The 265,254-nt window shown below is 47.1% G+C and overlaps 1 protein-coding gene, 1 long non-coding RNA gene and 1 other non-coding gene across 4 annotated transcripts; 1 reads left to right on the top strand and 2 right to left on the bottom strand.

Moving 5' to 3' along the window:
* Nucleotides 1-26,662: 26,662 nt before the first annotated feature.
* LOC141581086 (uncharacterized) lies at nucleotides 26,663-44,206 on the bottom strand. Its single transcript, XR_012513580.1, has 2 exons — nucleotides 35,268-44,206; nucleotides 26,663-27,056 (listed from the first exon to the last, which is right to left on the bottom strand). It is a non-coding gene; the product is annotated as an uncharacterized LOC141581086 (long non-coding RNA).
* Nucleotides 44,207-46,478: 2,272 nt separating this feature from the next.
* Nucleotides 46,479-257,801, bottom strand: GALNT2 (polypeptide N-acetylgalactosaminyltransferase 2). Of its 2 annotated transcripts, none has more exons than XM_039464229.2 (16): nucleotides 257,519-257,801; nucleotides 149,655-149,748; nucleotides 125,243-125,396; nucleotides 89,511-89,609; nucleotides 89,179-89,246; nucleotides 88,875-88,940; nucleotides 82,190-82,311; nucleotides 79,783-79,870; nucleotides 75,796-75,883; nucleotides 74,542-74,645; nucleotides 69,648-69,774; nucleotides 62,089-62,181; nucleotides 61,750-61,833; nucleotides 59,503-59,629; nucleotides 50,724-50,843; nucleotides 46,479-46,911 (listed from the first exon to the last, which is right to left on the bottom strand). In XM_039464229.2, exons 1-16 carry the CDS (start codon nucleotides 257,642-257,644, stop codon nucleotides 46,756-46,758), a joined length of 1,716 nt encoding a protein of 571 aa, XP_039320163.1. In that variant the 5' UTR covers nucleotides 257,645-257,801; the 3' UTR covers nucleotides 46,479-46,755. The 2 variants fall into 2 exon arrangements, with proteins under 2 accessions (XP_039320163.1, XP_074241411.1); XM_074385310.1 differs by lacking the exon at nucleotides 257,519-257,801 and adding an exon at nucleotides 175,063-178,436.
* A 5,974-nt stretch (nucleotides 257,802-263,775) lies between these two features.
* On the top strand, nucleotides 263,776-263,838 carry LOC120362114 (U7 small nuclear RNA). The gene has a single exon (XR_005578109.1). It is a non-coding gene; the product is annotated as a U7 small nuclear RNA (small nuclear RNA).
* The last annotated feature ends 1,416 nt before the right edge of the window (nucleotides 263,839-265,254 follow it).

The following is a 265,254-nucleotide window of genomic DNA, read 5'->3' as shown; positions in this document are numbered from 1 at the left end:
TGTTGATGCTGCAGTTGTATGAGTGCATTTGTATTTGAGGTGCCTGTTTCATTGAGGACACTAGCAGGCCTGCCTTCCAGCCTGGTGGTTTTTCCTCTTTTCTTCTGGTTTGTGTCATGTGTCGTTCCAAATGAGCAGGAAGAGATGTTACCCTGACAGGCAGTGGGTGGTGTTGCATTCCCGAGTAATTACAGAATAATTGCACCGTTTTAGCTCTCTGTTTCTAAAATGGCAGCCATCCGCTGTCTGATACATGATGGGAAAAGGCAGCTGGGCCACTCCTGGTCTCTGGAGGAATGGAGTTGATTGAGTTTCTCTTCTCCATCCAGAAGGACAAAATGGCATGTAGGACTGATTGAGAGAATGTCCAGGGACCTGGACATTGCCTGAGAGATGTGGTTCAAAATGGCATTTTGGAGTGGCTCTAGTTGAAATGCATCTGGTTCCAGTGTCTCCCTGGGTTCAACAGCCTTCAGGTTGACCCTTGCTTGGCTTATTCAGTAGCTGGCCATCCCTGGGGATCAGGAAAGAGCATGGTAAGCGGTCTTATGACAGAGGGAGCCAGGGGGGCCCTGGCCAAGCCTATGAGGCTGGCAAGCACCACTGCACATCCTGGCGAGTGAGACCCCTTTCCACTCAGATCCAGCCACAATGCCATCCCTGGGGGATGTCTTTGCTATAGGGTCTGGGAGAGAAAGATGGAGTAGTGGGCTTCCCAGTCTTATGCGAAACCAAACACCCACAAAAACTTCCAAGCTTCTCCAAAGAGAATCTGCATTTTCCTGCAACTCACAGGAAATTGAACCTGCGCTGAGTTTCACAGGATTTATGAGACGTTCCCTTTACTGCAGTTGGGTTTAGAGTCAGGTGAGGTCATTCTTGAGCAAATTTAACTTCAGTGAGTGAATGTTGGTTTCTGTTTGGTGCCTTCTTGCTCAGGTTCCATATTCAACTTTCATTCTCTTTCCCCACACTCTGCTCCCTAAAGAGCCTTGATTTTGAGCAACACCTACCTGTGGTCCATGGGACATTATACTAGGATCATCTTTCAAAACTCAGGCGAGTCATATGGAAAAGCCTTGGTGTCTGGGTCATTCTGAGCAAAGGCATTCAGTTTACTGACTACATCAGATGAGGCCTGGCCACCAAACTTGAGTTAACTCTGCAGCAGGCAAGAGGCAAGATTGCAGGCCCCCAGGACAGAGCCTGGAAGGTTCTGAATCCTTCCCATGTGGTCTGTGTGTCACCATCCTCCCCAGGGACTCAGGCTCAGCCTCCAACAGTGAGGGTTCTCGCCAAGCATCTGGCTGGGAGGAAGCTGGGCAGACCCAGGAGGGCCTTGCGGGCTTGCAACTCTGCAAGCCCCACATATTCTCCTCCAGTCTGCATTAGCGGCGGAAAACATTTCCCCACTGACCTGGGATGCGGGCAAGAACAAGTCAGTGACACAGTGATGGGGGAGAAAGGCAACCTTCGGTGTGGTACTCATTTCCCTGATCTGTCTCCTGCACCCACCCGGCTGGCTGCACTGATCTCGGGTGCTGTGTTTGAAGGGTGTGACAGCGGTGGCTAACAGGCAGGCATGCTTCCAGGTGGCTTGGGGTGGCCCCTCTGCCCCAGAGCCTTACTCCTTACAGGGATCCCTGTGGATTAGGCATGGACCATCACCACGCCCAGGTGGAAAGGTGCAATGGCTCACCCAGGTAAGCAGGTCCGAGTTTGCCTGATGCAGGAGGCTGCGTCCTAACTGCTATGGGCACTGGCTGTCCCGATTCATCATGGGGATGGGGGATTTTATCCCTGAGTTACGTGATGCCTTTCTAGGGTATTTTCTCCTTTCCATATCCAGTCCTGTCTGCCGATCCAAATATTGCAAACAATCATTATGGGCTCCAGGACATCACCCTCCACCGGGTCCTTTCCTTGTCCGCGATGGAGGTAGGGTTTTGGAGCTCAATGACAGGTGGACTGAAGCTGAAGTCCACCTGGGGGAGCCACCGTCTTGGGGGCTTTGGGCAGGGTGAGCCCCTGGCCATGCCAGACCCTGAGCCAGAAGACTGCCCAGCCCGCAGCATGGGGAGCATGGATGGGGTGGGGCATGGATTCAGCTCTGGGGGCTCATTAGAATGCTCTGGATCTAGGCCAGAGGCACTGCACTCCAAATGCCCTGATTCCTCGTGTCTTCACCCACATGCCAGCTTCGTGGTTCAGGTCCCTCTTTCTTAAGCAAGGACTTGCCAAGCCTTGGAGGTGGAGAGCCTGAGCCTTGTGTAGTGGCAGAACTCACGGAAAGAAGCCTCCAGCAGTTCACAAGGCAGTGGCCAGGGAAAGTGCCCCCAGCGCCCTCCCCACTGGTGGCCTCTGCAGCCCGCTTTGGAAAACAGTTCTGTGGGTAAGGAAATCTCTCCTATTATAGCCCTGTGTCCATCAGTGCGGGCTTGGCTGTCTGTCCAGATACCTTCCCTCCTTATCAGGAATGTGACCGAGCTTCTCACTCCATTACTTAATCCCTTTTTTCCTGTGGCTTCTGTGTGTCTCATCTTCGAGAGTATTTCTCAGCCTTCTTTGCAGGTATGTCATTTTCTCCGAATAAGAAATAGAGTATCAGGTACCAAGTAGCACATAGAGCTGTTGCCATAAAGTAGCCCCAGCGAGTGAGCATGCGTCAGGTGCCTTCTGGCCATGCAGCTCGCAGCTTCTGAGCCATCTGTGTCCGTCCCTCCCCGGGGTGCCCAGTCTGCACTCCACTTCTCCAGCAGCCCAGGCACATTCTCCTGGCTCTGACCTCTGCCTGGTGGTGGCCGGGCAGCCTCTCTTGAGTGCAAGGTGGTGGTGCTGACGCTGGTGGTGGCTGTACATGAATTGTGTGTTTCTTCTCTGCGTTCCATGGGGATGAGGCACCTTTGCCCTTCAGTGTATACCCACGTTCATTGTATACCCATGTTCAGTGTATACTCTCTTCTTAACCAGGAGACTCCCGCGGGAGGTTTGGTTGTGTGCGCCATCTTCACTAGGTACTCTATGAGCAGATACCATTCTTTATTTCCTTAGTCGCCTGGAAGCAATGTATGTGCTGTTGTGCATGTATTTGGAGATGAGAACAGAAAGGGTGGGGGATCCTTGGCTTGTGGAAGAGACCTCGGAAGGCGATGGAGGAGTGTGTACAGCTTAGTTCGCGGGCGAAGCCTCTAGCTCCCTCGGGTGGGAGGGGCATTTTGTGGCCAAGGAATTTCAGTAAGGAGTGAAGGAGTGAAGGGAGGCTGAGCCCACCAGAGAAACCGGCCTCCACCCTCCCCTCCCCAAGGGTCACCAGCTCTTGGCGCATCTCGCTAGTCTTTCATTCATCCTTCTGCCGTCTTCACCCAAGCCTCACTAGACTAAAGAGTGATGGTTAAAGCGCATGAAGGGTTTCTGTTCCAGCAGGTCAGGGCTCCCTGTATGGCAACTTTGCTGAGTCTTCAGAATTGCCCTGGGAACTCAGAACCATTGGTCCCCTTTTGTGATGGGAAAGTGATGCTCCAAGAGCCGTGGAGACTCGAGAGAGGTTGAACTGCTCCCAGGCTGACTGGTTCTCAGCCACTGCTGCTTCCTGAACTGCTACAGCCAGGCGTTGTGATAAGAGCTGGGTGCACGTTGCCCCAGTGTGGTCTGTGCCCTTGAGGGTGTCATGACTGAAGCATGGGGGGGCACAGAACAGGCTGATTCTCCACCGAAGGAAGGCTCTAGCCAGGGGCTGAGACCCTGTGTGGGGGAGGCGGCAGCCGGCATTGCTGCTGACCCAGCAGCCCCCGCACCTCCCACCTTGCCTGGCAGGCATCACATGGACCTGACGTAACACATCTCTGAAAACAAGAGTCTGAGCACCCTCAAGAGGCTGCAGTCATACTGCATCTGACCAGGACTTGCCAATCCACAGCTCGCCTGAGAGCCAGGTATGCGTGTGTGTATCTGGGGAGCCTGCCCCAAACATGAGCAGGAACAGAGGGTTCCCAGCTATCCAAGAGGTCATGCCAAAAGGAGGGTTCTAGCTTATTCCTTTCATTTCCATAGTGGCTTACACTCGCTTCTCTTTTCTCCAAGTAAGATGGTGCCCACCTCCTCCTCCAGCCTGACTATTCTCCTCCTCCGGCCTGATGGTCCATGTGAGGGATCCTTGTTCCCCAGCTCACCTCTCAGGTCCCACCCTCCTCAACTAAGAAACAGACACAATTCTGGCAAAAGTTGTGGTAGGAAGAGAAACAGTAATTGGGCCGATGAGAATTTTTCACTTTTTGATTGGTTCTTTCTCTAGACTTTGCTGTCTTTTTTAAACTTCTCCTAGCTTCCCCCTTAGCACTTCCTCCCAGTGGGTAGACCACAGAAGGAGCAGAGGATGGAGGCAGGGGGTGCAGTCCCTCTTATTTCTGTAGGTTAGACAGATGGGCCCAGAACGACTGTATATGTTCAGTGTAAATTGGCGATCTGGAGTTGCAGGATTGTTGAGGCAATTTTTGGTCACTTTGCTCCATCTAAACATAACGCCATAGGATGATGTGGCTTTTTAGCTTCATCACCTTATCTACATCAGGAGAAGCACAGTGTCCACTTAATAAATACACACACACACACACACACACACACACACACACACACACGATAAAACACAGAGTCTACTGCATGATGAGCCTCTGCTAGGTCCTTAGCAATCAAACCGCATGTCCAGTCCTGGTCCCCATTCTGTAAGACACATGGGTCAATGTAGGAAGTCAGAGATGGTGGGTCCACATAGAAACCCGGTGATGAGGAGCAGACCGCAGGCCTGGAGTGATGAGCTGGTGAAGCAGTGCTCCAGGAGGGGACCCACCACGCACAGGGCTGTCCTGGCCACCCTTAGGATACAGCCAGACTTCATCAAGTGGCTCCCAGGGACTGGGAGTGAATAGGGACTGTGGGGTGCATATCCCGGGAGGCAGCCTTCAGCTCGGTGGGGAAAGCAGTTTCCAACCTTAGCGCTACCCAACACCAGCATAGGGCACCTCAGAAAGGAGGGGCCCCTCTGCCTTTCTTCAGTGTCTCCCACCAGAGGCAGCTGGTTCCTGCAGGAAGCTCTGGGGCTGGGGGGTGGGGGTGCTAGTTCTCAGGGGGCAGGGGTGACCCTACTGGAGTCAGCGGGCTGGCAATGCTGATCTTCACTAAGAAGGGTTGAAAACAGCCAGAAAGCTAAGCCCTGGATCCTGGGCCCCTGGGCAGATGCTTAATTGGGAGGAAGGAGGAACCAAAATCATGAAAGCAACTGGCTTTCTCGGGGGAGGCCCTCCCCTTCAAGACCTTCCCCTTCCTCATAAAGAGAGTCACATTCACTCCTAGTTCAAAAGCGCCACCATTCATGATGAGGAAATCCGTGTCGAAAAATCTGGAGAGACTGATGTTCACTGTGAGGATTTTGTTGCCACCGCAACATTACCTGTTCCCTCTTGTTTCCCCCTTTCCAGTTGCACCCCCATTTGGTGACACAGCTGCACCCCAATTTGGTGACACAAAGCTTACCCTTCTGTGAAGATTTTGACTTTATGCCAAGGCATGATTGCAATATATTTTTACAAATTTTGTATAACAGGAGCTGAATTCTGGGTTCTCAAATGTGAAGTATGGCCAAAAAAAAAAAAAAGATTTCATTCAGGCATCTTGTCATGTGGTTCTTACTTCTTCAACCAAGATTGTTTACAGTCACTACCTTTGAAATTCAGTCAAATACATTCTGTTTGCTTCTCTCTGGTGGTTTTCCTTTGTGGGCGGCTGAGGAAGGAGGAAGGATATGGGACAGGAAGCCCATGAACGCACGATGGGGTTTGTTGCTGTAAACGAATAGCAAGGGAGGTTGGCCAGGCCTGGGAAACCCACCCCTGGGGTCTCTGGAAGATGAAGAGGGAAAGACAGGGAAGAGCGGGGTCTCTAGGAGGCTCGGGCATCATCTGCTAAGACCTTAGTTTTCTCAACCTTGCCCCCTATCCTGGGAGAAGTCCAGGGAATCCGCACAGGGTTCTTCCTCCTCTCCCCTCCCATCGTCCCTCCACCGTCAGACTGTATCGTGCAGCCTGTATCTCCCCTGGCTGCTGTCATTACCACGCTCCTACGGGCCTCCACCATTCTCCCACTCCTCAAAAGGTTCCAGAATCTGGGATGAGCACTGCTGTCAGAAGCTGGGACAGGAGGAAGCAGTGTTCCAGAGTACTGCTGTGTGCAGAGTGCCAAGGCCCCCAGGAGAGCTTCGACTGCCCGCTCGTGACTGTGGACATTCACCATGTCCTCGGCTCCACCAGCTAATGTCCACCCAGTCAGATGCTTTCATGATTGCAGTTCAAAATGAAAACAAAAGGACATGATGTTGGCTTTAGCGGTATTATCCTGACGGTCACACATGGGCATTGTTTTCCTTAACGTAGAAAATCTCCATATAAAATGAGATGATGGGTCCTACTTTCCAGGGTTTTTTTTTTTTTTTTTAAGCATATCATTATAGGAGAACAAAGTGATTTTGAGGGCTGAGCATAGTGAATCACAGCTGTAATCCCAGCACTTTGGGAGGCCAAGGCAGGAGGACTGCTTGCGGCCAGGTACTGGAGACCAGCCTGTGCAGCATAGCGCGAACCCATATCCACGAAAAGGAGTAGATTTTAAGAAGCTTGTGCTTCTCCATCTAACATAGGAATTCAAGTGTTTTTACAGCACATTAAAACAAACATGCCCTATAAGTCAAAAAATTTCTGTAAGTCAAAAATAATTTTCAAACACTCAAAATTTTAATATCAAATCTTTGCAGATCTTTTAGTAAGCACTAAATTCACCTTGCTTTTGTTGTGTTTAGCCCTGATGTAATCATTTATTTTATACAAATCAGTGCCCTCCCTTCACCGCTGTCTTTTGTATGTCTTCCCCCTTTCACTTTTCCACATATCATGACTGACTGACTCTGTCCTTTGGAAATAGCTCTTCCTCGTCTTCCTCCCTCTCTTCTTCTCTTCCCCTCCTCCCCTCCCCGACATTCCTTTGCTGAACACAGGATAATTAGTGTCCCCAGACGTCCCCCTCTGGATGCCCGTCCCCCAGTCAATCACCTGGCATACAGGTTCTCGAGCCTCAGGGTTCCCACAGGACACAGGGACCTTCCCCGCTCAACAGCAGCAGGGTGAGGATGTAACCTTTTGTATCCAAGACATTTTGAGGGTAGAGACACCCAGAAAGAGGAAAAACTTCAGGCAGGAGACAGAAGACCCTTTATAGATGAATGGGATGATGGGATTTAGTTCACTGATCCCTGTGCTCCAGCCTTCCCTGCTACATTGACTAAATGCTGATCATATCTCCCAGTGGTGGTGGGTGCAGTGGCACGTGTTTATAATCTCAGCACTTTAGGAAGCCAAGACAAGAGGATCACTTGGGACCAGGAGTTCCAAACCAGCCTAGGAAACATAGTGAGACCCTGTCTCTTTAAAAAAAATAATAATAACTAAATAAAGGAATTTTAAAAATTAGCTGGGCTGGGTGCTGTGGCTCACATCTGTAATCTCAGCACTTTGGGAGGCTGCAGTGGGTGGAATGCCTGAAGTCAGAAGTTCAAGACCAGCCTGGCCAACATGGCAAAACCCTGTCTCTACTAAAAATACAAAAATTAGCTGGTCATGGTGGTGCATGCCTGTAATCCCAGCCACTTGGAGGCTGAGGCAAGAGAATCACTTGCACCCAGGAGACAGGTTGCAGTGAGCCTTTGTCAAGATCTTTGCAAGATCATGCAACTGCACTCCAGCATGGATAACAGCAAGACTCCATCTAAAAAAAAAAAATTACCTGGGTATAGTGGCATGCACCTGTAGTCCCAGCTACTTGGAAAGCTGAGGCAGAGGATCACTCAAGTCCAGAAATTCAAGGCTGCAGTAAGCTGTGATTGTACCACTCCACTTCAGCTTGGGTGACAGAACAAGACCCTATCTATTTAAAAAAAAAAACAAAAACAAAACAAAAAACCATCTCCCAGTGGTGTGGTCCTTTGGGGGCACACACAGGAACACACAGAGAAACAGCTGTGTTCTAGTTTGAACAGAAGAACAGTACAGGGCAAGTGGACTAAATCATTCATTTAAAAAACTTTCATTGAGCTCTTCTAAATCAGTAGGCATTATGCTAAACACTAAGGGTGTAAGCAAGGACAGTGTTTGCCATTGACAGCTGTCAAATAGTGGGAGACACACAAACAGTATCTCATGTGGCCAGAATAATAATAGTATGTAAAAATTAATCAAGGAATTATGGCCATGTTTTCTCAACCACAAATTGGGATACATGAATTGTGTTCTGTCACAGGGGCAGAATATTTTTAAAGAGATTGCTATGGGAGACATGACCAGAGAGGGGTCAGGTATGGATGTTATTCTAAAAATGAATAGACTCATTTTTGGTAACAAACCTATGTGACAACAGCTGATTTAGGGCCAAAAAGCTCACGGATTTGTCATTGGGAGGATCTTGGGCCAATAGATATGAGCCTGAAAATTCTGCCTTAGTTCAACCACCATGACGGTACAAGGCAAGAGAATGTGAAGTTTATACATATAAAATAATTCTGGTTCCAATTACTGGCGAGGCTGGAGCAAGAAGATCACTCTAGCTCAGGTGGTCAAGGCTGCAGTGAGCTATGGTCAAAATGCTGCACTCCTGCCTGGATAAGACACAGTAAGACCTGACCTCTAAAAATTAAAAATTAAAAAAGAAATCTGCATAAAGAAACAGTAACCAGTCTGGAGGGAGAAGGCTTCCTGAAGACACCAAAGGTAACTGGTCATGGGTTTTTTTCTGTGCCAAGCCTTTCCCAGTTAGGCTGTGGCGAATTCACTCTCTCTGCTCCCCTCTCACACTCTCCCCAGTCCCGGGAACTAGAAAAAGACGGAGAGATGTCCTCCAAGTGGCTCCCCCCACCCCACCCCCACCCGGTTTCCCCAGCCCTTAGCAGCAATCTGACCTTATGCAGCCTGAGTGAGGCCCGATGCTGGCAGTGGCTCTGTTCACTCTCGCCATCCAGCAAAGCAAAACGTCAAGAGACCAAGAGAGGGGAGTCCAACCCCAAAACGGAGACCCAGTGCCTGCGAGAATATGTGTATCCATGGAGTTAACAGGATGGAATACTTCAAAATCCAGGATGCCCTGAAACTATGTACTTCTATTAGTCATCAATTAAAAATGGCTTAATAAAAAAAAATTAAAATCCAGGATTGTTGTCCTGGCATGGACAGAATGAAGAAGGGACAAGAAGAGTGGGAAGTTATAGGCAGCTTTGTCTGATTTTAATAGTATTAAAACGAAAAATAATTAACAATCTGCTCTTCCGTCTCCCAAACCAAATTTTCACCCTCTCCCTTTTCAGTCTGTCCACCTAATTTGCGATGAAGCCTTTCCCATGACTGCTCAGCAGAGGGCAGCAGAGGACACCTTATGAGCCTCCGCCCCCTGCACACAACAGCGCATTCCTTCAACAAACGCCTTCGGAGTTTGCAGAGGGCGTGGACAGTGTTCCAAGCACTATGGACACTGCCCTAAATAAGACAGACGAGGTCTCTGCTGGTCCAGAGGAAGCGGAGAGAACAATAAGCAAAGTCATCGAGACTGTAGCGCCATAAAGTGATGGAGACACGAATGGAAAAGGGGCTTGCTGATTCCACATTTCAGCTTCCAGCCAGTATTTACCAGGGCTTGTTAGGGGCGGGCACTTCTGGGTAAGTCACCAACACAGAGGCCCCTGCCTTCATGGAGCTTACGTTCCAGCGGGAGGTGAGCGCACCATAATCACAAAAAGGGTCGCAGAAATTTTTTTTTTTTTTTTGAGGCAGTCTTGCTCTGTCTCCTAAGCTGGAGTGCAGTGGCATGATCTCTGCTCACTGCAACCTCCACTTCCTGGGTTCAAGTTGATTCTCCTGCCTCAGCCTCCTGAGTAGCTGGGATTACAGACGTGTGCCAACATGCCTGGCTAATTTTTTATTTTTAGTAGAGACCAGGTTTCACTATGTTCACCAGGCTGGTCTCGAACTTCTGACCTCAGGTGATCCACCTGCCCTGGCTTTCCAAAGTGCTAGGATTATAGGTGTGAGCCACCGCGCCTGGCCTCAACAGAACCTTTTTTTTTTTTTTTTTTTTTTTTTTTTTTTTTTTTTTTAATGAATGAGTTCTTATTTTGCCCAGGTTGGCCTTGAATGCATAGCCTCACCTCCTCAAGCGCCAGGACAACTGGCCAGAGCCACCGCGGCTCCCAACAGAACCTTTTAAAGGATGTGGAGTGTTATGGAAAAGGAAAACAGAGCAGGATTTGGGGAGTGCCAGGGAGTGGGGACTGCAGGCTGGTGTAGCCGGGCTCCCTGGGAGGCCAGATTGGAGCAAGATCTAACAAGAGGGACTGCCGGGTGACTCCAAGGACCCACCACTGCCCGGTCCTTTAGCCGTGCTGAGCCGGGATCACTGTGGGTGCCTGGGTCCCACTCCAGAGCCAGGTTGAGGACCTCTGATTTAGAGCAAGGCTCCTGGGCAGCCCTGTCTCTGCCCCCTTATTCCTTCCTCTCCATTTTACCAGTGAGAATAGCAATCCTCACACATGCTCACACCTCCCTAAGTAAAGACGATCTGGTCAGAGCTATTTGAACCCAAATCTCCCATTTCCCCAGCATCACACCCTGTCTCAGACCACGTGACTCACCTCTCTTTTGGAAAGTAGGAGCAAAGGGCTCCTCCTGCCACTACACCCAGCAAACATCTGGATTGTTCTGTGTCGTTCGTTAACTTGTGGGGACACGGTCAAGGTGGTAAAGAGGTTGTGCCTCCTGACCCGGGACAGCTCAGCCTCCCCACCGACCCACAGGGCGCTGCGGCCCAAAGGGAGCAGAGACACAGTGGGGCCCCCCAACGCTTCTGAGGTCTTCCCTGCATCAGACCTTTATTGCCTCCGACACACAAGATGCCAGGGAGCTAAGGATGCGCTCCGAGAAAGAGGCTGAGCTCGCAGATGGGAAGTCCAACCCCACTTCCGGCCCAGTTGATGTTGGCAAAAGACTTTAAGTAATTCCTTTATTTTGGGTCACAATTCCAGCAAGCTTAATTGTGGGGTTCATGTCTCATTTGCAAGCCTTTCCTTAGCCACTATGGTGGCACGGGCAGGACACAGACTGGCAGCACCCACAAACTGCTGTGACGTGGCGAGAAGCAAAGCCGGGCTGGCGGGGCTTCGTGGTTCTCCTGGGCCCCAGGCTGCTTCTGGTGGCTCTGGCTGTGTACAGGAAACCACGGGGCACGGAGAGCAGGCAGCCTGGGGCCTCGTCAAGCCCCAGTGCTGACTCCGTGTGCGCTGGGATTCTCACTCAGCTGGCTGAGCCCTGCGGGGCTTTCTGTGAGGACCCTAGTGCCTGGGCGCTCCAGTTCCTGATGTCTCACAAGGACCCTGAGAAGAAAGCCAGGCAAGTATTCTTATGCCCACTGTGTAGGGGGGAAACTGAGGTCCAGAGGGCCTGTTGACTTCTTTGGGGTGGAAAGCGTGTGTGGTGAAGCTGAACCTGATCTCAGAGCTGCAGACGCAATTGTCTTGAGCACTGGCACCTGCACGCACAGGTCGTCCCGGTATCTAAAGGCACACATGACACCCTCGGGACACCGTGGAACCCAGGGGAGGAAGGTTCTGTTGGCCAAGTGGTCTCACTCCCTCCTGTGTGGAACACACTGTTAGGTGGCACAGCCCCCAGGCACTCGGAGGCCACCGTGATGTTTCTCGGGCTCAGCTGCGATCACGGCGGGCAGTGCTCAGCCCAGGGGACCCATCCCACCTGAGACCTTTATCCAGGCCTGCAGCCAGTGGGGCCAGGTGGGATCTGTCCGGCTGCTGCTCTGGACCCCGTGCTTTGGTCTCTGCACCTGGGATGTAGCACCAGAAACGGTGTGAAGAGGTATGGAGGGGCGTGGAGGGGCATGGGGATGTGAAGGGGCGTGGAGGGCGTGGAGGGGCATGGGGGGCATGGAGGGGCATGGGGATGTGAAGGGGCGTGGAGGGGCATGGAGGGCATGGAGGGCGTGGAGAGGCATGGAGGGCTTGGAGGGGCATGGGGATGTGAAGGGGCGTGGAGGGGCGTGGAGAGCGTGGAGGGCGTGGAGGGCGTGGAGGGGCATGGGGCTGTGAAGGGGCGTGGAGGGGCGTGGAGGGGGCGTGGAGGGGGCGTGGAGGGGCGTGGGGGCGTGGAGGGGGCGTGGGGGGCGTGGAGGGGGCGTGGGGGCGTGGAGGGGCGTGGAGAGCGTGGAGGGCGTGGAGGGGCATGGGGCTGTGAAGGGGCGTGGAGGGGCGTGGAGGGGGCGTGGAGGGGCGTGGGGGCGTGGAGGGGGCGTGGGGGGCGTGGAGGGGGCGTGGGGGCGTGGAGGGGCGTGGAGAGCGTGGAGGGCGTGGAGGGGCATGGGGCTGTGAAGGGGCGTGGAGGGGCGTGGAGGGGGCGTGGAGGGGGCGTGGAGGGGCGTGGGGGCGTGGAGGGGGCGTGGGGGGCGTGGAGGGGGCGTGGGGGCGTGGAGGGGCGTGGAGGGGCGTGGGGGCGTGGAGGGGCATGGGGATGTGACGGGGCGTGGAAGGGTGTAAGGAGCGTGGAGGGGCGTGGAGAAGTGTGGAGGGGCGTGAGAGGCGTGGAGATGATTAAGTTAGCTCCAGCCAGTCCTGTACCACCTCTGCCCTGCACCGGCCTCCGAGGCGGTAGGATGCTGGCTTTCCTGTGCTCTGGGCAAGGTTGTCTGCCCTTGCCTGGGGCCAAGCCTCTAGGAAGACGCCAATCTTTTTGGTACGAAGGCACTGGACTTTCTAAAAGATTCAGCCAAGGAAGCTGTTTTCTTCCAAGCCGCCCTCCCCAGTCACAAGCCGCCCCAGGACCCGGTGGGGCTGAATGACAGGCAGTCCAGCCCAAAGTGCGGTGGGGAAGGGAACAGCAAAGGTCTAAGGGACGTGGGGAGGGGGCGTGAGAGCCATATCTAGGGCCTGGGAGGGCTGGGAGGTGCAGAATAGATTTCAGGAGCCAGTCCTGGGTCCCTCCTTCCTCTCGCCTCCCCACCCCTACTCTGCAGGGTTGAGGAAGATCACTTGAACCCTAAGAAATCCCTCTTCTCTGAAATCTGTGTATGGCACCAGCTGTCTCTCCTTGCGAAGGGCCCAGGCTTGTTTTTGGTAATAAGGGACACTTGCCCTTAATGATCCACTAATACCTGCAACTCTTGTGGTTCAAGTGGGGGCTGAGAATTCGGTAGGTCTTCCGGAGAGGAATCCAGCATACCCAGCCCAACCGAAGCTGGCTGACTGCATCCGAGCCGGACCAACAGGCTTTGACTAGGGGTGCCGACTCAGACTATACACAGTAGGGGAGTGGACATCAGGAAACAGGGCCTGGCCACGGCCACCTCACAGCCGACCCCTGGTCAGGATGTCAGACGCTGCCAGCCCCTGCTCAGCTCTCACAACTAAATCACGAGGTTCTTCCACCTTCGCACAGGCCCAAGTGGCAGGGAGACGGAGCAAGGAACAGACCCCAGGGTGGTTAGCCCGAGAGGACTTTGCAGGGAGGATGGCACACCTTTCTTTCCGAATGTCTTTTTGGTGCAAGGGTAAACGGCATTCTTTCCAGAATCGCCCAGGTTAATCTTGCCAAGAAATAGCAGCCCAGATGGAGGGACCCCTCAGGGTTTCTCCATTATCTGAGGATTGGCTCCCACAGGAGGAGTCAGTTAGAAATAACGATTCTTTCTTTGCTCCTACAGACTTGACAGACATCGTGAGCGGCCTGCTGGAAGGAACCCCAGGCAGCGGGCCCTGCTTCCTGGTGGGATCTGCGGGACCCTGAGCATCCTCTCCACCCAAAAGAGAAGCGTTGCAGGCCCGCCTCGCATCCTCTGCACTTTTACTCCCGGAGCCTCTCATTTAAAAGCATCCCCAAAGGTAACGTAGATGAATGTTCTCCCATTAACTGTTTCATGACAATTAGTTGCTTGTTATCACTCATTTTAATTCATCTGGTCATTCAAGGAAGAAGGAGCTTTAACTGTTTCCTGAATGCCAGCATGCCATGACCAGTAAGACCCAGGCAGAGGCAGGAACGACTGGCTAGAGTGTGCTGTGGTGAGAGTTGGGGAGAAAGCTAAGACTTCAGGGAAGCTGAGCCAGCCAGGGAGGCGGAAGGGAGGGAAGGTCTTTAACATGGACAGGGAATGACAGAAAGGGTCGGGTAGGGGGCCAATGAATGCGTGGGGTCGGCTGGGGGAGGGAGTAGTTGAGTAGGAGTCAAAAAAATGGATTAAGCCCCAGTGCTGAAGGGCCTCAAGGACAGGAAAGTCCTTATTTCTTCTGTTGGGCAGGAATTCAGGTCTCCAAGTGTAAGGAAAATATTGTTTTGTGTATGTATATGTGACCTTTTTCTTTCTGGAAGGAGTCTGTAAGTTTCATCAGATTTACAAAGGTTCCGTCAACCTGTAGCTGTTCAAGCTTCAGTGCTCGTGTGCCAGACTTCGGGTTTTTTTTTGCTCAGTAAACTAAGGGATGTTTACTGTAAAAGCATTGACTTGTTTGTGATGCTTCGTGTTGGGCTACAGGTGAGGTTTTGGGGGTACACACTTGGAAGGCTACACTGACTCTACTTAGAGATGCTTTTGATGTCCCCATGAGACCAACGAGTTGAATTCCTGTCATTGTAGATGACTGTCAATGAACATCCTTGCCTTCCCCATTTTGCTGTTGGCAAAACCTGTTGTTTTTTAATTACCAAAAGGTACTTGGACATGTCATTATAAGAAGTTCTTGTTAGTACTCATGCTTTTCTTAAAGGATGAAATTTACCTTCACTCGTCTTCCTTCCTTCCTCCCTCCACCACAAGAGGGCACTGACTTCTGCCCTCTGAGTCTGGGACAGGTGAGCACTGAACAGCAGCTGAGTTTTATGTTGTTTTTTGTTTTGTTTTGTTTTGTTTTGTTTTGTTTTGTTTTGTTTTTTGAGACGGAGTTTCGCTCTTGTTACCCAGGCTGGAGTGCAATGGCGCGATCTCGGCTCACTGCAACCTCCGCCTCCTGGGTTCAGGCAATTCTCCTGCCTCAGTCTCCTGAGTAGCTGGGATTACAGGCATGCACCACCATGCCCAGCTAATATTTTGTATTTTTAGTAGAGACGGGGTTTCACCTTGTTGACCAGGATGGTCTCGATCTCTTGACCTCGTGATCCACCTGCCTCAGCCTCTCAAAGTGCTGTGATTATAGGCGTGAGCCACTGAGCCTGGCCCAAGTTTTACTTTCAAAGCTTGATATAGTTTGAATATTTATCACCTCCAAATCTCATGTTGGACTGTGATCACCAATGCTGGATGGTGGGGTCTGCTGAGAGGAGCTTGGGTCATGGGGTGGATCCCTTATGAATGGCTTGGGGCCATCACCATGGTAATAAATGAGCTCTCATTCTGTTACCTTGAGATTTGCTTGTTTAAAAAGAACCTGGGGTCAGGTGCGATGGCTCACACCTGTAATTCCATCACTTTGAGAGACGGAGATGGATGGATCACTTAAGGTCAGGAGTTTGAGATCAGCCTGGCCAACATGTGAAATCCTGTCTCCACTAAAAATACAAAAATTAGTTGAGTGTGGTGGTGGGCTCCTGTGATTCCAGCTACTGGGGAGGCCAAGGCCTGAGAGTCACTTGAACCTGGGAGGCTAGAGGTTGCACTGAGCCAAGATCATGCTACTGCACCCCAGCTCAGGTGACAGAGCGAGACTCCATCTCAAAAAATAAGCAAATAAAAAGAGCCTGGCATGTCGTCCTCTCTCTCTCACTCCCTTTCTCTCTCCATGACAGCTCCTCTTCCACTCCCACCATGACTGGACGCTTTCTGAGGCCTCTGCAGAAGGAGATGCTGGCACCACGCTTCTCTACAGCCTGCAGAACTGTGAGTCAAATAAACCTCTTATTGATAAGTTACCCAGTGTCAGAAATTCCTTTGTAGCGATGCAGACTAGATTTATACAGAGCTCTTTCTAGGCCTTTTTTGCATACATGCATTCTTCTTTTTCTTTTTTTAAAACATTCATTGGATCAGATTATAAATACTTGTCACTTTCTCTCTTATCATTGATCTTTATTTATATGTGTCTATACTATTTTTAAATAATGTAATATATGCCTTGGTATACATGTACAAACATAACAAGATGATTTCCCCATTGATGAGCTTTTAGGATGTCTGGCTTTTATAAAACTTGCTGTGCGATCCCTGGCTGGATGTATTTTTGTGTCCATTTTTGAGTATATATATATTTTTTTATAACACAGTCCTCAGGGTGGAACTGGGTCTTGAATTTCTTGCATTCTTCTGTGTTGTTTTTTTCTAAAGGCCATACCAGTCTATATTATCACCTGTGGGAAGTAGAAAAGTTCCTTTTTAAAGTTTTCTTTCTTGTTAGAGAATAAGTGTGCTAATAACTTTGTTAAGCCCTCTCCTATGTAGCTGTTAAGACATGCCATGCTTACAGGCACATAGTACATTCTATGTCCTTGTACTTTAACCATGATATCTGTGCTGGATGTGCTCACAGGCATGTCCCAGCTCTCCATTGCTTGTACCTGTTTAGAAAAGTTTTAGGTTATTAGCCAATCGGGTTTTAGTTTAGATTGTGAAGTCTGACTCCAGCCAACAGAGATCAGACACAGCAGTAAGGATGATCCAAATGCATAAGGGATAAATTTGTGTGTTTTCCTTTGTTCATTGTACTCTCGTGGCATGATGCCTAGTGAGGGTACCCTTCCTGCAGTCCAGGAAGTAAAAATTGAGTTGCTGAAGGATCCTTTGTCTCAGCGCTGATTTTTTTCTCTGTGGCACCGAGCATCTATTTCTAACAACATATCAGAGTATCCTTTTCCACTTAGCCGAAGCAACACTGAATACTGTCAGTCTTTTTGGTTTGTGCCAATCTAAAGGATGTCAAGTTTAGCCCAGAGTGGTGGTGTGCACCTGTGGTCCCAGCTACTCAGGATGCTGAGGTGGGAGGATTGCTCGAGCCCAGGAGTTCAAGGCTGCAGTGAGTTATGACTGCACCACTGCACCTGCACTACAGCTTGGGTGACACAGTGAGACTCCCTAAAAAGATAAAGGATGTCAAGTGCATTCTCATTCTTATGATGAATATAAGTCATGCATCTTTTTGTAAGTTCATTGGTCAGTTTTATTAGTGGGAGATCAGTTGCTTGGCACAGATATTTCCTTTCAATGTGGAGTGAAGAGGCTGCCTGTGGATGTCGGCTGGTTCAAGGGACCACAGGGAGTGTGGCGCAGGGCAGGCTGGTGTGGCAATGCCCACCCCAGAAGGGCCCTGGGTGGGAGGCAGGGTCACAGACTACCTGCACTGCAAAGCCACTTGAGTTTCCAAGTGTGGAAGCAAGCTCATCTCTTGTCATTTTTAAAATAATTTTTTATTTTTAAATAGTTTGAGACTCACAAGAAATTGTAAAAGTAGTACAGAGGGAGGCCGGGTACGGTGGCTCAAGCCCGTAATCCCAGCACTTTGGGAGGCTGAGGCGGGTGGATCACGAGGTCAAGAGATCAAGACCATCCTGGTCAACATGGTGAAACTCCGTCTCTACTAAAAATACAAAAAATCAGCTGGGCATGGTGGCATGTGCCTGTAATCCCAGCTACTCAGGAGGCTGAGGCAGGAGAATTTCTTGAACCCAGGAGGCGGAGGTTGCGGTGAGCCGAGATTGCGCCATTGCACTCCAGCCTGGGTAACGAGCGGAACTCTGTCTCAAAAAAAAAAAAAAAGGTAGTATAGAGGGTTCCTTGGTACCTGCATTTAGTGTCCCCCAGTGACGACGCCCTACACAATCACAGCACACATAGCACATTTTCTAGACCAGGAAACTGTTTTTTCATACACTGTAACATCAACTCAGGCTCAGGCCATCTTAGGGTTTCGCTCCCCCCCTTTTTTTTTTTTTTTTTTTTTTTTTTTAAGACAGAGTCTCTGTTGCCCAGGCTGGAGTGCAATGGCATAGTCTTGGCTCACTGCAACCTCCGCCTCCCAGGTTCAAGCAATTCTCCTGTCTCAGCCTCCAGAGTAGCTGGAATTACAGGTGCCTCCCACCACACTCGGCTAACTTTTGTATTTTTAGTAGAGATGGGTTTTTGCCATGTTGGCCAGGCTGGTCTCAAACTCCTGACCTCAAGTAATCCAACCACCTCAGCCTCCCAAAGTAATGGGATTATAGGTGTGAGCCACCGTGCCCAGCCCCACCAATTTTTAAACTTTCTCTTCCCTTCCTCTCGGTGTATAGATCTGTGACATTTAATCACGCACGTAGACTCCAGTAATCACCACCTCAGTCAGGACACAAAACTGTTCCATTTCCCCAAAGAAACTCCATGCTATTCCTTAATAGCCTGGCCTGATAAGTTCTTCTTTCTTCTCTCTGTTAAGATAGAAACATGTGTAATAGTGTAAACTGTACTATCAAACATATAAACTGTAAAATAAAAAATAACTTAAAAATTCACTTTTATGTAATAGCTTTATTGAGATATGATTTAGATGCCAAAAAGCCTACCCATTTGAAGTGTAAGGTTCAGTGGTTTTTAATATATTTGCTAAATATACTAAAATATATTATGGTGATGATCGTGCAATCATCACCATAATCTAATCTTAGAACATCTTTATTATTCCCCACAGAATCCCCATCAGCTGCCACTCCCCAGCCCTCATTCCCTCACCATCTAACTAACCCTCGGGACCTGCTCATCACTTTCTGCCCTGCAGATTTGCTTATCCTGGACATTTCCTATCCATGACATTGTATAACATGTGGTCTTTCATGGCTGGCTACATTCACTTAGCATAATATTTTCAAGATTCTGCCATGCTGCGGCATGCATTAGTATTTTAATCTTGTGGTTGAATAATATTCCCATGTAGGCATCCACCACATTTGATTTATCTACCCATCATCGGTTGATGAACATTTGGTTTATTTCCAGTTTTCGGCTATCATGAATAGTGCTGCTGTGAGATTTGCATGTAGATTTTTGTATGGATTTAATATAGTTTCATTTCTCTTGGTAGATGGCCAAGAATGGAATCTCTGGGTCATGTGTTGACTCCACAGCTAATATTTTGAGGAACTGCCAGACTGTTTCCAAAGCGGCTGCACCGTTTCACAATCTCACCAGCAGTGATGAGGGTTCCAATTTCTCTTCATCTTTGCCAACAGTTGTTATTGTTCCTTCGATTCTGAGTTTCAATTTGCGTTTCTCTGATGACTAATGATACCAAGCATCTTTTCACATGAGATCTCTTTTTAAAAACTCACTTTAAGCTGGGTGCAGGGTGCAGGGTGCAGGGTGCATCCCTTTGTCCGAGCTACTCGGGAAGATCACTTGAGCTTAGGAGTTCAAGGCCAGCCTGGCTACATAGCAAGACCCCACCTGAAACAAACTAACTTCACTTTAACTCTTAGGTGGAGAAAGTAGGGAAGAGAGGCCAGCGTGGCTGCAGAAAAGCCACCTGCAGCCAGCAGGCATGAGAAGGCCAGCGCTGGTCTGGACTCGCTGAGGAAGAGAGAGGGAAACTCATAAACTAGGATCTGTTTTGGAGGAAAGAGTAAGAAACCAACTCCCAGGCGTTGGGGAGACTGTGCAGACTGGGGTCAGATGCTGAGTCCCTCACTTCCAGAGTGGCACAATGTCCCTTACTCTTACTTAAGTTACTTCCCCTTGCCTTGGGGGCATTTGGAAGAGTTCCTCAGTGTCAAAGATTTGAACCTGCCATGAACAGAGGACTTAGACTAACTCAATGTATAGCTTAGTGGTCAGAATTGGAGATTTGGGCTCCATACAAGAGAATTTTGTCTAATATTCTGAACAATCTGCAGTGGGTTTTAGCATTCCAGCAGCTGTGAATCCGTGTGCCGGATGGTGAGCTGTCAGTGTGTTTTTGGAGGGGCTGTCCTCAAAGGAAGTAATGGCTGACTTGACAGATGGTGAGGTCTATTATGACCCCAGACTTAACATCCTTAGGATGAAAGTTGAGACTAGATACTGTATTAAGACACCTGGGTGCTTTCACATAGTGCTACAGTATCTGGACCTGTTAATGATGACTGATTGGGTGACAATGGGTCCCCTCAAAGTCATAGACACACCTAGCTCATTTAGAGCCTTCGAGTCGAGTGCAGTGGCTCACACCTGTAATCCTAGCCCTTTGGGAGGCTGAGGTGAGCGGATCACTTGAGGTCAGGAGTTCAAGACCAGCCTAGCCAACATGGCAAAACCCCACCTCTACCAAAAATACAAAAGGGTGTGGTGGCGGGTACCTGTAATCCCAGCTACTTGGGAAACAGAGGGAAGAGAATCATTTGAACCCAAAGTGACAGGCCACATGCCCAGAGGGCAGAAGTTGCTCCCCAGTGGAGAGAGGATCTCCCGCCATGGAGTCAGTGCTTGTGAATTCCCACCAAGCTCTGTTATTGACAATGATCTCCATCAATCATGGGTTCCCCTTGAGCCCTGGGTTCTTTATCTTTTGTGGAAAGACATGACCAGCTGCCAAGGATGTATAGAAAATAAAACTTTTTTTAAAAGTTTTTTTTTGTTAAATAATGTTATATTTTGTTAAATAATGTTAGAAACAACGGTTTCTTTCAAAGACTAACTTTCTTAAAAGCCATCTTGCTTTTTTGCTAGTAACTCTTTGTTAAGCCCTAGCCTATGTAGTTGTTAGATATAAAATAAGTGCATTCTACCTCCTTGTACTTTAACCAAGGTATTTGCTATTACTTTTCTAAGTCTTTTTGCAAGCAACTTCCTGTCCCTTCCTTATTTAGACTTCCTCTTTTCCTTTGTTCTCCACTGCCTTTTCCTATTTGGCTAGCAATTGAAAACTTTTCTAATCAAGTGCATTTAAATTGTGAAGTCTAGCTCCAACCAACAAAGATCAGACATAGTAGTAAAGACCCAATATGTAAGAAATAAATCTGCCTGCGTTTCCTTTGTTCATTGTGCTCTCGTGGCAAGGATAGGTAATAAGGGCACCCTTTCTGCAGAAAGCAAAATTGCCTTGCTGAGAAAATGTTTTGTCTAATGCTAATCCTTCCTTGCAGTACCTAAGAACAAGCACTCTAGCTCCAACAGGTGGCTGGAAGGGTCTGGGTGCCCAGCACTGCATCATCAAATGAGGTAAGTGCGTGCAAACACTTTGTGTAAAGCACAGTCTTCATTTCCTAGGGCTGCTGTTAGAAATGACCAAAATCTTGGTAACTTAGAACATAAATGTTCACAGTTCTGGAGGCCAGGCTCCTAAGGCTGTGCTCCCTGCAGAGGCTCAGGGAGACTGTTCTTCGCCTTTTTTCACTCCCAGCGGCTGCGGCGTTTCCTGGTGTTCCTTAGCTTGTGCTGCCTCTCTCCAATCTGTGCCACCATCTTTACATTCCCTTCTCCTCTCCATGGGTGAAATCTCCCTTTCTCTCTGTTTGAGGCAGGGTTTTTGCTCTGTTGCCTAGGCTAGAGGGCAGTGGTTTGATCATGGCTCACTGCAGCCTCAACCTCCTGGGCTCAAGGGATCCTCCTGCCTCAACCTCCTGACCTGACTAATTTTTTAATTTTAATTTTTATTTATTTTTTTTTTAGAGAAGGGATCTCACTATGTTGGATAGGCTGGTCTCAAACTCCTGGGCTCAAGCGATCTTCCTCCTTCAGCCTTCCAGAGTGCTGGGAGTGACAGGTGTAAGCCACTGTGTCCAGCTTGTCTTTTATAAGGATTATAAGTACACTTATGATTGGATTAAGAACCCATTTGAATAATCCAAGATCATCTCTCCATGTTAAAGATACTTAATCAAAATTGCAAAGAACCTTTTTCCTTGTAAGGTAACATTTAATGCCCTAGAAACTGGAACCTGTGATCTGAGAAACCAAAACAGACACTGCTTTATCAACAAATCGGACCCTAAGGTTAAAGAGACAAAAGGTACCTATGGGTGGATGGTTCAGGGCCCAGCTGGCATGGCAAATTTCTAAATTCCTATGGCTGCAAGGAAAACTATTGTCTTGCAAAACTCCCTAGCAAAAGGAGCTGTCAGGCAAGTGATCAGATCTGGCCTAACCCGGCGTTACACCCCAGACCACTACAACTCAGTTGGACAGATGACCAGCCTCACAAATGTTCTTTTCTGATAAACACCTGCAGACCTGAAGCCAGTTTCAGCAGCTTATAGAGGCTGTGCAGAAACTTTGTGTCCTAATAGTTTACCTTCTAACTTGAGCTAAATACCACCTAATTTTAATGCTAAAACGTTGCCCAAAAATGAACATGGGATGCACATTGACGTGGTCACCCACTGCACATGTGTGCTCCACCCACCTCATAAACATGCATAGCTTTCCCTCCCAAACCTGCTGAATATGTATACTTTTTTGGTGTAATACGGACCTTGTTATGCATAAAACCCAAGCCCCCTCCTTCTCTGAAGAGAGCACCTTCAGTCCAACCTGGAGATGATCTCTTCCTGGTTTGCAAACTGATGCTGCCAGTACAGCTCTCCTTCCTGCTAGTTAGCCATTCTGATGGCCTTTTGCACAACAGACCTAGTATCTTTGGGCAGGCCATTACTTGGCCTCCCAGAGTCCTCCCTTGGGTCTCCAAAGATTCATGTCTGTTCTACATGCAAACTGCATTTACCCCATTCCAATGTCCCCGAAGTCAACCCACTACAATCAATTCATGTCCAAAATCTCATCTCAATCTCTAACTCAGAAGTTACAAATCATAGCATCTAATGCAGATAGTGGTTAGACTCTGGATCTGATCCATCCTGGAAAAAATTTCCTTTCCATCCCTGGATCTGTGAAACTAGAAAATAGCTTGTTTATTCCAAATGCAATGTCAGGCCAGGTGGGGTATAACAGTATGACAGGGATAGACACCCCCATTCCAAAAGGGAACAATGAAAGGAGGAAAGGAGTCACAAGTCTTACCCAATGAAGAACCCCAGGCCAGGCTTGGTGGCTCATGCCTGTAATTCCAGCACTTTGGGAGGCTGAGGCAGGCGGATCATGAGGTCAGGAGTTTGAGACCAGCCTGACCATCATGGTGAGACCCCGTCTCTACCAAAAATACTAAATTAGCCAGGCGTGGTGGCACGTCCCTGTAATCCCAGCTACTCGGGAGGCTGAGGCAGGCGAATCACTTGAACTCGGGAGGCGGAGGTTACAGTGAACTGAGATCGTGGCATTGCATTCCAGAGCCTGAGTGACAGAGCGATACTCCATCTCAAAACAAAACAAAAACTCCAACAGGGCAGATTCCATTAGGGTTCAGGGCTGGGGATAACCTCTGTGGCTTGGGCCTCCACCCTATGGGCTCGTGGCTCCTATATGAGAGATTGGGACCTAACACTTTGTGTGGCAATTATTTAGTCTAGGTTGGTGCAAGAGTTAAGTGTAATGGCAAAAACCCCAGTAACTTTTGCATCAACCTAATACTATCCAAGTGTAGGTTGATGTTATTTGTATCAACTGTATCAAAATGTATCATTTATTTTTATAGAGACAGGTCTTGCTGTGTTACCCAGACTGGTATTGAACTCCTGGCCTCAAGTGATGCTCTTGCCTCCACCTCCTGAATCACTGGGATGCCAGGCGTGAGAGCTACCCCACCTAGCCTTGGAGTGTTTTTATTATTATTTTATCTAACAGTATAACACTTTCAGCACTGTTTATCTTAGTGATCCACAAGGCAAGTGACTGATGGGCATTGCTCAGGCCATCTGGCCCTCATGGAACTAAACTTTCTGGCCTTTTCTTTCTTTCTGGCCTGCAGGTTGGCTCTGGCTGATGCCTGATGTGGGTGGGATTATGAACAGAGGCAGAGCTGATTTGAACTGGACCTACCATCTCTGTGCAGCCCTCCACAAGCCATTACATTCCCTGAGCACACTGTAGCCACTCCGGCCCCTCTTCCCGAATGCCTGAGAGCAGGATGAGGGATCGAAGCTTCGGTCGTGAAGCTGCTTACCTATTTGCCCACAGCACCCACCAGCCCACTGAGCCTGAGCAATTCTATGGTCCATTCTCAGAGTCTAACCCATATCTGAATTAGATGCTGTGGGAAGTAGAAAAGTTCCTTTTAAAAGTTTTTTTTTTTTTTAATTGCATTTTAGGTTTGGGGTACATGTGAAGAACATGCAAGATTGTTGCATAGGTACACATATGGCAGTGTGACTTGCTGCCTTCCTCCCCTTCACCTATATCTGGCATTTCTCCCCATGCTATCTCTCCCCACCTCCCCACCGCCTGCTGTCCCTCCCCTATATCCCCCCAACAGACTCCAGTGTGTGATGCTCCCCTCCCTGTGTCCATGTGTTCTCATTGTTCAACACCCATCTATGAGTGAGAACACGCAGTGTTTGATTTTCTATTCTTGCATCAGTTTGCTGAGAATGATGGTTTCCAGGTTCATCCATGTCCCTACAAAGGACACGAACTTATTTTTTATGGCTGCATAGTATTCCATGGTGTATGTGTGCCACATTTTCCCTGTCCAGTCTATCATCGATGAGCATTTGGGTTGGTTCCAGGTCTTTGCTATTATAAACAGTGCTGCAATGAACATTCGTGTGCATGTGTCCTTATAGTTAAGTTTGTTGTTAAAGAGTAAGTGTGCTAATAACCCTTTGTTAAGCCCTATCCTATGTAGCTGTTAGACATGCCGTGCTTACAGGCACATAGTACGTTCTATGTCCTTGTACTTTAACCGAGATATCTGTGCTGGACATGCTCACAGGCATGTCCCAGCTCTCCATTGCTTGTACCTGTTTAGAAAAGTTTTAGGTTATTAGCCAATCGGGATTTAGTTTAGATTGTGAAGTCTGGTTCCAGCCAATGGAGATCAGACAGAGCTGTATGAATGAACCCAAATGTGTAAGAGAGAAAGCTGTGTGTTTTCCTTTGTTCATTGTACTCTTGTGGCACAATGGCTAGTAAGGGTACCTTTCCTGCCGTCCAGGTAAAAATTTCGTTGCTGAAAGCTCCTTTGTCTCAGTGCTGATTTTTCTTTGTGGCACTGAGCATCTATTTTTCCAACAGATGTTATGATTTGTAACTTTTGAGTTAATGAGATTTAGACGACATTCTGGACGTGAGTTGATTGCAGTGGGTTGAGACTTTTGGGGATGTTGAAATGGGGTAAATATATTTTGCATGTGGAACAGACATGAATCTGTGGAGACCCAAGGGAGGAGGACTCTGGTAGGCCGAATAATGAATGGCCTGCTCAAAGATATTAGGTTTGTCGTCCAATAGACCAAAAGCCCTCTCCAAAGAGCAGCTTTCCCGTGGGGAGACAGCATGGATTCCACATGAATGACATCCTGTCTGCTGCCTCCTGAATGCTCCTCGCCATGAAGTCTTTCCACAAATGACTGTTGAAAAGACCCAGACTTTGGAGAGGCCAGCATAGTCCTTCCAGAAGGACAGAGGCAGGTTGACATGGGCCTCCTGGTGTGCAAGTCCCTGGGATCTGTCTCCTGCAGTGACGGCACCACAGCAAATCCAGCGTCCTCAAGTCCAGATGGGGCTGGCATTCATTCTCAGGCTCAGCTTTTCGTTTCTCTCCCGCTGCGTTCAGCTGCTCACTGCTGGTTCCCCCTGTTAACTGACTCCTCCACCTCAAAACCCACCTCTCCTGGGTCCTCAGAGCCTTCTAGCCTGGAAGCCAGCGTGCACTTGGTTTAATCCTGTGGGCAGTGAGCACCTGTGTGTTTTCCTAACAGGAAGATGCCTTCATACAAAGGTCTCAGGGAAAACATCGACACGCCTATTGGAGGGGCTCTTCATCTGCAGGATGGCAGCAGGACCCAACCAAAGAGCCCAGCCAGGCATCGGGAGCACGGGTGCCTTCCACAAACTAGAGCACGCTGCCTGCGCCACACATAGACACAGGTGCGTCTGGTTTTCTGGGTCTCTGCCTTCTCCTGCTGTCTGTGAGGCCATCATAGGATTCTCAGGGCAGTGTGGGGTTAGTAGTGGATGAGTCAAGTTAATGAACCTTCATAATCAAGTTAATGAACTGTGGTTCTCCCCTCTGGGAGGCACATTTTAGCAGGGGCCGCCATGGGACAAGTGATTTTGATGACGACACCACAGGTGGCGTGCTAGCAGGACAGGTGTGGATACGCGGAGAGAGGCCTTTTCAAAATCTCTCCATTTAATTGCCCAGGCAAAGGCTCTTGGAAAGAGCTGGCTTTGGACCCAGGCTGCTGACATGCAGGCTGTGTCCCGGCGCCTTCTCATCTGTTCCGTGATCTAACGTCTCTCCCACGGACACCTCAGAGAGGCCCTCCCTCCAACAATGCACCCCGGAAATGCCCTCATGATTTGGATTTGCTGCCTCTGGGGCTAACTTGGCTAAAATTAAAAATTAAAAAAAAAAAAAAACATGTTTGGGAAGAAAACATCTGAGTTTTTACAGCAAGAGGAGGAGAGGGGGAAGAAAAAGAGACAGGTTGGGAGAGGGGGAGGGAAAGTGAGAGAAGGGAAAAAGGCTGAGAGAGGGAGGGAGAGGAAGTGAGAGAGGAAGTGGGAAAGAGGTCAAGAGAGAAAGAGAGGAGGGAAAGAGGAAGGAAGGTTGAGAGAGGGCGGGAGGGAGGAAGAGAGAGAAGTGGAGCAGGTGAGCGCTTCGAGAGGCAGTTAATGACATTTTGTCAGGTATGTGACCTAAGCTGTCAGCTTGAGCTTCTCTGTTCCCAAAGTGGCCATTGTGAAAAGGGACTTTTGACAGACGAGAGCGCCCATCACTCTGACAGTTGTGCCCTGGTCCCCTCACTGGGATGCAGCATCCTTCTCAGAAGCCCTGCTGTCCCTGGCAGCAGGAAGAGGACCTGGTGGACATTTCCTGATTCTACTCATACGACGTGGCTAGAGCCTCAGGAACCTGTTTCATCCCCTTCCTCGCCTGCTGGAGCATCCAAGGGCACAGGAATAGAGGACTGGAGGCCACGCCATCACTGGAATCCAAGGAACAGTGTGAGTAGCCCAGGTGGCGAGCAGCCCCCCAAGGTGAGGGGCAGAAAACAGACACCCGAGAGGAGGACCTGGCACTCCCTCCCTCACTGCTTATCCCCATCACTGCTCCGCCCATCACCGCTCCCCCCACTTACTGCTCCTTCCCATCACCGCACCTCCATCACCCTTCCCCACCAACCCTCTCCACCACCAATCACCCCTTCCCCCATGACTCCTCCCCCATCACCCCACCATCACCCCTTCACCCAGCACCCATCCAACACCCCTCCCCATCACACCTACCCCTATGACCCATTCCCAATCACCAATTCCCCCATCAAAACTCCCCCTTCACCCCTTCTCCCATCGCCACTCCCCCCGACCCCTTCTCCCATGGCCACTCCCCCATCACCTCTTCTCCCATGGCCACTCCCCCCCACCCCTTCTCCCATCGCCACTCACCTGTCACTACTCCCCATCACTGCTTCCCCCATTGCCACTCCCCTATCACCCCTTCTCATCACCACCCCATCTCCCATTCAGTAATCGCCACTCCCTGATCACCACTCCATCACCCCTTCCCCAACTGCCACTCTCCATCACCCCTTCTCCCATCACCACTGCACCGCCTGTTCTCCCATCACCACTCCACATCGCCCCTTCTCCCATCGCCCCTTCTCCCATCGCCCCTTCTCCCATCACCACTCCCCATCACCCCTTCTCCCATTACCCCTCCCTGATCACCACTGCACCATCGCCCCTTCTCCCATCACCACTTTTCCCATCATCACCCTCCCATCACCACTCCCCCATTGCCCCTACTCCCATCACCACTCCACGATCACCCTTTCCCCAACCACCACTCCCCATCACCCCTTCTCCCATCACCCCTTCTCCCATCGCCCCTTCTCCCATCGCCCCTTCTCCCATCACCACTCCCCCATCGCCCCTTCTCCCATCACCACTCCCCCATCGCCCCTTCTCCCATCACGACTTCCCCATCGCCCCTTCTCCAATCACCCCTTCTCCCATCACCACTCCACCCCTTCTCCGATCACCACTCCCCGATCACCACTGCACCATTGCTCCTTGTCCCATCACCACTCATCACCCCTTCTCCCATCACCCCTTCTCCCATCACCCCTAATCCCATCACCCTTCTCCCATCACCACTCCCTGATCACCACTGCACCATTGCCCCTTCTCCCATCACCACTCCCCCATCGCCCCTTCTCACATCACAACTCCCCGATCACCACTGCACCATCGCCCCTTCTCCCCTAACCACTACCCATCGCCCCTTCTCCCCTAACCACTACCCATTGCCCCTTCTCCCATCACCCCTTCTCCCATCGCCCCTTCTCCCATCACGACTCCCCCATCGCCCCTTCTCCCATCACAACTCCCCCATCGCCCCTTCTCCCATCACGACTCCATCGCCCCTTCTCCCATCACGACTCCCCCATCGCCCCTTCTCCCATCACCACTCCCCCATCGTGCCTTCTCTCATCACCACTCCATTGCCCCTACTCCCACCACCACTCCCCAATCACCCCTTCCCCAACCACTACTCCCCATCACCCCTTCTCCCATCGCCCCTTCTCCCATGACTCCCCATCACCCTTTGTCCCATCACCCCTTCTCCCATCACCACTCCCCGATCACCACTGCACCATTGCCCCTTCTCCCATCACGACTCCCCATCACCCCTTCTCCCATCGCCCCTTCTCCCATCGCCCCTTCTCCCATCGCCCCGTCTCCCATCACCACTCCCCTATTGCCCCGTCTCCCATCACCACGCCCCCGTCGCCCCTTCTCCCATCACCACTCCCCCATCGCCCCTTCTCCCATCACCACTCCATTGCCCCTACTCCCATCACCAGTCCCCGATCACCCCTTCCGCAACCACGACTCCCCCATCGCCCCTTCTCCCATCGCCCCTTCTCCCATCGCCCCTACTCCCATCACCACTCCCCGATAACCCCTTCCCCAACCACCACTCCCCATCACCCCTTATCCCATCACCCCTTTTCCCATCATCACCCTCCCATCACCTCTTCTCCCATCACTACTCCATTGCCCCTACTCCCATCACCACTCCACGATCACCCCTTCCCCAACCAAAACTCCATATCACCCCTTCTCCCATCACCCCTTCTCCCATCACCACTCCCTGATCACTGCACCAACGCCCCTTCTCCCATCTCCACTCCCCTCACCCCTTCTCCCATCACCCCTTTTCCCATCACCGTCCCATCACCCCTTCTCCCATCACCACTCCCCCATCGCCCCTTCTCCCATCACCACTCCATAGCCCCTACTCTCATCACCATTCCCCGATCACCCCTTCCCCAACCAGCACTCTACATCACCCCTTCTCCCATCACCCCTTCTCCCATCACCATTCCCCGATCACCACTGCACCATCGCCCCTACTCCCATCACCACTTCTCGATCACCCCTTCCCAAACCACCACTCCCCATCACCCCTTCTCCCATCATCACCCTCCCATCGCCCCTTCTCCCATCACCACTCCCCCATCGCCCCTTCTCCCATCACCACTCCATTGCCCCTACTCCCACCACCATTCCCCGATCACCCCTACTCCAATCACCCCTTCTCCCATCACCACTCCATCACCCCTTCTCCCATCACCACTCCCCGATCACCACTGCACCATTGCCCCTTCTCCCATCACCATTCCTCATCACCCCTTCTCCCATCACCACTCCCCCATCCCCCATCACCACTCCCCATCATCCTTTGTCCCATCACCCCTTCTCCCATCATCACTCTCGGATAACCACAGCACCACTGCCCCTTCTCCCATCAGCACTCCTCATCACCCCTTCTCCCATCGCCCCTTCTCCCATCGCCACTCCCCCATCGCCCCTTCTCCCATCACAACTCCCCGATCACCACTGCACCATCGCTGCTTCTCCCCTAACCACTACCCATTGCCCCTTCTCCCATCACCCCTTCTCCCCTAACCACTACCCATCGCCCCTTCTCCCATCGCCCCTTCTCCCATCACCACTACCCATCACCACTCTCCGATCGCCCCGTCTCCCATCACCACTCCCCCATCACCCTTTCTCCCATCACCACTCCATTGCCCCTACTCCCATCACCACTCCCCAATCACCCCTTCCCCAACCACCACTCCCCATCACCCCTTCTCCCATCACTCCTTCTGTCATCACCCATCACCCCTTCTCCCTTCACCCCTTCTCCCTTCACCCCTTCTCCCATCACCTTCCCATCGCCCGTTCTCCCATCACCACTCCATTGCCCCTACTCCCATCACTACTCCCCGATCACCCCTTCCCCAACCACCACTCCCCATCACCCCTTCTCCCATCACCCGTTCTCCCTTCACCCGTTCTCCCATCACCATTCCCTGATCACCACTGCACCATCGCCCCTACTCCCATCACCACTCCTCGATCACCCCTTCCCCCACCACCACTCCCCATAACCTCTTCTCCCATAACCTCTTCTCCCATAACCTCTTCTCCCATAACCCCTTCTCCCATCGCCCCTTCTCGCATCACGACTCCATTGCCCCTTCTCCCATCGCCCCTTCTCCCATCATCCTTTCTCCCATCACCACTCCCTGATCACCACTGCACCAACGCCCCTTCTCCCATCACCCCTTTTCCCGTCATCACCCTCCCATCACCCCTTCTCCCATCATCTCTCCCTCATCGACCCTTCTCCCATCACCACTCCCCCATCGCCCCTTCTCCCATCACCACTCCACCATTGTCCCTTCTCCCATCACCACTCCATTGACCCTACTCCCATCACCACTCCTCGATCACCATTTCCCCAACCACCACTCCCCATAACCCCTTCTCCCATCACCCCTTTTCCCATCATCACCCTCCCATCACCACTCCCCCATCGCCCCTTCTCCCATCACCACTCCATTGCCCCTACTCCCATCACCATTCCCCGATCACCCCTTCCCCAACCACCACTCCCAATAACCCCATCGCCCCTTCTCCCATCGCCCCTTCTCCCATCGCCCCTTCTCCCATCGCCCCTTCTCCCATCGCCCCTTCTCCCATCGCCCCTTCTCCCATCGCCCCTTCTCCCATCGCCCCTTGTCCCTTCACCCCTTCTCCCATCGCCCATTCTCCCATCACCACTCCCCATCACCACTCTCTGATCGCCCCTTCTCCCATTACCACTCCATTGACCCTACTCCTACCACCACTCCTTGATCACCCTTTCCCCAACCACCACTCCCCCATAACCCCTTCTCCCATCACCCATCACCCCTTCTCCCATCACCCCTTCTCCCATCACCACTCCCCATCACCACTCTCTGATCGCCCCTTCTCCCATCACCATTCCATTGCCCCTACTACCATCACTACTCCCCGATCACCCCTTCCCCAACCACCACTCCCCATCACCCCTTCTCCCATCACCCCTTCTCCCATCGCCGCTTCTCCCATCGCCGCTTCTCCCATCGCCGCTTCTCCCATCGCCGCTTCTCCCATCGCCGCTTCTCCCATCGCCGCTTCTCCCATCGCCGCTTCTCCCATCACCACTCCATTGCCCGTACTCAAATCACGTCACCCCGATCACCCCTTCCCCAACCACGACTCCCCATCACCTCTTCTCCCATCACCTCTTCTCCCATCACCACTCCCTGATCACCACTGCACCGTCGCCCCTTCTACCATCACCACTCCCCATAACCCCTGCTCCCATCGCCCCTGCTCCCATCGCCCCTTCTCCCATCACCACTCCCCATCACCACTCTCCGATTGCCCCTTCCCCCATCACCACTCCCCCATCTCCCCTTCTTCCATCACCACTCCCGGATCACCCCTTCCCCCAAACCACTCCCCATCACTCCTTCTCCCATAACCCCTTCTCCCCTCACCCCTTCTGCCATCAGCCATCACCCCTTCTCCCCTTCTCCCTTCTCCCCTTCTTCCTTCTCCCCTTCACCCGTCCTCCCTTCACCACTCCCCCATCACCACTCCATTTCCCCTACTCCCATCACCACTCCCCCATCGCCCCTTCTGTCATCACCACGCCCCCATCGCCCCTTCTCCCATCACCCCTTCTGCCATCGCCCCTTTTCCCATCATCACCCTCCCATCGCACCTTCTCCCATCACCACTCCCCCATCGCCCCTTCCCCCATCACCCCTTTTACCATTGCCACGCCCCCATCGCCCCTTCTCCCATCGCCCCTTTTCCCATCATCACCCTCCCATTGCACCTTCTCCAATCACCACTCCCTCATCGCCCCTCCTCCCATCACCACTCCATTGCTCCTACTGCCATCACCACTCCCTGATCACCCCTTCCCCAACCACCACTCCCCTTCACCTTCTCCCATCACCCCTCCCTGATCACCACTGCACCATCGCCCCTTCTCCCATCGCCCCTTCTCCCTTCACCCCTTCTCCCCTTCTCTCTTTCTTCCTTCACCCCTTCTCCCTTCACCCCTTCTCCTATCACCACTCCCCCATTGCCCCTTCTCCCATCACCACTCCCCCGTCGCCCTTCTCCCATCACCACTCCCCCGTCACCCCTTCCCCATCACCACTCCCAGATTACCCCTTCCCCAACCACCACTCCCCATTACCCCTTCTCCCATCACTCCTTCTCCCATCACCACTACCCGATCAACACTGCACCATCTCCCCTTCTCCCATCGCCTCTTCTCCCATCACCACTCCATTGCCCGTACTCTAATCACGTCACCCCGATCACCCCTTCCCCAACCACGACTCCCCATCACCTCTTCTCCCATCACCCCTCCCTGATCACCACTGCACCGTCGCCCCTTCTACCATCACCACTCCCCATAACCCCTGCTCCCATCGCCCCTTCACCCTTCACCCCCTCTCCCATCATCACCTTCCCATCACCCCTTCTCCCATCACCACTCCCCGATCGCCCCTTCTCCCATCACCACTCCCCATCACCATTCTCTGATCGCCCCTTCTCCCATCACCACTCCACCATTGCCCCTTCTCCCATCACCACTCCATTGACCCTACTCCCATCACCACTCCTCGATCACCTCTTCCCCAACCACCACTCCCCATCACCCCTTCTCCCTTCACCCCTTCTACCATCACCATTCCCCGATCACCACTGCACCATCGCCCCTTCTCCCATCACCACTCCCCATCACCCCTTCTCCCATCACCACTCCCTGATCACCACTGCACCATCGCCCCTTCTCCCATCACCACTCCCCATCACCCCTTCTCCCATCACCCCTTTTCCCATCATCACCCTCCCATCACCACTCCATCGCCCCTTCTCCCATCACCACTCCCCCATCGCCCCTTCTCCCATCACCACTCCCCGATCACCACTGCACCTTTGCCCCTTCTCCTATCACCACTCCTCATCACCCCCTCTCCCATCGCCCCTTCTCCCATCACCACTGCCCCATCACCCCTTCTCCCATCACCATTCCCCGATCACCACTGCACCATCGCCCCATCTCCCATCACGACTCCTCATCACCCCTTCTGCCATCACCCCTTCTGCCATCACCACTCCCTCATCACCACTCCATCGCCCCTTCTCCCATCACCACTCCCCCATCGCCCATTCTCCCATCACAGTCCCCCATCACCCCTTCTCCCACCACGACTCCCCGATCGCCCCTTTTCCCATCACTACTCCCCCATAGCCCCTTTTCCCATCACCACTCCCCCATCGCCCCCTCCCCAACCACCACTCCCCATCACCCTTTGTCCCATCGCCCCTTCTCCCATCACCACTCCATTGCCCCTACTCCCATCACGTCTCCCCGATCACCCCTTCCCCAACCACCACTCCCCATCACCCCTGCTCCCATCACCACTCCCCGATCACCACTGCACCATCGCCCCTTCTCCCATCACCACTCCCTATCACCCCTTCTCCCATCGCCACTCGCCCATCGCCCCTTCTCCCATCGCTACTCCACCATCGCCCCTTCTCCCGTCACCACTCTGTTGCCCCTACTCCCATCACCACTCCCGGATCACCCCTTCCCCAACACCACTCCCCATCACTCCTTCTCCCATAACCCCTTCTCCCCTCACCCCTTCTGCCATCAGCCATCACCCCTTCTCCCATCACCCTTTCTCCCATCACCCTTTCTCCCATCACCCCTTCTCCCTTCTCCCCTTCTCCCTTCTCCCCTTCACCCCTCCTCCCATCACCACTCCATTGCCCCTACTCCCATCAACACTCCCTGGTCACCAGTTCCCCAACCATCACTCCCCGATCACCCCTTCTCCCATCACCACTCAACCATCGCCCCTTCACCCATCACCACTCCATTGCCCCTACTGCCATCACCACTACCCGATCACCCCTTCCCCAACCACCACTCCCCATCACCCCTTCTCCCATCGCCCCTTCTCCCATCACCACTCCATTGCCCCTACTCCCATCACGTCTCCCCGATCACCCCTTCCCCAACCACCACTCCCCATCGCCCCTTCTCCCATCGCCCCTTCTCCCATCACCACTCCCCGATCACCACTGCACCTTTGCCCCTTCTCCTATCACCACTCCTCATCACCCCTTCTCCCATCACCACTCCCCCATCGCCCCTTCTCCCATCACCACTCCCCCATCGCCCCTTCTCCCATCACCACTCCCCCATCGCCCCTTCTCCCATCACCACTCCCCGATCACCCCTTCCCCAACCACCACTCCCCATCACCCCTTCTCCCATCACCCCTTCTCCCATCACCCCCTTTCCCATCATCACCCTCCCATCACCCCTTCTCCCATCACCACTCCATTGCCCCTACTCCCATCACCACTCCCCATCGCCCCTTCTCCCATCACCACTTTCCCATCGCCCCTTCTCCCATCACCACTCCCCCATCGCCCCTTCTCCCATCACCACTCCCCGATCACCACTGCACCATTGCCCCTTCTCCCTTCGCCCCTTCTCCCTTCGCCCCTTCTCCCTTCGCCCCTTCGCCCCTTCTCCCATCACCGCTCCCCCAGCTCACCACTTCTTCCCATCAATGCTCCTGCAACTCACCAGTCCCTTATGACTGCTCCGCCCATGAATGCTCCCCCATCAAGGCTCCCTCCGTCAACGCTCCCCCCACTCACCACTTCCCTCACTCAACACTCCCCCATCACTGCTCCCGGCACTCACTGCTCCCCACTCACCACTCCCCATCACAGCTTACCTACTCACAGTTCCCTCCACTTACCGCTCTGAGCACTCACAGCTCCCACCACACACACCTCCCTGCAGGGCTGCAGTGAGCTATGATCACACCACTGCACTCCAGTGTGGGTGACTCTCTGAAAAAAAAATATGAAAAAGAGGCTGGGCTTGGTGGCTCATGCCTGTCATCCCAGCACTTTAAGAGGCCAAGGCAGGTGGATCACCTGAGGTCAGGAGTTTGAGACAAGCCTGGCCAACATAGTGAAACCCCATCTCTACTAAAGAACAAAAATTAGCAGTGCACGGTGGTAGACACCTGTAATCCCAGCTACTTAGGAGGCTGAGGCAGGAGAATTAATCGCTTGAGCCCAGGAGTAGGAGGTTGCAGTGAGCCGAGATACCACCACTGCACTCCAGCCTGGGCAACAAGAGTAAAAATCTGAAAATCTGTCTTTAAAAAAAAAAAAGGAGGAGAAGAAAAGAAATATAAATTCTCAATCACACCCCAGTCCTGCTCAATCAGAAACCTGGGAGCTGGGCCCTGGGACTCTGTTTTAAAAAGCCCTCCTGGAGACGCTGCTGTGTGCCGAGGTTGGGGAAGCACTGGTTTGGTTTCCAACCCAGCTGAGGCGGCACAAAGCGTGGTTCCCAGGCTAGGGAGCTGGCCCTAATAGCCGCTTCCTTAAGGAGTTAGCACAAACAAGGCAATTAAGCACTTGAAATTTTTCAAACGGAAGAATTTGTACTGAAGTGATTTCTTCCTGTTTTTAGATACAGGGTCTCTTTCATGTAGGCTGGAGTGCAGTGGCGCAGTGGCAGTCACAGCTCACTGCAGCCTCAAACTCCTAGGCTCAAGCGATCCTCCCACCTCAGCCACCCAAGGAGCTGGGCCACAGGTGCACGGCACCACACCTGGCTTTTTCTTTTTCTTTTTTCTTCTTGTAGTGAGAGGGTCTCACTATGTTGCCAAGGCTGGCCTTGAACTCCTGGGCTCAAGTGATCTTCCTGCTTCAGCCTCCCAAAGTGCTGGGATTACAGATGTGAGCCACTGCCCCAGACCTAAAATGACTCCGTAAACACACTTGTTATTTCTATTTCCTGGCCCTTCAGGTGATGTGGAGAAGCGTGTAAAACCAGCCACGGGCTGCACTAAGTGCCTTGTGCCTCCTCAAAGTGTGGTTCCTGTGCCAGCCGCATCAGCATCACCTGAGAGTCATTAGAACGATAAACTTCCACCAGGCACAGTGGGTCATGTCTATAATCCCAACACTTTGGGAGGCCAAAGTGGGTAATTGCTTGAGGTTAGGAGTTTGAGACCACCCTGGGCAACATAGTGAAACCCAGTGTCTACAAGAAATACAAAAAATTAGCCAGGCATGGTGCTGTGCGCCTGTAGTCCCAAGCTACTCGGGAGGCTGAGGTGGGTGGACTTCTTAAGTCTGGGAGTTCAAGGCTGCAGTGAGCTATGATCACATCACTGCACTCTAGCACGGGTGACTGTCTCTAAAAAAAAAAAAAAAAAAAAAAAAAAAAGAGGCTGGGCACAGTGGCTCATGATGCCTGCAGTTTGGGAGGCCAAGGCAGGTGGATCACCTGAGGTCAGGAGTTCAAGACCAGCCTGGCCAACAAGGTGAAACCCCATCTCTATTAAAATAAAAAAAAATTAGCCAGGTGCGGTGGTGGGCACCTGTAATACAAGCGACTTGGGAGGATGAGGCAAGAGAATGGCTTGAACCCAGGAGGCGGAGGTTGCAGTGAATCGAGATTGTACCACTGCACTCCAGCCTAGGCAACGAGTGAAACTCTGTCTCAGAAAGAAAAAAAAAGAAAAGAAATACAAATTCTGAAATTCCACCCCAGTCCTGCTGAATCAGAAACTTGAGAGCTGGGCCCTGGGACGCTGCTTTAACAAGCCCTCCTGGAGACTCTGCTGTGCAGTGAAGTTGGGGAAATGGTGATTTGGTTTCTAACCCAGCTGTACCTTCTGATCCTTGAGTAGCTTTGCAAACCCAGCAGGGCTTAGCTCCATGGATTGCAGGTGGGCATCCGTTACTATTAACTCCCACTGTAACTGTAACATGCAGCAAGCTTTGAGAAGCACGAGTGTCATACGAAGAACAGGGCTTTGAAGTTCAACAGCTGGGTTCAAATTCTCGTCTGACATGACTCAAATTTGCCCTAAGCTTTCTAAGTCCTACTTGGTCCATCTGTTGAAAGGTGGAAGTGAGCCCTGAATGAGAAGCTGGCATCATTTCTGGAGCACTGCAGCTGCCCAGGGAACATGAGTTCTCATCTCCTCCTAAACTCCCAGCACAAGCAGCACAGCTCCCCAGCTGATGCCGGAACATGCATCGGGAGTGTCAGAAGGACCCAGACGCTGGGGAGCATGTCTTGGGATGGGACCTGTGGGCCAGATTCCACATCGTCAGCCCTACAATCGTGGGTTTCTCTCAAACACCTGAAGTACAAACAGCCTTAAAATCCCTGGTGCAGGGTGCTGTGGAAGTGGGAGGGAAACAGCAGCTACCCATGCTACCCCTCAGCTCAGCCTTCTTCCCCAGAGCCAGCAGCTTCTGGAGAGTTCTCCGGCCCCTCGCTGTCCCATCAGCCCCAGCCTCTCAGGTCCTTCCCAGATGTCCCCACCTGAACCAGCGTCCACATCCCCTGTCCTCCCCTGTTCCAGCCCTGCGTTCCTCCTGTGAGGAGGATGTTCCTTACCTGCTGGCATCGGACCAACTTCCTTGTTGCCCCAAATCCAGGTACCTCTTCCCAGAGCTCGCTCCGTGCTGGCAGCCTCGTTTGCCCCGCACCTTCCTTCCCTTCCTTCCGGCTGCCTCCGCCCAGCCAGTGTCTCACTTGGTCCTTTACAGACAAGTGCAGTTAGTCTGTGTGTGGATCTGTGTTTCCATGTCCCCGTCCTTCCCCTCCCCGCCTTCCCCCTCTCTGGTGGTCTTGGACACCACATCCAGGTGGTAAAAATGCAGGGCTCACACCTCCACCCTCGGCCTTATTTCCCAGACTCCGAACCATCCCGCATTCCCTGAAGACCTGGCAGATGTGGAAATCCCATTGGTTCCTCTGCGCCGTCCCTTTCCTTCTGGACGGCACTACAGACCTGCTGGGAAAGCTGGGGAGGCTCACGGGAGCTGAGCTGCAGCCCTGGGCCCTGGGTCTGGAGGCAAATTTAAAAAAAAAAAAATCATTTTTTGAGACGGGGTCTTGCTGGAGGTTGGAGTGCAGTGGTGTCATCACGGCACACTGCAGCCTCAAGCTCCCAGCCTCAAGACATCCTCCTGCCTCAGCCTCCCGAGTAGCCCAACCACAGGGGTGCACCACCATGTCCAGATACTTTTATTATAATTCTTCTGTAGAGATGGAGGGCTCACTATGTTGCCCAGGATAGTCTCAAGGCTCCTGGGCTCAAGCAATACTTCCACGCTGGCCTCAAGTGCTGGGATTGCAGGTGGAGCCACCGTGTGGCCAGTAGGCACTTTCCATGTTTCCCCTCTAATCTTGACAATGATCTTCCAGGGTGAAGAGAAGGGTCCCCATTTCACAGAGCAGGCTCGGTGGCATCCCATCATGATGCAGGTGGTGGGGGGCAGGATGCTGCTGTGAAGCCCATCTCTCCCACCCCTGAGCCTCCTGACTCCTCCCCTCCAGCCCTCACGAGCTGGTGACTCCAGCTTTCCATGTTAGCAAAAGGAGTCACGACCTTCCTCCGGCCACCACCACAGGCCAATTTTGTTTCCCATCACCTCCTGTCCGTGTCCCCACTGGACCAGGAAGAGGACAGTCACAGCCTGAGTGCTTAACTTGGCACTGTGTGGGTAAATCAGGCAAATGACTGAGCTGGTCAGAGCCTCAGTTTCCCCAGGGGTAAAATGGGGGTAAACAACGTCTGTATGTAGAGATGAGAGGTGATTTGGAGGGTTCGACACCCATTCCAGGGCCTGAGAAATCACATCCAGTGCTACCACCTCCGCTCGCCCCTCTTCTTTCCCCTCAAGCCTCTCTTCACTCCTGGACTTCACTCCTGTGTGGCACCCGACAGTGATGGCCATGCATTTACGTGCTCTGTCCCAAGACGGGCTCCTTCCCATCCTGCCCTCCCTCCTGTTGCAGACCTGGCAGGCCCAGATGAGGAGCTCAGAAAAGCAGCAGACGGCACCTGCTCTGCCCGTCCTGGGCTGGAGTCTAGGCCACGCAGTCTCTGCATGACGGGTTCGTGGCAGAGGCCATGCCCGCAGCAGCGCAGAAACGCCTCCGTCTCTCCACCTCAAGAGGCACTTTGTGAAGGTCCTCACATTCTATATTCTGGCTCTGCTTGCTGGGCTGTCTTCTATCCACTTCATTTTCCATGCGGCTTCGATAGGGAGAGAAGCTGACCAGCAAAATCCCAGGTCCCTTGGTCCACATCACAGATCTGATCAATAGGAGGGCGTTGCGAGGATGGGGTGGTTTCACTACAGCCTAACCCATCTAACAGGGTGTCCGCCAGCTGTGATTTCTCTAAATAAATGCAAATCAGGTGACCCACTGTGAGTCTCTTGGCTCAAGCAGCACCTGTCCTAAAGGGCAGTCTGTTCCCATTTTTGCTCTTGGAATCAGGATCAGAAATCTGGGCAGCTGCCTGAGTCCCGAAGAACGCCCCTTTGACCCTGCAGCAGGGAGATAAAAGTCATGGAGGCTCAGGGACAGTGGGGACCATGCATCTTACCGACATGGAGGTGCTTAGAAGTTAGGGGGTCCAGCAATTTAGATGGGAAAAATGACATTGTTAACTTCACAACCTGCAACTGAAATGTAGCATTTCCTTTTACTATGAATGTCGACAACAAAATAGGAACTTTGTCATTAATTTAAAAATCACAGATATTTTCATCACGTTAATTATTGCAGGTTTTTCAAAACATTGTTTATGCTCATCACTACTTTATGGCAGCAATTAGGAAGTCTTGTTATTTAATGCATTAAGCAGCACATATTAGGAAAATATTTTGATACCTGTGTCTTGGTATAATTAGTCTCCTTTGTCATCCCATGTAATCAACGCGTTTTATTCATTTGAACACCTGCTGAGAGGAGGCCTGTGTTGGCGGCCCACGCCGAAGGAGCCCGTGACATCAACAGGGTGAAGAGGCTCAGCACTGCCTCTCGCAGGATGAAGGAATCCTGTGACCACGCTGCCACCCGTCCATCTGCTGCCACCAGAATCCTTCCAGTGATGACAAAGTGTGGTGGGCACTGGGCTGCTCAATGAGTAGTCGTCCCTTCCCTGTCCTTGCCAGCAGAAGTCACTTCCATGACAGGGGAAGGACCTGGGTTAACTGCTCCCGACTTCCCAAGGAACCAGCTCTGTGCAGTGGGACCCGGGAAGACTAAGGGGTGGGGAGTATAAGGGGTGAGGCGGTCATGGGCAAAGATGCACCTTCTCTCAATCAAAAAACAAAGACACCGAGGAGGAAGCATGCTCCATGTTCGTGGAGTGATAAATGTTATACATCTGTCCGCTCTAAGTCTCATGTTGACCTTTGACCCCCAATGTTGGAGGTGAGGTGTGGTGGAAGTGTTTAGATTGTCAGGGTGGGTCCCTCTTGAATGGCTTGGTGCCATGACAGCAGAACTGTTGAAAAGAGCCTGGCTCCCCCGTCCCTCTCGCCATGCAGTGCCTGCTCCTCTCTGCCTTCCACCGTGAGTGGAAGCGTCCTGAGGCCTCCCCAAAAGCAGACGCTGGAGCCATGCTCTGTGTACAACCTGCAGAACCATGAGCCAAATAACCTCTTTTCTTTAGAAATTACCATTTCCAGTATCTCTTTACAGCAACTCAATCAGACCGAGACCCTGAGTACCCACTGTACTGAACCACAGTGGGAGAGGGTGGAGGGGAGAGGCAGACAGGAAGCAGGTTGTCCACAGCAACATCAGGCCCCAGGGTCAGCGTGGAATCCCATCACCTTTGGATTTCTTGTTATATAAGCCATCTCTTTTAATGTAACCTCCATTTAGCTGGGCTTTTTCTGAAAGCTCTCCAATAGAGAATTCTAACTTGAGAGCAAGGACAGTCTCGGGGAAACTGCAGCGAGTATGAATCAGTGGCTTCGGTGCCCCCAAGCGTTCTTTCCATGATCTTCAGAAGGCCAGTTCCTTGTTGAGACTGGGTCTTTGCTTCTGAAGAGGAAATCATGGCTACCCCTCTATGATGCTCCTTATAACTGCATCCAGAGTGTGATTCAAATCTGACTCACCCGTGGGTGTCACCTGAACTGAGGACCAAAAAGGTCTTCTCTATAGTCCTCTGCCCAGGCCACCCAGCCTGGGGCCCCAGGAGCTCAGGCAGAAACTCCTGAGTGAACATTCCTCTTTACCTCTTTGGAATCCTAGGGAAGACCGTAGCCTTTAGAAACAGGATGTATGTTATTTGCAGGCACACACAATCATAAAATCAAATACACATTGTATTGGGAGATGACTGAAAAACAGGCAAAAACTGCTGATAAGTGAATTTTCTTTTCTCTTCTCTTTTCTGTAAGTCAGTCCATGGATAGAAGAGCATGTCAGAGACGTCATATTTTTCTGGCTGACTATTCTTAACAATGTGAAGTCATACTGCAGAAGCCAATTGCTGAGTTGGGTTGGATGTTTCATTCTGAAAAGTGTTGCAAATCTGACCCTCTCTGCTCCAGTCAAGGACTCGTGTCATTCCTCGTCCACACCCTTCCCCAGCATTCACAATGCTCACACATGGGCCCACCTGCCCATCTGTCCTCTTCCTCCCAGGCTGTGCCCATCCAGGTGCTTGCTGCTGTGTCCCCGTGCTCGGATCTCTCAGCCCTGTGCCCTGCTGCCTATAACACTCTCCCTCGCCAAGTCTGAATCCCACAGAACCTTTGAGACGTGACTCCCACCAGGGTTCAGCAGCCCCTGGGACCTCGCATTGGGCTTGTCCCATCTGTCAGCATCTAACATGCTTCCTCCTCAACCTAGTCTTCTTGGAGACCTCTCAGTGCAACACAGCTTTTCAGCAAATAGTTACCCAATTAATAAACCTCTCCCTGTTGCCAGAGCAAGAACCACAGGATCCCTAAGAAGCTCCAGTGGGTGCTACAAAAAGATGCTGAGAGTTCCTTTTGTTTCTCAGATGGCAGCACATTTTTGGTGTACCAAATAATAGAGAAAGAAAATGCATTACCTGTGTTGTCTAGAAGGTTTCAGACACTCATCTGGGCCAGTCCTGACAGTAGCCAACCCCTTACCCCATCCCAATCTCAATCACAATTGCTAAGTAATTGGGCTGGTCGTGGTGGCTCATGCCTGTAGTCATAGCACTCTGGGAAGCCGAGGTGGATCATTTCAGGCAGGTCAGGAGTTCAAGACCAGCCTGGGAAACATGGTGAAACCCCGTCTCTACTAAAAATGCAAATAGCCGAGTGTGGTGGTAGGTGCCTGTAATCCCAGCTACTCAGTAGGCAGAGGCAGGAGAATCACCTGAACCCAGGAGGCAGAGGTTGCAGTGAGCCAAGATCGTGCTACTGCACTCCAGCCTGGGTGACAGAGCGAGACTCTGTCTCAAAAAAAATGGCTAAATAATTGGTCAAGGTTGTGTTTCCTTGAACTCTTGTGGGTTGTTCAAATGCAGGTGTTTTTGTTTCTGTTGTTGAGATGGGAATCTTGTCATTGCCCAGGCTGGTCTTAAATTCCTACGCTCAAGCAATCCTCCTGCCCCAGCCTCCTGGGTAGCTGGGATTACAGGCATGCACTACTGTGGTCTGGCTCAAAGGTAGGAATTTAAAAGGTACTGAAGGCCGGGTGGGGTGGCTCATGCCCGTAATCCCAGCACTTTGGGAGGCCTAAGCAGGCGGATCACTTGAGGTCAGGAGTTGGAGACCAGCTTGGCCGACATGGTGAAACCCTGTCTCTACTAAAAATACAAAAATTACCTGGATGTGGTAGCATGCGCCTCTAGTCCCAGCTACTCGGGAGGCTGAGTTGTTTGAATATCGCTGAAATTGCTGAGGTGGGGGTTGCAGTGACTCGACATTGCACTACTGCATTCCAGCCTGGGCGACAGAGTGAGCAAGACTCCATCTCAAAAAAAAAAGAAGTAAATAAATAAATAAATAAATAAATAGTATCTGAAGAACCTCAGAGAGCCTTGGATGGAACTGGAGAGCCCCAGGTAACCAGCAAACAAGCTATAGATCTTAACTATTTGAAAAACTATATACAAATATTTGTCCCCCTGGTTTGGAGCACAGGGTCTGGGTGCAAGTGCCAACGGCTGGCTCCAGGCAGGGACACAGGAACGCGTGACCTTGAGCATGTTAGCCACTTCTGTCTCCAGCTTCCTCCATGGCTGTAAAATGCAAATGGATTTAAGGGCTTGGCTGAGCGCCTGGTACCTCATAAACACACCACAAATTATTATTATTACAAATAAGAATAACCAACCAAAGGGCGCGGCAATAAAAGCACATCTGAAAAGAGTGATAAGAAATGGACACTGAGCACGAGCTGCAGAAGGCGGACCAGTCCCAGTCCCCACACCCACCCCACCCAGCCCTCACACATCAGGACAGACGCCGGCCAGTGCACAAGACGGACCACAGTCCCGGTCCCCACACCCAGCCCTCACACACCAGGACAGACGCCGGCCAGCAAAGAGCAGTATCTAGAAAGTATCTTCTCTTTATTTAAGTTAAACAATTTTCAAGGATGGTTCCCATCTATAAAATGGACAAAGTACAAGCTCTGTACAGCAGTTCTTTTTAAAAATCAACTGGAAAAAAAAATTACCAAACTATATTTTGAATTTGCAAAACATACTCACAGATACCATCATTTGAGCTTTTATGAAGACATAAGAAAGGACCACCACAGAGAAGACAACTAACTTCGGCACGCTTTGCTCGAAGGGCTCTTAGGAAAGAATTATGAGTTTTAAAAACAGGAGTGGGAGGGTGGGACAGTCCCGATGACTAAAAAATAACGCAACCACAGTAAGTCACTTTGGCACACTGTGTCATGTAAACATAGCTCACCGCAAAGGACCCCTCCCCAACCCACCCCTGCTCGTGATGCCCGCACCGTCCAAAGCCGCCCCCCAGCTCAGGGACAGGATGCTGCCCCCAAGGCACGGCCACACAAGGGCCTAGGTAGACATATCCCAATGGTACAAAGGTTGCGAGGACCTGGGGGTGCAGGGGGGGTGGAGGTGTGGGGGCAAAGGATTCATCAAAAAACCTGATTTAAAAACCAGCCAGATTCTTTCACATCAATGTTTTTCTTCCTAACAGTAGTAGTAATCGCAGGTGACAGGGTCTGACAAAAGCACCTAGGTGCTGGGGCTGAGCACACCCTGCCCTGCCCTGCCTTCCACAGCCCTGCATGGGCACCTCCCTGCCCTGCCTTCCACAGCCCTGCACGGGCACCTCCCTGCCCTGCCTTCCACAGCCCTGCACGGGCACCTCCCTGCCCTGCCTTCCACAGCCCTGCACGGGCACCTCCCTGCCCTGCCTTCCACAGCCCTGCACGGGCACCTCCCTGCCCTGCCTTCCACAGCCCTGCACGGGTACCTAACGGAGTACCCTCAGGCTCCCCCAAGAGCCCACCGTGAAAGAAGAGTGCAGAGTCACTCCGGCGTGCGGCCTCGCTGCCCACTCAGAACACGTCTGGTTACATGGCAGGGGATGGGGGAAGGAGGCCTACACGGCAGCCCCCTAGCCAGGCTTCCACCCTGGGGCCGCTGTCCTACAGTGTACACCCGTGGGGCTCCTGCGGGGGATGAAGACACACAGCCACCCCTTTCGTATAAGACACAGGGACAAGCGTGGCACCGGTAGAACCTCCCAGGGCCGCTCCTAACTCCAAGGACACTGCTGTCCTTCCGAGGGGCCTGCAGGTGTGCGTGTCTGGTGCTTCAGATGGCCAGGCTGTGCCAGCCTCTTTGAGACGATCATCTGTGTGTGTGGTGCTGGGGAAGGCAGCCAGGAGTGGAGGAGGAAGCAGGGCACCGGAGGAAGCAGGGCACCGATCACAGAGTGGCAGGGGTGACAAAGAACTTTCCTGAGCACCCAGGCAGGCACCAGGCACCTCTCCCTGTTATGACTTTCAGTTCATAACCGTCTGTGGTTTAACAGGATCCTAAGGCTCCTGTCTCCTGCTAGGAATCCTCAATGTAAATGAGCAGGTATTGTTTGGTTCTGACCCTTCCTAATTCTTTACCCAATGACCCCTGAAGCATCACCTTGGCCAGGTGGGGCATGGGAGGGGCTGTAGGCAGGGCAGGAATCACTGCCTGGCTGGAGCTCCCCAGGCTGCAGGTGCGTGGGGCTGTGAGCCAGGCCTGTGCCCAGGCTGAGAGGCTCGTCCCTGCCACTGCTGGCCATTAATTCTGAAGGCCCAGCGTGCAGGGGCTCAGGTCACAATGAGGCCAATGCTAGCATGTGACAGCTGCCTGGTGTCATTGGTCTGCCCTGTTGCCAGGGGCGCAGCAGTATCACTGGCTCACCTTGGGAGCCGTGGGGTGTTTTTTAACTTTCTTTAAAGAAAAGATATTTAATGTAAAAAGACCCAAAGTGATATCTGCCAAAATAAGTAACCCCTCCAGGTTCACAGATCCTCACAGCACGCAAAGCGGGTTCTGATGCACAGTAGTGACTCCCAGGCTGACTGACACCCAACAGGGATGCCGGGGCCGAGGCCGGTGGTCTGGAGGAAGCCCGCCAGCTGGCCACGGCAGTAGCACCAACTGGCTGACCGGGCTCCAGGGGACAAAGGAGGCCACCTCCTCCCTCCAGGAGAACCTGGCCCCACCGGGCTCCGGCCCCTCCTCCCGGTGGCTGTGAACAGCTTTTTGGGGAATTTACAAAATGATGATGACTTACAGAAACCATAGGGAACTAACCGTACATTTTTTCTTTATATAGCTTTATATTTAGTGTCCCACCATAGAAAACGTCATCCTCAGATATACCAAGTACATCAGGTGGAAGGGAGTCGGGCCAGGAAGACACTTGGGAGCGGAGGAGCAGAGAGAGGGGCTATCGACGTAAACCTGCCACGTGACACGACTCAGCTTTGTGGAAACCAGACCTGATTTCGATGGGATTGAAAATGGAGATTTCAAGAGTTCTCCTGGCTCCTCCAGGGCACGTGGGCCCCCTCCTCCTGCCCTGTCCTCAGCACGCACCTGTCCATTCGGTTGCTTCTACCACTCCCGACCGGTCATTGCTGGGTGTCACTCAGCTGCAGAGCCGGCAGAGGTGAAGGCTGGAAGGAAGAGGGGCCCCCGGGGAAGGGGGCCCGCTGGGCTGCACCGGGAGGAGGAGGAGGGCAGCTCTCGCTTCTCGCTGTGGCTGTGTCTGCGCAGACACCCGTGCCTTGCCGAAGTTCGACTTTCAGACCATGATGGAATACTGAGGTATATTAGTTTCGCGGAAAGTTTAAGAAACATAATCAATAATGTGATCACCAAACTCCACCTGACGGTGCGGTGCAGGAGACAGGACGGCAGGGCCTCCCGGGCCCTCCTACTGCTGCAGGTTGAGCGAGAACTTCCATTGCTGCGAGAGAGCGGGGCCACACACCTCTACGCTCAGGCCCCCGCTCTTGGCCGTGCGACTGTCCAGGCACAGGTTGCTGCCCACGTGCCTCAGCTTGGAGTTGCCCTCGATCTGTTCCCATTTCTGCAAGACACAGGAGAAGACCTCAGAGGGTGGGCACAAGCCAAGGAGTACAAACAGACCTGTGTGAATTCAGGGTCTTCTGGCTGCATTAAAAACTCACAGATAGAAACACTTTTTTCCCAGCCTCTCATCTAAAGGGATGGGGAACTTGCAACAGCCCCACAGGAAACTGGCCACACGTGCTGCCGGGGGCCCAGGAAGGAAATGCAGTCTCTGCCTTGGTTCAATATTCAGAACCTCTCCTGCCCCATCCTTTCTGTGGGTGTCCCCTCCTCTGATCCTCAGTGCTCGGGGTACCCACCCCTCCATCGTTAACACAAAGATTTGATGTAGGAGAATTTGCCTTCCTTTGTAAGAAAGCTTGATCCAATGATGTTTCACCCCAAGAAGGGAGCCACACCAAGCAGAGCCAGCTCCTCCCCTGGCTGTTGGAAAGCAGCCTGCCTGGAGGACTTGGTCTGGGCACCTCCAAGCTCCCACTAGGGCTTTCTGCTCTGGGGAGCCAGAGGAACCATGTCAGGCCAAATGACAGGAAAAGTGATGCTTGTGTGAACAAAACATAGGGTTGAGGAGCCTGTTTCTAAGCGGTCTGCTCTCTACTGGTGTGTAAGCTCCTTGGTGGAGACGACAAACTTGCCTCTGCTACCCTTGAGTCCCCTCATGCTCTGTATGGCAGGGGCCAATGTTTGCTGAGTTCTGAACACGTCCCTTGTAAAGTATAGGGTACGATGCCTCTTTACTAATGCTCAAGTCAAGCTGACAACCAAATTCAACCAACCCATCCGTTATGCACCAACCAAGACAAAGCACACAACCCAGCCTGAAGGAAATCTGAGGCGCCCTCACCCTGTTTAGGAAGTTACATAAATACCCCTTTCAGTGTGAGTGCAACGGCTCATAACAGGAATCCCGGCAATCCCGGCAATTCGGGAGGCCGAGGCAGGAAGATCACTTGAAGCCAGGAGTTCAAGACCAGCCTGGGCAACATAGCGAGAACCTATCTCTACCAACCTTTTTTATAAAGAATTAGCAGGGCATGGTGGTGCATGCCTTCCGTCCTAGCTCCTTGCAGGCTGAGGCGGGAGGATCGCTTGAGCACGGGAGTTAGGGGCTGCAGTGAGCTATGGTCAGTCACACCCCTGCACTCCAGCCTTAAGCAACAGAGTGAGATCCTACCCCTTTAAAAAAAGAAAAAAAGAAAGAAAAAGAAAAATCCCCATTAAAAAATCTCTAATGTTTGCTCTTAAAAAACAAAATGTAACTTTTGTGTCCTCCCCAAAGCTCTCGTTTCAAATAACGAAGTCTGTGGTTCTGATTAATTTCTTATACCGTGTGCACTCAAGTTCCTTCACCTAAGGATTTTTTTTGCAAATCCTTTTTTTTTTTTTGAGGCGGAGTTTCGCTCTTGTTACCCAGGCTGGAGTGCAATGGCGCGATCTCGGCTCACCGCAACCTTCGCCTCCTGGGTTCAGGCAATTCTCCTGCCTCAGCCTCCTGAGTAGCTGGGATTACAGGCACACGCCACCATGCCCAGCTAATGTTTTGTATTTTTAGTAGAGACAGGGTTTCACCATGTTGACCAGGGTGGTCTCGATCTCTTGACCTCGTGATCCACCCGCCTCAGCCTCCCAAAGTGCTGGGATTACAAGCTTGAGCCACCGTGCCCGGCCCCAGCAAATCCTTTTTATATTGCAGAATTACATTTTCTCACTCCTTGCCTCCCTTTCCCCTTTGGCTCTGCAAATGTACACATCATACAAACACAAGGGTGTGCTTGGAAATCAAATATTCCAACTGGCAAGCCAGTTCAGCTCCAAGATAAAATTTGCTAACGAGCTTCCTCTTGAGGGGCCAATGAGTGAAGCAGGGAGGAGTCGGTGCAAGCAAAGAAGCCCAGTGCTCGGGACCGACCTTCGCGAAACACCATAAGGATGCTGTCACCCGGACCCTGCCTTCCTTACTTCCGTCCACCTGCTCACCTGGGGTTCTTACCAACAGGGAAAGGCAGTGCCATCAGAGGAGCCAGGGCAGGCTTTTGCTAAGTGCCCATCATTTCCTCTTTCATTTCCGGCTCCCTTGTTGCTGTCAATCACCCCTCATGCTGTTTTTCTCCATTGTCATGTAAACTGTGTATTGAAAATGCCCTGTCATTCTGAGCGGCCAGGAATTTTCTCAACAAACAATGCGGAATGAATGGAATCTGATTCTGGCCACTGGAGGGACTCTGCCTGTCATGTGTCAAATCATCAGCTAAATGAGGAACCTCAGAAAAACAATAACCAAACCCCAGCTTCATCTCACAAAGGTGGCCTCCTGGGCTCTGATACTGTCTGTCTGATGGGATTGTGGGCTGGTGGGGTGTGCATAACAGATTTTCGAGACAGCTAGACTCTATTGAAACAGCCCCTACATCCTCTATAATAGCCCAAGTCAGATCCGCATTTATACATGCCATGCATCCAGAAAAACTGATTATTTATATGTCTTTTCATGCTTCACGAAGGTCCTAAGCCATGTCAGTTATGGTTCCCAAAAACTGGGACTGAAGCAGGAACACCTGTCAATTCTTGAAATCAAGCAATTTTAAAGCAACTATTTGTTTTTAAAAAGGTTTCAACTAAAGTCATCACTTTATCACTCCATTACATCCAAAGACATCTCTGCTCTGTTACATCCCAGAGGGATGTGTCTGAGGATCACCCGATCACCCGATACTTGGCTCAACAGATGCAAACCTTGCTGAATTCTAGGTGGTTGGAACCAAGCGAAGGCAGTCTTCTCTGGCTTAACAGACACTCCCTTACACATTTTGGCATCAAGTCATCAACACAGATGGACATTTGGAGATGTGGATTATGAGCAGAGCCCTAGACGGGGGCTTCCACTGCCAAGACAGGCTGGGACTCTGCAGAGCAGGGAAGGAGAGGCACCCAGAGCTGGGCACAGGGTTGGAGGGAGACAGGTGAAAGAGGGCCCTCTGCAAGCATCTCCCTGACAACTGGGGTCTGAAAAGGAGACCCGGTCTTGGCCTTGGTCTTCCCAGATGACTCCAGGGTGGAGGCAATGACTTTCTGAGCCTCAGCTTTCCGTGCTGTGAAATTAAGACTGGACTAGAAGCTGGCTTAGGCTCTTGGCTCCAGTAGGCTCTGTGCCTCAAGCTTCCCTACATCCCATCTATCTCTAAGGAGGGGCTGTTCTTACAGAACATATGGGCATGCTAGGAAGGCCTTTTGTGTTTCCATTGCTGTTCCTGACACTACCTATTACCCCATGCCTTGACAAAGGATACACGTACAAGCTGCCACAAGGGAATATGTCAGAGAAAATCCACTTACAAGGCAGGTATAAAGTCTATTTTGAAATGTTTAAAGAAACTGTGTGTGTGTGCATGCACGTATATATGGTGTGTATGTATATATGCGTATATGTGGTGTGTATATGTAGATACACACATATACACACACACACACACACTTGCATTATTTGTGTATCGAGTACTATCCTTTTGAACATTAATCATTTAGAATTTTTGTAAATTTAAAGTATTTGATGAATAAACAAAAGTATCTAATTTCTCTTTAAAATATTCAGTGGCATGGGAGGAGAATGAGAATATAATCAGAAATAAGCAATGTTAGGTCTGTGGCTTAAGTCCAATACGGCAGGTAGACATTTTTCATGTGATGCAAATGAACAGAAAAGTACTCGCAAAGATGGATGCTTTGAGAGGCAGCGCAGAGCAAGAGGGCGCAGGACGTGGCTGCCCCAGTCTGGGTCAATCAGCGGCACCCACGGGTGCCTGCATGCTGTACCTGTCTGCTGTCATTTTCTCGGCAGCCCTGCAGCTTTATAAGAGAGCCTGGTGCCCGGTCCACCACAGTAAGGCACAAATCCATGTGCTTCACCGACTTCTCCTTCGTCAAGGCCCATTCCTGGAACAAAAACCAGAAGTCAGGGGCATGCTCTGCATAGGGCTGTGAAAGGAACGAACTGGCACTGACGAGGGCTCCAGAAGGTAAAGGGTCACGAATCGGAGCTTAGATTCAGAATCCCTGAGCCAACTGAGAATGAAAGAATTACTTTCTGCCTATGGGCAAATTTATAACACCGGAGACGTGGGAGAACCTCACAATTGAGCACTGAGTTGGCTGAGTGACATGCACAAGTCCTTTGAGGACCTTAGTAACTAAGATGAAACTATTAACTATTTTAGCCCCAAATGCAAGTTAGACTGCCTTGTTCATTTTTCTGTAATTCAATGCGAGCTGTAAAAACTGCAGCACAGACTTGGTTATACACCGGGTGGCCAGTCAGGGCACCTGGTCCACCCACACTATTTGGAATGACTCTGGCCTCATGCAGGTGTGGCCTGCAAACAGCATAGATGAATGTGGATTGTAGTAAATAACACATTGCATATTTAAGCAAAATGTATCGTGTATAGCCTCCTAAGTGAACACTAATTGAACTATGGATGCTCATGAAGCTCTCTGAAAACTGGAGAAATAGATCTATGAATTTCTTCACACACACTACAGCTATATTTAATTGCGTGCCATGTGCCAAGCATTATTTTAAGCCCTTTATACAACAGCTCCATGAGGGCTATTATTCTTCTCATTTTATAGATGAGAAAACTGGGCTAGAGAGTGTTTAAATAACATGCCCATGATGTTAAAAACAGAAATACACACATATATGTATATACACACACAAGTGAAGGGCTGTCACAGGGTAAGCAAACAACCATTTTGGATACTAAATGAGACAAAACAGAGAAGGGGTGGGTACAGTCCCAGGTGGCAGAGAAGGCTGGAGCCTGTTCCAGGTGGGGCCACAGCAGGGACGGGAAGGTGAAGCTTCTACCAGCACTCTCCAGTTACCCCACTCATAGGGATGAATGCCCCTTAATATCCAGAGGCAACCAGGCCCCTTCCAGTTTAAAACTCCACAGGGACTCACTATCCACTTCCTTCCCCTTCCACCCTAAGCCCTGGCACGCTGCAGGGGCCTCCTCTCTCCCCCTCCGTCTCTTTCCATCGGTCTGTCCCATGACTACCTGCTGCACACCCGCATGAAACAGGTGCTCTCACAGAGCCGGGCTCACTTTCTAGTGGGGAAAATGAAAGACACACAAATATCTCTGCAACCTCAGGCACTATTATATGCTATGAAGGACACTTTATCTTTTTTCAATTCTCAGAAAGAGAGGCTTTCTTTAAGAAAGCCTCACTGTCTAGTATCTACATCGTCTTGGAACAAATAGTCTGTCATTAGAAGAACATTAAAAGCTGAAGATTCAGCTGGGTATGGTGGCTCAGGCCTATAATGCCTGCACTTTGGGGGCCAAGGCGGGAGAAATGCATAAGGCCAGGAGTTCGAGATCAGCCTAGGCAACACAGAGAGGCCTCGTTTGTACTCAAAATAAAAAAATAAGTTGGCCAGGTGTGGCAGTGCACTTCTGTGGTCCCAGCTACGTGGGAGGCTGCGGTGGAAGGATCGCTTGAACCTGTGATGTCAAGGCTGCAGTGAGCTGTGACTGTGCCACTGCACTCCAGCCTGGGGGACAGACCAAGACTCTGTCTCCTGGTGGACTGCACCATCTCCAGTTCTCAGCATCAGTAGAGGGGAAACAGAGGCGCGGACGCCAGTCTAGGAGAAGTGACCTTCACCTGTCTGAAGACCTCCTCCTCCCCTAATACGTGGGAGACTTGGGCAAGCCTGTTTACTTCCCAGGACTTCCATTTTCTCACCTTTTAATTAGCGTTCCTCATATTCTACTCCGTGAGGAATGCTATGAAAAATGGATTCTAGGTCAAATAAATTTGGGAAACAGACTTTGTGCTGCGTTTACTTCTCGGAAATTCACGGTCTATTAAAGGCTCTGCAGAGTCCTACGAGTAGAAGCACCTGCTTGGCCTGTGCACCACAGCATCCCAAACACGGAGTGCAGGGAGCCCTGACCCACCCACCCCTGCCAGCTGTGTTCTCTAGGGAAGGCCACCCAACCCTGAGTTGAATGCCAACATTCTATGATGCTGTCTTTCCACACGGATGAGTTTCAGCCGGCTCTTCCAAGCACCCATAGGCACTCCATATCACCCATACTCTAGGACAGTGTGACATCGTAAAAATAATTATTTGGTCTTTGCCCCTGTTTCTGGCACAAATACAAGGCTCCTAAAACCCTTGTCATTTCCTGAGCCACAGGGCTTTCAGGAGCATCTTTCATTCCAGTGTTTGGTCTTTGACCCTGGTTCCAGACAGACGGCTCCTATACCTTGGAATTTCTCAGGTGATGGGAGTGTCTTTTGTTCTAACGAGGCAACTCTAATGGGCTCCTGGATGGGGCTGGTCACCAGAAAAGACCAGGCCACGATGAGAAGCTTGGAACTCTCAGTCCCCCGCCACCCCATCCTCCAGAAGGGGAGAGGAGCTGGAGATCATGCCCACGTGATGAGGCCTCTGTCCAAGTCCCTGCACTCCAGGATGGGTGCCGGACACCTGGAGAGGGCATGGATGCTCTGGCACCCATCCCTACACCATGCGCTATGCATCCCTTCCTTCTGGCTCCTCCTGGCTTGCAGTCTTTTATAATAAACAGGTAAATCAGTAAGTAAACTGTTTCCCTGAGTTCTATGAACTGCTGTTGCAAATGAATGAACCCAAGGCAAGGTGGTGGCAGCCCTGATTCACAGTCAGACAGCAGCACAGGTGACAACCTGGACTTGTGACTGGCATCTGAAGTGGGAGCATCTTGTGGGATGAAGCCCTTAACCCATGGGGTCTGTGCTAACTCTGGGTAGACACTGTCAGAATGGAATTGATGCGTAGGACAGTTAGTGTCTGCAGAGGATTCGAGAATTGGAGAACTACTTGGTGTGGGGGGAAAAGCCCACAGAGCTGGTGTCAGAGGTGAGAAGTTTTGTGTGAGTATAAAGGAGGAGAAGCAGTCTGTTTTCTCCTGTTCACTGGGTCACAGCAGTATTGGAGGTGTGGAGTACAGAGAGGAAGCCGTGTGTGTTTCCCATATGCAGATGGCGTTCAGGATGGAGAGGGCCAGGAAGAAGCACATCGTTCTGTCCCTACACTCACTCAACAGGTGCTGGGGATACCACCAGGACGTGTGAAACTATGGCACACAGAGACACCCACTCACGGTGAAGAGGACAGTCCTGAGCGAGGGGACGAGGGCTGGTATGGAGAAGGGTTCCACACTGTCCTTGGCAGCAGGTGTTGGCGGAGGCTGGAGGCTCTGCTGACACCCAGTTAAAGAGCACGTCTGAATGTTTCTACACCCTCCTTGCTACTGTGTACCTAATGACTAAAGCAGACTTTAGGCTGGATTGCAGAAACGCTAATTCAGCTGGGCAAACAACAGAGCTAGTTGCCGTTTTGTTTTTCTGCTGCATTTCAATTATCTGAATTTGTAAAATAAAGTTCATAAATATTTAAGAAATGCTTTTTTGAGCTGCCACTCTTAAAAGGCAGGGCCATTAATTTTCTCATTTCCTGTGTGTCTGCCAAGGCTCAGCCGGAAACCAGATAACAAACCTCAGTTTTCCAAAGCACCGGGCCTTATTTTCAGTTGGGAAATATTATTACCCTTTCATTTCTTGTCCGTGTCACACACTATGCAAAAAAGCATCCCTTTCTGTCAGTTCAGGGAGGACTCATGTACAGTGGGTTTGTGAGCTGGAACATCTGAGCCGCACTGTCTAATGGGCTAGCCACAGGGCATACGGGGCCATTTACATTTAGATTCATCAGAATGAAATGAAATGAAACTTTTAATTCACACTAGTCATACTTCAAGTGCCCAGCTGGCACAATGCGACTGATAAACTGAATGGCAGATCTAGAGCAGCCCCATCGTAGCACATGGTTCTGTGGGCGAGCACTGATTAGACAGCAGCCCACCGGCCTCAGACGGGCCCAGGGAGAAGGTGCTCCCAGCTGAGTGTGCAACATCATCATGTCATGCTGTCTCACATCACATCACATCTGCTGATGTGACCATCTTTCCACTAGAAAACCCTTGCACCTCACCTCCTGATTTATCTTTTAAAATTTTTATTTATTTGAGACGGAGTCTCACGCTCCTGCGCCGGCTGAAGCACGGTGGCGTGATCTTGGCTCACTGCAACGTCCACCTCCCAGGTTCAGGCAATTCTGCCTCAGCCTCCTGAGTAGCTGGGATTACAGGCACCCGTAACCATGCCCAGATAATTTTTGTATTTTAGCAGAGACGAGGTTTTACCATTTTGTCCAGGCTGGTCTTGACTTCCGGATCGTGTGAGTCACCTGCCTCGGCCACCCAAAGTGCTGGGATTATAGGGGAGAGCCACCACGACCGGCCCTAATTTATTTGATATTATTTTAGAAACATGGTCTCACTCTGCTGTTCAGGCTGGAGTGCAGTGGTGCAATTCTGGTTCATGACAGGCTTGACCTCTTAGGCTTTAGCAGTCCTCCCATCTCGGCCTCCCGAGTAGCCTGGACTACAGGCACAGGCCATCACACCTGGCTTTTTTTTTTTTTTTTTTTTTGTAGAGACGGAGGCTCCCTATGTTGTCCAGCCCGGTTTTGAATTCCTGGCCTCAAGTAACCCTCCTACCTTGACCTTCTAAAATGCTGAAACTACAGGTGTGTGCCACTGCACCAGGCCAAATCCTCATTTAGGATCACTTGGTAGCTCTTAAAGATCTGTGCCTTCTGACCCTAGACAAATTAGATCAGGCTCTCTGGGCACAGCACCTGGCATCAGCATTTTGCAAAAGTTCTCGGGCAGGCCAGGTGTAGTGGCTCATGCCTGTAACCCCAGCACTTTGGGAGGCCAAGGCAGGTGGATCACTTGAGGTCAGGAGTTTGAGATCAGCCTGGCCAACACAGTGAAACCCCGTCTCTACTAAAAATAAAAAAATTAGCCACGTGTGGTGGTGCGTGCCTGTAATTGCTGCTACTTGGGAGGCTGAGGCAGGAGAATTGCTTGAACCCGGAGGCAGAGGTAGCAGTGAGCCGAAACTGAACCACTGCACTCCAGCCTGGCTGACAGCAAAACTCGGTCTCAAAAAAAAAAAAAAAAAAAAAAAAAAAGTTCTCTGTAAATCCCAGTATGCAGCCATCAGAGAGGGACTGAGAGTGGGTGGAGAGCTAGCACTTATTGCTGGAAAGGAAGAGACATATTTATTTCTTAAATATTATGAACTCACACTTATTACTGTGTGTGAGAACAGTAATGGCTGCATGATAGCAAAAAGGAAAAGCACAAGCAGAGTGGGAGAAGTGCCCTGCAGATCCAATCTTGTTGAGTCCTTGGCACAGCCCTTTGCTGACCCCTGAAGTCCGTGCAGAGGTGAGGAGCAGGGGTTCTGTGTCAAAGGTCTGCGCTGTAGCTGCCCTCAGCAGTGTGCCTCTGCTCAGCACCCAGACTGCAGAGAGGAATCCTGGGGCCCCTCTACTGGGCAGGATCGGGGGCCACAGCCCTGAAGGTGGGATACAGGCCGTCCTCCAGGGGGCAGGTGAGGGCGGTCACAGGCAGCAGCTGCATGGGCGAAGTCTGGTTCCCGCAGACCTGCCGCCTCCACAGGGCCTGGACTCCGTCTGGTGTTACTAGCTGTGCAGTAATTAAGGCGCAATGCTGAGCGGGTGAGCCAGTCACAGAGGCTGACTGACACAAGGGGGATGAAGCTGGGGCTAGAGACTCTGATGACCAACTCCCTCGAGCGGGGCCTGGACACATGCTTCTGTTGAATGTGCTGCAGCATAAGGTGTGTGGCTTTCCAGGAGAGGTGCTGACACACAGAAAGGGCTGACCTCTCCAACCTTCCCTGAATCATCAGAACACTGCAGAGTAACAGAGGGAACTCCAGCAATTAAACATGATGGTGAGGCCAACCAGGAATCACTAGAGGCTCCACACCCAGATCGTACGGAACCTGGACGGGCACCTGCTCTGTTCTGTCATCCACAGACCAGAGGGAGGCTTCGCCCAGCCCCACATGAATTATCCACATTTCTGCATTTGGTGAAATCTGCATTAATGCTGTGTGACCAAGCCCTGAAGCACCATCTTTCCGGCTTAGATGAAACCCAGCTTGCTGGGAATAAGACCCATCGTTTCCTCCTTCCTCACGAACTCCACTTTTCTGAGGGCATTTCGGTCGACTTTCACTATGGTTCTAGATGGAAACACAGAAAACAGCTCTCCCTATGCTCACTGCTTTCCACACCTCAGAAATGAAGCCCAAACCGTGGGAAGAAATGCACTGTGATCAATGTAGAAGGAACACAGCCTAGGAGACGCCTCCTCCAATCATACCTGGACCACAGTGGGAACCACAGCAGCGCCGCACGGCACCCTGCATGGCCTCTGAGTGAGTCCTCTGGGCCCCCTGCTTCCCAGCAGTGACTAAGAACACAGTTAATGACAGGGTCTTGGATGGAAGAGCTACAAGGACACAGAGGCAGGGACACGGTAGGGATGGCACCTTCCCCTACGCCTCTGCCTGCTCACCCAATACTAACTGGCTCCTCCTCCTTTCACCAGCGTCACCTTCTACTCTCTTTGTTCTTCCCTCCCTCTGTATGGGTTCCTCCCTCCAGGTGACTCCTGACATTGGCTGGGCCGGGATGAGTACCCATGGGGTCCACCTGCTACAGTGTGAAATTCCTACAACTGGTCCATTAGGCTACAGCCAACGGCTGGCTTGTACGCGTGCCCACACCTGCAGCCTGCTCCCTGGGGAGTGTTCTCACAGCCTAGAGGCTACACACAGAGGCCAGGGCCTGGGAGCCTGGAAGTGGCATGCAGTCCTGCCACGTGGCAGAGGGATCAGCCCAGTGATTAAACATGGAGGCGATGGTAGCCAGAATGGCAGGAGGCATAGCCGCCTGGACAGCAGAGGTGAGTGGGTGCCTCTGTGGCCTCTGCTTCATGACCCACAGAGGCTCCTCCGCTAAACTGTGTTTCTTGAAGGCAAGGGATTGCTTTGTTTGCCTTCTAATCCCTTTCTCTAGCAAAACAGTACCGCCAAGTAGAAGACCCTCCATCAATATTTGTCAAAAGGACAGAGACCAATGATATGAAGTCATGTACATGAAACAAACAAGCTCTGTATCTGAGTAACAGAGAAAAAGAAAAAAGCAGCAGCACCTGCGTCTAGATGTGTGTGCATAAAAGAAGGGGAATGAACCTGGGCATCATGAGAAGATAGCTGGTATGTGAGAATGTGACGAGATATGTACTGGGGGTGGGGTGGGGTGTGTGTGTGTGTGTGTGTGTCATGTGCACAGGCACTCACTGGAAGCATACTCACACCTGTCAGCAAACCTGACCCATCGGCTCCTACCCAAACACAGTATCACATTGAGCTATTCCAAATCATTGAGACTGCTGACGCTGATACAGAGAATGCAGGATCAACTCCATCAAAACCACATGAGAATATTTTATTTTCTACTCTTATTTTCTAACTCATCAAAGCCAAGTATCTTCTAGTTAAGGGGTCTGGGGCTGGAGATTTAGGGGAAACTGGGGCAGTCCCTGGCTACTTGCCCCATGCCCTCTGCTGGATGGGGACTGGCTCAGTCAAGCCCCAGGCAGGCAGGTTCCCCTGTCTTTTCTAATTTAGGATGTCCAGGCCATCGCAAGTAACTGCTAAAACCACATCACCAAGTGAATAAAGGAGTCAAGGTATTTGGGGATTGCGTTCTGCCTGGACACTCACATGGGAGGAGCACCCAGATTTACACAAAGGTGTGTACCCACTTTCAAAAATACTTTCAGTTAAGGAAAGTTAGGGAATCAATACATTTAGGATACATATACAGAGTTAAAGTGCCCTTTTAAAAACTGCAGGCTTTCTTGGTGCCTGGCAAGTTTTCAGGAAGGGGTAAGAGTACACAGAATCACCCAAGCCCTTTTGTGCATGAAGCTCACATTTTATCCAATCCCTGTTATTATCTCATGGGAAAATTGTTTTTAGAATCAGAAGTCTCAGCTGCACCCATCAAGCCTTCATTTTGTCTCTCCTTTGTGATGACAGGAGAGGGTAGTGGGTTTTTATGCCTTTGAAAAAGGTGTGAATGTGTCCAACTGAAGCAGCTAATACTGAGTATCTTCAATGTTAAGCTATTATTATCCAACAGGCAGGGGCTACCACTAGCAGCTGCCTTAGTGCCCACATTTAAGAAACTGTTAAAGAGGGACACCAGGCAGGTGCAGACATCATGTTCTGGGGCCAGATGTAGAGGCAGAACGGGTGCTTTGGGGGTGAGAGAACATGGCTGAGAGGACAGAGCTGGCAGGAAGGAGACCAAGGCCCTGCCACAGCAACTGTGACCAGCGCACTCTTGCCACTGCAGCAGAGAGCCTGGTCCAAAGCTGATGACAGAGCTGATGCATCAGTCAAAGTGTGTGACATCCTATCTGGCCCTGGGGCAGGCTGCCAAAGAGGCTGTGGCCAGCAGGAGCCAGGCGCTTCCTCACAGACATCACCCATCCCAGAAGAAAGGGGACGTCTAACCTTAGGACCCCCGACTCCCGTTCTTTCTGAGCCTGCAGGTGACCTGGCTTCCCCATGCACATACCTGGTTTCCCCCAGCATTGTGACATTCATAAACTCCAACCACACCATCAGCAAAGTGTCCCAAAGTGTCGAGGCAGTTAGTTCCCTGCTGCAAGGCTCCAAAAGCTATATCCTGATGGTCTGGAACCCTGAAAAACAACGTGAGAATCACCTGCTTAAATGAACATGACCACCAGCTACCATCCACCAACCCCCTTGGTCTGTGGCTTCACGATAGGTGGCAGGAATAAGAGAATTGCCCAGTGACCAGGCATCGTGCCCCTTTCCACCACAGGCAATGTAGGTCAGGGACACAGCATTTCTTCCAGGCTCCGGACTTCCAACACTTTAACACTTTAAGACTGTATGCTGGGGATGTATTCTTTATATTCCATATCAGGACTTTTTTTTTTTTTTTTTTTTTTTTTGAAAGGAAGGAAAAGCTCCTGGTACTCTTCAATGTTAGCCCTACTGGAAGTCATTTAGAAAATCAATGTGGTCAGATTCTGTTGCCTTGAACTTTCCAATACTCTTAGGATGTGACCTTTATCCAGTAAAGATAGGAAAGGTGAGTGGACTTGTCACGTGGCCTGATGTGATGAAAGCCACAGCCACAGGAAGAACAATGTGCTTCAGAACCAGATCCGAACCTCAGTCCACCTCTGCCAGGTGCTGGCTGTGTGATCTTTCAGGTAAGACTCAATTTCTCTGAAGCCTGATTTGCGCTTTGGTATGGTACCAGCTACCCAGGTCTGCAACAAGTGTTATGTAAAACATTTCGTGTAAAGCATGTGGCCTCGTGCCTGGCTCATAGGAAGCACTCAGTAAATAGCGGTGATAGTACAGATACAAAACACAAGGCTGGTGTCTCCCTCACCCCACACAGGCAGGGGAAGTAGCTTTGCCAGCTGGGATGATGCTCAGTGCCTGAGATGTGGTCTTCAGTGGGTGCAGGGCCCAGCATCACTACAAACCACGGGTGGCCTCTGTGAGAAACTGCACTTAATGTTACTCTATTTGGAACTCTCATCTGCCAAGCAGACGGCTTTTTCAGTTAACCGTGACTGAAAAAGCAAAGTGAGTGCCATGGTTGGGCTAAAATCCACTGCAGTGAAGCCCCTCTTTGGCTGGTGGAGAGATGATGGCCAGCAGTCTCCCACCGGGGACCATCGTGCTCTTAATCCCCAGCAAAAGTTGTGCTGTGTGGCAGGGATCCGAGGGAGGAGGACGTTGTGTTCTCTCCTGTTCTCCTCCTGGGGGGCATGGGCCACCTGCGCCTCGCATGTTACTTGAAAAGCAGAGGAAACAGTTCCAAAGAGCCAAGTGAGCATGCAGGAGCATCGCAGAGAGCCTGCATTACCTAACTGTCCAACAAATCTCCGTGCCAAGGGCTGGGAAGGAGCTGTTAGCGGAAAGATAATGATGGCAAGCCTGGCGTGCGCAGGCACTGAGCTGGAGATATGTGAGCTGCTGTAAAATGCTCTGGGAATATTTGGAATAAGGAATGTGCCACATTAAGGCATGACCTGCCTGACAGTCCCTTTAAGAAGACGAAGTGCAGATGGTTCCACCACCCCAGTGGATCTATAGGTTTTCTCATGAGGTTATCAGCGGGTCCCTCTGGAAGGGGAGCTCATATTCACTTAAACCAAGAGGCCGGGTGTGGAAATAATGCACGGGAAGGTATTTTTGTCATGAATCCTCAGAGGAACGCAGGGCAGTGGCATTATTACTCCTGTTTCACATGTGATTAACCCAGCTGGGAGGAGGGAGGCACGTGGTCAGGTCCCCGTGCTCCAAGCCTAGCTGGGGCCGTTACCTGCGGGCCCACAGGAGAAGCAAGGGTGAGCGCTGCAGATCAGAGTGGGCGAAGGCACTCGGCCTTGGGGGGTTGGGTGCAGACAGCACACACTTGTGGAGGCTGGGATCTCTCCCAGTCACTCGAAGAGCCTGTCAGACACTAGTCCTCTGGGTCACCCAGCCCATCACCTTACCAGTGGGGAACAAGCCAAAAATAAAGTGAAGCCCGGATTGCCTCTGCGACTGTGAAGCATGGAAGGCAGCTAGCTCTGCAGGACAGAAAGCAGCAGGCCGACGCAGGGAGCAGATTCTCAGGTCCACACCACGGGGTGAGACCACAGGCTCTCACTGGGCCCAGGCACCCAGCCTCATGCCTGCTGTGCAACCTCCATTTCCCCTCTGCTGCTTCTCTGGCCTTACTGGCTTCTAAGCTCTTACAAAGTGAAACCCCAGATCCCTGGGCACTTACCTTAACTCTGGATAGACATTTTCAAGGTACCATTTGAAAGGCTTGCAGCTAAGTTTCTTCCTAAGTTCCAGTCTGCTCTGAATACTGGAGAAGAGAGAAATAAGGTTCCTTTATAAATTTTAGGAATAGATGGGCTTTCTATATCAAACTTGAAAATCTGCCGAGGAGAAACAGGGTTGGAGCAGGTGGTGTGGTGTGGACTGTTCATGCCCCTGTGCCCACAACCCCTTCCCGCCTTGGCACCTGGGTAGCTTCTCAACCCCGGTGGCAGCCCCTTACCTCCCACCCCCACACCCCAAGAATCCCCAGTAAATGTGAGAAGGCAGGGCTGCCACTTACTTTCCATAAGGAACGTTTCTGGCAGAAGGCACTGCTGCGTAATAGAAATTTTTGTATTCATCCATCCAGACCTCTGCTGCCCGGCGGGTGTTGCTACAAAGAAAATAAATCTTGAGGTGTGATTTGCTTGCTTTCTGTCTGCATCAGTCCATTTGCACCTATCTGCTGGAGTGTGACTGAGGCGGCTCCCTCTGGCTGTGCAGCAGCTCCAGCTGGGATCATAGCACACGGCAGAGGATGGGCTGGCCCCACTGGCACCCCGAGCCGGATCTGTGGGGAGCCAGCCTCAGCGGGTGCTGACTGAACTATTGGAATGGCTTTCTTGTCATGCAGACAGTCAAAAAGCAAAAGGCAAAGTTGAAATGGCAGCACAAGTAGGTATTTTAAAGAAAGGACTGGGGGCTGTATCACAAAGAAGGGCAAAAGAAGGTTACTCTGTAACAGTTCGCACATCACATGTCCACACAGGGCTGGGGCCACAGGGAGCAGCCAGGAGATCCTGGGTGCCATGGCCTTTCCTGTCATGGCTATGGCACTACCAGACAGCTCTGTGCAAAAGTGCAGACTACATAAGAGTTCCTGGGGGCCAAGCATGGTGGCTCACGCCTGTAATCCCAGCACTTTGGGAGGCCGAGGTGGGCGGATCACCTGAGGTCAGGAGTTTGAGACCAGCCTGGCCAACGTGGAGAAACCCCGTCTCCTCAAAAAAAAAAAAAAAAAAAAAAAAAATTAGCCAGTTGTTGTGGTGGTTGCCTATAATCCCAGTTACTTGGGTGGCTGAGGCAAGAGAACTGCTTAAAACCCAGGAGTCAGAGGTTGCAGTGAGCCAAGATTGCACCATTGCACTCCAGCCTGGGCGAAAGAGCAGGACTCTGTCTCAAAAAAAAAAAAAAGAGTTCCTGGGAAAATTACTTTCTTTTCTGCAGGGCTGAGCAAAGAGACTGCCATATTTGGACTAGAAATAGTGATAGAAAGGGGTGGTAGTTCCATGCCCCATGTCCCCCGTGTCTGTGTGCAGTGCAGTAGGCTTTTCTAGAAGGAAAGAAAACCATGTGCTTAATTCTCATGGAGAGAACCATGATTTGCCATAAATACAGCCCCTGGGACAAGCTACTCTTGAATGTCTGACATGCATTAAAGACTACCATCTGCATAGGTATCAGCAGCAAGTCTTGCCAAAAATTATTTGAAAGCATTCATGAAGGAACATGCACACAGCAAACCTCTTTGCTATTATATTCTGGTCTCAGCTACAAGGTGGGTTCCCACTTCAAGATATAGGTAGCTAGGCTTCCTTAAGAGCCCCATATAGAAGGCATTATGTTCTTCCAAAAGAAACACAGTTAGAAGGCAATGCTTGCCTTTTAAAATAACTCCTTAAAATGGTGACTTTTCAACTGATCTGAGCTGCCATTATTAAAGTAATTTCTGTATGGGGCCTGTATCTTTCATATAAGGTGATGTATATAATTTATTATTTTAGTAAAGTGGGATATGGACTGTTACTTCATTGCCATCCGACAGACAGATAAGACAATATGAATGCACTCATTCTCTAACCCAGCAGCGCTACTTCTAGAAATTTATCTCAAGGAAACAATCAACTAGGAATGAAATATACACGTGAAAATACGCTCACTTCAGCTTCGCTTATAATAGCAAAAAAAGAGAGAAACCATATGTCTCAATATGAGGAAGGAATCAAATGGAATATTCTGTGACCACTAAAAACGTGAGTGTGTATCTTATATGTTGACATAAATGATGTCCTGGACTTGTGAGAAAATAAAGGTTTGCAGAATTGCACATAGTGGATATGTATGTAGAGGCAGAAGGAGAGCCAGTGAGCAAATGAGAGAGAGAGAGAGAGAGAGAGAGAGAGAGAGAGAGAGAGAGACAGACAGACAGAGACAGGGACAGATACTGACAGATGAATTCATCAAATTATGAGAGTGCTATGGCACAATCAGTTTGGTGATGAGACTGATGAATTTTTGCTATTAAAGAATATATAGATTCAACAATGAGTACTTAAAGTGCTGAGGGATGTTGGATTATACATATCATTTCTCAGAAGAGCCACTAAGTATTCTTAGTGGGGTTTTGGGGTCTTGCTAAGTGACCTATGCCTTAACCTACACCTAGTCAGTTTTTAACCAGTTTTTAACTTAAATACTTATAACATCTGGCACCTGGATTTCCCCAAGAGGGACAAGAAAGGATTTAAGAATGTCCTAGGTTCCTTCCAGCCTTAATGGTTTAAAGGTTTTATGAATTCTAGTCACACTGTTTTCAAATCACTCACGTTCTGAAGTGATTAAATCACTTAGAAATTCCTAATTGCAAAGCAACTCTTTTCTGTCTTCATAACAGAAAAGGGTATCTAGGTAGCCTCAAAGAATGACCTCCATGTGCTACTAAGTGCTACTTCCTTTTCTTCATTTATTTACTGGTTCATTCAGGTACTTATTTGGTACCTACCACAAACAATCTTCTCGGTGTTGCAGATACACTGGCACCTAGAGAGGCTCACTTTTGTCCAGGCCCTCCTTGCTTTTGCAGGTATTTACAAGTATTTAGGCAGCAAAATACTTACACATTAAATGTCATACATTACAAGTTGAGCATCCCTAATCCAAAATGCCCTAACATCCAAAACTTTCTGAGCACCAACATGAGATAGTGATGAAACTGCCTTTGTAAAAAAAAATTAACAATGAGAAAACTGACAGTTTAAGGGATCTGACCTGACTGACTCCATCTAACTACTAATGTCTAAACTGTGCTTGTTCATTCCTGGGCATAGGCAGAACTAACTTTGGGAGAAACTTAGTTTATAGTTTAGCTTTAAAACAAAGATGGTAACAGCTCTATCCCAAAACAAACCCTCTTACTGTCTGGGTATCGGACTGCCTTTGTTGGACTAATAAATTAGCCACAAGATTTGCAACTTCCCCAATTACTCCTGCAGATAACATCACCATTGCAGAACCTAAGAATGGCCTTTTGTGATGTCTTTTCAGGCTTCTGTACTTCTGATGAGTCCATCCAGATCTCTAGCTGGTCCTGTGGACCCACCCAGAAGCAGACTCGCACATACAGGAACCATTTGTCACATGCCTATGACTGCACCCCATCCAATCAGCAGCACCCATTCCCTAGTCCCCACCTCCCCCCAGATTATCCTTGAAAAACCCTAGCCTCCAGATTTTGGGGGAGAGTGACTTAAGTAATAAAGTGCCAGTCTCCAGCTTAGCCAGCTCTGTGTGAATTAAACTCTTTCTCTATTGCAATTCCCATCTTGGTAAGTCACCTTCACCTGGGCAGTGGGCAAGATGAACCCAGTGAGGGGGTCGCAGTGATGCCTTTGCTTTCTGACGGTTTAATGTACACAAACTTTGTTTTATGTACAAAATTATGAAAAGTATTGTATTAAAGTAGTATCAGGCTATGTGTAGAGGGTATATATACATAACAAGCTAACTTTGTATTTTGACTTAGATCCCACCCCCAAGATATCTCATTATGTAGTACATGTAAATATCCCAAATTCTGAAAAAATAAAAACTCTGAAATATTTCTGGTCTCAAGCATTTTAGATAAAAGATATTCAACCTGTATAAAAGATTAAGAGAATGTGCAACTGGAAAGAGATCTCAGAAACAGAGTCATATAATTCCACTTCTTTATCTTTCAGATGAGTTGACTAAGACAAAGGGCAGCCTGGCTAAAGGTCAATAGCAGGGCTTTTTTTTTTTCTTTCCCGAGATGGGCGTCTTGCTCTGTTGCCCAGGCTGGAGTGCAGTAGCGTGATCTTGGCTCACTCCAACTTCTGCCTCCTGGATTCAAGCGATTCTCTTGCCTCAGCCTCCTGAGTAGCTGGGATTACAGGCACACATCACCATGCCTGGTAATTTTTGTATTCTTATTAGAGACAGGATTTCACCATGTTGGCCAGGCTGGTCTCGAACTCTTGACCTTGTGATCTGCCTGCCTTGGCCTCCCAAAATGCTGGGACCACAGGCATAAGCCACTGAGCCTGGCCCACAGCAGGGCTTTTAAATCAGATCCATGTAGCCCCAAAATAATGAAACCCTGGGTCAACTTATTTTCCAAATCTCGAGAATACAGGCTCCTGGGCAGTGAAATACAATTGAAAAAGTTTCTCTTCTAACAAAGAGTGCAATGTCTTGAGTACCTTAACATACTGTTTTCTGAAATCCACTGTTTGCTGGTAGCTACCAATGGCGTTGATGTGGGGTGTTTGATACGTCTATACAAAGAATCTCATGTTGCCCCAGGAAAAAGCACATATATGCATATTTTTACTTGATTTTGTAAAGTATAAGATCATATTTTTGTTTTTAATAAAGAACAAAAATTAAGTTTTGACATTTGTGAAGAAACATACTTTTTGAGAGAAGATAATTTGTTCAGAAGTATTATTTGCTATTGCTATTTTGGCTTCTATTAAAAGTTTTTTCAGAAATCAGATTCCCCGTGCTAATAATTTCACTTCTGTATAATATGTGTATTGTATAATTTGCATTTTAAAAAAGTTTAAAAATGGCTGAGCACAGTGGCTCACGCCTGTAATCCCAGCACTCTGGGAGGCCAACGTGGTTGAATCACCTGAGGTCAGGAGTTCGAGAATAGCTTGACTAACATAGCGAAACCCTGTCTCTACTAAAAACTGAAATTAGCCAGGCATGGTGGCACATGCCTGTGATCCCAGCTATTCCAGAGGCTGAGACAGAAGAATCTCTTGAACCCGGGAGGTGGAGTTTTCAGTGAACCGAGATCACACCACTGCACTCCAGCCTGGGCGACAGCAAGACTCTGTCTCAAGAAAAAAAAAAAAATTAGATAAAACATAAGCTAGCAATCTCCATGCCCACACCCACACCCACCTGAAGGCTTTCCCTATTTCAGTAGGGGCAGCACACCAGCACAGTTGTGTAAAAAGCTCCCAGGCATCACCCTAAATTAATTCCCTGCTCTACCTCCCTTCTCTCTGTCACCCTATTAGTAAACAACTGCCTGCCTCACCATGGAGCTGGATCTGACCCATCTCCACTGCTATACACCTGCTCCAGGTACAGCCATGTGCTGCTTAACGACAGGGATACAATCTGAAAAATGCACTCTTAGGCAATTTTGTTGTCATGCGAACATCACAGAGTGTACTTACACAAACCTAGGTTTGTGTACTACACACTTAGGCTGCATGGTACAGCATATTGCTTCTTGGCTACAAACTTGCAGAGCTCATGACTGTCCTGAACACTAGAGGAAACTGTAACACAGTGGTAAGCATTTGTGTATCTAAACACAGAAAAAGCAGAGTAAACACATAATATTAGAATCTTAAGGGACTACTGCCACTGACTGAAATGCTGTTATAGGTGCATGACTGTATCACATCTCTGCCTGGGCTACCGCAACAGTGCTCATAGGCCCCTGGCTTCTGGCTCCAAGAGTGGAGGGGACACTCGTACCATTGTTTCACCACAGTGTCACCTCCTTGCCACTTTGCCCAGCAGTCACATGGACCTTTCCAAAGCATAAAACAGACATCGGACACCTGCTGAAAAGCCCCAATGGTTTCCTCCAGAATCAAGTAACATCCAAAGTTTCCCATGACCTGCAAAAGTGCATGGCCTGGGCCTGTCTAGCTCTTCTGCCCCTGTGCACTGTCCTCTTACTCTCTAGGTTCCAGTTACCCTTGGCTTCCATTTTGCTGATATGCCAAATGCACTCTTTCCTCAGCAGCCTGGACCTGTTCCTCCTGCAGGGAGTCTAGTTCCTCAGGGTCCCAGAGTGGCCTCCTCCCACCTTTCAAGTCTGAACTCACATATCACCTCCTCAAGCATTCTCTCGACCATGCAAACCTCTCCTTCTGCCTGTCCTAATCAAATAGTAATAAATGCTGTGAAGAAGATAAAATGACTGCATTTTACCTTCTTGACAGCATTTATTACTATTTGAAATTATCTTATTTAGCTGTGTGTTTCACTGTCTACAATCAAGAGAAGGCAATCTCCCTGAGGACTGGCTTGTACACTGTTCTGCCTTTAGCATATAAGAGAATTCCCTAGGAGAACACTTGGCTATTTGCTATTGCAGAATGGCTATTTGCTATTCTTTCAGAAAGTCCTTTAGTTGGCATCTTCATGTTTACTAAAATACATCTACTGTCTATCAAGAATCATGTCTCTATATCATGATGTCTTGTGGTATACAAAGTTAGTACAGCTTGACTTTAGTATCTGCTATGGTTTGAATGTTTGTCCCCTCCAAAATTCATGTTAAACTTTAATCGCCATTGTAACAGTCGTAAGAGGTGAGGCCTTTAAGAGGCGACCTTTAGGAAGTGACTATGCCATGAGGGCTCCACCTTTATGGGTGGAATTGATGCTATCATAAAAGGGAGAATTTGGCCACCCTTGCTCTTTCCTGTGCTCGCTGCCCTCCTGCCATGTAATGACTCCTCAAGAAGGCCCTCCCCAGACACCAGCCCCTTGATCTTGGACTTCTCAGCCTCCAGAACTATGAACCAATAAATTTCTGTTCATTTTAAATTACCCAGTTGGTGGTATTTGGTTAGAGCTGCATACAATGGACTAAGACAATGTTGCTTTTAATTGTACCTCAGATGGTTTTATGTGTGTGTATACACACACACACACACATATATATATAAAATGAATTTTCTTCTTAAAAATTTTTTATGTGTGTACACACACACACACACACACACACACACACATATATATAAAAGGAACATTCTTCTTAAAAATTTTTTCCATAATGTTTGGGGGGTGGTGTACAGTTCTGAGAGCCTTCTTCACATACATGAGTATTTGTGCAACTACCACCACAACCAGGAGATGGAATAGCTCCATCCCTCCCCCAAATATCCCTGGTGCTGGCCCTCTGCAGTCACACTCCCCACTTCCCTGCCATCCCAGCTTCTGGTCACCACTGTTCTGGCCCCCATCACTAGAGGGAGGGTGGGGGGCTGGGGGGTGGTGGTGGTGGTGTGTGTGTGTGTGTATTTTGAGACAGAGTCTCATTCTGTTTCCCAGGCTGGAGTGCAGTGGTGAAATCTCAGCTCACTGCAACCTCTGCCTCCCAGGTTCAAGTGATTCACCGGTCTCAGCCTCCTGAGTATCTGGGACTACAGGGGCATGCCACCATGCCTGCCTAATTTTTTGTATTTTTAGTAGAGACGGGGTTTCACCATGTTAGCCAGGATGGTCTCAATCTCCTGATCCTGTGATCCACCCACCCTGGCCTCCCAAAGTGCGGGGATTACAGGTGTGAGCCACTGTGCCCAGCCAAGATCCGTGTTTATAAGGCCGTGACATGAGTGGAACTGTGTATGTAACTGCTTCTCTCACTCAGCACCATACATCTTTCAGTTGCTAAGCGGTATTCCACCGCATGAATGCACCACACCTACTGAAGGACATCCGTCCTCAAACAGCCCAACGTCAAGTCCTGCCTTCAGGGTGATCAGCAACGTTTTGAACCCTGCTCAGCTTTTCACTACTTACCGGGCAAAGACAGTGCCGCTGCCACCCGGGAATGTATAGGGGTGCTGCTTCCGGAACACGTGTCCCACACGGCTGCACGGGATGATCTCCAGGCTGCCACCACACTGCCATACGCGGAACGAGATCTCTGAGACGATAAACAAAACACAGGTGACTGACAGAGCCTGAGACGCTGCTCTGCTACAGCAGCCATGCCAAACAGGTGCAGAGGCCCCCCGACCATCCCATCACAGGGCTCCCATGCCCTGCACTGCTGAAAGAGACCTGATGAGGACCTGCCTCTTTCCAGAACCTGATGCAGAACTCTACAGGAGAGGTGTCTGACATACTTGGATCTCTGGATCACGATACAATCAAGAAAGAATGTTCATGGGGAAATAGTTTTTAGATGTGACTAGATACTTTGAGACAAGAATGCTTCTTGGTCTACTGTAAATATAATGGCCTCCTGGCATAAGATCATGTATATCCCAGTAGCATCGTAACTACTGAGTGACGAAACACTTGTGCTGAATTCTTCACTAGCTGACTCACAAGTATTTGCCCTTGCTTAGCGTAAGGTCTTTCAGGTCGACTGATGGTCCCATGGAAGCCATGTTAACCTCTGTGACCTGCACAGACACTCGAGATGAGTTCCTGGAAAATGTGAGGTAATCGAAGACCATGAAAAGAGGAAGAAATGATCAACCCCTACAGGGCACCTACTTAAGACATTCTCTATTGTTCCTTATTCCTGCCCCAATTGATAAGGCCATTGGACTTTGTAACTGACCTTGGACCTTGACTGCATACCAGGACCCCCTCCCAGCTTGCAAAACACTGCCCTAAACTGTTAACTTCTATAACTTTCCACTGCCCACCCCAAACCTATAAAACCAACTTCTAACCCACTGCCTTTCGCAGACCCTATTTTTGGACTCAGCCCACCTGCACCCAGGTGAATAAACAGCCATACTGCTCACACAAAGCCTGTCTGGGGGTGTCTTCATTCAGAGTGCATGTTTTAACACTTAGTATCAACACTGTGAGAAAAGGCAACACTGAAGGTATATAAATATCTACAATTAAGCTTTATTGTTAGATATTCTAGACAACCATATATACCACCTTTCTCTAAAACTTATTAACAGACTGAACCCTAGGATGCATCTTGGCTTTTCCCATGCAGGTGAAAATAATCTCTTCCCTCAAATGGCAAAACTATAAGTCCCTGTGCATTAGCAGGCTCAAGTCTCCTGGCGAAGTTTGGACTTAGGGACTATGGACTTACAGACTATACCTTATGTTCTATGGGAGTGACCAAGGACAGTCAAGTAACTGACTGATATCTCCACACTGCTCACAGACTCATACCAGTCAGTAATCAACTGGCCCAGGTAGGGCTGCTCCCTGGGGAAGGCTGCTGTTCACCTACTTCAACAAAGGAGTGACCTGCAGGAGGAATACGATGTGTAGGGCTAGGCACTCCTCCGCATGCCTACTTACACATTCAGACTGCCCTAGGCTTTGGAACTCAGTCGAAGCTTAGACTGACTGGTGCTCCTTCTGTGACACAAAGGTACCTTTCAACCAGGCACCTGCCCTTATCACCACTGATTAGGTGAGTGACTGGAGTCAGAGGTCCGACTGAATCCAAGAAACAGATTAAACAGAAAAACTAAGGATTTTCTGAAAGGCAAAAAAATCCCCAGTTTTTCTTCACAAGGTTTGTATGATAGAAAAGAGAATTTTCCTCTCTATCATCTAGATCCCTAAGAACATGTTAGGGAGGCAGGACACAATTATTATGAATGACAGGACTTCATTTTTTTTAAATAGCTAAATAGTGTTCCCAGGACATTCAGTGAAATAAGACAAGAACAGAAAGTTGAATACCATGTTTTCACCCACACATGGAAGCTAAAAAAAGTTGATCTCATAGAAGTAAAAAGTGTAAGGATGGTAGAGGCTGGGAAGGAAGGAACAGGGATTTCTTCAAGGATACAAAATTACAGCTAGAGAGGAGGGGTGCTGTTTGCGTTCTACAGCCCTGTAGGGTGACTCCAGGGACCAGTAATATATGACATAGTTTCAAATAACCAGAAGGAGGATACTGAATGTTCCCAACGCAAAGGCACGATACATGTTTGAGATGATGGATATGCTAATTCCCTTGATCTGATCACCATACATTTTATGTATTAAAACATCACTATGTACCACCATGAATATACACAATTATTATCTGACAACTAACCAATTAAAAGAAGTACAAATATACACATATAAAATCTACAGTGTGTGCAGTCACAGTCACCAATGCACATTGATCAGAAATAGGGTAGGACCATCACAGACCATAAAGTGAGTTGATGTTAAATCCTGCAGACAGTCAACCTAGTTATGGCAACAGGCGCCCAGACTGCCAGTCACACGGCAGGAAATACCACACAGGGGTCAGAACACCATGAGTTTCTACTTGGGTCCGGCAAACTCATGCCTCACTCACTAGGAATGGGTGACCCATGTAGCTGTTGTGGGACTTTAACAGGCAACTCTCTTGCAGTAATAGAAAACATATGGTTACAGCCACCTGAGCATAAGCAGTGAAAGGTTTCTGACTTTACTTTTTACTTTTCCCAACACAACTTAAGAAGTTGTCTGTATTTCGGAAAATAAAATTTAAATATTCATTTGCCTCACCAGAAGATTTAGAATCAAGGGCTAGGAAATCCCCTTGGCTTCTCTATGGGGAGTCTGTTAAGCCAACAAGGGATCCTTCCAGGGCTTTTGTAGATTTTCAAAGCTAAGTACAACTACAGTTATCTTCAATGCTGATTTCCTTTGAGGCCTATAACTTTTAGGATAATTACTCAGCAAAACTCAATGGCGTTTTAATTGGGCAGTTAGTGTTTACATTTGGCTCTGAGACCCTGGGCAAGATGGATGACCTCTGCAGACCACACTCTGCTAAGAAAGCATAGACGATTCCCTGGAAGTACTTAGCACCATCCTAGCACTGCAGGGATGTAGAGAAGCACAGATTACGTCCAAGGAGCCTCACCCCGTCTTTAGAGCTAAGGGTTAGGTTCTTGGTCCTCCTTTTTAATTGCTTAGATGACATAAGGACTTACATGATTAGTTAGAAAAATGAGAAGCTCTAGCCATTACGGTGGGGCACACGCTGAGGAGGTGGTTTTGGATCTTACTCGGACCTCTCGGTACCACACACCTCTCCCAATGCGCACCCTCAGGCTGGCAGCAGCCAGTAGTGTACACAGCCCCCAGAAGCAGAAGCCAGAGCAGTGCTAAGGAGAGAGAGAAATGCGCATGGCATGGCCTTCTCACATGGAAACCCGTGGGTCTGTGGAACCTCACTGGGAGTCCAAGTCCTTAGTGTAACGTAGGAGAGCCCGTCATGGAGGGAAGACACCCCAGCCTTGCTGGGCAGAGACATGCCCCTCCTTTCAGGGTTCACCTTCACCCCAACCTGAACCGCTCAAGCCCTAGAACTCCTAGGCACAGCTACATCATAAATACAAACACCAAACCACAATAAACGAGCTCCTTAAAACGAATCCTCCCTTCTAATCTCTGGGTGAATGCCTCCCTAGATATGTAAATCAACACTCTTCCTACCTGATGACTCAGAATGCTGGCTGATGTCTCATTTGCCTAATCCATGCTTTCAGGTAATAGCATGCACACTTCTGAAAACCAGACAGTTTTTGAGAAATGGCCGCCTACGTGATATGCTGTCCTGCTGGGCAACCCTGGCCAGCTGGATTTCCACTAAACCATTAGGGGATACCCATGGAATAGGGTGACTCAGAACTCTCCTTAGAGGGTTAACAATTCTGAAGCCTTTTGTACTCAAATGACTTCAACCCAAGCTTTCCCTAGAGGTTAATGTACTATTTAAAAAAAAAAAAAACCCAAAGGAGTTTGATCCATGGTCCCTCCACTCGCGCAGTATAGTTATTGAGCCTAAAGAAGCTCTCAACATCAAACCAAGGCAAAGAAATCCTCAAAGATGAGATGTTACCACTGACTTTAACCTTATAAAACAATGGAAAAACAAGAGGTTAGGCTAGTCTTTTAAAGTAACAAAAACTTTCAAAGTCTCTATTACAGTAAAAACTACTAAAATGAGTGGCCTGTTTTTCGTCTTTCCTCGTGCTCTGTCCTCCAGGGTACACTCACCCAAGGACTAATGTACATTAACAACATGCAATGGCCCGGGAGAATTCATTCAGAATGCCAAGCATTTAAAACAAAGGGCTTTAATTGAAAGAAGCAAAAAACAAGAACTCTGCCACCACAAATCCTAAAAAAAAAAAAAAAAAATCTTTTCATGTTTTATGCAGTAAATATAAGGCTACCAATGTAGGCCACAATGTGTAAAATCTCACTGTGCCCCAACCCAGGTAAAAATTATTTGCATGGGGTTTTCAAAAACAAACAACAACAAAAACCACATGAGAACCATTCACAAAGGCAGTCAAGAAGGGATTCAGTGCCAAGGCCTCCCTGCCCCATCGGAGTTTCATGATTTCAATTCAGTCGATCCCACCAGCCCTCGGGGTTCATTTTCCACTCCCCACCACTAAGCATGACTCCTGGCTCCTGGACTATCTCCCTCTGTTTTTGCAAGCCTGCGTTCCAAATGCTTGGGTTCAGATGACTTGAAAGAGTCTGCATTTCCCTTCAAAGACTATCTGTTTTCTAGCGTCCTTCACTCTAACTTAGGGAGGCACATCTGAATGCCTAACCTAAGAGACTTTCAAGAGCAAAAGGGACGCTATAAATGCGTTTGCAAGGGTGGGGTAAGCCCAGTGAGCGGTCACTCTGAAGCCTTCTAAATGTTGCTTCCAGCCGGCACTTCCCTGTCCGGAGGTCTGAGGCTTGTACGTACCTAGATTCTCTCCTCCCCACACATCCATCATCATGTCGTACTTCCCCAGTGCTTCAAAATAGAACTTATCCATCACAAACAGCCCGCCAGCAATCATGGGGGTTCTAAAGAGGCAGAAAGAAGGGGGGGGGGGCGGGAGGAGAGGGCAAAGTCAGGGTTAGATTGCCAGCACCCCTGCAGAAAGGCCAAGCCCTGATTCCCCAACAATCAGCTGATCTTCAGAACGGCCACATCGCCCCTGTTTTCCGCTCAGTGTCCCGGGGGCCTCTCTCTTGGCTTCACCTCTGCTGCCTTCAAATGCCTCCCCCACTGCCCCACCTGGATGTTCCCACAGTGCCAGGGGCTGGACTGACCCTCCCCTATGCGGGAGTGACTGCTGGGGCTGGATCACTCACTGACATGCTGCCATAGGCAAAGAACTTGGCCCTTCTGTGCATCGGTTTCCTTATAGGGTAGGTACTAGGAATACAAATAATCACGGGCATAAAGCCCTTAGCATGCTTAGGAAATGCTCCCCAGCTTCAGCTCTCATCATCACTACCATAGATGAGGCTCCACCTTCTACAAGGAAACCCACCATGCTCCTCACTTCGTTACCTCAGGAATGGGCTGGCAACAGATGCACACTGAGCTCCCTATTTTGTTCCCAAAAAAGATGCTCTGTGAATTCGGTGTAAAGCACTGGGAAGGTGTACAGCACACGGCAGATGCTGGCTCAATGTCAGCGAGTGCATTTCAGCAGTAAGTGCTCTGTGGATGCTATCTCCCTTAACCGTGTGCTGACTTGGAATAGGTGGCCCTGTTCTCTCAGCAGCTAGACAGGGCATCCTGACTCTCAACCACGAAGCCTACTGCCTGGCCTGGGAATCTAAAAGCATGGGCTTCATGAGCACGGGTTCCCTCCTGTGCAGTCAGTCTCCTGCTGCCCACCAAGCCCCCTTCCTTGGGCCTGAGGTCAGCTTGGGGACCCCACTCAGCTATGGAAACGCTCTATGTTATCAACATACAGGAACGCACAGACCTAGGAGACATGCCTTATAAACGTATGTGAGACTTTGACTGTGGAAAAGAAATCTCCAAGAACTTTATTCTATGGCCTGGTAGAAGGTGCGCATCTCTGATGTAAGATGAGGGGAAACGGGAGGGCAGGAGGTGAACAGCCCCACCAGGTCTCCAGGCGGCACAGGCCCAGCAAAGAAGCCGGAACCTGCAGTCTCATCTGGGAGGGGCACCCTGAAGGATGCTGGCACTTACTTTATAGGAGCGACCGGGTTCCCCTGCCGGGACCTTCTCTGCTCAGGCGTCATGTAATCCCACTTGAATACCAAGTTCCAATCAAAACCTGCCAGCAAGGAAAAGAAACAGGGTGTTGAGAAGAGATTGGCCACTTCCTCCAGACACTCCCATCCCTCACAGCTTAAAAATATTCGATGTTTGAACAGAACTCAATGAAAACCAAAACAAAGCCAAAAAAAAGGTGTGGAGAAGAGAGAAGGGGACGGCGGGGGGAACGCGTGGGTGTAGTTGGAAGAGAGAGACAGGCAGGGAGGGTGAACACTGAATCTTCTTTCCACCCTTCCCTAAAGAAAATTTGAGTCAGGCTTTTCTAATATTGAAATGTCTAAGAACAAATGCAAAATGGCGAGAGAACTGGGGTCTGTGTGGCGATAACCAGGGCACGTCCAAAGGCTGTAAGGATGTGAGGGAAGAGAGCACCCAATATGAAAATCAAGCCATCACAGCTCCAACACTGCCCCACGGGAAGCAAATGCTGGGGAGGGAACGAGGCTCTGTCAGTTCCCTGGGCCTGCGAACTTCAGACTGTATTTGCAGCAAGAGTGGAGTGGGGACATGGTGGGAATGTGAAAACTTTTAAGTGAAAATGAGCCAGTGGAAGTTGGCAAGCTGGGCAAATCAGCTTCAATTTCTGATATATGTGGCACCTGTTGCATTTCATTTTTGGAATCCACAGAACACCAAGCATGAAAGAGCCTGGACCTTGTATCTGGACTTGGTTTTGGGCATCTGCAGGGCCTCAGGTCTCGCCCTCGCACCCAGGGTCACACGCAGAGTGCCTCTTGGAGGCTAGCAGGCCCCACCCGCTGAACTGTGCTGGCGCATCGGGAGGCCACTTCTCAGCAAACACATAGCCCGTAGTGCTGCATTTCCAATTCCAAGAGCCTGACAGCCAAACCTAATGACTTAGGGCCAAGTGTCCTTCAATCCTGTGCCTCTTAAGCTCTCTGCCATCAGGCTTTTTGTCAACAGAGCTTTTGCAATGCCCAAGTTTGGATTTGCCTGCATGCTTTGAATTTATAGTCTGTTCGCCGATAGCCCCAGTGACTGAAGGATGGCAGGTGGGGATCTCTGGGTGTCCTGGGCTGGTCAAGAATTTATGGCTCTGGACAAAGAGGTCTCCCAGCTTTCTCACTGCAGGATAGAGGGGGCTCAGGCAGAGTGAGAGGGAAATGGACAGGGGTCCAAGCAGTGGGGACAGGAATGCATGAAGGAAACCCACGCAGGCTCCTGAGCTGGCTCTATCACGGTGCCTCAAAGACAATGAAGGCAAACCAGAAAAGCAATGTCCTGGCTGTTTCACTATTAGAGAAGGTTAAGGATTGACTTACATTTCCTTTATCTTTTTATGTTTACTATTATCTTGTTATTTATTTTATTAATTTGGTCCAAAGAGAAAGGCTATAGCAGATTAAAGATCTGCTAGGAATGCCATCCTTCATTTTTTTTTTCTAAAGGAATTTCATAAAATGGTCTTAGAGTAAATGTGGCCTCCCTCATTCCTCTGACTCAGAAGTCCTGTACCCCCAAAGAGCACCTCGCTGTTCCTGCCCCTGCTTGGACATATGCAGCTGCTTTGGGAGAAATAGAGCCTGGGAGATCTCAGCTCTTCCAATACTTGGGGAAATACGACATTCTGAAAGTCAGGCTTTCTAGCTGTCTAAGGATCCATCCTTTTAAATGTCCCCATTTACTTCTCAACATTTGTTGGAAATCTTTCCTGAATTTTATGTTTCCCACCTTAGGTACAGTCCTCCCAACATGCCCACCCTCCCACTGATGTCTCATTCTATTATGCCCTGTGTAGCCAGCACAATCATCCCGTTTCCCAGATGGGGAAGTTGAGGAGCAGAGGCAAAATGGCCTGTCCATGATGACTGGGCCTGTGAGAGGCAGGTGGGGACAAAGGCCACAATGTCTAGGACCATGGTTGAATCCAAGTATCTGTTTCCTAGGGTTAAGGCTTGCTTGCATACGTAAGTATGTGTGTGTGAATAAACAAGGTCTCACTCTGTCTCTCAGGCTTGAGTGCAGTGATGTGATCTTGGCTCATGCAGCCTTGACCTCCCGGGCTCAAGTGATCCTCCCATCTCAGCCTCCTGAGTGGCTCCACCACACCCAGCTAATTTTTTTTTTTATAGAGTCAAGAGTCTCCTTATGTTGCTCAGGCTGATCTTGAACTCAAGTGATCCTCCCACCTTGGCCTCCCCAAAGTGCTGGGATTACAGGCGTGAGCCACTGCACCTGGCCAAGGCCCACTTTTACAGTTTTACTGTTTTCTTTTTCAATGTTAGACTGTCAGTTGACCCTCTGCCCAGTGTCTATCTAGAATAGTCCATCTTCTTATCAGCTAAGAATGTCAGGAGGTAGGAAAGGAATCTCATTTACACAGAGAAGGTTAAGGATTGTCTGACATAATCTTTCCTTTTTTCTATGTTTACTATTATCTTATTATTTGTTTTATTAATTTGGTCCAAAGAGAGACGCTATAGCAGAATAAAGGTCTGCTAGGAATGCCATCCTCGATTCTTTTTTCTGAAGGAATTTCATAAAATGTGCTCTCAGGGTGAATGAGGGTACCCAGCAGCTGCAAAAGGGTTCCCTGATTTCACATGTAAAAAATCAACAGACCTGGGAGAAGCCCACTGGTTTACCTTCTAGTGAATTGCAAAAGCATAAGGCAAAGACTGACATTGTTTAGCAGCTTAGCACAGCCTCGGCTGACTTCTTGGTTCTCAGCTGAGTTCTTATACGTGAGGCTTCCAACTTGCTGAGTTTCAGAGAGTGAAACATTTATTAGCGGGTTATAGCAGAGCCCCTTGGGGCACAGGTCACGGCCTCCATTCGCCCATCCTGGAACACAGCGACAATGAGTAAGAGCCAGGTGCAACCTGACTGATTCCTTACAGAGCGGGCTGGTGTGACTCCTGGCCATGGAGCATTTTTATGCGATCAGCAGTTTTCCAGGCACAGTCCAGGAGCCCCTGGTGCTGTCCTGGAGACCCTGGTGCTATCATGTTTATGCAGGACAAAATCTTACATGTGTCTTTCCATCCTATTCCATCAGAAGTCTAGGTGGTGTTTTCTGGGGGCTCCAGGCTGACGGAGAATGGGAATATGTACTTGTTTCATTTTGTGTTTTAACAAGTTCTTGGCTTTATGTCTAACACAGCAAATGTTGATACACACGGCCCACACAGATGGAACCTCTTTGAGGCCTTCGATAATTTTTTAAAGGGTAAGTAAAGAGACAAACTACTCTTGGGGATGCAGGGCAGGTACTGTGAGGACATACAGGAAACTGGTGCGTTCATTCTGATGAAAGGCGACCAGAGTGAAGTAGGCACAGGTGTCAGGCTAGGTCAGAAACCAAGACACATACCTTTTTGTGTGTCTTTGTGATTTTGGCAAGGTGCCAAATCAGCAGAATGGGGTCATGCATGGGCTTGGTGAGGGAGGGAGGGAGGGAGGGTGGGTTGGTTGACGATGACACAGGTCTACATCTGAGCACCCAACAAAAGACCAGGCTGTCAGAGACATAGCCTGGGTGATCAGAGAAGGCAAAGACATGCTCTAGCCCCTTGGACCCCACAAAGCCTCAGATCCATGAAGCTTCTCACCCCAGACCTCTGCAAGGAGAGCTTTATCATCTCTGATCAAAACGGACGCCATATCTGTTCATGGAACCACATGGCTTGCAAAAGAGACAGAAGGTCAAGCAGATAAGAGAAGAAAGGGAAACCCAAGAAGCTCTTTAAGGGAGCAAGACTATTTTTTTCTCTTTATGAAGTCCTACTTGTTAAGCACACAGGCGCTTTTCACTCGGAACACACACTATGGCGTGAACACTGTGGTTGCTGTCATTCCTAACAATGAGAGGGAGTGGTGATCAAATGCCGGTGTAGATGGGATGAGCTAGACAGGGGCAACATGATGGACACCTACCGCCCTTCAAGTCAGCAGATGCCCCCACGTACTGAAAGTTGTCCATATTAATGACATCGATGATGGGGGACACAACCCGAGTCCTGTCCTAAAATACAAAAAAAGAGAAGAAGGAAGCTATCAAAATCCCAGCAAAACAAAAAACTCGCCCAACCACAGAAGGCATCAGTGTTAGGCAGGCACAGGGCAAACCCGACTGGCCCTCACTACCTACTTCCCTAGGCCCATGAGAACCCAGCCTCCCCACCCAGACCCAGAAGGTCTTGCTCTTGGCCACTGCAGCTGTGCTGTGGTCTGCTGGGAGGCAGGGAGGAGATCAGGAATGGTGCACAGCAGGAGTCACTCTAGGAGTGGAGACACCCATGGTTATGGGACAGGCAGCATCAGTTCACCCAGCTAAAAGCAAAAACTATGCTGTTGTGTCCCAAGGGCCCTTTTGTGTTTTCTCAAATATCATCAGTGATTTGGGAGCTGGAGCAAACCTCACGAATGGAATCACTGCTAAGATGCCCATACACCAAAATTAGGAATATATTTCTATGGATATATGTAGGGGTGTGTGTGTGACATATGGTAAGTATCAATATTATTACAGCAGAAAGTTTACCAAATTAACTAGAGATTTCCAAATTCTAAGTTTGCCTTATCTGTGATTCTACCAAAATATATATATATATATATATTTTTCCCTAGACAGAGCCATTTCTTTATGCCACATTGTCATTGTTGTGGTAAGAGTTTGTAAACATAAGGCCTTTTAACGTCTCTAACCTCTTTAAATTCGAATGATGGATGCTGGTGAGAGACCCTGGACTGTACCCCATGCTGACAGTTAACCAAAGAGCAAGTGTTTTTCTTGAGCCACTTAGAGAACCCATTTAGCCAGAAAAAAGGTTTAGAAAAATAACGTAGTAACATAATCAGCAGAGCTAAGAACATACCACATCAGAGGAACACATGAAGGAACATGCTGATTAGGATCACGCAAACACTGCAAAGCTCCAAAACACCCAGGGGCAAGTTTACAGGGAAAAGTAACTTGTGTGGTGCATTGAAGGCAGAGAGGAATACAATTTTCCTTGCCTGACTCAGACTGGGTCTAGATGTAGGAGTTAAAGAATATAATCTACTTTACATTTTGTTTCATAAGGCTAGATTTAGTGAACATTAATAGGCTCGGCACTTTCTCTCCTTAATTTAGGAGTGGTTGTTCAAAATAGTTCTAACAACCACAGAGCTGAGTGGCCTTTGCATAATACTCAAACCCTGTGACGGCAGCTTTGGTTTTGACTCCGCTTCCCTATGAGACAGCCTGGTGTAGTGCAGCCTGGGAGAGCAAGAAGTTGTGTGGTTGAGGTGGGTAGGGATTCCAGGATGGGTTCTTCTTTGATATAGCCGTGTGCATATGTGTTAAGAGAGGGGCTCAGATAGGGATTTAATAAAACTGGCTTTGTAATCCTGGCTCTGCCACCTGTAAGATTTTGCATGCATTATTAAAGTTCCCTGAACCCCAGCTCATTTACCTGTCAAATAGAGATAACAAGTGCATTAAAGGTAACGTATAAACAAGGCCTACTACGTAGCCCAAACTTGATAAAGGGTAGTGAATATGACTTTCATAATTACTAGCAGCTTGTGGTTACTTAGTATTCCATGACTTACAGCCCATCAGCTATCCTTGCTACGCTTAGGCAGAACTACTTGTTCATTTTCTATTTCCTTTCATTAAGTTTGCTTTATCGCCCCCAAGGAAGTGCTTCCTTAGTAGGAAGGAAAGAAAATTCAATAAAACAAGCAGACGGCAAGAGAAATGACAAAAGGCCAAATGTAATACTAGCAATGATGTTTCTAGAAGGCAGAAGGTACAGAAGTGTAGCTGCAGATCACCCTTTTGACAACCTTACTGGTCCCTGTGTGCTTCCCAGTAGCCACCGTCTTCCATAGGAGCCTGGAAGCCTGCTGGGCTAACCTGCCCTACTCACTAAGAGCAGAGGGGTAGCCCTGGGGACAACTTCCCCAGCACGTCCAACTCTGAGAGCTGCAGGAGATGGCACTTGCTAGATGCTGGGCAGTGTTCTAAGCACTTGCGAAGTTGTAGGCTGGGAAGAAAGTTGCTCCCATGAAAAGGACTGCCTTGAACTAATCAGGCTCTCACCAGCCTCTGCTGATCCTCACCTCCTACCTGTCAACTGATGGTTCTTCTTACTGATGGATTCCTACAGTCAGTAAAACAGTCTTTCTACAATGTCCCAAAGGCATTTTCCTTCGGTCAAGGAAAACTGCAGAAGGCGAGCCCAGGTCCCACCAGCCCTGAGGCCCCACTCCCCGAGTTACACCTCCCCTGGGCCATGATCCCCTCTGTCCCCTCTACCCACCTCCTGACCCCTTCCCTGCCCTGTCACCTCACCTCTGCCACCCTCTCCAAGAGGGGCTCCAGCCAGTGCTCATTACACTCGCAGTGACTGTCCAGGAAGGTCAAGACCTTGGCTTGGGCAGCGTCGGCCCCCCGAACCCGCGAGCGCATCAAGCCTGTGGAGGCAAGTTGGAAAGCACATCAGGAGAGAGAAGCCTGGAGCCAGTACACCCCAGCACTCACTGGCGACGCCTCCCTGCTCGCAGCTCTGCAGCCTGCCTGCTGGGCACAAAGGTTACTGCAAACTTGGCGGATGAGATCAAAATTGGCCCGTGGTTACCAAGACAGATTACTGTCAGAACTTTTTATTTCAATAGTTACACTGGATAACTGGGAAGACAACGTTCTTAGAACTACTGTCTTCTGAGAAAGGGCTTTACATCACCAAAATCTCCTTTATTAAGTAACAAAATGTGGAACTTTTTTTTTTTTTTTTTTTTTTAAAGAGATGGGGTTTCTCCATGTTGGTCAGGCTGGTCTCAAACTCCCAACCTCAGGTAATCTGCCTGCCTCGGCCTCCCAAAGTGCTGGGATTATAGGCGTGCACCACCGCGTCTGGCTAACGTGGAACTTTTAAAACTACATTCCTCTGACACAGCAACAGTTTTCAAACTAACTGGGCTGAGGAAGGTGACACCCAGATACTTCCAGTGTCAATGGTGTTGGATTTCAGTGGTGACAGTATTTGTAACAGTGTTGGCAAATATCTCTGTCTTCTATGGCTTATCAAGAGCCAAATAATATAAGTTGGAAAGCCCTGCTATCTGCCTTTTACACAAAATTAGTTATACTATTGGTCAAATTATACAATTTATATACTTGTAATCTGTTAATAACGTGCATTTTCATTACGACACAAAGTATCACTATAAATAGCGTATTTCAAAAATTGGCCACTGGTGGTAACCTGTGCCTATGCCTGTGATTCTAGCTACTCAGGAGGCTGAGGTGGGAGGATCACTAGAGCCCGGGAAGTTGAGGCTGCAGAGAGCCATGATTGTGCCACTGCAATCCAGCCTGGGTGACAGAGTGAGACCCTGTCTCGAAAAATAAAACAAAAATAAAATAAAATAAATAATAATATATTTATCCCTAGATGTTGTGGTCATAAATGGCTTTTGCTATATATGCTGGGCTTTCTATGTGAAGATGATGCGACTATTCACAACCTGTAAGGACAAGTCTGCTAAGTACTTTTTTCCACAGTCAAAATGGATTTTCAGTGATTCCCATGTGGCTGCATGCTAGAACAGGAAAAAAGACTAAAGATTTCAAGTTGTGATAACTGCAAAGCAACTTGCATTGGGCAAACCTTTGCTGCAATACAATTATAAACTCTAAGCAAAATATAGAAAGCAGTAATTTGAAAGCCAGAAGCAGACAGAAACTAGATAGGATCCAACCCTTTAAAAAAAGAAAATCACACTGAATGAGCTCCATGTTTATATGGTGTTTCCCATGAGGATGCTCTCCAGTCCACTGCAATGCAGCCTTTTTTGGCTTGAGTTGTCACAGGACAGAGAGTTCAGAGCTTCTAGCATCTGGAAACTGAAGGAGGAGACCCTGGAAAGCAGGTAGGCCCCAAATCTGGCAATAATCTCCTGGTAAATTTTTGGCTGACTTCTGAACCACACAGGCACTGACTCCAACATGCAAAGCAACAGTTAGAAGGCAGAAAAAACTGAGTTTCAGCTGCCATCTACGGGAGAGAAAACAAAGTTTGGAATTTGAGTCCTGCCAAGTGCAAGGTGTTTCATAAAGACCTCAGTTCTACAGGAATTTCAGAAAGACTACACATAGGAATATAGACTATGTATCGTGAATAAGGGACTCATAAAAACATATTTGTGGCTAGGCGCGGTGGCTCACGCCTATAATCCCAGCACTTTGATAGGCTGATGTGGGCGGATCACTTGAGGTCAGGAGTTCGAGACCAGCCTGGCTAACATGGTGAAACCCCGTTTCTACTAAAAATACAAAAAATTAGCTGGGTGTGGTGGCACGTGCCTGTAATCCAAGCTACTCAGGAGGCTGAGGCAAGAGAATCGCTTGAACCCAGGAGGCAGAATTTGTAGTCAGCCAAGATCGCGCCATTGGACTCCACCTTGGGCAACAAGAGTAAAACTCCATTTCAAAAAACAAACAACAACAACAACAAAAACAAACTCATCCTAGCAAAGTACAAAAACAAGCCTAGAGAATTTCAGCAGCAGCATCTGGTAATTTAATTGCCCAATATAACAAAGGTCAATACTTTTCAGAGAAAGATAACATAATCCAGTGTTTCTACAATGTATTATCTACAATGTCCATTATAAAATAAAAAGTCACTACACATGAGAAGAAATAGGAAAATGAGGACCAGACCAAAGAGAAAAAAAAAATCATCAGAAATTCACCCTGATATGACCCAGATGTTGCAATTAGCAGAGAATGATTTAAAAGTAGCTATTATAAATATGTATAATAACGCAAAGGCAATTTTAATGAGTGAATGGGTGGGGAATCTGAGCAACAAAATAAAAACTATAACAAAGAATCAAATGGGAACTCTAGAACTTAAACATGAAGTTATCTGAAATGAAAATCCACTGACTGGTCTTAGTAGCAAAATGGAAATGGCAGAATGACTAGTGAACTTGAAGATGGAACAAAAGAAACAGATCCATCTGGTAGACAGAGAAAGTAACTAAGGGTGAAAAAGTCTAGTGATCTATGGGACAGTATCAAGGGGTATAGGATATGTACAACTGATGCTCATGAATGAGTCAGAAAAAAAATACGTGAAAAAATAAAAGGCCAGTAATTTCCCAAACTCGGTGGAAAACATCATCTTATATATTCAATTTACATTAGAAAACTTGGAACAGGATAAATATAAAGAAAACTAAATCTAGGCACATCATAGTCAAACTGCTTTTAAACAAACAAACAAACAAACAAAAACAGATGCAGAGACAATCTGAAAAGCAGCCAGAGGAAAGGACCCATAACATACAAAGGAACAACAGTATGAATGCCGACTACATTTTAAACAGAAAAACAGAGGCCAGGAGACATTGGAGTGACGCCTTTAAAGTGCTGAAAGAAAAATTAATGGTCAACTCAGATTCCACTCAGAGAAAATAGCCTCCAATAACAAAGGAGAAAAAAATTCTTCAGATAAAAGCTGAGACTGTGTTGCCTATGAGAAAAAATTCTAAAGAAAATTATTTAGGTTAAAGGAAAAAAAACTAGAAAAAACCTTGAATCTATGGAAAGAAAAGAAGATATTAAAAATGAAAAATAGGATTAAGTTTAACATATCTATATATTCTTCTCTTTATTTAACAGATACTATTTGAAGTAAAAATGTAACACTGTTTTAGGTTTTAAGACGCATGTAAAAGAAAAACATGGTAACGATAATACATAAGAAAGGAAATGGAAATGGAATTAAACTATTCTCAAGTTCTTAAATTTAAAGTAGTATGATGTTGACTCTCAAGCAGACTGTCATAAGTTAGGGCTGCATGTTGTAATCCTCAGAGTAACTATACACACACAAAAAGTCCTGCTAAAAACCTACAAGAATAATTCAAAATGCAACACTCTAACAAATCAATGAATCCAGAAGGCAAGAAAGTAGGAACACAGTCACTAAAAGCAAAATGCACGTGCTACAAATAGAGAACAAACAGCCAAAGAATGGACCCAAACCCAATCACACCAACGATTACACCACATGTAAAGGAACTACCCTCAATCTAAGTGGGCACAATCTCATCAGCTGCCAGCATGGCTGGAATAAGAGCAGACGGAAGAACAGAGAGAGACTGGACTGGCTTAGTCTCCCGGCCTACATCTTTCTCCCGTGCCGGATGCTTCCTGGCCTTGAACATTGCACTCCCAAGTTTTTCAGCTTTGGGACTCTTGGACACTCAACCACAGACTCAAGGCTGCACTGTCGGCTTCCCTACTTTTGAGGGTTTGGAACTGGGACTGGCTTCCTTGCTCCTCAGCTTGCAGACGGCCTACTGTGGGACTTCACCTTGTGACTATGTGAGTCAATACTCCTTAATAAATTCCCGTTTATATATACATCTATCCTGTTAGTTCTGTCCCTTTAGAAAACCCTAACACAAAAGCCAAGTACTGGTTCTTTTAAAGGAAAGATAAACAAAGTTGATAAACAAACAGCAGACAGATGAGGAAAATAAGAAGATATAAATTACCAAAATCAATAAAATAGTAATACTAATCCTACAAACAGTAAAAAAGAGGCAATATCATAAACAACTTTGGGCCAATAAATACAAAGACTGTGATGAAATACAAAATTTCTTGAAAGACAACTACCAAAGTAGAAACAAAAAGAAACAGCAAATCTGAATAGGCCTATATTCATTAAAAAGAGTTAGTTATCAAAAATCTTTCCATAAAGAAAATTCCAGTCCAGACTGGTTAATTCTATTAAGCATTTAAAAAAGAAATAATTAAAATATTATACAAACTCTTCTAGAAAATAAAATAGAAGGAACACTTTCTATCCCGTTTTATAAGGCTAGTAAACCCTAACGCCAAAACTGAAAAAAATACATTTTCAGAAAATTACAGACCAATGCTTCCCATAAACACAGGTATAAAAATCCTTAACAAAAAATATATTACCAGGATACTGTATCGTGATCAAGGAAGGGGCTTATTCTAGAAATGCAAAGCTGGTTTAACATCCGAAAAATGAACCAATGTATTTCACAATATTAACAGATTAAAAGAGAAATACCATTTGATTTTCTCCATAAATGCAGAGAAAAATATTTAATTATTAACATGGTTTTGGTCCCACTATTGTCATTAAATAGCTGTACAACCTTGAGAAAGCCACCTAAACTCTTTAGGCTTTAATATTTCCATCTGCAAAATGAAAGAACTAGGCTCTCAACTTCTACTGTAAACCCGAATCATTTCAGCAGCTTTTAAAAATGCAGCTGCCCATGCCCCACCCATAGGAATCCAGACATTTCTATTCAATTGTGAAGGAGGGCAAGACATGGTCCTAAACTGCCTAGGTGCTTCTAATAAATTGCTAGTTTACCAATCAATGCACAATAAAATCCACAGAACACTGATCCTAAGGCTGCTCTTTCACTACCATAATATTTTAGGTAATTAATTTACTTTGTCATCTAGTAGCATCATTATAAGTGCTTTGTGTGTATGCTTAAGTAGATGGGATCCTATACACACACACAGGTATGTACATACATGAGTGCATGTGTGTGTATATATTTTCTCATTCAATTGCTACAGACTTCAGCTGTTTCATATAGGCTTTCCATAATCCGGTTTCTCACAACCTACCCTTCTCATGCCTTCCTTGAAGCAACGTATCAATGTGGGTTCAACCCAAATGAACATTCTAGTAGACAGTTCATACTGAGAAGCATTGTTCTGATTTTTAAGCAGTTTAAAGGTAAAGACACTGTTGAATAAGGCTAGTAAGTGATTAGTGCCAATACTATCCCTCTCTTTCCTCTTTCCCCATTTCTTTTTTTTTTTTTTTTTAAAGCTTGTGCCAGATGGTGGGGTGGGATGGCAGATACTTTGGTTTTAAATTCATAGTTACATTGAAGGCTGTCTTGGGGGCAGCAAATTGCCCCCTTTTTGGTTTATTCTAATATTGGTGGACTGATGTGAGCCTGGCAAACAGACTTTGTTTAGAAGGCAAGGCTTATCCCACGGTCATGTATCTTGAATGTCTAGGCTGATGACCCTAGCTGGTTAAAATATGGTGCTGTTCTAACAGACTCGATCACTGTCTTGGCTGATAAGATTCTTGATAAGAAAAAATTCACTCCTTGACTCCAGCTGGACTGAATATGTAATGAGAAGAAAGCGTTTTGCATTGATCAAGGAATATAATTACCACTCCTGGATCAACAGTCAGCCTTAAATAGCAAATGTGACATGAGTTCCAAAGCTCTGTGATTTTCCTATACTGAAAGACTTCTCCTGACCATAGAGGAGGTAACAATCCAGCCATCAGGGTCTCTAACAGCACTGACATACTGGATGTTAATTACATTGTGATTGGAGCGTCCTTTCCAGACACTCCAATGTAATACTTTCCTCCTTTACAGTGCGTCTTCTAACTGCCAATAAAATAGTCTTCATGAGCTCAGCTCCAGCACAGGTAAGACTGACAGAAGGTTCTGAGGTTGGCATTTGCAAAATCACATAAGCATATAATTGCAGTACTCTCTCCCCATTTTGGATGGTTCACCTTCAGCAGGCTGTCAAACTTGAATCCCAGTTACTTTATCAGATGACTGGAGCATGGAGTCATTCAACTTCTTACTGCTAAATCTTTTGTTTTTCTTCTAAACTTTTGTACTCAAGGGACTGATAAGACTTCCTAGATTGTGAAAGAAAGAAAGAAGCCAATTTTCTAAATACATAAATAAAAATATAATTTGAACTCTTGCTCTAATATACAAATAATTTCAATTAGTCAAGCTTTTAATGTCCTTCCTGTGTTTGTTGAGAGAAGTCTCCCAAGTGGCTCTGGTAGAGGGAGACAGACAAAAAAGCTAGACAATTAATTGCTCTTTGAGCTCAAGCACTTCTTTGTGTTATTACTGGGCTCAGGAAGAATCGGAATTCAACTATCTTGGAACAGAATTAAGAAGAGTCTTACCTTCTCGCCGATCATTTCTAAGAACTCGCACTTTCTCAATTTTCCCCAAGAGAGCCCCGTCCTCAGCTAGGAAAAGAAAAGAAGCAGAGCATTTGGAAACCGGAATTCACAAAGGGCTTTGCATTCAACCACAGCATTCTCAATCACCTAAGGGCTGATCAGCTCCTTGGGGTATCACAGAGGCACCTCTCTGTCTGTGGGTCTGATTTCTGGCTTGTTCACACCTCTTTAGCACCCTCGCTACAGGAAGGCTCATGCCCAGAGAAGAGCCAGATACAGGGATGAAATCAGTGTCAATACTCACGATCATTGCTGTAGTCATCCACCAAAATGATTTCTTTTATGAGATGGGGTGGGCTTTTCTTAAGCACGCTAAGAAAAGACAAGAAGATAAAGTTTACAGGCCTTTTAGGGGTAAAACCTGAGGTAGGAAATTATCCTATCTTGGTCCTAATCCTTGGCTGGAGGAGCTACCCATTGCGCCCTATGCTGAGCAGTCAGGTGACCCTATCTGCAGCCCCCATTGACAGCCCTGGCCTGACTGTGCCTGGGGCACAGCTAGTGTCTAACACCCCTGACAGGTGACACCTCCCATAAGATGCACCAGCTGGCTGACAGGTGCCATCCTGGCCTCACCTGACCACGGTCCTCAGCAGGGCCGACCGGGCTTCATTGTGAAACGTGATCACCACGCTGGTGGCCGGCAGATCCACCCGCCACTGCTTCCGCTGACACCTGGAGAAAAAGAAAGATGGTCCTCTGAACAATGACCCCCAGAGCAGTCACAGCTTGTTCAGCCCTTGAGAGAACAAGCAGACGAACCCGCTGGGACGGAGGTGCTGTGATTAGCTTGTTGTCTGCAGAAGTTCCTGGCCTGTTCTGAGATGAACTGCCAACGGGACATAAGGAAACAGAAAAACACAACCGGAGTTACGTTCTGAGAGATGAACGATTTCGGCGAAAAGTAACATATTGAGAACATCTTTCTCACACATTAAAAAAAAAGTGTGTTTTAAAACAGTGAAATCCCATGTCTCCTTTCATGCAGATACACCTCTAGAGATGCGCTTTTCACAATTTGCAGCCGTAATTTCTGAGGGGCAGAACCAACTGTGTGCCACTGCTCTTTTCTTGTTTTCTACATTGCCTACAACAAGCATGTGGTACTCCTGCGATATTTGGAACTTGGCTCTCACCATCAACAGTGGACCCACCTGTGGTTTACCCTTACCCTGGGCAGCAGGGATGCATGTCCCTTGCCCTGGAAGGCCAGCCCCAAATACCCCAAGGGGCAGTGGTGAGGTGGAGTGAGGGTACAGTCAATAGGACCCTGAGCCTGCCTGAGCTCTCCTTTTCCTGTGAGTGGTAGTGAACTACCCTGGGATCACCTCAGCACAGAAGCAGATTCAGAGGTCAGACCTCTAAAGCAGGGGCAGATTTCAATAAGGCACTTCTCAAATTTGAGCTCTACAGGCAGATACAAGACTAGAACAGTAAGGAGCTTTTTCTTTTTTCCTGAGACAGGGTCCAACTCTGTCACCCATGCTAGAGCACAGTGGCATGTTCACAGCTCCCTGCAGCCTTGATCCCCTGGGTTCAAGTGATGCTCCTACCTCAGTCTCCCAAGTAGCTGGGATTACAGGTGTGCCACCACAGCCAGCTAATTTTTCGAATTTTTATAGAGATGGGATCTCACTATGTTGCCCAGGCTGGTCTCAAACTCCCAGTTTCAAGCAATTCTCCTACCTTAGCCTCCTCTCTGAGCCACTGTGTCTGGCCAGAATAGCCGTTTTAAAAAATAAGACTCTGATGGCTGTAGGTGGAAGATGCTAAAGTATCATACACTAGAAATAAGCAGTAAAGGCTACTGGGCTCAGCAGAATTCATCAAGAGGAACCATTCAAGGCAGGGTCTACCGACTTGAAGAGCATCCTAGTATAGAGCAATGTTTCCAGAGAATATCACACCTGGGCAGGACTGATGGCCCGTGAGGACCTCTGGAAACACTTGAATTCTCGTTTGACTACATTCAGAGTTACTAAATTGGTAGTACTACTGATACCAGCTTGGAAAAGGGGCTTTGGCTTCAGAAAAACAGTTCTTAAATGGTGATGTCTGATGCCCTGTGATCATGAGGATGAGCAGTCTTGCCTGTGAGCCAGCAAGAGGGGCCTGTTGGTCTCATGCCGAAGTTCCCTCCATGCTGGCATTTATTACCTGCACCACGTTCCTGCAACTCTAGCAGTTAAACACACTGCCACCAGTATTGAAGAAGCAGAAAATCTTTGTTGGGGCTCAGAAAATGATACCCCAAATTATGCTGCTTTGGCATGCTACGTACTTTGAAAAAAGGAGATTCACAGACCTCAGAAATAAGCCTCAGGACCAAGGTCTCTCTCTCTCATCTTCTCCTCCTCACCCCCTCCAACCTCCTTTCAGAAGCACAGAGAGGGGCTTTCTCTCAAGTTCTCTGATCTGACTGTGGGAAGTGCATCCAGAAGATGTGCAACTGTCTTGGACCCGCTCTCTGGAATCTACATTAACCAGAGATTAACTCGTAGAGTAGAAGAAACTAAAAGCCCACGCCAAGACCCCACTCCTGGAGAGACTTTTCACTTATTCTTTCAATTATTCTTCTAAAGATTGTTACCTGAGAGATTCATCTGCATGATAAAATAACCTCTGTTCACAGTGCAGTTCTGCCCCGTACCTTCCCATAACTTGTTGCCGCCTTCCCAAGACCCTGGAAGAAATCTGTTTCAGGCTATTGTCTGCATTTCTGTCCTAATCATCTCCCCTAAAAATCGTCTACATCCCTCACTTACCTCTTCCCCTATGAAGGCAGTATTTATGCTTCAGCCATCTGGCCCTTCTTTGAGTCTCATATTTTCTGTGGCTCCTGTGCACATCTGCACATTAATAAATTTGAGTGTCTTTTCTTCTGTTAATCTGTCTATTGTCAGTTTATTTTAGCTGACATAAAGATTCAAACCTTCAGAGGGGGAGGGGAAACACTCCTTTCACTCTTATACCTTCCATGGGACCAATACATTAAAAAAAATTTGTTCTGTAGCTCTTAATATGGTTTACCAGAGCCATGAATTATCTGCCCCCAAAATTAGATATAATATCTGTCTCAAATGGGAAATCAGTGGACAAAGAAGATAGATTAAATATATATATATTTGGAACTCAGCCATCGCTAAAAACATTTAAGGAGTTAAGAGCTGAAGAGGATAGTCTAGCAGCTGCCAAACGATGACCAGCAATTCCACATGAATGGCCGCACCTTTAGAGAACGTGTTCAGCAGTCACTCATTTTCCCTCATGACTACTTCAGAGAAAAGAACTCTGAAACTAAACACGAAAAGCAGTGCAATTAAAAAGCAATTAGGTCAGAATCACAAAATGGGCTTCTTTTGTTTATTGTAGTTATTGTGTTAATTAATCATAAGAAATTGCATATTATACTAGTTGTTGGGGTGGGGATGGTTCTCTGTTGTTTGGGGGAAAAATGCAGTTTGGAATTAATATCGTACCTCATTAGAGCTCCTGACAGCTAAGCCTTTCCTGACAAGTAGACTGATAGGCTGGCTTTTCTTTCTTTTTCCAATTTTAAGAATTAGCAGATTGTTAGATTAAGGAAGTGAGAATCTGCAAGGCTTCAACTGTAAACAAATTACCAAAGAATGTCATTCCCAAGAACCCAATCTGTAATGCTAATGAAATAAGGACTCCACATTAGAAGGCAGCTATCCTCTGCAATTAGGTCCCACTTAACACAGCGGGAACTGCTGAGATGCGCAGACCTAGGCTGAATGACTGACTGAACATGGGCTTATGCAGCTATATGAAAATTTAAAAAGAGACATAAGGCAGCATTTTTTCATGCTAAATCATAGTAAACGGAACCGATCCAATCACATCCTATTCTCTCGTTTTCCTTTTCTCTGCAGGAAGCCTCATCTTCGAGGAGCGTTTGGAAGTCTCATGGGGCTCGGGAAACGTTTTTCAGAACACGCAGGGCTGTTACATTCATATCATTTTATTAAAATTCATCTACATATTCATAAGACATCAAGTTTTGCTAGGAACTGACATTCAGGAAACTTAAAAAGGATCCCACTTTTATGGCAAAGAGAGATAAAAAGTAAAAACTAAGAAATATTTTACATCCCAGAGTTAGAGTGAGTGTGTGTATGTATATGAATTTAGATAATAAGTCCTTACATTGAGCCAAGAAGGTGGGGTCCGCTTGAAGAATGTCTTTAAAAAGAAAAAGAATAAATTTTGTATTTAAAGAGCCATATCCCTGCCAGCCAGTCTTCACTACTCCAGAGCTAGTGAAAGAACACCCAATATAGTAACTCAACAGGGGAGCTGGCTGCCAGGGGCACTTTCATACTTGAGCTTTCTTTGGGAATTGAGTAGAAACTGTAGTTTATTTGAAGTCGGCAGCAGGAAGAGTGTGCAGTACGTTTTGTTCTACTATACAAAGCCGGCTAGAAGCAGTGTGACTCTAAGAGTGAGAGGGGTTTCGAGCTGACATTGTAGGCTCAAGTTCACTTTAGGGTCCAAGGCTCTGGTGCTAACGTGGTCATTCTGCAAACTTCCTGTTCAGTAAAATGGAGGCTTAAAAAACTGGACATGTAAAGATTTGTTTTAAAAATCCTTCATTTCACTTTAAGTTTCTCTGAGATTAGATGGCTTTCAGAAGTACCTGAACTCTTGGTTAGCTGGAAACTGAGAAAACTGGTGAACTGAAACCACCACACTTTTTAGTAAGTCTCTCGGGGTGGAAGAATCAATCTGTCTTTAGGGCAGATATTATACCTGGCCTCGATCAAGAAACTGATGAAACAACCAAACGCAAGCTCTTCAGGCTGGGAAGCTACAGCTTTTGTTCAATAACATAGAAGGCTGTTTCACAGGGTGGGGAGGAATACAGAAATAGTTTCCTACTCTAACCCCCCAGGGTATGCCCCACCCTCACCCCAGGTGGCCTAATGTTTTTGCAGAGGGCCCATGGTGTGGTAACCTTGGTTACTGTGTGATGTGAGACCACTAACATCACTCCTCATCTGTGAAAATGGCCCTTACAATACTGCCTGATTACTGGGAACACCAAGTAAAAATGTGTGAAAAAGGACTCTGAAAACTGACAAGATCACTTTAATAAATGGGGGGTTATAATTTGCATTTGGCAGCTGTGTGTCAATGGTGACTGCCATCAGGACATGGAGGGTAGAGTGGACCTCTCTCCAGCAACTTGGAGATGCTGCCGATAAGACGGGCTCTGAGACACCTTCCAAGTCCACATGCAGCCGCGGCTCCGAGTAGAGAACACACTGTCAGTTAAAGGGAGAAGGGTTCCTAGGCCTGCAAGAAGGACTCGGTAGATGAAAAGGTGAGAGCAGATGGAGAAACACATGTAAATAAACCCTCTTTAAGAAAGAGAGTTCAGGCCGGGCGCGGTGGCTCAAGCCTGTAATCCCAGCACTTTGGGAGGCCGAGGCAGGTGGATCACGAGGTCGAGAGATCGAGACCATCCTGGTCAACGCGGTGAAACCCCGTCTCTACTAAAAATACAAAAAATTAGCTGGGCATGGTGGCACGTGCCTGTAATCCCAGCTACTCGGGAGGCTGAGGCAGGAGAATTGCCTGAACCCAGGAGGCGGAGGTTGCGGTGAGCCGAGATCGTGCCATTGCACTCCAGCCTGGGTAACAAGAGCGAAACTCTGTCTCAAAAAAAAAAAAAAGAAAGAAAGAGAGTTCAAGAACCTCTACAAGATGTGGCCACACTTCCTATGAGCAAGACCACACTTCTTATGAGATAGCCACAAAGACCAAACAGAGGGTCATGGGAAAGAAAACTCACTGGATGAATACACACCATCTCCCTGAAATGCCCTTGTAATTCAGATTTTATAAGGAAAATACTACACAACTTAACTGACAAGTAAACACTAGTTTATGCCTACACAAAGACAAGATTCATGGAGGACATGGAAAAGAGGCACTTTCAAAAATAAAAAAGGAAAGTTATAAACAATGCCAAGCCTCCGCTGGCACTTTCTGGGTATCCAGGGCTAAAGGGTGAGTGTGCTCGGTCCCTCTCTGAAGCTGGCAGGCACTTCCAGTGGAGTCCCTCTCCGGGACTTGTGTGTTCTGATTAGGACTAGAGTCCCACAGAGGAGCAAATGTGCTGGCAATGGGATTCCGAAACGCTGGTCTCCATAGCAGCTACGTCTAACTGTGTGTCTGTGAGCACGCATTTGGGCTATGGCTCAGGTTCCTGGGGAAAATCTCAAGGGCAAACAACGTAGGAATCATGCAAGGTCACGGTATTTCCAAAGTCCTGATTGCTATGATATATATTTACAAATTATCATATTGGCATTCTGGATACATTCAATTTGTAAACTGAGTTTGAGTCTGCCCCTGAGAGACAAACCCAGTCTTGATTTGCCAGCAACAAGCTAAGCAAAAAAACAAAAACAAACAAAAAAACTTTCTGGGTTTGCAAAGCTGAGGAGCAAGTCTTAGACTGCAACAAATTCACCAACACAACGAGTCTCCTGTGGCCTCTTGGCAGTAACTGACATCACTGTGTGTTTATGTGTGTAAAATATTTCAAGCATAAAATTTACAGACATTTCAGGAGCATCCATGTACCACTCTGCCTGCCAAGTCTTAATAATTTGCAATACTGGCCTCTGATTAAAAATTTTTTAAATAAAATGACACATGACAGGATGACAGGTGATAATTACAGCCCTTACCTCAATCCTCATCTTCCCAAGGGGCAAACACTATCCTGAATTTGGTGCTTCATTGTTACTATGTATATTTTAAATAAACTACACATGTACACATTCATAAATTATATCAAGCATTTTTCTGCATCTATTTGAAGTCTGTAGGGATGGCACTGTGCTGAGTTGCAGTTTTCACTTTTTGGGAGCTGCATCTGTTTTGACACACACAGCTCTTCATCCTCACTGCTATACCGCTTTCCACACGTCATCCCTTTCCTGCTGATTATCAATTTCTCTCTGTTAGAAACAACACTGCAGTGGATGCTGTCTTTTTACATAGCAGAGAAAGCTTCTCTGCATTATTTACCCACAGTAGCACGACTTGTCATAAATTATGAACCTCTTCAACTTCACTTGACACAGCCAGCTTAATTTCAAAAGTGGCTGGACCTAGTGTCACTCCCATCCACACATGTATGAGATCATACTGCTCTGTATTCTCACCATCCCTAGGTATCACCATCTTTTAAATTTTGCCAACCAGAGTGGTATGAAGTAGTCATCATTTTAACTTTCATGTACCTGATTACTAGAGAGCCCACATATCCTTTTATATGTTTAGGCACTCACTGGATTGCTTCTGCTATGAGCTATCTACTCGCATCCTCTATCCGCTTTTTGACTAGGTTTTACCTACCATTTGGCTGTAGGAATTTATATGCTCTGGATATTATCCTTTGTCAGCCAGAGGCATTGCAAAAATCTCTGGAGATGCTTTAATTTTGTTTATGATGCTTTCTGTCAAACATATTTTTTTAAATTCTGAGTTTTCAAACTGTGACCCAGGGGTAACAATGTTCAGGAAAAGCTTTCTTAACTGAAGGTCATTAATATATTGTTGTAAATTTCTTTCAAAAGTTTAAACTTTTACAAATGCTTTTAACAGGTTATAATAGGTTATATAGCCTTCATACATATTGAAGGATTATGTATATCCATGTATATCATGGAGAAAATTATAAAACACAACTGAAGGACATTTAAAAGTACTCAGTTTTATAGAAATATTAATTTTATTCAAATTATTCTATAAATTCAGTCCAGTGTCATACAGGGTTTTTTCAAGAAACTTGAAGAGCTGGTTCTTAAATTCATCAGGAAAAGCAAATGGTCACAAATACTCACTAAAGTCTTGAAGAACAGCGCACAGTAGGAGCCATGAAGATTCACTGCAGAGCCACAGTCATTAAGGCAATGGGATAGGGGTGCAGGGCTGTAGAAAGAGATGACCAGAAGAGAAACGGGGGTATACAAGTTCCATGCATATATGTATGAAGGATATCCATAATCTCCTTTTTTTCTGTGTAGGTAATCTGTTGTCCCAGCATGATTTAATAATTCATTATTTCATCACTGATTAGTAATGCCACTGCTGTCATGCTAAATACTTTTTTTTTTTTTTTTTTTGAGACGGAGTTTCGCTCTTGTTACCCAGGCTGGAGTGCAATGGCGCGATCTCGGCTCACCAAAACCTCTGCCTCCTGGGTTCAGGTAATTCTCCTGCCTCAGCCTCCTGAGTAGCTGGGATTACAGGCACGTGCCACCATGCCCAGCTAATTTTTTGTATTTTTAGTAGAGACGGGGTTTCATCATGTTGACCAAGGATGGTCTTGATCTCTTGACCTCGTGATCCACCCGCCTCGGCCTCCCAAAGTGCTGGGATTACAGGCTTGAGCCACCGCGCCCGGCGCTAAATACTTATTTACATTCATTTCTATTCTGGTCATGTATTTGTGAAACCCGGCACCCGTACCACACTGCCTTAGTGACTGTGGCTCTACAGGTAAATCTTCATGGCCCCTACTATGTGTTGTTCTTCAAGACTTCAGTGGATATTTGTGATCATTTGCTTTTCCTGATGAATTTAAGAATCAGCACTTCAAATTCCATGAAAAAACCAAGATACTGCGCTGAATTTATGGATTAATCTGAAGAAAACTAATATTTCTATAATACTGGACACTTGAAAATGTCCTTCAGTTATGTTTTCTAATTTTCTCCTTGAAAGTCTTGTACATCTTTGATTGCGTTTATTCCTCTATATCTAGCAGTTCTGCTTGCTTCAGTGAAAAGGAGACTCTTTTCCTATTACATTTTTGAATTGGCCATTACTGATACTGGTTTTTGTATGCAGACTCTGTATTCAACACCTCACTGTGCTCTCTTATTTGTTCTGATAGTCAGTTTGTAGGTTCTCTTAGATTTCCCCCAGATCAATACATCTACATTTTGTTCCTGTCTTTCCATTCCTTACACATCTCACAATTCTTGCCTTAAGATGGCAGTGATTATGGCCCGCAAGACAAAATACAATTTTTAAAAGTGGTAAAAAACAACCTTGCCTTTATCTTATCTTTAAATTGAACAGAAGTAGATTTTTATCATTAAGCTTTGTGTTTGCAATAGATGTTTTACAGGTGCCTTTCATCAGGTGAAGGAAACTCCCTTACAAGTGCTGAATTTCACTCTTTTCCCTCCCACATCCACTAATATGATCTACAGCTATTCTCCTTTAGTTCACTGAGAAGGTATATTACATTATTTTTTGATATTAAATCATTTTTACATTCCTAAAATAAACTCTCCTTGGCCGTGTGTGTGTATGTGTGTGTGTGTGTGTGTGTGTGTGTGTGTATTTTGTATCAGATTTGCCAGTATTTTGTTTAGGTTTTTCTGAGTCTATAACCATAAACTGGTCAACGATTTGCTGTTCTTACACTTCCTTTTTCTTGTTTCATAGTACTACTGAAGGAAATAGGGTAGCTTTCCTCCTTCTCTATTCTCTAAAAAAGTCTGTGTTTTATGCAAACCCATTTGAGACTTGTGAATTTTGGGAAGGCTAATTTTTTATTGAAGAAAATTTCTTTTGATGGTTTGTACTTACTCATTTTTTTTTTTTTTTTACTTCTTAAGAGATCCTGGTAACTTAATTTCCCTAGAAAATTATAAATTTCACTAAGTTTCCAATTTATTTGCATAAAATTTTTTTCTTATGATCTTAGTTATATCTGCTTTTTTATACCTAATATTAATGTTTCTTATTTTTATTAATCAACTTTTTTAGAGATTTCTATTTTTTAAAGATGAAGCTTTATATAGTACTTCCCATTGGTTTGTTACTTCGGTATTTTTTTTTCTTTTACCTTCCTTATTTCCTTTCTGCTGCTTTATTTAAGTTTACACATTGCTATTTTTTCCACCTTCTTCAGTCACGGAGCGGATCTGAGCTACCCTACATAAGGAAAAATGGTTAAAAATCCAAGCAAATTCTACAGCTGGATTAACAGAGGCAGTTTTTCAACCATGAGATGGGTGAGTGAAATGGGGAGGGTGAGAAATGTCTGTGGGTGTGATGACTGGCTCCCCTAACTTCGGGAGGAGGGTTGCAAGGCCCCTGCCTCTGAGCCAGGCCAAGGCACCCACCTCTGCACGTGGTCGGAAAGATGGAGCAGTCCAGGAAGCCTATGGCCACTTGGACCCTTCTTTCTCCAGCCAACCCAGCACCTGAAAGTCTGTGAGTCTCCATGTGTACCTATCAGCCAGGTGGGATGAGCCAAGAGAGCCTGATGGGGCATTAAATTAGCCAGCAGGGTCAGACGTTTTAAAAATCAAAGGAACATATTAAAATAGATTCTGTTGCTTGCCTGCCCATCTCCCTATTCATATGCAGATACTCAGTAGCAGGAGGAGGGTGTTAGTACCTCAAGATGATGGGATGAAGGCTCTGGACAGAGCTGGTGGTACAATGGAGGCAGTGAATGCCTTCTGTTTCCTTGCCCTTGTCCACAGAAAATGCCTATGTGATTCCCATTTCAAAAGAAAGAAAAGGGTGGGCAGGTGGGTCTGTTGTTTCAGTGACTGTCCTGGCAGCCTGATGCACCTTTCCATGGACACAGAATGGACACCAAACGTCCATATATGGCCTCTGCTGTGCAGCTGGAGCTCAAGGCAGGCTGGAGCCAACCACAGGCCAGGCACATGCTTCTCGTTCAGGACTCTGATTTGCTTCTGGGCTGAGGGCAGTTGCTTTAATTTAAGGCTACAGACTAATGATTACCACAAAACTCTGACAGTTCAGTGAGCATCAGACTAATTCATGGAGCTTATGAAAATGCACATGCCTGGGCCCTGCCTGTCTTTCCCACTCTGAATAAGTAGGTCTGGGTGATACCTGGGAATCTGAATCTGAATACCTGGGAATCTGAAGGCAACACTTATACAGGTTGCTCTTAGACCTCATTTTAAGAAACACACAGAAGATTGAGAGGTGTTGTTAGTGCAACAGTTCTCTAATATGGAGCCATAATTAGATTTATCTGGAGAGATTTGTAATTAGACCTGGAATTCTGGTTACGGACCATGTAGCACAGATGTTAAAAACAAAAACTCTGCCTCCTCCAGATTTTGATTTCCCATTTTCCCCTCTCTACCATAATCTGACCCCCAGTGGTCATCACGCATGAAGTGGGCCAGCCCATGCTGTGTTCCTCAAAGTCTACCGTGATTAAGAAGCCTGATACATAGAGTCAGGGCTAAGCCACTGGGAACAAGGCTTCAACATGACCAGGCTGAGAATAAGATCTAGCTCAAGCTGGAGTCTGATCCAGTGCAATGCAGAATGGGCACTGGAAACAGGCCCTCCTCTCCCCAACCCCAAACTGGCCCAGGGATGCATCTCTCAACCTTAGGGTACTTCCACTAGAGCCCATCCCAAACAAGATGCTCAGCTTCACATTTTCAAGATGTGTCGCTATGGAGTCTATAGAAAGTCTAAGCAGGCCACTGGATTGAATGTAAACTGGAAATGGAAGCCCTCCCCCAAAAAAAGAAAATGGAAAAATGTTCACCAGTGGTTATATAATGTTCATTTAATTAAAACACACTCTTAATAATCCTCCAAACAGTGATAATGGCATAACATTCCACCAAATCAACTAATTTCTGATTAGTCCTAATAGCTACAGAGTTTATTCCATAGAGGTCTTTCAAAACTAAACAGAACCAAATCCTTACACATTTTAGAACCTCTGCAGGACCCCTGTGAAATCAAGCTTCTTAAAAATCTGGTTGGCAGGAGATTTCAATAAGCTCCATTAATCACCTTAGGTTTGTCTAACTTCAAAATTATTAGTTGAAAGTCGCTTTCTTGCATACAGCAGGCTCTGGCACTCTGCAACACACAGGACTCGGGAGCATGTTCTAAAACGAATGTTTATCCTCCCCATGACACAAGAAACTCAAGCCTATCTTATTTACTGTACACCCTTTGAAGTCCTCTAATCCCCTTGAAAAGCCAAGGGTTCTAGAGGCAAAAAACGCACGCACACCCAGGCCAAGTGGAGAATCCACAAACACACTCTTCGCTCAGCAAACACTCCTCTTGCCTCAGCAGCAGCCACAGAAAATGCTGCCCAGAAAACGTCAGTATTCTCTACTAGAAGGGAGAAAACATTAGGTTTACCCTTGAAGCTTTCAGCCAGCCATCGTTTGATGGAATAAAAATGTTTTTTTTTTTTTTCATTCAAAGAGCACCATTTTCCCTTTATTGCCTCCAGTTTTACAGACACTAAATTTTAGCTGAAAACTTTTCAAGAGTCAAGAGCTATAGAAAGTTGAGAAAATAACAGCCCTGGATGAAGCCATTTGAGCTCTCCCATCATGCTCTCCAAGTGCTGCACCTCAGCCACCAGGTCCCGCTTAGCATTTAAGGCTAGAGTCATTTCAGAGATCAAATCATTATTGTCCTTTATACTTTCATTCCTCCTGATGCCAGAGGACAAGCTGCCTTTTCTGGATGGAGGCTCCAGCTGCTTATCGAACAATGTGAACACCACACATTCCATTTCTTTCCCCTTGATAGTCTCCTGGAACAAGTGGCACTTCTGGTTCTGCTGGAGTAACTACAGTAACCCCCTCTGCCTCCTGGTGCCCACCATCATCCCCCTGGATACGTGAGCTCTGCTTTCCAAGTTGTCTGAGGGTTTAGTTTTTTCTTGCACTGCTCCACGAAGAGATGTGCTTTCATTTTTATCTGCTTCCTCCTGTCTCAAAATGGTGAAAGCTTTAGAGCAACCTTCTTAGGGGTTACTCAGGCAGTTGGTTTTCTTTCCTACCCTATTCTTGCAGTTCTCTCCACAAAACCTGGGCCAGATAATGGAGTTTGTGTGATCACTGGGCAGCTCTGATTGTCCAAAGTGGACAGGAGAAAAGTTTAAGTTCTACGGGGGATGATATTTTAGAGCACCGCCTTTTTTTTTTGGAGATGGAGTCCTGCTCTGTCTCCCAGGCTGGAGTGCAGTGGCACAATCTCAGCTCACTGCAATCTCTACCTCCTCAGTTCAGGGGATTCTCCTGCCTCAGCCCCCTGAGTAGCTGGGATTACAGGTGCATGCCACCATGCACAGCTAATTTTTGTGTTTTTAGTAGAGATGGGGTTTTACCACGCTGGCCAGGATGGTCTCAATCTCTTGACCTTGTGATCTGCCCACCTTGGCCTCCCAAAGTATGAGATTACAGGCATGAGCCACCACGTAGGGCATGGGTACCACGCTCTTCAGATACACAGAATTGCTCTGTTTTGGACTGCGGTTAAAAAAGACCAACTTTTCACTAAACTCTACCATTACCAGTAATCAAAGGCTGCATCAGACTCATTTCCTTCCAAAGATGAAAGGCAAATAGGTCATCTAGTCATGGGATAAGAGTAAGCATGTCACTTTGAAGTAACAGAGTCACTATTTTCACCCTCCCTTAGCCCTGGCCTACTGGTGGCTGACATAAATAACAGGGACACCCAACTTGTCTTGGCATGACTTATTCACGCCCTCTACAGGCAAACCCAGGGAAATTTGTCTGGTTCTCCTAAACTCTGTTCATGTCAAATATAACAGCATTCTTTTGGAATCTTGGGGGGAAAATCAACTTTTTGAAGACAGAATGGAATGTTATGGTAAAGAATGAGAAGGTATTCAGTACATGGCTCCTAACACCAACAGTGACTATATTTACGTTTCGTTCTCATGACTCTATTATGACACCATCGCGGAAGCCTTCCATGTATGCCTAAAGGTGCACACGCCCTTCGGGGTAATTAAAAAAAAAATACGGCCGGGCGCGGTGGCTCAAGCCTGTAATCCCAGCACTTTGGGAGGCCGAGGCGGGTGGATCACGAGGTCGAGAGATCGAGACCATCCTGGTCAACATGGTGAAACCCCGTCTCTACTAAAAATACAAAAAATTAGCTGGGCATGGTGGCGCGTGCCTGTAATCCCAGCTACTCAGGAGGCTGAGGCAGGAGAATTGCCTGAACCCAGGAGGCAGAGGTTGCGGTGAGCCGAGATCGCGCCATTGCACTCCAGCCTGGGTAACAAGAGCGAAACTCCGTCTCAAAAAAAAAAAAAAAAAAAAAAACACCTTACTTTGGGCCGGGCGCGGTGGCTCAAGCCTGTAATCCCAGCACTTTGGGAGGCCGAGGCGGGTGGATCACAAGGTCAAGAGATCGAGACCATCCTGGTCAACATGGTGAAACCCCGTCTCTACTAAAAATACAAAAAATTAGCTGGGCATGGTGGTGCATGCCTGTAATCTCAGCTACTCAGGAGGCTGAGGCAGGAGAATTGCTTGAACCCAGGAGGCGGAGGTTGCGGTGAGCCGAGATCGCGCCATTGCACTCCAGCCTGGGTAACAGGAGTGAAACTCCGTCTCAAAAAAAAAAAAAAAAAAAAAATACAAGTGCCCCTTTTGCTCCCATCTTACAGATTTTGTTTTGGGAGAACTGTGAAGCGCCAGGGTCGAGTCTCAATTGGCCTATGACAAACTCATGTCACCAGCCTCTTTTACAGTCACAAATAGCCATGACAAAGTTCTGGCCTCTGGATCATAATGGAGAGTACTAGAAGGGCTTTCTGGGAGACATTTATGTTGCTGTCAAGAGTAGAGAGGCACTCAAGAAAAGCTCATTTCTGGCCCCCCACTTCCCGCCTTGAAAGTGCATGGAGCTATAGCAGCCTTCCTGCAACCACATACGGCAAAAGGATACAGCTGAAAAACACAAGTGCTGAACACAGTGCTGAGGAAGGTCAGAAAGAGCTGCCAGGCCAGGGGAAGCCAACTTCGATGGCCTCTCCAGGTATTTTGCTAAATAATTTAACGTCTTTTTTGCTACAGTACCCTAATCAATACAACATAATAAATGAACAAAAATCAGAATGGCTTCCAGCTTCTCCTTGGTAACACTAAACCAGTCACAGTGAAGTAACACATACAGAGTTTTAAAGAATAAAAGAAAGACACAACAAGAATTCTTTGCATTATGAACTTACAATTCCTATGAAAGGAATGGAAAGTAATTCTCAGGTAAGCACAAAAAGGCTCAGAAAATATTTCAATTATATAAACCTCCTGAAAAACTGCTTGAAGATCTATTATTAAAAAAAAAAAAAACCCTCAAATTACAGCATAAAATGGCAGGAAGCATTAACACTATTTCGGCTATACAGTTTAATAGATGTGTAAATATGGTTATGCTGATGAAAAGTTCTTCAAGATCATTGTATTTTAATATTTAACAATTTGTGTTTAATTCCAGATAGTATCAACAAAACTAGAAAGTAGGTGGGAGAAAGTAAAAGGATATTAATTCTTCATTTAAAAATGTCTTGGCATTAAACTAATACTTCTCTATCATGTTTTTCTGTTGAATTTTTGTGAACAAAAACTTACCACTAGTTGAATTAGAAGAAACAAACTTTCTTAACCAACTGCAGAACAAAGCAAACAGCAGAATACAAGATCAACAAAGTGAAACAAAATATGTTATCTGTACAGGAAAGATGATGGAAGACGCAAGAGAAAAACAGAATGACATTAAAAATTAGATGACAGACCAAAAATAAAAATGGCTAAGAGGCCAGGCACAGTGGCTCATGCCTGTAATCCCAACACTTTGGGAGGCTGAGGCAGGTGGATCACCTGAGGTTAGGAGTTCGAGATCAGCCTGGCTAACATGGTGAAACCCCATCTCTACTAAAAATACAAAAATTAGCTGATGTGGTGGCACGCGCCTGTAGTCCCAGCTACTCAGGACGCTGAGGCAGGAGAAATCGTTTGAACCTGGGAGGCAGAGGTTGCAGGGAGCCGAGATCGCACCACTGCACTGCAGCCTGGGTGACAGAGCAAGACTCAGTCTCAAAAAAAAAAAAAAAAAAAAATGCTAAGAGTCTATTAAACTTTAGACCATCAGGTTGGCTTAAAAATCAAAATACGGCATTCGGTTGCTGTTACAAAAGATAAACCTAAAACAAAATGGCATCCAAAAAAAGAAAACAAATAAAAGACAAACATATATTAAGAATAAGTGAAATAAAGTAGGAGATTAACATTTATGAAAAGCAAAATGTATGGCAAAAAAGAAAAACTTGTTCAAGAATAGCCTGGACAACACAGGGAGAGACCATCTCTTTAAAAAAAAAAAGAAAAAGAAAAAGAAAAAGAAAGAAAGAAGGGAAAGAAGGAAAAACAAGTAAAATGGGTACTTTTATGTCAATAAGGGTATAATCTATTAATATATACCTTCGAGGTCCCTCATGCTTAGAAATGAGCAGAAACTCCTAGCACTGTAATGGGAGCTTCAAATGCTTTTGTCAATAATAAAGGTTTTGAATGTAATCAATAAGGTTGGTTAAACACATATATTTGAATTTTGAAATGAGTATAGATGTTACTAGCCTTTAAAAAATACCCATCAAATATTCACAGAAATGAGAAGTAAAGATTGAAGCCTCTGGGGACAGGCAGGCTGTTGTTTAGACCCCACCACTGCCTGGTTAATGGGGCAAGTTATACACTTCTCCCATTCTGTTTCTCTAACTATCAAGTCTTAATAACAAAAAAAACAGTACCCACCCCTCATAGAGTTGTTGTGAGAATTAAATGAGTAATGCATGTAAATTGCTTGGTGGAGCACCTGGAACAAAAATCTCAATTAAAGATAGCTATATCTCATTCCCAAAGTAAAACCCTCCATATATGGAAAAGAATAAAATTATAAAGTTGTAATGTCTGACTCCACAGCAATAAAATGAGAGGGAAAAAAGTCCCCAATGACGTAAGTTTAAATAGATAAAAAGAAAAAAAAAATCAGTTTCTTACCATTTGAAACTCTTTCCTAAATAAGCAATGTACCGAAAAAGAAACCAAAAGTAGAATTCCAGAGTACTGAGAAATAATAACATTGTGGTCATTTACAAGTAGGTTTAAAAATAAGCCAAATCACCACACTATATTTTGTATGACATGAGACTCAGCCAAAGCTACACTCAGAAACCAATTAAGTAGACATAAAATAAACATTCAACATTCAACTCTCATGGGGCAAGGGTAGTCCCAAGGAAAGCAGACGGAGTAGGCAGACATGAATACACTAAAGAGAAAAGAAATGGAATGTATATAAAACCCCAGCACTTGGATGTTAAGGATGAAAAGAAGAAAGAAGTAAGGAAGAGAAACCAGAGACACATCACTGGTGTTTTTAAAGAAGAAAAAAGAGAAAAGTTTGCAATTAATAAAGATTTAAGTATATATACATATAACATTATGCCAATAAATTTGAAAATCCAAGGGAAATTTATTCTTTTGGGAAGATATACATTATCAAATCAATTTAAGTAAAGTATGGAAAAACTTGCCCTACGTCAGTATTTATGGAACAATTTTAAAAGGTTATCAAAGGATTACTGTCATGAAAATGAAAATAGCTCTAGGTTTAGATGACTTTGAAAGGTGAGCTGCAAGAAACAACTCCTTTGGAAATCAGTTTTTCTGTAGCATCTAAAGAGATTTAGGAATTGGTTCTAAATTCATTTTACAAAGTTAACATAATCTTGAAACAAAGCTAGATGAAGGAAGGAAGATGGGAGGGAAAGAGGAAAGGAAGGCAAGGGGGCCGGCTGGCCACTGATACTGTGCTACGAATCTTCATTCAAAACCTAAAATAAAGCAGTAGCCAAACTCAGCAATATATTGAGTAATTTCTAGTACATTTTCAGAATCAAATAACACACTGTCATCTCAAATAGCATTTCGTTTTAAATAAGTGAGCAAAGAGGTTATTTGAAAATATTCATCCCAACATTATTAGCATTAAAAAGGAAAGGAAACAACCTAGCAGTCCATTACATAGAATTAGCTAAATAAACATAAAATGGGATATATACAGCTTTTCAAAAGGGAAGTTATATTTAACAGTCCTAGAAAATGCTTCCTATGTACTACTGAATGAAAAAAAGTAGGCAGGCAAACAGCAAATGCAGTGTCATTTTATTGTCATTATATTTATATAAAATGACATATATTGAACATCAGAGACTATGAGACAAATTAGGAAGGACATTCACCAGAGCAGAGACAATGTGAAGCTCCTTTCAACTTTTTGGTACAGATTTTTTTTTTTTTTTCTGTGTGCTACTGTTAGATAGAGTGAACTCCAAGCTTCTCTTCAAAGAATCACGATGTCAGTACGTTCAGCTTTCTTATTCTTTAATTCTGTATTTGAGAGTTTAACTTCCTGGTTTCCTGCGCCCGCTTGCCTCTAGTTTCAGGAAACAACTCTCCCGCCAGTTCTAATGAGTAGTTCACATCTGTTCCCCTGGTCACTTGCTTTGACCTGAGTCACCCCTTGGTCACCTGCTCTGATCTGAGTCACCCCTGGTCACTTGCTCTGACCTGTCACACAACTGTCCTTCCCACCAAACTACCCACTTCGCCACTCTGGCTCATATCCCTGCTCTCTTTAAAATAGCCAATTGGAATTAGCTTAGATTGTGTGGTCTAACCCTAGCCAACAGGGGAACAACACAGCAGTAGGGCCTTCCCGTGCCAGGAATAAAAACCCCTTCCCTTCCTTGTCCAGGTGTGTGCTTGTCATTGCTGCATCTGTGAAATGCACCCTTCTACACAAGTGAATTGCCTTGCTGAGGAAATTTATATTCAAGTGCTACTTCTTTTGCAGGAGCAAAAGTTTACATATGACTCAACAAACATGTATCTACTTTTAAAAAGCTACTTTAAAAGAAAAAACCAGTTGTGAGTAATTGGGTGTATGTAAAGAAAGGAGAACTCAGGGAGTCTGTGATACAAGGTTGTTAAGAGCCCACTGCGTAGACCACTAATATGTAGGTGAAACAGAGACTGATTCAGAGATTTTAGCTAATATTTGGCCAGGATAAGGTCTGCCAACAATAGAAGGCAGATCATCACCATCACTGTCATCAATTTACCATGATTTCCTTAGGGCAGCTCTGATTAAGCCCAAGAATGGACCAACCCTAACAAAATTGCCTTCGTTTGATGGCAGCACCTTGCACTGGCCTCCAGGGGGTGCCTCTATGCAGATAGGATTCAACAGTCATCTGGGTTAACTGAGTGATTCTATAAAAGCAGCTACCAAGAGACATATGGTGACAACGAGTGATCAGCAGAGCCTCCCAGGATGCTAGCCAGTCTCCAGGGCAGTTTGTGTACCAGAGGTCTTGCAGGAGATCAAGCTGAAGACCATCTAAGACTTTTGACCCCCTTTATGCCAGCCCCCATCATCTATTCTATAACATGCCAATCCAAAAGCAGGCTCTGGTCTCCCCGGGACTGGCTGTTTATCATGTGGCAGCAGAATGAATGGTACTCTTCTTTATTTACCTAGAGAGGGTCCATAATTCCTAATCTTTGATTCCAACATTAAAAAAAGAAAAAAAAAATACCACCCTGGAAAAAAAATCGGTATCCTATTTGGTGGCAAAACTTGCCCCAACCTGTTATGTGGCAGTAAAACCCGACCTGATGCCTTCTCTCCTTATTTATCCCACTTGGTATGCATATTCATGTTTTGATGCAAAAATATTAGTGTGTTTGATTACAAGGTACTGCCCCAGGATTGAAAAGATTATTGCATACATTTTGTATGTATCATTAATACCCCTATAGAATTTTTTTTAAAAATCTGAATTCCCTAAGAATTTAAGTGAGGGATTGCAGAACCGTCCAATTACAGATAGTCTCTGCCCCAAAGTAGCTTATGAAATACCTGGAGAAAACATGCACAGCTACAAAACAAGAAAGCCCAGGCACAGAGGCTCTGGTTGGGGGTTGCAAGGTCTCAAGTGAGGGCAGCAATCCCATGGCATGGGGCCAGTCAGAAGTGGTCCTTTGGAAGAAGCTAGGTGAATTGTGTTTTAAGGGACACACCCATTTAGAAAGGTCAGAAGGGCAGTGGAGAATACCATGAATGAAGACAGCAACAAGCACTTCGTATTTGCAAAGAATGCCCCCACATCTGGAATGCATCCACATCAGAAGTCTTAGAAAGGTAAGGGGGTGGGGGAGGCAGGACCAGCAGCTGCAGGCCGTCTATGCAGGGCCCAGGAGGGTAGATCCAGGTGCCCTTACCATATGTTAGTTCTTGCATGGGAGGGGCATGCAGAATACAGACTTGAGGAGGTACTGAGAGATCTGAGTATGCAGGTCCAGTGACCCAGAAGGGAGGACAAGCGACTGGACCAAGAGTGGCAATGACAGGAAGGGGTTAATCTGAGAGGGATGCCAGAACAGAAAGGCACCAAGGCCACTTGGGCAGCTCATGGTCCCACAGGCCAGTACATGTTGGCCAAGCAGAATCAGGCAACCAGGGCATTGCTTCATTCTAGCCCAGAGCAACATACAGGGGATTTTCCAACATCAACCGGTAGCACTTTTATGTGAATATCAACAAGTACCTTGGCCTTTGCACTTAAAGAATTACCAAGAATAAAAAAGATTTGGTTTAAGGGGCCAGGGCAAAGATGCCACAGGAAATTCAATCATCATCATCAAGAGGAGGAGGCAACAGATAAGAAACCCAGTGTCCCTTAAGCCAGCAGTCCCCAATCATTTTGGCACCAAGGAACAGTTTCATGGAAGACAATTTTCGGGGGGAGATGGTTTGGGATGAAACTGTTGCACCTCAGATCATCAGTCATTAGATTCTCATAAGGAGCACGCAACCTAGATCCCTTGCATGCACAGTTCACAAAAGGGTTCATGCTCCTATGAGAATCTAATATCCGTGTTGATCTGACAGGAGGCGAGCTCAGGGGGTAATGCTGGCTCATCCCCTGCTCACCTCCTCCTGTGCGGCCCAGTTCCTAACAGGCCAAGGATCACTACTGGTCTACAGCTTAGGGGTTGAGAACCCCTGCTTTAAGCCTATTTTGATAACTAGAAATACCTCCACATTTACAAATACACATTCAGGGATAGATAACAAAATGATTTTAAAACCATCTATAAATGCTGACAATCTCAACTGTAACTTCTACCCAGCCTTGCCCCCTGAATTCCAGGTTTTTGTGTATCTTCATCCACTTACTCAAGATCCCTCCTAATCTTTCCAGCAATGCTTCCTGAATAGTAGCTAGTATTCATTTAGTACTAATTATGTACCAGCCACTGTGCTAGGTCACTTATGGGTGGGTGTTAACCCATTTAGTCCTCACAGCAGCCCATGAGAATGACTACTGTCATCACCCTTAACTGATACCTTAGGGAAACTAAGGCACGAAGGAGTTAAGTGATGTACCAAGATTCTGCAGCTGATGGGCAGCCTGGTGCCAGCATCCACACCTTAACCAGAAGGCTGTACTGCTCCCTGCTAGTAAGTAGAGCCTTGCTAGCAAAGGACAAGTCCGTTCTTCAAGTTGCTTGGTCAAGAAACTCAGTGGCATCCTTCACCCCTCTCTTTTTCACACTCCACATCCGATTCAGCATATTTTGTCATCTCTACCTTCAAATGCAGCCAGAATCCAGCCACCTCTCACTATGTCCACTGCTAGTCCCCTGTTCTTAGCCACTGTCATCTTGGCTGGATCATGGCAACAGGTTTCTCTGCTTCTGGCCTTGTATTTCCCACCACAACCCCAATAAACCTGGTCCTATCACAGAAACCTTTTAAAAGACTGACACTTTATAGACCTAATTCACATCATGCTGTTCCTCTGCTCCCAAACCTACAATGGCGCCCATCTCACTCAATGGTTGCTATAGTTTGAATAATCCCTTCCAAAATTCAGGTGTTGCAATGTAACCAGTCAATGTAGTCACGATAGAACTGTTACAAGATGATTAGATAATGAGGGCTTCTCTCTTTGTGAAAGAAATAAAGGCCCTTTAAAAGGGCTTAATGGAGGGAGTTTGTCCCTTTTTTTGCCTTTCTGCCTTCTGCTATGTGAGGACACAGCATTTGTCCCCTCTGGAAGATCCACTCTTCTTGGATCCATCTTGGAAGCAGAAACCAGATTCTCACCAGACAATGAATTTGCCAGCTTAAAGATCTTGGACTTCTCAGCCTCCACATTGCAGAAGGAAAACTTCTGGTTTTTTTTTGTAAGTCACCCAGTCTCAGATTTTTTGTTACAGCAGCCCAAAGTCAATGTCCTTACAATATACTTACAGGTTCCTAGGGCTTGGTGCCTTGACTCCTCTCAGATCTCACTTCCTTCTACTCTTCCTCATTCTCTCCTGCCTAGTGACTCTGGCTTCCTTCTGTCCTCTGGATAGGGCTGGCACACTACATCTTTGGGGAATTTGCCCTTGCCACCTCCTCTGATGAGACCTCTCTTCCCAGTTATCCAAATGGACATCCCCTGTCCCTTCCCTCAGGTCTTCGCCTAAACGTCTACCTGTCAGTGAGACCTTCCCTGATCACTGTTTAGTACTGGAACCCTTGACTCTTCCACACTCCAAACCGTCACTGCTTATTTTACTTCTCTTCTGTATTTAACATGCTTTTTAAAAACCATACAATTAATGATTTATTTTATTGTCTTCTCCCTCCATCCTCTTTTTTTTTTTTTTTTTTTTTTGAGATGGAGTTTTTCGCTCTTGTTACCCAGGCTGGAGTGCAACGGCGCGATCTTGGCTCACCGCAACCTCCGCCTCCTGGGTTCAGGCAATTCTCCTGCCTCAGCCTCCTGAGTAGCTGGGATTACAGGCACGTGCCACCACGCCCAGCTAATGTTTTTTTTTTTTGTATTTTTAGTAGAGACGGGGTTTCACCATGTTGACCAGGATGGTCTCGATCTCTTGACCTCGTGATCCACCCGCCTCGGCCTCCTAAAGTGTTGGGATTACAGGCTTGAGCCACCACGCCCGGCCTCCCCCCATCCTCTTAATAAGCTCTATGCTGGTGGAGTTGTTTTTTAAATCAGTTTTGTTCACATCTGTTTCCCCAGTGACTGGTCATGTAGTTAGCACTCAAATCTTTGCTGAATAAATGCATAAATCCAAGAATAAAAAGAAATCTTCAGTATGAATATAAAACTTTAAATCCAAGTACAATATTCCTATTGGGATATTTCCTTTTTTTAAATAACTCCAATTTCCAAAGAGGTGTGGATTTTCTCTCATTATTGTCAGATGAAGAAAATCATGGCTGATTCAAAATAGTTAAGACAGTCATGCTGTAAAAGTCTGCGCTTTAAATTTTACAGATGGCAGTGGAGATTATGGGCCCTCAAAGCTTCCACCACTAACACTTAACAACTCCAGAGTATAGGCTGAGCATGGTGGCTCACACCTGTAATCCCAGCACTTTGGGAGGTAAAGGCAAGAGGATCACTTGCGGTCAGGAGTTTGAGACCAGCATGGGCAACGTAGCAAGACTCCATCACTACTAAACAGTTTTTAAAATTACTGGGTACAGTGGTACACGCCTGTAGTCTTCTACTCATGAGGATGGCTTGAGCCCAGGAGTTTGTCACGGTGAGCTGTGATCACACCTCTGTACTCCAGCTTGGGCAACGGGGTGAGACCCCATCTACATAAATAAACAAACAACTCCAAAGTATATGTGAATTGTCAGTTACACCAGTGAACAGACAGGTGTTTTGGATTAATAATGAATGTACCACAAACTGACAATGCTGCTTCCTTTAAGTTCATTAGAAACGTCACAAGTAATCTCTGAAACCATATTCAAGTGAAACATACAGCCTAAATGACAAAAAAAGTTAAAATAAATTTTATAGTATTTTGACTGTTTCCTAAAATATACAAAACCCTTCCACTGAAAGAAAGTTGTTCTTGCAGTTATGTGTTTCCACCATGATGGCAAAGTGATGAGTTTAAAATGAAGAGTTAAAGAAGGACAGTTTGTTGGGACCCAAAGATTGATCTCATTTATCAAGCAACACTCTGTTGGCTCCATTTTTCCTGGTCTAATTTCTTTCTGAAATAGGTAGGATCACTGCTTCACAGCTATTTCCGTGACTGTTTTTGGTGCTATGATAAAACAATCCAATACCATCTCAATGTGACACAGGCTTTCACATATTGGAAGCTGAGTGTCTGCCAGGCATGTCACACACATTTTGAGAGCAAAGCGTAACAAAATTAACAGTTCATTCTTTACTCAAAGCTGAGATATATATATAGATAGATAGATAGATAGATAGATATAGATATATATATATAGATAGATATATACACACACAAGCCATTAGTCACTAGAATAACGTCCTGTATTTGTGCAATGTATGTGGCTTATGCACACATCTGAGCCTAACAACAAAGCTCTGATAAATATTCCACACGTCCAGGTCGAATCCCATAGGGCTACTTACTAGTGGCAAAAGAGAACTGGAAACTCAACAGCTCTCTCACAAAAGACCGAAACCCAGCTTTACACCAGCTCAATTCCAGACTTGATTAAAGTGACCTGCCCTATTTTAACTGCCTGCCAGAGAACAAACCTAAATCCTCTTTGGAGGATGAAAAAGTCAGTGAGAGCCCTCAAATATCTCTGTATTTATTCATACACAACTAAACACAATAACTGAAATGAAGAATTCAGCAGTGGATTTAAAAGCAGACTAGACATGGCAGAGGAAAGGATCAATGAGCAGGAGGCAGGCCAAAAAAGAAGAAAGAGGACAGAAAGAGCTCATGAGGGACAGAGCAAATGTAGAAATACCTAACAAAGATGAAATTAGGGTCTCGGAGGAAGAGGGGACAGAAATGCAACATGGTAAAACTGAAAAGGCATGAAGCTCAAGAGTCAGGAAATTCCAGAAATCCCAAACAGGTTCAGCACAAGAAAAACAACTTCTAGGCATATTACTGAAAAATTGCTGAAAAAGCGAAATACCTGAAAAGGCAGCTGGAAGAAAAAGTCAAAATGTCTTCAAAAAGAACAAGAAAACTAACAGTAGATATTTCACCAGAAACAATGAAAAACAAGACAACTGAATGAGAGCGTAAGGTGCTGACAGTCGCTGCCAACTAAGAATTCCATAGTCAGTGAAAATGCTCTTCAAAACCCAAAGTAAGCTGGGCACCATGGCTCACGCCTGTAATCCCAGCACTTTAGGAGGCTGAGGTGGGCAGATGGCTTGAGGCCAGGAGTTCGAGACCAGCCTGGCCAATATGGTGAAACCCTGTCTCTATTAAAAACCAAAACTAGCTGGGCATGGTACTGGGTTCCTATAATCCCAGCTACTTGGGAGGCTGAGGCAGAAGAATCGCTTGAACCAGGGAGGGGGAGGTTGTAGTGAGCTGAGATTGCACCACTGCACTCCAGCCTGGGCAACAAGAATGAGACTGTCTCAAAACACACACACACACACACACACACACACAGACACACACACAAGTAAAGATGCTTTCAGACCAAAAAATGGATGGAATTCATTGCTAGCAAACTGGTACTAAGAGCAATACTAGTGAAACACAGAAGGAAAATGGTCTTAGGTGGAAAAATAGAAATATAAGAAATGAGGAGCAACGGGAATATAAATATGTGAATAAATCAAAAGGACATTTACTGCATAAAACAAAAGAAATCCTGTAGAGTTTATAAAGAGAGAATTAAGCCAAATGACAACAAGAGCACAAAGGGCTGAAGGTAAGTGGAAGGTAAATTATTATAAGGTCTGTGCATTGTCGAAGAAGTAATAAAATCATTCATTTACATTAGGCTCTACATGTGGACCTATTAGTCAAGAATTTAGCAAACTAACAGAAAAAAAAAAATGTAGAAGGAGGATGCAATGGAAAACGAAACACAAAGCAGGTGGAACTAATAGAATGCAGCCACTGAGATGCTGGTGTTAAATCCCAATAAACTAGATTAAATGTAAAAGAACTAAATACACCAAATAAAAGACAAAGATTGTTAGAGCAGATGAAAGTTCAAAATCCAACTGTAGGTTACTTACAGAAGATACATTTTAAATATAAGGACATAAAAAGTTTGAAAGTGAAAGCAAGGGAAAAGATACGCCATGCAAAAACATGAAATCAAAGAAAGACAGTGCAGCTATACTGATACTGTAAGACAAGAAGCATTACTAGTGATAAGAAGGGCATTTCATAATGATAAAAAAAATCAGTCTACCAAGAAGATAACAGAAACTCTCAAACAGGTCTAAAATAGAAAGAACAGAGCCCTGTTGCAAATGGTCTAGAGTTTAGGTTACCCTTACTACACTAAGTAATTAATTGCCTGCTTCCTTGTCTGCCTCTCCTGCTAGACTGCAGTTTCTTGATGACAAAGATGATCCCCATTCCCAGGATGGTGGCAGAAAGAAAGGACTAAAGAATAAAGAAAGTAAATTATGCAACTCATTTAGCATCATCATTGCGTTTGCTCAAACCGTAACCTAGAGTTACAGATGGGGAAACTGAGCCACACGTGTGGATAGGCACTCAGGGGTTAAGCTTTGAAAACACATTTGCCAATGATCTTTGAGAAGGAGACTTAAAATGGGCCCTTCAGAATGCCAACATTGACACAAACGAAATCTCTATAGTCAAAGCCTTATATTTGCTACCAGTCCAATGCATTCTTTAATTCAGATGGAGTTAAGGCCTGAAATAGTTAAAAGAGGAGGAAACGTATTAAGCGAAGAAAAAGAACAGTTTCAACGGTGGTTGAAACCAGAAGTTGGTTTTATAAAGACAGGAAAAATAAAACGTAAACCAGCATGCTGATGAATGACATAGTTTTGGTGTGAACTGTGCCCATGAGGTGCCAGTTAGAACCCACCGTTAAGCAAGGAGCCATTATTGCTGGCCACTTCCCACTCCCCACATCTCATATATCTCACTGAGCCTGCCGGCACTCTTCCAACAGCAGGCAGAGACATCACAGTGACAGGCAGAGACGTCACACTGACTGAACATACAAGCAGAAGTCTCACTTCCTGAACGACATCAGCAACGTTCCAAGGGAACAGAAACAGAGTGCACTCTTCCAGGCCATTTTCTTTGAGAATCTGAAACTGGAAAAAGAAAAACAACCCCGTTTCTTCTCCATTTCTCAGGATCCCATCAACATGTGGCCGGCTTCCCTCAGGAGGTTGTTTGGCTGTGTTATCAACACCCATCTCTTCCATTTTTTAGCTGCATTCAGGTCTCATGCCAAGACACATGGCTAAAAGAAAGGAGTATAAAAGATCCTCTGAAGAGCAGACAGTGAAGCAGCCACAACTATTAGTCAGAACCCTGAGTCAGGGATATACAGAGCGCTCCAATTCCTCCACCACTGAGCCCTGTTAGAATTCAGGCAAGTGGCTCACCTTTCTTGCCCGCCTCACAACAAGTGATAAAACTTCATGGCCTAATAACTGTAAAATCCCTGGTGGCTAAGGCTCTCTAGATATAAGGTGGTGTCTTATGAGGCCCTGGGATATCCCAACTGTCTACCTCTCCCTAAATATGTTCCTACTGACAACGTAAAAAATGGGAAAAGCAACTTCTGCTCTGCAAACTGAGCTTATGTCCCACCGAACATGACTCCTGGGTGCAACTCTTCTACTTTCCGGAAGTGGAGTTAGAGTTCCGAGCCTTCTGGGCACTGGCATATGACATCATCAGAAGTATAACATCCCTACCCACTTTACAGAGTGTGAGGCAGAGTAAATACATTTTTTAATTTTTATTTTAGAGGCTCACTCTGTTGCCCAGGCTGGAGTGCAACAGCATGACCACAGTTCCCTGCAGCCACAAACTTCCGGGCTCTAGTCACCCTCCCATCTCGGCCTCCCAAGCAGCTGGACTACAGGTGCACACCATCACACTAGGCTAATTTTTTTTAGAGATGGGGGTCTCACTGTATTGCCCAGCCTGGTCTCAGCTGTCCTTCTGCTTCAGCCTCTCAAAGAGCTGAAACTACAGGTGTTAGCCGCTGTACCCAGCCTTAGAGTAAATAAAATTAATGCACATAAAAGGCTGAGCACAGGCCTTGGTACCAAAAAATGTTCAATAAACTGTTTTGTTGTTTTGATTATTGAACAGATTTTTAAAGATCTGCTGTTACACCACATCCAAACTCCACCTACCCCACAGCCACAAATGCCAACAAAGCCAGGACATTTAAGCCTAGAGACGCCCCCGTCCCCACATGTGACACCCCGTGTGGTCTCCCATCTCCTCCACCAGGACTCTGTGTGGTGCAGCTTACAGAGTTGGAGTTGGGCTGCAAATTGATGCGGGAGGAGTTAGGTGCTCCAGCCAGCTCTGCCAGGGAGCAGCAGCTCCATCACAAGAATCTCAGGAGGCCGTGGCACATGCTTATGAGACATCGTGAGCTGCTGAGAAGTACAACAGAACGGCAAAGCTCCAGTCCCGCCCAGACTGCCCATCGCACTCCACTGGGGAGGCATGCAGATTTCCCTAGATCTTCTGCCCTCCTAAAAAGAAAACTCCGAGTCCCCTAATAGTTGCCTTAGCCAAAGCTTCCCTCCAAGCTGGCTGACTTAATGCTGAAAACCTTTCCTTGGCTTTAGCAGTGTTCTTCCAGAATAAGAATGGAAAGTTTGGATTTCATCTTTCCCCACAATCCTTAATCCTGATTAGCCACCCTTAAAACAACTGACATCAGCGTTGAGGTTTCAGTGAGAGTAAACAGCACAACCCAGGACTTCAATGTCTGCCCTCTTATAATGCCTCTAAAAAATAAATCAATGAACACACCCTTAGGAGCTTTGATCTGTCTGGGCTGCCTTAAAGGCAGGCATTTCAAAAGTGGTCAAAACAGAGTTCTTTAGTGATTGTGCTAAACAAAGGCTGAGCCATTAAGAATCTGCAAATGGAGTAAAAGCAATATACTCTTGACCAGGCCTCCCCAAACTGCGGCCCCCTGAGGCCATTTATCCACCCCCCCCCCCCCCCCCCCGCACTTCAGGAAGGGGCACCTCTTTCATTGGTGGTCAGTGAGAGGAGCACAGTATGTGGAGGCCCTCCAACGGTCTAAGGGACAGTGAACTGGCCCCCTGTGTAAAAAGTTTGGGGACGTCTGCTCTTGACTTAAAGATAAACCGATCAGGTGTACAACTTGGACAAACTCCTCTTAAAGAAGGTTCCTTCGTGGGCATATGGTTCAGGCAGTAGCATTTCAGCCTGAGACACAAACATGTTTCAAAACCCCACATTTTAAATGTAGTGGTGGCAAGGCAGAGAAAAGCTTTCTAATAACTTAATGTTTCAAACCCGAAGGAAACCTGTTCCTTTACCAAGCAGTTCTCATTTTTAAAGGATTTAATGAAATAAGTGAAAAGGAATGGTGTCTAGTTGACAGGGGAAAGAAGAAAACAAAGATAATGGTTTCTCCCCTAAAGGTTTATTTCATTTTACATATGTAACTTCAAAGTAAACTCTCAAGTTTTCCCCAGTAGAGAGAAAGAGATTCCACAAACTTCCTGGGTTCCTCTGGGTTTCTGTATTTTATTTTCTTATCAGATGTATTTCCAGGCCAAAAAAAAAAAAAAAAAAAAATCAAATCAAAACCCTCCTGGAAAGGAGTCCGGATCCTGGAAAGGCTCCAGCTTGACTGCCATCACCTCCTAAGCACAGCATACTCTAAAGAAGGCATCAAGGATATGTTACCTCTGGGATCTTCGTACCAGATAACACTGGGGAGGGGCCTCAGAAGAGCTTAAGAGAAAATGGAAGCAAATGTTAACCCAAGTCATTTGAGGATCTGGCTGGCCGGCCCTCCCACTGGCCTGCCAGCCAAGATGTATCATTTCCACTCTGTATTAGTCAGCTTGCGCTGAGAATACCACAGACGGGACCTTCAACAATAGACTTTTTTTTTTTTTTTTTTTTGAGACAAGGTCTTGCTCTGTTGCACAGGCTGAAGTGCAGTGCAGGCTCAACCTCCTGGGCTCAAGCCATTTACCCGCTCTGGCCTCCCAAAGTGCTGGGATTACAGGTGTGAGCCACTGTAATTGTGGCCCAACCATAGATTTATATTTCTCAAAATTCTGGAGGCTGGAAGCTCAGATCAAGGTGCCAGCATATCTGGTTCCTGGTGAGATCTCTTCCTGGCTCGTAGGTGGCCCCGTTTTGCTGTGTGCTCACATGGTAGGTAAAAAGATCTCTCCTTCCATCTTCCTTTTACTATAAGGACACCATAGGGTGGATCAGAGCGCCACCCTTAGGACCTCTTCTAACCTTAATCATCTCCACAAGAACCTGTCTCCAAATACAGTCACTCTGGGGTTTGGGTCTTTAACATATGAAATTTGACGGGGCACAATTCAGTTCACAACACAGTCATACTTCCATGTGGCTGCTAGTCAGAGGGACAGAGATTTCCAGTGGGGCCTGTGTGGGTTACAAAGCTCAGGAGGTGATGGCTTTCAACACCACCTTTGAGGGCTAGCTGATGGAGAAGGCAGGTACGACTCAGAGCAATAACAGAAAAAAACAACAGAAAACCCACTTCGACATGCATTTTTTTTTAACTAAGGATGGGGGGGGAAACAGGTAAATGAGGGCTTGACAGGAAGCCCTGTGGCCATTTGGGTGGGACAGTTTCTTCAATGTGCCAGACCAACTTGGGCTATACAAAATATGTGGCTTCACTGGGCCCTGGTGGTAGATGCCAGGAGCACCCCACGGGTATTCCAACAACCCCCGATCCTCCACCCCCACATTTCCATCTTCGTTCTGGGTGGGTGGCACAGCTCGAGGCTGAGAACCACTGAATGAGACACTCCCCTGAGGCTCCTTTTAGCTTCTCAGTTGCAGAGTTTCATGAAATTACATCCCCTGATCATGAGAACGCAGCCTAAAATAGTCTGCAATCTACAGTGTTAGACTGTCCTCCAAGCGTCAGCCGCTGGCTTCAAATCCACAGCTAAAAATCTCAAAGTTGGAACCATCCAGGGCTCAGGCCTCAGGGCCTCTTCTGTCTGCATCCATCCTCTTGGGTTTAACATCCAGCCTCATAGCTTTAAATACCATCCATACACTGAACATTTCCAAATTTATATTCCCGCTAAGACCTTCCTCCCAAACACCAGACACATATCCCACCACCTACCAAACAGGTCCACCTACACCGAAAGGCATTAACATGTAAAAATTTCCCCACACCTGCTCCACTCACCGCCTCCCCACAGCTCAGCTGAGGTGACTGCAAGCCAGCCACAATCTGTGGCACCCCCTTCCAAGCCATGCCCCCCGCCCCCTGCTACAGTCCATTAGCACATCCTGTTGGCCCCACCTTCAGAATACAGCCCACCTGACCACTTCTCACCACCACCAGCGCTGCTTTCCATTACCTTCTGCCTGGACAGTAAGAACAGCGTCCCAATGCAGGGACAGAGAGAGAAGAAACGCTTAATACAAAAAAGCAACTTCAGAATTCCCATTGGTTTAATTTGCTTTTAAGTCTTGATAATTTATTTGAAATTTTCAAGCAAAAAGACTTTTTTTTTTTTTTTTTAAATTGAGAAACTATGCAGAGATCACTGTTAGAAGTGAGGGATATCCCAATTAACCTGACTTCATCATTACACATTGTAGACAGGTATCAAAATCTCATATGTATCCCCAAGATAGATACAACTATATTGATTTAAAAATACAAAAAATAAAAATAAAAAGCAAAGAAATGGTGCTTTCAAAAATAGGATGGGGCTGAATGTGGTGGCTCACACCTATAATCTCAGCACTTTGGGAGGCTGAGGAGGGAGAACTGCCTGAGGCCAGGTGTTTGAGACCAGCTTGGGCAAAACAGTAAGACCCCATCTCTACAAAAAGCCTGGCATGGTTGTGTGCACCCATGGTCCCAGCTACTCAGGAGGCTGGGGCAGGAGAATCACTTGAGCCCAGGAGTGAAAGGCCACAGTGAGCCAGAACTGTACCACTGCACTACAGTCTGGGTGACAGAGTGAGACCCTGAAGCAAGAAAAGGAAAAAAAAAAAGATGGGCTACCAACTTTCTAATATCTCAGAGGGCCTAATATATCCTATATGTAGTATTAAATCCTTCACTCACAGCTGGCTTTGGTACGCTTCCTGATTCCACGTAAGTATTTCTTCTTGGTACAATATATTTTATCCACCTAGAAGGGTAAATAAAGCATAGCCCAGAGTTTTGTGTTTGTCTGTCTGTGAGGCTCTGAAGCCTTGATTCCTTGTACCTATCCCTGTTGGTAATAAGGGTTAGACTGTAATCGCAGTTTTCCAGTCCTGGGAGAACATAAACTCAATGAGGTTATTTGTGGCCTAACTTGAGTTCATATGACCTTTACTGCTTAAATATCCCCTTTTCCTTCTCCTGTATTCTTTTATGATTCTTCGTATCTTGCATGATTTATTGGGCACTCACTATATGCCAGGTACTCTACAAAACAATTCACTCACTCAGCAAATACTTACTGAATTTACTGAGTGCCCGGAGGTGTCTGAATAACAACCCTCAATATAATAACTCACTATTTGGAGTAAAGATGGATCAAGAAAGAAAAAAGTAAGTAAAACACACAACGTATAGGTGGTGAGAGGGGCCATGGAGAAAAATCAGGCAGGAAAGGGGGACAGGATGTTTTGGAGTAGGGGTCAGGTGGCTGAACTCCTAGGGAAGATGGTCAAGGGATACCTCACCGAGGCGGCTCTCAGAGGAGGAGCAACCAACCCTTGTAAATGTGTTGTTTAATCTTCATAGGTTACAGATAGAGTCATGTTATGTCATCTTATAGCTGATAAAGGTCACAGAATTAAGAACTGAAGGGTGTGAGCGAGTTTCAATTCTGTATGACTCCAAATACCTCTTTCTTAATGACCTTCCACCTGCATTGCTTTCAGATTTATCACAACAAAAGACTGAATTCTACTGTGCAAGCATTTCTATAGATCAACATGAAGGGAAACACCATAGAGACAAAAAACAATTTTATATAGAAAGGTCAAATTCTTTAATAGCTCTCCATTAGATATACTGGGAGAGAAATTCAAAGTGGTAACCCAATCTTCTTAATCTGACGTTCAACAAGAATGGTAATTCTAGAGCTTACACTTTGAGACATTAAATCAGCTCAGCTCTAGGCATCCAACTGACTATGGGTAGACTTTAATTTAGCCCAAATCCAACAAATGTGGAAGGCATCCCAGCTGCCCCTTTAACACATGCAAATGAACACGAAACACTGGCTGGAGCTAAAATTAAACGCACCTAAAATGCATCCCACACTGTGGGATGAATAGTCAAACATCTGTTTGGACAAACTCGTATTTCAAAAACTTTGAAAAAAATAGATGTACATATAGTTTTGGGGACTTTGTAGGGACTTTCAAGGGAGGCAGATGAGAAACCCAGCCCACATGCTGATGAGCCATGAGAAAGAACAGCATTCTTCTCTCAGCTCGCAGGATAAGCATGTAAAGATAAAATCTCAGTGGGAAAACTAGCTCTTAAACCACATGGTGAAAAGAAATTCAGACCAACTCATGGAGATGTCATTCCAAGCAGTCAACTGAAGTCATCAGGGAAGGTTTTTGCACTAGATTCTGCTAGACTTTATTCCCCTGAGTTGAGGCCAAGCCCTTCTTAAAAGCTACACAGACCTTTTCTGGTTTAAGTCAGCAGCTCTTAATCGCTGGGCAAGTTATTAACATTCCAAGAGCCTTCATTTCCTCTCTGTGTAATGAAGACAAGTTTCAAGCCTACCTTAAGGGGTTGTGTGGACAGTGTGGGTGGGGGCTGAAGAAGTACCTGGCATGGGCTGCTTGGCCTGGTTAGCCTGGGCATGGGCTGATGGTGGGGGAGTGCACACCTGGGACCCTCTGACAAAAGTGAAGGACCCTGTCCCCAGAAATGCACATACTTGTACACCTGCGACCTTGCACACAGCTTTGGCGTCAAGACTTTCACAACATCCCAACCCACGCATGGCTGCTTGGAGGTCCTTGGACCCCAGGTTGTCACCCCTTATTTTAGATACAGTATTTAACAGTTAATCAAGCTGACTTTAACTAGGACAGCATAAGGACTGAGTAGAGCTATCTTCAGAAAAGAGATTAATGGATGATAGGAAACCTTAATCAAAGAAAATCTTTTCAAGTGAAGTTAGGCAGATGATGAGATTCTTAATATTATATAAGAGATGCATGTTTACATATACTCATTTGTATCAGATATTAACACAGAAACACACACACTTTTCCCTGGCCCTAAAAAACTGTGAAGCTACACATTTCTTAAATATGAGCTGGAACAGGTGAACAGAGCTGACTAGAACTCAAAGAAAGCTGTTAAGAAAGGAAGCTCCTGGGAGTTAACTGGAACCTACACTGTATGTCCATCAAGTTCCTTGAGAGTAGAAGAGAAGAACCCTCTTTCACTGCATGCAGTCTGTGTGAATGTAGTTTCACTGGCTGTTTGTCTCTCTCCACCTCTGCCTCCTCATCAATCCCTGAAACTCCCGCCCACGAAATTAGACCCTTGCTGGCTCCCTGGGAGCCCCACACTTTCCTGGCAGGGATTCTGCACTTCTTTCTTCCTGGGTGTCCCCACCCAATTCACCCCTCTTGGGACCTGCCCTGCCCCTCCCAGCCTCCTGAGTGCCTCAAAAGTGTTCATGCGAAGTAGACTGTCCAAACTGCGGAGCTACACAACCTCACTTCCTGGTGCACCTGCCATTCCTAGCAGCTGGAATGGGACCAGATTTTTCTGGCAAAAATTCCAGGATTGGAGCACAGAGTCTGACATATGGTAGATGTGTAGTTCACATTCCATTCACTGATAATGAATGACTCTTAAAAGTAACTTATCAGGAAGATACAGCAAGCACCCAAGAAAAGAGCTGCCTTCCAAATGCAGCTCCTTATTTTTTAATAATCTGAAACAAATAAAATTCACTAAGAATTCCGATGTGAATGACCTCCCAATCAAGGTTCTGATCAGCAAAGCTTACAGGTATGGGAGACAATGAGGGTTATGAATATCGCTTTCCTGATAAGTGGTAACAAATACTCTTTAAAATGCCTGGCAGCCTCCTGAGCTGAGCTTCATAGACCCCAAAGTACCCTCTACCCTCAAGATCTCTGAAGAATAAAAATGAGTGGGTGTGGTGGTTCATGCCTGTAATCTCAACACTTTGGGAGGCTAAGGCAGGCAGATCACTTGAGGTCTGGAGTTCGACACCAGCGTGGCCAACATGGTGAAATGCCGTCTCTACTAAAAATACAAAAATTAGCCAGGCATGGTGGCAGGCACCTGTAATTCCAGCTACTTAGGAGGCTGAGTCACAAGAATAGCTTGAACCCGGGAGGCACAGGTTGCACTGAGCTGAGATCACACCACTACATTCCAGCCTAGGCAACAGAGCAAGACTCTGCCTGAAAAAAAAAGAAGAAAAAGAAGAAGGAGGAGGAGGAGGACATCAGGAGAGCAGTGGTTCATGCTTGTAATTCCAGCACTTTGTGAGGCTAAGGCGGGAGGATCACTTAACACCAGGAGTTCAAGACCAGCCTCAGCAACATGGTGAGACCTCACCTCTACCAAAAAAAAAAACATAAAAATTTTTAAATAAGTAAATATTATCTGGGGTGGTGGTGAATGCCTGTAGTCCTAGCTACTCAGGAGGCTAAGACGGGAGGATTGCTTGAGCCCAAGAATTTGAGGTTATAATGAGCTATGATCATACCACTGCATTCTAGACTCGATGATAGAGTGAGACACTACCCTTAAAAATAAAAAGAAAGATGTGGACAAGAGCCTTTCCTTCAGTACAGGGTGTGGAGAGGTGGCACCTGTACTTCCCATGTTTCTGTTCAATTTAACATCTACTGTGCTGGGTAGTTCATTTCACCTTTCTAATCTCTAGAACATTTCCAATTTAAGCTGTTCCAATAAGCAGGAATTTAGATTTTCTTCCTCCAAGGTTGGGAACAATGAAAAATTTTGCATCTTTGTGAATGGATCATAAAACTAACAAGTGATTAGTAAATATAAAGCCAGTCACACAACTTTCTGACTTCGATGCTCTAGCCAGAAACCCACAGCCTCTGCAGACTGCCATAGGGCACCTAAAGACTAGAACTAGATCCAGAACCATCCTTCCACTGCCTATGGGTGAAGCTCCATTGCCACATACCTCAGGATTTTTCCTAGTTTTACAACACACATTCAATTTCCCAGAATAATGGGAAAGTTCTAGAGCAACAGGTGAAAGCGACATACCGGTTTGTGTGAAAGCAAACGAAGCTGCAGTGGGTGCTTAGTGGGGTACTTACTGGTCATGCCGGGTGTCAGGGATGGCTCTGTCCATTCGCAGCTTATCACTCTCCACTTGGTTGAACTTGTTGCGGGCATAGGGGTCCTGCCCGGAGCGGACCATCGTCCCTCCAACGTAAGCTTCCTGGTTAAAGTCTGGCCACCGTACTTTCCCTGAAAAGAGCAGAGCAGAAGGTAGGAATGAGGGAAAATGTGATCAAGGGTTCATCACAGAGACTGCAGTAAGTGTTAACTCAAGAAATCGCATCCATGGCTTCTTCATACAGTGGCCATTCAAAATAACAAACTAGCTGAAAACAGCACAAGCAAGCATCAGCCTGCCTACAAGCCAGAGAACAGAAAACTGCAGCTTTGCTGTTTTCAACACCAAAGTTAAAGGCTTGGCGTGCAGGCATCTGTCCAGTGAACAAAGTAAAATCAAAGTACCCATAATGGTGGCACCATTCATGTTTTCTATAAAAGGAGATATTCTCAGCTTGTCTCACCTTTCTAGGGATTATCTCAGGTAAGTGAAGAAGATAATGTATAAACTACACATAAGGTATTCCACCATGTAACATCAGGTAACACAAAAATAAATGTTTATACAAAAAATAAGCCCTAAAGAACAGGATATCAAAATCCTCGGTGAGACCTTGTCATGGGGTGCTTTTCGCAGCTATTAGCAACTCTGACTCCACGGGGAGAAGGTGAAGGATGTGGCTCACAGAGGTATCACCATATGCGCCGCAGGGGCCTGGCCATTCCTAACACACAGATCGTACCTGTTCTCTTCCTGGAGGGAAGGAAGCCAAGGCAGCCTGCCTGTCCCCTAGCATTAGCCTGAACCCTAGAATGCCTGCTGCCTAGAATGCCAAGCACAAGGTTCTCCAAGAACTGCACTGGGGAGCCCTATCCTAGGGTAGAGGCAGTGTTGGCCACCAAGGAGCATCTAGGAGAGAGCCCTGCTAGGTGAGTGAAGTCAGGATGAGCCCAAGTGTAATAAAGGCAGAGCCAGAGAAATGTATGACGGCAGGATGCTCAAACAGCAGAAGAAAGGTAGAAGGAGAGGCAGACTTGAGGTTAGGAGAACATTCATGATTCTGGGTCAACCTGGGTTTCAATCAAGCACCATTCACCATTTGCTACCTGTATGACTCGGATATGTTACGCATTGTTTGAAATTAAGTTTCCTACAGAATAAATAAATAGAATAACAACAGGTTCTTCATGAGGACTTAATGGCCTATGAATGATGTTCTACTTCATAGATATGACAAACTAAAAAATAATAATAAACACCAACGACAACCCTATTCTCATAAAACTCATGCAATTTCCAGTGGCTGGAACTGCCATGAGGAAACATAAGGTTGTTATGGGGGCAGGGAGCACAGGGTTCCTGTTCTTTATGGGGTGGTCTGGTAAGGCCTAACAAGATGATTTGGAGCAGATACCTGAAAAAAGGCAGGGCATGGGCAAGCAGCTCTCTGGGAGAACAGGGCATCACAGTGCAAATGTCCTAGAGTGGGCATGAGAGTGCTCATTTAGGAACCAGCCAGGAGGCCAGTGTGACTAAGGAACATGCAAGAGCCTGGCAGTCAGAGCCAAGGTAGGAGGGGGAAGGCAGGGCTGCCCGGAGCTACACAGAACAGGGAAGCAGGGGGGCAGCAGCTCTTCCGAAGCATGTCAACCCTTGGGTTGTGCAGTTGACAGTGAAAACACGATATCATAATAGCATGTGTGTACTTTTCCAACATAAATCCCTCATTACACAATTGAAGGACCATCGTGTTCCTTTCTGTATTTCAGAGATGAGGAAATTGAGAATCAGTTACATGTCATTTGTTCAAAACAGAAGAGTAAATTTTCTATCTAAAAGCTCATTTGCTTCTTGTTGCAAGTGTCCTGCAAGGTCAGAACCCCCATCTCATCACAGCTGGTTGCCGTGGATATGATGCTTGGCGGGGGTCACAGAAGCCTGGCCTCTCAAATAGAAAATCGGTTCCAAAACCCACGAGCCTGGCCACAGTGATGATTCTGCGGCCTCAATAAACAGCTGTCTGCAGGAGCCGGCCAAGGTGTTGGCGTTTTGGTCCACCTAAAATAAAATGTTTCCAAAACATTGCACTGGAAACATGTTTTCCCTGCAAAGGAAACCCTAAAAATACTTACCCTCCACTCTCACCCTATCTTCTTGCCTTCACCCTCATATATTTTCAAGGATGAGAAGAAAAGCAACACCCACCTGAGCTCAAGAGCACGCAGCCTCTACTCCTCACCACTCACCAGTGAGTTTATCCTTTCTCGGTCTAATACAAAAGAGGCTTTGAAGCCTTTGTTAAAATCTAAACCAGCAGCACCTACAGCAGAATTCCAATGAGCCGATTCTAACAAACGTTATTTCATGTTCTGAATACTCTGCACCATGGGACTTTGAACTATGGAGGAGTCCAACGCACAGCCAGAGAAGAGGCTGCCACCGGAGAGAGGCTTCATCCTACCATGTAACTCTGCTTGCAACCTACTTGCTTCTCACTGGTAGGCTGGGGACAGCAAGGTCTGAGTACTCTGGTTGGTGTGGGCCTGGGTGCAAGGACAGCAGTGGCCATGGGACACGCTCCTGAAATGGGATTGAGCTCTTGAAGTTTCAATCCCATTTCCACCTGTACATCTCTTTGTGCTCTCACACCCCAACCGCCCTTCCGGAATAAGACCATCACGGAACAAGGTCTACAAGACGTCTAATGCTAGTCAGCCTTGGGGCGGCTCAGACCGTGCTGGCAGTGCCTGCTAGATGACTCCACACAAGGCATCGTGCAGGGAATAACGGCACACACAGACCCGTGACCCATGCTTGTGGACTTCATGTTCTAGGAGGTGGAGGGAGACAAACCAAAATCAAATGACTGTACTAATAAATGTATCAATAAAAACTGAGCTAAGTGCTCTGAGGGTGAGAAATGAAGCATCTAATGGAGGAATGTTATCTAGACGGAATCAGGGACGGCTTCCCTGGAGAAGGACTATTTGAGCTGAGATTTGAATAATGAGTAAAAATGAACTAGGAAAAGCCCTTGAAACTTCACAGAAATGGCAACTTTCTTCAGTACCTAAAGACTACAGGAGCATACTTAGTAGTACCCTGCCACACCTTGCCACTCCCTCTTCCTTTGACATAGGAGCATCTTCAACAGGACCCAGGTAGGCCCCGCCTTGCCTTTGGCAATATTCCGGAGAGACACAGCCGTTTTACCAGAGACAGACCATCAACAGTATTTCTTTCATAAAAGCTTAGCAGTACTGGAGTACTACAGGGCTTTCAAGTTTGCTTGACAGTAACACACATTTAACACTGTGACCCTGGTGTCACAGTGCAAACATACACAAAAACTGATAGAAAAGTCTCGCAATACTAAACTCACCCTCACTACATGTGATGAACAGATATATTCTATTTTTATTTTACCTATCTCTCGAAATTGGCTTCACCACCTAATAATGGGTCACGATCCACAATCTGAAAAATGCTAGGCTAAAAATCCATTACTAAAATTGGTAAGTTCTGAACTATACAGAATTGCTATGGCTTAAGCACCCTCAGAGGCAAAAGCAGGAGAATCCATGGAGAACAAGGCTTGCAGAGAGCTCATGTGCCCCAGCCCAACCCCACGCACAGGGAAGTGGCGAGAGGCAAAGGGAGCGAGGTGTGAGAGGTTAGAGAAAGAGCCAAAAACCAACCAACGAAACATCTGAATATATTGCCTTCTTTAAAAAAATGACATCCGTACATCATCTTGTGCTTTTATCATCTCTTTAAAATCTTGAAAAAGAGTTCTGGAAATTAAAGAGCTTTAGAAATTAAAATATATAGGAATCTTGGAAAAATGGACTTGGCTAAGCAGAAGCAGCTGACGGAAAATACTTCAAAGATATAGTAACATTTTACACGAGGAGGCAGAAACTAGCTCCATCACCAAAGATGACAAGAAAATAAAACATACATTTAAATAACATGAGAAAGGTATTTAAATAACATGAGAAAAGACAGAGCATTGCCCCGAGAAGGGCTGTGGAAACAGTCTGCTTATTAAATATGGTTAGGGAAATATTTTTGAGGAAATTTCTTTCCAGAAGATAGACTTGTCTTAGATGTGGTCTTTGAAACCAAAGAAGGAATCGTTTGACCTCACCAGCTTTGAAACCTCTGATTCGGTAAAAATGAGCAGCTTACAGCTGATTATTCTGCAGACAGAAGCTGCCACCTGTCTGTGACCCCGTGCCGACCTACTGGGCTGGAATGAGGACTGAGCTAGGCCAGCCAAGCCCCCAGGTGGTCCCACGACTGCCCCGCTCCCCACATGCACGGCCGTGTTCTCTGAGCAGCACTCGGTCCACAAGGGACTCGCTCTCCTGGGCTGCCGGTCCTGCCCCGCCACTCCTCCCATCGCTCCAGGCTCCCCTTCCCACCCAGGTGAAGACAGGGCTCCTCACTGCACAGACTCGGCCTCGCCCGCAGCACAGCACACGGCACCCGACTCGCACAGCCCGCAAGCACCTGTCAACGGCTTTACTACTGAGGGTCGCGTCCTGGGTAGAAAGTTCCGGAGGCTGACCGTGAAAAGGCATCCAATGCTGCGCGTGACTGGGAGGAACGCAGCTTGGCGTTAGTTCTTACACACGGCCTCGCTGCGCGCCGATCCAGCCGCGTCTGAGAGATGCTGCAGCCGAGCGCGGGACGCTTCCTCCTACGCTTCTTCCACTCTTCCGCAGGCATTTTAAAAATGTGTTCCACGGCGAAGCCTGTCAGCCCTCCCGAGCCTGCCTACCCTATCAGTCAGATCCCCGGCTGGAGCACGCGGAACAGAGGGTGCAGAGCTGGCCAACGGGGACCCAGGCCAATGCTGTGTCACCCATGAGGATTTGAAGACTCGAGCAGAGGAGCAGAACACACATGCACACGCAGGCGCACACGCAGGCGCAGGCACGCACACGCACAGAGCACAAAATCCATGTCTGAGGGTGAGCTTGGCTCACTGACTCCCTCTGACCCTCTGGTCTATATAAAATCGGAATAACATTCCATCTTCGGGGTTCTCTAACAACTAAAGGAGATGACCACAGCAAAAGCTAAGTCCTATACTAACTCCTATATAAATTAACTGATACTCACAGGCAGAAATGACCAAACACAGACAGAATGCCCCTGCTTCTCTGATGTAATGCCCTATGCCCTCACCCAGAAAGCGCTGCTGGGAACTGCCCAGCTACCAGGCCCTATGTGACAACCATGAGGGGTGTCCCACTCTGCAACTGACCCCAGGAGACCAGCAGGAAGCAGAAAGCGAATTCCTGCCTTTCTCTTGGGGTTCTTGTGGGCACTGCCCAGGTGAGCTGGGGTGCGGACCTGCGGATGCACTGAATTCATGCCCCGTCGTCACCCATGAGTACCTCCTCCCAGTCTCATGGTGCTGTGAGAAGAGAGAAGGCGGCCGTGGATCATTTCACCCACGTCTACACCTGTATCCTTCCATCTGCTGCTCCCACGAAACACCTGGAAATAATAACTCGGTATCATTCTCCACTTGCTTCAGGCAGGGGGAGATGTGAGACAGGTCCCATGTTAGGTGGAGTGGGGCGGAAGGGAGGCTGGCTCCAAAGTCATGGGTGTTAGCGCTTGAAAGAGGAATACTTCGGACACAGCCCACTTTACAAAATGGAAGTGCCAGGGGCCTACTCTAGAGGAAATTAGTGTTGCTATCAGCTATATCATGATCAGTGAGATCCTCACATTTTTTTACTTAAGCTGTTTTAACATTCCTCAGCAGGACTGGGTCTGAGAAATCCCAGGACTGTGCACTGACGGAAAGCACCAGCCCTCTGCCCCTCTCCTATGCATGCCATGGGCAGCTTCCTTTGCCATTTTCTTTTCTTTTTTCTGAGACGGAGTTTCGTTCTTGTTGCCCAGGCTGGAGTACAGTGGCGTGATCTAGGCTCACCGCAACCTCTGCCTCCTGAATAGCTGGGATTACAGGCACACCCAGCTAATTTTTTTGTAGAGACCACCACACCCAGCTAATTTTTTAGTAGAGACAGGGTTTCTTCACGTTGGTCAGGCTGGTCTCGAACTTCCGACCTCAGGTGATCTGCCCACCTCAGCCTCCCAAAGTGTTGGGACTACAGGTGTGAGCCCCCACGCCCTGCCACTTTGCCATTTTCTCCTGCTCCCTGCATCACCCAGAGGGCTATCAAGGGTCACAAAGCCTCTGGGGGCTCTCATGCAGATGCGGAACCTCTGCTTAGTGGGAATGGGGTGAGGAGAAGTGGGCCCCGCCTGCTACAGCAGCTTGTGTGCAGGATGGGGCGAGATCGCAGGAGCCTGTGTCCCCGGGTGGAGCTGTACCTTCCCATCTGTTGAGACCCAGACCCACTCTCTCAATCCTAGGGTTGGAAAAATACTAAAGGGACATCTCATACTTGCCGTCCTGAGGAATGTATGGATGGCTTCATAAGACAGCCATTTTATTTTGGGCAAACTCATTATCAGAAAGGTCTTAATTTTGGAGAAAAATACTCTACCACCCTGTATTTTCCCCAAGGTGAACAGAACTGCCCAGTACAGTGAAAATGCCAAACCCAAGCAAATGTACAGAAACTAACAAATGCCTCACTGGAAAGACCCATCACCCAAAAGTGAGGAGGACACAGGACAGCTCCATAGCGAAAGCCAAAGTTCCAAGACAGCCCCGAAGAAGGGGCACTTGGGCTGGGTATGGAAGCATGAGCAGGAACCTGCCAGATGCAGGAGGGATGAATCAGAAGACACTCGGAGACAGAGGAGATTCAGTGGGCAGAGGGGGCCCTGTGCCCAGCGGCTGCGAATCCTCTAGCCCTGGCTTGAAGTACTTGAACCTCACTCCCCACATTCCAGAGCGCACAGGACATTTGGAGCACATGAGTGCCGCTCCACTTTGCACTCTAGGAATGTGCCTTTGGCTGTGGGGTGGCTCAGATGGGAAACAAAGCGAGGAGGCTGACAACCCCGGTACAAGTGTGTACAGCCTAGTGGTACCTGCCCCCGGCTCAGGAAGGCGCTGCCCCTGGCTCAGGAAGGCGCTGCCCCTATCTGAGGACATGTTCCCAGCCAAAGGCCACGTTACCGCCAAGCCAGCCCAGCCCCTGCAAGCACCAAACCCAGGTCCAGATCTCTGTTCACCTCCAGCTTGTGTGGCCAGCTGTGCCTCCCCAGCACTCTTACCTCCTCCAGGAGGAGCCATGGTGGAAGGGGTGGGTGCCACACCTCTCAGGAAGGCTGCCATGCTTCTACTAACCTCTGCTAACTTGTACTACCTTCATTCTACTAACCTCTACTAACTTGTACTACCTTCATTCTACTAACCTCTACTAACTTGTACTACCTTCATTCTACTAACCTCTACTAACTTGTACTACCTTCATTCTACTAACCTCTACTAACTTGTACTAACTTCATTCTACTAACTTCATTACTGTTTTGTCAGTCCCATCCCACAAGCCCTGAAGGTTTACCTGGAACCCTTACTAAACCCGGTCTTCCCAGCCATGCCCACACTGCCAATGCTGCGCATACTTAAAGATAAGGCAGGGCCACTGTGATGTATGTGTCTACCCCTCCTGCCGGCTGAGCTGCCTCTCAGTGTGGCTACCTCCTCCAGGAGCCCTCCCTGGGGTCCCCAGCTGCTGTCTCTCTCTACCTTCTCTTTCTCCTCCCTCTGCAAGCCTCTTCCTGCCCCCTCACACAGCTCCATCCCAGCCACAGCTTTTCTGAAAATCTCTTGCCAGGGGGCCTTACAAATGCTTACACTCTTCTGTGTGTAATAACTCGAAATTCCACTAAGGCTAGAGCTCCAGTTTAACCACGTCTAATTGCCGCGGAACACAGGAACAAACATGGAGGTAACGGTGTTTATTCCTGCTCTGCTGGCACCTCGATGATTCCCAAGCCACTCCCCAGAAATTACAGCCACCTCTCGGGTTGTCACTGTGCCCTTCCCATCTTTACCTTGGTGTCCTGACTTGTAGACACATTCACTGAAAGCCATTTAAAATGAGTCCTGTTTCTCTCCACCTGACTCAGGCTTCCATGTCCTTTAACCTTGTAGGCTGTATGCTTTTCAGTTTGGAAATAAGTCTGGACAGAGAAGATGGAGGCTCAGTGGGAATGGGCAGGCCCCGCTTCCTCACCCCGTGGCTGGGATGCTCTTGCTGCTCTCTCCCCCCACCTCCTGTCCAAGGCCTATGCTCCAGTCATCTCCAGCACTGACACCCCTGCAGGCACTGGAATCAGCCGCCACAGCTCTCTCTGCTTCCCATGGTGGATGGGGTCCAGTCCGGAGGCTGCCAAGCAGTGCATTTCAGTAGTGATAATGAAGACCCTGCTAAGCCATGGATGTTACTGCAGCTTATTCTGCCACTGTTTCCAGAGACCTGTGGCACTGTGGGGAGAGCATCCCTCCCCTCCCAGCCACCTCGCTGCTACATTTGATGTCTGATGGCAAATGGAGGCCAGCCCAGGGAAGGGCTGGGCTAACGGCAGGAGGAAGTGAGATTCCTTGCCCATTACCTGTGGACCAACAGCCCCAAGGCCTTCCCTTCTTACCCCTGTAGCCATAAAAAGCAATGTATACAATCAGGGAGGGGTTGGGCCCAGGTAATTCTAATTCTTCTGCCTCTGGGAGAGAAGGGCCAGGATCCAAAGAGACAGAGCTACAGTGGCCTGACAAGTCCTGGCTCTGGACCCCTGCAGGGGAAGAGGATCCTAAGCCTGGTACTTGAGGACTTCCCGCCACTTCTGTCTGCTGGTCCACTCTGCAGGACACAGCCCTGCCCACTGTTCTGACTCAGCCACTGCTCCCTGGGTTCCACAGCCTACAGGCCCAGCAGCGTCGTCTTCTCCCCCCATCTTTGACATATTTGGCATGCCTCGGCACTGACATTCTTCATCGCACCCGCTATCGCTCACAACGCAAGGTTTTGTGCTTTGGTACTTCCTTGGGCCCAGAGTTTCTTCTCCCTCCCGTAACCCAACCACCAGGCTCTGAGCTACAGCTACCTTTTCAGAATCTGTTTTTTTTCTGGTTTACTTTTGGGAACTTTTCTCCCCATCTCATCTAGGCTGGAGAGCAGCACGACATCCCTCAAGCAGAGAGTGGCTGGCAACTGTAACTGTGCATGGTCCATGGTGCCTGGGAGTGGAGGCTGGGCATAAGCACTGAGGGCCGGGGAAGGCTGCTCCAGGCCCTGCTGGCATCAGCTCTGTGGCTGACATTCCAGGACCTGGCTGTGGCCAGAGACACAGTCAAGCAGGAGTCCTAAATGCCACTCAGGACATCATTTCCATGGGAAGGTTCATTCTGGGCTCCTAATAACCAATCCACAAATGAACTTTTTGAAACAGATGCTTTTATAATCAGAGGACTACTTGCATTTGGATGAGTTGTTCAAATAAAGGTTGGTTTAAAATAATGCTACCCTTCCAAATAACGCCACTTCTTTCTTAAAATTTTTGTTTTTACAAAACCTTGTATTTGAAAAAGAATGAAGATAGAAATCTATAAAACTGACCCTTCAAGGAATTAACATCACAAATCACATAAAGACCCCACCCAGCACACAGAGGCACACGCACAGGCACATGCACAAATCTGGTCTTTAGAGCACTATTGGTCATGACCGTCCTTCAGCAGCAGATCAGGACATTCTGACATATGTCCTGGGTAAAGAGCTGTCATCTACCACCCACAGGTGTACAAGGGGAGGGGAGGTAGCTTCCTGGGTGCAGATCTCATGGTGCAGGAAACCGGGAGTCTCCGTGGATCCAGGCTGCAGGCAGCTTCAGGATTCTGCACAGGTATTCACTGCTATACTGCAACTCTTCATTCAAATCCTCCCCAGGAAAGACAGCTGAAACAAATGTAAAGCTACCCCAGGTTAAACAGAGCAACCTCTGGGAAAGCAGCGAAGGAAGGAAAACAGAATGTATTTAATATCAAACGACAAGGCTCTCAGATTTATTTTAACCTCTTGGTTGATCTCAAATTGAATGTAATTTTACTGTGCTTAAAAAAAAAAAAAAGAAATCCTAATATTCTTCCTCTAGAAGGTCATAATGTCACATTATAAAAGAAAAGACGAGGGCAAGGCCAAGATTACAAACAAATAGATCCATTTCAATTATAAAGGCCCATAAATTATGCTTTATCATTTGTCACTGGATATCAGGTATCACAGGAAATTTTCTTCACCTGTGAGAAACTCTCTTGAAATAAGGAATCCCACACATCCATGATTAAGGATAAATACAAAACAGGAAATCCAAAGAAATGATTTAAAAAAACTATTTAAAAGAAAACCTAAGAAAATATCAGATGCTACAGAGGAAACAGTTTTCATTTATTTAAAATTACCTGTGCTATCAAAAACAACTAAAAAATATACCGGCCGGGTGCGGTGGCTCAAGCCTGTCATCCCAGCACTTCGGGAGGCGGAGGCGGGTGGATCACAAGGTCAAGAGATCGAGACCATCCTGGTCAACATGGTGAAACCCGTCTCTACTAAAATACAAAAAAAATTAGCTGGGCATGGTGATGCGTGCCTGTAATCCCAGCTACTCAGGAGGCTGAGGCAGGAGAATTGCCTGAACCAAGGAGGCGGAGGTTGCGGTGAGCCGAGATCGCGCCATTGCACTCCAGCCTGGGTAACAAGAGCGAAACTCCATCTCAAAAAAAAAAAAAAAAAAAAAAAAAAAACCACAAAACAATATCAAATTGATAAAGGGCAATAAATCTGCCTATGTGAGTCTTCATATATCTCTTCTCCACATTTTAAGTGACAATTCTTCATTTTTCCCTTCTATGTTATAGTGTCTAACCATAATAAATTTAGCCTACTGTACATGGTCTTGACCAATCTCCTTTTTCATCCTAAATTATCAGTAACAATATCAAAGTGCATCTACTGCCCAGAATCCCAGCCAACAGATGAAAAAGACAGAAGGCGAGAAAGAGAGCCTCTGTGAACCAGTGACTACTTGGTCAGCTACTTCATACAAGACTCATCCACACCGTCCACACCACAGCATAACCATGTAAAATATGATGGTTTCCACTTTACACGTTAGGAAACTAAGGCACAGAAGGTAAACACATCCCACATAGCACAGCTGTAAGCTGGTGGAACCAAAACTCAAACCCAGGTGCTAATCATGCCCAATCTGTGTTCTCTCCACTGTGGCCAACAACTCACTTTTAAGTGGGCAAAACTGAAGGGAAACACCAAAAAGCAACCCTGCATGCCTGTGCAGTTCCAGCTGCCCAGCCCCCTTTCAGGTGGCAGTGCCTGTCCGGTCCCCACCCTGGCATGACTGAGTCTCTGACTTTGAGAACACGCGTTTTCTCTCTCTGAAGCACCGGCGTCACATGTTGCTGGACTCAGAAGGAACTGTGGACATCGTCTTCCCAGGTGTGAAATTCCCAATGTCCTGCCACAGCTTAAGAGGAGCTAAGTGTGGGGAGCCCCCGTTTCAAAAGGCAGTTGTTACTGGATAACAAGAATTGTTGGTGAGAACTTCCTCACATAAAAACAAAAGCCGCTTCCTGGACATGCACAGTGGCTCATGCTTATGATCTCAGCACTCTGGGAGTCCGAGGCAGGGGGATCACTTGAGCTCAGGAATTCGAGACTAGCCTGGGCAACACAGCGAGACCCTGTCTCTGCAGAAAATTTTTAAAATTTGCCTGGCATGGTCGCACGTACCTGTAGTCCTAGCTACGTGGGAGGCTGAGGCAGGAGGATTGCTCAAGCCCAGGAGTACAAGGCTGCAGTGAGCTATGATAGCACCACTGCACTCCAGCCTGGGCAACAGGTGAGACCCTGTCTCAAAACAACAACAGAAACAAAAAAATGCTTCCCTCTAACTTCTGCTCCAATAAAAGAAACTGAAGTCTCAAATAAAAAGAAAAAAAGTCTTCAGCTTCTTTTAGATGGCAGCCTTTCAACTACTTGGATATCACAATCTCATTTCCCCCTGGAAGCCCTTCTGTAAAAACATCCACAGTTATTGCAAATTGTTCCTCATTGGACACTGCTTCTGGTTCCTCAAAATCTGAGTCACTGACAACCAGACTAACTCTAATTTACCAGCATCCCTGAACACCCCGCGCTCTGAACAGAACAGAACACTTCAGCTATGGGGTGGAAGTCCAGAGAATACTGAATGTTACTTGACTGGTTCTGGACAATGTATTTTGACTCATAAAGCTCAAGAGAACTATTTATAAACAGCTCCACTATACTTCTGGCTACTGATCTCAGCCCTTGGTGTCCACTTTCTTGCTTGTTGGAATGGGGGAAGGACATGGGAAGATTTGTTTTTTAATGTTGGCTAGAGTAAGAAAATAGGCCCCCTGTAGAAGACAAAATGGCAACTAATATTAAAAAGTGTGGCCAGATGCAGGGCTCATGCCTGTCATCCCAGCACTTTGGGAGGCCACGGCGGGTGGATCATAATGTTAGGTGTTTTGAGACCAGCCTGGCCAACATAGTGAAACCCCGTCTCTACTAAAAATACAAAAGGTTAGTCGGGTGTGGTAGCAGGCACCTGTAATCACAGCTACTCGGGAGGCTGAGGCAGGAGAACTGCTTGAACCCGGGAGGCGGAGGTGGCAGTGAGCCAAGATTGTACCACTGCACTCCAGTCCGGGTGACAGTGCAAGACTCTTGTCTCAAAAACCAAACAAACAAACAAACGAAACAAAACAAAAGGCCCAATGCTTCAGGGCACACATTGCCACTGACCCTGCAATTTCACTTTTAGGAATTTGTTTCAAGAAAATAATTATGGACATGAAAAGATCTCAGGATACTGGCTGGAAACCCTCTTAATGTCCCACAACGAAAAAACAAGTTCAATGGGCTGATTGCCTCAGAGATGTTACTGCCATTAAAATGCTACAGGAGATGTTTATGGACATGAAAATGAGTTCCTGATATATCACCCAAGCAGAGACAGTATACCGCGGTGCTGTATTTGTAAAAAGGTAGCTGTAAGCAGATGGCAGGCGACTGCATGTATGAAAAGGCCCCATTTCAGGAGAGAAGAGAGAGGCGGGTGGTCCCCTGATCCGGGCGCCAGAGCCCTGAGGGGCTTTGAAAGAGAGATAGGCACGTGGGGAGAGCTGAATCAGCAAATCCCCCACATCTACGGAAATGTTAGTCACTTTGTGGATGACCTGGAATTTTCAAAGAGTTCGTGAAAGACTGAACTTGAATGTGGGATAAAACTTGTACTTGTTGTCAGAGAGGCCCAATGCTTCAGCATGGTCCCAGGAGCCATCTCTAAGAAACTGCGTGCAGTGCCTGAGGCCTCAAGTGCCTGGGTTTCAGTGTGTCCCACGCCAAGGAGACCCCTTGATTTCAGCTATGCGGGGAGCACACCCACCTGGGTCTACACCCAGAGCAAGTATGGAGGAACACACAGTAGGAGAGGAATGGTAGTTATTTCTTGATGGCAGAATTATGTATGAATATCATTTTCTTATTTTTGCTTACCCGAATTTCTAAAACCTATTACACATATTGCTTGCTTTTTAAAAGATGCTTCCCTGAGGACACTGACAGCCACTTACTTTCCTTATAACAACACTGTGCAGATCACTGGGCCTCGGGCCTGGCTCACGGAGACCTGTGCAGACTTCGCTCCCCACAAACATCCCAAGGTTCCACCCCAGACAACACGTCTCACAGGGCATGTGGTTCACAGAGACACAGGAAGGGGATTCTGACACATGCCACAACATGGGTGAACCTGGAGGAGTTACGCTAAGTGAACAAGCCAGATATAAATGACAAGTACTGTAAGACTCCACTCAGATGAGGGACCCAGAGGAACCAAATACACAGAAACAGAAAGAAATACCAGGGCCTGGAGGAGGGAGGAATGGGACATTGGTATTGCATGGGTACAGTTTTCGTTTTGCAAGATGAAAACAGCTCTAAAGATGGATAGTGGTGATGACTGAACAACACCGTGAATGCGCTTAACGCCAAAGAACTGTATGCTTAAAAATGGCTAAAATGACAACTTTGGTGTTATATATCTTTTACCACAATTAAACAGATAAATGCACAGTGCCAGAAACCATTAAGTCACCTAGAAAAACAAACATTTCTCTCTGATGCTGCAGCAATGCTGAACAAATACAAGTGGTTCATCTCATCTTTCTTCCAGCAGGTGGGAAGTAGAAAAGCTAAAACTGGTAAGATAAGTGGCAATTCACACCCTGGATTTAAGCTCTCTTACAAATTTCTTCATTCCCATTTCATTCATCTTTACATGAACATCAGCAATTTCTGTTCTGAGGAATCTACTGTCTGCGATCATTGAACCAGCAGCACACGGGGGAGGGGTGGCTGTGATGAAGACAGAACCCAGGACGGGGAGGGGCCTCATGGGGAATCCAGAGGGCCTCAGAACTCTCCTTTCTGAATTCTTTCCCTACCTGTGTCTCTCCTAAGCCTCAGCCCATTACACAAGGTTACTAAGGAACACAAGAATGACACTCTGGACTCATAAAGGCAAGAGAAAATCTGCCCCAAAAGGCCACGATGACCAAAGGGTGAGAGATCCCCAAAAAGAACCTCATCGACAGCTGTCTTCAGAGTCAGACCTCAGCCTTCTAGTCTCTACAGCTGCCCCCTACTCCTCTACTGGCCCCCGCTCCTTTGCCGGTACTTACTTCTTCCAGTGGGCTGCCTGGTCAGATTCAGAGACAATTACAGGGAGAAACTTATTTTTCAATCCAGAGGTTTTTCTACACCAAGGGGAAAAAATGAAATTCTTCTCTATCAGATAGATTACCAAAATATAAAATATCAACTAATCTACACACTCTATTTGAAGAAAGTGTTTTAAAAACCAGCACTGAAAAAAAAAAATTCCGTGGTTCCGAGTAGAAAGCATGATACTGAAATAGAAGCAAGGGTCACAGAGTTTAAGGGCCAAAACTCATCCCCAGTAGACCGCCAGTGGTGTCAGGGTTGGGGGAATTACAGAGATACATTGTTACAGCATCTAAAAGAAAATAAAATTGGTGATTCTAATCTGAGAATAGAGATTAAGGGGAAATAGGAAGACAGAGATAACAGAATCGAAGAGTTTTAGAGCAAGAGTGTATCTAAATTTTACAGATAAGTAAAACAAAACACAAATATTCCCTAACTTTGCCAAGGCCACAGGACTAGTGGCACAGCTGAGCCTAGAGTTCCCAGCTGTCATCTTTGTCCTGGACCCTGATTCTGGGCTCCCAAGTTATTATTCTTGTCCCCATTCCATGACTTCCAGCTGGGACTGCCACTTGGATGGTACACTTCATCTAAATTCCAGATTCTTCCCCAAAATATGATAAACTAAGCCAAGAAATAGAGTTAAAATAATCATGAGTTTTTGTGACCACAGCAGCCCCAAGAGTGGTAGTCTCCAAAGAGGGGCCACACAAGACAATCTTCTGGGGCAAAGAAAGAAAATAACAAACATTGTCAGGTATTTTCCTCATCTTTTATAATTGCGTATTTTAAATACACTGTATGATACAAACAGGAGGCAGGGAAATACTGGGTAGGACAGAGTGGTCCCTGGTGAGGGCCACACCCTCAAGCCTGAACCCAGGGCCCAAAGTGAGAACATGCATTTCTATTTTCCTGCCCTAATGTTGCTTTTCCAAAACCACTCTGGCCTTCCCTGCCCCGCCATCCCATACTTATAAACCCCAGGTCCTACTGGCAGAGCAGCAGAGAAAGAGAGCGCAAACAGCCACATGTTGGAGAGAATCAGCTTGATTTCAGAGGGACAGCTTGACCGCGGGACTTTGGAGAGAGTTTGGCCGGGGACAGCTGGACTCCAGGGGAAGACCACCTTCCCACTCCATCCCCTTTCCAGCTTCCCATCCCACTGAGAGCCACTTCCAGTGCTCAGTAAAATCCTCCACATTCACCATCCTTCAATTTGTTTGTACAATCTGATTCTTCATGGACATTGCACAAGAATTCAGGTACCAAGAGGGTAGGTGCAAAAGGCTATCACCCTGACCCTGCACTTATTGTCCGTCTGTGGACAGCAAATCTAAGAGCACACTGTAACACATGCCCTCTGGGGCTCCAGGGGTCACAGGTACCCCTCCCCCCCATTTGCCGCCAGGGGGCCACACGGAATTCTACTCCTGCCGACGCCCAAAAGTACTCATGCCAACCCCTGCGACCACTCACTGAATGTTCCCCCTCCATGAGGGGTTGAAAGCTGTGGGCAGAGTAAAGGAGCCAACCCTTTTGCGAGTCCTGTGAAGCGGTCAAGGGCACTACCCCGTTTCAATTAGAATGTATCAATAGATCCGTATGGCAATATGCATGTAATTCCTAACTGAGCATTTTAATATGTATGTGTGTGGGGGGTGGTCTTAATATATGTTTGCTCATAGAGTGTGTGGTCAGAAAATTGGAGGCTGTTGGCCTGGAACATCACTGCTCTGCTCTCTTAGATCTGGCTCCTTCATCTGTCAGTGGCTTCTATGGCCATAAAAACATTCAGCGTGGTGTCATGTCTTCCCACCCATTTCTCTACAACTGCTGCATGCCCAACACGCAGAACACAGGAAGCCACTGAGCTTCCTGAACGACCCATTGACCCTCTGGAAAGTGCCATGGCCAGTGGTTTCTTGCAAACCATAAAACTTTAGCTGTGTTCCCCATGCTTAGAGAAAATACATTTTTCAATCACAAGAAAATCATTTCTAACAAAAAAATTATGTGTATGCTGGTTTGGTAAGAAAAATAGTTTCAACCAAAAAAAAAGAAAAGAAAAAAGGAAAGAAAGCCTTTTGGCAAAATAAAAAGACATTGTGCATTCATCAAAAATTACTAATAATAACTCCAAAGAGAGGTAAATCAGTACATTCCAATCTCTTTGAAGATTAGAAAACCAACAGCTGTATGCAATACTTCAGGATATGAAAGGCAGAGTCAATGTGAGCACTGAAATGGTTTTAAATAAGGTCTGACTCTCAATGGTCACATCTAGCGTGTAACCTGAAGATGGCTTTTCCTGCCCTCTCTCTATTTGCCGGAAAACCATCAACACACTTGTATGTTTTTAATAGAAGAAATACCATAGGAAGTCTCTCATTAATCCACACAACAGAAGTGTATATCCTAGCTTACTATTATTATAGTAAAAGAATATTTATTAATTATTCTATTCAGATACTCCCCATGGCGTGGGTAATGTTTATTTTACTTATGAAAGAACTGTGGCTCAGGGCTTCATGGCTCATCCAGGAGCTGGAAAGGTGACAGGGATGCAGACCTAACAGACACATTTACTGCATGGGTGCATCCACTCAGAGTTCTTGGAGGATGCAGTGACATACCTGCATCTGCTGTAGCTGGGACAATGGGTGGGGAGGACCCAGACAATGGAGGGGCTTGGATGCCTGGGGTGACGCTTATCCAACCACAGTCAAGAACACAACGTGCAAACACTCTCACCACCAAAGCAAACACTTCATAAATGGACCTCCAGTTCCCGGTAGGCATGGAAGGAACTTGAAAGTCGTTACTCTGTCCTAACAAGTAAAAAGCTGAATAAAATGAAAACCAGTGCTTCTTAGAGATCTGCCTTAGATCTGTTAGAGAAATGTCACAAGCCACAGCCCCCGAAATTGGACAGGTGTATACAGGGACTCACAATTTACTGGTGCAGAGGCCTATAAGTAGAAACCCCTGAAGATCCCCTACAGGGGTAGGAAAACCTAAACTGTAATGGCAAATTCCTGGAGGCTCACTGTGGACAAGCCTAAGAGACAAAAACTGCAGGGGGACCCAGTCGTGGGAGGGGTGGGAGTGGGCGGCTCTATCTGTGTGAGTTTTACCTCCTAGAGTTCTACCAGGTCCTCACCGTGAACACTGGAGAAACATCCCCTCATCCTTACAACAGGGAGACGGGAAAATAACCATTTTGAAATAAGCCAGGGCACTGTGTTCTTATTAATAAGGCCTGCCCTTGGGAGAAACTATTTACACAGGGACTAACCTGCTGGCATTTATCAGAGCCTGTCCAACCTGAGGGACAGGAACTACTCAGCCCTGCTAGCCTTTAGTATCACCAAAGGATGTGGGTCGGGGGAAGCTGAGAAGCAAATGTGAGGCTTACAGCCCAAGCACAAAGGCTCCCTAAAAGAGTGAGACCAAATCCTAGGACTATTGCAAGCTTCCCTGCTACTACACCTTACCGCCGCACAGCTAAAGGCCTATTTACCAGGGTTCCTTGCACCCAGTCCATCACATCCGGCTTTCATAAAATTACAAGGTACACTATGAGGCAAAAAAAAAAAAAAAAAACATCAAAACAAAAAACCACACAGTGTAAAGAGATACAGCATGTATCAGAACCGGACTCAATATAGAAGAATGTTGAAATAATCAGATCAGGAATTTAAAACAACTATGATTAATATGCTATGGACTGTAATGGAAAAAGCAGGTAACAGAAGAACAGATGGATAACGTTAAGCAGAGAAATGGAAATTATGAGAAAGAATCAAAAGGAAATGCTACAGATCAAAAACACTGTACAGAATGAAGAATGCCTTTAATGGGCTCATTAGTAGATAGGAAATGCTGAGGAAAAAAACCTCTAAAATTGAGGATATGACAACAGAAACTTCTAAAACTCAAATGCAAAGACAAAAAAGATGAAAAAAAATTGAAATAATAACCAGGAACTGTGGAACAATTACAGTGGTATAAGTATGCGTGGTGGGAATACCGGAAGGACATGAAAGAGAGAAAGGAAAGGAGAAATATTGGAAGTGACAATGTCTGAGAACTTCCCCAAGTTAATGCTGAACATCAAAACACACATTAAGGAACCTTAGAGAACACACAGAATAGTATGAAGGCTCCAAAAACTACATTCAGGCATATTAGATTCAAATTACAGAAAATCAAAGATAAAGAAAAAAATATTGCAAGTAACACTTTACCTATCAACAGAGGAGCAAAGAGAAGGCTGACAACCAATGTCTTCTCAGAAACCACGCAGGGAAGAAGAAAGGAAAGTGAAACATTTAAAGGGTTCAGAGACAAATAAAATCACCAACTAGAATTCTGTATCATTCAAGACTGATCTTCAAATATGCAGGAGGGCTAGAAATTTCCTCAGACAAACACAAGTTGAGGGAATTTGTTGCCAGTAGACCTGCCTTGCAAAAAATGTTAAAAGCAGCTCTTCTAACATAGGAAAATAACATAGGTCAGAAACTTGGATGTATATGAAGAAAGGATGCGTCAAAGAAGAAGTGAAGGTAAAATAAAAACTTTTCCTTTTTTTTTTTTTTTGAGACAGAGTTTCGCTCTGTCACCCAGGCTGCAGTGCAGTGGTGCCATCTCGGTTCACTGCGGCCTCTGCCTCCTGGGTTCCAGCAATTCTCCTCCCTCAGCCTCCCAGATAGCTGGAATTACAGGCACATGCCACCAAGCCCAGCTAATTTTTGTATTTTTAGTAGAGATAGGATTTCACCGTGCTGACCAGGTTGGTCTCAAGCTCCTGACCTCAGGTGATCTGCCCACCTGGGCCTCCCTAAGTGCTGGGATTACAGGTGTGAGCCATTGCTTCCAGCCTATTTTTCTTTTAATTGAACTAACATATAATGGGTTATTTGAAATAATAATAGCAACAATATATTCTATCATGTATTCATTTATATATACATATGCTTATGTGTAAGTAAAATGAATGACAGCAATGATATAAAGGATGGGAGGGAAGAATCAAGAATATTTCGTTATCACAGGATACTTGTACTATCTGTGAAACAGTGTCATCTGAAAGAAGACAAACTAATTTGTTTAAAAAAGACATATAACAGATATGCTGAGAAGGGAGAAAAAATGGGATCATACAAAAAGCTCAATTCAAATGACAAAAGGAAGAAAAAGTGTGAAAGGCAAAAGTACAAACATAAAACAAGGCAACAAATAAAAAATGCTAACAATTATAGTAAATATGAATTTCAATGTATCAATAATCACTTTATACATCAGCCGTCCAAATACACCAAAGAAAATACCAAGCTTGTCAGTGAGAATCAAAAAGTAAGACCCAATTATATGTTGTCTAAAACAAATCCACTGTAAATAAAACAACACACATAGATTAAAAGTAAAATGATAAAGAATGGACTTCACAAAGAAAGGTGAGATCTATCATGCTAACACTATCAAAACAAAGTAAGAACAGCTATATTAATTTCTGACAATGTAGACTTGAGATCATGGGAATTTTTAAGGTATCAAGGGCATTACATAATGATTTTTGAAAAGTCTATTTTCCAAAAAGATGTAACAATCCTTAATGTGTATGTGCCTAAAAAGAGCATTAAAAATACATAAGGCAAAAACTGATAGAACTGCAAGGAGAAATAAATTAATTCACTGTTACAGTTCGAGACTTCAGTACTCCTCTATCAAAACTGGGCAGATCCTGCAGGAAGAAGATCCATAAGGATAGAGCTGAACTCAGTAACACCGTCAATCAACTAGATATAATTGACATCTATAGGCTAATTCAGTCAAAAACAGCAGAATGCACACTCTTTTCAAACTCACATAGAACATTCAAAAGGGACCACATTCTGGGTCATAAAGCATACCTTAACAAGTTGCACAGAACAGAAATCAGACTGTGTGCTCTCAGAACACAATACAATTAAACTAGACTCAACAACAGAAAGACAGCTACCTGGAAAATCCCAAAGTATGTGCAGACTAAACAACACATTGCTAAATGACACAGGTCAAAGAAGAAAGCTCAAGAAAAAAATTTTTTTTAATTTCCAAACTGAATAAAAAGGAAAACAGGACATATCAAAATTTGTGAGATGCAGCAAAAGCAGTACCTGCAAGGAAATTTATAGTATTCAATGTATATACTAAAAATAAGAAAGATCTAAAAGCAATCATCTAAGATTCTACTTTAGGAAACTAGAAAAAGGAGAAAGTTAAATCCAAAGTAAGCAGAAAAGAAATTAAAAAAAATTATTAAAGAAATCAATAAAATTAAAAACAGGAAATCAATAGAGAAAAAAATCAATTGAAACCAAAAGCTGGTTCTCTCAAAAATCAATAAAATCAATGAGCCTTTAACCAGGCTAAGTGAAAAAGAAAAAAAGCGTGCTTTACCAATATCAGAAATGAAAGTGAGGATATCACTACAGATTCCATGGAAATGAAAAGGGCAATAAGGAATAGTATGAGCAACTCCATGCCCATAAATTCAATATGATGGATGAAATGGATCAATTCCTCAAAAAACATAATCTGCCAAAATTCACATAAGAAAAAATCAACAATTTGAATAGGTCGTATCTATTAAAGAAACTTAATAAATAATTAATAATTTTCCCAAACAGAAAGCACCAGTTCCAGATGTGTTCACTGATGAATTCTGACCAACATTTAAAGAAAGCAATTATACCAATTCTCTATAATCTCTTCCAGAAGATAGAAGCGGAAGAAATACTTCCTAACTCATTCTATGAGGTCATCATTACCCTAATACCAAAACCAGACAAAGACATTTAAGAAAAGAAAGGTGGGCCAGGCGTGGTGGCTCATGCCTGTAATCCCAGCACTTTGGGAGGCCGAGGTGGGTGGATCACGAGGTCAAGAGATCGAGACCAGCCTGGTCAACATGGTGAAACCCCGTTTCTACTAAAAATACAAAAAATTAGCTGGGCACAGTGGCACGTGCCTGTAATCCCAGCTACTCAGGAGGCTGAGGCAGGAGAATTGCCTGAACCCAGGAGGTGGAGGTTGCGGTGAGCTGAGCCAAGATCACGCCATTGCACTCCAGCCTGGGCAACAAGAGTGAAACTCTGTCTCAAAAAAAAAAAAAAAAAAGAAAAGAAAAGAAAGGTATTGGCTGGGCACAGTGGCTCATGCCTGTAATTTCAACAGTTTGGTAGGGCCAAGACAGGCAGATCACCTGAAGTCAAGAGTTCAAGATCAGCCTGTCCAACATGGTAAAACCCTATCTCTTGGAAAAAAAAAAAAAAAAAAAAAAGAAAAAGAAAGGAAGAAAGAAAGAAATGAGGGGTACTAATTAATAGTTCTCATATGAACATATGTAAAAATTCTCAACAAAATAAAGCAAATCAAATTCAACAATGTATAAAAAGAATTACACACCATGATCAAGTAGGATTTATCCCAGTTATGCAAGGCTGGCCCATCAAATGAAAACCCATTAACGTAATCCATCATATCCACTAGCTAAGGAAGAAAAATCGTATGATTATATCAATAGATGCAAAAAAAGCACTTGACAAAATCCAACACCCATTCATGATAAAAATTCTCAAGCTAGGAATATATGACAACTTTAACTTGATAAAGAATATCTACAAAAATCCTGTAGCTAACATCATACTTAATGGTGAAAAACTGGAAACTTTCTCACTAAGATCAGGAACGAGGCAAAGATAACCCCTCACCTCTCCTCTTCAACATCATACTGGAAGTCCTAGCTAATGCAGTGAGATTTTTAAAAAATGTATAAAGATTGGAAGAAAAGAAAACTCGCTTTGTTCGCAGATGACATGACTATGCAGAAAACCTGAAAAAAAATTTCCTATGACTGATAAGCAATTATATCAAGGTTGTAAGATGTGAGGTCAATATGCAAAAGTCAATTGCTTTCCTATATACCAGCAACAAAGGAGTGGAATGTGGCGTTGAAATCACAAGATCATTTATATTAGAAACCCCCAAAATGAAAAACTTAAGCACAAATCTGACAAAATATGTATTAACTCTGTATGAGGAAAACTACAAAACTCTGATAAAAGGTATTAGAAGAATTCAACACATGAAGAAATATTCAACATTCATGGGGAGTAAGACAATATTGTCAAAATGTCAGTTAATCTCAACTTGATTTATAGATTAAAGGCAATCCAAACCTTCCAACAAGTTGTTCTGTGGCTATTAACAAATTGATTCTAAAATTTATATGTACAGCAAAGGATCTGGAATAGCCAAAACTACCTTGAAAAGCAAGGAGGACTAACACTACTCAGTTTCAAGAGTTTACATGAAGTCACAGAAATCAAGACAGTGTGGGAGTGGCAAAATAACAGACAAACAGATCAATGGAAGTAAATAAAGAGCCCCAATATAGAACCACATGAATATTGCCCAACTGATCTCTGACAAAGGAAAACTGGTACACAGATATTTATAGTAGCTATAATCATGACTGTCAAAACTTGGAAGCAACCAAGCTGTCCTTCACTAGGTAAATAAACAAACAAATACATCCAGACAATGGAGTATTATTCATTCATTAAGAAATGAGCTATTCAGCCATGAAAAGACATGGAGGAACTTTAAATATAAATATTAATATGCTATATTAATATATTGAAATATATATTACTCAGTGAAAGAAGTCAATCTGAAAAGCTGACATACCCTATGATTCCAACTGCATGACATTCTAGAAAAGTAAAACTTCAGAGGCAGAAAAAGGATCAGTGGTTGCCAGGGCTGCGGGGAGGAAAGGATGAATAGGCAGAGCATGGAGGACTCTTAAGGCAGTGAAACAACTTTGTATGACACTACAATGGTGGGTAAATGCCATTATGCATTTGTCCAAACCCACAGAATGTGTAACATTGAGAGTGAACCCTAATGTCAACTACAGACCTTGAATGATGATGTGTCACTGTGGGTTCATGGATTGTAACAAACGCACCGCTTGGCTGGGGGATGCTGATAGTGGAGGAGGATGTATGTGTGTTGGAGTAGGGGTGCAGGAGGTATATGGGAATTCTCTGTACCTTCCCCTCAGGTTTGCTCTGAGGCTAAAACTGCCCTAAAAAATAAAAGTCTATTAAAAAAATTTTGTGAACTAATAAATACTTTTTTTTTTTTTTTTGAGATGGCATTTCGCTCTTGTTGCCCAGGCTAGAGTGCAATGGCACAATCTAAGTTCACCACAACCTCCATCTCCCGGATTAAAGTGATTCTCCTGCCTCAGCCTCCCAAGTAGCTGGGATTATAGGCATGTGCCACCACGACCGGCTTATTTTGTATTTTTAGTAGAGACGGGGTTTCTCCATGTTGGTCAGGCTGGTCTCGAACTCCCAACCTCAGGTGACCCGCCTGCCTTGGCCTCCGAAAGTGCTGGGATTACAGCAGTGAGCCACTGCAGCAAAGCAGTGCTCTCTCCTGCTGACCTATGGAATCCAGCCTCTCCCCACAGACCACCTGCTCCAGGGAGACATTTAATGCATTCCCAATCATATTCGCAAAGCAAGATGGCTTCCTGGCCCCTGGCAGTACCTGGAGGGAGGGTCTCCATGCTTTGAGCTTTATCTTCTCCATTGCTGTGATGAAGGTCTTTCTTTTTAATGGGGTCAATTTCATTCCAGTCCTCCTGGGGGGAACAAAGACACTGGATGAGTTGACTGGTTCTTCAGGCACACCTTCATTCATCAGTTCAATACACGAGGACTCTTAGGAGAGTAACATTTGGCCCTGGGGAGGCACTGATGAGCAGGAGGGAGTGCTCATTTTAAGGACCACCCCCACACCAGAAATTGTCAGGGAGTCAAGACACAAGGGAAGAAAAGTATGGGCATGACCTTTCCAAAGGGTTTACATTTCTGTCTTCATTTTATACTTGTATTTGGTATCTGTCAGAAGAAAGTACACTGAAAACTCCCAGGGCTTTGGGGATTTGTGAGGGTGGGGAAGTGAGATGGGGAAAGGAAATTAACTGAAATAATTCTACAGCAGTTAAATTAAAATCATGAAAATGAAGGTCGCTCTCCAGAGCTTAGGTGCTTTATGGACATCTTAGGACCAGATTCTCCCTAAGGGGCCCTTTGAACTCCCCTCAGGGAGTGTTACATGATTTGTTTAATTCCATTGACTAACGCAGAGCGGGGGTAGGGCCACCAAGCTTTTTCTAGGGCTTACTCTAATAGGACTGCCAATGAAACCAAAATACATATTAAGGACTTAATGTGAAACCAGAATAAGATATAAGCTCTGGCAGAATTTATTCAACTCATCTGGGCAAACAATTTACTCTAATTTATCAACATGAAATCAGACTAAATAACAACCGCACGACCACAGAGCTAAATATATTTTTCCACCACTGGGAATCTGCTTTCTGTGACTAATATAAGAAAGGTTTCTATATATAACCCACATCAGAAATAACCCATGGCTAGTAATTTTCCCAGCAGACTCCTGTGAGCCAAGCATTGTCAATTGGCCATTTTCCTGAGCAGATGCGATTAGGTGGGTGCGCAGCGGTAATCTGCCCCCGCGGAGCAGGGGACCCAGCTCTCCATGGGTTTATTCCACCAGCAAGCACTCCTCTGGACCAGTGGGGACTGCAGGCTTCACGAAAGTTCACCACTGGAGATGTTTTGGTTCCTTACTTAAAACGTAAGAGATGTGTAGAAGGGTAATTCTCAGGGCCTTGGCCAAATGACACATTTTTTCCAAATGCAACCTGCTCTGCCAATAATCTGCATTTTTACTCAAGAGGGGTGGTGATTAGAGAGAAACTGTTCCTAAGCCTCCCCCTTCTCTCGGCCAGCTTTTCTTCCGCTGCTTCTCTCATGAGGCAGTACAGCTGGGTTTATCACCTCGGCGCTGCTGTGGAAACGGCAGGAGGGGGAGAACTGCAGCCTTGGTGGGCTGGTGAAAGGAACGGGGGATCCTAGCCCCACTCGCCCATCAGAACGCCTTCCTGGGCCTTTCAGCGCCCTATGCACTTTTGCAAGTCTTATCCCACACTGCAATAAATGTATTAAAGTGCATATGTATCTGAATTTAAATAATTTTTACTACAAAAAGTTTTAAAAAATACAAAATTAGCCTGGCATGGTGGTGCATGCCTGTAATCCCAGCTACTTAGGAGGCTGAGGCAGGAGGATTGATATTTATAACTTGGCTTTTGAGATTACTCGGCTGTAAGGAAACTTTCAATTTACTCCTGGCAGTGATTCTGCAAGAACCCTGGCGGATACGCAGCAGAGAGAGAATCTAACCCACCAACTGGCTTTACAAAGTAATGAGATGTGCGTGAATACTAAATCAGCAAGTAATGAAGTAACCACAGTCACACTGTGCAGACTTTTAATTAACCATTAATTTTTATTTTGAGGATTGATTGTAGCATTGTGGCTGATAAATCCCACCTCCCAACCCCCACACCCCATAGGCATCTGGCCTCCTACCTATACCAGCTAATGAATCAAACCATTTAAACCGGTGGCTGAATAAAATAAAGACTGAACATTGCCAGTGGGGCTGATGACTCTAGCGTATTTCCTACACATAAAAATAAAGTCATTATTTACAGTCATTAGCGAACATTTGCAGGTCAACCATCAACATTTCCCCAGAAAAATCAACTTTTTTCCTTGTTCCCACAAATGACACTGATTTTCCCATAGGTAGCACTTCTCAAGCTCCTTCTCCCTTCAGATCAACGGTGCCTACTATAAACTACTGCAAGCGGAGTTCATGCCCATGTAATTAGGGCATGGCAAGGTACCAAGCAGATGGATCAATGTCGTGCAATTTATGAATACCTACTATGTGCCAAGCATTGCGCACAGACCCTCTTCTCATTACTGCATTTTATAATTCCTGTCTTACAATGAGGACACATAAGATAGGCTAAGCAATTCGTCCAGGTTACACAGCTGGTAAGAAGCTAAATCTGGTCCTTTATGTAAGTCAGAGTGGGAATGACAGGCTAGGGCTCAATTTAAACTAAATTATAAGAGCCTGATTCTCGAAATGTCATAAAAACCCAAGAATATATTTCTAGGAGGTCACTCACAAAGGACTGTTTTGTTCTGGACTTCCAGGTCAAAAGGTCAAAAAGTGCAGATTATCATCTTAACTACCTGCTCTTAGAGTAAATTCGGGGAAGGAGAGGAGGAGGAGGAGGAGGAGGAGGAGGAGGAGGAGGAGGAGGAGGAGGAGGAGGAGGAGGAGGAGGAGGAGGGGAAAGAAAGGGAGGGGAGGAGGGGAGAGGGAAAGGGGTAGAGGGGAAGGAAGGAGCAGAGAAGAGGAGTGGGGAGTAGGAGTGGGGAGGAGGGGGAGGAGTGGGGAGGTGGGGAAGGAGGAGTGGGGAGGAGGAGAAGGAGTGGGGAGGAGGGCGAGGAGTGGGGAGAAGGAGGAGTGGGGAGGAGAAGGAGGAGGAGGAGTGGGGGGAGGAGGAGGGGGGAGGAGGAATAGGGAGGAGGATGAAGTGAAGGGAGGGGAGGGGGAGGGGGAGGACAATGAAAAGGAAGAACCACCATGGTGGCTGCTGCCTAACACTCGACAGCATTTACAAGGTGCCAAACCCCACTCTGGACACTGCGCACATGCTCATCATCCTGCAGTGCTATACTCTTCCCATGTGACAGGTAAGGAAGCTAAGGCACTGAACGTTTAGTGTTCATACAAGGCTGGATCCACACCCTGGGGAGTTCAGGGCTGGAGTTCACGATCTCAGTCATTTAGCTGTACTGCCTCTAGATAAGATAGCTTCTTACCTCCCCCAACTAAATGATCAAAGTTCAATTAAGACACTGTACTATCCATTCATCTCAGAGTATGTCTGATCATCAGCAAATTCCTGCAGAGATGGCTGACTAGGTTCACTGGCTGACGCTGACAGAGCACCCAGGCTTGACCCACCCCTGGTCTGCAGACACTAGTCTTGTCCCACCCTCTTCTCTCCACGCCTACCCAGGGCCTTGGGCGGGTATGAAGTAAGTCAGCTCCTAGAGACACAGCAGGTGCCAGGCATCTCAGCCTGTGCTGTGCATACACACCCACAGACAAGTACGGGAAACCTGTGTAGAGCAGGGACCCCAGGAAGGCTGTGCAGAGAAGTGGCCCCTCGGTGGAGACCTAAGGGAGGCAAGAAGGAACAACGGGGACTAGCGCGTGGTGGCAGGTGTAGCAGACAGATGGAACAAAGGAAAGGTCAAAAACAAGAAGGCACGGGAGTGGCAGGATAGTCTGAGACTTGGTTCTAGAAACATCACTGTAGCTACACGGTGGGGGCAGACCAGAAGACAGAAGAGAGCCCAGGAGGCCATTTTGGCAATGCAGCACAGGAAGATGGCATGCTGGACCCAGTCCAGGTCCCACAGGGACAGAGCAGAGGCAGCTGCAGCCAGGAGGGGCTGCAGGGCAGCAGGAGGAGAGCGAGGGGTAGGAAGACCCAAAGGCGGCCCCAGGTTTCTGACTGCAGCACTTCTGACATAGGTATGATGTCTACCGAGAAGATACACAAGAAAGCTGCTGTGTAGGGTGAGAAGCAATGCTAGGAAAGAGAGACGAGTTTGGTTTGGAAATGCTGAGCTACCGTGAGATACCAAGAGGTGGGATCTGCAAGGAAATGGGAGTCACAAATCCGGGCTTGTGAAAAGGCCCAGGGTAATTCAAGCTACTGGCCAGCAGGAGGGAGACCACCCAGGGAGGGTCGGGTGTAGGCACAAGCAGGAAAGGAGGAGAGACCGCATGGCCCATGGGAGCGGCACTGGCCTCGGGGCCAGAGCCTCAGGTTCCGGCCATAGCTCTGCCAGTGGCAGTGGGCGTCGGAGTCTAGCTTTTCTAAGACTGGGAGGCTGGGCTCAATGCCTCCTGCACAGCGGGTCCCTGCCTGCCCAGCGCTCCTGTGTAGCTGATACCTTCGGTTAACACTTGAGGATCCTTTACATTCGCTGCCTGTTTGGCCCATGTTTGATATCCAGAAAGATTATAGGTTCTTTGAGGGTAGGGAAGCTGTCATATTCCTTCTGTATCCTTATGGTACCAAGTGCGATGGTGGCCTTACAGTAGTTGCTCAGATAATAAATGCAGCTGAAAAAAAACAAAATCCTTGCCCTACTTACTCAGATTGATTGTACCGGCTTCGCCCACTCTGCAGTGGAAGCTTTTCGTTACAATCCCCCTCCCATACATTTACATACATTATAAGACTTATTCACACTAGTGTCGGTACCACTCAAAAATGGAAATGTACTGAATGCAAACGTGTGAAGAAGGCTCTTGCGCCCGCCCGGGGCTCACTGGTATCCCGGCTGTGCTACCAACAGAGCTGTGTGTTTTCTCCCTTTTAAGGGGAAAACGAGGCCGTGACAGACAGGTCCTCTTTTTAGTGACAAGTATAAACTGCTGAGATTAGAGGGGTAATGATGTGGTTTATGCTGGGTCAAAAGTTGCAGAGAATTCAGAGCTTGTGATCTCGTAAGCCCGCTTTGATTTCCCAGCATGCGGACCGATCTCTGCTTTGTTTGCACCACCCTCAAAGGAGGGATGTTGACAGTGAATGCGGAATGACTACCCCACAGCCAGACGGTGCTTCAGGAGAGCGTGGACAAGCGAGGGCTCGAGTTCTGACCAAATACTGCATTCCATCAGGGAAGTTTCACCAGGCAGCTAGGATCCCCTGCCGAGCAAATGAGAAACCCGGGGCAGGAGAACACTGCCGCCCTGCCTGGCATCACCCCTTGGTCCACGGTGTTGGATGCATCCACGCGCAGCCTCTGTGAAGACCTAGACGCCCTAAAGTATGGTGCTGCGGTCTTCTCTTCCTGTGTAAATGGCATCTGGACCAGACATGAGAACTCTAATTCTCTTACTTATGAACTTACCCAAGCTGGCAGTGATTACTAATATTAGATATTTTAATCTAGTTCAAAATTATGTATCTTAAAACCTCAAAATATGTATCTGCCCACACAGTTCCTACAAATGCACACAAGAGAGGCACAAATGGAATGACACCAGGTCATGAGTGCAATTAGATGGGAATCCATGGCTGAGTGATGTCTACCTACCTGCCATAATCAGAGAGCACAGCAGCTCAGATTCATCCTATTTCTAAGTAGATAAAATAGCAATGACATCTAAATAGTATGATATTATTTTCAGAAGCAGAAAATCCAATAGGTTACTTTATGAAATAGTTGTGAAAACTACGTGTAAATATAGGTTTAGCTGTTAATATTCCCAGTATAATCTGTCTCTGATCCAAAATAAGAAAAAAGTAAGAAGTGGTCTTGGCTCAGTTGCCAAAGGCAAGGTGGTCAGCGGGGCTGAGGAGGAAAGGCACTGTGGGGCGAGGAGGCACAGCTGGCTGGAAGATGAGCAAGCCCCTTAGGCACTACTGATGCCATCCGTTTGCTCAGGGAACTAACTGTGCAGGCCAACCCTTCATTTCCCAGAGGACTGGACAACAGGATCCAGAAGGGCCACAAGACTTTCAACTGCTGCAAAACGAATTACCTCAACACTCAGTAGCTTAAAACAGTAAACGTTTATTACCTCGCACAGCGTCTGAGGGTCAGGAATCTGAATGGTTCTGGCCCACGATTTCTAATAAGGCGGCAAAGATTTCCGCCAGCGCTGCTGTTGTCTGAAGGTCTGCCTCGGGCTAGGGTCTGCTTCCGGGATGGGTAACTCACATGGCTATTGCCAGGAGGCCCCCGTTCCTCACGAGGCCCATCCAATAGGGCTGCTTAAGTGTCCTCCCGAAATGACAGCTGGCTTCCCCAACAAACATGAGGAGGAGGGCACATACAAGAGCAGGGGAAACACCATGGCACCTTTTATGGCCTAGTCTGGGAAATCGCTTACTGTCACTCTGTCAGTCTGTTCATTAGAGACAAGTCACCATGTCCAGCTCACGTGAAATCAGGTTTCATGGAGCTGAGATTAGACTCCAGTTTTGAGAGGAGGATAATAAAAGACTGGTTAATATCTAGACTATACTAAAACCATGACACGCATCAATGCCATAAGGCTTGCTAGGGGCAGAGACGGCTGTATCTAGCCAGTCATTTGTGTGAGGCAGGGTGTGGGGCAGGGGCTGTGATGTGATGGAAGCCAAGAGCTGAGTCACAAAAGCAGCAAGTCTGTGTGGCAAAAACATTGCTTCATCTCACACTTATGTCTTACCCATGTCCAATATAAACACAATTATCACCTTTGGTAACATTTTTGAATTACGAAACACCACTAAAATAAACATGCTTACATACATAAAACTAGATAACGAAGAATAAATGTTATGTATATTGCTAAATTATCCAAAGCTGCCTCCATATAATTTAAATGGAGAACATCATATTTGTTAACAGAGACATAAAAATATTACTGTGGGAGAAAACAGAAAATAAATGGGCTGTTTTTAATCTTGCTTACTAAAATATATGTTGTCACTGTTAAATTATTTCAGCTCACTAGACCATATGGTCAGAGGCAGATTAAATTACCAAAAATACCATCTGAACAACTACTTGATTCCCTTCTCATCGTCTAGTTTTCTCTGTTATTTGATGACTTTACAGTAACTATCATGACAGCCAATCCATACAGCAAACCTCAAGTTTCAGGGAAAAAACAGGTTGCCAGATACTTTTAAATGATGTAATAATTTATATTTCACAGCCCATTTCTTAAAAGGTAACAGCACACTGCCAAGCTAAATCATTAAACTAACTAAAATACTGTTTACTCAAAAGCAAATTTTTAGAGAAGACAAGTTTCCTGCTAAAGACTAAGACCTCCCGTGATCAAGCATTTTCCCTATTAAGTGACCCCTGGGAGAACCGGAAGGACTATTAATTATTTCTGATTCTTCAGGGTTGGTGTTCCACAGGGTTAGTGTAGAGGAATAATCTTCAGATCTTCTCGTAAGAAGCAAAAAAAAACGCACTGATTGACTGTGTCACTATATAAACTTTTACTTTCCAAATAACTTACAAATTTTAACTTACTTGGAAAGGGTCCTGAAAAAAGAATACCCGAGTTAACTAAGTGATTTCATTTGGATGTTTGTCTCCTCCAAATCTCATGTTGAAATGTGATGCCCAGTGTTGGAGGTGAGGTCTGGCGGGGTATTTGCATCATGGGGGCAGATCCTTCATGCATGGCTTTGTGCTCTCCCCATGGTAAAGAAATGCGTTCACACAGATTTGACTGTTTAAAATAACCTGGCACCTCCTCCCCCTCTCTCTTGCTCCCTCTCTTGCCATGGGACACATCTGCTCCCCTTCACCTTCTACCATGATTAAAAGTTTCCTGAACTCCTCACCAGAAGCAGATTCTGTTGTCATGCTTCTTGTACAGCCTACAGAACCAAGAGCCAAACAAATCTCTTTTCTTTCTTAATTACCCAGTCTGGGGTACTCCTTTACAGCAATGCAGAACAGACTAATACACTAGGCCAGTAAGATCACTCTGAACAATGGCAAAACTTCTCTTAAAACCAGAAGCCTGTACTGTGTAAACCACTGATATCTATGGATTTATAAAAGAGATCAGTTTTTGTTTCTTAATAAAAGTTCCCACTGAAAGCAACAGTTTGGTTTACAAGAAAGAGTGGTATCTTTCCTCCTACTCATTGTTAGAATAGAAAGGGAACATAATACACCTTAGAGACCAGAGATATGCTTCATTCAGTCTCTCAAATATTTCTGAAGCACGTTTTGTGCCACATGTAGCAGAGGCAGCCACGAACCCTCTCAGTTCCAGCACCTAGGGAGAGCAGGTAGAATACAGGTGGAGGAGTAACATCAGCCTACTGGAAGCTTCAAAAGCTCCAACCCAACAGCTCCCAAAACCTTTACTTTTGGGCAAAAATCAAAAGATACAAAAGGTTTAAGAATAAAGACCTGGGTAGAGTAGAGGGTGAGGAACAAGACAGAAAGGCCAGGTTTTGGATTTTCCAATGCCTGCGCCTGCCCTGGGCAATATAGTCACCACTTCAGGAAATGGGACCCAGCCTTGGGGGTTTGTCTAGAAGCTCCCAGGCAGTTCTCAGTATTGAGAACCACTGGCTTCATCCATGCATTTCCAGTTTCACATTCATGACTCCAACTTGGTTTATGAAACTCAATGCTGCAAAATGAGAGGAGGGCAAGTTTCTATTTTGGATTCAAAGTCACAGACTGCTTCACACATACTCCACTTGCTCACAAATAAAAAATACACTATGATAAAGGTCACCACTTCACTTATTTTACTGTGTAACCTCAGAGAAAAGCAGGCTGGTGGGGAATACTGCGGGGCTGGCTCAACATTTGAGAACTGTAACAATGACTTGTGCTGAAGTCACGAACTACAATCGCATCATCATTAATCCTCAACCATTTAACTTCTCTAACAGGAAGAAGGCCTGGTAAATCACCCTGCACATTCCTTCCATGCACAGTCGGTCAATTGCCTTCATTTAACAAAAATCTTCCAATTTAAATTCCTATAGCTTCACATAGATGAAATGGCCATTAGTGACCCAGCCAGTTGAGTCTAGAACTTCTGGGCATACAAAATGCACATAGGAAAGGTTTGCAAATGCACTGGCACATCCAGTTAAGTCCTGGTCAATCTCTATGACCTTAAGCAACCCATTCTGCCTCTCTGAACCTCAGTTTCCCAAGATATAACATGGAAATTTAAGAACAACTCCATCCCATTTCCTTTGAACTATAAGGGCATGATACAAGTTAGACATTAAGTCCCATCATTAACAATATCACACTTGCCTTCCTCGAATTTGAGGGTCTAGGCTTTACTCCTCTTGCAGTCACTATTCAGGCTACTAAACTTCCTCTTCTGTCCATAATTAACTCATTAACCAACTTGCTTAATTTATGCATATTTTACTTCTTTGGTCCTCCCCTCCCAAATCCATAACCCTTGTCTAATCATGAGAAAAAACATCAAACAAACCCCAGACAAGAAAAATTCTAAAAAATCCCTGACCAAGCCTCCTCAAAACTGTCAAGGTCATCAAAAAAAAAAAAAAAAAAGAAAAAGAAAAAAGAAAAAAAAAGAAAGAAAGAAAGAAAAGAAAGTCTAAAAACATGTCACAGTAAGAAGGTCAGATCACTAACTGGAATGTGGTGTTCTGGATAACGTAACATGTTAAAACAGAAAAAGAACACTGGGGAATGTTGTAAAAAAATCTGAATAAAGTGAGAACTTTAGTTAATAATGTATCAATGCTGTCTGTTCTTTATAACAAATAAATCATACATGTTATTAAAATGTAAGATTTTAATAACTGGGAAGCTGGGTATGGGATATACAGGTACTCTCTGCACAATGTTCCCAATGTTTCTGTAAGTCTAAAACTGTCCTCGAAAAATATAAAATTGAAAAAAATTACAAAAATGTGTGCATAATCCTATTTCCCTAAAGAGAAGGCAATCACACTGAACACTCCTGGGCCCACATCTGTCAAGCATCTATTTCTAGGGGGCCTGTTCATTTTTAGTGGCAATTTTAAGCCATCTCACCTCCCTCTTCCTTCAGGGAAACTTGAGTATTCATCTCCTGATAAATGCTCACTCGAAAGCCAATTTTCCGATGAGAATAATCAGCTCCGATCCGGGGACAGGAGGGGAGAGGCCTAAAAGCAATCTATTCCACAGCACCATCCTCTTCAAGAGCTGCCAGGCCATCCCACAGGCTCATGCTGAGCAGAAGGCAGCCCAGAGAAGGCGCGCACAGGGGCAGCTGTTTGTTACATTAACATGCAGCTTTTACTTTATTCCTGGGTCTAAATAAGAGTTTATGAAGCAGGTCAGCTCTTAGCTCCTGGTGATAACTCCCCACTCCTGAAGGCAAGAACAGCAGCAGGTCCTTTAAGAGCCGATAGATAATTCTAGCCCATAAGTTAGCTGAGCGCCTGACACTTTAAGGAGTCTTTATGGCCCCAATCTCTAACACTGGCTCTGAGTCCACCGCCTCCCCCAGCCAGGGGGTGGCACACAAAGCCCTCTCTCAAGCGAAGCTCACTTCTTGTTCTGGGTTTCTCAACTACAGCTGAAGCAGGTTCTCTTACTTTAGAAAAATGAACTTCTGCGAACTGAACTAGAAAACGTCTCTTTATAAAAAAAAAAAAAAAAAAAAGAAAAGGTGGGGGGAGGTGTTTTAGAAAATTATTTCCCCTGTGACTTATGTAAAAATCAGTTAGATTTTAAAATTTAGAAAATAATCATCATTCCCAATAGATAAGAATAAAAGGTGGGAGGAGAGAGGTGACACCCTCAGGCAACACTTGGTCACGAGCGGCACCCAAGGGCCACAGCAGAGCAGCCGCAGGGAGGCCAGCAGGAGGCAGCCTCATCGGCAGGCCAGGCTGCAGCCCTGAACATTTCACATCCCTGCTACTCCACCTCCTCCCCCCGACCCAGCGTCACCACCACCCTGTCAATACACCTGCAAGGCTGGGCACTTCACTGCAGCCCACGAGCAGGTCTTGCAGAACTACAGTGCAATGCTACTTGTCACCAGTAGGTGCCGCCATCTCCCACCACCATCTGGTCAACTCCTTCCTGTGAGGGCCTAACTTCCTTACAACTGGTTCCTTCCTAGGCCAGCTCTGCAACCACTGAGTCAGAAGTGGCTCCAGGGCTGGAAGTGGTGGCTCATGACTGTAATCCCAGCACTTTGGGAGGCCAAGGTAGGAAGACAGCTTGAGCTCAGGGGCTCAAGACCAGCCTGGGCAACATGGTGAGACCTTGCTTCTACAAAAAATTTTAAAGATTCGCCAGGCGTGGTGATACACAGCTGTAGTCACCACTACTTGGGAGGCTGGGGCAGGAGAATCACCTGAGCCCAGGAGTTTGAGGCCGCAGTGAGCCATGATTGCATGACCACACTCCAGCCTGGGCAACAGAGTTAAGAAGAGACCCTTTGTCACTTCCGGCCACCAAAAAATAAAACACTTGAATTTGTTTTGAAGAGCATCTCCAAGCAAAAAAATGAGTCTCAGAATGATATGCAAAGAGCCCCCAAAGGGCTGAGGGTTACAAATGAAATGGGAAATTTGTAATAAGCTTCTCCCCTGACTTATCCCATCACAAATCATTTCAGAGTCAGAATTCCTGGCAATACAGCCCAGGTACAGCCAACCGAAGTGTGAGAGAGAGGGATGATGCGTATTCAACACCCACCCCAGGCCCGGCACTGGGCTGGCACTAGCATGTTCTCTTTTACTCCTCATGAGTCCCCCATACAGCAATTCTCCCCCGATCTGAGGTTCTCTGTACAGCAATTACCCCTTCTCTTCAAAGGGAGAACCCTCACACTTCAGTTGACTTCTCTTGGGGACCACTAGAATTAGACCTGGATTTTGGGAAAAGGGAAGAAAGCAGAGAAGTCAGGGGAGAGGAGAGGCTTTCCCAAGCTGCCCTGAGAGACAGCAGAAGGCAGAGACCAGCACATCACACCGCTGGTCACAGCAAGAAGGAAGGGACAAGACGCGCTTGTGTGCTCACTGAAACCCTGCAGTCCACTGTCCTGCTGCCATCTCTCCACGGCGAGGCCAAAGCTGTGCATCCTGAGGACTGATGAAGCAGGTATTTGAAAAAGACCTGATAAATCCTTTCAAAGTTAGGAAAATGATGGTGACCCATGTGGGATGTTTAGAAAGATGGTGAAAGCAGCTAGAAGACGAGAAAAACCATGTGAGGCACACCATGCAAAACGTGTGCTATCTGCTCCCAACAAAGAGAACATCATGAGGATCTCAGTGACGCTCCGGGGAGGAGAGCCTGAAAAAGTTCTAACAAATGAGCAATACATACAGACTGTATGTTTCTTTCTATTAATTTTAAATGCACATTTTCTCATTAACATTTTCTTTGTTCAGGGTTCAGTGGCTATTAGCCGTATGACTATTACCCCCAAACCCTATAAGGATTATCCTAATCTGTTTTTTCAAAAGGTGTTTATTTCATAAATTACAAATTCTTCTTTCACAAAGGATTTGTACAGAGGACACTGTCATGCCTTATTAGCCCACTTTAAACACGGGTAAACACATGGGTTAAGGTAGTTCAAGCAGTTCCATCAAAGCCCAGACTCCAGATCCAAAACAGTGGTCTTTCCACAATTCCAAGCTCTTTTCTTAGAAGGTTATTTCAATCAGATCATAGCAGCCGAGCAGAGCAGGTTCACATCATGCCTGATGTGAGTGACCTACAGCAGGACACCACACAGAAGCCTCCAGCCCTGTGGGGCATCTGCCAGCCCTTCTCAGGGGCTCTGGCTACCCTGAGAGCCTCCCTCCCTCTCCAGTGCTGCCCTGGGACAGAATGACTGGGGCCACCCAGGGACAAGCTGTGAAATCCCCTACCTCTGGCTCACTCATTTTTATGTCCATCCTCTGCCTTCAACAGCTAGTACATTTTCTATACTATCTCAATACTTGGCATCACAACACAGGCTGCGGCTGTCTCACTATCTTATTTTAAAAGCAAAAGGACACATTGTAAATTAAACCTTATCGGAAAGCAAGTTGGTACCCGACATCAAGAACTAGAAAGCTACTGAAAACCTTTAAGCCAAGAAATCTCACTTCTGTGAATTTATCCCAGTGAACTAACCTAAAATAAGGAATAAATCTTATGCACAAATACTGCGGCATTATGTATAAGAGAAAAAAAAAAAAAAAAAACAAAAAACAAGAAATTCAGAACACTCACTAGTACAAGGTTAATTTCTGTTAACAGCCCCTTCAAAGAATATTATGCATCCATTAAAATTATAAAGATCACATAGCCACCTGCAAAATGCTTACGTTAAATGAAAAAGCAGAAGACAAAATTTTATGTACACAATGAAACAACTATATAAAAATACGTATCCATATGGATTAGCCTGGAATGGAATGCAATAAAAATGACTGTGTTAAGAGTGGAGAATGATGAGTGTTGGCTCTCCTCTCAAACTTTCATGTTTTTAAATTATCTTCATGAATCGTTGAGTAGTTTTAAAAATTTAGCACAGACATGTTAAAGTTGAAACTTTGACCTTATGTAATATTTCACATCATGAAGGGATATCTGGCCAGAGGCTCCAAATGCTGCCCAAAGCCACGACAGGAATCCCTGGGCCAGGAGACCCAAAAGCTGTTTCTAGAAACATGTGTGAGCTGGCCTCTGCTTTTAAGGTCTGGAGTCCAGGCACTACTCTAGAATCTGAGGTGGCCTCCCTTCTACCTTGCAATTAGAAAAAGGGCCCAGAGAGCACCCCACCATCCCGGGCAGGGAGAGATGGCACGATCAGACACAGTCCTCCAGGCCCGCTGAGGGGCTTGTCCCTCTGCGTACATCCCTTTCCCTACCAAATCTTTGCTTTCTCCAAGACACTGGTCAATCTAGACCAGGAGTCCCCAAACTTTTTACACAGGGGGCCAGTTCACTGTCCCTCAGACCGTTGGAGGGCCGCCACATACTGTGCTCCTCTCACTGACCACCAATGAAAGAGGTGCCCCTTCCTGAAGTGCGGCGGGGGGCCAGATGAATGGCTTCAGGGGGCCGCATGCGGCCCGCGGGCCGTAGTTTGGGGACGCCTGATCTAGACCAAAGTGGTCCTGGGTGCTTGTGTCAGCGCTAAATGTATACAGGGAACCTGGGTACTGACAGCGCATCCATGGGCAATCGCGCGCCTGAGAGAAAGCAAGGCACTGGCCTCTATTGGGTAACTCCCCACGGGCCCGACGGCCCTTCCGCCACCAACCCAGAACATGGGAATAACAGTGACAGTGACGCCGCCTTCACAGAACTGGCATTTTCCAGGGATTTTCTACGTGCCAGGCCTTACAGAGTAGCCACACGTGTGCTACTGCAGTTATCCACGTGTTTTGCACAACATCTCTGAGGTATGGTATTAATACCCCTTTTATTAATAAAAGATGACAAAACTGAGACCCAAAAAAGACAAAGTCAAGGGCACACAGCTAACAGACAGTGTATCCAGTGTCACATCAGGGTGTGACTGGCCCAGAATCCAGGCTCCCTCCACCACCCGGGCCAGTTTTGGGACGGACAGATTGACCCTGTGTCCACATGGTTGGGAAGGCTACATCCAATAAGCTCACTGACACCAAGTGACTGGCACTGGCCTGGCCCATGGCAGCCCAGAGAGTCAGTGGGGACTGTCCCTCTTTCCTCTTAGCTTCCCTGGTCCAACTTTGGAAAACAGTAATTTTTACCAAGATCTACTTTTAAGGGTTGCTTCTCCTTCCCACACACTTCATCTCGTTTGATCCTGATGGGAAAGCTGAAAAGAGGGTGAGCTGCTATGAGCAGCTCCGACTTCAAAGGCAAATTCAGATTCCTGCTCTGGAGCTCACAGCAATAGAAACCATGTTTTCTATCCACTGTGATGAGGTGGAATTCAACAAAAGAACATCAGCTGTGACACTAGCAGTGTAGAAGGCTCTCAACAGAATCTGAGCCCAGAGCCACATGACTGCCTGAGAAGCTACCCCGCACTTCCTTGTACAGCTGACAATGCTAAAGCATGACAGACTGCCGGAGTGACCGCATGACAGACTGCCGGAGTGACCACATCCCACGGTCTCTCATAAGCAACAGCGCTGGGAACAGTCACGGGTCATCTTTCCACTGCATCTCAGCCCCAGGGCATCCACGGAATTCTGGAGTGGCCAGTGGCCCACAAGATGTGCCCGCTCCATGGAGCCTGTTCCAAGTGGGGCCAGGATCTCATCTCACAGCACACTGAGGTTGGAGAATGTAACAGTCCCTTTGGACAAAAGTCTGTTTCTTGTTGCTGTTGTTTTAATGCTATTTCAGAGAACATGTTTACCTGATTCCTATCCTTCTGTAAGCCCAAGATTCATGTGTCCACTGACTTTCCCCATCACCCTCTGAAGTTTCGCTGAAAAATCAATTCAAAAAAGTCAGATTAATTAGAGAAAAGGCATACACATTGATTTAATGTGTATATGCATGAGCCATCAGAACGAAGACCCAACGATACAGGGGAAATTGTCCATTTTTATGCTGAAGTTCAACACGGTATGGAGGGCCATGTTGAAATATGACTGATCAAAAAGGGCAGAATCCAAAGCCAAAAGATCGCCTGGGGAAGCCCAGCAAGGCCCGTCCATCTAGAGCAGGTGTCCCCAAACTTTTTACACAGGGGGCCAGTTCACTGTCCCTCAGACCGTTGGCGGGTCGCTACATACTGTGCTCCTCTCACCAACCGCCAATGAAAGAGGTGCCCCTTCCTGAAGTGCGGCAGGGGGGCCGGACAAATGGCCTCAGAGGGCTGCATGCGGCCGGCGGGCCGTAGTTTGGGGACGCCTGATCTAGATTCTTCTCAGCCTCTCTGAGCAACATCCCTTCATTCTGGGTGTGGGCAGGACCCTCTCTGGAATGGGGATCTTACGACCCACAGTCGAACAAAAGTAAGTCACATGATGTTTTTATAAACAGTATTTACATAGCAAGGCAGAGGAAAAGTTAAGAGTCGTACTTTCAGGTTTGATGGCCGGCTTTAGGGAAAATGGGCTCTGGTCCCTAGGACCTGTCTTAGAGAAGAGGGATTCTAGCGTCTATGGGTAGCCTCAGGGAGAAGGAGGCTGACAGCTGGAGGGCAGGTGAAAGTGAAAAACCTTTTGCTTCTGAGGCCTTCATTCCGGGGTATTGTTTTCTGAGCTCCAGGAGAAACTAGAAAGAACTAGATTTAGAACTCTAAAACTTTATAAATTATTCATCTATCTCAGCAGCCTCATCCAGAATGCCAAATTCTCAGAGGATGAGAAAGAATGCATGAAAAATGTGTGGAATATAGTAGGTGATCAGATATAGGGGCTTCAGCATAACACCCTGAAGAACCCGGCTTTTTAGGGATGTGTTGGACCAGATGGATTAAGTGCTGGAAGACTTGTGAGAAGGCTGGTCAGTCCTCAGTGCTTGTGAAAATCTGCAAAGATCACTTGGGTCAAATCTATAGGAATGTGGAAACTCATTAGTATCTACACAAGCTTGCTCAATAGCACTATAATCCTGACTCTTACCAGCAAAACCGAATAACTGGGAGTGCCAAGATTTCTTTTTTTTTTTTTTTTTTTTTTTTTAACAGAATTTTACTACTCAGTTTTACTTTAATAATATTCCTTATTTTTCCAAAAAGGATTGGGTGGCTATACAAAAAACCTAAAGAGAAATACAAAACAAATGGAACATGGTGATTGAGGAAATTACCAAGTAAAGATGCTGTGGTCAAGCTGAATTTTTAAACTCTGAACTACCCAGAGACATAAGTAAAAGAAGGAACAGAAACGAGAATTAAGGTGTAATGAGATCAGTCATGGGCCAGAGGCTTCATGTACAGTCTCAATTTAACTTCACAACAATCTCAGGAAGGAAAGTATCATCATATCCATTCCACAGATGAAGAAATGGATGGGAGTCACCTGCCAAAGGCACCATGGTCAGTGATGTAGTCAAAATTCCAACTGAGGTTGAACTCTGAAGCTTGGGCTCCAACCAACCATATGCTCACCACCCAAAGGAAGTCATGAGTATCTTGAGACTGAAATTCTACTGCCAGATTCCGAAATGTGCCATGAAAGGAATGGATTTTGGGTACTGGACTGCAGTGGATTGGCGGTGGCCCTATTTCTTTGCCACTCCTGCACGGACAGCTGCAGTCGGACTCTGGACTAAGCCGTGTGATCTGCTTCGGGCGACTGGATGCCAGCAAACGTGAGGCAGGGAGAGGCTTAATAGGCACTTGCACATTGTACTTGCCCTCGTAGAACGCTGCCCCGAGACCGCCACGGTGTAAGGAAGCTGGTCTATGCTCCCGGGGCATGCGGAGAATTGAGGAGCCCCAGACAACAGCTGGCAAATACATAGGATGTGTGAGGCCCTCTTGAACCAGCCAGCCAACCCTGCTAACACTTGACCACAGGGCACACGTGAGTCCTAGGTAAGTCAGCAAAAGGACCGCCCAGACAGTCACAGGATTTTAAGAAGTAATAAATCGTCATTCCATTTGGGACAGTTTGCTAAGCATCAGAGATAACAGAGACACAAACATAGAGTGAAATAATACAGGAAATCCTCAATAACAACTTCATGATAGATAAGAAGTAGACCGTATATGGCTGTTGCCCATAAAAACGCTGGGGGCACAACATGAAAGGGCAGTTCAGTCAAAAGAGCTCTGGATGGAGCAAAATCTAGTGCTATCCACAGTTTATGCCAAAAAACAAAAACAAAAACCCAATTTTGGGTATTATATTCCCTTCTGTAACATAGAAAAAGGGTCTGAGAGAGCCTGTGCATCAGCAGGGCTGAGAGAGCCTTTGCACTTCAGCAGCCATCTCTGATAGAACCAATTTATTCATTTCAAAATTCTTTTGAGTCTTTTGCTAGAAGAAGAGATGCAGAGATCACGGTATACAGGGAGACCCTGCCCTTCAGAGACTGAAGGTGAGTGCCAGGCATGGTGTGTGATCCTGGCCACATCTAAGGCCCTTCCTAAGGCTCACTCTCGCCTACACAATGAGGACAGTGGTCAACAGTCACCGTACAGGATTTCTGTAGACACCTGGTATACTGCCTGGCCCATACCACATGTCTGATAGCATCAGAGAGTTTTGTTAGCACTAGTGGAAAATCTTGATACTAGCAACTATGACAAAGACAATGGGTTGGAGAAACACTTAGTGGAAGGGCGTGAGGAAGGACTATGAGAAGCACTTAGTGGAAGGGCGTGAGGAAGGACTATGAGAAGCACTTAGTGGAAGGGCGTGAGGAAGGACTATGAGAAGCACTTAGTGGAAGGGCGTGAGGAAGGACTATGAGAAGCACTTAGTGGAAGGGCGTGAGGAAGGACTATGAGAAGCACTTAGTGGAAGGGCGTGAGGAAGGACTATGAGAAGCACTTAGTGGAAGGGCGTGAGGAAGGACTATGAGAAGCACTTAGTGGAAGGGCGTGAGGAAGGACTACAAGCAGATAATGGTGGTCGTCCTGGAGAAGAGATAAAGGTCTGATCCGTGAACAGAAACTAAGGACACTGGCCTAGGAACTGGGTGGTGTGGCTGCTGGATTCAGAAGACACCCCATAGAGAGGACTCCCACTCCCCTCGGCAACTCTTGGCAGTCCTTCCAGAAGGCACGGCAGCTGACTCCTCCAGAGCAGGGAGCAAAGCTCTACAGTAAACAGGGATCCAGCCAAACGCCAGCCAAGCTGGCACTTCCAACAGGTCCACAATAAAACAGCAACTCCAGGAAGAGGAGGGTCATTGCACCCAGAGCCAGCCGGCCTGCAGGTAGGGGGAGGTGAACTCGGTGTCTTTTCCTCAAGCTGAGCGACAGGCACTTGGCCTCACGCCACATGAGATGTGGAGTCCATCGCCTTCACCAGGTACAGCCTGCCTGGGGGAGACCACGACGGCCTAGGGTGATCTGGCACCCTGAGGTCACTGCACACTTCAAGGTGGCCCCAACCCAGGTAGGCTTGGTGTGGACCTCATGGCTCAAGCTCAGAGCAAAGTGACTGCTCCCCCTGCTCTGAGAAAAGTCTAACGCATCTGATCCTCAACTAACCAGACTTTAGTTTTAAATGTCTCTTTCAGAATCTGTAGAAATGACAAGCAGGGACCCAAACAAAGAAACGAAATAACAGGGTGAATTTCTCCAGTTGACCTCACCTCACACCCAGGGTCTCTTTCTTCCGATCCTTCTAATAAACTCAGGGGAGTGCTAAAGACTTTAACAGAAAAAGCAGTAGAAGGCTTTGCCTCTGTATGCAAAGATGAGATGTGATGGGGTATTAAAGGTGACTGCGGAGAAAGGAGCAACTCTTGACCAAAACCCTGTCAATTCCCGGTAAATGAAGCCCCACATCAACAGCAAAGGGCTACAGCCAATAGGGCAGGGGTAGAGCGTCCTTTTCCAGGGCGATGTAAACTCAAAGGAATGTTTGCAGGTTACAGGTTAAAGTGCATGCTTTTTTTAATGCTGTTTCAACCACTACTCTCTCTCTTACCCAAAAGCAGTGTCAGCAACCTCACCAGACACATGCCACCTGCCCCTTCACCTACTTCAAACATCTGATGTAAGAATAATAAATTGCTGCAGAGGCCACTGAAATCCAAAGCGGCATGGGAGCTGGGGCACGGCTCAGACACACTAGGTCCAAGGCTCGATCTTCTTTGTTGCCAGCTATTCAGGACCTTGTGTGCAAATAACAAAAGCCTTTCAGATGGTGGCATTCATCCAACTCACTTGCTGGCTGATGGTACAAAATCTTTACCTGTGATGGGAGACGGCGGGCTGGGTAGGCGATTGCAACATGTAAGAGCTCCAGAAGGAGAGAAAAGACCTGAAAGGCTGCTGATTTGCAAGCCTGACTTGGTTTACACAGAGGGAAGTAACAGGAACACTGACAGGACCCTTTGCTAGAGCCCCAGGCCTTCTGCCCCGTGGGGTAGCTCCAGCTCTGTGGCCCTGGCCAGCTGCTTCCTCTCTTGTGGACACTGGGCTCCCTGGAAGAGTCTCAAGTTAAGAGAGGGAGCCCAGGCTAGAAAGATTTTGCAGATCATAGCTCCTGTGCATAAAGTTTGGCAAAGTGCCTCAGGAGGCCTAGCTCTTACTTCTATATTTAGCATGTTTCCAAAATAAAAGTTTCTATGCCTTAGTTTCCCCATCTCTGAGAAAAGGCAGCCCACATATATATAATATAATCAGCTCTAAGCTCCAGTTTCTCCAGAATCCTACAACCAACTGCTGTGTTCAGGCCTTATCTGTAGACGAGAGAACTGCACTAGTTCCTGGCTGGGCCCTCTGGCCTCTAATCTCCCTCACACAACTCGAAATGCCCCCTTCATCCTGCGCCGATGCTGCCCGGGCCTCCCGGGGGCTCTCTGTGTTCCACCACGCCTGGTGCAGACACTTCCCTTTCAACCCCTCTGGAGTCATAGTCCATCCTACCCATCTAACCTCATCTGTGCTCAGTTCCGGCCTGTTCCATGACGGTTCTCCACATACAGCAAGATCCTTCTCACTTCCTTGACTTGGCTCCTGATTCTTTTTAGCTGCTTTTAAATGAAAGTATAATTTACATGCAGAAAAATTCACTCTTCTTAGTATACAGATCTGGGATTTTGACATCTGCATATAGTCATGCAACCACCACCACAATCAAGATACAGAACAGGCCACCACCCTCCAAAACTCCTGAGGACCTCTGCAGTTAACTCCCTCCTCCAGCCCCTGGCAATCCTTGATCTGCCTTCTCTATAGTTTTGCCTTTTCCAGAATGTCATATGAACAGAAGTATACAGCATGTGGCCTTTGGACGCTGGCTTCTTAATGCACATAATGTGTAGCGATCCATCCATATCGTGGGTGCCGAGCTTGCCTCCTTTTCTCTGCAGGGGGGTATCCCGCCGCACGCTGCGTTCCCTGTGTAAGCACACCACAGCTTGTTTATCCATTTCCCCAGTCGTGGGACAGTTACGTAGTTTCCAGTTTTGGCAAACATGAATAATGCCGTGACGAATCCCATGAGCACATAAATTTCCATTTCCCTTGGCTAATATCTAAGGGTGGAACTACTGGGTTGCATGAGAACGTGTGTTTATCTTTATAAGACACTGCCAAACTGTTTTCCAAAGTGGTTGTACCATTTTGCATTCCCACCGGCAAAGGATGAGAGTTCCAGCTACTCTATGTCCTTGCCAGTACTTGGTGGGGTTTTTGCTCCCCACCCCTCAAGCCATTCCCTGGGTGTATGGTGACACAACGCAGCTTTCTATAAATTTGCTAACATGGTGCTCACTACATGCCACGTGTCATGCTCAATGGTTCACACACATCTCAATTCACGCCCACTCAGCACTACACAGGAAGTTCCAATGTTTTCTCTGCTTTTAAATGCATCTAAACTGAAGTGGCGTCTGAACCAAGGTCAAATGACCACAATACACATGGGGTGACCTGACATAACGCCAGCATGGATTCGCCAGTTCTCTCAGGTTCTGACTCAATGTTACCTCTTTTGTGATAGCTTCTCCAAATCAAAACATAATGCAGCCCAGTGTGACCCTGCCTTTCAGTCCACTTGATCAGCTCTCTAATGACAGAACCGAAGTATTTTCAGAATGGTTGGTTTTTCTTATCTCCCAAACAAGATGGCTTAGCTGCCTGAGGCCAGAGGAGCTGTCTCGCCAACATTTCATCTGCTACATTTTAGGGACTGACTGAAATGAATCAGAGTGTGTAGACAGTGTTCTGACATCATGGGGGGAGGTGTGCTATTAAAAAAAGACACCACCAGCTTCCTTGCCACGTCCGCGAGTTCCACACTGCTTTCCAAAGCCACAACCTACAGGTGACACTCTGCCCCTGAATTACAAAGTTAAGCCAAGTTAGCTGTAGGAAATATGATAGCTTAAGGGCCACAGTACAGGCCAAAAGAAAGAAAGAAATAGATTGATCCATGACAAACGATAATAAAATATCCAGCGTCCAGGAAACATGTTGAAGATGGCCCTGGCGACTTGACATGATGAAGGAAGAATCGATTTCAGGAAACGAACGTTGGAGGCAAAAGAAACACAAGAAGGAGTCTCCTGAATTAACTCACCAATGAACATATCTTACCAAGGACAAGGTGACTTCCCTAGGATGATAATGCAGACCAGCGTGGAAGCCAGAACAGGCCTCAAATGACACAGTGGACTTCGGCTGTGTAACCAGGAGCCGCCGAGAAGCAGCCCGATCGGTACGATACGACAGTTGCTCTCTAAGATTCAGGATCCAGGTCTTTGCCATCACACATACACACACACACACACACACACACACACACACACACACACACACTCTCTCTCTCTCTCTCTCTCTCTCTCTCTCTCTCTCTCTCTCTCTCAAGATTCAGGATCCCCCCCCACCGCCTCTGCTCTCACATCCCCAAACCGCGCCCTCTCCAGATGCCAACCCCAGAAGGTCATCTCCACCCAGAGGCTAGGTCTACTTGCTGTTCCAGTTGTACCTCAAATCGATAACCCTCCCTTCCCCACCCTAAAAATACAAAATCTTTACTCTTCTGTTTCTATCAACCACCCACTGACCGAGCCTCATTATCAGCTTCTCCCACCTGGACAGAGCCCACCACCCAGGCCCTTAGCACTGATCCCATGGTTTTTTTTTTTTTTTTTTTCTGATTTGACACAATGGTTCCCTCCCCTCTTCATGTGGCAAAATCACTAGAGAATTCATCCTTTTAAAGCAAGACTTATGTCCTCTGCTCAGAACTCCTGAGTGAACTTTCTGGAGTCTTGGTGACCCTCAGAGTACCCGCATGACCCCTTCAATCTAATCTCTCTCTCTTCCAATCAGGATGGACAATTTGTGATCTTCTGTGGGGTCCTTTATGCTATTCACTTGGGAGCCCAGTTTGGGGTTTACAATCACTCTTTCTCTTAGAAATGGTCTTCAAATGACAAACGCTCCAGTCCTCACGAAACCTAGCTCTGCCCACGGGACTGTTCTGGGAGAGTCCTGCCCTGTCCCTCCCAACCCCAAAGGAGGAGACCCCGGCCTGATTCAATCATTCCTGATCTGTTTTGGAGGATCCCGAAAGAAGCTAAAATTTCTTCATCTTGACTCTCTTTGAGTAAGGTGGTTTTTAAACAGCTAGCTACAGGCTGGATTGTATTTCAATTTTCAGTTCAAGGACAGCCAGCTGAAACGATGACTGGGATTAAGAGATGAGCTATAATTAGGGAGAGGCCTGTCTCCAGAAGGTCAGTGGCAGCAGGCAGGGCCCTGCCCCCAAGTGAAAACCGACAGGGAGCCCCAGGCAGCCAGTGAGAGGGCGGGAGGGAGGCTGGAGCCAGCACGGGAGGTTCTCCCAGCCCCAGGCAGGCCCTGGACAGTGACTGCCTTAGGACTTCCACTCCACAGATGTGAGAGAAAGTGACCCTTACACAGACCTGGGAAGTGCTTCCCTAGAAAACTGCACGTGGAAACCGGGAGGGGGGTGCCTGGGGCGCGGGGCGAGGCAGCTGCACCTGGAAGGACCCTGATGTTTGGAAACCAACGCCCCAGACCCAGACCCCATCCAGCAAAGATGCTGTGGTCACAGAAAGTCTTTTTAAGTGCTGGTATGTAAATATCAGAACTCAAGGGGTCTTGGACAGTCATGCCAAATGCTAAAACCACACGTTACCGATGTGATAGGCTGAGTTATAAATAATCTGACAGAGACCACCTGAGTAAGTCTGCCAGGGCTGCCACAGGAAAGTGCTAGAAACTGGGAGGCTGAACTAACAGAAGTGCACTGTCCCACAGTTCCAGAAGTCTGAGCTTAAGGGGCACAGCGCTGGTTCCTCCCGAGGGCCATGCAGGAAGGAGCTGTCCCAGGGTCCTCTCCGTGGCTTGTAGATGGCGCCCGCTGTCTGTTCTCCTGTCACAGACTTCCCTCCACGTGTCCAGCTCTGTCTGAATCCACCGTTTCATAAGGACACCAGTCATACTAGAGCCCATGCTGATGACCACATTTTAATTCGATTATATCTGTAAAGACCCTTATCTCCAAATAAGGTGTGACATTCTGAGGTCCTGGGGGGTTAGAGCTTCCTTGTCCATTTGTATTGAAGGGGTACCCATAATATTACCTTCTCTCCCAGAAATTTCTCAGAAGGGGTAGAATAGGCAAATCTAAGGGGGTCCGGAGACCTCACACCTGTGGCTGTGTGGTCACATTCCTTCTGACTCAAGATTATTTCTTAAAAACACTGACGGCATCGGCTCTGTACCGACTATGGGAAAGCTGGAGCAGAGGCTGATGAGCTGAAGGGCCCGGGTTTCCTCTCTTGTAAGAACATGCCCCAGGTGGAGAAAAACTCATCCCCTGTGGACGAAGGGCCTACGTCTCAATTGCAAGGGCAGGGTGGAGGGCAGCTTGACTTCTGACAAAACTGAACGGTGAAATATTCAAAACATGCAAAATATACATCCCCAAAGCACAATGGGAATATGTTCACCAGACACTGATTATGCAAGCTCTTTTCAAAAAGCACCGAGGCCCCAAGAAGCTAATCTGACAGAGACTTACTATTCTCTAAACAATGGGTGAAAAGAGAGAAACCAAACCATTTTCTGAGTCTTTACAAGGGAGACCCCCACGCAGACAGACTCACACGGATAATCTGCGTGAGAGTTCGTAAGAGGCGCCGGGCACCAGTAGCTTGTTTTTGTTGTTTTTTGTTTTTGCCAGTAGCTTTTATGAACGTATCAGTTCCGGCAGACTCCTCCACAGAGTGAATGGTGAGTGCCACCAACCAGGGGCCCCGAGGTCGTGCCAGGAGCCCGGGCGCGAAAACAAAGGCTGTAATCCATCTCCCAAGAGCAGCGGCCTCGGCCAGACAGACAGAGCTCACTGTCTGACAAAAGAAACTTTTCACAACCAAGACCTCCGGGTGGAATCATGAAAAGAACCCAGGGTTGGGGGGCCGGGAGGGTACGAAGGGGTCTGATGATTGGCGAATCTGGAAGGCGTCCTCAGATGTTCTCCATGAATTCATTCCCCAGTCCTTTCAAAAAACACCAAGGCCACCATAGTGCTTGTTTCTACATAGAAAGCATTATGAGTGTTTTTTCTTTTTCTCTAATACATGAAAATGTGCTTACTGTGATTAAAATTAAAAACACTAAGAGATCCTTAAAATGTTGAAGGATGACCACCCCCCATCAATGACTGTGTAAGTGTCCAATCTGACAACAGAAACACTCCTGCATGTAAGAAGAGAACCGATCGCTAGCAGACATCTGAGTCTGTCTCAGGCACGGTAATGGGCCTATTTATTTCCATTCTCACTCATTTAATTTTATTTCATTTAAATGTCTTCAGGCCAGGGGCAGGGGTTCAGACCTGTAGTCTCAGCTGCTCCACAGGCTGAGGTGAGAAGACGGCTGGAGCACAAGAGTTTGAGATGACAGTGAGCCATGATCGCCACTGCACTCCAGCCCAGGCAACACAGCAAGACCTCATCTCTAAAAATAAAAATAATAAATCAAATGTAAATAAGTATTCAGAAGGACTGAATGCAGGCTAGCCAAGTCACCAAGTATTGATTACATTTCATTCACAGGGGACAACACACTGAAGGCACAGAAAGACGGAGTGATTTTCCCCAGACCACAGACAGAGAGAAGGCCGTCGACACAGGCAGCAGGGCAAGAAGCCGAAGCCCGAGGAAGGAAAGGAAGGGCAAGGAAGGTGAGCAAATGAGCCTCGTGCCAGAGTCAAGGTCAGGGCTGGCACAGATGGTCCCTGCTCCACAATGACAAACAGTGTGAAGAGGAGGCTACCCATGAGCGGACTTAGGCCGAGCCGTGTCCCACTCCAGAAAACATGAGTCCGTGTAGGAGCCAGATTATCTAGTTCTCTGATAGCTTCTTTTCATTTCCCTCCTGGCTATGCTCCATCCTAGTAGCTTTCAAACTTTTTCAACAAAACCCACAGAAACAAATAAATTTGATATAGACATCCAGCACCCAGTGCATGTCTTTAAATATATACATTATCTAGACACATGCACGCACATCCATCCATATATGGTGTCACAGGACTATCTGCTCTTACATGTATGATGTGCCCCGGTATGTTTTACTTAATTTTTCATCATAAATACTGATGCCTTTCTCCTCTATTAATTTTATGACCTACTTAGTGAGTCACAACTTAAAATCTGAAAAACCCTCGCCTTCGTCTCTGAAAGAGATTCAAGATTTCAGCCAATTGTCGATGTGCTTGATGGTTCCAAGCCCGATTCAAAGAATTAAAAGGGACCTGATACTTCTGAGCCCAAGAGCTTTCTTTTGTCAGAGGCAGGTGAACCAGAGCAATTCCCTCTTAAATAGGAGCGGGGTAAAATGAGGCTGGAACCTACTGGGCTACATTCCCAGACAGTTAGGGCATTCTAAGTCACAGGATGAGACAGGAGGTCAGCAGGAAATACAGGTCATAAAGACCTTGCTGATAAAACAGGCTGCAGTAAAGAAGCTGGCCAAAATCAAGATGGCGACATGAGTGACCTCTGGTCATCCTCACTGCTACACTCCCATCAGCACCATCGCCATTTACAAATGTCATGGCAATGTCAGGACATGATCCCATATGGTCTAAAAAGGGGAGCATGAATAATCCACCCCTTGTTTAGTGTATCATCAAGAAATAACCATCAAAAGGGCGACCAGCAGCGCTGGAGGCTGCTCTGTCTATGGAACAGCCATTCTTTCATTCCTTTACTTTGGTAATGAACTTGCTTTCACTTTGCACCATGGATTTGCCCTGAATTCTTTCTTGAGCGAGATCCAAGAACCCTCTCCTGGGGTCTGGATCGGGACCCCTTTCCGGTTACACTGGTTCATCTGTAGCTGAAGCCATCGGTGAACTGCAGGAGCTCTGCTTTCCTTCCTTAGCTTATGTGGTGAGCACAGGGCCATGCTCGGGAGACTCTCCAGAAGGCACTGCCGCGCTAACTAGAGAATTAGAAATTCTCCTCCCAGGGCTATCTTGGGGAGGAGGCAGTCGGAATCTTATTGCTTCTTTAGGAAACAGCATTGTTCACAGAACAACTGACCTGTGCATAACCTCGAGGGCATCATCCTATGCTCCAAAGCCACCTTAGGCTTCTGGCTTGGCCATCATCCTGAGTTTCCTAGAGGCCACTAGGACAATCCGACCCCCATCTTCTCCCATCACCCTGTCACGGATGTGCAGCACCGTGCCGCAATGGCAACAGTGGTTGGAGCAAGTGACACAACAGCAGCTTCCACTTGGACACTTCTCCAGTGGCCTTCCCTCCAGGAAGACGTCCCAGAGATCCAGAAAGTTGCAGGGAAATGGAGAGAAAAGATGACAGTGGCCACGGTGATCGTCAACTATAATCATTATGCTGGCAAAGCTATAAAATCCAACCCAGGTCACCACACAAGATCCTGAACATTTCCACAAGAGGAAGAATAGTATGCTCCAGAAAGCAACCCAGGTATGCACCTTAATAGAAAAGAGTTGAATAGGCTGGGTGCAGTGGCTCATGCCTGTAATCTCAGCACTTTGGGAGATGGATAACGAGGTCAGGAGATCGAGACCACGCTCCCTATCATAGTGAAATCCCGTCTCCGCTAAAAATATAAAAAATTAGCCAGGCGTGGTGGCACGCACCTGTAGTCCCAGCTACTCAGAAGGCTGAGGCAGGAGAATCACTTGAACCCGGGAGGCGGAGGTTACAGTGGGCCAAGATCGCGCCACTGCACTCCAGCCTGGTGACAGAGCAAGACTCTGTATCAAAAAAAGAAATAAAGGAAAAGAAAAAGAAAAAGAGTTGAACGTTGAACAAGCCACACAAAGGTACAGACACCTGCATGCTGGCTACACCAGCCTCATCCTGAAGAGTTGTGAATAGTGCCTGACTAGGAATTCTATAAGTTGCTCTGGGACTGTGAAAACAGATTCCTCAGGGAAGCAAAGAAAAAGATGGATTTCTTTGTGTTCAGAAGATGGCAGGCTTCCATCCAGAAAACTGCACACTCAGAGCCGAGCAGTCAGACCCCCTTTCTGAATGCCGAATCCCTGGGTGGGAAAAGATTTGTGCGTCTGTGCCTCCCGCCATCCTAGAAGGCCAAGGAGAGGCTGAATACTGCAGCGCATTCGCTAACGAGGAGCCAGGCACTGCAACTGCTCCAGAAAGGTGTCTTAGACAGAATTATAAGCAGAGCTTAAGGTCTAAAAACAAACAAACAGAGCAAAAGTGCTCTACCGAAGAGATGAGACTGTCCTTTCAGAATCAAGACACACATCCCTCCCCAGTTCCCAACTCCAACTCCAACAGAGACGTCCACTTCTCTGCAAAGGCTGAGGACAGAAACAAGGCGGGCAGAAAGAGGAAGTGGAAGGAGGTGTTGTACTATGTCTCTTTAAAGCAGCTGTTGGAAACCGTTTCAAAGGTTAAAAAAGAATTTTTGTTTTATCCAAATATAAGTTTCTGGGAGGAAATACGACACCTTGGGCAGTGTATGAAGTCATGCCTTTGATTCCAAGCCTGTCAAGCCTCTTCTGGGTGTTACATCTCAGGCTTCCTATGGTGAGCTAAAGAGGGAAGCTTCAGTACAGAGAAACGGCAGCACAGGGGGGTGGGCAGCTTTGCAGTCACGGAGCAGGTGATGGCTCTCCTGGCCGCGGCGCAGGGCGGGTGCACGGCTGGTAAGCCACGCGTGGGCTCCAAGTCCAGGAGTGGAGAGCACCCTCCTGGGTCGCTGTCTCAGTCACTCCACAAGCCCATCCAGCCATCCTCACCGTGGGGGCCGCCCCACTGCGTGGCTGTCAGCCTATATTATGGCATAATTAAGTAAGACACCAACCGTGTTGAGAAGAGTTTCTGAGAATTAAATCAAGAGAGAGAAGCCCTCAGAGGCACCCCTATGTGTCAAGATTGATTGATGTGATGGCCACCAGAGAAGCCCTGCTGGAACAATTCAGCACATCTGCCCAGGGACGGCTCTGCCCGTCTCTGGAGACAGAACTCTCACAGAGGCAGGAGAGACCTGGGGGAGGCTGTGCAGTCATCCACGCCATGCTCTTCTAAAAGTGAAGAGGGCTTGGCTGCAGCTTCCCACTCTGGACATTGAATTATTCCATTTATCTGTTTATGTTTACATGGCTGAGATGTAAAACAATAAAACAAAAAGCCCACCCCACCTCACTCGGCCAGCCAACTTAGGGAACACTGTGGCTGGACACACACAAACCAATCAGGTGATTTTTAAAAACTCTCAAAATCCCAGGTCCCCCCAACCCCTTGTTCTACTCAGCACATGCCCCTGTCTACAGTGGCTCATCCTAGAATCACCACTAGGGAGAAGGAACATGTTTAGCCAGAAATCTTGCTGTGTCAACACCAGACCTAAGAATCACTGAAATAATACGATGCTCAAACCACCAAACTCTTGGCAGCCTAAGATAAGCCCCCTATAAACCAGCAAGCAGGCAGCAACCATCACCCACCCTCCTGAACCCTTGCAATGTCCTCCCCAGCCCCTCCAGGAGAGACAAGGTCAAGACCATAAAATGACTTCAGAAGCCATAAACGCAGAAGCAGCATCTTCTGAAATCAGGCAATCAAGAATCAGATAAGCAGGCCGGGCGCAGTGGCTCATGCCTGTAATACCAACACTTTGGAAGTTGAGGCAGGTGGACTGCCTGAGCCCAGGAGTTCAAGATAAGCCTGGGCAACATGGAGAAACCCCATCTCTACGAAAAATGCAAAAATTAGCTGGGCGTGGCGGCACGTGCCTGTGTTCTCAGCTACTAAGGTGGCTGAAGCAGAAGAATCACTTGAGTCCAGGTCAAAACTGCAGTGAGCCGTGATCACACCACTGCACTCTAGCCTGGATGACAGAGAGAGAGAGAGAGAGAGAGAGAGAGACGCTGTTTAAAAAACAAAGTGGGAGGAGTGGGGCTAGGCATGGTGGCTCATATCTGTAATACCAATACTTTGAAAGGCCAAGGTATGTGGATCTCCCAGTCCAGGAGTTTGAGACGAGCCTGGGCAATGTAGTGAAACACTGTCTCTATTAAAAACACAAAAATTAGCTGGGTGTGGTGGTGCACACCTCTAGTCCCAGCTACTCGGGAGGCTGAGGTGGGAGGATTACCTGAGGCCAGGGAGGTCAAGGCTGCAGTGAGCTGTGATCATACACTGTACTCCAGCCTGGGTGATGGATGGACGGACGAACGGATGGAAGGAAATAAGGAAGGAAGGAAGGAAGGAAAAAAGTAGACAAGCAAAACCCCTTGAAAAGGCTGACCCACGCCCTTGAGTCAACTCGGGGAAGGTGAGTGAGGGACCTCTAGGAGCAACATGTGGGGCAGCCTCTGCAGCAAGGAGAGGGCACCTGTGTTACACGGGGCCTTTGCAGGGCTGTGGGACCTGTGGGATGCATCCAGGTTACCCGTGGCTTGCAGATTTAGAAAAAGAGTCCACACCCAGGAAGGGACTGTACCAAACTATTCCAGCCCTGAAAATGCCCCCTTTACCTATCAGGTTTCTCGCTTCAGCTCTGGGAGGAAAATAACACAGTGCCACAGGCTCTCCCTCGGAGTGCACTGTGCAAGCCCTGAGCTGGCCGTTGATGTGGCTGTCCTGGGGGCAGCCTTTCACCCGCAGTCCACCTCACGGCTCTCAGCCACACAGCACCACTGTCTTTTCAGATATGAAGCTTTAAAGGGGGATGGGGAAGAGTGTGGGCAAGTGGGAGGAGTGTGTCTGGTGGGGCGGGACCCACACACACAGGTATGTAAGCGGCCGCACTTGTATGTACTATTAACATGACTATCCTAAAGGCTGCTGAGTGGCAAGTTTAGGAAACTAAACAGGGACAATGTCTAGGGACAGAGCGTTTATCCTGAAGATGTGGACATGTGCTAGAAGCACCTCCCACTGCCAACCTCCAATAAGCAATCATACCTGAAAACAGTGGCTGAAGATGAGCTCTCTTCCTGAAGCCTGCAATGCCTTCCAGGCTGGGAGCCAGAGCTGACCCACAGGCAAAGCTGAGGCCCTCACTCAGAAGACAGAAGCTCGCCTTCAACAGGAGGAGGGCAGCAGGGTGGGAAGGAGGGCTTCTTGGAGGAGGAAGGCAGCTTCTCTCAACAGTGATCCTTCAGCCTCAACTACTGGATGGGAATGTGGCCACAGCACTAGCCAGCCACTGTTCACAGAATCGAAGAATAGACCAGGAGTGGCCCTGGCCTGAGGTTATTTAAAAACAGAAAAGAAAAGCCCCTGCAGGACCAGGAAGGGAGATCCAGTAGCCAAGCCAGGGACACCCCAGAGCAGGCCGTGCTCTCAAGGGAGAGGCGACACCAGCCTCAGCCCACAGCAGTCCTGCGGCAGGGGCTCCAGGAATGTCGGCCAAGAGTCAAGGACAGCAAAGTGAAAGAATACAAGCAAAGCCACACCTTAACCCCAACGTAGGCGGCTTTCAACTAGGTTTTAACACAATGAATGTTTAATAAAATGAAGTCATTACAATTCACGGTCAATCTTGGAAACCAGAAAATGCCAGAGGAAACGGGTTTCAGTTTAGGAGTCCAGTGACAACATCTTGGAAGAAACACAAAGGTAATTCCTCCAAACTGAGGAAGCTGTCAAATCAGAGAGCATCACTTTGAGAATCATCGTCTGAAATATCCCCCAGCTTGTCCCTGCCCACCCCTTTAGCCCCAACATCTCACCAGCTGCAGACACTGCCTCCTGTTTCTCTAACTCTGGCCCCTCCCTCCCAATTCACCCTGCCACAGCGGAAGGCCCATTTCCCTCTCACCTGGACTCCAGTGGCCCATCTGCCTCCCACCTGTCCCCCACTATGACTCCTCCTGTGCAATGCGGCCAGTGGGACAGACACCGCGATCTGATATTGCAAGAGGTGGCAGCTCTGGAAGGCAGCCTACAGGATGCTGTGTGGTTCTTACCCAACCTTCTCACCAGTCACATTTCCAGCATAATGCCTCCCCACCAACACGTGAGGCCACTCTGAGCTGTTGTGCAGCTCCTGGCGTGCCACTTCACTTACACGCACGGCTCCCACCCCATGCCCTCATGCCGTCTCTCCTTCCCCCTGTAGCCTGGGCTATCCCTCCAGATTAGTCCCAGCGGCATTTTATTATGCATCTTACTATCATAATTTGTTTCCTTTTCCCAAGTGATCCAGCTCCCTGAGAGCTGAGCTTGCTCCTTTCTCATCTAATACCCAGCGTGTAGGGTGCGGTCGGTCGGTAGAAGGTGGCTGAGTTGCAAATGAACACAGGAGTGCTTCCCACACAGTCCTTTCCGAGGCCACACCTGCTTCAATCCAACCAGGTCAGCAAGGGAGGCAGGCAGTGGCCTCCGATCAACACCTCTATAGAAAATGAAAATACTGCCCATATTAAGGAAATAACCAGAAATATGATTTAGCTATTAACAACAACAACAACAAAAAAAAAAAAATGAAAGAGGAAGAGGGGCGATGAAGCATACACAAGACATGAACAGCTGCGCACAAGTTCTCAGACCTGGCGAGGGAGAGAAGGCTCGGGACTCCTCCCAAACCTTCCTCCTCCAGGGCTCCCGAAAGAGATACATGAAAAGGGAGGGGAAAAATAACCACTGTCTTTTAGCTCATCAATTTGTCACATCCAAATCCAAACAGAGGAAGTACAAAGACTGTCTTTTTCACTACCAGCCCAGGAGGAAGAAGGAAAAAGTGCTTATTTTTAACCAAGCCAAAAAACATAAGCAGCTACAGATCAATAAGGAGCAGAGGAGACAAAAAAAAAAAAAAAAACCCTCACAAGAAAGCAGAACCTCAAGGAACACCAGAAGGGGGGCCACGAAAGCCCAAAGCGGCCTGGACGAGGAGTGGACAAACCTCCTCCCTCTTAATTAATCACAGGATAATAAAAATGCAAACGGCAAGCATCTTTAAAATGCATATCCCAGAGGGGCTGGGCAGGTAGGCAAGAAAGGCAGAACTGCTAACTCTCATTTACCTGTAATTAAGTGATTACAGAAACCTTGTTTCAAACATGGTATTTCCTAGTCCAGATGGAGCCACTGCCACCACGAAGACAGTTGACGTTCCGGGCCTGCCTGACGTCTGGGCTGTGCTGCACCAAACACCACATGGGACAAGGGCCCCACAGGTGCTATGCCAAGGTGGGCAGCTTTCCATCAACAAACCAGCTGTGGGTAAGAATCTCAAAAGACAAAAGAAAACCCTGCAAATGCCTAAGCCCCGACCTCAGCAGAAGAATCCCCCGGTTTAAGCCTCCCCGGGGATTCTGACGGGCTGAGAACCAATGAGTTGGCTGCATTCTCTAAAAGTCTACGTATTTATTACAATCATCACCACAGTGCGATAACAACAAAAACGGAGGGAAATGGGGGACTGGCTTCAAATACCAGATACCTAGGGAACCAAAGGATGTGGGGAAAGATGATTTCCAGGAGAAAGCCCTTGGAAGGCCCAGGTCCGACTGCCAGGAGCCCGAGCCTGGCCCGGAGATCCCACAAACATTAGGGGTTGGGGGACCTGAGAGTGCAGATTTCGGAGCTGCTCCCTGAGAAATTCAGATTCAGGCGGTCTGCACTGGAACCTGCCTGCTAACGAGCAACACGGTGTGACTTGAGAACGGGGTCAGAGTGGGGGTGCCAAGGACAATCTTGGTACCGAGGCAGGGAGAGGCCCACAGGCTCACGGGGTGCTCTACGTGTAACAGGATGAGTGAGAGCCTGCAGATGCTGCAGCGGAAAACAGACAACGCAGCTCCGGAGGGGCCACAGGAGGATACCGGGATGCTCCGCCAGGCCTCTCACCTTGGTTTGTAGGTTACCAAGCAAAAGAAGAGCCTGATGTCACAAGACATTTCACCTCAAGGCCTGCAGGGATATCACTGAAGGCGCCAAAGACAAACTCATCCTTCCCATGATAAGCTTAGAAGCCACTGTATCAGCAACACCATAACCTCTGCCCCAAATCAACCACCTACTCCCAGGCTTTTTAATACTTTATAGTTGTTCTTCAAATCCCTTAGCCTCTAATTAATCCTTGCCCCACATGAGAACCCTGGCACATGGTTAGTAGATGTACTTTGAAGCAAGCATCACAGGAAGAAAAATAACACCTGAGATTTGCTTTAAAACGCACCCCTAAAACCCCACCACACACGCACAAGCATACACAGGAAAAGATAAAACATGCATGGTGAAGTCCTGGGGGGTGCCATAGGGTCTAATTTTGCAGATGTTGGCACTGTAAAACTTTCTTTAAAAACAAGACTGAAGTCAACATACTTATTACAACCATAATCCTAATTCCAGTGGCGAGGAGCACTAACTGCCCTTCAAGTGCCGGCACCTACTCTTCGGAGCCTTTATCACTGGGTACTTTGGGAGGCGCTGGCTCTGTGATACTCCGGTTATAGAGGGGCCGAGTGCACTAGTCTTTCTTGGTTTCAAGCACAAAACAGGACCAATGTTCTGGATACTAACTACAATCTCCAGGCAATTATTAATATTTCCCCTTTCCTTCTCTAAAGCACTCTGGTCTGGACACTAAACAGCATGGTCACTCTAGGTACGGGGAGAGGGTCGTGAAACAAAGGGTCAACTCTTGGACATGTGGCCCAGAGGCAGCACCAGAACATCTCCAAGCCCAACCTGCTCTGCCTCCCGATCCAGGTGTGGCCAGCAGCATCTGCATCAAGCCACCTCCTTGTGACACAGGCTATGGCTGTCAAGCATTCGCAGGTGCTGCTTTTGTAAGTGGAATATATTCTGGCAAATGTAGGAAGCATCGTTCCAAATGTCCTAAGATGTGTCACCTCCATTTAAAAGGGTGCTATTTTGAAACTGATTAGAATTTAAAAGTTAGCAATTAAAGCCATTACAAAGAAAACTCTCGGTATCTGATAAACAGCCAAATAACAGAAGGGACCATCATCAGGACACACAAGATGAGCCATTGACCCACTCAGGAGGGTGACAGTTAAATTCTGCCTGTCACAGTTGGGGGCATCTGGCTAGCTCATCAATGTCACCCATGTGTGTGTAGCAGATAAAGACAAGCACAATACCCTTTCGGTTATCAGAGCAGCAACAGAGGCCTGGGAGAACTCAATGCTTTAATAGGAGTGTGGGGCTAACATTTTCCCATGTGAAAAAGCAACATGCTGCATAAAGCCAAGAAAAAAAGCAAGGGAGTGTTCAGGCCAACAGATGACCCCTTTCTCCTAGGCCCCTACTGCACGTGCCATGCCTCTCTACAAGTGCACAGCAGCAACCACAAGAACTTCAGCAGGGCCACCCCGCAGTTCTGCATGTGACTTCAGGGCCCCCTGAAGGATGGGCAGCAGTCCTGGGTGACAGCATGGAGCCGGCACACACCATGCCTCATTCCTGCTTCTGCTCTTGAATGGCGCTGGTTCTGCCCTTCATTCCTACCAGCTGCTGCAAACTGGGCATTTCTCACCAAAAAATAACTATGCCTTCCAGAGAAGCTCTCGGGGTCTGGAGTCCCCCAGTTTTTCACCCTCAGAAACTTAGAACCAGAGACAGTGAGGACCCTGCCCAAGGCCCAGATGCTCACCAGGGATGGGGCGGACAGTGCCCAGTACCCCAATTCCCAGAACCTGCTGCAAGGGAAGGACTAGAAGGTTCAGCCTCTGGATTCCGGCTCCAGGAGGGCCAGAAGCCAAGCAGAGCCAGCGCCATTCTCTCCACCAGCTGCTCATACGTGGACGTGGGCAGCTCTCCAGCCCTCCCCTAAAGACAGTTTGAACCAGGGGTGGGCCCAGCCTGTAGGCTGCTGCTCTGAAGAGCAGCCACAGCAAGGAAACGGTTCTCCTGGAATTGCCAGCACCCAGGACCCGAAGGAGCTCACACCTTCTCCCAGGGTACGGGCCAATTCCCACATAGAGAACATCTGACTTTAAATGAACAGAACGAGGATAATTTATAAGTGAGTATTCAGAAAGACCCCGCCTTCCCATGTAGGCCCCACAGTAAGACAGGGGACAAGAAGTAGCTGACCAGCAAGTACCCAGAGAGCACTCAGCCAGGGAGCACAGGCACTTAGGGAGGTGAACAGAGCAGGCTACGACGTGCTTAGGAAAGCTACACTTTAGCCTTCCAGACTCACCAAAGGGCAGGGGACTCTTTACCCATAATGTTCTAGACACCTAAATGGTGCTTACTATGCACTTACTAGATACATTTAATTATATTAACCCAGGTCACCCTCAGAAGAGCGTTAAGAGGCAGGTGTTACTTTTTTCCCCATTTTACAAAGGAAGAAACAGAGGCACAAAGAGGTTAAGTTACTTGCCCCGGATCAAGAGGGATCAACAGGCAGAGCTGGATATAATCCTGGGCCCTCAGTGATCTGACCACACAGCCTCTGTGCATGGGGGGGCACAGCGAGTCCCCCCACACAGACTACTTGGTCAGAGCCACTCTAAGGCACATCTGGAGTTCTCGCAGACCCTGCATGGTGCAAGTGCGGAAGAACGCTGATATGGAAAGTGGCCTGGTGGAGAGAGCCACCCCCGACAGCTCCTGGCTCCAGGGAAGGTACTATTCCCAAAATGCAGCCCAGCCTTTTATTAAACAGTATGGTGGCTTTTTCTGACTGGCGGATATGAAACTAAGTGCAACACTGCATCACCATATGATTCAGCAACTCCGCATCTGGACATATATCACCCAAAAGATTTGAAAGCATGGTCTTGGCCAGGAGCGGTAGCTCGAATCTGTAATCCCAGCACTTCGGGAGGCCAAGGCAGGAGGATCACTTGAGGCCAGGAGTTCAAGACCAGCCTGGGCAATACAGTGAGACTCTCATCTCTAACAACAACAACAAAAAATCCCCACACACAAAAAATTTGCCTAGCATGGTGGGGAGCACTTGTTGTTCTAGCTACTTGGGAGGCAGAGGTGGAAAAATAAGCCCAGGAGTTTGAGGCTGCAGTGAGAAATGACTGTGGCACTGCACTTCAGCCAGGGCAACAGAGCAAGACCCTGTTTCAAAGAAAAAGGAAAGAAAAGTAAAAGAAAGCAGGATCTTGAAGAGACATCTGTACACCCATATTTCATAGCAGCACTATTCGCAATAGCCATAAGGACCCATGTGCCCATCGGTGACTAGATCAACAAAATGAGGCCCAACCGTAAAATGGAATATTCAGCCTTAAAAAGGGAGAAAATTCTGACATGTGCTATAACATGGATGAACCCTGAGGACATTATGCTAAGTGAAATAAGCCAGTCACAGCAGGGTAAGTACTGGACGATGCCACTTACATGAGGGACCTAGAGGAGTCAAATTCATAGAGACAGAAAGTAGAATGATGGTTGCCAGAGGGAGTGGAAGGGAGAAGGGAGTTGGTGTTTAATGAGACAGTTTCAGTTCTGCAAGACGAAAGAGTTCTGTGGATGGATGACGGTACGACAGTGCGAATGTACTTAGTGCCACTGAGCTGTAAATTTAGATGGTTAAGACAGTAAATTTTATGATGTATGTATTTTATCAACTTTTAAAGATTAAAAACAAAGTAAGAAACCCAACCCGGATCTGGACCCGGAGCCTGTACGATCCCTTCTGGGCAGTGTTAAGTGATGGGCAGGATCTCTTCTTTCAGCTGTAATATGAAGGCTCCAGGACACACTGTCAACAAATGTTGCTAACACTGTCAAAATCAATCAGTCCCTACTAGTCTCCTGTGGGGTGATCTAATTCACGATGACTCACAGCCCCCTTGAAGAAAGAGAATGTCTTTAAGCATGATTATCTACAGATCTATGCATTCTGGTTCCGTTTGTGGTTTGTTTCAAACTATATGCGCATTTGCAAAGAATGCTGAAAATTTTCAATGATGACACAAAAGCAGAGAAATAAGGATATAGCTATTTCAGAATGAGGAAGGATACGTATCTTCCCTTCCACACTATCACTCGGTGATGGAAAAGAGGTCCTCTGAACACACTGAAATACCGTACAGCTGGGTTGTGTAATGGCGTATACTACTGGGAGTCACCTTATTTTGTGTTATGCTAAATGATTTAGACAATTCATTTACCACTGAGTCATACACGAGCTTTTTGCCAAGGAAAAGGGGAAGGGAGGGGTGAGGAGAAAGGTTCGAATGATCTTTAAACACTTGACACAGACAGAATTCATTGTGGGAGGGGAGAAGATAAAACCATAATACACATTTGCAGAAAAGCCTCCAGCTGCGGCAGCGGGCCACTCCAGGAAGTGCAGGCTGGAGGAAGAGCCAGGTTTCCCAAGCACCACTGACATTACTCCCGGTTTCGAGGCCGGATTTCTACAGCAATGGGCAGCAGCTTCATGGGAAGTCATGCATCACTGTGCTCCCATCCTCTCAGCAGGAAAGAAGCCAATCTCCGTCACCTGTGCACTGCTGTACAAGGGCTGGGGCACTGGAAAGGGCAGGAACTTGGCCCAGGGTGGTGGAGCTAGGCAGTGGCAGGGGTAGGAATCCAACTCCAGGCCTTGACCAAACCTCCCAGCCACACTACTGTCTGTGTACACAGCACCTGGCAGGAACTGTCGGTTGGTTAACCATCCACCTGTCCCCAGACATGAAGCACAGGATGGCAGAGGTGAGCCATTCCCTAGACCCAAGCCCGACCCCCTTCACCCTGCCTCCCCGACCTTGGGATTCGTTCTTCCTCTCAGGCAGAGATGAGCTCACTGTTAAAAAGCCGACCCCCTGCTGGGGGCGGCGGCTCATGCCAGTAATCCCAGCACTTTGGGAGGCCGAGGAGGGTGGATACAAGATCAGAAGTTGAAAAACAGCTAGGCCAACATGGTGAAACCCCGTCTTTACTAAAGATACAAAAAATTAGCCAGGCATGGTGGCAGATGCCTGTTATCTCGGCTACTCGGGAGCCTGAGGCAGGAGAATCACTTGAACACAGGAGGTACAGTGAGCCGAGACTGCGCCACTACACTCCAGCCTGGCGACAGAGCAAGGCTCTGTTTCTAACAAAATAAAAAATAAACTGACCCCAAGGGGAAGAAAGGGGGTGTCCAAGAAGCAGACAGAAGCCCCGTGGGGGAAGGTGCGATCCGCGGACAGTTTCAGTTCAGTTGCTGCAGGGACTCGGCAGCCTGGGCCGAGCACAGCCTCTCTGGGCCTGGGTGGTCACAGGATGTCTGCGGAAGGCTGTGCTGATTCATCTTGATGGTCCCTCCTTCCACGGCTACGCAGTTCTATGAGTCTGTGAAAGTACAACCTGAAGGCCCAGCCCTCAGAACAAATAAAGGTTCCCAGGAAATGAAAGAACTTCATTCCAAGTAGATGATTTCCCTAACGGCCAAAAGAAAAACGACTCTCCACAAACCTGAGTCATCTTCACAGGTGGCAACAAAACTGAATTTCCTTTAATACACCTGCTGCCCCTCCTTACCCCTTAGCCCACGCAGTGGCAAATTATTAGGCTCGCAGCGCTTTGCTTTTATTTTCCTTGGAGTTTTAACAAAACAAAAACAAAAAACAAAAATCCCTCACTATTCTACTGCTCTTTCCCTTGGTGGCCATGTTCTCACGGCTCCAGCTGTTGTCCAGACTACGATTTCAGGGATCACTTCCACAGTTCATTACAATTCCAGCTGTTGCCAGTGGAACAGGTGCTGGTTCTGGGCTGCCTGATAGGCTTAGAAAGTTTCCAGCCCAGCACAAATACAAACAGAAGGTGATCCATCAGACTCAGCAACGCCCTCTGCTGGCAGGAACCTCTCCCCTCCCCACCCCCTAACCCAGGTCAGGCGTTCTGCACACCAAGGCCAGCACCAACGACGACTGGATTCTAAGGAAGGCTGGGAAACAGCCTCACCTCAGCAGATGCACCGGAGAGCCAAGGCTGTCACTGTTTTTCCTTTAGAGGCTGAGAGGATGGGGTAAAAACCACACGATGTTCTCTGACATTGCAACTATTAGCATTTCAGAACTATCAGCCGTTAATCGCCCATTCTAAACACTCCACATGAAATGCCCGTAGCCCTGAAAAGCACACAGCCTTGCAAATCCACTCCAGGCTACTAGGCTTGGACCCAAAGGGAACCCCAGCATGCCCATGGTTTTTCTGGCTCTGTTTTAACTTCAAGATGTGTTTGTCCCAGTTTACCTATACAACAAACTTTCACATGTATCCCCAAACCTAAAAGTAAAGTTAAAAATAAAAATGTAAAACTAACAACAAACAAGCAAAAAAAGATGTGTTCCTCCCAGTTTTCCTGGATTCGGATGGATCTTTCTCATGTCTGCTTCCACGCTTCCCACGTGTGGGGTATGAGTGACTCTCCTCCGGGCCCAGGGCCAGCAGCCCTGCTGCAGAGTAACTGTCCTCCCTTCATGGGGCAGGAGGGGATGAGGGCGTTGCTGAAGCCAGAGGCTGAGACCCTGAACTCCAGGCTGCACTGTGCTGTCTTAGCCTAGAAGAGGGGTCTTGCTATGTCCCATGCAGCTTGGAAGTTGTGGCAGGGAACGGAGCAGGATAAACTTCTCATCAGAAGGGACACATGTGGACAGGAAGGAGCACTGGGCTTCAACGGTAACACTGGGAGTCTTCAGATTTAGCAAGAGGACCTTGATCTTTCTCATCTAAATTTCTTCCTTCAAATATGTCTCTGAAATGGGGATTACCAGACACCTTTTGAACAGTGAGGTGAGAGGACCTTACTTAGCCAGGTGAAGTGGCTGTCAATGGTCAACAGGAAGTAGCAGCTAGAAAAAGCCAGAAGCTCTTGTTGGTCTCCTCACACCATAACCCCCTTGAGGGTGGATGCTGGGTGACCGTGTCAGAGGTGTTCGAACCAGAGTGACTCCACGTTGAATAGGGTAAAATGGGACTGAGACCTACTGGCTGCATTCCCAGGAGGTTAGGCATTCTGAGTTACAGGATGAGATAGGAGGCCAGCACAAGGCACAGGTCACAAAGACCCCGCTGATAAGTAAAACAGGAAGTAGTAAAGAAGCTGCCCTCCCAGCTACCTAGGACATCTGGCCCAAACACACCATGAATTAGAAGTCCCCTCGGCTGCATCTGCCACCTCTGTGCAGGCTGTCACACAGAACCAACCCCACCCCAGCCTCCAGAGCAGCAGGACAGATCAGCAACTCCTGTCCATGAGGAATGTGTGCCTCCCTGCAGCCACTCAGGTGACAATGAGAAGCATTATTTGGCTCCCCCGAAGCTCTCCCCAAGGAAATAAATGTGAAACAGGAGCTCCAGCAGGAAAGAATCGGCCTTTTGGTTCATCAAGGAAATGGTCTCTTAGCTTAGGATCAGCCCACTGACTATGGAAAAATGCTCTCGCCCCTAACTAGGCAGGGCCTATCTGCCTGGCTTCCCTGTGCGTGCTGTGCAAGCATCCGTGAAGCGGAGTCCCAGCTGAGCTGTGGGAAAAGTGAGCTGCACAGACGGCCGGCTCTTCAGTCTCAGGGTTATTTCAACCTGTTCTTTTTGAATGACCTTGGACCAGATGAACGCCACTGAGCTTCCCGCACAATGGCACTACCTCTTCCCACTCGCCTCTCTCCAAGTCCCTGTGAGGCTACAAATAAGCAGTGTTTGGAAGATTCTAATAATAGCATCAAAGTGGAACACTGCCCCCATTATTTCTGAAGTCCTCTCTCACACCCAGTGCTCCAGAAGGGGCAGGGCAGAGCCGCCGACGGGTCTGTGATCTGAGGACAACGCCTCCCTCATTAGAGCTGGATGTATTCCGACAGGGCAGGCTGTGGCTCTGGAAATGGGAGGTGAGGGGTACACGCACGTGCTGGAACTCGCATCCAGGAGAGAAAGCAGTGCAGACAGGCCACATGGACGAGTGTGAGTTTTGAAACACTAGGCTAGATTCTAAAGAGTACAATTCAACAACTCAGGCAACCAGGCACAGGCCGCACTCTGCCCTGGAGCTCTATGGCAGTATTATCAGAGTGGGGCCTGACAGGGAGCTGGGACAGTCAGACCAGGAGCAAAGGACCAGGCACGCCCCGATCAACGTGGCACTAAAACGATGTGTGCAGGTTCCATTGTGGTTACCTGACCCACCCCTAGAAGAGTGAACACCTAAATTCCTCTGCCCTTCTGTTACCTTCCAACTCCTGAGAGAGACAGGGAAGGAAGGCGATGTTGACTCAGTGCCTCCTGTATACTTAGGAAACCCTGCTAGTGCTTGACACACACAGCCCATTCAATTCTCCTGACAATGCTCCAGAATATATCCTTTTATCCTCACTTTACAGAAGAGAAAAGTAAGGATCAGAAAGAGAGGACTTGGCCAGGTGTAGCAGCTCACGCCTGTAATCCTAACACTTTGGGAGGCGGAGCTGGGAGGCTCACGAGACTAGGAGTTCAAGAGCAGCCTGGGCAACACAGTGAGATCCCATCTATACAGAAAATGAAAAAATTAGCCAGGCATGGTGGTGCACATGTGTAGTCCCACCTACGTGGGAGGCTGAAGCCAGAGGATTGCTTGAGCCCAGGAGGTTGAGGCTGCAGCGAGCTATGATCATGCCATACCACTGCACTCCAGCCTGGGTGGCACAGGGAGACACTGTCTCTAAAAAAAGAAGGAAAGAAAGAAAAAAAAAAGAGAGAGCATTCATCTGAGATCCCTCAAGCGATAAATGGCAGAGACTGAATTCAAATCCAGAGCCGAGCCTGCCAGACTGCGAAGGGCCCCCACACTCCTCTCTGCAAGGGAGCGGGAAGATATGTACATCATTAAGATCGTTCTGTGCCTCCACCTCCCCACCGTGTGATTTCCACACAGAAACCTGATTCTGATGGCTTCTGTGGCTCATGCCTGACAATTTACCAAAAGAAAAGTAAAAAGCACCTCAGCTGAATTCAGAGTTTCTCTGTTAGCACAATGGAAATGAGATGAGGCAAGCTAGAAAACGGTTTCTCCTCTAAGACATGCATCACAAAGTGGAATTACAAAGAGAAAACAGAGCCACAGGAATCAGTGCAAAAATGAAGAGTCTGTATTATCAGAGAATAAAACATGGGTATCCATAACTATCGTCCTCTACATCCCTCACAACCCACCCCTGGGTCTTGGACCCTGTCTCTACCATTTCTCACCCCCCTTGAGAGTCAGGACCAAACACCAAATGCCATCTATTCCAGGATGCGTGGCTTTTCCTGTTCCGACATCTCTGAAATGGGGAATGCATCTCAAAATTGACGAAATGATGGTGCATCTTACAATCCTTAGCACCTAAAGGCTCAAATTAATACATTAATGTGGCTTTGAAATTATAAGAGTGCTGTGTTTTAGATGATTTGAAACACTCCCAGATACTTTGTCTCATTTAAGTTTCACAACAGGCAGGCCAAATAGGTTTTTAGCTCACACTGATCACACTTAAATACAACGGAGAAACTGGCTGACGCAGACTACTCAGTGATTTGCCTAAGCAAGTGGACTTGGATTTTCTTAGCGCTGGGTCCACGGGGAGGAATCCAGCACTGAAGTGCACATGACACAGGAGAGATGCTGGTGGGCTTGCTGTCTGTTCCTTCTCCCTGCTTCCTTATGCTCGGTTGTATTTCTATAATTAATACGCATCAGTTCTATAACAGGGTGGAGGACAACAGAGAGAGAATCTTACCCTCTCAGCCCACGCTCAAGAAATACAATTCTAGGCAAAAGGAAGACAGCACAATAGACACTCCAATATTCTTAGAGAAATCCAGAAAGAATTTCTCTAAGAATAGCAGTCCTTTATTTTGCAACGAAATAGTCATGTTTTTTTAAATGGCTGGTTTAATTCTTTCAACCACTGGTTTATACCTGCTTCCCAGTCTCCCCTACCCCTATCTATTTTGGGGCAGTGAAAACCAGATCAGAAGAAGGTTACCCCCAGGCCCCCACACCTGGACCGGCCAAGCCCCTGCCTTCTCTCTCCAGGGCTTGTTACCAAGCCAAACTTTGGTCTATTTGCCCCGTGCAGTGGAGCTAAACCCTGACATCAGGATAGCAGTGAGACAGTGCGAGGTATTACCTGCAGGGTGCCAGGGAAGGAGAGCTGGGCAGCTAGTGCTTAAGACCTAACTCCCACATGGCTTACAGGTAAGAGTTTTTAAAGGCGGGGAGGCAGAGGTTACAGGGCAAGGTATTAATTGCAGGGTGCCAGGCAAGGAGAGTTGGGCAGCTAGTGCTTAAGCCCCAGATGGCTTATAGGTAAGAGTTTTTAAAGGCGGGGAGGCGGAGGTTACAGGCAAAGTCATAAATCAATACATGAAGGCTCTACATCAGTTTGACCTAGAAAGGTGGGACATCACAAAGCAGGGATCCACAGGTCAAAAGTGGATTCAAAGATTTTTTGATTTGCTACTGGTTAAAGAGGCAAAGCTTTGACTAAAAACTGAGGATCAGCAGAAATTACTGTTAGCATCTGGCCTGTGGACACGACTTCCTTCAGGCCTCTCAGAAAGAAATTTAAAACAAAACAAAACAAAAACCAGCGGTCAGAGTTTGGTCCTCAGTTTTCCCTTACCTGCGGTCTATGTGCCACAAACAGCATTTATTATTTGGTGGGAGTCCAGGTTCCTAAAAACGACTCAGGGACATATATTAAGGTATTAGGTTTAATTTTTATTAAAAACCAAACATTTTGTGACTGGCTTTTTAGATACTGTTTTAAGCTATCTTCTGGTTTATTAGGGTGATTTCTTCTTCAAGCCTAGCTAGATGCCCAGAATTTTTTTTAATAGTTAAATTAAAAAATTTTTTATATTGGAGGGTGCCTGGCAGGGTCCTAAGAGGGGTTCCTACCCTGTCTCAGGCTCAGCCTCCACCTTTCTGTTCCCGTGAGACGTAGGGCAGTGGCGGGTTTGGGCCAGCCCCCCCGGCTGCTTGCCGGTTCGAGTCCCTGTCTACCCCACCCAGCTTCCATCCTGACCCACTCTGCTGCTTCCCTGGTGTCCCACAAACTCATTAAAGTGGTTTAGCCATGGTCAGCCAAGCTTGACTGAACACATGGGAGCTGTCGCTGAGACTTCCAAACTGGCCGGAGTGTAAATTCCAGACTCTCCATCGGCAGAAATCCCACCAACGGCACAGCCGGGCGGCAGCTCCAGGCTGCCTGTCCTTCTGCTCCTGCATGGGAGACACAGGGGTCAGCCCCCAGCCCTTCTTGTTCCTGATACCACATGACTCATGATGGCTGCCTCCCCAAGCTATTCCTTGAAGCACCCCACCCAACGGTGGGGGTAAACATCAGGCACCCAGCCCCTTCACAACTGGCCGAGCACGGGGAGTCCTTAGAATCGGCCAGTGTCCAGCAGCATCCAGAAACGAGCATCTAATGAGGGCTTTCTAAGTGCCAGACCTCACACTAAGTGTTTCTCCTACGCCACTCGGTGGGTATTATAAGCCAGGCTACGATGAGCACCTGTGTCACTGGGCCAGTGGAGTGTGGTAGGTGAAGAAATCCCTCAAAATCGTATCATGTGAAGCAATCAGAGAGGTTTAGCTTACAAAAGAAAGACATGGAAGGTCGTAGAGGGAGGCACGAGAAAGGTCCTCAAATAGCAGGGAGATTTTCATGTGCAAGAGTTATTAGAACTAGAAAGTTCCACAGTGATGGAGTCACTCACGTCATCAGCTCACTCAAAGCTTCAGAGACAAGAGAGGACTTCAGGGATGGTGGACTCGGACACCACGTTCGACATATAAGAACATGGAGGTCATGCAGATCTCAAGGCAGTAAACCTGCAACTGTGCCTGTTCATTGCACTTCAGCAGACGGGTGATGCCCGTCCACAGTAAGCTGCAGAAGCAACGCCTGCTCCGCTGAGCCAGGAGCTTGGCCTGGGGACAATCTGGGGTCCTCTCAGATCCAATGCACGGATGCTGAGTGACTAACACAGCTTGGCAGCCTTTCAGGGTCAGGGCAACCAACCACAGCAGGACACTTGGCCAACCCACGGCAGCACGCAGAATACCCATGGAACAAACCTGCACATGTACCCTGAGTCTCAAACAACAGCTGAACTTATTTTTTTTAAGTGACAGAATTATTGGGGCGTGGGGAGGGGTGGTAAGGACCCTCAGGTGTATTGTTTCCTCTTGAAAGAGTTAAATTTGTGGGCCAGGTTCAGTTGTTCACTCTCAAAATCCCAGGACTTTGGTAGGCTGAGGGGGGGAAGATCACTTGAAGTCAGAAGCTCGAGACCAGCCTGGGCAACACAGCAAGACCCCATCTCTACAAAAAAATTAACAAGTTAGCCAGTTATCTCTGCTCACATAGATCCAGTTCTTTAAAAAAAAAAAAAAAAAAAAATCCCTCTTCATAATGAATTTTAAATCAAACTCTAATATTAAGAGAGTCTTCACACAGATCAAAGAGGAGGTGTCGGTTTATCACACAGCACCAGCTCAGGCAGGGCTCACAGCAGGATTTAGGGTTGATGCAAAGTCCCTGTTTAAGGGGACTGTTAAGGGTCCCTGCAAAGACTGTGAATTAAGTAGGGATTCTTTGGTCACATGACCCTGCCTCGGGCAGCAATGGGAGAGGGAACAGGCATGGTGGCACATGCCTATAGTCCCAGCTACTGAGGAGGCTGAGGACGGAGGATCGCTTGAGCCCAGGAGTTGGAAGCCTCAGTGAGCCACGATCATACCTCTGCACTCTAGCCTGGGGGGCCGAGCAAGATCTCATCTCTAAAAAAAATAAAATATTTAGAGTTAAATTTGTAGATTTTCTCCCCCAGTAACAAACAGGTTATAGGACAGGAAAGAAAAAAGTCTTAAGAAACAGAAAAATTCACAGCATATCTGCAGTCAGGATTTGGCTTTGAATCCTGGCAACATAATCTATTTTGAGCATGAGACAAGTTTTGCTAATTCCTAATGAGCCAGATTAGAAACAGACTACAAACGAACAGCAAACTCATCATAAAATTATGAGAGAGCCCAAAATACACCGAATTACTGATGCATCGCGAGCAGCGGCATTTGGCCACTGAGTAAAAGCAGGGTGTGTGCTTCACAAGTGTCGCGGGGGCTTCAGGAAGAAGGGGCTGGCGGAAGCACTGCTGATAATCCAGAAAATCCTCTCCACTGACTCAAACATCCAGCAGTGCCAGGCTGAGCTGCTCTCAACAGTGCTGAGGCATGAGATGTCCCTGAAGCAGAAAGTGCAGGTGCCCTGGATGGAGCTCGGGGCACCCCACATATAGGAATATGGGGGCTCAGGAAGGCTGTCCTGAGCTGATGCTCTGGTAGAAAGAACAACTTCCAAGAGATGAGCAGACTGGAGCAAGGAAGGACCTGAAGACAGATACCTCTCAGCCAACGCTCAGGCTCCTGTGACACTAAGGAGAGACTAGCTTGGGGGAAAAAAGGAAAGCCCCCTACCCCCACACACACACACACACACACACACTCTCTCTCTCTCTCTCTCTCTCTCTCTCTCTCTCTCTCTCTCTCTCTCTGTCTCCCCTCCCCCGCCCTCACCATTATGAAAATCCCTTCTCTAAGATCGCTCCTGCTTCCCTTTCTCCCTTACCTCCCTATCCGAAAACCAGCAACTCAAGAGGCAACCCAGAAGCCAGTAGCTCCAACCCTGGTGCACAAGACCCAAGCGGCCCCCTGTATTTACTAAGCAGCCATGCAGAAGATGGGCTCTGTGCCCTCCACAGAACAGAGCTTCCAGGAAGAGGCAGAGCCCCCCCAAAACTCCAAGCAGCTGAGGGCTTCAGGGCAACAAAAATCCAAATATTAGAGAACACACACCTGCCCTTGTAAACACCATGACAAGCGAAGGTCCCGTTTTCCTCCATAACTCCATACACACATTCTCCAGTGCACTTGCATTTAGAAGAACCCGCACATGGTGAGTAGAGTGTGACAGAAAGGCTATGCTATAGGTCAGATGGCCCCACATGGCCAGAATGGTACTAAATGGCCTCTGAGGGCCTGACCATCCCTGGCCTCATAGGTAATGGTGAGGATTCGGACACCCTTCCTGCAACCACCCAGCTGGTGATGAGAAACTCTAGAGACGGAAAGAAAAGCTGCATCTAGAACAAATCATCCCCTTCAGTCTGTGCCTGCATCCCCTGCACAGCCCACGGGGCCACGGGGATAGATGGTTCCTTAGAGGGCATCATGGGCCACACCAGCTGGCTTCACGGGGAGGACAGAGGGGAGGTTCCGTCTTGGCCTGTAAGACATCCCATCTTACATGCCATGTCAGCAATCCGTGACGAGGAATGAGTTACAACAACTCACACCTCAAAAGAGTCCACACCCCCAGGAGTGTTCTGATGACCTGATAACAGAAGCACATCGCTGGGGAGGATGACAGCGAGCACCACCGGAGCATATCGCTGGGGAGGATCACAGCGAGCACCACCGGAGCACATCGCTGGGGAGGATGACAGCGAGCACCACCGGGAGCACATCGCTGGGGAGGATCACAGCGAGCACCACCGGAGCACATCACTGGGGAGGATCACAGCGAGCACCACCGGAGCACATCGCTGGGGAGGATCACAGCGAGCACCACCGGAGCACATCGCTGGGGAGGATCACAGCGAGCACCACCGGAGCAGATCGCTGGGGAGGATGACAGCGAGCATCACCGGAGCACATCGCTGGGGAGGATCACAGCGAGCACCACCGGAGCAGATCGCTGGGGAGGATCACAGCGAGCACCACCGGAGCAGATCGCTGGGGAGGATCACAGCGAGCACCACCGGAGCAGATCGCTGGGGAGGATGACAGCGAGCACCACCGGAGCACATCGCTGGGGAGGATCACAGCGAGCACCACCGGAGCAGATCGCTGGGGAGGATGACAGCGAGCATCACCGGAGCACATCGCTGGGGAGGATGACAGCGAGCACCACCGGAGCACATCGCTGGGGAGGATGACAGCGAGCACCACCGGAGCAGATCGCTGGGGAGGATCACAGCGAGCACCACCGGAGCACATCGCTGGGGAGGATCACAGCGAGCACCACCGGAGCAGATCGCTGGGGAGGATGACAGCGAGCATCACCGGAGCACATCGCTGGGGAGGATGACAGCGAGCACCACCAGAGCACATCGCTGGGGAGGATGACAGCGAGCACCACCGGAGCACATCGCTGGGGAGGATGACAGCGAGCACCACCGGAGCACATCGCTGGGGAGGATGACAGCGAGCACCACCGGAGCAGATCGCTGGGGAGGATGACAGCGAGCACCACCGGGAGCACATCGCTGGGGAGGATCACAGCGAGCATCACCGGAGCACATCGCTGGGGAGGATGACAGCGAGCACCACCGGAGCACATCGCTGGGGAGGATGACAGCGAGCACCACCGGAGCACATCGCTGGGGAGGATGACAGCGAGCACCACCGGAGCAGATCGCTGGGGAGGATTATAGCGAGCACCACCGGAGCAGATCGCTGGGGAGGATCACAGCGAGCACCACCAGGAGCACATCGCTGGGGAGGATCACAGCGAGCACCACCGGAGCAGATCGCTGGGGAGGATGACAGCGAGCACCACCGGAGCACATCGCTGGGGAGGATGACAGCGAGCACCACCGGAGCACATCGCTGGGGAGGATGACAGCGAGCACCACAGGAGCACATCGCTGGGGAGGATGACAGCGAGCACCACTGCAAGGTGCTCACACAGATTCAGTTCTTTAAAACAAATCCCTCTTCGTAATAAATTTTAAATCAAACTATAATATTGAGAGAGTCTTCCACAAAGATGAACGAGGAGGTATCAGTCTATCACAAAGCACCAGCTCAGGCAGGGCTCACAGCAGAATTGAGGGTCTATACAAAGTCCCTGTTTCTGAATAAAGTAGGAGTGGGTTGGTCACATGCTCCCTCAGGCAGCAATGGGAGGGGAAATGTTTGTTTAAGGGGTTTTTACCAGGCACTAAACTCAGTGCAAAATACCAATATCCATTAAAAAAAGAGGGGAGCTGCTCCCCCCACCTCCATTCACCCACTACCAGGAAGAGGAAACCACCAGACTGAGTGATTAGGTTGCAGTTTTCCAGGAATGGTTTAGGTCTGAAAACAAAGGTCAGCCCCATAAATCCTCTTCTCCTCACTCCAAATCCTGCAGGGGACGATCATCCTGGGCACTGCTGATCCCGCGCTGGGTGCAGTCACTCCGGGGCGTGCCTCAGTCTCTCCTCGGGAAAGTGTGCACGTGGGGCTATACGGCCTGGAACACTCTTACCCACCAAAATCTACAACCTCCAGTAAGAAACTCCCACTATTCCTTTGTACAACTTTAGATTTGGTCAACATAATTGACATTTCCCGTAGATGCGATATTATAACCCCATGCACACACTTTCCCAAGGAGAGACTGAGGCACGTGAGTGAGGGTGCCTGCGGGAGGATGGCCTTCTGAGCCACTCTCATTCCCGTTCGTGTTCCTCCCATGAGGCAGGATGGGGGCAGGTGCCTCTCTTCCCACACCCCAAGCCCTCTCATGGCCTGAGTACGCATCAGTCCTCAGCTGCAACCCCTTACGATACAAGACAAAGGTCACTCTGTTTCCTGGTCTCCATGTCTCAAGGATCCAGGCTTGCAACCTTCCATCCCTCCCTCTCAGAGCACCTTAGTGGGCCCCAAAAAGTGTATGGCTGCCCTGTCTCCTCAACTATACTCATCGCTAGGCCCTTTCCACATTCTGCAGGGGGGTGCCTGCCCCCCACAATCTGGCCCTGCCTATGTCTCCACTCTGGATGCTCCTACAGTCCTCTCCTAGCACAGCACCCCACACTCCTGCTCTGGGAAGTTCCCATTGCCATGTCCAAAGCTCTGCTGGGGCTGCCCCCATACCCACCGCCCTCATTCATTCTTTGGGTGTGGCTCAGGGGTCTCTGCTCCAAAAGGCCTCCCTGCTCCTTGCTCCTCTGCAGCTGTTAGGTGTCCTTCCTCTCTCCCTAACAGCCCACGCACCCATCCTCTACACGCTGGCCTCTCCATGCTTGAGGGTCACTACCTGCCTGCGTGCTGCCTCCACCCAACCTCTGAGCACTAGGGGGGAAGCTGCCTTCGTGTATTCCCATGGAATGGAGGGAGGAAAAGAGACAGGAGAGCAACACTAAAGCTCTGCCATTAGCCCCTCTTAGGAGTGGCACATGTTCCAAGCCTGAAGAAACAATGACACGAGGCAAAGCCTTTTTTTTTTTTTTTTAAAGAGTTTAGCTTTTCACTTGAACAGAATACTGGGATGTCACTGTTGGAAAGTGCCCACAATTTGTCGTCTAAGCTGAAGTTGCCTGTTCTCCTTCCTACCTTAATATAGTTCCTCACGGTTTCAGGCAGCTGCCAAAACCCCTCTAAGTAAGCAGCACTCTTACCCACCAAAATCTACAACCTCCGATGCGAAACTCCCACTATCCCTTTGTTCAGCTTCAGATTTTGTCAACATTATTGACGAAATCCCACAGATGCGGTATTACAAGATACAAAATTTCAGACACGATCTTGGCTGAAAGGCTCACGATCCAAACGCAGTAAACCTTTCATCTCTCCTTATTCACTCTGCCTTTAATTTAAAATACGTGATGTTGTCAAAGACCAGTCAGGCCTCACTACACTCCTCAGGGAGGTGTCATCAGGACTCGGGAGAATTTGAGAAACACAGGGACATTCCGACCAGCTATTCCTTCTTGCTCCCCACGGCCCCCTTCTCCTGCCTATACAACTTCTTTAGTCCCGTCTCTGTTACTTTGATTTGGGAAAGGGATTCTGCACTCTAATTGTGTGATGGGTTACTTCATCTTCATTTACGAATTCTCCAATCTGGTATCCACTTTCAAACACTTAGCAGTCTTTGGCAGCCAACAATGCATAACCAGGCTTAGGAAGCCTTCACATTTGACAAGAAGAGAGAGTAACAGCTTCGGGGAGAACAGGTTACAGGTCACATGGAGCCTTTCCAACCTCATCAACAAATAAACAAAGCAAAATCTAAGTGCAGGGCTGCCGTCTGTTTGCTGGAAGAGAACAACACTCTTGAAAACAGCCAGTGGTGCAGACACCACAGTGTGATCTTCCAGTGTTCAGAGGACTGATTAGTGCACAGTAACCACAGGGCCACAATCCTGAGCTAATGACCACACAGCTGGGTTCTCAGAGAGAAAGACCACATTCCCAGACACACAGGACCCTAGACTGCCATGGGGGTAATGCAGGTGGCACCATCGCAGCAGGTCCCACCCATCCCTGTGACTCCATTCTGGTTGCTGAATTCATGAGAAAGACTCAGGCCAAAAGACAGTGGGTGGTCCCAAGACTGTGGCTAGTATTTCTCCAAGGATCTTCAAAACTTCAGTGTGTTCAGGAACATCAGGGAAATGCACTGCCCTTGTTCCACATCACTGTAATGAGAAGTGCTGCCTGTGTCCTCCAAATACCTGGAGCCCGGGAGTTACTCCCATTAGGCCCCACCATAGTTATTTCTGGACATGATACAACCTGAGAGACTTCTCATGCCTCAGGTGGATTTGGGGAGAACTCAATTATATTTTCTTTGCTTTTTAGTAACATTAACATGCCACTGGTGACAAGGGGACATGCCAGCTTGTCACACATCCAGTACAGCCACAGATCAGGTCAGAAGGGCTCTTGTTGATGGACAGCTCTTGCAGCAATGTTTAGCAACACACCAGTATACGACATGCTTAAGAGCTAGTGTCTCTCCCTCTGCTGTCTCCATGCCTACATCAAAATTAAAGAGAAGGAAATAATAAAATTAACCCCCAGAAAGCACTTTTCAGTACTTGGACTTAATTCATTTCCACCTAAATGCAGGCCGGGCAATATTCTTGACATGGCATAGATCTGCTAACAATGTCTCTACTTCTTTTTAAAGTTGAGCCAGGCATTGACTAGTTTGAGGGCTACTTAGTCCAAAGGACAGGGAATCGGATGTTTAGGTCATCCTAATCACTATCGGCATGCTTTCATTAAGTGGCAAAAGCTGTCCATTTGGAGCTACAGAGTTCACCAAACAAACAGAAAGACTAAGAAACCAATACCAGGTGTTTTCGCGTTTTTAAGAGTGCCCTGACAGTGCGGTTTCGGGGTTTGGTTTCTGTATCACATCTGCTAAGTGTGCACGTCATTTTCAAAACCACGGATGCTGGGAAACTGGCAAACAAATGCAATGATCATGAGGTTAAAGTAGACAAAAGAAGGCAATTAAAACATTTCCACTACCCACCATATAAAAGAACAACAAAAGTACACCTGCTGCCTTCTAAATAAAATATCCATTTTCCCTTTCCATTCAGGGTAGAAACTAAAAAAGACTTAAGCAATGAACTCAAGGTCTGTTTGCACAAGGGCTCAGCCGAGACGACACCAAACGTGTACAAAATGAGACAACTGAAAAGCAAAGGTGGCGTCTGCTCTCACAGGTCTGCAAAGCACAGTGTCTAAACTCAGCTGTGCGGGCAACACACACACAGACACGCAACTGCTATTCATCTGTTATTTCTGAACCCCAGAACTCACACAAAGACATGAAGGACCTGGACGTGTCCCTCTTCAAAGGAGTCTCCTGGGGAGACCCTTGGTAGTCCCACAATGCAGTCATCATTCAAAATTACTTCTGGAACTCCCCTAATGGGTCGGCCCCCAGAGCCAACAGCATAATGTTCATCCTTTAAAGCATATTTGTTTCCTGGGAAGAGCTAACAACCACTTGGAGCCAAGAGTCACGAAGAAGGCAGGTGACTGAGATTGATAAGTTTGTTCTTGGTCAGACACTCACAGTGGCCACCAAATGGCAAGTATAACTTTTTCATAAGCCTCATGGACTAGCTGTGACCACAATGCCAACAGCAGAGGTTCGACAATGTTCTGAACACTGAAAACAACTGTGAACCCTCCTCCTAAATAGAATGTTTGAAGCTCGCCACTTTGAATACACTTGCTCTGATTGCTCTCATTAGCCTATGAAACCCAGCCTGTGTCTTCAGAACAACGTCTTGATAAATCACTACTGCACATTCCCAGCTCAGTGTAGCCCCAGATAAGTTATTATTAACAAGAGGACATGGGATACTTCAACTGCCAATCAAGAGATGATAGGCCACAACCCTGCACAGAGACATCTCCATTCCACAGGCAGACGTCAACGCCAGGAGTATGTGCAGACATAAATATGCACTACACGTGTGTGCGGAGATCTATATATACACCACAGATTCACAGCTCATCCCAAACCATCCTTAGTGGGCTTATCCTAAATATAGATAATAAATTCAATGTTAATAATAGCTGAGACCTTTAAAATGCTCTGGAGGAAAACACACACACTCACACACACACACACACACACACACACACACACACCACACCCCGAGCCACCCTTACGCATTCCTGCACGCTGATCCACTGTGGTTTTCTGGTTTCCTTATCCCTGGGAAGAAAATTGTGTCAAAGAGGTACACTCAAGAAATGTAAGATAAACACTGACAGAGGCCTTCTCTGGAACACCTGTCCCAACATGCTATGATTTTAAAAGGTGTGAGGGTCACTGAGATACCAGGTTGGGAAAGAGAGAGGAGCATCGGAGTAGCCACTGATTTGGAGACCTCAGGGATTGGGATTTATTTAACAGATTTTCTGAACCTGTCTCACGGAGAATGAATTCTTTCGAGGGAAGCTGTACCTTTTCTTTTCTAACCCATTACAAAAGAATTGGTCCACTAGCCGCTATAGTTTGCCAAATATACCCAAGGAAAGCTCCCAGCTGACTGTCCACTCGTGCTCGTGCAGCAAAGGTTTATGAGAAAAATGGCATTCTCCCAATTCCTGGCAAACAGCCTGTTCGTAAGGTGCAGTACTGCCCAGGAGGAAGGGTGAACACTGGATTCAAATTCTAAACTCACAGTTCCAGCTACTTGGGAGGCTGAGACTTGAATGGTTGAGCCCAAGAGTTCAAGGTCAGCCTGAGCAGCATGGTAAGACTGTGTTTCTTTAAAAAAAAGAAAAGCGTATCAGCATTTAAATAAACTACAAAGGGAAATATAAATCTATATATCAAAAAATAAACTCTGTAAGATAAATTCTAAATCCCTCCTCCCCTCTTCTAGCTGTGGGATCTTGAGCAAGTTACCGGTGCTCCCAATGCCCCTTTTTTGGGATCTATGCAAAGTGGGTTTGGAAAAGCACTCACCCTCTGGGGTTGCTGTAGGAATTGACTCTGTGGGTGTGGGAAGTCCCCAGCACAGTGCCTGAGTTACAGTTAGATATTACTGTTTATGATGATGGCAACCTATCTCCCCGATGCGGTGAAGGGATGGACAGGCACACACCAGTGACAGCTACCCATCCTTGGCCACCTGGAGGAGAAGAGCTGCTCAGAACTAACAGCAGACACTGATGTTCTCCTCAATAAACACAAAGCCTTGTGAAATGCACACCCGCCTAATCCTCCCCTCAAATCTTGCCTTGAGTATTCCAGAACGGTGCTAGGGTTTTCCTCCTCAAAGAGGTAATCCATCAGAAATGTGGCAGTCAAAAAGAAGAGGGGAGTGAGGGAATGCAACCAGGATGGAGACAGAAACAAAAAGAACACAAGGAAAATCAAGAAGGCAGGCAGGAGAGGGCAGGAATGCAAAAAGAGTTGTCTGCTCATGCACAAAAGCCTGCTGGTGCTTCCTCCAGTGCAGGGAGCCTCCCCCTCTGCCCATCACGGTGCTAAGACAGCGCTTCCTCAGGTGTGGTCCAGAGACCTATACAAAGCCTTTACATCCCCACAGGCCTGTGCCAGCGCATAGCAGGCATGTGCAGCACCAAAGCTCCTGCAGAAAAGAGGAAAGAGCTGGAAGTGGACCTCCAGATCCCACGGAGTGTCAACAGGGAAGTGGCTCCATGCCATCTGGGCACTGCCTGGAGCTCACTGCTTTAAACATCCTCCCTTCAGAGAAGCACTGGGAAAGGGGCCGTGGCCAGCAGGATGCAGTGCCGGGGAGAACCGCTTGGTGTATACCATGCTAAGACATGTGTTCAATCTGGAAGAAGATGAGGAGTCCCAAACCACAGTTAACCCATTTCTGGCCTACTGTTTACATCAAAGGTTGCTTATAAGCCACTCAGCCTATCAGTATTAAGGAAGTCACTGGGAATTTCGTTTTATCTCAGGGGTGGAAGCTGCACCCGAGGTTCAGATGTGTCTGGCCACGTGTGACGACCTGGGGCCACAGCCACTGGAAAGCACATGCCTGCAGGGCGTTCTGCACCTGCGAAGGAGGTTGAGGGAAGTTTTCTCTCCCAAGCAGCCTGGGGAGAGGCTGAGGAGAAAGGAACGCTGTTGTTTGGGTGACCAGCCTGAGGAGCTGCGTGTCCCTGAGTCCTGAGGAGGGAAGGACAAATTGGCGCTGAGCAGCTGTTTTTGTGATTGATGTGCCACTTGGTGTCCAGCTAGCATGGGTGACACCAGAGGGGAGAGGCACAGGACTCCACCTAGACACAGAACACAGCATCCATGGAGCCGACTCCAGGGATGTGTGGACAGCGCCGAGGCGCCAAGAGGGTTTGTGGCTTAGCAGGTTTGGGAAGCAATGCCCTTGGCGAGGACCACCCTCTTCTTGGGAAGAGGCCTGGAGATGACTGACATGGGAGCAGATGACATCCACGAGGCAGGCCAGGACCCAAGAGCATCCAAGGGCTGTTCCTGATGGGCACCTCCTAGATCCCTGGAACTGAATGGGTGAAACTCTGAGAAGAGACAAGGCAAGCTGGATTAACACTGCTACCATGTAACCTTCTAACACCAGCTGCTGAGGCCTGGCGAAACCCAGGTGTAGTCTTAACACTGCCCCGCCACACATGTGAGAGGCTAGCGAGGACTGCAGTGCATGGTGGTAGACACTCGGAGATGCTCCAGGAGGTGCCGAAAGCACAGGGGAGGCACAGGAAAGCAGGCTGCCCGGAGCCCAATAGCGAACTGCAAACGCTTCCCAGCACAGAGAACCAGGGCTCTCTGGGAAAGGCTGACTCCAGGTCTGGGGCAGGAAAAGACAACGTGACCCTGGGAATCTTACTACACCGCACAGCAACACAGTGCTCAAAAGTCATGACAATCACACCAATAGGACACAGGGCCCATCTCAAGCAGCTTTCACTGGCCAAAGCTGGGAAAACCTGAACCCTAATTAATAATCGTAACTGGAATAAGCTGAAATGCAAAATGTGTAAGTCTATATAATGCCACAAAACCAAACAACCAAAAAACCCTATCTAGTTACCAGTGACTAGAAACTGATAAATAAAAGGAAGAAACTGATATGGGTGTTATCTCTCCCCCATGGACAGTACCACCAGGTAAATGAATAGTGGACAGGGAGGAGTTCTCTTTATACAAGCAGTCTAGCAAACAAATTACAAACACAGAATTAAAATATTACAATGCTGAAAGTCTAAAGAACTAGGAGATACAGACACTGAGTATCAATGGCTGCCTTGGCCACAAAAACCCAGTGCCATGTGCCTCCAGGTCAAAGAGTGCAGCACAGACCCCCACGTGGCAAGCAGCCTTGTCCATCCCTCAAAAAGGAAGAAATAAATCAAACTGGAATCTCGTCAAGGCTCTACACTCAACTTCCCATGTGCAGGAAACACAGAGCACAGAGGAACATGGAAAACCACACCATGGGGACGCGAGCCACAAAACCCAGGCTGGAAAACAGTAAGGCGATTCCCAGCTCCCCTCACAAAAACCTGCAGGCACAAGGCAACGAAACGACCAAAAGCAGAGAGAAAAAAAGAAAATGCTGGTTTTTCCAAGAATCAGAGGTTATATGAATCAACCACAGTAGGTAACTTTAAACAAATCCTGAATTAAGAAAAATTATAAATACAGGTGTAACATTTATAAACCAAATGGAGACTTGAGCAATAATTAAATATTAATGCTATTAATGAACTTGTTAATTGTTTTTAAGTACGATTTATGGTACTGTGAGTTCAAACTATCTTTTAGCAACACATACTAAAGTATTTATAGGTAAAATAAGATTATTTCTGGGGCCCATTTCCGGGGCAGTGATGGACAGAACAAGGGTGACCATACGCTGATGGGGCAAAGGCAGGGAGAGGGGCAGGCAGAGTTCATTACACTACGGAGTCTACTGACACATATCTGAACTTTACTATGAGAATTTTTAAAAAAATCAGGCTAGGGTGAGAGGAAGGGTGTCACAGAGGAGCTGCCACCTGAACTGCACCTTACAGGGTAGGAAGGCCGGATGGTGCTCCCACTGAGACAGCACAGGGAGGAGCCACACAGGGAGAGAACTGCCAGCCAGTCCCCGCAGGGCAAAGGCAGAAAACAGCTGAGGCTGGAGAGAGGTGGGGACAGGCCAGGGCTCTGGGGAGATAAGAAGCCCAGCCACACTTGTGCTTCAGGCCCTGCAGGGACTCTGGTGACCCTGCAGATGGCAGCGCGGATGGGGTCGGCACAGAGAGGGGCCACCCAGGAAGGCATCACAACAGACGTGGCTGCTATGCGTGACTAACCACACTGGTAAAAAAAAAAAAAAAAATAGGTTTGCACACTTTGGAAGACAGTTTGGCAGGATCTTACAAAACTAAACGTACACTTTCCATGCAGTCCAGCGAGCACACTCCTTGGTACTTATCCAAAGGAGTTGAAAATTTATGTCCACACAAGCTTTATGTGCACATAAAAACCTGCACACACGCGTTCACAACAGCTTTACTCATAATTGCTGCAATGTGAAGCAACCAAGGTGCCCTTTGTCATGATGGACACGCATCTAGGCAAATGGATAAACTGTGGTATATCCAGACAACGGAATAGTATTCAGTGCTAAAAAGAAATGAGCTATCAAGCCCTGAAAAGCCATGGAAGAACCTTAAATACATAGGACTAAGTGAAAGAAGCCAATTTGAAAAGGCTACATACCTAACAATTCCAACATTTGGGGAGAGGCAAAGTGATGGAGGCAGTAAAATGATCAGTGATTATCAGGGGTTGGGAGAGAGGGGTGAACAGGGAGCGCACAGACAATTCTAAAGGGAGCGAAGCTATTCCATATGACACTGCCCAGAACAGAGTAAGGTGGTGCTTTCATCAGACAGGCATACCTTGCTTTACTGCACTTCACTCTGATGGACCTCACAGATACTGTGTTTTTTTAGAAACTGAAGGTGTGTGGCAACCTACAGCGAGCAAGTCTATCACTGCCAGTTTTTTTCCAACAGCGCATGCTCACTTCCTGTCTATGTCACATTTTGGCCATTCTCACAATATTTCGAACTTTTTCACTGTAATATCTTATGGTGATCTGCAGTCAGTGGTCTTTGATGATATTATAGTCATCATTTTGGAGCACCATGAACCATATAAAATGGCAAGCGTAGTGGATAAACAGCGTGTATTCCGACTTCCCCATCGACTGGTTGCTCCCCCATCTCTCCCCCTCTCCTCAAGCCTCTCTATTCCCTGCAATACCACAGTACTTAAATTAGGCCAGTGAATAACCCTACGATGGCCTGAGTGCTCAAGTGAAAGGAGGAGCGTGGCACACCTCTCACTTTAAATCCAAAGCTAGACGTGATTAAGGCCAGTTAGCTAAGTGTGAATGCAAAGGACAAGTTCTTGAAGGAAATCACAAGTGCTACTCCAGTGAACAAACCATAAGAAAGCCAAATAGCCTTACTGCTGATACGGAGAAAGAGTGGTCTGGATGGAAGATCAAACCAGCTACACCATTTCCTTAAGCCAAAGCCTAATCCAGAGCAAGGTCCTTACTCTCTTCAATTCTGTGAAAGCTAACAGTGTGTGAGGAAGCTGCGGAAGAAAAGCCAAAAGCCAGGAGAGGTTGATTCATGAGGTTTAAGGGAAGAAGCCACCTCCATACCATAAACACGCAAGGTAAAGCAGCAAGTGCTGATGGAGAAGCTGCAGCGAGTTACCCAGAAAATCTAAGATCACGGATGAAGGTAGCTACCCTACAGCAGCCTTCTATTGGAAGAAGATGCCATCTAGGACCATCACTGCTAGCAAGGAGAAGCCAATGCTTGGCTTCAAAGCTTCAAAGGACAGTCTGATTCTCCTACAAGAGGCTAATACACCTGGTGACTTTAAGCTGAAGCCAATGCTCATTTACCATTCCCAAAACGCTAGCACCCTGAAGAATCATATTAAATCTACTCTACCTGTGCTCTAGAAACGGAACAACAGAGCATGGATGACAGCACATCTGTTAGCACAGCTTATGGAAGATTTTAAATCTATGTTGAGACTGCTCAGAAAAAAAGTATTCCTGTCAAAAGACTACTGATCACTGACAACACGCCTGGTCAGCCCAGAGCTCTGACGGAGACGCACAAGGAAATGAATCCTGTTTTCAAGCCCCTAACACTACATCCACTCTGCAGCCCAGGGATCAAGCAGTAATTTCAACCTTTAAGTCTTATGTAAGAAATACATCTTGTAAAGCTATAGGTGCTCTAGACAGTGACTCCTCTTACGGATCTGGGCAAAGTCAAGTGAAATCCTTCTGGAAAGAATTCACCCTTCCAGTTGCCATTAAGAACATTTGTGATTCACAGAAAAGATAAAAATACCAACACTAACTGGAGTTGATTCCAACCTTCATGGATGACTGAGGGGTTCAAGATTACAGTGGAGAAAGAAACCGCAGATGTGGTGGAAACACCAAGAGAACTGGGAGAGGAGAGGGCAGTTGTGACTGAATTGCTGCAAACTTACGATAAAACTTGGACAAAGTCACGGAAGAGCGGAGAAAGTGGTTTTTGAGATGGAATCTATTCCTAAGGAAGATGCTGTGAGCATGTCGCAATTACAACAAAAGATTTAGCATAGCTGACAAAGACATGGCAGGGTTTGAGGAAACTGACTCCTATTTTGAAAGAAGTTCTACTGTGGGCAAAATGCTAAACAGAATTGCATGCTACGGAGAAATCTTTTGTGAAAGGAAGAGTCAATCAATGCAGCAAATTTCACTGTTGTCTTAAGAAACTGTCACAGCCACCACTTCAACCTTCAACCACCACCACCCTGATCAGTCAGCGGCCATCAACATCCAGGCAAAAAGACTATGACTCGATTTGCTAAAGGCTCAGATGATCCTTAGCATTTCTCAATAATAAAATATTTGAAATTAAGATCCGTATATTGTTTAGGCATAAGACTACTGCACACTTCATGGACCACAATACAGTGTAAACATGACTTTTTAGGCACTAGGAAACCCAAAAAATGCGTGTGACTTGCTTTACTGCCACATTTGCTTTATTGCTGTGGTGGCCTGACATCAAACCCACAATTACCTCCGAGGTGTGTCTGTACATTTGTCCAAACCCACAGAATGTATAAAAGCAAGAGTGAACCCTAATGGAAGCTGTGGACTTGGGTGGTAAGGATGTGCCAGCATAGGTTCGTGGACTGTAGCTAACATACCACTCTGGCAGAGGGAAGCTAGACGCTGGGGTACAGGGTATACAGGAACTCGCTGCTCCTTCTGCTCGATTTTGCTGTGAACCCAAAAACTGCTCTAAAAAATAAAGCCTGTTGAAAATAGATTTGCACTTTCTACATGGTACATAACCATCCATCCTTACTGCCATTAATGCCACACCACATATTTAGCACCAAGATCCAAGACCTTGATTCAGCATTCTGGACCAGACTGAAAGGTCTGATCCGTTTCCTGGGTCAGCTGCATCATTTGCAGCCCATGGGCCAGCTCGCCGGATGGCATCCAAAACTTCTGAGGTCAAGGGAATGGCGAGCTGCTCCACCACCGAGGCTGTTTCCCCGTTCATGCTTCAGCCGTGCCTGGCTCAACCCAAGCCCCTTCTCTGGCTGAGAATCTCTCCTACCTCACTACCACTGAGCAGTAATTCTGTTCAACATACAGACGTAATAGTGTAGGAAACGTCTGTCTGTTTACTAACCTCAAATGTCTCACTGAACTTTGCCAGGGAAGATTCACTTGGGAAGATTTCTTCACCAGGAATGGCCGGAAGCTGCCGAGTGACAGCAGGGAAAGGAACGACTAAAGCTCCCCCTAGAACGAGGCGTGGAAACACCAGGAAGCTGAACTGAAAACCTGACCCTGAATGTGGTCATAGGAATCACTGTGGACGCCCGTTTCCGAGACTCTCCGATCACCAGAGACAGCTAAATGGGTAGAAACCCCCTGAGCTAACTAAATCCAGCTCCGAACTGAAAGGAAACACACATCAAAAACAGCTTTCCTTAATGAGAATCTGACACCCAAGACTGGGAACACAATGGTTTTCATTCCTTCACATCAAGCACTGCACAGAGATTAAGTCCTTCATTCATTGCCTCACCCAGTAAGTCAGATGCTCAGCACATGTTGACATTATTCTGGGAAAAAAAAATCCAATGACTTGTGCTGAGCCACAGCCATGAGTCACAGGCAGAACTGGGAATAGAGGTCTCGCTTCCCACATTTGGCAAGGCCAGTGACCCCTTTCCCGAAAAGCACCTTCACAGAGATCATGACCTCTTTTATCTCATCAGGTGCAAAGAAGCTGCCAACACTCCCTGGGCGCTGGAAGGCAAGGAGAAGAGCATCTGAAATTCCACATGCTGTCTGTGCCGGGGAAAGTCCCAACAGGCAACATCAGCCACAAGATACTCTGAGCTCCTCAGGTGCCACTCAGCAGCGACCCATCCCATCCACTTCTTGAGCACTTTGAACGGGACACTGGGCTATGCTGTCACATGACTCTTGAGCTGTGCTCTGCAGGCTTCTTGCCCCTGCGGGTGGGGTCGGGTCTTCTTAACCACCCTTGCCACAGATGGTTCTCAGTAACAGCTCCTAGCCGACAGCAGCTCCACCCTGTAGCTCCAGGTACAAAGTGGAGTTCACCCACCACGCAAGTGCTGCGCAAACTGGATTCTTGAGTCAAGGAGGAGAGAACAGAGAGAGAGAGACTGGTACAAAGAAGACTGAACCCTGGAAGAAGAGAACAAAGCTCACCCTTTTTCAGCAGCTCCTCGGCTCTCCAAGCCTGACCTTCCCAGCGCCCCGCAGAGCAGGTCAGGCAGCTCTGGCATCAACAGAGCTACTCAGGGCGGCAGATCTGATGGGCTCAGCGCTAGGCTTCTACCTCTCCTTCTAGATGCTACCACCCAAATCACATGGGGACAGGATACTTCCTCAGGCCAGAAACACCTGAAGGAAGCCCCAGGCATGGTCGCAAACACACATGCAAGAGGGCACACAGAAGGCGCTGAGACCTTCACCTCTCCACAATTACGAGGCCACTGGACCAAACCAAACAGGCAGCAGAGTCCAGAACAAAATCCAGGACAGAATGGGGCTGCCCCGGGCACTTCCTAAGGGCATGGAGACACTCTGATTTACTGGAAAAGATGCTTGCTGGTACAAGATTTTGTCCTGGCTCAGGGCCCAGTCCTCTTCCCCCGCCCCCTGCTATGCTACCTGCCCCTGGGCCGGTCCACAGCAGACAAGCTGCACAGCAGGAATCTCCACAGCACAACTGTGCTTCCTCCACTCAGCCGCCCTCTCCCTCTTCCTTCACCATCCTCACCCCAACAGGCAAGAGAAAAGGTCTCTGTTTAAGTCACTTGGAAAAGAACGAATCACAGCCCAGCAAGGGAAGAGTGGCTTGAAGTGGCCCTGGCAGCAGAGGGCCCGTGCAGCCAGAGCCCTCCTCCACCGTCCTCGCCCCAATCCTGCCCTTTCACACCAGGTGTGAGCTCTCCCTCAGAGACAGGCATAAACGCTTTCTGATCTCTGTGACTCCATGAAAACGGGAACAAGCCACATGCTTCCATGCACACACTCTAAATTCAGGCCCCCAGCGCCTCCAGAGGCAGGCCCCCTTTAAAAACTACGCACCCCGCGTGCAGGCCACACTCCCTGCAGGGTGCGCCTGAAGTGAACACGAACTAAACTAAGCTAATCAGTTTTCTCAAGGAGGTGCAGGCTCAGCCGATGCTAGGAGATTAGACCCACAAGTAGACACAGGAGTCCTGGGCAAAGAATACCTCACTGCAGAGAGAGGAGAAAGCAGCCACCTTGCCCGGAGGAGTAAAGCTGAGATCCAGCGTGGCCATTGTGAACTTGGCTGGACCCAGGTCCCAGGTCTCACGCCTTCTGAGGCCAGCCAGGCTTCTTCCTCTTAGTAACATGAGACCCCTCCCATGTCCCCACAACAAATTATCTGTCCTGTTTAAGCCAGCCTGCATAGCAGGCTGCTTTTGCTTGCAATCAAGAGGATCTTTAAAAAGGGGATATGTTAAAAACCAAAAAAGCAAAGAATAACAAAAAGAGGCTACTGGTACGTGAATCCTGGGGGCCGCTTCCCAGGTCAGACAAGAAAAGACCATGTTGCAACCAGGTATCAGGTCCAAAGCTCTAGATTCTGTATTCAGACTCTCTCTCCCCTTCCTCAGCAAGACAATCTTCCATTTCTGATCTTGCATAAATTTCCCGAGTGAACCAGTGTTCATTTTAAGAAGCTTTGGGTTCCAGGCAACCTGACAATTACTTTAATGCAACAAGCTAATCAAAGTGAGAGGCGTAATAGCAAACTTACTTCTGTTCAAGTACTGGCTCTGGGATTTAAGAGTGAAAACCAGAAGTTAAAACTTTGAAACAATCCCTGATGATTTCAGCCAGCAAGAGAAAGACTACTTGGGTGCATGCCCTGAAGGGGGGATGCTTTCTCAGACCTCGCTTTTGAACACTGACAGTTTCATTGAGCAGAGCCTTCTGGTATAAACACATGTATACTTGTACATGCATGCAAACACAATTGTGTTGTGCTGCATATGTGCATGCAAACACATGGGCTATGCACACGTGTGTATGCAAATGTACATGGACAGTTTATGGACATGTACCTGCAAACACATGTTGTATGTACTTGCATGTAAGTGCACTGCAGTGTGCACATGTGTGCACAAATGAGTAGTGTGCACATGAATGCACGTGCACATGCATGCATGTGTGCTCTGTACATGCATATGTGCAAGCATAGGTATGCAAGTGTCATATGCCCATGTGTACATAAATGCAAATAGACATGCAGTGTGTATGTATGCATGTGCATGCACACACGCATTCCTGCAAGTCAGGTATGAACAACAACTCTAATTCCTTTATCAGCTTCTTCCTGATAATAGTGTCTTGCATGTCAAGAGAAGAGCATAAACTTTCCCCCAAAGGTCCACGGTCTGTCGGTAACCTGCCCAGAGGAAACTATATACTGCAAGCCTCCCCAGTTTCCGAAGGTCAGGCTAATGTCCAAACATCTCTCAACTCATGCTCACTGCATTTGCATTCCCAGACTCATTTTACCAGAAAAGATTCTAGAAAACCAGAAACACACAGCTGGGAAAAACCCTCAAGGCTGAGATATAGAAAAAAGCTGAGGGCCCAATAAATAATCTAAGAGCACACTCCAGCAGCAGTGAGTAGTTCTGCACCATCACTGCGTGCGAGCCACCATTCTCAGTGTTCTGGTTACATTAACTCACTCCATCCCCCTCACAAGGCTTTGGTTATCCCCATTTAGTATAAGTGGGGAAACTTGGTGCAAAGGTCAGACACCTCCAACATGACGGTGCTGAAACCCAACCCCAAGGGACCATGCTTGAGCCACCCCACGCCCTGTCTTCATGTGGCAGTGGTGGGGCTTCCAGGCCGTCAGAGTTCATGACAGCTCCAGTGACTCAAATAAGAACAGCCCTGAACATTCTCTGTTCATACTCAGAGCAAGCACAGAGCGGAAATGGAGATCCTTTTGGTCCCCCCAAAATGTCCCTGACACACAAGAAAAACACAGGTGAGGAGGGGAGGGAATGAGTCACAAAAATTAAAAACCACCATAGAATATTTAAATAAGCTATTCACTATATTGAGAGAAGGGGCAGGAGCACTGAGTTTAAAGTCCCTCAGGAAGGACACTTTCACCCCACAGCTGCTCCCCGGGCGGCTCAGCCTCTGCACAGAGAACGGCTGCGTCAGCCTGTGGGAGGCACGCCCAGCCCTGCCAGGACACGTGGCTCCCAGCACTGCCCCACAGGGGCGCATGCCGGGTCTCTTTCACATCTCTGATCCGCATGACAGGAAACAGAACCTGAGAGACCCATGTGTCCCAACAGAGGTCAAATGTTAGCAAACGCACGAAACAAGCTTGTTCGGCTTTCTGACTTGAGGCTCACTGACTGCCTCCCTGGCAGTGTTCCTTCTTAAGTCCACTCCTACCCTGAAGCCATACATCCCACGTTGGACAACGGTGCCTCTCCAGTCTTACCTTTCCAGTTCATTAGCCGGTCCCAGACAGACCTCTGTCCCCTACGAACCTGTTCGTGGGACAGGGCTGCCTTTGTGGCACTAGTCCTGACATCCCATGTGAGCGGCCTACTCCTGCTAACCACCACACCATGTCCCTGCTACATCCCCGAGGGAGCCTGCAGGGCCCCAGGCACCATTGCTGCAGCTGCCACGTCACCCCACCCCACCCTACGCCTGTCTGCACCTGCTCACCTGCAAAGGCAGGGAGCACACTGGGCAGCTGAACCCCACCTACAGGGCTCCACAGCTACCGCTCCCAAGGAGACTCCCATCAGAGGGCAGAGCCTTCCAACGCCCAGAGGAGGCCTTTGGTGGAACGGGAATTCAACTCAGTGGGTTGCTGCCAGCTAAGTGTTTCATGAGACAGAAAAAAGTAAGATAGTCCATCTAGAAAACGTTCACAGTTTGTGAAACTGTGTTTCTAACATATATATCCTACTCTGTATCTCATCCTGTTATTCAGATGGTCTCCAACTTACCATGGCTTGACTACAATTCTGACTTTACAATGGTGTGACAGCAGTATGCATTCAGTAGAAACTGTACTTCAAATCTGGAATTCGGCTCTTATCCTGGGCTAGCAACACTCGGTCGGATACTCTCTCATGATGCCGGGCAATGTCAGTGATTCACAGCTCTCAGCCACATTGCCACGAGGGTAAATAATTGATTCTCTACGGTGTGCTGTGCTGTCAGCATTGCGTGAATATGACTCTGCCCAACTGTCGGCTGACGTAAGTGTTCCGAGCACACTGAAGGCAGGCGAGGCCAAGCTATGACGCCTGATAGGTCAGGTGTATCAAATGCATTTTCGACTTTGGATGTTTCCAACTTACAATGTGTTTACTGGGACATGTTCCCATTGTAAGCTGAGGAGTATCTATGCATATCTGTCATCCTGTATGAATCTCATCACCGACGGAGGCTCCTCCACTTACGATGGGGCCACATCTTGGTAAAGCCACTGTAAGCTGAAAATACCATTATATCAGAAGTGCATTATGGACTTAAAATACTTTCAACTTACGATGGGTTTACTGGGACACAGCTTCATTGTAAATTGAGGAACGTACTGAATGTTTATCACTTTCACACCATTGTAAAGTTGGAAAAGTGTAAGCCAAACCATCCCCAGTCATGGACTAAGTGTATCATCTTCAAAACATGAGGAAAACTTCCTAGAAGATCTTTATTTTGAGCTTACTTGTATGTCCAATTAGAACTGCTCTTTCAGAACTGTCCCTTTGCGTCACAGGCAAACCAGTTCCACATGGCTCAGGGTGCAAGCTCCTGGCAGCAGAGCCTCCTTCTCCTCCTGTGTTGATCGTGCCCAGCATTCCATCCTCATGCAAGCCAGTGAGCCCCAGGAATGAGACTGCCCAAGCCTGGGCAACACCTGTGACCCCTCTGTGGCACTTGATGCATGCAGGTAACATTCACCTGTCTGCACCTGCACAGAAATGGGGATCCAGACGTGCCCAGAGCTGCAAAGCTGGCAGGGAAGACAAGGAGGCCCAGATTCTCAACTCACAGCATGACCTCCCTGAAAGGCAGCCTCACCCACCAGCCTCAGCACTCCAAGTCTTAGCAGACCCTTGATTCTCATTTTTAATGTCTTCAGTGTAATAAGCATCTCCTAGGAAGATTTGTTATAATTATTCACTGAAGTCACCCTCCAAAATTCCTGCCAAACACCAATATGTAAACCACTTTTAATCACAGGAAATCTATTTGGAAGTTTAAAGAGTTCTACAGTTCTCCTTTCCTTAATAAACAGCTTAAACCACTCACACCCCCGCCCCCTCCGCGCGCGCACACACACACGCACGCACACACACACACACAGTCCATGAGAAGAAATGAGAAATTTTTTTAAGTCTTGCTCTGTCACCGAGGTTGGAGTATAGTGGCATGATCATAGCTCACTACAGCCTCAAACTCCTAGGCTTAAGCAATACTCCTGCCTCAGCCTCCCAAGTAGGTGAGACTACAGGTGTGTGCCACCACACCTGGCTAATTGTTGGTTTGTTTTGTATTGTTTTTGTAGGGACAGGATCTTTCTCTGTTGCTCAGGCTGGTCTCAAACTCCTGGGCTCAAGTGATCCTCCTGCCTCCTCAGCCTCCCAAAGTGCTAGAATTACAGGTGTGAGGCACTGTCCCTGGCCAAGAATTCATCTTTTCCGTTAGTAGAGTCACCTCTCAATCTGTGTAAGTGGCTAATTCTCCTGCAAGAGGAAGTCACCATCTGAACCCATCAGAGACTGCCTGAGGCGGGCATCCTTCCTTACCTCTGCAAGTCACCTCACTATGACACTGAAGATTGTCTATTCCAAAAGCACCCATCCTGCTGACAAGACGTACCTTCTGAAGGCAGCACCTCTGGAGCCTGGAATTCCTCTGCACTGCAGTCTAGCTCTTGGAGACAGCTTCCTTCTGTCCAGCCCCAGGCTCGAGAGTCAGATTGCCTGGGTCCTCAAGGAACACCTCCATTGCTACAAGGAGCCCATGGGCCTCTGCCTTACCACTGAAAACACGGGGAAAATAATAGTGTCCTTTCCACAGCATTGTTTAATGATACAGTGCATATCAATAGGATGAACTTAAACATCATCATCCAGGCTAAGGCACCTGTGAGCATGAAAGGGTGTGTGTTCATCCCCACACTGGGCAACAGACACACTCCAGCACCGCCGAAGCTCACTGCCTGCCTGCTCACTGCAGCCTCTGCACAGAGCTTAGCAGGCGTAGCTGCTTAGAGCTGATGACAGGAGAGGCCAAACAATAAGAATAAGAATATCAACAAATGTACTCTTACGAATGCCTGCCATACAGCAAATGCTCCATAATTATGCATTACCGTTCTATCATCCTGTTCCCATCTCAACCTCCAAAAGCCTTTGATGTAAAATCAAATGAAAAGTCTCCACTGCCTCACAGAGGGAATTAAAGCTAAATACACAACAAGAAGCCCAAAAGTCACCACCACAGGCAGCTGGCTTTCCAGGGCAATGGGCCGAACCAACAGCAGTTTCAGCATACTGCTGGAACTCAAGAACCTGAGGTATACAGACATTCACACCGGTCGAGGAGGAGGCATGGCTCCTGGATGCAGGCACTCAGCCTCTTACCTCCACTCAGTATCATTTCTCAGACTGAAATCTTCAGGCAATTGCACGCTGTCCTCCATAGGCACGGTCACCCTTATACAGAGAAATCAACTTGTGCTCAGAGATATACAGTCCATCCATGCATGCAGGGAATACAGAACTCTGCTATCACTCCAATGTTCAGGAAACAGAGCAGATAATCCCTGGAAATTCTGCACTGCACAGCCTTGAGCAAAAAGAGTTGGCACGCCCTCATACACTGAGTCTTTAAGTGGTTGCAATAATGGAACTATTGTACAAGACCTGCTTCTAAGAAGTCAGGTCCGAAGACTGGACTAAAGAAATGAATCATCTTTACTGCATTACTATGATCATTATGGGGGCCCAGAAACGCTGAGAATAAAGGTGAGTGGGAAGAGGCTGGAGAGATACAAGTGTGCATGCTGACTGGCAGAGACAGTGCAGCATCCGGCATCAGACAGGGCTGGTCTGTCCCCACCACTTCACAGTTGTCCATCTTGAGCAAGTCTTTTATCTTCTCTCTGGATGCCAGCGCCCCAGTTTGTATAATGGATATAATCATACTTATGAGCCAACAGAACATTAACCTTGATGGAGAATGCAAACACAGGTGCTCAAGTTCTCTGAAGCCCGAGAGAGAGCACTGACAGAAACGCTCACTTTCAAAATGCTGACGTTTACACAACTCCCACCACCTCCGTGCTGACCACCGCGAAGAAGGTGGGACTGTATGTTCCCACAGGATCTTACACAAGAGCAACACGGTTCACTGAACTGCAGGCACCATCAGCTCCAGGGAGCAGCATTAATTTTATGTGCCACTCAGGAAGACAAACATGATCAATGAAACCCTGAAACACCATCCACGGAAGAGACATCCTGATTTCAGAGATGTTGACACGAGAGCAAGAAAACGTGCATTTTACAATCAATGAGATGGTGCGACAAGAGCCCCAGTGGGCTCCCAGAGCTCAGGCTTGGTCCTGACCAGACAACGTCCAAGTCCAGCTTGAGCCCACAGGGCAGAGGGTCTTCAGCTCGGCTGCTGTTCAATAATCCCCAAGAACCTGTTTGCAATTCAAACTCCCCATCCCTCCCAGAGACTGATTCAGTTGCTCTGAAATGAGGTCTGAGCACCTCTCTAACACATCCTGTCTCTGCCAGCTGAAAAAAGAAAAGGCCGGCGAAATAGCAGCATGGATCTAACAGCACAGCAGCCTCCCTTCCATACCCCCAGCCTCTGGCCTCAGGACGCACCTTACAGGAAGGGCCACGGAGCAGAAGCAAACATGTGGTCTGAATCCACAGCGCCACTGTGGCCCTCCTGCCTACACTTCCATTTCGGCTGTTTCTCTCACACTTTCCCCCACTCTGATTCATTTTCCGAGTATGCAGTTGCAAAACCTACACTTAGAACAGGGGACTGCAAGCGTCCTGTGTGGCATTTCCCTAAGTCAGCTGTGACTCAGCCTGGCAAGGGCCCAAGTGCCTTCAGAGTGGCTTCCTGCAAAGACCAGTAATGACAAGCCAGCCGCTGCACTCAGGCACAGGAGCCAGCACCTCCACGACTGACATCCAGGGAAGGAACGGGATCCGGCCTCCTTCCTCCCAGCACTGCAAATGTCATTTACGTTTTGAAGCCACAGGGGACATGGATGGAACTCCATGAGCTGGTGAATTATGCATTCCAAGATTTCTGAAGCCTATTAAGAAAGGGGAGCCGCGGTGGGCGGCCATCAGCCAGCTCCGAACACCTGTTTCCCTCCTCCCGCACCTCCCCCACCCAGCTCATCACATTTATTTGATGACTTGGTGCATCCAACAAGGCACAGCTTTTAAAGCTTCCCATTTCTGATGCTACAGAGCCAGGAAACCAGGAATGAAGATCATCAGGCTCAAACGACAGCCGCCTCCCTCTGAGGCCCACCAGCCAGTTCTGAGAACCTATTACACCATCATGGAAAAAAGATTCTCCAGCCCTCTCTTCCCAAATACCCCAGAAGACAGGATTTCAGCTTTTTAAAACAGTGGTTCCATTAAGCTTTTGGAGAAAGGAGAGAACCCATTTGGGGGAGCTCTATGCCAAATAAAGAGAGAGCCCACCTCCCTGCCTCCCTCGGCTCCCCACCACCCCAGAGCCTACTGACCCTTGCAGAGCTAGCACGCTGCTGTCTTTGGAGAGCACCGTAAGGATGATCAGGAGTTAGAGGGAAAAGGCAGCCATCTACCGAACAGAAGTACATGACTGCCTCGCACTCAGTAAGCACAAGCTGAATCAATTAATTAATTAAACCTGATACGGGGCTCGTGCGGGTAAGATCTCACACCCTGTGTAAGGAACGCTGCTGAAGAAGGAAAGTGTCGCTCTGGGAGGAGATGCTGCCAAAATCAGTGGAAGGTCAGATAGGAGCAGCTCTCACAGAGTAAATGACTAGGAGAAGGGAAGGAATGAATAACAATCCATTACCTAATAAGGGGTTTGTCTAAACCAGCTAACTTGTTCCAGAATTGAGGCCAAAATCAGGGTTAGCTGCAACAGTGCCTACATGATAATTATGTGCTTTTTTTCCCTTTTGGTTGTGTGTGTGTGTGGTTGTGGAGGAACTGGGTTCTTTCATTTTCTGTTTTTGTGTGCCACCTACTTGTCTCTTTAGAACCACATACAAAATCCTGCAAGAATCTCTCTCCTGGGAGCAGAACTCATGCTCTGGTGAGCTCCAGACAGACAGCCTCTGCAGCCTGATGGCAGCTGCCCCAGAATCAACCAGGAAAAAAGGTGACTAACGTTTCTTCCCAACCACCCAGGCTGAAGACGGAAACCGGTTCACAGCTGCAGAAAAGCATCTCAGTGCTCAACCCTGTGGCTAATTACTGCTGAATAAAAAATAACCATCTTTGCACAACTGTAGCAAGGTTGCTCATGGATACAAAGTCTTTCAGGATGAAGAGAGTAAACACCACACTAAAGGTCTCATGATATGCAAACCGAGAGTCCATGAATGTTACTAAAATCTATTATGAGGATTTTGGACTCCTTGAAATCCAGGGAACAATTATTAAAATGTGAAAGGACCACAACTGTCTATTTCTGCAAATAGCTCCTTCTAGCAACTGTTTTCCTGGACTGCCTCACCTAGGAGGTAATAAAGGCCCTTTACAATTTCTCTAAATGCAAATTTGATAGAGTTAAAGAGTCTTACTGCACATCGCTGTGTTCTAAACACAATTGCGCAAGAATCCCGCAAATTTGCAGAACTCATGCTGGAAGACCAGCAAATCTTAGACTTAACCTCAATATGAGCCACAGTGAGTAAAATGTCACTACTGGCACATGCAGAGTCATCAAACAACACTCTTGTCCTTCTGAATATTTTCTAGTCTTCTCCCATGGCCCACCCTCTCCACTGTCCCTGCAAAGACCAAGTCCTCCGATCCCTGCCCCTGCCATGGCCACCGGATGTCTTCAACCTTTCCACCTGTCATTTCCCCCACAGAATCTGTTTCCATCAAGGGCTATGAAAAAACTGAGAGTGATTTAATCTGTTTGCTTTTTTTTTTTTTTTTTTTTTTAGGCCATCAACTGCCCTGAGTTATCACACTAAGTGTCTGTCATTCTAATTGGATGCTGAGGTGTTTTTACAATAAGCCTGGGCAGCTTTACATCAAATCAATGAACAATTTCCAACCACCATTTGTAAACAATAATAAATCAAGGACTCCCAAAATGGAACCCCCGAGGTATAAACTTTCCCCCACAGAAGCCCATCTGCTGTAAGCTCTTCCAGAAAATAAACCTGGAATTCTAAAACCCAAAAAAGGAAATGATCCATTTGGGCTTATAATTTTCAGAGACACAACTTCACTCTTAAGACCAAAATTGCCACGTTTATTTTGATGCTGCAATTGCTGTCTCCAGCGGAAGATCCCCTTATGGTGCTCCAGTCCCAAGTCTCAGCATGGAAAACTCTACATTAGGCCTAGGGTTACTGAGCACTCAGCATGCCGGGCCCTTCTCGAAAGGCACTGGATGGAGACTGCAGTGAACGAGACATACCTGCCCTCCTGGGGCTTGGTCTGGCTTCCCCCTTTTCTGACTTTGAATGGAAGCTTGTTTTTCAGGAGGGAAAAAGCTTCCTCCAAGAGACCTGGCAAAGTTTTGAGCTTTGCATGCCCTTAAACCTTACTAGCACCTAAAATTAGTTTCTCTGCGCAATGCAGAAGGCTCACCAAGAAGGGCAAACTGGCCCGACTCAACCAGTACCAGCACTCGGAAAACAAAGAGGAGAGCTAATTTTAGGAGGCAGCATTTTCACTCCAACTACTTTTTGTGCTTCCGTCTGGCAAAGGGACAGCAAAGGAGATAAGGAAACTGCCCCACTAAATCTCTCCTACGGACTGTCCTTACTACACATCAATCCTCTCCCAGGCCAATTGCTCCAAATGACCGGAGGAGGCGGCCATCTTACACATTTCATGATGAAAGAGAGGGCAGTTCTCAGGAGGAACAAGAGTAATTATACACAACAAAAGCAGGAACAGTAATCCCTCATAGATTTACAGAACACACAGTTCCACTTAAGATACATTTTTTCTTCATAACTCTTATGTTGTTTATTAAATATTTACTTTTGGCCCAGAGTTTGGCTGATCAGGACCTGAAACATTGTTAAAACACCACTGAGATTGTGTCAAGAATCTTTTAAATAATCTAAAAAAGGTATTTGTTTACCTATCTTGACAAACTGAGAATATACTCAGCAGGCTTAAGAATTTCAGTTCAACAAACACACACTGGCACCTGGGGTGCTCGGGGGTTAGAAAACCGAGTGTGAAAAGATGGGCATGTGAGTGACCAGAAGAAGGGGCATCCAACAGCAGCTGGGCACAAGCTCCAGAGACCCTGGCCCCTCAAAGGAAGAAAAGGACTGCTGGCTGGGGAAAATGCTTGTTTAAAATGTATTGCTGGAAGACCACTGCACTGTAATTATTGCAAAAGCCAGAATTACAATAAGGCACCCTTGCCATAGGGGACATTTAGGAGTATGTAGAATATAGGCATCTACACAGGCATACACATATGTGTACATGTATATCAAGTCATGCGTACTTAACAATGGAGGTCCGTTCTAAGAAATGCATCATTATGTAGTTTCCCGCTGGTGTGATCAGAGTGTACTTACACAAACCTAAATGGTACAGCCTTCTCCACGCCTAGGCTAGATGGTACAGCCTACTGCTTCTAGGCTACAAACCTGTATAGCATGTGACTGTCCTGAATACTGCAGGTAACACAATGGTATCTGTGTATCTAAATATAGAAAAGATACAGTAAAAATACAAGATTATAATCTCACGGGACCACTGTCATATGTGCAGTCTATTGTTGACCAAAACGTACTAATGCAGTACACGACTGTAGATGCATGTGTGCATGTATATTTCCAATACACTTCCTAAACATGTACATTTGTTTATATGCACATGCATATACACATATATACTTACATACACATACACACACATCAGTTTTTGAGTGAGGCAGCCCTGCGTTTTCACTGTACTTCTCAAACGTAAAGGCTTTGTGATCTTGAGCGAGTTATTCAGCTCCCTGTGCCTACACATTGGCAAAATCAGGTGAACACTCCCTACACCTCACAGGACTATTTTAAGGATAAAAAGATACCCTGGGCATCCCCTATCCTGCATACTACCAGGCACAGAGCTGGTGCAGAACTGAGTTTCACCAATGTCCCATGGAGCCATTTGAGAAATACTACCTCCATTTTAAAATTTAGAAAACATAGAATGTTTAAGCAAGCTACCTGGAATCACAGCAAATTAAAACTACTTCCAGGACTTGGTCCCTCCATTTTTTCAAACCATTCATTCAACGATCTATGGAACTCCTGGTCTGCACCACAGGCTGTGTGAGGAGCTGGGAAGATATCCTCAGATCAACACTGGCCCTTGCCCTAAGGGAGCCTAGGTCCTGGTTGGGAATAAAAAAAATGTCACCAACTATTCACAGGTGATGTGCCTGCAACACACATCAAGCCCCAGATAAAACAGTCCCTTAGAATCAGGAGGTCTCATAACCCTATAATGGAAAGAAATTGAAAAGGAGGCTGTGGCACACTGAGGACATGGGGACCAGGCTGGCCCTTCCTACGGGCATCAGGCCCACAGGAAGGACTGAGCCCTCGTGGGTTCAGCCAAGCGATCTGCAGAATCAGAGCCGCCGCTGGGCATGCCCGGTGAGCAGCACAACACTAGGAAGAAGGCAGGCATCGCCCTCCCGGAACCAAGGACAAAATATGGCTAAACGGGCCACAGCAAACCTTCTGAGGGCACACACCATCGCTAAAAGGCTTGAACTGACTTGGCCGTGGCGACGGAGCACATGCTACCCCCAAAACAGGCTTCCCAGCTGGCATTTCTTGGGAATCACAACTTGGGACAAGTGCAGAGCTTTGCTGAGGAGAGAAAAATCTTCTCCAGGCAAAGCTGTAGTGCTGTATGGTCTTGGTGGATTCAGGAAACGCTGTCGGTTGTATGAACATTTTTGAGAAACTTGCAGCAAAGATTGTATTCAACTGTGCTCACCCCTAGATTCCCCAAGACACCTGACCACGCATGCTACTAACCCCCATCCCAGGACTCAGACACCCTGGAACTGCGATCATGGAAACAGCGTGGCAGCCTGTGTAAGCACATGGGTTTAGCAAAATGGGCCAGGTGGTGCCCTTCAGGAAGGCAAACCTGGGGACGGGCCACGACAATGCTTCAGGCCAGCCGCAGGCACAGAGCACATGGAGCGTGACACCTACTTTGTAGAGCTGCTAACACTGCGATCACCAGCGTAAGGAGGGCCAACTCCTTGAGAAAGAACTTGAAAGTCCTTGGCTACACGAAGCTGACAGAGCTCTGACCTCATCTCATTGTCTCATGTCGTGATTCTGCATGATCCCATCTTTAGATTCCATCTAAGGGGGGGGTCACGTGACCAGCCCGCTCAACGCACAACTCAACCTATACACCACTTCCACTAGAATTTCTTGTCAATCACCCAGATCATATAGGAGTGAATTCCCCAGTGCCTCACACCACATCGTGGTCAACCCCTGGCATACGGTCAGTGCTTGTGGAGGCTAAAACAACTCCATCTTGGATGCTAATCTGCCATGTTGGCTTCTGACGAACCCCTGGTCCAAAAAGGCCCCTAAGACTTCCCATTTACCTATTATTCCTGTGTAAGAGAAGGTACTTACAGTAAGTAAATCGTGCCTTCAGATCAAATAACCTTGATGTTATCTTACTTTAACCGTCCTACGATGTCCCTCTGGAACCACCCCTCCCCTATGGCATAGAAGCCCTGGGTCTGGGAGATGATGGCATGGGCTCCACCATTTTGTCTTACTGCTGCCCTAGACACAGATGCGGCTCCTGTTTGTAGGTCTCTACTAAATGTTTCTTTCTAAGAAACAGGATTTGTCAGGCTCTTTTTTCAGCCTCACAGTTGCCTCGGACTTTGGGGTAGTTTGCATAGACCTGCCTTTCACAAAACAGTGTTCGGAAGTACATTCTGGAAATGGATACAGCAAACCTTGGCACGGCACAACTGACAGGCACGCACTCTAAAAAGAATACCATCCCACAGTATAGATCTCAGACTACATACAAACAGAGCTGACCAAAAGGAGAAAAGAGAGAGAGAAGAGAAAGCCACTCCCATTAGGGTACCAGCATTCCCCAGGAGTACAGTATTTCCTTCCACATTCATTCGAGAGAATCCACGTATTTAAGTATGTCTTCGAACCTCATAAGCCCCATGAATGACACCATATAATTCAAACCTGGGTTCAAAAGTGTGAGTGTAAAGTGTGAAGTTTCTGGAAGCACTGCCAAATCTCTACTGTAAATGTCTACCTACCCAGAATACGACCAAGAAAGTTCAGAATGTATTCTGGTTCTATTGATAAACATTTATATTCTCTCTTTACAAAGGGCATTTTATATATATAAACTCATTTTGATCCCTGAAACTAAAGCAGAATTAGCCACATTATCTATTGTACAGTGACCAAACCTAAAGACTCTGCATTTATATGTTGTCCCAAATTACCACACAATTACTAAAAATGTAATGTATATTTGTAATGTAAAAATGTAATGTATATGTTATCATAATTCTCCACTATTAAACAATATTTTAAAATTTCCTCCAATATCAAGAATAAGTGACATTATGATGTGTCATTTGAATGTTAAAATCTAAGAAACAGCATTCATTACCAGTCACGATATCCAGAAAGTGGGAACTACCCAAGAGTCAGCTGACAGATAAATGGATACACAAAATGTGCACATACATACGATGGACTATTACTCAGCCTTCAAAAGGAAATTATGACACAGGCTCTAACGGACGAATCTTGAGGACATTATGTTAAGTGAAATGAGCCAGTCATAAAAGGACAAATACGGTATGATTCCACTAATAGAAGTACCTAGAGGAGTCAGATTCAGAGGCGAAAAGCAGAACGGTGTTCACCAGGGGCTGGGAAGGGGGGAGTAGGAGTTTTGTTTAATGGGCCCAGAGCTTCAGTCCTGCAAGTTGAAAGAGCACTGTGGACAGACAGTAGAGAGGGTGCACCATAATGTGAATGTACTGGATGCCACTTAACTGTACACTTAAAAATGGTTAAGACAATAAATGATAAACTAAAGACAATGAAAAAAATAAAGAAATATATTTGGTTCATTAAAAACTGGGAATCTCAGTAAGATAAATGTTCTACCTCCTGAGCCAACAGTGTTTTAACAATCTGGACTGACTAAAGGGTTTGGGGTGTGATGTTAGGAGGTCATGGACGATCCTGAGCCTGAATTCTGAACTGTCAAGCGAGCCTGTCTCTGTCACTGTGCATCCCCTCTTCACAGCTGCAGGTTTGGACAGTGACTTAGTATGATCCTGGTGTTCTCCTGACAAATTTAATAAGAAGAGGGAATCATTTTGTTTGCTTCTAAACAAACCCTCAGACAGAAATGAAGGGATTACTCATTCTGCAGACTATTTACCATCTGTTGCTGAAGGGAAGTCTTCACAGAGCGAGAGGCTGGGCTGGAGGACCTCTGAGTGAGTTAAACCCTAAAAGAAAACGTGCCTTCTAGGTTGCAAATCACTTTGATCCTATAATTGTATGTATAATTTGGACCACACTAATTCTATCTTTGAGAAGAGATAAATAAAAGAATATTAAGACGATGCAACATTGGTGGTAGCTCCCGACCTGGTGCCCCCAGGCTGCCAAGGATAGGAGGAGGAAGCGAGTTTGGAAGGAATTAATTATGAATTGAGAAAGACCGATGGATTTAAAAAAAAAACTTTCAAATAGGATCATGGTGATGAAATACAGAAACCTTAAAGAGATCCTGGTGGGACAGAAAGGAGGGAGGGAGGGGAGAGGGGAAGGCAGGCCGGGGGGAGAACCAGACGGGGGAGGGAGCCACAGACACCGGCGCCCTCCTGTCCTCAGCCAGCGCAGCCTAACCCCGCCGCCCCCATGACTCCCTTTGACGAGAGATGCATATTAACCAGTATCACATTTAAATCACTTAAGCAAATGACTAAGCTGCAGTGATAAAGCATGCTTTAGTTGTAATTACCACAGATAAGTACATATTTAATATTTTTGGTTCAGTAACTGAAATCTTCTTAAAAGGGAAAAGTTTCCACCATGGCTCAACCTCAGCTGGCAGGTGCTAGTGAGAAGAGACGCAAACGCAGGCTGACGTACGGGTCCTCTCAAAATCGAAGGGGGCCCCAGGCGAGCCTGGGCTGGCTGGGTGAGAAGGGGCCTGTGGCAGGGCAAATCCCTGGCCCAGCAAATGGCTCACTCCTGGCAGCCAGCTGCACAGCCCTGGGCTCATGAAAAACAGGAGTTCCAGGTGCCACTCCTACACAAAAGCCCTCTCAAAACGTCATAGCTTAAACCAATTCTTTTATCTCATGGTGAGACCACAGGTGCCTGGCGGCTGGGGCTCTCTTGCCTATCTGAGGCCTCAGCTTCTCCCTTCCTCCCTCCCCTCCACGTGTCTCACCCTCTAGGAGACCCCACATGGCTTCTTTCTCCAGCAGAGCAGCTGGGACGTCCTCCAGCATGGCAGCTGGGCCCCAGGGGACCCAGGTGGGGCTACCAAGCTCCAGGATGGGGCCTGCACCACACCCAGTGTCGTCACATCCTGGGCAGTCTACTGGATTGACTTTGACACCAGACTGACCAGATTCACAAGGTGCAGAGGTGAGAAGTACACGCCCATGGCTGGAGACCATCGCCACCACAGGACACTGGAGTCACCAACCCCTCTGCAGCCAGCCAACCCCAGAAAGGCGATCCACTTCAGAACCCAACACTGGGGCTCGTCACAGAGCAGCACACTGGGATGCTAAGAGCGGGCCGACCGAGGAGCCCACAGGGGTGGGTCTGAATTCCCGCTCCTCCAATACCACATGCCAGACTGCAGGCAACATAACCTCTCTCCCTGACGGCTTCGTCTGTGACATGGGATACTAAAAAAACGCCTCATGGAGTTTCTATAAGGTAAGCGAGTTAACACACAAAAGTGCGTGAAAGTGTGTGGCCCACAGCCAGTACTCGGGGTTACTATTTTTACTCTCTGCTAGATGGGTTACCCTTCTGAAGTCCACCCAAGCCACAGAAAGGACAGGATCACAGCCCCAAGCGTCTGCTGCCACCACCCACATTCTGCACCAGCTCTCTGCTTGTCGGGCTCAGGGTCGACACGCGATGACTGTAGCTACTCTGCCTCAACCAACACGACCAGAGACAGAAAGGAACCATTTGAGCACCAGCAGACACTGAGCAGAAGCACCAATTTGTAACAGCAGTGACATTCCTGTGACTGAACTACAGACATCATCACAGCCCGTGCTTAGAGCTCCTACCTGCATCATCTTCAATTAATCCTTGCCCTCGTTAGGAGCTATGGGCACATCTAACACAGGTAAGGCGAGGAATCGGAATCTGCTTCCTGTTTCTACGTGGGGAGATCATTGTCCTCTTTGCAGATCCATGGGGAAAATTAGGCAAAATTACACACAAGAGACCTAACAAGATTCAAGGTAAGTGCCCCACAACCTCACTGTTTCTCCCTTCCCCAAACAGTCTGGTTCTGTTTCTCTTGTAATAGTTTGAATTATACTACATATATCATTTTTTAATATCAGCTGTCCAGCTGTGTTGGGAAAGCATATGGATTATTATTATTATTTTTTTGGATAGTTTCATTCTTGTTGCCCAGGGTGGAGTGCAATGGCACAGTCTCAGCTCACTGCAACCTCCGCCTCCCAGGTTCAAGTGATTCTCCTGCCTCAGCCTCCCAAGTAGCTGGGATCACAGGTGCCAGCCACCATGCCCAGCTAATTTTTTTGTACTTTTAGTAGAGATGGGGTTTCACCATGTTGGCCAGGCTGGTCTCGAACTCCTGACCTCGGGTAATCTGCCCGCCTCAGCCTCCCAAAGTGTTGGGATTACAGGTGTGAACCACTGTGCTTGGCCGAAAGCATGTTTTTAAATATATAAAAATAAGGCCAGGAATGGTGGCTCATGCTTGTAATCCCAGCATTTTGAAAGGCCGAGGGAGGAGGATCACTTGAAGCCAGCAGTTTGACATCACCCTGAGCAACATAGTAAGACACAGTCTCTACCAAAAAAAACAAATTAGTCAGCACGGTGGCACACACGTGTATTCTTAGCTACACAGGATGCTTAGACAAGATTGCTTGAGCCCAGGAGATTGAGGTTGCAGTGAACTAAGTTTGTGCCACTCCATTCCAGCCTGGGGGACAGAGTGAGACCGTATCTCAAACACACACACACACACACACACACACACACACACACACACAAACACACACATACAAATGAAATAGTATCATTACCCTCATTTAATAAGGGATGAAGCTAAGGCTTAGAGAGATTAAGTGCAGTCATGTGTTGCTTAATGACAGGGATACCTTCTGAGAAATGTGCCCTTAGGTGTTTTCATCATTGTGGAAACATCATAGCGGGCACTTACACAAAACTAGGTGGTATAGCCTACTACACACCTAGGCTGCAAACCTGTACTGCTTGTTACTGTACTCAATACTGTACACAACGATAATAGTATTTGTGCATCTAAACACAGAAGCGGTACAGTAAAAATACAGTATATAATCTTATGAGGCCACCATTGTGTATGCGACCTGTCATTCACTAAAATGACATCATGCTGAGCATGACCACACCTTGCCCATGTTTGCAAGGCTGGTAAATGGCCCAGGGCAGATTCACAGCGCCTGTGAAAGCCTGCCCCTTAGCAACCACTGGGTGCTGCCTCCCACGAGTGAAGTAGCAGGGAGCGCAGGGAACACAGCCCGCAGCCTCTCTAGTTTTACCCTTGACCAGGTCAGGGCTGCAGAGAGGTACAGGCAATCCTTTTCTCCCAGAATTGCCTTTACACAACTGTGGTTTAATGTTCCTGCTTCTGCTTCGGGTATCAATTTAAATAAATGGCCACGTGTGCATCTCTGCATTTGGTTTGTGTTATTTCTCTCCCCCTCCCCCCATGGTCACTATTGCCATGTTCAATGACCTCTAAGTTAATATCCACTAGACTCTTATCAAGCTTGAAGGCTAAGAAAATGTTTATCTCTCCCAAGGAAATGTTTCATTGCATTATCAGATGAGAACTATGCAACCCAGCATGCTTCCTTTCTTGCTTTGGCTACCAAGATACAACAGCACATTCGGCTGAAGGAGCTCCCCTTGACCTAGTGTCAGCAGAGGTAGGCTGAAAAGTGTATGAGGACTGGAGTGTAGCCGGCCAGCTCTTTGGGTTGCAGGTTCCTGACCTATAAATGGGTGTAATATACCTACCACGCAGGATTATGCTGGGCATTAAACTAAACACAGATGGCAAACACCTAGCTAGGATCCGGCTCAAGGGGGGTTGCTCAGTGTAATTCTCCTTCATTCTTTAATTCTCCATCCACTTCTTTTTTCCTTCATCTTTTTATTCCCCATCCCCTCTACCCCTAAATTTGATCCTAGATTTTAAAACTCTTATTTTAGTGGAATCTGTGTTTATATATAATATACATACTTTTTCACATAAGCTGCCTCAAATCTTTTTAGAGCTATGTATTGCTTAAACATGTAGTAGCCATGATGTACAAGTTGAAGGAATACTGAATAATGGACACAGGATTGAGAGATGAGGTTTAGAAATGTCACCCTTCGCCAGGTCCGGTGGCTCACACCTGTAATCCCAGCAAAACTTTGTGAGGCAGAGGTGGGTGGATCACCTGAGGTCAGAAGTTCAAGACCAGCCTGGGCAGCATAGTGAAACCCCACCTCTACTAAAACTACAAAAATTAGCCAGGCATGGTGGCGCGTGCCTGTAATCCCAGCTACTCAGGAGGCTGAGGCAACAGAATCGCTTGAACCCCAGAGGCAGAGGTTGCAGTGAGATCATGCAAGACTCCATCTCAAAAAAAATAAAATAAAAATAAAACAAAAAAAAAGAAATGTCACCCTCTAAAAATAAAGTCAAAAAGAGCCAACAAAATGAATGACATCAGCCATCCGCAGTGATCTTTCCAGGAAATAACTCAGTATGATGATTTAGAAAGTAGCTAATGAGAGGAGTTACGTCTTGAATCACACAGAAAAGCCTAACTAAAATCAGAAAGATCAGTGCCAAAAAAAAAAAAAAAAATCTAAAGGAATATAAGGTGAACTGTAATCCAATTAAATATAATATTTCTATATGAAATCATTTTGCTGACTGATTACTAAAGAATGTTGAAGTCAGATGTATTAGTCAGGATCCAATTAGAATGCAGAAGCTACACAAGCTTTTTGAACAGAAGGGCTTTAACATAAATTCTTAACTGGGTAGAAAGTCAGTAACCAGGTAATTCTAGCTATCAGGGAAATAGCAAGAGCAGGAAGGAGCCATCCCTAGGAATGAGCGAACAAAGAGAACCCATTAGACTTAACCTTAGAAGCCTAGGGAAGGGGCCCCGAGGTAGAGACCTCTCTGGAGGGGTGGTGAAATCTGCAAGGAGTGTGGACAATGAGGCTGGCTGGCCGATGCTGGGATAACTGCAAACTGAATTCAACAGCAGCAGCTGGGGCAATAGGAAGCCAACAGGAAGGACCGAAGACCCTTCTCGGCCTCCCATCTTGCTGGCGCCTCTACGGCCCCTTCCTGACGGAGGCAGCCCAGAAGCCACCAGCAAAGCAGCTGGGATGTGTGTTCCCAGCTCTAACACCACAGAACAGAGCACAGAGTCTGGAGCTGAAACAATAATTTAATAAATTGCACAATGGGATTTTTGAAAAATGAATCTCCATCACTACCCTAGGGAGAAGGTATCGATTCTATACACAGAAAGATCCCCAGAACGAGGAAGGCCTATGCATCAAGCTTCCACAGACAGATGGAAATAGGCAGACAGAATAGAAATAGGCCAACAGAAAAGGTTTGCTGAGTACACCCCCCACCCCCGACGAGTGAGGGCGTTCTCAGAGGCACGGTTCTCACCAATTAATGAACTGTCGTTCTTAGCAGTATCTTACAATTCTGACGTATGCAAACCCCACTGATAACTCCTAGATGGAACTAATAACATTGAGCTTCCAAACCTGTAAAACCAAGAGCGGGGCCTTAGACCCATGATCATTCTTCCTCTCAAAGCTCAGTCTGAAATAGCCCAAGGGTCTCTCCCTTACTTTAACCTATATTTGATTACCTGTGATTTACACACTGGAAAATAGTATCTTCTGCAGAAAATAATCAATAAGCTTTAACTATTTCTGTAAATGTGTTACACATACACAACTGCACAGAAAAACACAGATATAAAACTTCAACTTCCTGGATCAACCTAATTGCCACATTCCTAAGTTCTGACCCGTTTATTTGCCAACAGGAAAACTGAGTCCAAGAACTCTGGGAACCTTAGAAGCATCAGCTCTCCACCCCTGCTTCCCTTCCCATTCTCCACCTCAGCACACACAACCGTCACTTCTCCTCAGGGTTAACTACAGAGACAGCAGGACATCAGCTCTGCCAGCAGGTCCCCCACCTTCACAGGGCATGTGCAGAGGCTGGGGAGGGGCAGCAGGCTCTGCTGCGTGTGATGCTTCATCTCACCACCCACCGCAGTTCAGACTGAAAGACACAGTTATGTTTATTTCCCTGCAGAAGATAAAGGACTATCAGGCAGTTTGACAACATCAGTGTCCTTCAATCACAGAAAGGTCCCAGCACTTCCAATCTGTTGGGACATGATTCAGAAGAGGTGGCCTGGGACTGCTTTTCTTTGGAAATTACATTCATTCTATCTTAGTGACAGATACACATATTGGGTCAAACCTTCCCTCATCCAAAAAAAAAAAAAGATAATCAAAACCACAAGATACCACTTCATATCTGTTAGGATGGCTACTATTGAACAACAGAAAATAAGAAGTACTGGTGAGGACGTGGAGAAACTGGAACCCTTGTGTACAGCTGGTGGGAATGTAAAATCGTACAGTCACTGTGGAAAACAGTACGGAGGTTTCTCAGGATAGTAAAAAACAAAACTACCATACGATCCAGTAGTTCCACTGGGTTTACTCCCAAAAGAATGAAAAGCAGTGTCTCGAAGGAAAATGTGCACACCTGTGTTCATAGTAGCATGAACAACAAATGTGCTGCACGTGTTAACAGCTTCATGTATAAACACAACATTGTATATCCATAGAGTAACATATTACTCAGCTTTCAAAACAAAGGAAATTCCATCACATGCTACATGGATAAACCTTGTGGATATTATGCAAAGTGAAATAAGCCATGTCAAAAGGATAAATACTGAATGACTCCACTTACCTGAGCTACCTAAAATAGTCAAATTCAGAGACAGAAGGTAGCATGGTGGTAGCCAATGGCTGCAGGGAGGGAGAATGGAGAGTTACTGTTTTTGGGGGTTTGGAGAATCAGTTTTGCTACATGAAAAGAGTTCTAAAGATGGATGGTAATGGACCCGTAACAATGTGAACACAATGTCACTGAACTGTTCACTTAGAAATGGTTACAGGCACTGTGGCTCACACTTGTAATCCCAGCACTTTGGAAGGCTGAGGTGGGTGGATCACTTGAGGTCAGGAGTTCAAGACCAGCCTGGCCAACATGGCGAAACTCCATCTCTACTACAAATAAAAACAAACAAACAAACAACAACAAAAAGAAAAAAAAAAAAAAACCTAGCTGGGCATGGTGGTGGGCACCTGTAGTCCCAGCTACTCAGGAGGTTGAAGCAGAAGAATTGCTTGAAGCCGGGAGCAGAAGTTGCAGTGAGCCAAAATCACACCATTGCACTCCAGCCTGGGCCACACAGCAAGACTCCATCTCAAAATAAATAAATAAATAAAAATAAACGGTTAAAATGGTTAAGTTTTGTTATATATATTTTACCATAATAAAAAAATGTTGGTGGGGAGAGCAGTGAAGAGTTGATACACGCTACTACCTGAATGAACCTCAAAAACTATGGCAAGTGAAAGAAGTCAGACACTAAAGGACACACTACTTGAGTCAATTTATATGAAACATCTAGAACAGATAAATCCATAGAGACAGAAAATACACTGGTGGTTGCCAGGGACTGGGGAGATGAGGAAATGAGGAATAATTGCTTAATGGGCACAGGGTTTCTACTTGGATGAAAATGTTTTTAAACTAGATGGAAGTGGGAGCTGCACAACTGTACTAAATGCCACTGAATTGTATGCTTTAAAATGGCTAATTTTATGTTACATGAATTTCACCTCAATAAAAATTAATTAAAAAAAAAAAAAGAAAACCCTGTCACACATGACAACAGGGATGAATCCGGAAGACATTATGTTAGTGAAAACAAGCCAATCACAAAAGGACAAATATGACGAGATTCCACTTACATGAAGCACCTAGAGTCGTCAAATGCTTAGAGGCAGAATGAGGGAGAGGGGAGAGCAGGAGTTACTGTGTAATAGGTACAGAGTTCCAGATCTGCAAGATAAAAAAGTTCTCAAAACTCTGAAAAAGTTCCACAACAACACGACTACACTATAAAACTGTACACCTGAAAATGGTTAAGACAGTAAACTTTAAGTTACATGTTCCTTTATCCCAAAAATTATTAAATAAAGCAAAAACATCGAGAGGGAAGACAGATACAAATCATATGGAAAAACAGAATCCAGGATTGCTCAACTACTAAATACCCTGTCCACCTCCATCCGCCTGTAAAAAAAAACTTGTATTTTTCTTCTGTTCTAAACTCTCATTTAAAATCTGCTGTTCATTGTTTTTATTATTCTCAGGGTTTCCGGAATAAGCAGTCATAGTTAAAAGTATCATCCAGGAATCCAGTCGGCATTTCATTATATGCCCTTCAATATTTAACTCTGTATATTAAAGCAAGCACCCAAGTACTCCAAAAGAAGCTCAAAAAGTCCAAACGGATATTCAAGGGCTCCATGGCTGAAAGCAGTTACGCCCAAAAGATGGGAGACTGTCAACGCAAGTGGGGAGCTTTTTCTAAAACACACTTGGGCTCCACAGCCAGACGTTCTGATCGAACTGGCCTAGGGTGAGTCCCAGGCATCTACAGCTCAGAGATTTCCCCAGGTGTTCCTGACGTGCAGCCAGATTGAGAAGCGCTGGATAACAGTGCAGGCCGGCAGTTACCAGGGAGTCAAGGGAAGAAAGACAAATGGCGAGGAAAACCAATTAAGATGGGGAGAGGGGAGGACAGCAGAAGAATCAATTTTAAGGCAATAATTTGAGTGCAATCAACAGGGACATTCCTTCACCCTGTACATATTTCATTTGTGAAATTCAGTAATTAGTACGGTCATCAGCTGAAGGAGCTCTTAAAATACAGAAACTAAGCATGCCCCAACAGGCCAGGTCCCTTCCCTAGCGGGACAGTGTGCACTGGTTTTGAAGGGGCAGTGCCAGACGCTGGCTTGGAGCCTGCTGCATCAAGAGGTAGAACTCAGCTCCAGCCAGGACCTTCCCAGTTGACACGCCTCCCTCCCTGGGATGGGTAAGACCCCTCACACACACACTTTCCTGAGCTCTTTCTCCCTACATGCCCCAGTGTCGGGTAAGTACTCACCAGGCAGCATCTCCTTGAACCCTTGTGACAGCTTCATGCAGTAAGCCCTATGATGAACTCCATCTCACAGAGGAGTAACAGAAACATCACAGAAAGGTACTTGTCTAAGGGCACGCATGTAAGTAGCAGGGCAGAGACCTGAGCCGCTCAATGACTCCAAAGCTCAGCACTGCCCATACTGACTTCCTAGAGCACTTTCAGTGGTCCCCAGTAGCACAAACGGCATGGCAGGTGCACCGCTGAGTACAAGGGGCTGCACCCCAAACACATGAATAACTACTTATTAATTGCTCCAAGAGATCCGGCCCAGGAGATTCAGGCTGCAGCAAAATCCTCATTTCTGCAAAAGTTATGTCCTAACCAGGAGTGAGCCAAGGAGGAAGAACAAAGTATGAAAAGGAAAATAAATTCTCTTAACACACAGGGAAAAATAAACTGCTCATTTTATAGCTGTTTTCCTCCTTTGTCAGTAAGAACATCCCCCTAAATACTGTAAAATGGAGAAAGCATTAATCTCCAAACAGTGGGAAATGCAGACAGTTCTCGCACAGGGGCCATCTCTTATCTTGCTCTCCCTCTATTCCCTTGACTTTGGCAATTTTCCACTCACCGCAACTCCCTCCACGCTCTACCTCACCAGATAAAGGGCTGGTAGAATGACCAGGAGGTGCTCTGCTTGCTCTTCAGGCTGAACTAACCACCTCTCAGCCCAGAGCTGAGCAACATGCTGTATCCCTAGCCACCATCACCCACGCTTTCTCAACTCTCGTAGAAATGCCTCCAGACTCCATCCCTCCAGAAGCTCTTATTCTTCTCTACCTACAAACTTGCCAAATAAGTGACAGCCAAATTTTCTGTTTCACCTCTGGCACCCTAGGAATACCAAGCAATGGATTATAACATTGTCACTTGTTCTGTGAATTTCATGAAGGTGGACGGAAATCTCTCAGCACATTTCTGGTGGAACCTGGGTTCCTTCCTTAACTGAGCAAGTCAGCAAGCAGTGTCCAATCACCATAGGGACACTGACAGAGCAGTGAACACACAGTGTGCCCACACTTCTGGGCTCCAGGTATTGCCTTGGGTTTCCCCAACATTCCACAAACACAAATCCATCTCCGTCCATCTGTCAAACACCCTTCACCCTCAACGTCTACACCAGAAGTCAGTGGCGTAGCAATACAGTTTAATAAGTGGTTGGCTAAGGCACAGAGCATTAAGATAGCCAGCCAGGAGGGGCTCCAGAAGATCCAAAATGTAATGAATAAGAGAAGCTCAGGTGCCTAATACTGCATCTTCCCTAAACAGGTAGAATGCCCCAGACCACTTCAACCTAGGCAATTTGAGACATTACCACCTACATTCAGAACCATTTTCCAATGATGAATCGGATCATGCCAGACCCCTAATTAACTTCTACAGGGACCGCACCAGGTTCAAGAAGCTGAAGGAGACCCAGAGCCAGCAAATGAGACACAAGGGTTTACAAGTGGGAAACCCGCACATAGAGACGACCCAGTGGCAGTGGACTGGGCAGGAGAGCTGCAACGGCTTGCAAGAAGCATGCAATTTACAAACAGCATTTCCACCTAGCATCCTCTAACAACCTCCACGTGGCAACCTTCCTTTAACCCAAAACAAAGGGCCTTGCTCATCTGTAGGTGCCCTGTTCCATGGGACAGCATGGGAGCTCAGATTCATTCCTCATAAACAAGGAATGAATCTTCAGGTTGGCCACTCCCAGATTCCTTAGCTCAAAACTCCAAGCACACATTCAGGTGTGTCAGCCCCAGAGGGTCACTGTCAGGGTATGCTTCAGTTACTCCTGTTCGGTACGTCTGCCATCCACAGTGGTGAAAGGAGGATTAATTTAAAAAAAAAAAAAAAAAAAAAAAAAAAAAAAAACTTTGCTAAGGAGAGCCAGAAAAGATAACATTGCTTAAAAACAATTGATCATTCTATTCCTCATCAGTTCTCTCCTACACCTCAGCATCCCTGCACAATCATTCTCCACTCCTAAGGGGTGAAATGGCAGCTCCACCTTTAGGGCACAAGGATTTTAACTTACAAATACAGCTGGGGTCTGTTCAGCTGCAAGAGCAATGGAACATTTCTGGACAAAAAAAAGCAGGCACTCTAGTCCTCCCTAATCCCACGTTCACCCTGCACCAGGAATAAAAAGCCAGACTTGCACCCTGAAATGATGTCTACTCCCAAGGATGCTGCCAAACCACAGCCTGTTAGCAGTGAAAGACTCAGCATGAAGATCCCAGCACAAAAGGGCTTGGTAGCCCATAGCTGGGTCACCTAGCAGGCCAACAGCCAAAGGAGAATAGGAGGGAGAGCAGGGGCCAGATGCCTTGAACCTGTGCGGCATGGTCACCACGCGGCAGGCCCTCCACAACCCCAGCTCTCAGCCATTCTCACCTGAGCCCACCAGTCTCAGCCTCATCTCCCTCATCCAGCAGAGGCAGGAAGTGCCAGGGCAGACAAAACAAGATCCTAAATGCTCACCATGCCCCAACTGCCTTGCTAACCTCACATCCCATTCACCAGCCTGCCCTCCTCCTTTGGTTGCCCAGACATGCCAAGTTCATTCTGGCACCAGGATCCTCTCCATGCCCGGACAGCCTTCTGCCACAGCGTCATGGCTGGATCATTCTGGTCACCAGGCCTCACCCATAGGTCCCCTCCTTAGCCCTTCCCGATGAGAACCCACCCCTTATGGAGTCCTACCTCACACTCTCTGATATTGGCACGGCCAACCCCAACCCAACCCTGCTTCCAGAATGTACATCCCTGGGCCCATGTTTGCCTGGCTCCCCACTGCCTCCCTGCTATGGGAAGAAGGCAGCAGGGAGGGGTCAAGCCTGTGCTGGCCTCAAGATGCTCACAGTCCAGTGAGACACAGGGGATCAAATTAAAAATTACACAGAGACTCGGGCAGATCAGGGAAATCCAGGGTGTCCAAAGTGACACGCAGAGTGGGAGCACATTCCGGAAATGCACAGGCATGGATGCCAACATCAGGGTGCTGGTGGAGATGAGCTAAGGCCTGTCCACGGCTCCAGCTTCTCCTCCACTTCCTTCAGCTTGCATGCAGGTCAGAGGACACAGACAGCTCTACTGTCATTCTGCTGAAGAAACTAAATGCTGACATCTCCTTATCTCCTCACTCTCTAGGCACCAATTAACAGCAAGGACAGCGTTCTGAAGGAAAGATCAATGCCTTAAAATGAGGATTCTAAATCTTCAAACATTTTAACATACTGCAAGCACGGGAGGGGAGCACAGGTGACCTTTCAAAGTTGTCTCTCAGATCATTTCCTCTGTTCTATCAGCCTGGCTCCTTGTTCCATCATCGGGCCCCCTGCTCCATCATCCCAGTCATCTGTTCCATCATCCTGGTTCCCTGCTCCATCATCCTGCTCCCTGCTCCATCCTGGCTGCCTACTCTATCATCACAGCTGCCTGCTCCATCATCCGACTGCCCAGCTCCAACGTCCCAGCTACCTGCTCCACCATCCTGGCTCCCTGCTCCATCATCCTCGCTTCCCTGTTCATCATTACAGCTGTCTACTCTATCATCTTAACTGCCATGCAGTATCATTCCAGCTCCGTGCTCTTTCATCCCAGGTGCCCTGCTCCATCATCCCAGCTCCCTGTCCATCATCCTGGCTCCCTACTCCATTATCCAGCTGCGCTGCTCCATCCACAGCTGCCCTGCTCTATCATCCTGGATCCATTTCCTCTGCAAGCCCCCCAGTGTATCAGCCTGGATCCCCTGCTCTATCATCCCAGTTGCCTAACTAGCACTTTGGTGTGTATGTTCCATGCATATGACTTCCCATGAGTGCGGGCAATGGTTGGGTTTCTACCCTTTGTCTACAATTTATATGTGTACAGAGCTCGGAGGTAACGCCTCCCTCTCCTAAGAGTCACTACACTCCCTTCCTGGAACAAATAAACAATACAGAAATGATAAAAGGTACTTTCCTCGACTCAGCACTGAGGAAGTAGGGACAAGGAGAGCCCACTGCAGGAGGAATGGCAGCTCCAGAGGCCCTAGGAAGAGATGAGCAGCCTGAATGGCTGTGGAACTGCGAAGGCAAGGCAGGGCTTAAAGCCACACACCCATGAAATCACCTCCTATCAGCTCACTCAATCACGTCCATTAATCCATTAGCCCTGCTTTGTTCTACGGTGCCCCTGGGAACTTACACTGCACTTTGACCAACTAGAAAACTTTAAAAAATGTAACCCAAACGTGACACTTGGCTTCATTCAGCACCACAGCTTCACCTTATACAAAGAAACAGAGACCTTCCCAGACCGAAGGCAATTCCGCGTGGCCCAAAGGAGGGAGACACCAGAGAAGGAAGGAAAAGCCTGCCTCGCCAGTGGCCTCTGCACCCGACTGACACCCCCAGTCCAACAACGCACACCCTATGTCACCACTGACCTGCGTGTCTGCTCCAAGCAAGCTCCCTGCTGGGTCAGAGAATCCGAGCCAGACCGGCCCCAGAAGTACCTGCGGGAAGGGAGAGTAAGCACAAATGCCCTCACTCAGCTCATCAGCATCATCTCCACCAGCTCACTAACTCCCAGTTTAGTTTCAGGTGAGGGAAAGCAAGCCAATGTCCCACAGCTCCTCCGTAGTAACAGCATGATCTGAACCAGGTCTAACATGACAGGCCAGGCTCCAAACCCCTGTGCCATCCTTCCTCATCATGGTTATCAAGACCAAACATCCGGGTTTTACACAGGTTATTCCTCCGTACGATCATCACAGAGTGTATCTATTGATCTGCAATCCAGTTGTGAGTTGTCTTAATTAGAGCCATCAGCAAAGCCGCACGAACACTTTGCTAACTGACAGAACTAGTCCTCAGCCCTCACAGGGGGGGCTTTTTTGCATTGCCACAATTATTAATTTGTCTTCTTCTTGTCACTCACCTACAGTTTCAAAAGCAAGCCAGAAACTGAACTAATGAAAGAACGTTTACTATTTAAAACCTTGCAGAAAAGTTTTCAAATAACACGCCATATTCAGATAGTAATAGCTCAAGATGCTGAAAAATCCAATTGCCAATTAGCGTATTAAAAAATTAATTAAACAGCACATACTTAAAAACCATATCCCAGTATAATTTTTCAAAGACAAGTTGCAAAAGATTAAGGGTGGAATTGGGGAATAATCTCCTGGCCACTGAACACTGGATGGGGAAAGGGCTCTGGCCCTAAGCTACTTGCAGACCCCCAGGGGCCAGTCAGTCCTCACACCAGCTGGCTGGGGGACTCTGACCAGCTTCCTCACGCTGTCTGGGGCTCAGATTCCCCACCTGGGGAAGGAGCAAAGGGCTGGAGGAGCCCCTTTATCCTCACACTCCTTCTGAGACAACCCACCTACCTAGGAACGAGTCTCAGGCATGGTCTGCGGAGGCTGGAGGCGCTTTCTAGGAAAGTAGGTTGGTTCACTTCAAACCTGGCGGAGGAGGCTGGCTCTGGCTGGGGAACAGAAGCCTGGGGCTCGTGAATGCCTGCGACGTGTCACACGTGGCCTGAGAGCACATTGCTGCAGCTTCCCCAAGAGCTCGTGTCAACACCTCCCCACTTTTAAAGTGACAGTTAACATTAGCAACAGCAGTTAACACTTTTAAGCACATACTACCTATGTACCAGGCACCATTCTGAGCATTTTACATAAACTGATTTATTCATCACTGAACAATTTGACGACAGGGGAATGGGGAAACTGAGGCAGTAAAGGGTTAAGTGATTCACCTGAGGCCATAGAGATAACTGGAGAAGCCAGAATTCACACCCAGAGTCTGGCTCCAGAGCCCAGGCCAGTGGCCCCCGTGTCAGGCATCCTTTCTGCCATGTCACAGCAGCCCCAGAAAGACATCCAGAGTTCGCTGTCACCAAGAGCTCCCATGCACGAGCCTCCTGGGCTTCTGCTGTCAAACAAGGCTGGAGCCAGAAAACAAAACTGTTTCCAGCCAAAACTGTTTCCAAAGCCCTGAGGATGGGTTAATGGAGTCGCCCTGGCAACCCACTGACATCAGACCTTTACCCCGGCACCAGGACCTACATGGCAAGTGGTCAGAGCACCCACTGCTTGGAGATCGCACTGCATCATGCACAGGGCAAGCTGTCAGGGCCTGGGCCCTAGGTGAGCAGAACTTGAGTTTCTGTAGAAAGCTCCAACTCTGAGCACGCGGCAGCCTTCCACGGAGGCCTCCCTTCTCCAGAGTAACCTAAACTAGAAACTCACATGGCTGATGAGCTTTGTTTCCAAACAACGATAGCACATTTGATAATGATGTCGGTACTTTTCCACAATGGAACAAAAAAAAAATTAGAGCCTTATTAGATCATCAAAAATACCCTTCGGGGGCCAGTACAAGGAAAATGACTCCACACACTCTCCACTGCCAGTTAGGGAGAAAAGTACTCTAAAATAAAACCTAAGTGTTAGGTACAAATACTACTGCAATTATGACATATACCAAGTCACATTTATTACCAGGAAGAGGGGAAACTTTACCTCTATTTCTTTTCTTTCTAAAACAAAGGACACCCAATTCATATTTTCCTAGGAAAATGCTGAGTGACCCACATTACTTGACGCATAAGAATGTGTGGGCTCCTAAGTGCCTGAAGCACAGACGGAGGCCGAGCTTCAGCAGTGCACTGCGTGGAGACGTTCCTCATGAGCCCCTGCCTGCCTCCATGAGCCCACTTATGAGGCCTGGACAGCCACAGTTATGCTCCTTTCATGATGGCCAGCCTCAGGCTGTGAGCTCAGACCACCCAAGAACCCAGACTTGAATTACATTCTCCTCCCAGCTCTCCTTCTCGGTCATCCACATCAGCAGTTTCAATGACGGTTTAGTGGATGATCACCAGCCCCAGTAATCAGCACCTTCCAAGCCCGAAGCTGCAGCTCTGCATCAGCAAGAGGGAAACCTGCTATTTGTAACTTGATGTTTCAGGGTCAATAGCACTGAGTCCAGGACGGCCAGGGCTGACTTTCTCCAGAGCTGTATTTCAGACAGGGTGGAGGATCATTGAAATTCCAGTCCCAGCTTCGCTACTGTGTGACCCGTAGGGCAGACTAATAACCTTCGGGTCCATCAGAAACAGTGTGTGAATGTGGGAAGAAAAGCTGTTCCTGACATTCTCCAAGGCATGCTGAAAAGCGAGATAAATGAGCAATGGCTCTAAAGCATTTCAGACACCTCAAAGAAAGGGCTGATAGAAATTTGAAGTACCAGGAATTATACCTTACAGAAGATATGCAGTATCATAATTTGCCAAAATTTCTCACTCACAAAGACCACGTAAAATAGTCTTTAGCATTAATACCTTGGTGGGGGAAGGAAAAAGACTAACACATATCTATTAAAGGTCTCCCAGCTTCCCAAGTCATCCACAGCTCCTGAAGGATCGCTTATAACCACAAGCAAAGCTGCCTAGCATGAGTGAAAAATCTGGCAGAAAGACTGAACATAAAGGGATGCCTGGCAAATGAGAAGGGTGTAGTCAAGATAATAAAACACCTGGCTGGGTGCAGGGGCTCACACCTGTTGTCCCAGCTACTTGGTAGGCTGAAGTGGAGAATCACCTGAGCCCAAGAGACTAAGGCTGCAGTGAGCTACGATCATGATCACGTCACTATACTCAAGCCTGGGCAACAGGGTGAGACCCTGTCTCTAAAAACACAAATAAAATAAAATAAAACAAAACAGCTACAGTGAACTCTGGTGGCTAACAGGGTCTCTGGGCCACAGGGCAGTCTGCTTAGGCAGAAGTGATCTCACAGACCACCTGAGCTCATCCTCCACCAAAGACTGCACCAAGATTAGCAATTTCCAAAGAATGTAGATACTCCTCACAAAACAAACAGCAACCAATTTAAGAATGTTTCCCAGGTGACACAGGTACTAAGTCAGGATCTAATGCAACCTCTGAAGCTCCCTACGAAAAGAATCACTGTGGAATATCCCAAACTACAAAAGAGGTGTGAGACCGAAGCATTCTGGACTAATGCAGTCAGATACCCTTAAACCTGCTTTTTAAAAAAATCCTAGTTTGCAGCTACTTCATTAATTTATGCTGCATATATCAGTAAGTATCTTTTTAAAATTTTTTTAATGAACTTTTCAAAAATACACAAAAATAAAACAATAGAATGAACTCCATGAACCCACTGGTCCAGTTCAACAGCGCAACTGACTCCTTCCATGATTTCCCCCCTAAATATGATACTCTGTATCCACAGTTTGTACTGTTCTTCAAAAAATAAGGATTTTTGAATATAACCACTAATAAAGTAGGAATGCCTTAATTTCATTTTCTTATCCAGTCCTTGTTCAACTTACCCCTCATTTTAAATCAAAGTCTCCCTCTCAAAAACGTTGATTTCTTCAGTGATTGTAAGCTCTTTGAAGGAAGACAGACTGTACCTGCAGATGCCAGCATTCAACCCAGTAACCTGTGTACAGAAAATGCTCAAGGCTGGGCCCAGTGGCTCGTGTCTGCAACCCCAACACTTTGGGAGGGTGAGGCAGGAAGATTACTTGAGCCCAGGAGTTCAAGACCAGTCTGGGAAACAGAGTGAGAACTCATCTCTCCAAAAAAAAAAAAAAAAAAAAAAAAAAAAAAAAAATCAAAAAAGTTAACTGGGTGTGACAGCATACACCTGTGGTCCCAGCTATTTGGGAGGCTGAGGTGGGAGGATTGCTTGAACCCAGGAGGTCAAAACTGCAGTGAGCCATGATCACACCACTGCATTCCAGCCTGGGTGACAGAGCCAGATCCTACACACACACACAAAAAAAAGCTCAAAAATGTTTCTAATGGGTTCATACTCATCAGCTGCTCATCTATCAAAAAAAAAAAAAAAAACAAACACCAGAAGAAGTACTTTTGTTGACATTGATTCCAGGCATCGGAAGTAAACAGATGAAGACATACACATTAAAATAAGGGTTATTTTACCAGTTTCCTTTATCAGCGACAGAAGGCTTGAAGCTGAGTATTATAAAAGTAAGTACGGTCTTCCATCAGTATCCTAGGCACTGGTTCCAAGAAACCCACTCGTCCCGACCAAGGATTGCAAAATCCACAGATGCTCAAGTCCCTTATATGAGATGGTATAAAGTTTGCACATAACCTAACATATGCCCCCTCCCTTCTACTTTAAATCATCTCTAAATGACTTATAATACCTAATACAATGTAAATGCTACGTAAATAGTCGTTATACTCTATGGGCTTTTAAATGTGTGTTATTTTTATTGTTACAGTGTTATTTTTTATTGTTTCTTTTTCCCAGATATTTTCAACCATTGTTGGTTGAATCTGCAGATGTGCAACCCGCAGATATGAAGGCCCAACTGCAATGTGACACATGAGAAAAGGGAAGGCTGTAATTGGCCAATTCTAAGATGCCCTTTTCTCTGCCACCCCCGACTGGAAGGCAGCTCACAATCAATGACTTCGTCAGATGCTGTGGGCTGGCCCGGCAAGGCCCATGATGCATTATCACCAACCTATGCTCAGTCTTCCAAATCTGCAGGATAGATGTCAATGACTTAGAAGAAAATCCCAGAAACAACAATGAAGCAAGCACTCTTAATCCCGAAAAACCAAATTATGGTGGGACAGGAATGGACGATGAATTGAGGAGTCAGGCAAAGTTCCCAGAAGAGTCAAACGCTGGCTACCTCTACTTAACTGCCGAGCTGTCTTCAAAGTCCAGAACCAATGGCTCTTAGTGTTTTCATGGATTTCTTCCTTAGGAAATGCTACATCACCAAGGCTCTTGGTGGCACAGTGGATGACTGTTTGAAGAAAACAGGCACTAACATCTGAGTCAAAAAGTGACTCAGAGTGGCTAGACTCTGAAAAAGTTTTAGAACCCTTTGCTCAATGTATTTCACTTATATTTTCCTTGGTATCTATCTACGCCCAAGAGTGATAGACGGAAAAATCGATGTCTCAGTCTGAAAGAGCTCTTTCAATAAATGGAAAATAAGAATGCTAACTGATAAGAACCCACTGTGTCACAGTTCAATGGACAGGGTTTTTTCTTTCCTAGTGGCCCACAAAATAATGGCATGTTTGATAAATAATGGCCTCTCAGAATTGAAGAAAAGGGTGTATTACAGACACAGGGGAAATTAATGATGATCAAAAATGAGACAAGAAGACAATTAAGTGAGCTCCCTGGCACAGGGGATGCGGCAGGACAAGGGTGGGAGGGAAAGGGGCATGTGGCAGGGCAGGCCTTCCGAAGGTCACAGAGCAAAAGCTCAACATCTAGGTCAAGGGAAAGCCGTAGAGGCAGGAAAGAGGAAGACAATGAGACCAGAAGGCATCCCACACTGGGCCAAGCCTCTCACCATCCCGGACAGCCATATAAATGCCCCTACCCAACCGTCATCTAAACTCACCCAAATCCTGATAACAGACCACACTTAATTTATGGGCATCTCCAAAACACAGGCCTTTAATTTGCACTGGCTCCTCAAGCTCTCACAGAGCAATTTAGCTAAGAAAGAAAGACCATTCATTTGAAGTGCGTCATTTTTCCAGGGCAGCACCCTGTCGGGAAGAAAAGAGTTCAGTCCCTGGGCTGGCCTCTGACGCAGGAAGGAAGAAACCTCGATGGGCCACTCTTGAATGCGAAGGCCTCTAAAATTACCTGATCTTTTTGCTGCCATGTAAATGCTCCAGTTGTTTCATCCAGAAGTACACTGGACACACGGTGCCTAACCATTCCAATGGTTTTATGGGATTGGTACTCACCAATCCCATAAAACATCTAATGACCCCTCATAAATGAGAAGCTAGCCTCTACAAAAAGCACCTGCATACCCTCACCTTGAGAACCAGGACCAGCTACAATTTCCCACAGTTCTGCTCCCCTAAGTGGCTGTGGGCCATGAAGTCACATCTCCATTTCATTGCCCCCATGTGTACTATCAGTCACAGCTCAATGTCACCCACACTGCCAAGAATAAAACCCCTTCTTCAAAGCCCAGGTACCAGGCAGGCATCTGACCCCTGGTTTCCTGCCAACACGAATCAACAACCCCCACTCCCACCCCCAGCAATTCCCAAAGATCACATCACAGTGGAAATCCCGTGCTGGAAAAAGTGCACGGAGACCCAGGGATTTCTTGTTAAATGGCAATATGCACAGAAAGCACTTTAGGAATGTGTGGTGTTCTTTAATAGTGCACCTAACAATGAATGGCTTACCCTATCCAACCTGGCGCTTCACAGAAGTCAGCTCAGGAATCAAGAAATGAGATTGTTCCACAAGCATACTCTACGAAGCTGATCAGCAAATTAAACTGCTGGCGCCTCGAGCAGCTGCAGGTCTGTAGTAAGGGAGGCGACTGTGAGAGTACACACAACCTTTTAACCAGGATGCATGCACACCTCCTCTAGGAGACCAGAACAAGAACAGGTGACCAGGATGTCCACAGCACAGAGGGAAACTCCACCACTAGCCAACCAAAGGCAACATCCTTCAGGAAAGAAAACTGGCTTGTTTATTTAGCAAAAGAAATCAAGGAGTAGAGTTCACAGAAAAAGAGGCTGGACAAAGCTGAACCCAGGGGCTCCCTCTGCTTCAGAGGGAGCCACAGTGGCCTGTCTTCACCTCTGAGTCTCAGCTCCAATCCTGTCTTCTCTATGAGCCTACGTGATCACCACGTTAATACTGCAACTACCCTTCCACCCTGATTCCTAATCCCCATACGCTGCTCTATTTTTTTCCACAGCACATAGCACCTTCCTGCACACTCCATAACTGACTTTATGCCTACAGTCTGGCTCACCACAACCCCCCACTAGAATGAAAGCTCCATGACCACAAGGATTTCGTGTCTGTTACAACCACTGGTGCACTATCAAACACTCAAGCAGTGCCTGGCACATAGGAGGGGCTCAAGAGATACTCATTGAAAGAATGAATGAAAAGAACCAGAGCCTGTTTTCATCTCTGCTTCTTCCAGAGGGGCAGCTGAGGATTGCTGCCTTCGGGATAGCCAGAAGCCTGGAGGGTACAAACAAAAATTCCATGGAGTAAAATGTAAAAATGAAGAACCGAGCAAAACAGATCAGCTCTACTATCAAGGCATTACCGTATGTGCATCTGCTCCAAGATGCCTTCCAGGAACATTCCAAATGAGGCTGTAGTACGAGGGCAGTGCCAATGCAAGGAAGGGGCATGGGAGGTCCAGGAGCAGGAGCAAGCCAGGTTCACCGCCGGCTGGCAGAAAACCCTCAACCAGGAGTTGCAGAAAAACCCCGCTGCCTCCAGAGGCCCTGAGGAGATCTCTCCCACCAGACAACCCTGGGTCTGCCACCTGCGAGCTCTGTGACATTGGCAAAGTCACTTAACCTTTCTGTGCTTCAGTTTTATCAGTTCGCTAGGAGAAATGAAAGAGCTGAGATGAAAGCAGCCCTTTTATTTCTATGCACAGTGAGTGCTATGAAAGAGTTTATTAATTTTTTAAAATTAAAATGTATGAATATATCAGTCCTCCCACAGGGGTCCTCCCCAAACCACAAAGAAAGGCAGTTCCATTCCAAGAAAGTCTAACCATAAAGGCTCAGGCAGAAGGAACGAAATCAAAGTGAACCGACTAAGGATTGATTCTCCATCAAGGGTAATTCTGCCCACCTCCCCACCCTCACCAGGATACCTGGCAATGTCTGCAGACATTTTTGGTTGTTACAACTTGGCAGGATCAGGGTCAGGGGAACTACTGGCATCGAGTGGGTAAAGGCTAAGGAAGCTGCTACACATCGTCCAATGCAGAGGACAGCCTTGCTAAGAATTAGCCACCCAGTGTGGTGACTCACACCTGGAATCCCAATGCTTTGGAAGGCCAAGGCAGGAGGACCACTTGAGCCCAGGAGTTCAGCCTAGGCAACATAGTGAAAACCTGTCCCTACAAAAAAATTAAAAATTTAAAAATTAGCCTGGTGTGGCAGCACACGCCTGCAATCCTAGCTACTCGGAGGCTGAGGTGAAATGATCACCTGAGCCCAGGAGTTTGAGGCTACAGTGAGCTTTGATTGTACCACTGAGCTCCAGCCTGGGGGACAGACCACAGTCCTGTCACACACACAAAAAAAAATCCAGCCAAAAATGTCAACAGTGCCAGAGTTGAGAAACTGAACTAGAGCAACCACTGTCCCAAAAGTGCCCTTGTCCCTGCCCAAATGCATGTCTTAAACTGGACTCTGGAAATACAGTAACTCTACCCTCAACCTTCCTGGCCATTTCTTGTCTCTAAGAGTTAGGGACAGGGAACTGCCAGCCCTGGGCAGGACCAGATGGCTGACAGGAAGGGCCTAGGACATTTTTCTTCCATCTCCTGTTCCATGGGGAGCTCACGAAGTCACGAAGGCTGGGGCAGAAGGGACAGGTGACCAGGTGACAGGCAGCCCAGCCAGGGCAGGCTGAGCCATGAGTGATGGGCCCATTTCCCAGCCCCCAGGCAGCCAGCCCTCAACTGCTTCTTTGTGACAGCCAGCCTCAGTGAGACAAGGGGCTCATATAACTCCCATAGCCTGGGAAAGCTTTTTAAATGTAAGCCCATGAGTGAGACTCTATGCGACAGTTTTCATTTTTCTCCAAATCCGGCCCTGATGAATCACTGTCATCTACATTTCAGCACGCTAAGAAGCCTAATCTGTATGTGACACCCCATGCTTCTGGGACCCATGCTTGTAGATATGACCAAGTGCAAACATGCCCGTGTTTACCCTCTGCTGCAGGAGGCAAGGGCCAGGCAGGAGCAGGGGCCTGCCTGCTTAGAGCAGGAAACCCTAGAAAGGTGCAGGCCCACCAGGGAAGACGGATTAGTGCCTTGAGCCTCTTTTATTTCCATGGTTTACAATAGAGAAAGGTGGGAGAGGCTTTCTGGACTGGGCAGGTAAACCAAAGACAGCATTCCTAGCAACTCCACACTGGGTCCATCGTGAAGATCAAGCACAGGGCCACGGTCAGGGCATCTTCACACTTTTAAGAGAACCAGGCCAAGTTCCACTCTAGGAACAGGAGTGATCACTGGTGAGCATACACCAACGAATTCAATGTAATTCTCCAGGGAGAAGAGTTCTTCGCCAGGCCCAGCCTACGCCAGAACCCATTCTGGAGGGTTTGCATATGGAAGTTCCAAGACATCCCTCCTCCTTAAACACACCTCACCCATAAGGCAGGCTAGAGGCAAGGCCACAAGACTACAATGGTGGAATCAGGACTCTCAACAGTAACACAGAATCAAAGACTTACTCAAGGGGAAAAGGGACTGTTCCCATCATGGGAGTGGGCCTAGGCCTCCTTCTATCCAAGTGGCACGTTTACAGGGGTGACAATCAGCATGTTCACCATGGCACAGGCACAGAAGTGGCTCCAAGAGGCCTTTCAGATGGTAAGATTCAACCCTTTTTTGCTGAACATGGGAAAGAGATCCCAAGGAAAGATCAGGGCAGCAGGGCAACTAGGAACTGGAGGGCATTCGGGGGGTCTCAAGACAGAGCATATTTAACAACCAGCATGGAAGTGCCTCACTGTTACATGTGTGTGGCATGGCTGCCCGTGTTTCCATCTGGATATCCCCTGACTTGTATGGCTCAGCATCACCTATGCAGAGCTTCCGGAACAGGCTTCCCAAGGACAAAATCACAAAAACCAAAAAGGAGCGTAGACTTGGCCAGGTTTGCATGTTTTCTTACCACACACAGTCCGCTGGAAGCTCTGGGAGACTTTACAGGCTTTTCCCAGGAATACCTAGCTTCCCTTCCCGGGATCTCAGCCAGAGCCTCACTGCTTACACCTGTGTCTCTGTCCCAGGCAGCCTCACCCCCGCCCCACCACACCTCCTTTCACTAAGCCCACTGCCTCTGGACTTGCTACAAGTTAGGCAGGACAGCGGCCTTGCCTGCTTCGACACTAAAATGAGCATCTTCCCAAACTGACTTTCCTCTCCCCAAAGGCCTGAGAAACATGAGCAGCAGCAACAAAAATATCATGACCCCTACCCGCTTCCCCATCGTTTTTCTGACCACCTCTTCCTCTGTTCCAAACAGGAGACCAACCACTCACCCATCACCCATCCAAACAGGAGCTAGGGGGAGAAACTTACAGCGGGCCTGAAGCCTCAGACAATGTTCACCAGCTTCCCAGGTGCCCCCCATCCCAAGGCCCAACAGAGCCTGGGCAAGCTGACCCCACGCAGTGCTGGGTACAGCAGCTGCTTTTTCATTTTTGCTCAAGGGTCTAGGGCAGGCATCCCCAAACTTTTTACACAGGGGGCCAGTTCACTGTCCCTCAGATCGTTGGAGGGCCGCCACATACTGTGCTCCTCTCACTGACCACCAATGAAAGAGGTGTCCCTTCCTGAAGTGCGGTGGGGGGGCAGATAAATGGCCTCAGGGGGCCGCATGCGGCCCGCGGGCCGTAGTTTGGGGACACCTGGTCTAGGGACTGAGCTTGTTACCTCTGCACTGTTTAGCAGTCATAATTTGTTTCCATTATGTTTGCATACCCACAGGCAGCCACAACATGATTCCAAAACAGGGAAACTTTATTTTCTTTAAAGACAGAAGTTTACGTTACAGTGCCATTGTCGGATTATCTGGCTATATAGTGGTTTTCCCTGCTACTGCCCTCCCTATGTCAACTTCAAACTCATTTCAAGTGGACTTTCTTTAAACTCCAACCTGACGATAGGTGGCAAGGAGTGGTACGGGTGTCCCCTCTGCATTCACCCAGACAGGATCACAGATTTCTGATACCCAGGAAATCACATGGGGGCCCAATGCTCGACCTCAAGCCACACATGCTTCCAGTGATCACAGCACCCTGCCCTTCTAACAAGAGGAGCAGGACTGCAGAGGAAGAGCAGGGGAGCTCCAGAACCTGGGACCCCACCACAGGAACCCTCGCCCAGGGACACGTCCACCAGTGACACTCCTCTCACCACCAAGGCAAGCTGCACCCTCCACTCACATTCCTGCTGGCTGCCTACTATGGAGATCCCCATTCTGACACCACAATTGGGTACAAGAGAGCTGGCATGGTATCCGGATAACTTCCCAAAGAGTCCGTCTCTAACAGCTTTAAGATTCATAGCCCAAACCCCAAACAAACCAATCAGATCAATCTTGGAGGTGAGGGTGAGGGACAAAAAGGGACAATAATTTTCCAGAAATCAAGAAGTGTATCAGAATATCATGAACTTAAGATTCCTGCTTCACTATAGTCTCAAGGGATATTTTGTTTTGTTTTTTTTTTTTCATTTTCCTCTTTTAGAGACAGCAGTTATTCAGCATCCACTAATAGTATTCAATTCTCCGAACAAGGCCGTGAGGTAAGAATGAGTATTCCCCCTGCAAAGATGAGAACACTGAGATCAGAGAGGTTCAATGCATCAGTGAAGGTCACTAAGCACAAAGAGGTAAACAGCTAGGTCTCACTCAATGCAAATAAGTGGATTTGTGCATTTCCCTTTATCTGAACGTCTACCACTAGCTCAAAAACATGAGTGGTTCCCAAATTGGGAACCAACAAGTCAGCCTGGCATTTGAAGCCGGTTACAATTTAGTTGTGAATTCTCCAACTTTACACCCTAATGTTCCACTCCATGAGCACATGGCCTAGCCTCTCAAGGTCCTTCACTGCCCGCCTCCCCGCCTACCCCCCCTTTCCTAGAAGATCCCACCCAAAGTCCTCCACCCTTAGACTCTCGTGCAAGGGCTACAGCCCTCGTGCTAGCTCAGGGAATAAGGGTGATGCTGCTGTACAAAGTGGACAGGCTCCCAGGGCTCCAGATCATTTCCCTCGACTGACGTTGTCCCTTCCCTCCCAACACGCAGGCACATAGGCAAAGGGTCTCAGGCTCCACACATTCTTACAGCAGAGAGAAAACCCTTCCCTTCCCACCCTAAACAGCCACATTTCGCCCATGGGCAGCTTCATTTCCAGAGAAATCCCTTCCTCTCTTCTGCTGCGCCATCCACTGCCAACATACCAAAGCCCACGGGAGACTTAACATGATTAAAATTTTAAAGCATTTAAGAAGCTCAAAGAAAAGGCACCCTTGAAGTGCAAATCATCAATTTAGGGGAAAAGAGCAAAATATGGGGAGAAGGGGTATGGACACAAACATAAATGAGATGTAATTTAAAACAGTATTTTGCATGAACTGCTTGAACATACACGTCCCAAGCCTAGGTGTTGAGTCCTGAGTTGCACGGCAGTGCCTCAGGTTGGTTTTCAGCGATCCCTCCTGCTTAGTTTATTAAACCTGCAATCTGAGGTGAGCTGCCTCTCCAGGTTTTGCCAAGTGTAGAATAACAGTTCTGTGATGAGTTACTTAACAGGCAGGGCACACAATGACAAGCCTGGGCCGGGCTGCTGAAGCAGCAGAAATCCTAGTTGGACTCCCCTCAGACGATCCCTAAAGCACAATACTGCAGTCTGGTATCCTACAAAAAACGTCAGGATATGTAGAAATTGGCAAAATACGGAATGAGAGCCCTGACTTGAACAGTATAAAGCAGGAGAAAACACGTAGGTCCACTTATCTCTAAAATTTAAACTATAGTTAGCATTTAAATCCTTCCTTTCCATGCATGGCCCGCTCTCTTTTTTATGTCCATACTTTACAAGCCAAACCAACCACTTTTTTTTTTTTTTTTTTTTGGTATGAGAATGAACTAAATTTGGAGACGCTTCTAGTCTCTAAATCCATGGAAACAATTCAGGAGGACAGAAGACTACATGATTTTCCTGCAGATCAGGCATTCAAGACACCAGGGCTCTATTTACTCCCTCCAGAAACCATCTTAAGGCTTCTCTTTAACCCGGTGTCCACCACACGAAGTTAGTGAGTCTTCCATTGCAATTTCAAAAGCTACTGCATTTACACACCTCTTCCCCAACCGACAAATCACTAAAACATTCTAAGGGCTAGAATTAAATGTTATGGTTCGTTGACAGAAAGAATAGAATCCCAAATCACCAATCTATGTGTAATTGTTCATTTCCCCTACTTTTTCTTCTTGTACCTTTCTATATTGCCACCAGCCCACAAGGAATTCTTGGATTTTTTTTCTTTTTTTAAACTAAGAACACACACTCCAGGAGTGTCTGAAGACTTCTGCATGGAAGACCCCTCACACCATTCAGCAACTGAAGCCCACCAGAGTGAGGAATCAGTCTCCAGGAGGCAGACAGCATGCTTGCTCTTTCTAATCACGTGTACTAATGAAAGTGGCAGACTAAGGAAAGAGAAACACCAAGGGTGGCTTATGTGTTTGGTTTTCTTCACATGAAAGGAAGAAAGCTTTGCCAGGTCTTATCAGGACACCAGGCTATGCAGAGTGGCCAAGGCACAGTTTACTGAGAAGTAAAGTTTTAAAAATCATTCCAGTTTGGCATGACTATAGTTTTGAAAGGACTGCACGGCTTTTGCTGGCTGCATGCTCTTTGCTGTTCAAGAATAAACCAAGTCTTCACGTATACTACCTATACAATTTTTTTTTTTTTTTTTTTTACAAAGAGCGCTAAGGGTACAATGTCAGCTCAGAAGCAAGCTAGGCCGATTCGGCACGTGGGAAGACGGCTTCATTTCTATCCCTCTAGATAAAACAAATCCATGAAATTTACCAGAAATCAAATAAGGTACCCATTCCACCTAACATCTTCAGCTATGAATGAATGAATGAAGCAAAGAGAAAAATCTCTGAAGCGGCCGAACCCCAGCGCGGACTTTTAAGGGTTTGACTTCACAGCTGAAGTCTGTTCATCTAGTTAGTCTCCTCTGGCTTGTTTCAGGATACCACTCTCTTGTTCCAACCCAACCACCCGTGGTCCATCTCCATTAACTCAGAATTTCCTGGGTTTGTGGTGACACTAAATGTCACAGTAATGAGGGTTACAGGAATTGGGAAGGGATAACGCTGCTTTCAAAGCCGAGGAACCAGTATAAAACTACAAACGTCCCCAGCCGTAGTGTTCCAGCCCACAGCCCGATGCCCTGCTCTCCCGACCGGCGCACGGCCCCAGGATCGCACAATCCCGGCTCCTCCCGGCGCTCACCATCCTCCCGAATGCCCAAGGCCCGGCCGTCCGGGGAGGTGGGACGAGGACGCGGAACCGCAGAGCAGCTCACACAGCCCCCACAGCCGGATCACTTGGCCCCCAAAACATGCTGAAAACATATCCGTAGAAGAGAGATTCTCCCCGTAGCGGGGAGTGGGGATGGCAAATGCAAGCTCAGGAGGCCGCGTCCGGCTCGCGCAGGAGGGCCGGGGGGCCGGCTGGGCAGAAGGTAATGCGGGGGCCGCATGGGAACGGCCCCGACTGGCCTCGCTCGGGGCGCAGGGGCGCACTAACCCCGGCTCGCACGGGCCCAGGGGCTTTACTTGGCACGGGAGTGGCCGCCCCGGCTCCCCAAAGGTAAAGGGCAGAAAAGGTGGCAGAAACACGGAACCCACCCCCCGCGGAGCGACAGAGGGAAAGGGGCGAGGATTTGCAGCCGCTCGTATCAAAGGGCTGAAAAGAAACTTGGACTCTCTCTGCCGCACATGACGCGCTGAAAAGGCAGTCGCCTCTCTCTTCTCTCTTCCCCACCCCCTTTGTGTTTCCCAACACCCCCATCCCTAAACTTCCAACCGCAGGGGATGGGGCTCCCGGCGGCCGGACCAGACTCGAATTACGACGAGCAGGGAGAGGGGCGACGTCCACGGGAGGGGGCGGAGGGATGAGAAAGGCTGCGGGGGCCGCCCTCTCCGAGCCCGGCGTGAGCAGAGGGGCCGGGTGCACCCCTGCCCTGGGCACTCGGCGCGGAGGCCCCGGGCGGGGGCGGGCGGTGCGAGCCGAGGTCCGGGCAGAGGACAGCAGGAGCGGCGCGGAGCAGGAGGGAGGCAGGGGCAGGCGCAGGGGCGCGGGGCGCGGGGCGCTGGGTGGGGGGTGGGCGCAGGGGCCCGGCCGCGGCAGGGCGCTCCACTCACCTTCCTGCCGGCGCCGCCGCCAGCGCCCCCGGCCAGCGCGGAGCCGCCCCCCGAGTACATGTAGTAGGCGATGCCCAGCACCCACAGGAAGGCGAAGCAGAGCAGCATCCGCGAGCGCCGCCGCATTCTCCCAACTCGGCCGCCGGCGGGCCCGCCGCTGCTCGCGAGTGCTGCCTGGGCCGGCCGCGGGCGCGGTGGGGGCCGGGGGAGGAGCGGAGGAAGGGGAAGGGCGCGGCGGCGGCTCCTCCTCCCGCGCGGGGCTACTGCTTCGCGGCGGCGCGCACTCGGCGCCCGAGCTCCGCCCCGGGCCGGCGGCGCCCGAGCAGGAAGCGCCGGCCTCCGAGGCGGCGAGGGGGTCAGGGAGCAAAGGGCGACCAATCGGCGGCGGCTGCGGGGGCCAGGGCGCGGGCCGCGGGAGGGGACTGCCGCGTCTCCATGGCTGCAGCACGCCGGGCTCCGCCGGGAGGGCCTCGCCGGGAGAGCCTGGGCGCCGCCCTCTCCTTGGTCCTCGTGCGGCCCGCCTGCCCCCCCCCGCGGCGTGCTTCGCCGCAGGCCGCCCCCTCCCTCGTGAGTGACAGGTGGCTGCCCCGGGACCCGGCTGGAGCGCACACGTGGGCACACAGCCGTGCTCACGCACACGGGGACTCTCGGTTACGGGGGCGGTAGTGACCTCGGCGCTTCCTTACCAGACTGTCACCTCTTCAGCCTTGGTCTTTGAGGCCACCTCAGACCCTTAACGGGCTTGCTCTTATTGACCAACTGAGCTGAGTTTTTGGTGCAAACCGCCCGTCTGAACCCGACTTTGCTGCCGCTTGCTGCAGTTTTCTCACTCATCTTGTAGCAAACCATTCCTGACCCCTTGGTATCGATTTTATTTATCTATTTAGGCAGGCGGAGTTTTTGAGGTCGGAAATGAGAAGGTAATTTTCAAGAGAACATTTTTCTGTCAGAGTTATCAATGGTAGAGTTGTTCTTTTAAATACGAAATGAGGAAGAAGGAAGGCAATTGTGTATTGTTTAAAATCTTTTCATTCTCATTTGTTGCTTTCTTTAAAAAGCACACTAAGCATCTTTAACGTTACAAGAAAACGATGTGCCTTGTAACAGAATCTATGTAACCTTGGTGATGCCCTTGTAACACGCAGTTTCCAGTGTTGCTAAGAAAAGAGAAATGTGCCTGGCCGGGCGCGGTGGCTCACGCCTGTAATCCCACCACTTTGGGAGGCCGAGGCGGACGGATCACAAAGTCAGGAGTTCAAGACAAGCCTGGGCAATATACTGAAACCCCGTCTCTACTAAATATACAAAATATTAGCTGGGCGTAGTGAAGGGCGCCTGTAATCCCAGCCGGGAGGCTGAGGCAGGAGAATCGCTTGAACCTGGGAGGCGGAGGTTCCAGTGAGTGGAGATTGCGCCACTGCACTCCAGCCTGGCGACAGAGTGAAACTCCGTTTCAAAAAAAAAAAAAAAGAGAGAAATGTTACTTAGTACTTGATATACTAAATGTTTTCAGGCGCTTTCCAGTCAGAGGATAATGGCAGCTGCCTGAATGTAAGTCCCTACCCACATCCTCAACAAAACAAAAACAAGCCTTCAGCACTGCTTAGAAAGAATGGCATGAACTGAACTTCAAATTGCTTAAGTAGAAGAAAGAAAAGACATCAAATTCCAACAGCGCTCCCTCCACTATTGCCAAGGACTTAACTGAAGCACAGGATTGTCACCTCCATAAAGAGGAAGTCCAACACCAAGAACTAAAAACTGAACAGAGGTCAGGTGCCTTACTGATCAAGGGAAGATATTTGAAAGAAAATGAGAAAAGAGGTGACAGCCTTGAAGGAGACTTGCTTCTGGGAAAAAGTCAGATAAATAGGAAAAAGCTAATGTCCTTCAGAGGCCTGGCAATGAAGGTAAAGAAGGAAGTCAGAAGGGAAAATTACAAATCCTGCAGAAATAAAAGAGAAGACAGACAGTCCCTCCCCAAACACCAGCATTATCTATTAAAAACTGCATTTCGGTACACAGATGAAAGAGAACACTCTTGAACTGGGAACCCTGCCTCAAAACGCCTAGTAACAGAAAAACATCAAATCAACTGCATGTAAAGATTCTGCAAAAAGAAAACAGAAAAGTAATCACATTTCTTTTTTTTTTTTTTTTTTTTTTTTGAGACGGAGTTTCACTCTTATTACTCAGGCTGGAGTGCAATGGCACGATCTCAGCTCACCGCAACCTCCGCCTCCTGGGTTCAGGCAATTCTCCTGCCTCAGCCTCCTGAGTAGCTGGGATTACAGGTATGTGCCACCATGCTCAGCTAATTTTTTGTATTTTTAGTAGAGACGGGGTTTCACCATGTTGACCAGGATGGTCTCGATCTCTCGACCTCGTGATCCACCCGCCTCGGCCTCCCAAAGTGCTGGGATTACAGGCTTGAGCCACCGCGCCCGGCAAGTAATCACATTTCTGATGATGAAAAATAAATCATAACATTTTTTGCGATGAAAACCACAATAAACACCACGAAGCATTAGACAATTGTAATACCACATAACAAACTGAACAAAGTGTCATGTATTTGGATATGCACATCCCTATATAACTAGAATAAGAAATTTGAAAAACTAAAGACACATTAGACAAAAATTAGGAAGAACTGCAACAAGGGTTGAGCAAATTCAAAAAGGAAATTGGAAATAATGACAAAAACTATCCTAGAAACAAAGAATAATTACAAGGTGCCCAAGGGTGAATATATTCAAATGAAAATGTATACAAAGACACTGAAGAATGGCAAGAAAACAATCAAGAAATTGAAAATAATATAAAAATAGAAGTAGAAAGGTTCAGAGAAAAGAGGTTAAAATAAAAGCCAGGAAAGAAGGACTAAAATACATGTAACTGGAGTCCCTAAAGTACAAATACCAAACAATAAAACCTAATTAATGTTAAAATTATAACCCCAGAAAATAATCCAGGAATAAGGGATTTTTTTTTTTTTTTTTTTTTTGAGGTGGAGTTTCACTCTTGTTGCCCAGGTTAGAGTGCAATGGCACTATCTCTGCTCACCGCAACCTCCGCCTCCTGAGTTCAAGTGATTCTACTGCCTCAGCCTGCTGAGTAGCTGAGATTACAGGCACCTGCCACCACACCTGGCTAATTTTGTATTTTTAGTGGAGACAGGTTTCTCCAGGTCGGTCTGGCTGGTCTCAAACTCCTGACCTCAGGCGATCCGCCCACCTTGGCCTCCCAAAGTGCTGGGATTACAGATATAAACCACCACGCCCAGCTGAATAAGGAAAATTTTAAATATGACTTCCATGGTAGGGAAATGGTCTGGAATTATTGACTCCAACATGCATTCTAGTAAAACGATTATATTTTAAAGGCAAAAAAGATCAAATTGCTTATAGAAATAAAAATTTATGATGGCATCAGACTTCTGAACAGCAACATGCAAAGCCAGGTAACAGTGAAGCAGCATTATCAAGGAACAAAAGTACTAGGCAGGCTGGACACAGTGGCTCATGCCTGTAATCCCAGTACTTTGAGAAGCTGAGGCAGATGGATCACCTGAGGTCAGGAGTTCGAGACCAGCCTGGCCAACATGGTGAAACCCCATCTCTACAAAAATATGAAAATTCACCAAGCATGATGGAGGTTGCTTGTAATCCCAGCTACTTGGGAGGCTGAAGTGGGAGAATGTCTAGAACCCGGGAGGTAGAGGTTGCAGTGAGCTGAGATCATGCCATTGTACTCTGTCACTCCTGGGTGACAGAGTGAGAATCCATCTCAAAAGAAAAAGTACTAGGCAGTGATTTTTTTATACCCAGCCCTCAAGTGTCAACATTATAGGCAAACAGATGTGATCTGAATGCAAAAATTCAGACACCATCACACACATGGGCCTTTCATAAGAAATCTTAGTGAATGAGCTTTCTCCAACCAAGAGACAGCTGAGGAAGCCAGCGACGTGACTAATGGAGAGCATTTTGTATATTCAGTAGGTGGAAGACTAGTGTATATACATTATACTTTCTGATAAATTTGGAACAGGTCCAACTAAAGACAATTGGAGAAGAAGGGAAAGAGTGAAGGGAAAATAGAATAATATCATTATCTGCCAGTCCTACCAGTAGCAGGCAGGAGTGAAAGGATACCATGGAAAACTGACAGACTAGATGTTAAAAAGTTAGAAATAAAAAATAAGAAGTAAGGGTAATATATCTAAAATATAAATAAAAATAACTAAAACAAAATATACATATTCCCAAATATTGGAAAACCTATTCCAAAGTCCCAAAAGTGCTAAAAATAGCAAATAATACATAGCAAATAATGAAAGAAACACACTAAGTGTAGCACAGTGATGCAGTAGTCATAATAGGAAACCATATGACAGAACTGAGAACAAACCACATCAGTCATTCCAATTTACAAAGTGGGCTCAGTTTGCCCTTTAAAAGAAAAGATTTTCAAATGTAGCCATAAAGGAAACCCCAACTCTAAAAATCACAGCACCCCAGGTGCTGTGATTCTGATATCAAACAGAATAGGCCAAAAACCATTACGTGAGACAAAGAGGGACAATTTAACAGGTTATGGAAGTCTTTCCATTGTACATGGGGCAGGTCTGAAGTCACTGAAGTTTGTAGACCTGGTAATCAGAAGAATAGCTAGATGTGACATGGGGCATATTTGAAAGACAAAGTCGAAACTGCAAGGACAAAGTGTATGTCATGAGAACAACTATAATTCATGAGGACAAACTGTAATGTACCTCCAGTATTGATTATGAATTGAAAAAAACCCACAGTGAGATACCACTTCGTAGTCATTAGAATAGCTATTATATAAAACATTGTTTTGAGATGCAGTCTCGCTCTATCACCCAGGCTGGAGTGCAGTGGCATGATCTCGGCTCACTGCAACCTCTGGCTCCTTAGTCCAAGCCATTCTTCTGCCTCAGCCTCTCGAGTAGCTGAGACTATAGGTGTGCACCACCACGCCCAGCTAATTTTTGTATTTTTAGTAGAGACAGGATTTCACCGTATTGGCTAGGCTGGTCTTGAACTCCTGACCTCGTGATTCATCCATCTTGGCTTCCCAAAGTGCTGGGATTATAGGCGTGAGACACTGCAAATGGCCTATAAAACATTAGAAAATAAATAAATAAATAACAAGTGTTGGTGAGGATATGGATAAATTGGAACCCTTATGCACTGCTGTCAAAAGTGGTATAGTGATTCCTCAAAAAATTAAACATAGAATTACTATATGATCCAGCAATTCCATTTCTGGTTGTATACATAAAGGAATTGAAAGCAGGGACTCAAACAGATATCTGTACATCCACATCCATAGCGTGTTATTTACAGTGGCCAAAGGGTGGGACAACACAAATATCCATCAACAGATAAATGGATAAACAAAATGTGGTATATTCATACAATGGAATATTATTCAGCCCTAAAAAGGAAGAAAAATCTAACACATATCAGAACATAGGTGAACCTTGAGGACAACATGCTAGATGAAATGATTCAGACACAAAAAGAGAAATACTGAATGATTTCACTTATATGAGGTTCCTAGAGTAATCAAAATTATAGGGACAAAAAGTAAAATGACAATCGCCAGGGGCTTGAGGAAGAGAGGAATGGGGAGTTTCCATTTATTGTTTATGAGTTCTGAGTTTCAGTTTGGAATGATAATGGTCCGGAGATGGATGGTAAATGTTCTTAATGGCACAGAATTATACACTTAAAAATGGTTATGATGGTAAATTTTATGTTATTTGAGAAAACCACAAATGACAAATTGGGAGAAACTATTTCCACACACATTATAGATAAAAGGGTAATATCCCTGATATATAAAGTACTTAAACGTTAAGGGAAAACCCCAAATCTCCTATAAAAAATAGGGAAAAGCATAAACAGACAATTCATAGTAAAGATCTAAAGAAGAGTCCATAAACATATGAAAAGACATTTGTTGTTGTAAATTATAATAGAGTTGTAAATTAAACTACAAAGATACTATTTACCTTCCCATCAGAGTGGTAAAAAAATTAAAAGCTTCACAAAACATTCTGTTGGCAAGACTGTAATAAAAAGAATAAGGAAGACTTCTGTGAACAGATATAGGATAATTTCCAGAATATTTTGTTAAATAAAAAAAGGAAGTTGCAATAGAGTATACATCATCTGCTACTTTTCTTTTGTAAGAAAGAAGGGACTAGAAGAAAACATACGCATAAATATTACAGCTCTTTTAGAACTTACCTAGAAGGTTTGCTGGTTTTTCACTGGAAAACATACAGAAAAGAAAAGATAAATGTAGCTGTGTATTTTGGCAAAACACACATACACACTCACATACACAATAGTGGTGAACCAGAAAACAATTAAATTGGTTACCTAGAAGGAGTGGGAGGGAGAGGTAGAAGAGATAGGAGGAGGATTGACACTTCTCTGAGTATACTGTTTTTCCAGGCTTAATTTTGGAAACATGATAGTGTTCTATAGATTAAAAAATAAAATCAAGAAAGTTGAGGGGAGAGGAATAAAAACTGAATCCAAACAGAAGTAACTGAATTCAATTATATTATAAATGAATAACGTAAGGGTTAAAAAAAAACTAATATTCATAACTTCGAGCAAAGTACGTCAGCTATGTGCTCTCAGCCTAGTACTGCAAAGAATTTTTAAGCCCTTTATTTTTTTCATAGCATTACGGGAGCAGCAATTAAATTATTTTATGCATAGTATGCAATTGAGCAAACCAGAAAATGCATTGTTTTGGGGAGCTAGGATTTCCACTGTGGAAAAAGGGAGACACAGTAAAGGATGGAAGAAGGCAAGAAAGATTCCTGTGGAGTCGATTTGGAATTAGAGATAACAGTATGAACTCATTATTTCAAACACACACACACACACACACACATATCTGTGCTCATATGTATGCATATTTAAACAAATATGCATACATATTTCCTAGATGTGTCCACTTAAGGGCCGAGATTAATAATATCCCAGTGGCAATGGGCACCCCTTGCACCCAGATCTTTGTTTCTAAGTACCATTCTCCACTGTAAGATTTCATTGGAGAAATAATTCCAGGACCGGTGCCTAGAGGGTATTAAATGAGCCTGGAACATCTTGTTGCACTAGAAAGTAAGAAAAGGCAGAAAGAGAGAGTGAGAGAGAGTGAGAAAGAAGCAGGGAGAGAGAGACAGAGTGCAATGTTAAAAGGACCTAGGAGCCAGCTTGAAGGGACCCCGCTGGTTAAATCTAAGACAATATATGCATCAAAATAAACACTGAATAATGTAGAAACCTAGGAGTACACTCTAATAATAAGCAAATGGAGGGAAGGGAGAACTCTTTGAGTAGAATACCAACTGATAGACGTGGATCACCATCTTACTACCATGGCACAAAGTTTGTTTAGAGAGGATGTCTCAGAGGATGCTGAAGTGGTTGGTGGAGGAGGATTTTGATGAAAAGGAGGAGATTTACAAGGTCTTCAAATATCTTCCAACAGACATTTGTCAGTTGCATAATAGAAGTATTATTCATTTCCGGGTGCGGGTGGTGGTGGTGAGGAGGATGACAGAATTAGTAGCTGGTGGAGAAACAGGTAGCACCTTGGTCAGGTGTTCAAAATTAGCATCACTCATGAGGATATTCTGAGTCTGCAGAGAGACTCTGAGACGGGGACAGCAACACAGTTTT

Source organism: Saimiri boliviensis, chromosome 14 (genome assembly GCF_048565385.1).
Source record: "Saimiri boliviensis isolate mSaiBol1 chromosome 14, mSaiBol1.pri, whole genome shotgun sequence".
Taxonomy (NCBI): domain Eukaryota; kingdom Metazoa; phylum Chordata; class Mammalia; order Primates; family Cebidae; genus Saimiri; species Saimiri boliviensis.
The sequence above is the reverse complement of the archived record's forward strand: the minus strand, read 5'-3'. Positions and strand labels throughout refer to the sequence as shown.

What these genes read in the sequence shown, in the direction of transcription:
- GALNT2 (XM_039464229.2), bottom strand. Translation starts at nt 257,644, where the DNA reads ATGCGGCGGCGCTCGCGGATGCTGCTCTGCTTCGCCTTCCTGTGGGTG. An exon ending in GCGGCGGCGCCGGCAGGAAG is followed by an intron (nt 149,749 to 257,518) that starts GTGAGTGGAGCG and finishes TGTTCCCCCCAG; the next exon opens with GAGGACTGGAATGAAATTGA. An exon ending in GTGGGGAGGAGAGAATCTAG is followed by an intron (nt 69,775 to 74,541) that starts GTACGTACAAGC and finishes TTATCGTCTCAG; the next exon opens with AGATCTCGTTCCGCGTATGG.